Source organism: Balearica regulorum, chromosome 1 (genome assembly GCF_011004875.1).
Source record: "Balearica regulorum gibbericeps isolate bBalReg1 chromosome 1, bBalReg1.pri, whole genome shotgun sequence".
Taxonomy (NCBI): Eukaryota; Metazoa; Chordata; class Aves; order Gruiformes; family Gruidae; genus Balearica; species Balearica regulorum.
The window spans coordinates 86,291,091-86,520,236 of NC_046184.1; the positions used below are offsets into that span (position 1 = coordinate 86,291,091).

The following is a 229,146-nucleotide window of genomic DNA, read 5'->3' on the forward strand; positions in this document are numbered from 1 at the left end:
CAAAATCTGCAATATTTCTTTGGAAAGAGAGAAGGGCAAACCTGAAACCTGGAGTTTTCCATATGATGGTTTGTCTGTTAGCAGTGTTACCAGTATAAATCAATCCATTTAGAAACAGTCTCATTACACCTCTAAAACCAGCTAATGTGGACATGTTCAAGCCTCACCCAAATGGAACATTTTGAAGGGGTATAATTAAATTCGGTGAGTTCTTAAAGTAAAGGATGAGGCACCTGTTCACTTAGTGCAATCAAACTGAGAGCCTGCAGGCTGGCATGGCTCGCTGCCCGGGATGCTAATGCCCCTCCTTGTGCCTGCTTGCAGCACGAAGGTGCTGAGCGGCAGCTATCGCCCCTGCAGAAATACAGCTCCCGCTCCCTGGGGCAGCAGCCCGGCTGTAGCAGTTTCCCTCTTTCTCTGTGAAAGGTGCAAGAGGGGGAAGGCTGCATGGCCCCCCTGCGGTGGGGGCTGAGGAGGATGGGGGGAGAGAAAGGAGGGTGTGCAGAGGACAGGAGGAAACGGCTGCTGGTAGGGCACGCAAGCCCTGAAAAGTGGGATGCCCCGGTGGAGTCCAAGCATGGCCACTTCCTTAGCTCAGACCTCCTCCTGCAGCTTTTGTGCCCCTGAAGTGCTGGACTTTGCGCTGTAGCAGGTACCGAGCATGCACACCTTGTGCTCTGTCACCAGAGCCAAGAGAGGAGCAACTTCTACTGCAGTAGGTCAGTAGGGGACAGCCAGGGAACAGGAGCACCCAAACTGTGAGGGATTTCCACTGAGTGTGTGCCCAAACCACCCATCTATCCAATTAAAGCCATGCTTGGAGTAGTTTAAGTTCCTCCTCTGCATTATGCATTCTCGATGTTTTACTAAACAGATATAATGTTGATCTAAACACGTCACATGCGGATGGAATAGAATGGACCATACATTGCAAACTAAAGCTCTGTGTTAGCTCAGCCTGACGTGACCTCGCCTGGCCCTTCAGCTACTCTGCGTAAAAGAAGCGAAAGGCAGCTATCTTCCCAAGGACACAGACTGGAGATCTACTTAGTGGGTGCCCAAGTGCATGGAAACGTGAAAAACAGCAAGCGGGAAGGATTGTCAAAAGGACTCAGCGCTTCCAAGCTGCGACTCCAGAGCTCCTTCTCCAAGACCGTGGAGTGCTGCGTGCATTTGCTTGCTTGCTTATTTCTGACTGATGTCAAAAGATCATCCACGAACAAAATGTATGACAGGCAGAAGAAAACGCGCAGCACTTCGCAGGCAGCATCCTCCACCGCTTTGCACTCCCCTGCAGACGCTTTCCTTGTTAACAGATCTGCCACAGGGGGACTCCCTGTAAAACACGGAGTTTGCAAAGGGGGCTCCTGCATCCACCGCCAGAAAGTCACCAGACAAAGGGACCACACCTCACCAGCACTGCCAGCAACGGTGACTGGTGCCGTGGCTGCCGGTGGATGCATGGCCGTAGGCGAGCTCCCGGCAGAACCCTTCTCCGGTTTCACCGGGATGAGGCGGGTGCAGAGCATTCCCACTGAAGCAGCAGCAGCAGGTTTCTCACTGGGAAAACAGAATCCTTCCCGCCTTTCTTCGCAGCGGTGTCCAAACTTGCTGCTGCTGCTCTAAAACCTCATCCCCATGTGTGTTCTGTGGGGATCTGACTGAACGGACACGGGCGCCTTCGCTGCGTCCCACCCTACTTGGCACCAAGGAAACACCTTGCTACCTTGCCACCATGGATTACTGTTTCCCAGCCCGCCCAGATACTTTAATCCCATTTTGGAGCCTCCATTCAGGGCATGGGAAATAACTTTTTCTTTTGGTTCTTTTCTGATTGGAAACATTTTAGATGTTATTTCAGCTTTTGGGGTTTACACTTTCTGCTCCTCCTTTTGATATTGGGACCTTTTTGCTGGCTTTAACAAGAAGTAAAGGTTGCAGGTGCTGAGCCGTTCTTTTAAGGACGGGTAGTGAATATGCCCAGTAAAACCATCAAGAAGCTCAGAAACGCTACCACGAGTCCATAATAAACATTAAATACAATAGAGGCAAAAAAAGCAGTGATGGAGCTGAAAGCAAAACCCAAAGACAACAGTGAAAACCGTGCTCAGAAGTAAAATATGCTCATGTGAGCGGAGGGCAAGATGAGGAGTTATCTTCCACAGCAGACGCACGATAAAGCGGATGCGAGCAGATAGCAAAGCTTTCTGTGAGCTGACCAAAACACAGCACACGGTGGCTGCGGGCAAGGAGCGGGATGCCTTCTGGATGGCACGCCAGGACTCAGCGGTCATGAAGGCCATGCCAGCGCAGCCCCAGGCCCCAGGGCAGTGGGGGCCCCGGGGCAACAGGGGCTCTGTCCAAACCAGGCACAGGCACACCTTGCCATTGAGCAGCACAATACGGTGCTCGCTCCAGCTTTGTGTGTTTCTGCTGACTCGAGGGTGGCTGGGGGACGGCGGGCAGCACCTAGGCCGAAGCGGCAGAGGACAAGGGCTGGGTGGGGAAGGCACTAGGCCGAGGGGCCCAGCGCAGGTTGGGGGCGCCCCGGATGAGGCTCTGCGAGGGCGTGCGCCTAGGCAGGCAGCGCCGGAGAGCTGGGGCAGCAGTGGGCCCGGGGGAATAGGCAGGGCCGCCTGCCTGCTCGCCCCCAGGAGAGGGTGAAGCCAGCCCAGAGCCGGGTGGCGAGGGGAGAGGAGGGAGGAGGCAAAGGGGGTCCGGGAGCTGGCGGGGAGCCCGGCCGGGCGGCTGCGAGCCGAGCGGTGCCGCCGGTGTTCGGCCCACGGGGTCAGCCCTCAGCCGCGGCTATTATGGGATGGCGAGGCCGGGGGGGGGTGGGGGGGAAGAGGGGGAGGGCAAGCGGCGGGTATTATGGGATGGCGAAGCCTTCTGCGGCGGGGGAGGGAGGGCGAGCCGCGATTATTATGGGATGGCGAGGCCTCCCGCGACCGGAGGGGGGCAGGTGGGTGGCAGGGAGTACTCTGGGATGGCAGGCTCTCCTGCCGCGGGGGGGGTGGGGGGGGTGTTACGGGATGAGGATGCCCCATGCGGCGGGGAGGGAGGGGGAGAGCAGGCGGCTATTATGGGATGGCAGGGCCCGCCGCCGCCGGCGTGAGGGGAGAGTATTATGGGATGGCACCATTCCCAGCGCGTGTGACTGGGCGACTATTATGGGATGCCTCTGTACCTACGGCGGGCTGCCTCCCTGGGAAATATTATGGGATGCAGCGGACAGAGGGAGGAGGGAGAGAGGGAGTTATTATGGGATGTCGGTGCAGCCCGGGGCGGGGGAAGGCTGCAGCCCCAGTCAGGCTTCATGGCCGTGCCCACTGGGACACACACACCCCCCTCACCGCCCTGCACTGCACTACACTGCACTGCAGTCCAGCTGCCCCCCGTCCCGCTGGTGTCCCCCGCCTCGGGCCCCCTTGCCCCGGCTCCCCCTCCCCAGCCTCTCAGCAGTCATAACCAATAAAGCCGGCAGGGTATTATGGGATGGCTGCTCTACGGCGGGGGGGGGGGTGGTTGCTACGGAGCATTTCCCGTGGGTGGCTATTATGGGATGGACTCGCCTTTGTGAACTTATTATGGGATGTGGCCGGCTTGGCAGGGTGGGGCTGCTCAAGAGGGCTGCTGGGGGCTTTGGCTTCGTTGTCCCTCAGGGTAGGGAGGGCAGGAGGATGTAAATGCGGGGGCATGTGAGGCGCAGGCAGGGACAATAAAGGTGGTGGGGGCTGTGGTTGCCAACTTCGCGTGGGTTTGACAGAAATCCTCGGCTGGGTCGCCAGCATGTTGAGGCTGTTGGGTGCTCCCACCTCCGAGAGTTTGAGGGCTTCTGCTTGCTCTCGAAGCAAATTCTGTTGCCTTCATAGTTGAGGAAAGGGAAAAAGCACGCATCCCTTCAAACTGGGGCTCCAGAGCATCTCAATGACTTGCAATGAGAAAGGTGCTTAAGCATGGGTCCCAAATGTATCTTTTTTTTTTTTAAGAAAAAACTTGTAAGTCCAAGGAGCTGGCAACTTGAAGAAACGTGCGGTGCTTGGCACAAAGCAAGAGCTGTCCCTGAGTAGTTCATCTTGGAGCAGGACCTGATATATGATGGTTGGTGTCTGCATGGAGGGCACAGCTCCAGAGTTACCTGGCTGGCTGTTGCCTGTTACAGGACAAGAGAAAACCTCCTCCGGACACTCGTGGCTTGAGTAGCTCTACAAACCTCTGGCTGGTTTTGAGCTGAAGGTGGCTCGGTAGGTATCGTCATTGAGATTTGAGTCTCGTATGTTCTTCTCTGAAGCAAACCTGAGCCCATCAGCTCTGCTGAGCGGCAGTGGGGTTCATACCCAACTGAATGGGGTATACAACCCCTAGGCTTATTTGTCCTGCTCCCTGTAGCACAGTTGCTGGGTGCAGTGCTGGAAACGCCTCTCCCAGATCCAGCTGGAGGTAGGAGATGAAGGAGAATTCTGTCCCGGCCTGGTTTTTCAGTATTTTTGCTCACTGAGCTCAAGAGGAAATGTGTTTCAGTGTTAGTGATTTTTGCCAGCACGCACCGGCTTTAATACAGGATGCAAAAACAGATATCACAGAATTGTAATCCAGGCAGCTCAAAGCAATAGGCCATTATTGCAGTCCCTTTTGAGACCACACGTGCTTCTTTGACTGAATGCAACTGTTTGTTTCATGAAGAGGGGAGGAGGGCATCTATCTAAGACATTCTAGGGAAATGGGAATCTAAAAATTATAACTAATAAGCATCCTTAACTTTTGGGTATCACTTCCAGCTTTCATTATTCATTATATACAAAATTCTGTGCTAAAAGGCTGGTAATGTTGCAAAGTCAAATTTTTACAATTGCAAGATGACATTTGTTTCTTACATCTTACTAAGTGTCTCCATCTTCAGAAAAAAAAGTGAAGATAAACATAGAAAACTTTAACCTGAATGTCTGATGTCTGGCAAAGTTCTGAGTAACTGAAAACAGGCTTGTGATGGAAAATATCAAGTAACCTTAGCTATAGGTGTCAGTACCAAGTATGTCTGTGATGGTTTTTAAAGTGAGCACTGGCAAAGCGTAGAGAGATAGAGATCAATGCTTCAGACTTACAGGGGACTGAGCAATCCCCAATCTTCTCTCTCCCCCTGCCTCAGTTCTCTGCCGCTAGCCCTGCCTCATGCACAAATGGCTGACATGGTGTTGCTCTGGCTGCACGGCTGCACCATTCACCCTGCCCCCCCCCCCCCCCCCCCCCCCGCCTTGGGAAAACAGGAGACGAGGCTCATGATGAGTGCAGAACGAAGTCTGAAGTGCCGTTCTTCTAATGGGAAGTGAATGCAGAGTCATGCTGGCATGTGGGCAGTCCTCACCTAGGTGCCTGTTAGAGAGACTGGATCCTCTGTTGACACTAGCATGTTGTTCTTAAAAAAAGAAGCACACATCGTCTGTTCAGCAGTTCTTGATCTTATTCTGGTTGTATGCTCCCAAATTCTCCATGTGAAAGTCTCTCTCTCTCTCTTTTATTCCAGTGGCATTTGTTTGCTGCAGGAGCAGCTTCTTGAATGTGACAGGAGGGGCTCCTCTCCTCCACAAGAGGAGGTGAGCATTTCTTGTGTCATTTGCTTCCATGTCTGACACCAATGCAGAGATACTTCCATTGTGCTAAACAAATAAGTTCATGCTTCTCTGTGAAAAAACAAACAAAAAATAGATGGGAGTGGGGGGCACAATGAAGAAAGCAACAATGAAAATGGATCATTTACATTTCCTTAGCTTGCCATGAAGACTTTGCAGAAATCTGCAAGTGGAGAAGAGTATCTCAGGCAGAGGAAAGAGCTTTGTAGTGTTGGGGAAGGCTTCCAGGACTCAGGACCATTGCTTTGGCTAGTGTTGGGGACACAGGATTCTCACAAGATAGTTTAAAATGGGGGTGGGTTTGAAGAGACACAGACTCTGGGATGATAACTGAACATTGAGTGAAAGTTTGGACCAGTTTCTTATTAATTTCAAAGTACAAGTTATTTACCTGGGAGTTTGATACCCTTCCCCTCTCAAAATGATCTAGGGTGAAATTCTCTGCCTTACCAAAGAAAAATAAAAGGCAAGACTTCTCAGAAATCCTGAGATCTTCAAGGTTACCTCGCAGAAGCTGTAGGACCTCAACTCAGAGTCATGGCAAGCGTCGGTATGATCAGGAGAGACTACAGGACTGCTGAAGAGAAAACAGAAGAGGTAAGTCCATTCACATTCTCTGCAGATGGTCACAGCTAGGTTAAAGGAAGAGGTGAAATGTACTTGCAGCTCTTGAGGAACAGCATCACATTTCTGGATGCATCAGATGATACCAGTTTTATGCAGATACTGAAGGATATTTTTTGTGTTACTAGTTTTGTGTAACCTGACAAAACAGATATTATTACAGTCAGGCTAGAGCAACCCTCAGTCAGAGGAACAGCAAAAATGAAGAAGAGTAAAACAGAAGTATGTCTGTATCCCAGAACCCAAATGAAGCAATATGGAGGCAGCATCACAACATCCAGCATCTAAACCCATTAACACTTCTGCTTTGTTATTGGACAGGAAAGGAGCTAACAAAAAAATAACATGAGAGACCATAAACTGACCTCTAAGATCACATTGTCTGCAGCACCGGCAAGTCATGCTTATAGTCTGTTATCTGTGTCCTACATAGGAACGGTTCATGCTAGCCTGGAAAGTCTCCCTTCTTTCCAAAGTGTTCTGGAGTCCCTTCGCCCCTGCACCCCCCTTTGCCTCCCATGCTGGGCAGCACCAACATGCCCTGGATGGAGGTTTCTGGCTCCATCCCTGCCCCAGTGAAAACACCCAAGGAGTACTAGGGTGAAACAATGTCACACTTTGCTCTTGGTGTTACCTTGAAGAAACATGTCTCTGTCAAAAGTGAAACTGAGAAAGGGCTGTGGGCCTGATAAAAGCCGGGGCAGGGGAGGCTGCCCATGAGGTGGGGCAGGTCTCTCTCCTGGGTCCCCAGCCTGGGACCTGAACCCTGAGTGACTCGGACCATGCACAAAACCAGAGAAATAATTTAGAGGCCGTGCCAGCCTGGTGCTGTGGGGGTACAGAGCCCACTTCACGCAGTTGTCCTCGGAAGCAGAGCTGGGCAGAGTTGTGTGTGGAGGGTCCTTGGGGTAGTTTGGATTTCCCTAACACAGGCACAGCACAGAAGCGAGGGGATGTTGTGGGTATTTTCCCCAATGGAAGCATGCTCTGGGGTTGTTCGGGACACTGACGCCCATCAGCAGGTAGGGAAGATTATATAACACAGATCTTGCCGTAATTGTTTCCAAGTCAAGTGCGATAAACTCAGAAGATTCAGTTAAACCAGGTAAGCAATCAAACCGCAGTAAGGTAGGGCAACTTCCAGGTTTAAAGCAGCCAAACAGCTGGAAATTTATCTCGTGGTGTTATCATCAAAGGAAAACATTTAGAAGTCTCATTTTTCTAAATCTATTTAACCTACTTGGCCCTCACAAACACTAAAAACACCTTAGTCATAATCATTTATATCCTGCATGGATTTTTTTTTTTTTAGAGTGAAAATTAAGCCTTCTGCTGACCAAGAAACTTCCAGTCAGAAAGAAAAAGGAGTTGGAGGTGAGTTGAGGGCATGCATGATGAAAATGCATTCAGGTGTCATGCAGAGAAAGATTTCAGGGAAATGGCGGCTTGTTGGGAAGCTTGGGGCTTTAGTGACTGAGGTTCTGTTGTAGATGTTGCCTAACCGGTAGCAGACAGCCCTCTGCACATCATAACCCTGCCGGCAAAAGCATCAGGGAGCACCTGTAGAGACAGCCCCAGTAACTAACTCCCTTTGCAGCGTCTTCGCCCACGTCGTACCTCTCACCATGCAGATAAACCACTGGAAGAAAGAGGTACACACAGAGTCCGGCGGTCACTGGTTGGGGTCGGGCTGCTCAGCACGGGAATTTGACGTGGCTGCCCGCCTGGCTCCTGTTAGAGAGGATTACGGCTGTCAGCACACAAAAGAGGGAATGAAAAGTCCTGTGGGGGTCCGTGTGAGTTTGGTGGTGGTGTTACCCACCGTCTGTTTCTGTAGTGCTGGATATTGTGTTATGCATGATCCATGCAGAGGATGAATAGCATCTGTGGAATAGTAACGTGGCTCTTCCCTACCACTTTTCCTCTGTGGAACAGAGGTAAATGATAGCGTCATCATCATTCAGGCGAAGGTATGCAGCCAGGGATAGCGCATGTGTGAGTACCGTGGATGGCTGGAGGGTTAGTGAGATTTCTATACATGCAAGAAGGTGAATAATGCAACAGCGTTTTGGGATGTATGGTCTAGTCTTTGCTGGGAAGGACGTGTGCGGGGGAGTAGCTCGTGCTGTGGAGCAGCTTCACGCATATTTCACGTTGCGGGATGGTGCTGGAGCACACAGCGGTGATGGGCATGCAGATGAGGTGGCAGAGCTTGACAGTATCTCAACAGAGATGTGCTGGCACGAGGTGTGCAGGTGGGGGCTGTATATGCAGGTAGGGGAGAGTTTGCCGATAGTCCGAGATGCTCTGGCATACGGCAGAGGTGATGGGATGGTGTTATGCATGCCCGGTGTATGCATGGACATATTTTTGGTGTGGTTTGGCAGACAAAGCATGGATGGTGTTACAGGATCAGTAATGACCTGTTGCAGTCTGTAACAGTAAATCCTCCACTTGTGTTCCAGGATGCTTCACCGTGGTGGGATGAAATGCGCACGTGCACCAGCAGGCGCGGGACAGTGGAGATGTTTGTCTGAGGAGGAACAGGCGTGGTCGTTGACACCAGCACGTTTACCAGCAGAGATGAGCAGAACCGTGCCTCTTTGTTGAGATCAGTAGTGTTACGAAGATGCTAAATGGGGGATGTGATTTTGTTTAATGGGAAATTAATGATACAGTTGGACATGCAAAATTGGGGTATATTTATACCTGTGGACTGTTTGTGTTCATACGAAGGGATGATGAGTTTCCTGGCAGAGGGCTGCAGCAGGGAACCACGTGCGGTCCTAGGTACGGGGCAAGAGGTAGGAACAGAGCACACGGAGATGCCGTATGTCCCTGGGGTACAGATAGTTCTGTAGGTACCAACATTTGGGAGAGGAGGAGGCCTTGCATTGCAGGCCCACACATGCAGTGGGGAGGCAACAGAAGTCACTGCGGGCTCCTCACACGGTGACTGCACTGCAGGCGCCGTCATGGGCTGGGGTTGGATAGCTTTGGAGGGGCCCTGCAGGCGTGTGCGCAGAGCGTGCGGGATGGGGCATCGTGGGACCCAGGCTGGTGCATGTGTGAAGGTGAAAACATGACACAGAGGCCATACGGCCCTCTCGGGGCGTCAGACAGGGAAGAAGGGGAGTGAGCGGGGTGCTCGGCCCCAAGATCGGGGACCTTCGGTGGGAGCCCGGCGCCTCTGGCTGGGGGAAGGTGGTGCCCATTGCGTGCCGCCTGGGGCCTGTGTCAGCGGGCAGGCGGGAGGCGCGCAGGGGCCGGGCGATGCCAGAGCGCTCCGGGCTGCCTGGCTGGCCCCATGCCCCGAGACCTTGACGGCGGCATGGGGGCCGGGCGAGCCCCGGGGCGGCGGGCAGGTGGGACGGGGCGGGCGCCAGGGTGGGCTGGGGGGCGGCGACGACGCGGCAGAGCCCCGCGGGCTGCGGGCGGGCGGCCGCGAGTATTATGGGATGCCTGGCTGGACGGTGGCTCCCGGCGACTATTATGGGATGCCTGGCTGGGCGGGGGGAGGAGGGGGGTGACTATTATGGGATGTGCGCCCGGGGTGTGACTATTATGGGATGTTCTGGGGGTTACAACAGTGTGCCCCCCCCCCCCAGCTCCCCGCAGGAGGGACGTGCCTATTATGGGATGGCAGGCCGGGCGGCGCGAGTGGGGGCGCCCTGCCCCGGCGCGGGGTCCCGGACGGGAGGGGGGGGCGAGTATTATGGGATGTCGGAGCGAAGGGGTGCGAGCGTGGGGAGTATTATGGGATGTTTCTCGGGGGGGGACGACACACACACGTATTATGGGATGTTCCCGGCGGGAGGGGTTATTATTATGGGATGCCGGTCCGGGCAGTGAGTGGGAAGTTCTGAGGGGAGGGCAAGTATTATGGGATGTCTCGGGGGGGGGGGTTGCCGGGGAGATGGAGGCGGGGCCTGTTGCCAGGGTCCCAGGGCATATTATGGGATGGAGGCGGGAGCGGGGGCGGGGCCTGGCCGGGTTTTTTCCCCTTTAAGAGGCGGTGCCGGGGCTGGAGCCATTTTCCCTTCAGCAGCAGCAGCAGCAGCGGCGGCGGTGAGAGAGGAGCCGGGGTCTGGAGCCGGGTGAGGAGTCGGGAGGGGACGAGGGCGGGCAGGCAGGGCCTTCCGCCGCCTTTTGGGGTGTCTATGCTGGCGGGCACCCCTCTCCGCCGGACCCCCCGTCGGCCTCTGGCCGCAGCTTGCCCCCGGGGCCGCGCCGTCCTCCTGCCCGGGCGGCCGCAGGACGTTTCCCCCCCCTCCCCCACCCGACACCGCGCCGGAGAGCGGCCGCCCCTCCAGTCCCCGCAAGCCCCGGCCGGCGCCTGCCGATCGGCCCCCGCCCCGGCGCCTGTCCCTGGGGAGAGGCGGCCCCTCGCCGCATGCGAGCCGGACTTCCCCGGCCCCGCCCCGCGCCCCCGCCCGGGAGACCGTGCCCCGCTGCCGAAACGCTGCCTTCCCCCCCCCCCCCCGCCCCCTCCCGCCGCCCCCGCCCTGCGCCGCGCAGCCCCGCTCCGGGCGGGGGCGCGGGTGCGGCGGGCAGCGGAGCGGGGCTGTCGGCGCTGCCGAGCCTGCCCTGCCTTTTGTGTGGGGCCGACGGCGGAGGAGGAGGGCGATACTGACCTGCCTCTCCGGCCGCGGCGGTGTCAGCCCGGGGCCGACGCGCCAAGTTTGGGCGGGCAAGTTGGGGACTGCCGGCAGCGCCAGTTCCGCCGCTGTCCGCCGTACCGGGCCCGGCGCGGACCGCCTGCTCCTTGCCGCGGCTCGCTGACAGCGTCCCGGCTGCCCCAAGGTCTCCTGGAAGCCCAGCTGCCTTCCCTGCCTCGCTGCCTTCTCCCAATGCAGGGCAGAAATAACCGAGGGCGCCCGGCTGCAGAGGATGGGAGAATTTTCCTGTAGGACAGCTGTTTTGGCTTCCTTGCCAGAGATGAGTTGCTGACTCAGTTTAATATCTAGTGTCTTCAAAGCCTGCTTCATCACAACTCTAAGCTGATGCTTGCTGCCAGTGTTTCTATTATCCATAGGCTCCAAATCCAGTAAAGTTGCTGTCTAAGCTTTCTCACAGATCCACTTGGTAGCACTATTGCTTGGGAAAACAGAGTTCGGGTCTGCTGTAACTTTCTCTTTTTCTTTTCAATGAAGCACTGGCTTGACTGGCGAGAAGTCGACACCCTATATAAGCCCAGGCCTCCCCCCGTTTGGAGGACATGGCATCGGGCATTGGATCTCCGTCACCATGCTCAGGGGGCAGCGATGATGATGAGATGGAGATCCTGCTGAACAACGCTATCCCCCAGCATCCAGGTATGGAGAGCCTGCAGGGCATGCATATGAAATGGGTGTGATGGTGGTCTCAAGCTGAATATGTGAAATCCATGATGTGTGGGGGAATGTCATGGTTTTTTACTACGAGTCACACATATGGCTTTGATTTTGATATTCGAGTCCTAGGGTTACTTCAAAGTGTGAGGCTCGCGGCTTTGTGTCAGGTGGAGCTGACTTTGTTCCAAGCCATTGCAGGTTGTGAGGGCCCATGCTTTGAGGAGGTGTAAGGGGTGGAGGCAGAGCATCCAGTTCTGATGGGGTACCAAAATGCCTGTGAGTTTCATATTTTGTGAATGGGGTGGTGTGTGAAAGGCCAGGGTGCCTGGCTTTCTTTCATCTGGGAACTCAAACCGGCTGACGTCCAGAGCAAACTGCCCTGGGCTGTTGCATGACCCACTTTCCTTCATCACCACACCCAATTATTGAGGTTTCTTGTGGTTCTCACTCGGTGCTGCTTGCTCACCTTTGCTTTTCTTGTAGTCTTTGTACCTTGCCTTTTCCCTTGTGTTTGCATCCTCATGATCAACACGAGACTTGAGTTATAGCCCTGGGTACTCTTCTGTTTTGGATTTTTTGTTGTTGTTGCTGACTTGCTCTGTGGATGTACATTGGGATTCTCTGCTTCCTTGTGGAAACGAATAACTTATATCCCAATGTGCTGGATTGTGAGACAAGTTTGAGTTTTCCTAGTAACTCATGCTGTACTGTGGTAGTGTCATATAAGAGAAATGTTGCAACTGGAAAGGGAAAATGGTGTTGTGGGCTTTTTGGTTGTTTGGCATTTTTTCTTAAGCTTTGACTCTAGGGTTTTCTGGCATCTCTGAAATCTTAGGTAAAAGGGGACTGTCAGTAAGCCTTGTCAGGAAAATCTTGAAGAAAAACTGTTAAAATTCCTCCAAACTGGAGAGCTTTAGCTAATATGTTGGAAAGGATAGGACGCTAGAGGTTCTAAATCAGAACTTGGGGGGGAAGAAGTTGCATCCCTGAAGGACCTGGTGTTGCAGGACTATGGGAGTGAAGAGACATCCATGGGTTGGGAATATGGCAGAGGCCAGGTGCGGGATCCCAGGTTCTGAGAGCTTGACCTCTGCCATCTTGCCCCTGACTGCGACAGCTCCTCTGACCTGTGGCTTTCTCCATCCTGCCCAGCTCCTGTGGTCAGGAGGCCATTTTCCCTTGGAGGGAGAAGGAGTGACTCTGGCTGTGGGCGGTGGGCGGGGCGGCGGGGGAGGGCGGGTGGCTCCTGCAGCAGCCTGCCACAAAGGGAAGGGCTGGCTGGCTGCCCCTGCCCCTCGGGCGGGGGGGGCAGGGAGGGCGCACACAGATGGGAGCGTGGGGTGCTGGGGAGCTGGCATGTCTTCCTCTGGCTGGGCAGCGAGCTTGCTAGCTGTTGACACGGAGGGGAAAGGGGTTGGGGGAAGGTTGTGTCAAATCTGGATAGAATAGAGTTGCTGAGTAACAACTTTCCTGTGGAGGAGGACAAGCAGTGGCTTACTGGCCTGTATTTTGCATGCAACTGTAGGATGCTTTGCACTTCTGAAGCGGCTAGATAGTTGTGGGTTTCTTTTCTGGAGACCCGTGGACTTGAAACGGTATCCTAGTCAGGTTCTCAAATGTAGTCACTATTTTGTCTCCTTTAGATGTGGCCATCTATTCGTTCTCTTTCCTACTCTTGTTGGGTTATGGCAAACTTCTGGGTCCCAAGATCTGAGTGCAAGTCTGCTTGGAGAAGGAATATTATGGAAATAGGTGGTGTTGGGGGGAGGGGGGAAACCATGTGTAGTGGTAACTGATGATATGATTACCTAGTATCTGTTGTGAACAGTAACAGAGTAAGCAGTTGTAAATACTTCTATGTTTGTAAGTATGTAGCAAGAAGCAGACAGTTAAGTGATCTCTGTGAGAAGTGGGCTATGCTGTATTGCACTGATAGGGTTTGAATGAGGCATGTCGCCTTTTCCCCTCCAGAGCCTGAAGAAGATCCAGAAGAAGAGCTTCTGTCAGAGGCTGAGACACCCAAAATCAAGAAGAAGAAGAAGCCCAAGAAACTAAAGGAACCCAAAGTGCCCAAGCTCAGCAAACGTCAGAAGAAGGAGGTATGGAAAATGATGCCTAAGGTCACACTCTGAAATATGGATGTATGGGGGTGAGAGTGCTTACTGGGCCAGTGGCAGCAGTCCTTTGTATGAGCCCTTTAGAGTTTGGGGAGAGTATGGTGTTTAGTGCTTATCCAGGGTATTTTCTCACAGCTGCCTGATCTTCTCTCTCCCTCCTTCCCCAGCTGGGGGACAGCTCTGGTGAGGGAAATGAATTTGTGGAGGAAGAAGAGGAGGTTCTGCGCTCTGACAGTGAGGGCAGCGACTACACTCCTGGGAAGAAGAAAAAGAAGAAATTAGGGCCCAAGAAGGAAAAGAAAAACAAAGCCAAGCGCAAGGAGGAGGAGGAAGAGGAGGAAGAAGATGATGACTCAAAGGTGAGAAGCTACCCTGCTGACTGACTGCTTGCTCCTCATTCCTATGTATTTGATTTTGGCTCTCTGTTTGTGATGGCGCATGGAGTTGGGGCTGTCCAGTCTCTTCTTCTTTCATTAGACCTGCTTGACTTGACCATTTTCCCACTTTGCATTCCTTCCCCTCTTCTGCCTTAAACACACCTAGAATGCATATTGAATCCAAAGACTTGTCCCACCTCCACTGATGGTTCATTGAGACTCTGTCTTATGGCAGTGATAAGGGGGGGGGGGGGGCGGGGGGGAGATAAAAGTCCCCTGATCCTGACCCATTGTGTCATCTGTAGATGTGTGGAAGCTCTGCTCTTTCCTAGAGCAGAACTAGAACTTTTTCTCAGAGTTGCTGCAATTCTCTTTGCACAGGAGCCAAAGTCATCTGCTCAGCTCCTGGAAGATTGGGGCATGGAGGATATTGATCATATCTTCACAGAGGAAGATTACCGCACTCTCACCAACTACAAAGCCTTCAGCCAGTTTGTCAGGTGAACTGCAAGTCCGTACTTGGAAGGACTCTGGAGCAAAAAAAGAGATGGGACAAGAACTAGGGTCCTTATTTTTTGGAACCCCAAGGCACATTAGAGATGCTAGAGGCTTACCTAGGGCGAAAACCCTGAAGTGACAGTGAAATAATTGATCCACATTTCCCTTGTTTTCAGTGATTGAGATGATGCAAGTCCTCACTCCCAGTCCCCTTTCTTCCCTAGTATGCTAAATTCCAATTTACTTTCCAAGCCCTTGAGCGTTTGCATCCTCCACACAGAGTGAAGGATGGGAATGGAGAGATTCATTGGCTGTTGAGATCAGAGATTAGAAAGGAATGTAGTTTGAGATAGAGGTGCTGATGAGGGTGGCGTAGGGAGGAATAATGATCTAGATTTCAGGGTGGTTCGGTAACCCTTCCTTCCTTAACTCTACGCAGGCCACTTATTGCAGCCAAGAACCCTAAAATAGCAGTGTCGAAGATGATGATGGTACTGGGAGCCAAATGGAGGGAGTTTAGCACAAACAACCCCTTCAAGGGAAGTTCAGGTGCTTCTGTGGCAGCCGCGGCAGCTGCAGCTGTTGCCGTAGTGGAGAGTATGGTGACAAATGTGGATGCTGTCCTGCCGCAGCCCCCTGTAGATGTGCCACTCAGGAAAGCCAAGACAAAGGAGGGCAAAGGTGAGATGAAGAATCTGGTGGGATGGTAGCAGCTGAGTGGTGTCAAGGCAGTAGTTCTTCTGACTTGCGGGCTTCTCTGTTCCCAGGACCCAATGCCCGGCGGAAGCCAAAGGCTAGTCCTCGTATTCCTGATATCAAGAAACCTAAAACAAAGAAGGTGGCACCTTTGAAAATCAAACTAGGAGGATTTGGTTCCAAGCGTAAAAGATCATCAGTAAGTGACACTCCTTCCTTGACCTGAGGAGGAGGAGGTGGATGATGTGCTAGAAGTGCTGGGATGCATGTCTAATTGCTGCCCCCAGCATGCCTGCCTGAGTAGCATAGCTTTTTGTCTTACCTACCTCAGAGTGAAGATGATGATCTGGATGTGGAATCAGACTTCGATGATGCCAGCATCAACAGCTATTCTGTTTCAGATGGATCTACAAGCCGTAGTAGCCGCAGTCGCAAAAAACTCAAAGCTGGGAAAAAGAAAAAGAAAGGTATTGATGCTTGCTGTCAGTTGGAGACAGAAGTGCAGCTAAGTGTGTAGAAAGATTAGAGGAATGTCTGTGCAGTATTTGGATATTTAATAGCATACTTGAAGAAGGAGAATTGTTAATGAAGGAAGAACCTGATATTTTTAATAAGGAAAAGGTTTTCAGGAGTTCTTTCTCACTTGGGTAGGGGAACAGCAACAGTGCTGAGTTTTCCTGGCCTCAACTACACCTTTTAATTTCATGGGTGGAAGGAGGCACAAAGGGGCTTGTTTTACTCCTGTTCAGCTTTTGCTCCCTGCCCTGTTTACTTACGTAGATAGAACAAGAGTTTTGGATTCTGGATCTCTATATTACTACATAGGCTGTCGGGAGAGTACCTTCCCTTGCTGTAGGAAGCCTGTACCTGTATCTTGTACTGCTGTAACTCCTCACGACCCTCTGCAGGTGAGGAGGACTCCACGGTGGCTGTGGATGGCTATGAGACCGATCACCAGGACTACTGTGAGGTGTGCCAGCAGGGAGGAGAAATTATACTGTGTGATACCTGCCCTCGTGCATACCACATGGTTTGCTTGGACCCAGACATGGAGAAAGCCCCAGAAGGCAAATGGAGCTGCCCACACTGTGTGAGTACTGGATTCCCCCACACTGTGCAAGAGGTCATGGAAGGAAACGTCAAGTGAGTTGGGGCCACTCTTCTGCAGTAATAAAATAATCTCAAATGTGTGACTTTGGTTTTCTGATTTCCCTCTCCTATAGGAAAAAGAGGGCATTCAGTGGGAAGCAAAGGAGGATAACTCTGAAGGTGAGGAAATCCTGGAGGATGTTGTGGGGGATGCTGAGGAAGAGGATGACCACCATATGGAGTTCTGCAGAGTCTGCAAGGATGGAGGAGAGCTGCTGTGCTGTGATGCCTGTCCTTCATCCTATCACATCCACTGTTTGAATCCCCCGTTGCCAGAGATTCCCAATGGAGAGTGGCTGTGTCCTCGCTGCACTGTGAGTTTCTGCTAGTACCATTCTCCTATTGCCACAAGAGATGATCGATCTGATCCCTTTGGATCATCATATTTTCCTGGAAGTGCTTAGTCCTCTGAAGGCTCTATCCCCTCTCACACTTTTATGAGCCAAACTGATGCTGAGCCAAACAGGTTTTTTTGCACTGCAAGCTCTGTAATGCCAAGCCCTTTCTTAGTAGATGATTGGGAGAAATGTCACACTTTTCCAGGAAGTTCTTGAAATGAAGTATTATAAGTGGTGTTAGGTGTTTTCATCAAGTGATGAGGACTTTTAAGATGATGAACAAAAAAGCTGCTTCATATCCCTGTGCTGGGCCGATCGTTCTACAACAAATACTTTCTGTACAAACTTTCATCAGAGTTGTGGTTGGATAGACTACTGTGCTTGTCACTCCTAGCAATTTCTGTATTAGGTGTAGAGTTTCTGAACTGGTGTGGCCCTGGGGAGACAACTAAATTGAGATACTAAATTCAGTTTGGGGTTCGTCAGTCCTAGAAAAAAAGATGATCTGGAGAAAGCTCAGAGAAATGCTGGAGAGAAGAGGATGAAAGCTTCCAAGTCCAAAAAGCAAGTTCCATCTGTGTAGTAATGCTATAGCTAAGGAAGAAAACTGTGACTCTGGATGTTTCTACTCCTCAGCATTTGTGTGTTAAAGTATGTATGCTCTGATGTGATAAGCTTTCTTTAACTTTTCAGTGCCCATCTTTGAAAGGAAAGGTGCAGAAGATCTTGATTTGGAAATGGGGTCAGCCACCAGTGGGTCCCCCCCCACCACGTCCACCTGATGCAGACCCTAATGCTCCTCCTCCTAAGCCTCTGGAGGGTCGGCCTGAAAGGCAGTTCTTCGTCAAATGGCAGGGCATGTCCTACTGGCACTGCTCTTGGGTGTCAGAGTTGCAGGTGAGTGGAGGACTCTAACTATATCATAAGGGTGGATAGTTGGGGGGTGGGGGGGGAAACACCTACTAACTGCTTCTGTCCTGACTCCAGCTGGAGCTGCACTGCCAGGTCATGTTTCGTAACTACCAACGCAAAAATGATATGGATGAGCCACCCTCAGGGGACTTCGGAGGGGAAGAAGAGAAAAGCCGAAAGAGAAAAAACAAGGACCCCAAATACGCTGAGATGGAGGAGCGCTTCTATCGATACGGGATCAAGCCTGAGTGGATGATGATCCACAGAATCCTTAATCATAGGTAGGGGAGGTAGCAAAGAGGATTTTCAACAAAGACCTTAAGCAGGCCTGAGGGAGAGTGGATAAGCTAAATTGCAATATGACTGGGGGGAAGCAGTGGAAGTTCTTTTGTTGGTATGACAAACGTTGTTCTTCTGTTTTTGTTGCTTCATTAAGGGATCCTGTCCTTCTCTCCCATTTCAGTGGATTGACAGAATACTGTCATTTCACTGTGCTTAAGACTTACTGGTTTCTTCTGCAGTGTGGATAAGAAGGGGAATGTCCACTATTTGATTAAATGGAGAGACCTACCCTATGACCAGGCATCGTGGGAAAGTGAAGATGTGGACATCCAAGATTATGACCTCTACAAGCAAGCTTACTGGAATCACAGGTAGGAGAAGTATCTAGAGGTTGTGTTCCTTTCCCTTCCCTCAAGAGTAAATACTGGAGTCTGTCAGCCCCTAGCACTGGCTGGATTAATATATGGAGAGATCCAAAAAGCATCATCTTGTTGCTGGTTCCTTATTCCTTTGGGCAGGGACCTTGTGCCTCTCCCAGTTCATGAAGGCTCCAGCCCTGTTCTCTCGAGCCTATTTGAGTTGGGTCATCCACCCTCCTATCCTTTGCAATAGTTTTCCCCTTGATTTGTTACAAAAGCCATTAAACACTTGTGTTTTCTTGGGACTGTCTCTCATAGGGAGCTGATGAGAGGTGAAGAGGGCAGGCCTGGTAAAAAGTTAAAGAAAGTGAAGATGCGGAAACTCGAGAGGCCCCCTGAGACTCCTACAGTAGATGTAAGTTACTGTTAATTGCTTAGGAGCCATCTGATATAGCTGTTTATTTTGGGGAGGAGGCAGGTAAATAGGAAATTGAAGAGTGAAAGCATGTGGTTTAGAGTTCCTTCTTGGCGCAAAGAACAAATGGGTTATAGAGCCTTCAGACAAAGGCTCATCTTGTCCATTGAGTGAGACGCTGGCTTGGTGAAAGGGTTTTACCACCCCCACCCCCCAAAAAAGGCAAACCCACCCCCCCCGACACAAAACAAAAACCCACGACTTTTTGTTGGGTACCTTTAGCCATTTGGGAATTTTGTCTGGTGCTAGTCTGGTCATCATCTGTGAAGTCGCATCTGCATTAGGGAGTAACGGGTGACTGGGAAAGGAGTCTTGGTAGCTGTCTAGCTAAGGACCTCAACTCTTCCTTCTTTCCACTGTAGCCAACAGTGAAATATGACCGGCAACCTGAGTACCTCGATGTAACAGGGGGGACCTTGCATCCCTACCAACTGGAAGGACTGAACTGGCTGCGCTTCTCTTGGGCCCAGGGCACAGATACAATCTTGGCTGATGAAATGGGTCTGGGAAAGACTGTGCAGACAGCTGTGTTCCTATATTCCTTATACAAAGAGGTGAGAGCTGGGAGATCACTACCCAGGGAGATTCTGCCTGTGTTAGTCATTGCATTCATCTAATGCTCTTCCTGACTCTATTCATAGGGCCACTCAAAGGGTCCCTTCTTGGTGAGTGCCCCACTGTCCACAATCATCAACTGGGAACGAGAATTTGAGATGTGGGCCCCAGATATGTATGTGGTGACCTATGTTGGGGACAAAGACAGCCGGGCCATCATCCGTGAGAATGAGTTCACTTTTGAGGATAATGCCATACGTGGGGGTAAAAAAGCATCCAGAATGAAGGTACAGAACTCTGCTGTAACACAAGCCTGAACTGAAAGAAAAGAAGAGATGCACTAGACTGGCTTTCAGCAGCTGAGATTCAGATATTCTTATGTCCCTGGGAACTGACTATACTTGTAGTTTCCAAGGGGAAGTAACTGCAAATTGATGACTAGTGGGCGTTTAGTCTCCTGCTCTAGACTGTTTAAATACTCCTACTAGTCTGAACTAATCCTGTACTGGAAAAAGAGAGTTGACTAAGGTAGTACTTGACCGTAGGCAAGTCCCTCTACCTCTTCCACTTAATCTGTGAAGTTGTGCATCATTTCTACAGCTCTAAGTCAATGTCAGAATTGCCACTGTATGAAAAAGACAACCATACCTTTTTTTTTTGGTATGAACTCTTTAATCTCCCTGAGGAGCTGGCTGACAGTAAGGCTATACCTAGACATCTGAGAAACTGCATTCTGTGCCCAGACAGGAAGAAAGAGCCTGATCTAGGTGGCTAGTTTTTGTAGAACTTTAGTCTTCCTAGTAAAAGCAAGATGGCAGCTGAAGCTTTTCCAGGGGCAGAAATAGATAGAACTCCTTTGCTTCTGTTAAAATTGAACTGCATTAGGTACTAATAGTAGTTTAAAGTTCCAGGATAAACTATTTGTCAAAAAACTAAGACTTAGACAAGCCACTCTTCTCCAAATCTCATTTCCCTAACATGACTCTGTTGCTTATTTGTTAAACTTCTCTGTTAACAATATTTGGCAACTGTCCAGAAGTAGCAGGTACTGAGGCGGGGGGTTAAGGAGACTTACATGTGTTTTGAGAGTAATGGGGGATTAAAGGGCTAGAATTGTTTGGGTAGCATTTTGAATCTTGTGACAGGAAACTGTGGATGTGAAAAGTGTTTGGTGTGCTGTTTGACCAGGGCTCGTCAGATTAACTTGGTGGAGAAATGCTGCATCTACTCTGTCCTGGGGCATTCCTCTATCCCATTACCATGCTCATCCTTTTCCTTTGCAGAAGGAGGCTGCTGTGAAGTTCCACGTGCTTCTCACCTCCTATGAACTGATCACAATCGATATGGCCATACTTGGCTCTATTGACTGGGCCTGTCTCATTGTGGATGAAGCTCACAGGCTGAAGAACAATCAGTCTAAGGTACAGAGAAGTATCAACAGTTTATAGGCATGGCATATGTTGCAGGGGGGGGGAAGTGGGCAGAAAGTGTTCAGAAGATTAGATAGCTGCTCCTAAGCATGTAAGTTTGTCTGCTAATTCTTAGTCGTTTGTTCAATAGTGAGCTCGATGTGTTATTAAAAAAAGTCAACAGCCTTCATTTGGCAATTGATTATCATTGGCAACAGCTTCACTTTTATACATATCACTGGTTAAAACAGCTTTCTGAGTGAATAGGCAATTGGTGTACACTGGAAAACAGAAAGACTTGGATGTTGTCGCTCTCAAATACAAACTGGCTTCTCTGAAAGCAGATCATATGTCTGCACCACCTCCATTCTGGGAAGGTGTACCATACTGAGCATAAAACAAGCTGCACAAGTACAAATATCCTGCTTCCAGAATAGTCTTGCTCTCTGCATACATCTAGTTTTGTAGCAGAACTAATTAGATATTATAGAAAAGGGAGAGGTGGGCAGAGGTGCTCAAAAATGCTGAGGCAGATGCTGAAAACCTTATAGCTGATTTTATGAGACTGCACCTTAACCAAGCTTGTTTGAATTCGGTGGACTTGACTGTACTTTCTTAATCCAGCCCCTCCTTAAGCCCTTGTGCCTTAATTCTGATACTGATTTGTCTGTCTTCAGCTGAGTCTGTGTTCAGTACGGCAAAACCAATTGTTATTGGAAATCTGGTTTTATAGGTTCTTGGAGACTGTGTAAGACAAAATTGCCTCTTGATTTCTCCTTGGGTTGTTTGGGGTTTTTTGGTTTTTTTCTTTGTTTAAATGGCTTTAGCTTTTTGGATCTTGGCATGAAGCATCTTTCTGAGAAACACAGCTGTGCTTGCAGTCCGGTTTCCAGATCTTTTATTGTTGTAGGCACTAAGACTGAATGCTGTTCTATGCTTAGCATTGAAATTATTGGAAGGAGTAATGAATGCTTACTATTAATATTCATTAATTGAAAGAGGATGTAAAGGCTCAAGGTTACACAATGACTAATAGTTACAATTGGTTATCCACCAAGATCGTTAAATCTACCTCCTTCTAGAGCGGTTTCCTGTCCCATAAAGACAGCTTCAGGTGTTTGGCTGTGAGATAGGTCAGACACTTCTTGACAGATTGGTTATCTACCAAACTTTTGTATATATAATTCATAACTGCCATATTTGATTCCACAATGAGAATGTTTTTTGACTACAACTATGTAGAAAGATAAATCCCCATGAAGGCCACTAGAAGGATCTTTCTAGTGTGATAACCAAAACATAAGAGGTGTTTGGTTTCTCTTTCAGTGTAGGTTTTTTTGTTTGCCATCTAGTACATGCTACTTTCATTAAGTTTGACCTTATATCATGATAAGTGTAAACTAAGCGAAGAAATGACAAAGCTCATAAATAAATTACTGCTTTATTATCAATTTGTGCTGGTGAACGTGGTACACTCGTGCTTTTCAGTTCAGTACTTTAACTGCTCGCTACCTCTGTCTGGAATTACTTCACTGTTGTGAAAACCAGCACAAATTATCTTAAAGACACATTGGCAAACCCTTAGCTCTTTTTCTCCTCTGCTTGTTCAGAGCTCTGGAGCATCGCCAGGACTGATATGAATAGGAAGAGTGACTTAGCTATTTCTAGAATTGTCAAGGCAGAGTAGTTGTAAGAATGTGGAACACTAATTTAACAAGGAAAAAGTACATAGTACAGCAGTCTGGAAATGATTGGTGGTCTGAAAGAACTTGTAACTTAGAAGAGCAAAGGAAGCCTACCAGCACCTGATGGCTGTTAGGATTTGCTACAGTCATGTTTTAGCTATGCAGAACAATGATCCAAATGGGATCAGTCTAGTGACCCTGACTGGAATGTGAATTACTTGGAGCTCTTGTCCAAACAGCTGATATGATCTAAATGGAACCCTAGCTTGGTGTCAACTTTTTTCTAGGAGAATTTTTTTTTTTCTTTAGACCTATGACTTAATAAGCTTTTGACATGTTTGTGTATGTTTGGGGTTTTTTTCCTCACCATTTCTTCCATGCTCTCTATTTCCCAGTTCTTCCGTGTGCTAAACGGTTACTCCCTCCAGCACAAGCTGCTGCTTACAGGAACACCCTTGCAGAACAACCTGGAAGAACTGTTCCACCTGCTGAACTTCCTGACGCCAGAGAGATTCCAGTATGTCTTGCAGTGCAAGTCAGGCTGCCTGTCTTGTCACTCCTATCCCCTTCCTCTTTTTGTTTTGGTTTTTTTTTTTCCCCCTCTTTTTCCTTTGTGGCTTTTGCTGAGTGTCTGTTTCTCTGCAGTAACTTGGAGGGCTTCCTAGAAGAGTTTGCAGATATTGCCAAGGAAGATCAGATCAAGAAGCTGCATGATATGCTGGGCCCACACATGCTGAGGCGTCTCAAAGCTGATGTTTTCAAGAATATGCCATCTAAGACAGAACTCATTGTCAGAGTGGAGTTGAGCCCCATGCAGAAGTGAGTGTGAGGATGAAGAGTGCACCTGCTGTTGAGCTACTGTTGCTCTGTTTCAAAGAGGATGCTGAAATAGTCTTATCCTCACTATAGGGCTTTCTACACAGTGGATAGGAGGAAGATTTCCTGCTGCCACTATAGCAGAGGGAGGACTAATCCTGTGCTGTCATGCAAGGGATAAAGAGATAGTGAATGCCACTGGCAGAGCCTAGGTAGCTGGCAGGTAATGCCAGCAGCTGTGCAGAGTCTAGCAAGAGAGTATGTTAGTCATTCTTATGAGGGGAGTCTGAAGTTTTTTCTTTTTTTCTTTTCAGGAAATACTATAAATACATTTTGACGAGGAACTTTGAGGCACTGAATGCACGGGGTGGTGGTAACCAAGTCTCCTTGCTCAACGTTGTTATGGATCTGAAGAAGTGCTGTAACCACCCCTACTTGTTTCCTGTGGCTGCTATGGTACGTCCAGTCACTTATTCTGTATCAGCAAATTCCCTGCTGGCTATTATCAAGGAGCCAGTTAGCTCCCTAGTTAAGCATGGAGGGGTTCCCCTTCCTCTCTCTCTGCTTCAATGTTTTTTCATCCTGACTTTATGAAGACCCAACATGCTGGAAGGTCTTTCCTTTTCCAGTATCTTTGTATGACAGGTAGGAGCTATCTTGTGACTCATGCAAGATGGTGAAGACAGTAAGAGTAGGGACTAAGTCAATAAAAAAAAAGGGCATCTCATAGTCAAATTGCAAAAGCAGCACAGGGTAGCACTGATCTTTCATATAAATAGTGCTGTACATTGTGGTTGTGCCAGGCTAAATGACCAGAAGTGAGTCAGCATCTGATGAACACAGCTAGGGACTATATGACCAAGCTGCATCCCTTCAAAACTGTTTTCTTCCCCCACTCCTTACTTCTTTTCTTTTCTCTTTCTTCTCAGGAAGCTCCAAAAATGCCAAATGGCATGTATGATGGTAGTGCTCTTATTCGAGCCTCTGGAAAGCTGTTGTTGCTCCAGAAGATGTTAAAGAACCTTAAAGAAGGAGGTCATAGGGTGCTCATATTCTCTCAGGTATATGGGGAAAAACCTTAAGGCTGGGACTTCTTTTTGTGAGAAAGGAGCCTGTTGATCTGGTATCCCCTTGTCCCTCACTCTCTTGTGGTGGTGTTTTTCTGATATGCAGATGACTAAAATGTTGGACCTTCTAGAAGACTTTCTGGAACATGAAGGGTACAAATATGAGCGGATTGATGGAGGAATCACCGGGAACATGCGTCAGGAGGCTATAGATCGCTTCAATGGTATGGAGTCTCTTAACGTTCTTTGCAAAATAAAACCCGTTGTCTTAATATGTGCTTAGTAGGGAACATGGGATTGTTGTGGCCCAAGTCTTCCATTGCTCTCCTGGAATCTTAAATTAGTAGTGATTCCCCCTCATGTGATGTAGGTCAGATACAAATCCTTGTTTGAGTAATGCACTCTCCCTTGATTACTTTTGTTCTCTCTTTTTATCTAAGCTCCTGGTGCTCAGCAGTTCTGCTTTCTGCTTTCAACTCGAGCTGGGGGTCTTGGTATTAACTTGGCTACAGCAGATACTGTGATTATCTATGATTCAGACTGGAACCCCCACAATGATATCCAGGTGAGTCTGAATGAGACCACTCACTATGGAGTAATCCTGAGGAAGAAGGGAAATGAAATCATCAGGAGGAGTGAAGGAATGTGAGACTTCCCCTCTAGAAACATGTAAAATTAGAGCAGTGAGGATGGGTAGAGATGGGAAGTGAAATAGAAGAGGGTTCTTTCAGGGCGCAGCCTTCGCTAATGTTAAAAGCTAACGTGAAGGCAACTGGGAAACTTGTGAAGGTAGGCGGGGTGTATCAGACTACGACTTGTGTAGCTCTAGACTGTTCTGAGCACATCTCTTTTCTAGGCCTTCAGTCGTGCACACAGAATTGGACAGAACAAGAAAGTGATGATATACCGCTTTGTGACAAGGGCCTCAGTGGAGGAGCGTATCACTCAGGTGGCCAAGAAGAAAATGATGCTAACTCATCTGGTAGTGAGACCAGGGTTGGGCTCCAAGACAGGCTCCATGTCCAAACAGGAACTTGATGACATTCTCAAATTTGGCACTGAAGAGCTCTTCAAGGATGAGGCTACTGAGGGGGGTGAGTGCCCGGGAGTAGAACTGAAAGAGGTGGGGAGGTCTGACTCCTTATTAGGGAGTGGCTGTAGGCACAGTGCTGATTATAGCTCTACAGAGAGGTCTAGGGCAGCATTCCCTTTCCTAGTCCTTTGAGATCCACACAGCAACTGTGCCTGTGCTCTTCCATCAGGGGATAACAAGGAAGGTGAGGACAGCAGTGTCATCCACTATGATGACAAAGCAATTGAGCGTCTGTTGGATCGGAACCAGGATGAAACAGAAGATACGGAACTTCAGGGCATGAATGAGTATCTCAGCTCCTTCAAGGTGGCCCAATATGTTGTTCGTGAAGAGGAGATGGGGGTGAGTATGAGATGGATGTCAGCTGGTATCTTCTGCTGAATGATGCAGGATCAATTAAGCAAATTGAGCTCTGAATGAGGCAGGCTCAATTAAGCAAATTGAGCTCTGATGCTTTTAAGGGCAATCAGGCATATATCTGCTCAGACAGGTTGGGATTTGGAGCATAAGGCTCTAAATTTGTTACTTCTCTGGCAGGAGGAAGAGGAGGTTGAACGGGAGATCATTAAGCAGGAGGAGTCAGTAGATCCTGATTACTGGGAGAAACTGCTGCGTCACCATTATGAACAGCAACAGGAGGATCTGGCCAGGAATCTGGGCAAGGGCAAACGTATTCGCAAGCAAGTTAACTACAATGATGGCTCGCAGGAGGATAGAGGTACAAATCCACAGGAACCTGAGGGAAAAATGGGTGTAAGTATATGTTGCTAGGAAGTAACGGAGTAGCGTCTCAGGCTCACGTGCTGTTTTTCTTTCAGACTGGCAGGATGACCAGTCAGATAATCAATCAGACTATTCAGTTGCTTCTGAAGAAGGGGACGAGGACTTTGATGAGAGGTCTGAAGGTAAGCTCTGGTGAAGCCAGAGTTCCTGGGTCACTTCCTCTATGGGAACAATTGGGACTTGATTTGGGTGACTTACACACTTTGTGGTGCTGTTCTGCAAGGGAAGTATTCACGCAACAATATGCTGTGCATTGTCTCTCCTCCTTAGCTGCATTTCTCTCTTCAGCAGCTCGTCGGCCTAGCCGCAAAGGCCTGAGAAATGATAAGGATAAGCCTCTGCCTCCCTTACTTGCCCGCGTGGGAGGGAACATTGAGGTAAGTATTACCAGGGTAGGTGTTTGCATCCTAGCTGCTTCTGTATGGCTCTTGCTGTATCTTGTCTGTCTTCTCCATTCTAGGTCTTGGGTTTCAATGCCCGCCAGCGCAAAGCCTTCCTCAATGCTATCATGCGCTATGGAATGCCGCCTCAGGATGCCTTCACCACTCAGTGGCTTGTTCGGGACCTCCGTGGCAAGTCAGAGAAAGAGTTCAAGTGAGTTTGCATTAGGCAGGGATGGAAGACTGGCAACGTCTAGTCCCTTTGGGGAAGAATGAGAATTGGTCCTTTTCTGGCCTTTCCTTAGTCTACGTTTCCATAATGTATTAGTTGATTCTTTGTGGGGGAATGAAGTATAAGCTGGGAGAGATTAGGGGGTTGTTCCTACTTCTCTTCCTTGGACTTGACTCATCAGTTAGCAAAAGCAAATGCTTTTAGAGGAGTACCATGGTCATGCAAGCATTTAATGAGTACTCGCTCTGAGCCCTTTTTGGGGTTTTGGTTGTGTCTGGCTCAAGACTGAGTCAGCTGTGTGTCCTTTATGTATGTAGTAATTCTTTCAGGATGCTCTCCCTTGAAGGAGCCTGGAACCCCAGAATTTGTGTTACTATGTGTTAGGAGTCTCAGGGTGATTGTCCTTATGATAATGCACGTCTCCAGCTAATCCAGTTTATAGTCTAATTGCTTGTCTCTTAACTGCTCCAGGGCCTATGTCTCACTCTTCATGCGCCATTTATGTGAACCTGGAGCTGATGGTGCGGAAACCTTTGCAGATGGGGTCCCACGGGAAGGTCTTTCTCGACAGCACGTCCTTACTCGAATTGGGGTCATGTCACTTATACGCAAAAAGGTAGGTGCCTAGCACAGCAACGTAGCCTTCGCTCTCCATGCAACTTGTAGTCGCTAGGGTCCTGAGTTAGTGAGTTACCTCTTCTTTCACACCTACTTTTGTTGTGTACTGAGTAGTGTGACTCTTCTGGTTTGAGGACAAGCTTTGTATGACTCCTCCAATGCTACGTCTTTCTCTTCTTCTCGTGCAGGTGCAGGAATTTGAGCATGTGAATGGCCGCTGGAGTATGCCAGAACTGGCAGAGATAGAGGAGAACAAGAAACTTTCACAGCCAAGCTCACCCTCTCCCAAAACTCCAACTCCTTCGACACCAGGGGACACGCAGCCAAATACGCCTGCCCCTGTCCCTCCGCCTGGTGAGAAGCTCCCCTCTCGTACAGTCCTGCGTCCTGACCTCATCCTGGCTGTTCCCCTCACCGGACCTGTGGTGGTGGGGTCTGGGGGTGGACGCAGATCAACTTACCTCTCATGTTAGGAGGGCTGCCAAAGACATGTGTAAGCCCTTAAAGGCAAGAGAGGACACTAGCTTTCCTTGGATGAGCTGTCATCAGCAAGATGAGAAGCCCAGCACTTGCAGTGGGCAGGAAAGACGGGGGGTGGTCATCTTGAGTGATGATGGGCCTAATCTCTGGGAGCAAAGGAGATGTGTGCTTGGTAACAGTGAGGGGAAGACCTTACTGATGGCTTTGCCTCTTTTTTTCTTTGCTGTGGTGGGGAATACACAGAAGAAGGAGTAAAAGTAGAAGAAGGAGCCAGTGCTAAGGAGCAAGGAGAGTCATCTGAAACAGAGAAAGAGCTTGGTGCCTCTGCTATTGAAACAGAGGTCCCTATGGAGGTGAGTGCTGTGTTGCTTGTTTGCCTCATACGATTGCAAATGTCTCTACTTCTGTACCTCTTCTATGTTATTTGGCTGCTGAGACAGACTTGAGTTCTTGGAATGATATTTAAAGATAATTCTGACGTCCTCAGAATTGGGCTTACGGTTTTGTGGATCTTTGCTTTCCAAACTGCTGTGATTGTTTTCCATTTCCATGCACTGTTTTACCTCACTTCTCATTGACTTCTGTCCTCAGCAGTGTGCCCAGCCTGTGGAGACGCTGCCACAGGAAGCGAAATCCCCAGTGAACCCTATAGAAGCAGAAGAAAAAAAAGTAGAGGAACCAGAGTTGAAGGAAAGACCAGATGAGCCAATGGAAGTAGAAAGCAAAGGTATCTCTAGGGTTGTTTTTCAATACCTTGAACAGCAATAACCACCCCCCCGATACTATTTTCCTAAAGCTGCTCTTTGCATCAGCACTTCATCCTAAAGAAACAGGCTTAAATGTGGACAATCAGTGGGGCTGCTACAGGACTTTGGACAGGGAGCTAGGGAACAGTATTAGGTTTCACAGGCTGAAGAACAAAACCTTGGACTTGCCATGTTCCCCTTCTCTCCTGTAGCTGATGTGGAAAAAGTGGAAGACAGAGCACCTGTTGAGAATCCCCCTGAACCTCCTATAATCACTCTGGATGAGAAAGGTGAGTCATGATAATTCCATTCTCTTCCTTAACCCTGGTCCTGCAAGGATTCCTTGTGGGTCCAACTTGCCCTGGTATCTGCTATGTTCTCTCATCTCCTGTGTGTACAGATGAGAAAAAGGATGATGATAAGAGAGATGTGGTGATGCTGCAGAACGGAGAGATGCTGAAAGAGTCAGTAGATGAAAGGCACAAGAAGGCAGTAAAGCAGCGCTTCATGTTCAACATAGCAGATGGTGGCTTCACTGGTATGAGAAATCTTTGCGTGCTTGAACTTGTTTATATGCCCCTGCTTGTGTTTGTGAAATAACTTTCAACTATTCTGGTGTCTCCTGCCTTTCCAGAACTACACTCCCTGTGGCAGAATGAAGAGCGGGCAGCAACTGTCACCAAGAAGACCTATGAGATTTGGCATCGGCGTCATGACTACTGGCTCCTTGCTGGGATTATCAAGTATCCTTACCTTGATGGACCAGTTCTCTCCCCTTGTACATTAAACTGTCACAATGAAGGTGACCGTCCTGGGTCTGACTGGAGTCATTAAGTGAGAGAGTGCTTGATCCCCTTTCACAAGAGTGAAAGTGATGGTGGGAGGAGGAGTTTCCTGCCAGCATAGTTTAGACTTCGCAGGACATAGTTCTCATTCCTTTTCCTTGGCTCCTGTTCCTCCCCTCTCTGTACCCCCTTTCCCCACCCCCTCTTGAGAACCGTATCTGCCTGGGCTGTGTATTCCCTTGTTCTCACTGCCTTTGTTTGCCTGAGCTCATCCCATCTCAGTCATGGCTATGCCCGTTGGCAGGATATTCAGAATGATCCACGTTACGCCATCCTCAATGAACCCTTCAAGGGTGAGATGAACAGGGGTAACTTCCTGGAAATAAAGAATAAGTTCTTAGCAAGGAGATTTAAGGTAAGGATTTCTCTTCAGTGTGATAAGTGCCTTTTAGCCAGCTGGACCTCTGAGAACAAGAGCTTGCTGTTCTGAGTTTCTGCTAAGAAACTGAAGACTTTCATTTTAAGGGGGAAAAAAAAAGTAGTATCTGTCAGGATCATGCAGTAGCTCCATGATAGGAGCTCCCTTTACTCTAGAAATGGTATTGGGGAGCTTGGCTCAGTGCTCTCCCCCCAAATGTTTATTGAAAAACTGGTATGCAGGAGGCTTAAGGTTGAAGTGGCTGTTTCCATCACAGTTTCTGCTTGGTGTGCTACAACCCACTCAGTGTGCCTAAGCACAACTTTAAAATACTGTACAGATTGCTGAAAGGGTTGCCTTCAGTCTCTGCCACCACCCTTTTTTGGGAGTGACCATAGCTTAGTTCTGGAAATTATTTAAGACGAACCCAAATAAAGACCATGTAGTTCATAGAATCATAGACTGGGTTGGGTTGGAAGGGACCTCAAACATCATCTAGTTCTACCTCCCCTGCTATGGGCAGGGACACCCTCCACTAGACCAGGTTGCCCAAAGCTTCATCCAGTCTGGCCTTGAACACTTCCAGGGATGGGGCCTCTACAACTTCTCTGGGCAACCTGTTCCAGTTCTCGGTCTTGGGGCAAAACATTGAATTAATGTAGTCTGGCTGATCAGTTCTGCACTAACAGGAATCAAACTGATTTCTCCAAATGCCCCTGACATGCTTAACAGTTTTTAGACTCTTCCTGGATACTTCTCACTTGGGTTGAAAGAGAAAGCTCCATCCCTTTTGCTCCATAAAGAAAGAGTAAAATAGCAAACAAGTTGGTCTTTGGAAAGAATCTGAGGAGGAATAAGAATCCTACAGGACTTAAGGCAGTCTTCTATAAAATTAGATGTAGCCTTGTTTTCTTGTGTACCTGGCCTAGTGTAACGGAGACCTTAATTGTATGGGGCTCTTTAGACTTTGTTCAGTCTAAACAGAAGCTGGTGAAAGGAGGCTCAGCTGCAGAATTGCACCTCATGAGATAGTGGAGAACTGGATCAGGAGACACTGGGGGTGCAAACAGGCTGCTTTTCAGGCAACTGCTGAAACACTTTCTCGTTGCTGGCCCACCTTGTAGCTCCTGGAGCAAGCTCTGGTGATTGAGGAGCAGTTGCGGCGAGCTGCATATCTGAACATGTCAGAAGACCCATCTCATCCATCTATGGCTCTGAACACACGTTTCGCAGAGGTGGAATGCCTAGCTGAGAGCCACCAGCACCTATCCAAGGAGTCAATGGCTGGGAACAAACCAGCCAATGCTGTGCTGCACAAAGGTAATGCAGTGTGTTAAACAGGTGGGACAGGTGTTTAGCATCACTGTCCCCTCTGCTCTCTTCCCTGTGGGGTGTCCCTTTCCTCTCTGAACAGATGTCCCTTTCTCTCCCAGTTCTGAAGCAGCTGGAGGAGCTTTTGAGTGACATGAAGGCAGATGTGACTCGTCTGCCTGCCACCATTGCCCGTATCCCACCTGTGGCAGTGCGCCTCCAGATGTCAGAGCGCAACATCCTCAGCCGGCTGGCCAACCGCAGCAGTGAGCCCCCTCCACCGCCACCTCCCCAACAAGTATGTACCCTCTCTGGTCAGTAAGCGGAGTTACCTAGGGGGGAGTGGGGGGCTCCATGGGGAAACTGCCCTGCTTACCAGGGTCTGTTGACCCAGCATTGAGTCTCAGATCATCTTCTCTTGCCCCACAGGTGGCCCAGCAGCAGTGAGTCCCTGGCCCAGTGCTGTTGACCTTTCGGCCAAACTGAAGTGACCCCACACACACCCCTTCACACTCTACCCCTCTGCCTGACATTCCTGACTGGGTGCTGTTTCCCTCCATGGAAGCTGCTGCGCAGGTCTCTGGGAGGAGAAGAAACTCCTTCCTCTGCAGCCAGCCCGTTGGAGCAAGGAGTGTGCTTAGGAGAGAGGGGGATGTATGATGGACTTTGTATATAGTGACTGGAGGCCACAGCGCCATGTCTGTTACACGGAGAACCTGGCTGCATTGCTCGCTGCCTCTGCCTGGAATTCCAGTTTTTGTTTTTAATTTTATTTTGAGTTTGTTTACTGAGATGAGCGTGCAGGCAAGACCAAGCAAAAGCCAGGAAAGAGACAAAGCTACCTCCATCAAGATCCTTTTTAATACAAAAACTGACCAGACTTGTCCACTAATAAGCAGCTTGAAGAAAAAAAACAACCCACAACAAAAAAAAAAATCAAAAAAACAGAGAAAAACCTTGGTAAAACTGAAAAATAAAGTTTCCTTGTATTTTATTTTGTTGCCTCTATTTAGAGCCCTACTCCTGCTATAAGTACTCTGCCTTTTCCAAGTGTAGCAGTGATCAATAATTTCCCTGTACTATTCATAATGTCCTTTCTGTGTATCGGAGCAGGCTTTTGGGGTATTCGACCTCTCACTTCCTCCTCACGTCTCCACTCACCCCTTTCTCTGCTGCCTGCTTTTGTTATGGCAACTGCGAGCCAAGCCCCTCAGGGGGAGGATGGAGTTGCGTGGTGCCTGTGCCTGTACCTGCCCGCCGACGGACGCTTCGCGGGGTGCTGGGGGGGAGCCAGGAGCCCGGCCGCTTCCCCCTCCGCCGCCGCTTGGGGCAGGGACCCCTCGACTTGCCTTCCCCGTTCTGCCGGCCCCTGACGAGGTGCTGCCCGTAGTCCCCGGAGCCGGGGCCCTCAGCAACCTGCTGCCGCCGGGCGGCCGGAAGCGCCTCATCGCCGAGGCCCCGCGCGTCCCCGTGACGCAGCAGGCCGGACGTATGACGTTACCGGCCGAGCCACTCAGCGAGCAGGAGCAGCGGTATTAACCAATGGGTGAGGGAAGGGGCGGAGCCGAGGCCTGGCGCATGCGCCGGCGCGGAGCGGCGGGGAGGTGTGCACGTGTGGCGGCGGGCCCGGTGCCGCCGGAGGCTGCCGCGGCGCCATGGGGCGGAAGCTGGACCCCACCAGGAAGGAGAAGCGCGGCCCCGGGCGCAAGGCCCGCAAACAGCGGGGGGCCGAGGTGGAGCTGGCCCGCTTCCTGCCGCCAGGTAAGTCCGGCCCGGTGCCGCCTCGCGGTGCCCGGTGCCGCCGGTGCGGGCTGCCTGACGGCCGCGTGTCTTTCTGCAGAGCCAGAGACCGGCAAGAAGAAGCTCTCCAGTCACGGGCGGAAGAGGTGAGGGCGGCGGCCCGGGTCGCGGGGAGGGGGGGACGCAGGGGTGGCCGGGCTTGGGCTGACCGCCGCTTCCCCTCCCGGTCCAGGGCTGCGAAGAGGCGACTGGGAGCGGGCAGCGCCCCGGCGGGCAGGAGGCCGCTCGGAGGAGGAGGAGGAGGGCGGGAGCCGGCAGGTGAGTGCCGGGCGGGGGTCGGGGCTGGGGGCTGGCTGTCACCCTGCCCTGCTGCCTCCTGAGGCGCCTCTCTGCCACTGTCCGGCTTCTTTTTTGTGGCACGGAACAAGTGGAATTTCGTTATTTTAAACGAACTTTTCCTGATTTCTGGTCCCTGCCGTGCTAGGCAGTAGCGCTGTCTGAAGAATAAACCAGTAAAAAGTCTTTTCCACGCGTTAAAGCTCTTTCTGACTTACTCTCTGCTCACAGCGAGGTTCTCGCAGGCAGGTTGGGTAGCTGAGGCTTTTGAGCTCACTGTGTTACCGCCTGCAGCGCCTAGGAAGCTGTCACGGTAGGAAGAAGGAAGGATAAACAGAGATTTGGGATGGAGGGTACCATAATGTGTCAGAGCAAACACCATAAGAACTTTGTAGCTGTGTTTTTCTTTGGTAATTCTAGTTAGATCTCTTTAAAGTTTCATTGGAGGACAGGTGAGAATATGCCCTTGTTTATGATTGAGAAAACAGATGTGGAGAGCAAGCAGTCCCTTCTCTTGGACAGGCAGCTCGGGACTAGGATGGAGGCCTCTTGTGTGTAATAACTGAAAAAAACAGGGCAGCTGCTTTTGAGAATAACACCTAACTTTTAACCGCTTCTTCTGCCTGTAGCTGAAGAGCAGGTACCCCTGCAGAAGGAGAAACGTGCCGTTAAGGCAGCAGGACAACTCCCTCGTGGCCAGTCTGGCTTCAGTGATGGCAATTCAAAATGGCTGACTCCAGCCAAAGCCAAGAAAATCCACTCTAAAGGAAACAACGTGGAGTTATCCAGCGATGGTGAGGTGGAAGAAGGCAGCTGGGAGATGGAGGAGGATGGGAGCAGTGAGGAGATGGTAGATGATTATGGTGCCTCATCATCGGAGGAAGAAGAGGTAGGAGCTTTTTGCCCTTAAATATGTAAGAAATACTTGACTTTGTGGGCTGAAAGGACCCATCAGGCCTGGGGAAAAAGGGTGACATTACTGGAAGGTGGATGGTGAGGTGATGGAGAGCTTTCCCCTTCTACCCTTCACGAGAACAATTTCAAGTTTAGCAACTGATCCAAGCATAATATTCAATGCTTTTGTTTGTTGTCCTTTTTAAACAGAGCAGATACGTTTCACAAGTGGTGGGGAGCAAGGGGCTACTTGGGGATATTGTTTAATTAATCTTTTCTCTGTGTTTAGTTGCTGCCTATTGAAAAAGCTGCCCTGAAGCAGAAGCCTGACAGGTGAGGATCTGAGAACATTGCCAGTCTGCAGAGTCTTTCCTGGTTAGATGAGGAGCCTGTGTTGCTCATTCTCTTGTTCTCTCTGCCATCTAAGAAGTGGTTGTGTAAAATGTCCGTCCTGTTCTTTGTGCTTAGGGGAGACCTCAGTGAAGAAGACAGTGAAGAGGAAGAGGGGGAGGAGGAGGAGGCAAACAGACAGAAAATGGGACAGAAAGAAAAAGAGAACACAGATCTGCAGCTCAACCTGGATATAGATGAAGAATTTAAACTGCCAACTAATGAACAGATTGAGAGAGAAGATATCCTTTTTTATCTGTGACATCCATAAGCCTTATGTGTGCAGCAGCACGGGGCCTGGATACAACCAAAGAGCTTCATTTGGGCTTTATCATGAGTATTGCTTACCAAGAGTGTTTTGTGCATGACAAGGTATTTTTAGATTAGCTGCCCTAGTAGATAGCGACACTGCGCTGCTGTACAGTGCAGTTAGGAAATCTGTTACGCCCTGTATGGAGCTCAGAGCCTGCCCCGATTTCCTTTCTAGTTGTAAATGCATGTGGACGTTTTATCGTGTGGTTCATTCCTCCATACCCTGATTTACTTGGCAGGTGTTTGTCTAACCCATTCCTAGAGCCTCTGATGACAACAATTCCAGCATCCAAAATGCTTGTTCTTGGGCTTTAGTGATTTTAATTTCCTGCCTCCCAGTACAATTTAATCCTGTCCTCTTCTCGTTCTTCTCTGTACCCTTTAATTGCCTGTGGGAAACTTCTAGTCTCCTTTCTGATACAGGTAATGTTTGCAGCATTGAAAGACAATTTTTGTTGTCCTCTTTTCCCCATTGTTTTTCTGTTTATGTAAAGTAACTAACCAAACTCTTTTAAATACCTTGTAGTTCCTGCCTTGTGAACTTTTTCATCTGGTTCATCCTTTGAATCCCCCCTGTGCTGAGCTCTGATGGAAGCATACTCCAACGACGCCTTCCTGGGGGGGGGAGGAGGGAGGTGCTGTTGTGACGCAGGGGTCCTGTGTGACCAGTTGTGCTTGTAAAGAGCCCGTGTGCCGTTTTCTTGGCCGTTTGATTCCTTAATGGTCTTTCTACCTGCTGAGCCACCTGACCTGCACATCATTCACCAGCGCATCAAGGGCAACATGGAGGTGCTGCAGGACTTTGTGGTGAAGCGGGAGGAAGGACGCACGCGACAGGAGTACCTCGCATTGTTGCGCCGGGATATGGCTGCCTACTATTCCTACAGTGACTTCTTGCTCATGAAGCTCATGGACATCTTCCCACTCCCTGAGGTAGGATCCTGCCCGTATCTTTGCTGACTGATGAGGATTTGGCTGCCTCCCCAGGTCTTCGTTTTTATCTCTATTCTCTGTCCTTTCTTTCATCAAGCTGATAAACTTCCTGGAAGCCAATGAGGTTCCCCGCCCCGTGACCATTCGCACCAACACGCTCAAGACACGGCGACGGGACCTGGCGCAGGTGAGCAGGACCCTGTGGTTGTCTCCTGTGCTGTCTGTCACATGGGGTGGTGTCTCAGTCCTGTCTCCTTGTCTTGCAGGCTCTAATCAACCGTGGTGTGAATCTTGACCCCTTGGGGAAGTGGTCAAAAACGGGACTTGTTATTTATGACTCCTCTGTACCTATTGGTGAGATCACCCTTCCTGTCATAGGGCTGAGCTGACCTTCTCTTGGCTCCTGTTTCTTTCATGTGCCATCTCCTGCCTTCCCTGCCCAGGTGCCACCCCTGAGTATCTGGCTGGACACTACATGCTGCAAGGAGCCTCCAGTCTCCTTCCAGTCATGGCTCTGGCTCCACAGGAGAACGAACGTATCCTGGATATGTGCTGTGCCCCGGGAGGCAAGACCAGCTACATAGGTACCACCCTGGAGCCTTGGGTGGGAGGCTTGGGAGGGATGTTCTGTGAAGCGATAAGGTTCCACTGCTCTATACAGAAAGGGGCAACAGAGTGGGACTGAACTCGGAGAGAGGAGGGGCGCGACTGTCCCTATGGGCAAAAGCACGGGAGGTTTTCAGCCCTTTGCTGATGCGTTTTGCCCTCCGGCAGCTCAGCTTATGAAGAACACGGGTATGATCTTGGCCAATGACAGCAATGCCGAGCGGCTACATAGCGTGGTGGGGAACTTGCATCGGCTGGGAGTCACCAACGCTGTAGTGAGTAACTGCGATGGACGCCAGTTCCCCAAGGTATGTTTCTGCCTGCTTTGAGGCGTCCTTACCGTGCTTACCTAGAGCTGCTGCGCTGTCCCTGCAGTAAAGCTGTGTTCTCTGAAGCTGTTTGTCACAGGAGGATGAGCAGAGCTGCAGGGGAGTGTTTGTTATTTGGTATGGAGATGGGAAGGTCAACAGGGAGGAGTAAGAGATTTCTGCCTTCCCAGTCTTCTGGTCTCAGTCTTGTTCTGAGTCCCTACCTGTGAGTGTAACTCCAGATATACATCTACCTGTAGGTGCTTGGAGGGTTTGACCGTGTCTTGCTTGACGCTCCTTGTAGCGGAACAGGAGTCATTTCCAAGGATCCTGCTGTCAAAACCAACAAGGTGAGTGACCAGTGGAAACACAAGATGGGGACTCGGGTAGGAATTGTGAGAGGAGGGGCTTTGGGGCAGCTTCATTCTTGAGAGATGTCTGCAATATGGACATTGATTTTATTTTTTTTTTCCTTCTCTTTCCTATTCTGCTTGTTGTACCAGAGCTAGGTTTTTTGAGGTTAGTTCTACAGAAGACTCTAGAATCCTGTATATCTCACGTGCTTTGCTCTCCTGTCACCCCTCTATCCACAATAGCAGCCTGGGGTGCTTCCCTGTGCTTCTTGCATCCTAACCTGTTTTTTTTCTTTCAGGATGAGAAAGACATTCTGCGTTGTGCTCACCTGCAGAAGGAGCTGATTCTCAGCGCTATAGATTCAGTCAATGCTGCCTCAGAGACAGGGGGCTACATTGTCTACTGCACTTGCTCCATCATGGTAGGTCCCCTTCACGCTCTGCTGTGGTCATCACCTACGCAGGAGGCTGGTGAGACTTGGATCCTAATGCTTAGTCTCTGGCAGGTGGAGGAGAATGAGTGGGTTGTGGATTATGCCCTGAAGAAACGCAATGTTCGTTTGGTGGCCACAGGCCTGGACTTTGGCAAGGAAGGCTTCACCAGGTGTGTGCCAGGTCACAAGCTGCACAGGTGACTGTTCCTTGGTGATGAGGTTTGAGCAGAGGCATTCTATCACTTCTTACCCTACTTCTTCCTCCAGGTTCAAGGACCGTCGCTTCCACCCCTCCCTCAAGTCTACACGGCGTTTCTATCCCCACACACACAACATGGATGGGTTCTTCATTGCCAAGTTCAAGAAATTCTCGAATGCTATTCCCCAGGCACAGAAGGGTAACCTAGTACTGGAGCTCTGCTGAGCTGCCTGGGCCCACTCTCACGGGCTCCTTCCCCTGCAGGAGCCATGTGTGGGTTCTTCTTACAGCCCCTTTCTCTCGTTTCAGATGAAGAACCTGCTGTGGAAGCAGCAAGTCCGTCCGCTGTGCCCGATACTGTCATGGAGCCTCAGCCGAAAAAGAAGAAACTTGAAGGATCAAAAGTTGACAGCAGAAGCAGCCACAGCCTGCTTTGAAGAAGAGACATTCATTGCAGGTGCAGAGACGACCCTTGAAGGCTAGCCGGCATTCTACCAAAATGATGCGTCCTCAAGGCCCTACCAGGAAGAAGCATAGAGTGAAATTAAATGGACAGTGAGAGGAACTGCTTCCCAGGTGTTGGTCCCCTCCGTGGAGAGGAGAGGCCGTGGACTGCTGCAGCAATGCATGTACCACCTTGTCTTTCCTGCTCTCTGCAGTGCTGAGCACCTGGGACAGCTATAGCCCCGTTTCTCCTTTCCCTCCTGTGCATCGAGGACTGATGCACTGACCCATTAAAGGTTTTATACTCTTGTTCAAGTCTTGTCCTTTTCCCTTGAACACAGAATACAGAATTCTGCCATATCTCCTTACTCCTCTGCAACATAAACCCCTTCCGCTCCCATCTGATTGATGCTCTGGCATTCCTGGTATCTGTTCTTACACTCTGCAGCATGGATATTTGTGAAGAAGCAGTGGGAGCTGAAATCCTAGCTGCCTGGACGAAGGTTGTATTGCAGAGTGCTTTGTTAGGGCAGGGCTCCTGTCCTGGTCTGGTTGACAGTTGTGATTGTTCCCAGTTCACCCTTGTGCTGGTCTCCAGCAGTCTTGCTGGAGTTCTTGGCCTCCCAGACTGCAGCAGGGATTGCATATTTGTTCTTTTTGCTTTTTTGTTCACCTAGAGGTGGTTGCTTCTCCTTGAGACATAACAAGCAGTGGTCTGAGCTGTTTCTATATAAATGTCAGCCCAGGTCTCTTTCCCTTGTCACTGTGAGTTCATACTCTCTTCTTTTGTTCTGCTCTCCAGGGGATAAATATTTTTTTAGAGAAAATTTATTCATAAGCTTTCTACCAAGCATGCTCTGGCTTTTGTTCCTCCACAGCGTGCATAGAGTTGGGTGTGTAACAGACCTGAGGCATAACTCCTGTTTCTATAATTGTCTTGCTAGTTCAGCTCACACGAGGCTTTGCCTTGATTTGTTTTCATAGAATCACAGAATGGTTTGGGTTGGAAGGGACCTCAAAGATCATCTAGTTCCAACCCCCCCACCATGGGCAGGGACACCCTCCACTAGAGCAGGTTGCCCAAAGCCATATCTAGCCTGGGCTTGAACGCTTCCAGGGAGGGGGCATCCACAACCTCTCTGGACAACCTGTACCTCACCACCCTCACAGTAAAGAATTTCTTCCTAACATCTAATCTAAATCGACCCTCTTTTAGCTTAAACCCATTACCCCTTGTCCTGTCACTACACTCGCTGATAAACAGTCCCTCTCCATCTTTCCCATAGGCCCCTTTTAGGTACTGGTAAGCCACAATTAGATCTCCCCAGAGCCACCTTTTCTCCAGGCTGAACAACCCCAACTCTCTCAGCCTGCCCTCACAGGAGAGGTGCTCCAGCCCTCTGATCAGCTTCGTGGCCCTCCTCTGGACTCGCTCCAACAGCTCCATGTTGGATGTAGTACTCCAGGTGGGGTCTCACCAGAGCAGAGTAGAGGGGCAGGATCACCTCCCTCAACCTGCTGGTCACACTGCTTTTGCTGCAGCCCAGGACACGGTTGGCTTTCTGGGCTGCAAGCGCACGCTGCCGGCTCATGTTGAGCTTCTCATCAGTCAATACCCCCAAGTCCTTCTCCTCAGAGCTGCTCCCAGTCCATTCTCTGCCCAGCCTGTAGTGCTTGGGATTGTGCCAACCCACATACAGGACCTTGCACTTGGCCTTGCTGAACTTCATGCGGTTTGCACGGGCCCCCCTCTCAAGCCTGTCAAAGTCCCTCTGGATGGCATCCCTTCCCTCCAGCGTGTTGACCACACCACACAGCTTGGTGTCGTTGGCAAGCTCACACTCAATCTCACTGTCCATGTCACCAACAAAGATGTTAAACAGTGCTGGTCCTGATACCAACCCCTGAGGAACGGCGCTCATTACTGATCTCCACTTGGACATTGAGCCATTGACCACAACTCTCTGAGTGTGACCATCCAGCCAATTCCTTATCCACCGAGTGGTCCATCCATTGAATCCATATCTCTCCAATTTAGAGACAAGGATGTCATGTGGGACAGTATCAAATGCTTTGCACAAATCTAGGTAGATGACATCTGTCGCTCTTTTCCTCACCAAGCTTTGGGTTCATGGGAGAACTTGATGTGCTATTCCAGTGTTTGGTGTGAAGCAGTGAAGTTTGGTGAATGCAGTGGACTAGGATGTAGGGAATCCTTTCTGTCCTGGTCTGCTACCTGTGAGGCTGCTGCTTTCCCATGTTACTGGGCTCAGCAAGTGGCAAGGCTGAGTGTTAGCTCCAGAATCTTGTACAGACACACACACGTGCTATAGATGCAACTGGCTGTAGATGGATTAGCAGAAACCAGAGAAAAGTGCTGTGGCAGGTTCACCAGGAAAACACAAACAGCACTCACTAAATGTGAATGGCAAAACTGGCCTAATTATTCACTGGCCCATCAAACCCAGAGTGTGCTGGTGGATTGTGGACACGTACTTTGATGGATTGCTGGTAGCTGGTCCTCAGACTTGTGGTCTGTCCGGTATCTGGCTCTCAGACCTCTTACCCTACTTGCAGTTTGCTAGCAGATCACAAACGCGCGTGCGTGGAGAGGAAAGGGCTAGGATTAGTTTAATACGAGGCCAGGACAGATGGTGGTTAATCAAGTGCAGGACTCAGCCAGACAAGAGCACTGACTGGCAGCCAGTCTCCATGTGGCTGGCCCCTTTTATTTATTCCTCCTCTCTGTTTCCCCATGCTCACTTCTCCCAGATCTAGCTTGATGCCTCCCTTTCCTCACCTTCGATCCTACCTCTAAATGTCCCATAGTAAGTTTTGCTCCCACAATCTTCCTTAAAGCATTGCATGATAAATTTTACACAGTTCCACAATTCCCCTCAGACATCCCATAATAAATTTACTCTTTCCCTTAGAGCCCATGATCATTTTGCTTTCTTATCAGTTGTGGAGTGTATGGCTGAAGCTCTTTAAGGTTACACTTGAGTGGTTCCTGCAATGGTTCAATCTGTCAGTGTCTCAGGAGTCCTGGTCTTTGTTACAGCCTCCGTTATCTTCTGTGTTTTAGGCATTACGAATCTGTGTGTTTAATTTATTATAACTCTGGGTTTGGGGGTTTTTGACTTTACCTTTTTGTGTTGAATTAACCAGATACCCCTATACTTGAAAATTACTTTTTCCCTATGCTTCCCAGTCAATTAGGGTAGGGAGGAGTCTCTGAATGCATCTGTCACTCCAGGTTTGTGCAGCAACATCTCTGGATTGCCTGACATATAGGAGCCAAGAGAAGTTTTCTAGGGTCTTTCAGAAAAACAAATAAATGCTAGGTGCTATTAGGAAAGGAATTATTAGATAGCAAAATGGAGAATATTATTACCTCTCTATATAAAATGACAGTGCATGCAGTTCTTCAATGCTGCATTTCTCGTGTCCTCCATCTGAATAAGGACCGAAAAACTGGGAAATGTTCAGAGGAGGAGAAGTGCATCTGAAGTTACGGAATGCTTTCTGTGAGAAGAACAGCTAGAGTCAAGGTCTCTTTAAGCTTGGAAAAGAGACCAGGGGAAAGAAGTGATATGCTGATGCGTAAAATTGTGAGTGACATGGGATGGACAGGGAACACCTGCTCGCTGGTTTCCAATAAACACACACAAAAAAACCCCTCCTAGGACCCACCAAAGGTGTAGGCAGCTGTGAAACTCCTTTCCGTAGGGTACAGTGGATGCTAGAAGCTTATGCAGGTTGAAACCCCAGCTGTATGCACAAGGGAAAAATTTTTTTTTTTTTTTTGTAAGGGCTGGTAAACACAGCTGGCTCAGAAGATCCACGAGCCTGAACTGGTAGAGGCTGTGAGGAGGGATCGCTGCTCGCTTGCTTTGGTCATGGACTCCTCTCTCCTCATCCTGCACTGGAAACTGATTCCTGGGCTTAGACAGCTGGGTTCTCACTGTACAAGGCTTGTGGCAACACCAGCTTCCAGGTGGGCTGAGCCCTGCCTCTGCTCCTCCAGCCTTATCTCTTTTCCTCAGGAGTGATGAAATACAGGATTTTAGCATAAATCTCAAAATCGGAGCCATACGGCAATCTTCCAGCTATGGAGTGACTTCTATCTAGAAGGGCTTTTATCTGTGGAAAGCCGTGAGCCTGTCCTTTCGGGAGTGATGCCAACCTGTCCCACTTTGCTGCCGCCGCCGCCTATTGAGGTTCCTACGCTAGCGTATAGTCTCAGCTTGATAACCAGTTTATCTTGATAACCCTAGCGGCAGGGACAGAAAGTTGTTTTGGTAACCGTCTGGTTTCTAGTGGATCTCCAAATTATGTCATTCCCCTCTGAAAGCTGGGAATAGATGCTGCTTTAACCATGTCGGTAAAACTTGCTCCTACCAAGCATTGTTGCACTCACTTTGCTTGCCTGCAAACCCTTCATTATAGATGGGGACAGACAGAAGTAACTTTCAGCTCTCTTCAGTGGTTCTCTCCCCGTGTGCTTTATTTCAGCTATTGCAGTTATCTCTGCTCAGACAGATAATGTTGAGCGTGACATCAAAATACTGCTGTCGAGCTTTTGTACTGGGGATGAAGGTTGATGGCTTGCCTCTGCATTCTGGAACAAGGCTGCTGGTCACACCAGACTTGTGTTTGCAGCTGCCTTCTTACCCTGGGAATCTTTTGTTACATGAAAACAGATTTTTGGGAAAACGTGACTACCGGAGCATCTTTCAGTACCTTCCTTTAATGCCTTTGAATATCTGAAAGCTGCTGATAATGTCACTTGCAAGAGCTGAAGCAGAGCAAAGCAAGAGCTGAGGCAAAGCAAGGGTTGAAAGCAGATCTGAGGAGTAAAAATGCCATCATAAATTAAAAGCTGGTTGAGAGATATTGGTGTAATGTGTCGTGATACCGGTTCCACTGTGCTGTGCACAAATGTTACTGGGGTGGCATTTAATGACTTGGAGGAAAAAAAAAAGGGTAAGCAATTCTCTAATAGAGTTGTTACATGGTGTAAAGTTATTTTAGGCTAAAGAAGGCCAGAAGGCAAAACAAACCTGGTGCATGGAAGAGGTGAGGTTCTGTGAGAAATATCACTCACCTTGTAAGATCTTGAATTTGGTGGGGATTCTTCAAACACTTCTCCTCAAACGGAGAGGACTGAGTCTATCTGAGATGCCTTATCCGGGTGCAATTAAGATGGCCAGCTGGCAGCTCCTACCTGCCATGCTCTGGAGTGCTGCCAGCTCACCTCTGCAAACCAGGAGGGAGAGGTAGGGCGTTGCACTGCTGCACCCTTGGTGTGGTGGAGGAAGGAAACCGAAGGCTTCTGGGGACAGTAAAGCATAATGAAAAGAAAAGAGATTCCAATAGCAATACGGGTCGGTCACTAATTCCAGTGATGTCATATGCTGTAATGTCTGTTCCGTGCCAGGTAGGCAGCCTGTGGTTGCATTGTCTCATGTCGGGCTGTATCCAGAGGAAGGGACTGAAATCCCGCACTGCACGTTTCAGGGACTTGGGTATAAAATTTAGATCCTCGAGCGTGCACTTTGTTGCACATAACCCCATAGATATAGACACTTTTGTAGGGGCTGAATCCAGAAATGACCAAGCTCGCATAGGTTTTGCTCCCCCAAGCTGTGTATCCCCACTAGGGAGGATGTGAAGAGCCCCCCTGAAGAGAGTGTCTGCAAGTCCTTCCTGCCTGATGCAGTCAATGGGGAATTGCTGAGAAGAGTAAGGTCAGTTAGGGTTAGGTCCCTGGTTCTTGGCTGTGCTACCTTTGCATGCAAAACTCCCTCCTGGACTGGTGTTTGGGGTTTTTTCAAAGAAAATCCATTCCCTCATTTGCTGTGAGATAGGGACATTTCTGTTTGTTGATTAGTGTGGTGATCACCCAGCTTCTGTTGACAGCTGCTCCTCTGAACCAATTTCTCCACATTTGCACCCAAATCTAGGCAGCTAACTCTGGGCTGCCAGCTTTGCGAGGCAGCGAGGTGTCCAAAAGTTGTGTCTTCATTGCAGCACCTGCCTCTGGTTGTGGATAGAAGCAATTTTAGGGATCAGTTATAGTGAATCATCCTGGAAGTTGGAAGACTTGGAGAGTTTACACTGAAATGCTCAAGCAGTGTGGTGCAAGGGAGAAGGTAGTGCTGGGGTACTCAGAGGGAAGGAAAGCAGGGAGATGGGGTGTACACACGCTAATGTCTCCTATGCCTTAAGAAAAGAGCCTCAAGGAAAGTTGTGGAACTAATTTGAACACATTTTTGCCTATGAAGCACCTTTGCAAGGAAGATGCGTTAGCTAGGAAAAGGTTCTGTGATCTGAGAGAAGGGGAGCATCTCAAACTGGCAACGGATGTTAAAGGTAGGCAAATTCAGATCAGAGGCAAGGGAAGATGCATGATTTTTAACAGATAGTTAGCCATGTAGGGAATCTACCTTGATTTGCCTATGAAAGGTAATGGTGGAGGCTCAATCTCTTTTTATCACGCTCTCAGCAACCAGAGACATGGTCCCACATGAGTATCTGACGAGCTACAGAAATTTGCACTGTGTGTTTTGCATGGGGTCAGAAAATGTGGTGCTTCTTTCTTGGCCTTAAAATCTGTGGAAGAAAGATAACATCAGCATGTTTGTGAATAAGTGTCTATTTTTACATTGGCTACAGGTACAATCACAAGTAGTGAGCAGCTCTGCATGTCAGCAGGTGGGGTCCAGCAGTACCACTGCTGAGCCTGAGCTAATGAACTCAGGGCAGGAGCCATCGGAGTGTCTGGAGAAGTGCCAGGCATTTTGGTCACCCAAGAAGGGAAGATGAGGAGGAGGAGCTGTTGTGCTGGGGTGAGGTTGAGGCCCAGTGGAGGAGCATTGTGGTCCCGATTAGCAGGATTGTCTATAGGCTCTGGGCTTCCTCAGGAGTAACTAGAAGGGGTTGGCCCTTTGAACCACTCCCCAGCCATCTTCTGTGTTGGGAGAAATCCTTTATCCTAGCAAGTATCCCGAGCAAGAGGAGCTAAGGCGAAAAAAAGGAGGCTCCACACTGCCCTGTCCTCTCCAGGACACAGCAGGGGTGTTGGTGGGAAGAGGTGCTGGAGGGCTGTAGCCCAGCACCCTGCTGTAAGCAGGACTGTCCCGGCACTAGGTCACATCACTGTGGCTGTGCATAGCTGAGCCCTGAGAACCACCAAGGATGGAGATCCCACCACCTGCTCTAGTGCTACATTGGCCTCCCACTGAAAAGCTCTTCCTGATGGATGGCAATGCCTTCCTCCACTGGCATGTCATTAATCAGCTCTGCTTGCCAGGTTTCCCCAGCCGGACAGAAGGAGGCCAAGCAGAGTTTAGGAAAGTGCTTGCTCCATGGTTTATGGTGTTGCTCTTGCCTGTGCTCCCCACTGGCTGCACGCAGCAGCAGATCACCCTGCTGCCTGACCCTGCTTGCCTGGATGCAACAGGAGGGGAGTGCGAACAGGCTGGCAGATAGTTTTCGCTATGGGGGGGTAAAATCAGGGGTATATGAGGAGGAAGGATGTTGGCAGAAAACATGGGTTGCTGTGCATGCAGGCAGGCTGCAGCAGCGTGGAGGGGCAGGAGAAGGGATGTGGCAGCAGCCAGGAGGGAGTCAGCAATGGTTTCCAGGCCATGTGGTGGGAGGTCTCAGAGCTGGAACTGTAGCTTCAAAACAAGCTCCTTGCCTGGGTTCCCTCTTGTCCATCTGTCCTTCCCTTTACCCTGATACTGCTGCTGGGCACGTGGCTCCCTACCGGCTGCTGTTGCAGCAAGGGTTTTTGGAAGACAGGGATCTCCTGCACTCGTCTGTGAGGAAAGCCTTCCTGCCTTCCTCTCCCTTGACAAAAGCACTGCTTTGCCATGGCTCAGCCTCTCTGGTCAGAGCAAGGGAACAGCTGTTTGAGATGAGAGCAAACATTAAAAAGGAAGTGACAGAAGAAAAGCTCACTTTGTTTCCCACTCCAAGCCCATATGGGAGGGACTGAAACCCAGTTATGACTTCTAGCAGTCATGGATGTGCCAGGGAGGATGCAGCCACGTTACTGATGGGAGAGGAGGTGTTATAAATACAAATGGGGGCTGCTGTGGGGAGCCCAGAGTCACGGGCAGGACAGGGGAGACAGGCAGGTCACAGGACAAAACTGATGCTGGACACAGCAAGGCAGCAGAGGGGAACAAATTTGATTTGGTCTGCTCCCAGGTGAGGAAGGCAGAAGAATAATGGAGGGATGGAGGAGCCCTGTAGACCTGGAGGAGAAGCAGCAGGGAAAATGCAATAGGCAGATTCCCAGTCAAGACTAGCGAAGTTGGTCATCCTCAGCGGGTCCAGGAAGTTTCTGGAAGTGTGGACTGAGCCTCAGATCCCAAGGGAAGGGCTGCAGCACACTACCTCACTGGAGCCTGCTCGACTCCTGCCACAGAGTTCAATGTAGTGCAGTGCTGGGCATCTCCTTTAATTCAACCCAGTTGCTCACTCATCCCTTGCTGACGGATCTCGGAGGCTGGTTTGTGCCAGTGCCACGCTCAGCTGCACAGTGGAAGTCCTGGGTGGGGGAATGGGCCACAAGCACACAGACAGCAAGGTAACGCAGGTGTCCGCATCCATAAATGTTTATGTATTGATCGATTTGTGCACAGCCTCCTCCCACCAGATAACGGGGATAAGGGACCATTGCCAGTGCTTTTGGCAGCATTGCCCTGGGGTTCAGGTCGGGGCTGGGGGGGGGGGGGGGGCAGGGGACGACTGTAGGAAAAGACCTAAAGAAGGCTAAAATAGGGGGCAGGCAACAAGACCCGAGGCCACTTTGGGAACAATGAAGGAGAAAGCCAGTCGCAAGACAAGCATGATTTTTGAGACGCTGGCTGCCTCCACACAACCTCCTCTGCCCGCTGGCTCGCTATTGTCTGGTGGCAGCTCTCCGTAGGCGGGCTGCTGATGGAGCAGGGGAAGGGCTGCCTTTGGAGGGGGGCCTCAAGTGAGGATAACGGGGGGAGAGGGCTTCGGGGGTGCAGAGGGGAAGTTATGCCGTTTTTAAGGGGGGCAGCACTAGGGAAAACAGTAAAGGCTATGCAAAAAATTATAATAATTAAAAAAAAAACCACCAAAACCAAAAGCAGAGGGACACTGGGTTGGTGCCGGGCTGATGACGGTAATGAGCGTCCGGCGGGACTTGAGCTGGCGGTGCTGGAGAGGGGCCCCTCCCCGCCGCTGCCGGGGCTGCCAACGCGGCTGCTGGGCCGTGCCCGCCGGGGGCTGCGGCCGGAGTCCCGCTGGACCTGGCCGCGCTGACCACCCGTGCCCCATCCCTTTGCTCTGGGTGGCCCCCAAACCCGCCGGAGCGGAGCTCGGGGAAGCCGAGCCGCCCCCTCCCCGGGGCGAGGGGCGGGGGCCCGGGCCGGGCCGGGCGAGGAAAGGGAGGTGTCCGCCTTGTCCCCTCCTCTGCTCGCTCCGCCCGGGGCCGGCCGGCGGGGCGCGGGCCCGGGCGGGGGGAGCGGCTCTCCGGTCCCGCTGCCGCCGCCGCCGCATCCCCGCCGCAGCGGAAGCCGCACCCCCCCGCCGCCGGGGCCGGCCGGGCGCAGCCCCCCGGCGCATCCCGCCCCCGCCGGGACCCTGATTGGCGCCGGCGGCCTCGGCTCCCCCCCGCGCCCAGCTCCTCGTCCCGCCGCCGCCATGAACCCGCTCTTCGGCCCCAACCTCTTCCTCCTGCCGCAGGAGCAGCAGGGGCTTCCGGGCCCCGATCCGCCGCCGCCGCCCGCCCCGCGCCCCGCCGAGCCCCTGGGGGGGGATCTGGCCGCCCCGCCGCCCGCCGGCCCCTTCCCCGCGCCGCCCGCCGCCATGGCCCTCCGCAACGACCTGGGCTCCAACATCAGCGTCCTGAAGACGCTGAACCTGCGGTTCCGCTGCTTCCTGGCCAAGGTCCACGAGTTGGAGCGGCGCAACCGGCAGCTGGAGAAGCAGCTGCAGCAGGCGCTGGAGGAGGGGGCCGGCGGCGGGGGGAGCCGGGGCCGCGGACCACCGCGCCGCGACCAGGCGGTGCAGACCGGCTTCGTCGGCCCCATCCGTACCCTGGGGCTGGGGCTGGGGCTGGGGCCGGCCCGGGCACTGGGCTCCCCCGGCTGCCGCCCCGGCGCCCCCGCCCAGCCGCCTCCTACTTTCCCGGCCGCCTCCCGCTTCATGCCCGGCACCATCTGGTCCTTCTCGCAAGCCCGGCGGCTGGGCCCGGGGCCGGAGACAACCCTGGTGCAGGGACCGGGGGTCTCCTGGGTCCACCCGGACGGGGTGGGCGTCCAGATCGACACCATCACCCCGGAGATCCGGGCCCTCTACAACGTGCTGGCCAAGGTGAAGAGGGAGCGCGACGAGTACAAGCGCAGGTGAGAAGGCGGCGGGAGCGAGGGTCCCCGGAGGGACTGCAGCCGTCACCGGGGGAGGCCACAGGGCTTTACCCGGTGCGTGCCGGCGCAAAAGCGGGCGGGGGGGGGAGGCAGCTCTGGCCTGAGTTCCTGGGAGCGTGACTTCAGGCAACGTGAGGTGAGGTTGTAAGGCAAAAACGTGGATCCCTGAAAGCATTCGTTTATGCCTGGGTCTCTTTGCTTGTGTCCTGGTGTTTGTACCCTCTTGGGATGCTCACTGCGCCTTTTTCCATCTTCTCAACCTGGCGTGAGGGACTAGAAGTGTCTTTCCAAGCGGGGAAGAAATAACGTGACTCCAGGAGCTGGTGTTTTAAGAGGGAGGTGATCTGGAAACAGTCGGGAAGGAGGAGCAGCTGGAAAGTAGGTGAGGAAGGTGAACGTGCAGCAGCGAGTGGGTTTGGGTTGAGAAAGGCTGCTGGCAGGAGGAGGGCTCTCTGGACACGTAGGAAGGTGCCGAGAAGCCCCTTGGCAGTGTGGCTGGGTGCCCCGGGCCCTTTCCTTCCCCAGCGCTCTCCCAGCCGGTGCCTCAGCAGCAGCGAGCTGTGCGGGAGCACCCCACTGCTCCAAGGCTTTCCTCCTGACCCAAAATAGCTGTGGCTTGGCATGTGCCTCAGAGAGGGGTGAAGCAGAATGCAGAGCTAATCTCTTGGCAGGTTCTTCTTTCCCGTGCAGGGCAGCCGCCACTCTCGTATCGCACTGGCGGCACTTTTGTTTCAAGCTAGTTTCCGAGGCTGCTCCCAGATCCGCACGTAGGATGAGATCAGGCAGCAGGCTGGTGTTGCTGGGTCAGGGCACGGGGCCGGGCGAGACTGTCACTGGCGACTGACACCCTGAGTGACTGGTTATTTTTTTTCAGAAGTCACTTTATGATGCTTTTGAAGCACTTAGAAAGTAAACGGTTGAATACCCGAAGGAGTGAAACGGTGTGCACTACCCACGGGAGCTGTGCTGCTGACCTGTGCTTCGCAGCTGTGGGCTCTGGTGCCAAGATCAAGGCTGGGGATCCAAGATGACAGCTTATGTTTTTGGGTTTATAAGGCTTTGGCTGAGCAGACTTGTCTGTTGGATGCTCCGAAGGCACCATGGGAGGCACATGGAAAGGAAGAGTTGGCATCTCTTCTTTCCACTGATTCCTGCGTGTACCTAAGGCCTTTTATTATGAAGCCAGGGGTTGGGCTACTTCTCCAGCGATGGGCAGCTCTCCTTCCTCGCATTTTCAGATCAGATAGCAGGGAGCTGGAGCCACCTTTGGGCCTCATCCACTCAAAGAGGGTCAGCATGGACCGAGTTGGGTTTGTTGGTGCTGCTGAAACTTTGGGAGAAAGGAGAACTCTTCATGGTTCTCCCGCTCTGGCAAGCGGGTTTTGGGGAAGGCTGCAGGGGGTGGACAGGGGGGCACCACAAGCTGCCACAGGCCAATGTTGTTGGCGAGATCTATTTTTGGACTGTGTTACCAGGAGCTGGGGAAAGCAGACCCCACCCCCAGACCCTTTCCAGCACCGGGAACTTTCTGATGGGTGCAGCCAGGTCCCGAACAGGGGAATGGGACAGGAGCATCCCATTTCCACACCCTTCCCTGTGCTGAGGGCTGATGCCGACATCCCTTGGGAGCAGAGACCTCCCTGCCACAGCAGGCTCTGATCTGTCGTGGGGACAACATGGCCAGTGTCATCCCCAGACAGCCCCTTGCTGCCCTCCTGGGAATAGAGATTGTGCTAACGCAGGGCTTCCCAGTTCTCTGACCCATGGCTTGGACGCTTGAGCTTGCGCTTTCTTCAGGGCAGCGTTGCAGCAGGAGGAGCTTCTCTGTGGATAGGCAGGGCCTGAAGTTCAGGTCTGGGATCTAGGAGGGGTGGGGGGGCTATAGGGAGAGACAAGAAGAGGTGCAGCAGCTGGGGAGAGGCTCACAGGAGCCACACTTGGGAAGGGCAGACTAAGGCGAGGTGGCCTGGAGAGGGGCAAAGGGTGCCTGTGAGTATCATACGGACCCGCCAAGCACTGTATGGGGATCTGAGAATCTCATCAGCTTTGTGCTGTCCACTGCATCTGTATTCCCAAGTAGTTTTTATCACAGATGCTGCAAGCAGACGCCGGAGGCGTGGAGTGAGTAGTGTTAGGATAGTGTGATAGGATGACAGAATGGTTTGGGCTGGAAGGGACCTTTAAGGATCATCTAGTCCAACCCCCCCTGCCATGGGGTTTCACTAGATCAGGTTGCTCAAAGCCCTGACGGTGAACACTTCCAAGGTTGGGGCATCCACAACTTTTGGGCATCCACAGCTTCTCTGGGCAACATGCTCCAGTGTCTCACCACCCTCATCTTAACAAATGTCTTCCTTATCTCCAATCTAAATCTACCCTCTTTCAGTTTAAAACTGTTGCCCCTTGTCCTCTCACTACAGGCCCTGATAAAAAGTCTCTATCTTTCTTATAAGTCTCCTTTATATATTGAAAGGCCACAAGAAGGTCTTTTGTTGTTGTAATTGCTCTCCAGGGAGGTGTGCCAGGCTGCAGGGCATTCACCCGTAAGGTGAAGCTCAAACATGGCAAGAGAGGGAAATGTGCAGCTTCGAAGCACCCAAAGGGTGCCCCGCAGCACCAGCGTGCGCTAACTGTGCAGCATAGGGTAAAGCACCCCAGCGCCTTTTGCAGCGAACAGAATGTTTAAAAGATGTAGGATGTTGTTTATTTAGCCATGCAAACTTCTTGAGGGCACACACTTGGCGGGGGGTCTGTAGGGACACCACTGCATCTTGTCACCTCCCCGGCTTTGGGAGGGGTGCCCTGTAACTGGCAAGGAGATGGCTGGGTCTGTCTGCTGCTGGGACCCTCCTGCCCTCGCTCTCTGCCTTCTCCCTGTATTTCAGCCTTTGGGCAGGTTGCTGCCTTGCGGTGGGGCAGGAAGGACGCGTGTCTTCCCTTGGCGTGCGCCAGTGGCTGTGGGGTTGTGTGGGGCAGCCTTGCTTCCAGCCGGCAGAGACCTGGCAGCGGCCACTGGCCGTGCCGGGCTGCGGGTGCAGTGCTGCAGACAGGTTATTATTAGGAGTGGTGCATTGCAGAAGGGAGCAGGGAAGAAGGAGCCAGACAGGAGGCAAGCGGGAGAGAGGTTCGTAACGCACGGGCATGCAGATTTGTTGCTTGCGGGGCCAATCCCTGTTGCCTCCTGCCTTTAAATCGGTGTTTATCTGATCTGTCATCTTCCATAGCACTGTCGTGAAATGAATTCTTCCAAGGATTTGCAGCTATGCTTTACTTCCCCAGTAAGTCCGGACTATGCAGAGACCCAGAGGGAGGCGGAGACCAAACTAGAGAGGAAGCGCCATGCCGAGAAAGATGCTGAAAATTTTTTTCTTATGGTGGAAGGCATTTTTCTCCCCGGGGAGAGAGGCCTTGTTTGAACAGTTCCCATATAAGGGCAATTCTACCTTTTCACTTACTCCTTCCCTCTCTCTTCATCTCCCTCTTCCCCCAAAAGGGATGGGAACCCCCTTTGACTCCCCTTCTGTAGCTGTGGGATGAAGCCAACACCAACACGAAGACTTCATGCTTTCCCCTTGTGTGAGTAAGGAGAAGCATTGCCAGCCTTAAGATCTTAGAAATTCGTAGGCCAGGACTCTCCCACATCGTCATACTGTCCTGATACCCCAAAATAACAAGTGTGAGGGCTTTTCGTGAGCTTTCTGGTCTCCTAGACTTTAGGATTTATTTTTCAAACTTGGTGTGAGTAAGTGAGAGGAGAGATTTTTCACATTCTCGTGCAGGGTCACAGTGCCTCTGTCGGTGTTTGCAAGCATTAAATGGAAACCAGAAAACACAGCACCAGGCAGGGCCCAGCTCTGGTTGCTTTCCCAGAGAAATCCCACTTTCATGGAGAAACCCAGAAGAGCCAGGAGCTGGGTAGGAATGCAGCAGCCCTGCCCCGTGCCGCACCGCAGCTCATGCCAACCCGTCTGTTCTATGGAATAGTAATTTAGCAAAGAGAAGTACAGCTTGGTGGCCTCCCAACAGACCGTGGACTGGGCCAACACCGCAGCGTGACCCAAGACGATGATCTCATGTAGCGAAATATAATATAATAATTGCTAGGTGATGTGTCTTTGTATAGCAAGGCCAGGCATCTTGCAGCTCAGCCTTTTGCAAAGCTGCAGAGCCTAACACAGCACCCACCAGCCAACCTGGCATAAAAATGGGACAATCCATGCCACTTCCTTGCAGGACAAGACAATGTTCTTTTTAATCCAACCTGGTATGCAGCAGTACAGCTAAGGAGACTGCTACCCTTGCCCAGGTAGCGTGGCCCAGGGCAGCCCTCTGTGTCGGCACAGCCAGAAGAGCAGCCCTTCGTGTTGACGCGCATCATGGTCACTTGTGCCGTAACGTGGTCAGGACGTAGTGTGGTTATGATGCGAATGGGGGCAACTCTGCTATGTCTGCAAGCCTGTTACTGAGTGTGTGAGCTGAACCTAATGTGACCCAAGGCCAAGGGGCTCAGGGGCAGACGGAGAGGTCGGTGGGCTGTGTCGGGCTGTGGACCAGCCACAGCATGGCAGGGCATGCAGCGCAGCTGCCACGCAGAGACTGCGGTTGGTGTCCCCAGCTCCCCCCATCGTGGAGCAGGCAGCCGTCAGCCAGCCCATGGTGAGAGCAGCCAGGACCATGGTGGGGCAGGATTCATGGGCGAGGGGGCGCTGACGGGCGTTTGACAGCTGCTGTCTTCTGGAAACAAATGGCAATGCATTCCTGGGAACGTTCTCCTTCCCACCCCGGTGCTGTCATCACCCCCTCTTGGATAGCTTTGGGGTGAGCAGCTGTCGCTCTCTCCTCTCCGGCAGCTGGCGAGGCAAGGCCAGTGAGATCTGACCAGCGCCTTTGTCTCCCTAGATGGGAAGAGGAGTACACGGTGCGTGTCCAGCTTCAGGACCGAGTGACTGAGCTGCAGGAGGTGAGCATCACTGTCCTCCCCCTTCCCCTGCACCCCAGCTGCCCTGCGCTGATGCTGATTTGCACATCTTCCTCCGCCCGGGGCAGGAAGCCCAGGAGGCTGAAGCCTGCCAGGAGGAGCTGGCCATGAAGGTGGAGCAGCTCAAGGCAGAGCTTGTTGTCTTCAAGGGACTGATGAGCAATGTGAGTCCTTAACCCCTCTCTGACCCAGCAGCAGTGTCCTACCCGGATGGTGGGGCTGTGTAGAAAAGCAGTTCCTTAGTGGGGCATGTCCAGCACAGAGGTGGTCCGGCAGGGTTGGTCCAGGGCACAGTGAGCAAAGCGGGGATGTATCCTGCAGCACAAGGGGTTATATTGCTGGGGGAGAATGTGAGGACTCTGATGTTTGCCTTGCCTAATCCTCCTCCTCTGTCCCCCTCCTGTGCCGCTGTGGGTTCAGAACATCACGGAGCTGGACACCAAGATCCAGGAGAAGGCCATGAAGGTGGACATGGACATCTGCCGACGCATCGACATCACTGCCAAGCTGTGCGATGTGGCACAGCAGCGGAACTGCGAGGACATGATCAAGATGTTTCAGGTGAGAAGAGCCTGCTGCTGCCTCAGGCTCAGCCGCCAGCTCTGGGGAGGAGAGTTCCCGAAGGAGGTAGAAGAGACAACACTAGCCCCCTGCTAGGGGAGACGCTTGGTCACCCTCACCCTTGCTCCTTGGGGTCCCTTGCTCTCTGTCTCTCTTGGGAGGACCAAGCAAAAGGGCACAGAGAGGAGGTGGAAAGCTCCAGATGTTGCTTTGGGCATCGAGAGTCCCCTCAACCTCTTGCTGATCTGTTGTGTTGGGCTCAGGGACCCCGCAGTGGTAGGGGAGCAGCTGCAGGAGGGAGACGAGTTGCTTGAGTGTCTGTCTCTAACTCCATCTCTCTCCTTCCCCTTCCCTTCTCCGTCATCTTCTCTCTGTCTCTTTTCTCTGTCTCTGTCTCTCTTTCTCTTTCTGGATGTCGCTGCCTTTCTGTCTCGCTCTCTTTGTCCCCACAGAAGCAACTGGTTAGTTCCATTCAGTTGAGAAAGTGTACAAATTTTAAACTTTCTATAAATAAGGTCGGACTGTAAATATTGACATATTTCACCTTTCTCAGACTCTGTCTCTTTTTTCCTGTTTCTGTCGCTGTGTTTCCCTGTCTCTGGACTGGGGTGGTGGGCGATTTGAGTTTTTCTGCAGTAAAATCACATTGTTTTTTCTCATCAGATTCATAGATTCCATCTTTAGTTGCTTAGTTTTAATTTTAGAAAATGCTAAAACCATGTTTTATCCATTGCATCATCTTTAACCTGATCATAATGAGCCCGTCTCTCTCTTTCTCTCTCGCTTTTCTTCCTTTCTTCCTTTCTCTCTTTCTCTCTTTCCCCGCCTTTCTGTCCCTCCACCATTCCTTCCCTGTCCATCTCCTCCCAACTACCTGCTCCTGACCTCGGACCCGGCCTCGTTTCTGTAGTCTCTGCACTTGTCTCCCGTTAAGGTCCCAGCCTCGGTGGGGCGGAAGCGGGAGCGCAAGCAGGTCAGTGACGAAGACACCTCGCTGTCAGAGAGCGATGCCTCCCGAAAACCTGATGAGGAAGAGGAGGACGAGACCACAGCCATGAGTATCAATGAGGAAATGCAGAGGATGCTGAACCAGCTGTGAGTGCGGCCCAGCCTGGCGCTGGCTCACCCGTGGCTGCTCCGCATCTCTGCCACCGGTGTCGAGCAAGGCTCTGGCACCAGGCTCCCTGCCGGTGCCTGGGATGGGGGGGCAGGGGTGGGATGTGGCTCCCCTTCCTGGGGGGAGGGCAAGATGGGAGGTGCTGCCACAGGGTGCTTATGCCCCACGCTCTGCGGTGCAGTGGGACTGCCCCCCTAGGAGGGAGACCTGAGCCCACCCGTGCCATGGGTGGGAGCTGGTCCAGCTCCTGTACTCTCACCCCCCCTTCCTGCTTTTTGGGAGCTACTGTCTGAATTTGCCGGGGCTCCTGACTGTAAAGCCAGCCCCTACCCCACCAGCTGTTGGGTTTGGGCACATTTGAGCTCACCCTGGCCAGACCTGCAAGAGCTGCAGCCCTGCTGCAAGCGGGGGCAAGGTTTTCGGCACTGGCACAGCCCCCGCCTACCCTGCCTGCCAGGTTTTCCTGCTGAGTGTTGATGTGCTGTTCCCTTGCTCCCAGGCGGGAATATGACTTTGAAGATGACTGTGACAGCCTCACATGGGAGGAAACAGAAGAAACGCTGCTCCTCTGGGAGGACTTCTCCGGATATGCCATTGCAGCTGCAGAGGTGCAGGGGGAGGTAACGGTGGTGTCAGGTCCTTTCGGGAATCCAGCCCTGGTTTGGGCTCCTCAGTCCTGCCTGAGCCTGGGAAGATGCTCCCTCAAAGACCAGACTTCAGCCCCTCCATCCCTTGCAGGCCTGTACAGATGCTTCCCTCCAAAGACTGCTATGCAAACATGCTACTGCATCCTTGCAAAGGTCTCCTTGTTTAGACAGACCAAGGTCCTCTAGCCTGAAACGTATGATGAGGGCAGAGCCTGCACGCGTGGGAAGAGGTGCCTTTTCCAGCTGCAGCCCTCCCAGAAGAGAAGACCTCCTTTAGCTGGGCTGGGCTCTGGTGGTCCCTTGCTCAGACTCTCCAGCCCACCTGCCTGCTGTGCAGCAACACTGCCCAGAGGCCTCAATGTCTGGCTCAAGGCCCTGCTGCCCCGTGTCTTCAGCCCTCAGCAGTGCCCTGGGGATGTGTCATGCTTGGGGACAGTCTGCACTCTCCAAAGCTTCTGTGTGGCGAGTCCTGGGTCTCTACCCTATGTTGGAAGGACTGACTAGTACCTCATTTAGTGCTCAGACTACACCCCTTATGTTTCTTCCTCTTCCCAGTGCTGCCAGTTCTTTGATTTCTCTCTCTTGCCCTCGGTTCCCCATGTCGGACACCTCCCTGCCTCTAAACATGCTGTCTGCTCTCCCCAACAGCAGGACGACAGCCTGGAGAAGGTGATCAAGGACACAGAGTCACTGTTCAAGAGCCGTGAGAAGGAGTACCAAGAAACCATCGACCAAATAGAGGTAGGAGGAAGAAGAAGTGGGGAGGCCATGGCACAGAAGGAGGTGAAATAGGGGGGTCAGTCCCCGGGGGAGGGAGAAACCTTGCTGGAGCAGGTAGTTGGTAATGGGGGGTGACAGCCTTGGGTCTTGCCGTGCCCCCTGCCTTGCACTGCACCGTGTCCTGGGCTCATCTCTGCACTGTTTCCCTTGTGCAGCTGGAGCTGGCCACGGCCAAGAATGATATGAACCGGCACCTGCACGAGTACATGGAAATGTGCAGCATGAAGCGAGGCTTGGACGTGCAGATGGAGACTTGCCGGCGGCTCATCACCCAGTCTGGGGACAGGTGAGCTTGGGCAGGAGGGCTGCATAACCATGCTCTAGGCAAGGACTGCAGCCAGGGTGATGGTGAGTGGAAGCTGAAGCACAGGGTAGTACGCCTGCCCTGCCCTGGTGTGGCATGGAGAGAGGGCAGTTCCTAGAGGCTGTTTAACTCCTGCTGACCAGCCTCCATACAGGTCGTGGTGCCACCTCTGCAGAAGGTGGGCTGTGCACAGGAGTCAGTTTTGACAGGTAAAGCCAGACACCACTGATGGAGAGAGGAGCTGCTGTTCTGCAGGGACATCCTATAGGTCCTATAGGAGTGTGGAGCCAGGGTGGTGCCAGGCTGGGGACCTCTGTGGTGGGCTTTTGCTCACCCCTAGCCTCCCATGCCTTGGCAGGGTCCTGCTCTGGGCAGGCTCCTCTGGCATCTCCCCCAGCACTGCTTCATGCTCTGGACCTCTCAGCTGGTCTCCTCTGGGACACCCTCCCCAGCACCCAAGGGTTTCTGCGGACCCATGCATGCCCCAGAGGAGCAAGAGAGGCACTTCAGCTTCTCTCCTTCTTGCTCTGGTGCCCCCTGCCCACACCAAACTGGCTCCTTTCCCTCCTCCTCGATGGTGCTGTGACCACTGCCCTTTACTCTTCTCCGCAGAAAGTCTCCTGCCTTCACCCCGGCCTCCAACAGCGAGTCGGCCCCAAACGAGGAGAGTGAGGAGTCCGACCGTGACCACCCCAGCGATGCTTCCATCAGATAATGAGGGGAGCCCCCACTCCCTCGGACCCCCTTCCTGGCACGGGGGTGCCTGAGCCACGCCTGGGAGAGACTGTCAGGGACGTGGAGCTGCTGGTAAACGTCTGTCACCAAGGCTCACTCCCGTTTTGGGGTGCTTGGCAGATCCTGCACCCCCCCGCACCAGATATCTTGCAAAGGGGAATAGCTAAATAGACCTGCGGGCCCTCACCCGGGCCACTCAGCCTCCAGCCCCTTCTCTATTCCCTTCCCCTGCTTTGGTTAAACTGCAGTCTGGGCGGGGAGGCTCCAAACCTGCCACGGTGGCATTCTCCAGGACCTGTCCCCAGCCCCCCCAACCCCACCTCCTCCGTCCTGGTATGCTTGACCTGCCCCCTGCCCTCCCTGCGCCACACGGAAGCCGAATGAGAGCCGTATCTCCGTGCAAACTGGACCTGACACTGGTGCCAACTGGACCGAGCCCGGGGCTCTCTCCGTCCTTGCTGCTGGGCGGGCGCCCGGCTGGTCCCTGCACTGCACCGGGCACCCCGAGCCCCCCCCCCACCTCCTCCAGGGTGGGGGCCGAGTCCTGCTCACCGTGCACTTTGCTTTGCCGCGTGTTGGCGGTGTGCTCGCGTCTGTGTTACAGGAGCGAGGGGTCATTAAATGGGACAGTTTCCTTTTCTACAGCTTCGCTGGGTGTGGGCTCTCCCTGTGCTGCCGCGGGCACCATGCGGCTTGAGGTGAGGGGTGTCCTTTGTGGGACCTCCAAGCCCACATCAGTGGGGGCCTCCCGTGGGACACTCCTGTTCCTTGGATGTGCCAGTGGGACTGGCATAGGGGACAGTGGCGAGATCCCTGTTCTGGGAGCCACTGGCCCTTGACGGGCCGCGTGTAGCACCAGTGCTGCGTGGGCTGCCTTGTTCTTAACCTTGGAGCATCATTGACGCCAAGTCAAAGGGATTGGCGAGGTCTCAGCTCCTGTGGGGTAAATGGAGCCAAACGTGGCTCATGCCTTGTGCACCTTCCTCTCTCAGAGCCTGGCCTCCTTTGCCGTGTCAGCTTTTTACCAGGGCATGCCAGAGCATCTTCTTTCCTGCCCTCAGTCCTGCGTCCAACCTCAGTGTAACTGCAGTCGGGGGGGTTCCTCTGTCCCAGCGTCTCTTGTAGCATTTGCCTGGCTGGCCATTGCACATGCCTCTCTGGTGATGGGAGGCTGGGTGGCGGAGGGGGGGTGAGCAGCCTGCTGAGAGGCAGTGTTTTGCAGGGCTGTCTGCTGAGCAGTGGACCTGGGCTGCACTGCCAAGGCAGGTGAAGCTCCAGAGCAAGCTGCTTCTCACAGGGAGTCCTGAAGGGAGGAAGAAAGTAGGTAGCAGCAGAGTTTTTGGATTATCTCTAAGCATATGTAGTGTAGATAAAATGAAGGCTGGGGGATGCAAAAGTTTCTCTCCGAAGGTTTGGCTTGGGTAGCTAACGCTGCCGTACGTGTGAGCTATGAGCACTGCTCGGTGTTTGGGCAGGGTGAGGTCCTCTACGTGTGCCTGCAAGACGTGTTAGGGCATGTGTTGGCGTTTCAGCGTGGGCTAAGCTGGCTGGCTAGAGCCGGCTGGTGGCTGCAGGGAGGCGAGGCCCCGCAAATGGCAGGAGAAGTTAGCAGTCGAGGAAACACCCCAGCCAGGGCACAGCTGGGGCACCGCTGCTGGCGCGGGGAAATGGCAGTTCGTCAGCCGGTGGTCTGCTGTGGCTGGGCTCTGACTCTCAAGCGCTGTCTTTGCCTCTCGTGGGGAAGCCGGGAAAGTGTTTCACAGGAGCGGCAGGGTGCTGAGTAGCAGCAGAGGTGTGCTCCATCCCCTCGGCAGTGTGGGGCTGTGGAGGCAGATGGGAGGTGTGCATCTTGGTGCCTGCCCTGAGACAGGGCCTTCGCCACAGGCCTCACCTCCATGCTGCCTTGCCTGTTTCCATTTCTTTCCCCCTTTCCTATTTATTTTTCTTCCTAAAAGAGCAAAAGCCAGAGGAAGTGTTTTAATCTGGGCTTTTTCTTTTGAGTGATGATGCCTCACACACAGTAGCTCAGGGATCACTATTTATCCTGCCTGAAGGCTCTTCTAGTTAATGCAAATCCCCTTTCCCGTACATGTCTTTGCAGCATTTTATGCCCTTTCACTTCTGTGGAGATCTCCGTGAGTGGCTGGCTAAGTCTGGCTTTCCCCGTGCATAGTCCACGACGTGTATCTTGGCCCACAGGACTGTAGAGCATGTACCCTGAGATTTCTGGCATGAAGCACAGGACCGACATCTCAAGCAGTCATTGCCCAGAGGAGCAGCTGGTGCTGCCAGACGCCCGTGTACCAAGATACATGGGGACCCCAGTCCCACTCAGCTTGTCAGAACTTCCTTTGCAGTGAAACAGATCTCTCCTACCCGTGTGTGCAAGAGGCTGTTCTCTGGTGAATCGGCTCTCTTCTCCCACCAGTGTGACAGCCCCTGAGATCTCACTGGCAGGATATGCAATGCTAATCCTTTACCTCAGCAGTTTCTTGGCATGGGAAGCACAGCCCAAGACCTCCAGTGTTAGCTGGACTGTTGCCCCTGCATCTGCATGTCCATCAGTGGTGACCCCGTATCTTTGATGTGGAGATGTGGAGCTTCCATTTATTTAACTCTTCTCTGTGGGCTCCCCTCCATTCTTTGGAGAGTGTCTAGCCTGCTTTTCTCCACCATGAACCCTGCTGGGAACTGTGGTGTCTAGGAACTGTTCAGTACTATGTTGCTTCTCACTTCCCTAACCTCATCCCTTTTCCAGGATACCTCTCAGCCGCGCCTGCTCAGGAAGCAATATCAGAAGAAATTGTCTAGTGAAAAATTGTCATGGCTGCTTGATCTTTCTGAGCACCTGTTGGTCTGTATTCATCTTACAGGGAATAATTAGGCACCTCATTTACCCTTAGACCACAACCCATTCAAAGATCTTTGCTTGGCTTAAACTTTCTCAAAGTCTTGATTGCTGGGGCAGCTTGGCTGTGGATGGAAGGGGCCTTTTCCTATTCTTGACCCAGATGATGAGTTGATGAAATGAACTTTGGAGGAGGGAGTCAGTTGATTTTTTTCAGCTGACTGTGTTCACCCATAAGCATGTTGCAGCTGAGCCTAGTTTGGTCCTTTTAGTGCACTAGAGCAGCCCTTGGCATGCCCTGTCTCACTCAGTGTCCATGCATTAAGGGGAATGTTTATTGCCCAAGTACAGTCCAAGCATGACTGTGTCTTACTGAATAGGGTCCCATGGCAGGATGCATCTGTCAGCATCCATCTCAGGATTTTTCAAATGTGGTTGCTGTCTGGTCATCTCCATGAACCATGGATGGTCCAAGACCATCCTTTGAGGATCATGTCTCTGGGTTGGCAGTGAAGTCCTCCCATTGAATATTTAGGCAGCCTGATTCAGCTTCCCCACCCTTCAGAAGTCCATGTTGATGGAGACATACTTGGGCACCCTGGGAACGTGCTAGTGATTGCAGAGTGTGTGGCACAGAGTGTCCCAGAACTTTGCAGATGATGATCAAGTATGTCAAATATTCTAAGAAACCTCCTCTTGAGGTCAGAATTAACACAGAACACAGTGGAGTGCTGTCTCCTTGGAGATGCATCTGGATGACGTATGGACAAGCTTGTGAAGACATCTGGCCAGCCCTTATGCATAGTGATTAATGCTGGGAGCAATAGTAAGACACCATGGAGAACTGGATGGGCTACAGACAGCTTTTGGGAAGCCCAGTCACCATTGAAAATTTTCCAGTGGGTGTATGAGACTGTGAGAAGTGCTTTAGATGTGAATTTTCTAAATGCTTGGGACACTTTCTTTTGGGACAGGAACAAGGAAAGGATGCTGTAGGTCCTCTAGCAAAGGAGGTACAGATTTCATAGCTTGGAGAGCAGCTCTAAGAGCTGAGAAGGTACTAAGGTAACGCTATGGAAAAGGAGCTCAAGCAGCCGCTAAAATACGTCATGCTCAAGCTGAGCCAGTATCACAACAAATGGGAAGAGGCAGCATTTTCGACTGCATCTGGGCAAGGTGCAACAGAAAGTACAAATTCTCAGGGTAGGAAGAAATGTGGTTAATGAACATTTTTTTATGCTCACAGCCACATTGTAGAACCGCTAGCTCACCACCTCGGTAAAGGTGGCATAGGCAAGAGCAATTGTGAGTTCGGGTTGCACGCTGTGCTAAAAAAAAAATCCTTCACTCTAGAGACAGCAAAACAACATGATCTGACACCAAATTTTGTGTTCAGGGTCTCTTGTATACTCCTGAATCACCAAGCAAAACACGTTGATTTATTTCTGAAGTACCTCTCTGCTTCGTGTGAAAAGGAAAATTATGTTGTCATGGGAGACTTTGGCTGGGGATACCGAATAATATGCTATGCTGTGGAGAGTTTCTCATCAATTTACAGATGATGGCGTGCCCAAGTAAGGCAATGATTTTAGATGTCCTTACGACAGATGAAGACGGGGTTAGAATTGATGGTTGCCTAAAGACAGGGGATCAACTGAGAAACAAATGAAGACATCACCCAGGACAAAAATGCCGTAACAGAGAACTGCATGTAGCCTTTTCTCACAGTGAAATTGTTTAGGAGAAGTATTAAAAAAAATATGATTAAGTGGGAGATCTGTGGAAAGAAGAGAGTATTTCCAGTTATCCAAAAAGCTATGATTTAGTACGCGTGAGAAGATAGGTTTCAGTAAACTACTTCCTTGAGTAAGTGGCCATATGACAATAGTACTTAGAAATAAGGATAATTAATAAAAATAATAATAAAGCCTGACCTTAATTAAAATAAACCTTGTAACCACTACAGTGACCGTGGGTGGGGAAAGAGAAATAGAGGGACAACAAAATAATTGAGATGTATAAAAAAAGGTTATAGGAGTAGCTGAAGATACCCAGCTATCATAATTTTTTTTCTTGAGGTCTAAGTTCACCAATAAATCATTCTAGTTACATTTAAAGAAAAATCAATTCTAGCAGTAATATAAACCTTTTTTCTTGACTGAAATTGGAAAAAAAAATACCAAAATGAGGCAAAAAAGGAGAAGTACTCACCAGATATGTCTGTTCTGTATTTGGAAAGAGCAGAGTGTGGTCAGAGGGGAATGATGAAGCACTTTCCAGGTCATGAGCAATTAAGGAGTATCCTCGACAGGATCTTGTCACAATAAACACTTCCATGTTTCCAGGCACAGATGACCTCGAGCACGGTAATGCAGAGTGGTGCACAGGGTGCTGTAGCGGTGACGAAGCTGCCGTACAAAGCCTGAGGCTGCTTGGGGAAATGGAGTAAGTGAAGCTAGGGGAAAAAAAAAAAAAAAGCACAGCATTATAGCTGTGTTCCTGCAAATGGTGTTTTGCAAAGCACTCTAACCTCAGTGGTGGTGACAAAGCGTTGGCTGCTGAAATCCATAGTTTGCTGATGATTTCCCCCAGTTTTTAAATGCATCGGGGAAGACATTTAAAAAAAAAAAAAGACTGAGTGGATGGGTGAACAAATGACGTCAGTGATTAGCCTGACAGGCCACGTACAAAAACTAATGAGAAACCAGTGGCAGCAGGAAAGAATGGGGAAAAAAAAAAACAACCAAAACCAAAACAGATTTATGGCGGGACAAGGAATTGACAGACATAACTGATACCATTTTTGATACATAGAAATGATACACCAAGAGTCTCAAAAGGAGTGCTTCAGACAAAACACCAAGAGGCATTAAAATATATTTTTAAATAGAGACAAAATGTAGGTTCTACTGCCATACAGCTATAGCCAATATTTAAGCTATACATAGACACATCTAAGAGCAAGAAATACTAGTGAGTAACCATCCCCAAGACAACGGGGGGGGGCTGGAAAGATTTAGGGAGCAGGGCTCACAACCAACCTCATGCAAGTTCTCAGCCAGATGCTGAAGCTGGTGGTATCATTAAACATCTTTTATTCCCATGTGATACTGGTGTGCTTTGTCCTGATTTAGCATCACAAATTGGAGTAGATGGAGCAAAGACTCCTAACCATGAGTCCAGGCTGGAGAAAAATGTTTTGAGAGTGGAAAGTTTAGTTATTTTTGCTCCTTTAAAAAAAAAAAAAAAAAAAAAAAGGCAAGTGACAATTTTTGCCCAGATTTCACCTGCCATTTTAATAACTCAGTCACAAAATTCTGCTGCACCTTTCCACAGACTGATTCAGTGTTGAGTGTCCTGCATCATTTTGCATAAGCAACAAACCTTGGCACCTCATGCTCCAAATTGTTCTGAAGGTGTTGAATGGAAACAACCCTGGGGCAGATATCTTCAGATGCTGACCTTCTCTCTCAGTCACTAGCTTTGCCATAGTTTTCAGCCTAGAGAGGGTGGTCTTCCCTGTCCTGTGGCAGTTTAGGTTCTTTGAAAGGTTTTTGCCTGTCTGTTTTTTCCTAAATCCAGTTGCTTTTCAGCACGTGGGGAGCTGATGTGAGTGGTGAATTACTTAACAGCATAGTTACATGTTCCTCTATTTCATGCTGGAGTCCATCTGAGACTGCCACCTGGTACTACAGTTTGCTGCCCTTCACGTCACAGACACGTTCTCAAGTCCTGACACTTTGGTTTGCAACAGTGGCTTCATCTCATTGCTGCTGGGGGGGGGGGGGGGGGGGGAATCTATTTGGGACTATACCAAAGCTCCTCTGATGGCAAAACATCGGTTTTACTGTTCTGCTGTGCCCTTAGCTTCCCTAATCAGTCCCACACCATCTTAGGGCTTTTTGGCAGCTTTCTTGTTTCCGAGATGCATTTGAAAAAGGTTTTTATGCTACCTTTTCTCTTTGTCACAGCTTTTCCTTAAAAAAAAGACAGTTTTTAAGACTCTTTAATTTGCTAGTATTTATGTGTTTTTTCTTCTATTTTCATTTGACTACAGCTTCAGCTTTTTGAAGGCTGTCTTTTCAAATCTTAGGCAGTAAACCAAGTTCCTTCTAGGAATATTTAATTGAGAATAATTCCCTCAAGAAGACAACGCTTCTACAGTAAGATAATATATGGAAGTTAGCTGTCCTGTAGTAAGAAATTATATTAAGCTGAGAAGAGTAAGCAACAAATTCTTTGTTTTGCAGTGCATATACAGCACAAGTGCCCCAAGACAGGCAGCTTGGTTTGGATGCAATGCCTGCTTTCTGTGAGTACTGCCTGTGCCCACAGTGGTCTTTGCATACCCTGACTTTAAGTCATGAACCTGTGTTTCCTGAGTGGCATCTGTTACATAGAAGAGTTTGGAACATTATCGCCTTATACGACTGTTCCAACCTATGCCATGCCTCATAGTCTTTCCTATCGGGGATCTGTATCTCCTCTTGCACAGACCTTATTTGCTCAAAGACGCACTCACTTTAGAATTGGACAGTGTATTTTAAAGGTCCAAGACTTTTTTTTACTGTGCTTATGAAGTCACCATTTTGTTTTGGTGTGAATTTTTTTTTTTTTCAAGCAGGCTTAATTAGTTTCCACATCTGCTCAAAGTGATTTTTCACTACATGACATCTTTTTTAAGGCTGAAGTTTCATGCTAATATATTGAGAAGGTGGTCTGAGGACGACTAGCCATTTCTTGGGGGAGTAATGCATGCACAGTAGTGTGTGCAAATGCCAATGAAGTATAAAATGATTTCTCTAAACATTCAAAGTTGCCATAAAAGGGAATTTTCCTGTAACACCACTACTAATTACCATACTGCAGCATCATTTGAATTTCTTCTGTCTTAAAAAAACAAAAGGTGCAGCAACCAGAAATGGTTGGCTGCCCATCAGAGAAGGTGTCACTCAGGTCAGCTGGAGAGGTTTGTGTCAGCACGACCCTGCAAAGGAGTGAACCAGTATCATGGGTGCATCCCTCTCCCACGAGGGCTCAGCACAGTGAGCCCCAGCACCCAGCCAGTCAGGGGAGGCACTCAAGCCTTTGGCCAGGATCGGTGTCTTTCTATACCTCCCCCTTGCAAGGCATTCATAAATCATGATGAATTCTGGGTTATTGCAGCTGCTCTTAGAGCCAGTTTATCCCAGCAGAGTGGCACGATCACTTTTAGCTCCTTTGCTGAACAAGAGCCTCTTTATGTCTGAGCTCCTGCCTTCCCTGACCAAGCATTTCTATCAGTTTTCCTTAGAAATGCTTTCGGAGCAAACCTACAGCTCCTCTACTTAGGAGAAAACTCTTCTCCAGAGAGAGAAGCAGCTGCCACGGCAGATCTTCCATCTTTATCCCAATGCCATCCACAGTCATATATATCAATTTTTCAAATTAAAAAAAAAAAAAAGATTTTTAGGACAGGGTTGCAGCTCTTGGACAGGCTGGCACTGAGCTAGCTTGTCCATCTGTCCAGAGAGGCCTTGCTGTGGTGCCATCTGCAGGCACAGTGCCTGGATACAAAACAAGGATTTAGGAGAAGAGCTATGCTTTTTCAGGAGCCTACATGAGACAGGAAACCCAGCCCTCTAGGCAATCCAAAAGCTGCACAACTGGTTTGCTACCCTTCTTGCTCTCCCTGTTTCCATACAAGAGCAACTGTGATTTAAATTCTGCGATTCCTGGCTTGCCTCACCTAGATACCATATCATTTTTTCCAAGAATTTCAAGCAAGATTGTAAACCAGTTGAAATATTATTTTAAAACACAGATGAACCTTTATCTGAGACATTCACAGCAATCATTGGTCTGAAAGCACATCATCTTCCTCCACCCCACCCTCCGGGGTTGTATGAATTTGCTCATTCCAACAGCAATTTGATCTCAGGTTGGATAGGGCTTGCTCTTGCTAAATAATGAGAGTTCTTTGCTCTAGGTGGATTTTCAGGCAGCTTGGGAAACATAAGGCTTCTTAGAGGAAAAAGGTGACTTGTTGACACGTTCCTACTCTAAACCCAGTTCAAAATATCTTTGTTTTGCATGGGAAAACAGGTAGCCCCCCCTCCCCAGTGTTTCAGTAGCCTCTCTGCACTTCCAGATTATCAAGCAAGGTGCGCTGGCACAGCACGCAAATATGCAGGCAGCAGCACATAGGACAGCCATTCAAAGCACCCAAGCGCAGCAATCAAGGACAGGATGGGACCAACCCAAGACTCATTTGTAAAGCCTGACAGGCCTGCAGGCTACACCTCTCCCCAGCAGAAACTCAGCTCCGCAGGAGGGCTGCCTCCAGTTAGCTCCAGCATCAGGAAGCTCCCATTTAACTCCAGAGTTACCTAAAGCTCCCATGGGGCCATTTGTAGGTCAAGCCAGGTATTGCTGCTGTCCCAGAGCTAACAAGCTGCTCAGAGCCCCAGCTCCTATCCAGAGACAGGTTATTTAACCTTTTTTTGCAAAGCAACTTTGAGTTATTGTCCTCTAGTCCAGTAAACATTAAATTTTTACACAGCCCAACCACTGGAGATAAGCAGTTCCAGGAAATGACATCTAACATAGCTTGATCCTGGCAGCTTAAGTCCTCCAGTTTAAGCCCTTGGTCCAGATCAGGGTCTAAAGTAGTTGAGGTCCAGACAATAGCTCCAACCCTGCCTGCCAGGGAGAGGAATGACACATCACCTCCAAGACAGTAAACTGACCTGCTAAAAATGGAGGCCCACTCAATTTTGTGTAGCACATCACTTATCTGCCCCAGCACTCACAGGTCACAGAAGGCTCAGCCCCTGCCTGGCAGCATTCACGCTTCCAGGAGGAGGTAACGCAGTCCCTGACAGAGGGCTGACACTCACCTTGCAGAGATTTGCTGCTCAGGAGCTTAACTGCAACTGCCCCTCCTTCCACATAGAATTAAGCCAGAATTAAGACTAGCTACCACCATGGTAACACCGGCCTCTGGCACGTCCCCAGGCAGCCATTTCCTCTATGGCAACTCAATTCAATGAGGTAAAAGCAAATGAAAAATCCTCCTTGTAACATTTCTACCAAAGCAGGAGGAAGGAGAATAAAGAATTCCAGTTTCTTGTGCCACTTTGCCAAACCAAATGCAAAGTCAGTCATGTGCTCAGCACTTTATTCTGCTTACACCCACCAGACAAGCAAATCCAGAGCACTGCGAGGTGGATAGAGCAGCAGAGCTGCCTCCCATTCTACCATGCCAGCAGTCCTGTGAGCACAGCCCTGCACCACACCTTATTTTGGCCCACAGGCAGGAGTCTTACCTCTGGCGAAGGTAGCTCACCAGTCTGCGTACCGCAGCTCCCCTGACTGCAACCTGGTACTCAGCACAGAGGGGCATTTGCTGTTCTTTGCAAGTCAGGTAGCCCAGGACTGTGTCATGCCCATGCATGACCAAGCTGTCCAAACACCTCTTGTGGCATCTCCCACATCTCTGCCGCCCAGGTTCACAGCCTCAATGCAGTGGCCATGCAGCACTGCTTAGAAGAGCTGTCCCTGCAGTTGCAGCCAGGCTGGCTGGGCCCATCTTAAAGCAGGCACCTCTAACTTGCTCATTACCCTCCTACACTTTCTCCCATTTCCCACTGACAGACAGACAAGGCATTTCAGATGGTGATCACTTTTATTGATGTAAGTGGTACACAAACAGATCAGTTTCTATCAGCCTCTCCACCTCCCCCAGGCTCGGGGAGAAGTTGGAGGAGTGGGGGAGACAAGGGAACAGAACTGGCCTCTCACTGCAGGATGCAGAGCTAAGCGGTGGTGAAGAAGGGCAGGGGCTCCAACGAAGGAGAGTCCTGCTTCCCTAGGCAGCAGGGGGGCTGTGCGCTCGGCTCACTCCTTGGATGCCATGTGGACCATCAAGTCCACAACACGGTTGCTGTATCCATACTCATTATCGTACCTGGGGACAGAAACAGAAGCGGTCAGGACTGACCCATTTCTTGCATCCCCCTCCCTCTATTGTTCCTGGTCCTCTGCCCCATCCCACACAACTGAACCAGGCATCTTGCCATCCACTTCCAGTAAAGGAAGTAGGAAGCATCCCATGCACTCCCCAAAAGGGAAGGAGAAGGCTATAGTAATTTCAGGTAAGAAGCAACCTCAGTCCAGAAGCTTTTAACATGTTGGAGCCACCCTACTCAGCAGGGGTCCACATATCCCCCAGCACTGCCAACCTGGCAGCAGTAACAGCCTGTAACTTGTCTGTGCTGGCCCCACAGTCATGCCCACCACCCCAGGCTGTGCCTACCAGGAAACCAGCTTGACGAAGTGGTCATTCAGTGCAATGCCAGCACCCGCATCAAAGGTGGAGGAATGGCTGTCACCATTGAAGTCACAGGAGACAACCTGGAACATAGAGGGAATTGTAACACATGCAGTACCCATAGCCTGAACCAGAAGTGCCCAAAATCAGAGTCCCAGCAAGGCTCCTCCCATCGGAAAAATGAGGCAAGCACCAATAACCACAGGCCAAGAGACTAGGAGTTACATACCTGGTCCTCTGTGTACGCCAGGATGCCCTTCAGGGGCCCATCAGCAGCAGCCTTCACTACCCTCTTAATGTCATCATATTTGGCCTGAGGAGAGACACATTCAAGATGGTCAGATGCCAGCTCACACAAAATGTCTGCCGGGGGGAAGGGAGGAATGGAGAGGAGAGACACATGGGAGCACGATGGCAGCAGTCATGCATGGCAGATGCTATTTTCACCAAGATCAAATCTTCTTAGGACAAAGATGAATGCAGAGAGGGCGATTCCAGGTAACAGAAGGAGTTTAGAGGAAGCGGGGGCAGGTCTGGAGGTTGTCAGGGCCTTCTCCACAACACTTACTGGTTTTTCCAGACGGCAGGTCAGGTCCACAACAGAGACATTGGGGGTTGGCACACGGAAAGCCATTCCAGTAAGTTTCCTGTGAGAGACACAAGTCAGCAGGGAACAGCACTTAGCACCCTTCTGCCAGCCCTCCATTCTGCTAGGGACAGGTCAGAGCCAGCCAGGCACCAGCTGCCACCTCCTGACACCCAAGGAGGGACAACACTCACCCATTGAGCTCAGGGATGACTTTTCCCACAGCCTTAGCAGCCCCAGTAGATGCTGGGATGATGTTCTGGGCAGCACCTCTGCCATCCCTCCACAGCTTCCCAGAGGGCCCATCCACTGTCTTCTGTGTGGCTGTGATGGCATGGACAGTGGTCTGGGAAAAAGAGAACACAACGGTTAAGAACACAGCTGATACCCTCCAGAAAAAGCATCCCAGACACCTCCTCCCCATCCCAGGGGACACAGGGAGTACTGATGCTTTTTCCTCTGGACCTGGGGATAGGGCACCCTCCTGAGCAGCACTCCAGACGTACCATGAGACCTTCCACGATGCCAAAGTTGTCATGGATGACCTTGGCCAAGGGCGCCAGGCAGTTAGTAGTGCAAGAGGCATTGCTGGGGAAGAGAGAGGGAGGACAGCTCATCAGCCAGAGACAACACATCTAGAGGCAAGATGAGACCCCATGAGCTGCTGAGAGCTCCAGGCCAGAGAGCATCTTCCTCTGCCCTTACCTGACAATTTTCAGAGACTTGTCATACTTGTCATGGTTGACACCCATCACAAACATGGGAGCATCAGCTGAGGGGGCAGAGATGATAACACGCTTAGCGCCACCCTTCAGGTGAGCCTGGAAAAAGAGAAGGGGATTAGATAATCCAGAATCCCTCCAACAGCTCACTTCCTCAGACAAGCTCTCCTCCCTCCCAGCCCCATCTCAAGCAACTCTGTGCACTGTAATGTGCCATGCCCTACAGGCAGGAGCAGCAGAATGCCTTCTCCCATGTGCCACCATGGCATACTCACCCCAGCCTTCTCCATGGTGGTGAAGACACCGGTGGACTCCACAACATATTCAGCACCAGCATCTCCCCACTTGATGTTGCTGGGGTCACGCCTGAGGAGGGACAAAACTGTAAGAGCTGCTCCACAAGACACCTGCTTTCATCCTCCAGAGGGGCAAGAGGGAGAGAAATACTTACTCCTGGAAGATGGTGATAGCATTCCCATTAATCACGAGTTTCCCATTCTCAGCCTTGACAGTGCCCCGGAAGTGACCATGAGTAGAGTCATATTTGAACATGTAAACCTAGCAAGGAGAGAAAGAGGAGGAAAGGTCAGGCACCCTGACTGCCATCTCCACAACCCTTGCTCTGCCTACGCCACAGTCTCAACTCCCCACCTCCTTGCTGACCTCGTCCAGTTGCCACACTGTACTTGGCTCTGCCAAACCTCCCAGCCTTGTGCCTCTACCCCACATCTGGTTTTCCTGGGAAGCTACTAGAACAGAGCCCAAGGAGAGCTCTACTCAGAAAGGCCCAGAGGGGGCACTGCAAGACAACTCACCATGTAGTTCAGATCAATGAAGGGATCGTTGATGGCCACCACTTGGACTTTGCCAGAGAGGACGGCAGCCCGGGTGACCAGGCGGCCAATGCGGCCGAATCTATGAAGAAAGAGACATGGGGTGAGAAGGAGCAACAGGGAACGTGCCAGGCTATGCACGTCCCGCTGCCTTCCCTCAGGAGCATCGGCCGCTCCCTGCCCGGCGGGGCGGGAGGGAGCCCAGCAGCCACGTCCAAAGGCCGAGGCACCTCGGTTAAAGATTAAGAGCGACCCCCACACCAGAAAGGTCAAGCGCTAAATTTACTGAGGGGCCCCAGGGATCCGGTTACTCCTCAGCCCAGCAGCAGAAGGTCATGTCCCCCGGGCCGCCGTCGACACACGATCCAACAGGCAACCTTTTGGTGGGGGGCTGCAGCCCGCTGGAGGGGCGCGGGGACCCCCGAGGGGGCCATGCTGGGGCAGGCAGGCAGTGTCGGCACTTCCGTGGTGACTCACCCCGAATCTGGAGGGGGAAGTGACTCAGCAGCCCGCCCAGCCCCTCAGCCCGGCACGAGGGGCAACGGTGGAACGGGACCGGTAGGACACACAGCTTCCTCCCCCCACCCAAATCCCCCCCCCGCGTCCTTGAGGCGACCTTGCCCCCTCTTCCCTCATCCCACTCGTCCCGCCGGGCACCTCCCGGTGCCGCAGCCCGGTCCCGGCACTCACCCGTTGACTCCTACTTTCACCATCTTCGCCTCTTCGGGATGTTCCTGCGGGGAGAAACCGCCGGTGAGGCGCCCGGAGCGGAGATGGACGCGGCGGGGGGGGGGAGAACCGGCCACCGCCCCCGGCAGCCGCGCCTCGCCTACCCGCGCGCCCGCTCGGGGCACCGTTAACGTCTCGCCCACCGCCAGGAGGGGGGGCGCACGCGCTCCGAACCCACCCCTCCCCCCCGCCGCGACACCTACCCGCCCCCCCCTCAGGCGGGCGGGCTGCCCCCCTCCCCCACCGCCTCTCCACCTCCCCCACCGCCTCCATCTTGCGGCGCATCGCTCCGCCTTTGTGTCCGCAGGCCTCGCCACCACGCGGTCCCGCTCTGCCCGGGGGCGGCTGCTGCCGCCGCCACCCCCCTCCCCTCCCCCGAGGCGCCGGACCCCGATGGGGTGGGGTCCTTCCCCTCCCTCCCTCTTCCCCTGCGCATCTCCTTCTCCTCTTCCTGCTTTTCCCTCCCCCCGCCCGCCCCCCATCGCCCCGGCCCGTTACCTGCTGCCTCTAAGCCGCCCGGCGCGCAGTGAGAAGGTGGCGCAGCGCTCCTCCGCCGCCCTTTATAGCCGCGCAGGGAGGAGGGCTAGGGCCCGCCCCGCCGAGCCGGCGCCGAATGGGAGCGCGGGGGCCGGACCGGGCTACGTGCGCCCGCGCTGCGGGTGCGGCTGTCTCGGTGTGTCCTCCCAACCCCCCCCCCCCCCCGCACCTACCGACACCACCACTACCACCACCCCCTCCCCCGGTAACAAAGGCCCCGCGCCGGGAGCGGGAGGGTCCGCAACGGTCCCCGCGGGACCGGGGCGGGGGGTGCGCGCTGCACCTTTCCTCCGAGCCACCCCTGGGCGGGGGGGTGGGGGTGATGGTGGTGAGAGATGCCCCGGTCCCGGAGGAAGCAGCGTCCTCGCCCTGCGGCGGGGAGGTGTACTCAGGGCGGGGAAGGACGGCTGGGCCCCTGTCTGGGGAGGCGGGAAGTGCCCCCGGTGATGGCCGGAGAGGGGCTCCTTTCTCGAGGCTCTCTGCCGCCGGCGCCCCCGGGGAATGCGGTGCACAGCCTTCACCTGGTAACAAAGGAGAGAGCCTTGCCGGCTGCAGCCTGCGCCCCTCTCCCGGCCCGCCCTGCTCCCCCAGCATGGCAGCGTGGGCAACGGGGCTGCAGAGATGCTGGGGACACCCCGAGGGAGCAGCGGGTCCCAAGCGTCTCCCATTCCCCCCCAGCGCTGGGAGACAGCGGGTGCTGGCTGGAAGCTCTCTCTCACCCCCACGCTGGGGACCCCCTGCCTGTCTTTGGCTCCCCGGGTGGGTTTAGCCAGGCGTGCTCTGGATGCACCCAGCAGGCCACGCGCCACAGCGTGAGCACCATCTTAATGAGGCACTGCGGCACTGCTGCTACCCGCGGGACGTGACGGCGGAAATCCTGCCCGTCCGCTGCCTCGGCCCGCCTTCGCTGGCCGCCTGCAAGGAGGAAGCACTCCCTGCATGGCTGCCGCTGCTGCCTGGCCTGCTGCCCCCCATGCCGAGCTCCCTCTCTGAGCTGTGTGCCAGGCTGCATCCCCTGGCTTGGCGCAGGGCTTTGCACAGTCCAGGGGCTGCAGGACAAATCCATGCTAGGCGTGAGGCCCAGAGCGTGCCGGAAAGCCCCCATCCCTTGGGGAGGGGGTCCCAGAGGAAGGTGTGGGAACAGTGGGGATGCAGAGCTGGGCTGGCAGGGGGTGTTGGGAGCAGGCCTGCCTCTCTGGCTGCTCGGCTGAGCCGGGCTCCAGCTGGGCTCTGAGGCTGAGGAGGGAGGAGCGGGCTGGGGAAGCCACGCAGGTACTGGGGTGGGGGGCAGAGAGGGATCACGCAGCTTGAACGTAACCCAACTCTCCTTATACTGCTGCTATTCCCAGTGCTGGTGGCTAAGTTTAGCCCCGGCTGAGGTTATGACCTTTTCTTAAAGGCCAGGGGATGGTACAGCAGTGGGGCTGGAGGGGTGCAAGCCCATGCTGGGGTTTGTGGTGCCCTGGCCACAGCCCGCCGAGGGGCCAAGGGGGTGCTCTCGAGGGCAGCTTCTGCACAAACATGAGGCCCCTGTGTTTGCTTGGCAAACACCACAGCACCGGGTGCCCTGCGCCGGGGGGCAGAGTGCAGCTGGGATGAGCCAACGCGGCGCTTCTGCCCGTGCGCCCAGCCCGCAGTCGATATCTCACTCACCCCCCCCCCCTTCTGCCGCCACGGCCCTGGCAGTGCCGCACTGCAACCGCGCGTGCTGCCCAGCCCACTCAGAATGGCGGCGTGCACCCAACGTGGCCCCGCGCGTGGGGGCCAGGGGGCGGTGGGCTCTGCCGCTATCTCCCAGCCTGCCCCCACTGCCAGCCCCTCGCCCCCACACGGCCCCCTGGCCTGAGGGCAGCCACGGCCTCTCACCAAGGGGCTGCCGCCGAACTTGGATGCGGTGATTAGTACAGCTCTGTTTAATTAGCAAGCAAGTCCTCAAGCATGGAGAGGAGGGAGGGGGCTGCCAGCAGAGTGGGAGTCCTACAGCTGAGGGGCAGCCATGGAGCCGGGCAGCTCCTCTTCATACTGCCGTGCTGCTTCCCCGCCGCCGCCACTCTCCTTCAGGGCAGGAGCTTCACGGTGTCAGCTGCCAGCACGCCGTACTGCCGTACTGGTTCCCAAGCCGGTGCTGCAGGCGCCTGGGTCTCCTCTGGCCGTGGAGGAGTAGGGCTGGTGAGCCGCCCAGTGGCGTGCTGCCTGCTTGCCCTTGTGCCCCGGCTGGGGCCCCTGCACAACCCCGGTAGCATGGGTGGTCCCCGCATCCCAGCCTTTCCCTTGGCTGCAGGCAGGTAGTCCTGCCCTGCTGTGTCCTTCCCCTCGCTCTGGTCCTCCCGCCATCCGTGTTCTCAAGTCCCCTTACTTCTTCCCTGCCCGCTTGTTTGAGCCCTCGCTGCTGGCCCTCTCACCTTGGAGCCTCCTCCAAGGCTAACACCCCAAACCACTGAAGGTCCCAATCCGGTCCAGTTTCAGCCCAAAGCAGCCCCTGGGCATGGCCTTCCAGGCCCAATCCCCAGGCAGTGCCCACTTGCGATTTGTGAGGGTCTTGCGCCAGAGAGAGGGACGGGCAGCTCTAGCCCCCGATGGGAGGAAGGGGATGGTGGAGGAGAGCAACTGAGGGCCGAAGCTGGACCCCTCCTTTGTGTCCTCTTCGGCCAGCGTGGACTCAGGCTCCAGGGGCAACAACTGGGAAAGGAGCATCTGGGATAAACAGAGAGGAGAGGGAGGTGAGAGCGGAGTTGCCTGTGCTCCTGGCAATAAGCTTTGTACCCCCCTTGCACTCCTCTGCCCCACACCTTCTCTAGGGCTCGGGCAGGACATAAAATGGTGCCTGCACACAGGCACTGTGCCTGTGACATTGCATCCAATTGTAGGGAACAGCCAGACCAGCAGCTCCTGCAGCCTGAAAAGATTTTGCTGTCCAGAGTAGCAGGGAGGCAGCTGCTGTGAGCCTCTGCCTTCATGCAGATTGCCCTGCTCTTGTCAAACTGTGTGTCCCCCCAGTACTTGGAAGATAAATGAAAGGCTTCAGTCTTTGCTCCTTTTGCTGATGCTGAGCACCTCTGCGTGCTCAGGCTGCTGTGTGGCATTTCTTTTCTTCCATAGGGCTGGTGGGGAGGACAGACCTGCCCCAAAATACCTGCTGCTAAAGATGAGGGGGAGGCAGGAGCAGCAGTGCTGGGGGAGCAGGTGTGAGGAAGGGGGGCTCCTCATCTGCTGGGAATCCCTTAGGTTGTCTGTGCAGGCGGGCATGTCCTGATCATCACCCCACCCCCCCCACCCCGGCACTGCCAGCAGCCTCAGGCTATAGGGAGATAAGGGCCAGGAGGTGCATTGGGCACAGCAGAGGCATGGCATGGCTGCCCAGGGAAGCAGCCCATGGTAGCTGTTCCATATCTGTTCCTCATGTGGGTGCTGAGCTAAGGCTGAAGATGCCTTTGTGCAGCTCTTTTTGGTAGCGAGTTAATTGAAGCAGACACGGGCATCTTCAGCAAGGAGTGAAAGCGGTGAGTCATACCAAGATGAGTCTTGTGATGTGAGTTCACGTCCTAACTGCTTTCCTGTAGCTTTCCCAGGATGATGTGAAGGCAAGGTATTGGGGCTCAGGTTAGGGTTTGAGTAAGAGGGAGCTGGGTAGATTTGAAAGCCAAAAATATTATTGCTGTAATTGCCAAGGGTAAAAGATTTACCCGCGAAGAAGCCCTTAGCTGGCATCCTGACGAGGGCTCTTGGCCTTAAAGAGGGTCTGCTGGGGGGTAGTACTGAGCTTAGGAGTGAAAATCCTGACCTAACAGGATAAGCCTTCCCTCTGAAACATCAGAACCAGGACACTGAACATGCTGAGGGACACGACTGTAATTTCTGGTGGCTGCTGACACAGGGCAGAGTTAGGCAGGACTCATCTCTTTACTGTTAAAAGCCTCTGCAGGCAATGTGGAGAGTCCCATGGGCAGCCTGCCCCAGACCAAAGAGCATGAAAAAGCTTCTGTCTGTCTGCTGCTTTTTAATACTGGTGCCCCTTAGGACCTGGGTTATAAAGTCACTCTAGAGCTGGTGAACTGAAGGCGAGGGAGCAGCAAGCATAACAGACAGCAGTCTCTGGTAGCTGGAATTTGGGACCCCTACTCATTCCAGGTTCAAGCACAACCCGCCCAAATTGCCCCTCCACTCTTGCAACCTCCCTCAGCTCTCTCCCTGTCCCTCCTACCTGTAGCCTCTGTCCCGGTAAGGACACAGTCTGAACGCTGGCAGAGAGCAGAACTAAGAGGAGGAAAAGCGAGCAAGGCCATGACTGGAGCCCCAGCATCATCTTCTTATCCCAGGACCTGCAGCATCTGTGCCAGATGCAGTCCCTGGCCCCTCTTTGCCTTTATAGCTTTGGTTCTGGCAGGCGCCTGGCCCCCAGCTCTCTGCTGAACTACCCCCCTGGAGCTCCTTAACCTTTCAGCCCTTTTGTCCAGGGTGATATATTTCAGGGTGAGCTCAGCAAGACCCCTTCCTCTAAAGAAAAAGGACACAAAGGTGTTTACTGAGTGTCTGGGAAGACAAATGTAAGTTGAGCTGCTGCTGGCCAGGACCTGGAGGTATCTGTCAGGGTCAGGAACGGGGTGACACTTTGAGACACGTCCCAAAGAAGGATATTGAAGGCTGCATTGTATAGTGATATTGAACATACTCCTCGTAGGCAGAGTGCTGTTAATGCTATTTCTCTAATCATTGTGAGCACGAACTAGCGGTAGTCACACTGCTGGCTGCACAGAGCTGACACAAATTCTGCTCTGTGACAATACAGGCTCTCTTGTTTTTTATATTTCTATCTTAGTGAGCCGGATGGCCTGGGAATGAAGAGATCTTGCTACAGAAGGTGTGCGAATTCCAGCACTAACTCTACAGGATTTGTGGCGGTGACAGGAGCGTGGGTCTAGTACTAGCGGTCATATAACTTGCAGGCTGGTTGTCCTGAGTCACTAACGTACACCATCTGGAGGGCTGGGCTGAGTTTCCAGAGGAACCAGCACAGAAAAGAGCTCGTCGAGGCTCAGCTTGCACTTTCTCAAGCTCAGGCACACAATGGAAGCGGGACAGCAAGGAGCAGATTCCTGCCTCTTAAATCTTCTGGCCATTAGTTTCCCCTGCTTTGTTTACCTCCCCCATTTTACTGTAGTTTCTCACCGCTTGAACAAGGCAATGAGGTCACTGTTTGGAGACCAGGGTGCAGAAGTCAGCTTGGGTGTGAAGACAGAAACTAATCAGGAAAGTTTGTCAGGGAAGAGAAAGTGGGGGGATTGTACCCCTCATACAGGATTAGTAGTGGGTGTGCTGGGTGAGGTTAGTAACACCTTAAACTTCCCTTTCTTCAGTATTATATTGCACAATTAGGACAAAACTTGATAGGCAGTGTTCTGCTTGCTGTCTGCTTTTTCTTATTTTTTTTAAGGAAAGAAGAAAAATAGAAGAAAAAAAAGCGCCTTTTGCAGAGATAACTAAAGTCGTAGTTCAGAGATTTGTCCTGTCTTTCTTTCCCTCCTTCCCTGCCTTCCTTCCAAGCATTTTCCACTTGTAGATGCAGATCTGTGGGTCCCTTTCTGCTCTACCCAAGGAGCCAGAAAATTTTATGAACGATTTTGGATCAAGTCCATGAAAAGTGAGTGTGGGGCTTCAAGTCTGGACCACCAAAGCTGGAAGAAGGAGAGACTTTGCACAGGTGAGAGCATCCAAGTATGTTAGCTCCACCTGACACCTGCAACCCATGGATGGTGCTGGTTCCAGAGCAATGCTCTGGTGATCCCATCTGTCACCCTCTCACCTGGGCCAGCTGTCTGAGGCATGCCAGCAAACAGAGGGCCTCCAAGACATTGCGTGGGGAGCAAGATTACTTTCATACCAGCCTTTTAAACCACAAAGCAGAGGTGACTGCTGGAGAGACATTCACGTGGACACTCAGACAAGGTGCCTGTGTGCAAATGGAGCATGGGATGTGTGCACACAGCCAGCTCTTCCGTGTGCTGGATGTGGTAGGGTATGGGACTTTGCGGTGTGAAAGTTTCAAAGGGGTGGGAAAGAGAGGAAGGAGGATGGGAACTGAGCACATGTTCATCCCACATGCAAGACATCCCAGAGGATGTTCTGTACTGCCTAGTCACATTTGACCATCCAGAAACAGCTGAGTCAGTCTACTAGAGTATTCATGCTCCTGGCAAGACAGCTGCAGGCAGATGCATCTCATGCTGAACACACAGGTTCCAGGAGTCAACTCTTTCCTGAGTGCAAGGTGAGTATAAAAGCAACAACGCTTTAGTTTTGATACAAAATGTAGCAGTGGTTTGATCTGGCATCCTCTGAATGTGGTGGCCTCCATACTACAAGAAGAATGCCAGAAATGTGTTTTGCAACTTCTCCAAATTCCAGCCTACTTGCATGCAGATTGAGCCCTACAGGGATGGACAGGCTCTGAGCTCTCAACTGATGGGCCCCCTCCTTGGGTCCAGCAAAAGCTGCGGCTAGCAAGAGGGAAGCAGTCATCACTGTCCCATACCAAGCAAGAAACTTCAGAGACTGTAGAAAACTTGCAATTTCTTGCAAATTTGCAAATCCAGCAAAGCCTGGATAAATTGCAGGTGCTCAGTGACTCAGGTGCCATGAAGTTACAGCTGCTCTGCGTCCCAGATCCTTGCTGGGACTGCAGTAGAACTGAATATTTGCTCTGACATGTCCTGGCAATGCCTGTGAAGTGGAAAGGCTTTGGCAGGCAACGAGTCCCCGATTGCCCGTTTTCCTCACAAATAGGTTATTGTCCTCCTTTCCTCTCTGGTGCTAACAAGTTTCCTCTGTAAAAACCATTCCCCCCAATACTGGGGTACTGATTCCAGAGCTTGCAAGACCACCAGAAAAGTGGTCTCCTCATGAATCACGATTAGTCTTTTAGAAGCAGAGTTGCTTATAAAGGAAAGGAGCAAGGCAACTGGAGAGTGAAGGGAGTAGGAACCGGGTGAAGTACCCCAGGGAAACAGCCCTTGGCCCATGGTGATGCAAAGGGCTGATGGTTTCTACAGGCTCTAGAAGCAAGGATGATATTCACATCATTCCACTGGTACCATGTGCAGGAGTCTGGAGCCTACTGTGGTCAGGAGTCCCTCAGAGAACCCAAACACCACTGATCTTGGCACTGAGTAATCCCATTGCCTCGCTTCTGAGGCAGTGGGATTACTCCTTCAGTAGCAACTCCTGGTCATCACGGCAGCCACCCAAACAGCTGCTTGCAAGGAACGGAAGAGCAGCAACTGGCTGCTTAAGGCAGCAGCCAGTGTGCAGCTGTTCAAACCCCTCTTGGTTTTTGCTTCATCTTTCTGCAGGACTTCCTTTGTCCATGACACAGGATTGCTAATTGCTCCAGTGCCAGGGTGGTCAGCGAGGAGAGGGGGATGCTCCACCTGAATGGTCTGCAGAAAAGGACCAACAGGAGCTCCCACTCACTGACCTTCCACTCTCACTTGACCGGGCAGTGCTGTGCCCAGGGAAGAGCAAAAGATGGACTGTAAAGCAGTGAAGGAACCACTGTGTCAATTCAGTCATTGACTGTCAAACCCTCCTTCATCCCAAGGCAGCTGGGCAGCTCTCCTGAAGGATAAAATTTAACCACTTGTAGTGGAAAAGCATGGCCTGAAGGTAAGCCAATGCTTAAGACAGTTTTATGGCCACCATGTTTCTTCTATCCACCCATTCGTATCCCAGTCACTGCAGTATTGTCAACATATTATCTCATATATATATAAAAAAAAGATTTACTGCATAGACTTGTAAAGCCTTGAGCTTGGATAGAAATCCATATTTACTGTCCTTTTTTTAATTCCTGAGTGACATACCCTGTGGGCAGTGACAGGGAAATCACATACAGCATGCATGACTGTGCATTGCATTTACTGTTAATGCCGTAGCTGCTGCCTCTGTCTCCTGTAGCCTTCACTGAGTATTTTAGCAGGGAAGATGGGCAAGAGGGACAATACTGCTGCAGCTTTCTGATCTTTGTATTTCATGTGACTGTCCTGTTCTTATCAGGGTGCTCTGGAGTTGGAGGGGGATGTAGTATATTGGTATCTGGCTATTACACTAGTGGCTGCAGTGGGGCACATCTTTCCACAGAGTCATGAGACTTGAGGGTGGTTTTTGATCCACATGTCCCAGGCCAGTAAATAATGCCTCTCATCCCCTCATCTACTTGGTTCTGCAAGCATCTATCATGTTTACATCCATTCAAGTTATTAGCATGTAAAAAAAAAAAAGTATTGCCAGGCCACTGCAAAGCTATGGAATTTCTAATGCTTTATTTTTGTTGTTAGAAAAACATATATATATATAAAAAAAAAAAGCTGTGGTAGTATTATCACTACTTATGCAGCCAGGCCAGAGGAGAAACAAACAGAGGGCTCTACTTACTGGTGAACCAAAGGTGACCATGACGACTGCAGGAACTTGGTAGATCCTCAGAGACAGAGAATGCAGAAGATCTGCAGGAAACTGCTGATAGGAGGACCCTTCCGATTCCTGCCCAGCTAGTCACTAGTCTGCTTTCTAGGCAACTGACAGGTAGGAGGAAATAATTCTGTACTAATGGCTCTGGGACAAATGCCAATTTGCCTGTGAGATAGGAGGTTAAAGGTTGGTTGTGTGATTAACACAAATTCAAATTTAGGGCACTTCATGTTCACATGGCCATCCAAGGAGTGCCAGGACTGATATGAACACTGATGTGGCATTCCTGGAAGGAAAGAGCTTAAGTGCCAGTCTTACTTGAAACAAAATTTGTTCTTGTTATTTTTGTTTGTTTCCTTTTTTAAAAAAAAAACCAAACTTTTAGAAGTTGCATTTTTTTCTTACTTACTTTGCATATTCTCTGTTGAAGCACTCTAGCTAATAGTCTAAGCCTTTCTCCCCTTTTCCGTCTAAATCCACTCAACTCTTCTTTGAGATCATCTGTACAAGAAAAAGATGCAGGTAACTTCCCCTCAAAGCCCTGCTGGGCTTTGCAGGCAAGAGCTTCAAAAAGGATCAAACATAAAATGGCCTAAACCTAGCAAGATCATATCGGTCCTTTGTTAAGAGAAGCTGACTGGTGTACTCATAACCACGTACGAAAGGGGAAGGGAATGAGCATTTTGTACTCAGTGGTTAGTTTGGCTCTTTCTAAGAAGACTTTCAAAGATTTTTTTTTTTTTTTAAATGAGAACAGATTGCTTTCATCTGCAAAGCCAGGGCAAAAAACAGTCAACGTGGCAGCTATGTTCACCACTGCCCTTCTTTGTGGAGATATCAAAAGACAGGCTTGGAATTGCTTTAGCATGGTGTGTAACTTCCATTTTGTCCTCATTTAAAGCACTCTCATGTTATGGGGTAGTTCAGACAAGAGAAGACGACTGCTACATAAAATGAGTTTTATTTTTAGTTAAAGATAGTGGCAGATGGTTCCCTCAGCGCAGCCGGCGGGCTGAAGATCTGGTGATGGGAGTTGTTTTGGTAGGGGTTTCATCCTCTTTTAATTCTGCCGACAACTCTAAAAGAGTAAAATGTGTCAATAACCAGCACTCCACCACCTCAAACAGAAAAATCTACAGGCAAGCTAAGCAGTGCTTTGAAGCCCTACACACCTTCTGCCTATTACCAAAGAAACATCCCTGATGGGCCCAATCTATAGTCTTTCTCCACTTTCACCTTTTGAGCATACATGTACAATGCCTTACCATCCTCAGAGCTGTTCTCCTCATCGCTGGAGAAGGTGATTATAGCTTTTTTGGATGGACGGCCCTTTTGGACATGCTTATGGTTTCGGAGGGTGCGAGGCTGGGGTGTTACAAAATCTTCATCCCTGTTGGCCGTGCTCAGGGGCTGGCGGCGTGAACCTGCCAAGAAAAAAAACCAAACACATTTAAAACCAACAATAAAAAAAGGCAAAGGTAGCAGCCATTCTGTCTGTGAGGGTGAGGAAGAGTCCCTAGGTGTCTCTGTTGGACTGCAGGATTGGGGAAAGGCTGCAGTCTCACAAGAGGAACATACTTGCTTTTTGTTTCTGCTTGGCTGGCTCTGGCATTGGAGTTTCACTACCTTCCTGGCATGTCTCTGCCGAATCCAGCCCTTGGTTATGGGAGGCAGACAGCTTCTGCTCCAGCTCTTCAGCCAGCGCCTGATGGAGACGGAACAGAGTGGGGAAAAACAAAACAAAACAAAACTTAAAAAAAAAAAAAAAAAGAGAAGGTGGAGGGGAGAGAAATATTACATCCATAACAGAACTGCCATCAGGTTCTCTGATAAACTGTTGGAGTAACCTGCTTAATACAGAGAACTGCAGGGCTTTCCAATCACTCTGTGTGTGTGTAAAAAGTAATCTTTTTCCTGGCCTGGATACTTGCCCCCCATCCTTACTTTAGTCTCAGGTTTGCCGCCTGCTCTGCGGAATCGAGCCAGCACAGTTTGGAAACAACTGTAGACAGCTGGATCTTGGAGCTTGTCTGCAAAGCAGTCAAAGTTGTCCTGCAGCTTATGAAGGCCCCGTTCCGAGATGGGAAGCAGAGTAAGGCAGTAGGACAGATCCCGATATTGACGTTCAGTTCTGGGAAAGACAAAAAGATTGCCCTTAGCTCTTACAAAAAGGAGTATGTAAGGAGGAGCACATCCTACCTAGAAGTATAGCACATGAGGACAGAGAGTTTCCTGCAGGTGCTTCTGCCCTGCAGAACGTGAGATTCAGGTTGTTCTGTTACAGGTCAGTTACAGAGTGCCGTGCCATACCAACCGCTTCACCACCACCACTGTATTCCATCAAAGACACTGAGTTAGTGTCTGTCAGACAAACGTGAAGGCTTCACTGTTAAAGAACAGTCGCTTGTTTAAAAAAGCATCAGAAGTTTTTTCCTCCTAGCTGGCAATATTACACTCAGTGAGGTGACGACTCTTCTTGAAGGGCCTTATTTCAACCAAATAATAAAAACCCCATGGCTGCTCATTTTTGCACGTTTGAGAAGCTTTATCTGATGTTCTCTCTCTTTCCTGGCCAGTTACATAAGGAAAGCCATTTTCATTAAGATAAAAAATGAATAAAACCAACTGCTGTTTCAAAGAAGCACTACATTCAAATTCTAGCAAAAGTTCAAAAGCTGGGGGGGGGAGAAGCACCCCCTCCAGCACACTAACATCCTTAATGTAGCTCTCTGTGATGGAATGGGAGGAAAAAAAGTTAGGCCTAAAGCCCAGACAGATAGAAAACAAAGCTGCAGCATCCAGGTGTTTCCACGTCTAAAGTCTGAATGATACTTGGCATGTTGCTGTGTTTAGAGCTCCAGAAATGCTGAGGAGGGTGATGGTGGCTGCAAAATCTTTTCTGATAAGCTCCTCTTTTAGCCTGGAGTGAGAGTCTAATGCACACTAGCAGTAATGCTAGAGCAAAACTGATCACCTTTGCTGTACAGAAATATTAGGGCATTTTAGTAAAGGCTACACATGGCTTACACACAGATGGTTCTTTACAAATGTGGTGTGAAAAGCTCACCAGTGTTCCTGGGAGGCAAATTTTGGAGAGAGAAGCCACTCTCTGCTCCAGCTCAGGAAACAAAATCCAAATATTTCTGGGGAATATGCAACTCCCCAAGGCAGCTGAGCAGGTCACATGCCCAGGCACTGTGTACAAATGGCCAAGATAAGCAGACACAGCTTAAACCTCAAGGGCAAAGCCACAACAATGGAGAAGGAAAACCACAGGAATGGAGGAAGGCAGGGTGCACCAAATTCAGTGGAAGGTAACAATGAAGATACCACTGAAAGTACATGAATGAGGCAGGTAAATTTCTATTATCTTCTTGGATATTAAAAAAAAAAAGTACATCTGTGTCAGTGGAGTTACAGCTTGGGAAAAGGAGCAACAACAAAAAACCCCAAAAGCCAGGAAGCAAAATGATATCCCAGATTCATGGGATGGGCCCGGCAATATATACTCCATAATCAGCACCATGAGCAAGGCAGGTACACCTTGCAGACAGAGCAAAGACATAAATGTACAGTGGCACAAGCCCTCAAATAAGAAAACGGAGTCCCAGGCATAGAGTTAGTACTGCGCAGCCCATGCACACAGAACGAGGCAACTAGGTAGGTGAGATCACCCCAGGCAGGACTGCTGGGGAGATCCCAACTTCTCAATTGAGCACACTGATTTCTTAGCCAAGATGCAAGGGAATAAATAGCCTGTGAAGAAGGACCACAAATGTGCGTAAAAATCATGTGAGGCATCTCCTTGCTCAGCTGTAATGCAGATCTAAATTGTCACAAACCTTTTCCCTAAGAAAGGAGGAAAGGGAGAGGGGCCATTGCAATGTAACAAGACCAGAAGCCTTAATTTATATCTATTCATGTATTTTTAGGAGGAAGATAGAAAAAGAAAGAAAGAGGGACATAATCCAAGTTATGTCAGCATTTGTCACTTTGCCATGTGAAGAACATGATGTGAACCTGTTAAAACCAAGCTAGCTTCTTGTAACAATTCCTCAGAAGCAGACCTGCTTGTCAGGAAAATTAGGATTACAACCCACCTGGCAGTCCGGAACCGCTGACAAAGTTTCTCCACCAAGCTCTCTGTCTGTTTGTCTTTTGTAATATATGAGAAGAGATGTCTGCAAAGGAAAAAAACCAAAAGGGCAAAGTTGAGAGCCCAGAGAGGAAACCCCATTTCTGCCTACACCATGGGATGCTTGCAGCTATCCTATCCAGCGATCAGCTCGGTGGTCCTTCAAAAGGAGACAAGAGAGCTCTGCATGCCTCAGACTTGGTTCAGGAGGATCTATAAGCATATATGTAATTTCAAACAGTAATCACAGTCCCTGTTGGGGGACAGCTGCTATGACATAACATATAATTCAAACTGCATGTTTGCATAATAGCACCTGCCTAGGGTGAAACTAAGAAATCCAGCTAAAGCAAAGATCCTTGCAGGTCTGGAGTGAGAAGTGCTAATATCTGTGCAGGGTCTGAGGTAAGAGGGAAGCTGAGAAAGCTGCAGTGTCAACTTCTGATCAGCTCCTTCCATCCAGTTTTAAGAGCATACAACACCTCCAGACTATCTCCTCACTTCACAAGTTACTCTGGCAGACTACTATGTCTGACAAGCAGACCTTGAGGGGAGAAGGGAGGCATGCAGTATTTTTTATTCCCCTCAAAACAGTTCCTGTGATTTTTTTTCATTATCAGTTTGCTGAAGGTGTGTTGCTGTATTTTGGATCAATGCGAAAGTGAGCGTTACTTTGCACTGAAGGGGGAATAAAGCCCAACAGAACTTAAATGCTAACCTGATCCCACATTTTTCTTCGCTTCTTGAGGAAGAGAGAGGCATGGACATTAGCACAGTTAAGTACATCTGCATTTTGCATGATGTCCTCATAGATATCACTGAATAACTTGTATTTATTAAGGTGGTCCTGCTAGCCTCCCTTCCTCCCTTTTTCTTGAACCAACGTTTCTGCTAACTTAAGCTCAGTCAGGTTGCCACTGACCTTGATATAACTGCTCTAAGCACATCCTTGTTTGGTCTTTTGTTATGTCTACAACCACCACACCAAGCTTCTTTTCTAAGATAAAAGACTGTATCCTCAACAGTCCTCCCTTTGCATCTGTTCCAGCATCAGTTCATCTTTTTTTAACTTCAAGTGACCAGAACCGTGGTGGCATTCCAGCCAAGGTCTCACCAGCACTACCAATGCTTCCCTACACATAAACAGAAATAACCTGACTGCTAAAATAGCAAGTGGAATGCATCTTTAACTTAGCCATAGCTTTACAGCAGAGGTTAAACAATTTCTAAACATTCAACCTTACACTGTTCTGCTAGTTTTCACCTCAGTTATTACTGTAAACCCTTTCATTGTGCACAGGTTAGTCCCTTAACAGTGATGCTCCCCCCCACTATCCTTATCTTTTTTACATTTTTCTATTCTCCAGTCTGGCAGGTATCCCTGGAGCATAAGACACAGTGCTTCCTTCCTAGCCTGTGCTTTTGTCCACCATGCTTTCTGAGTTAAACCAGATCCTCTCCACGATGTAAGCATGTCATATGAGAAAATGGTTCAGTTTCAACAATTATTCCCTTTTTTCCCCATTTAAGGGATATGATGTGGTGTGCTAACTGATGATCAAGTCTTCTTTAAAATTAATTAGCTTTAGACTAATTTGATATCCGTCTACTTTGTTAAAATCAATACTGCATTTTCTCTTATTTGCCAGGCACCTCCAGTTCTCTTCCTGTATGTTGCTGTAAGTTAGAAAAGTCCATCTATAGCTGTCTTAACCACACTAACCACGCTTTAATGCAGGTGCTATGCTTATTCTCTAGGTATGTGGCAACACCTCCAGTTTGACAGTTATTAAAAATTGTAGTAAAAACTCCAGAATTATGTCCCATTCTTTTTATACATGCCTTGTTTCTCTGTGATGGCTTGCTTCCACTTTAGACACAAACTTCCCTTTCTACATATACTATCAGTAGCCAGATGCTGTATTTCCTATTATTTCATATTACTCTCCTTACTGAAAGCTGAAGCAAAACATCCATATATTTTTGCAGCCATAAATTATTTTCAGTCTCAATTTCAGCCTCACTAATAGACCTTTTCTGTGCCTTGCAATTCCTACCTGTCCAAAATTCCATCCCTCTTCCTAAATGCACTGGAGTCTTGTGGACAGAAAGACTAGTTGGAAAAAAAAAAATCACTGGAGATTTTATTGTTGTTCTCTTCAGCAACAGCAATACTTTTGTTTTTGTCCAACACTCCCCTCTGTAATTCACATCAATTCAGGCAGCTCAGAAAAACCCTCATGTGGTTAAGTTTCAGATACAAGAGGAAAATTTCTGTAATTTACCACTAAAGACATTCTTTGTGCTGTCTATGAGCAACCAATACCCTCAGACTGAAATATTCCAATATGTCTCTCTGCTATGGAGTAAAGCATTCTTGGGGACCAAAAAAAACCCCAAACCCCAAATCTGTTACCTTAACTACAGCTTAACTAAAATCGCTTACAAAAGTCCAGTAGGCCACCAAAATGACAAAGGCAGCAAAGTCTTTAAAATCTGTTGTGTTCTCCTAATATTGCACACCCACATTCCCATGCATAAACCCAACTGTTTTCCTTTTCTAGAGGGAAAGTAATTTTGGATGAGCTAGCAGAAACTCTTTGTGGAGTCTCTGCTCACCCCCAGCTATGTGGCTTTAGAACTGATTCCCCTCAGCATGACTCCATTTCAGATACAGACTGAAAGAGTCCGATCAAGGAGAACTGAAAAAGCATTTTGTATATGTCACTGTCATTTCTCTTCCCTGGATCTGGCACCTCCTTTGCATGAACGTAGTCCTGGTCAAAAAAAATTTCTTGAACACCAGAATACCTCATGATAATGTGGAAGGATTCCTCCTCTACGCCACAGTTAGGATCTGAGAGACGACTGATTATGTCTGGAAGCAGGTTATAGATGGCATTACCCTGTGCAGAATACAAGGTTCTACATGAGATACACAATTATGAAGAACAGCTCAAGTCAAGCCAAATAAGCTGCCCACTTAGAATTACCTTCTTTCTCCCCACCTCAAATCTACTGACTGAAAACATCAGCTTTTTGAAACGAGCTGTACACAGCCAGCCAAACCTATCCAGGACTACTTGGCTGAAGCTAAGAGGGGAAAACCCAACCAACCAACAAGATAACAACAACTGCAACCCTTGGTTTGCAACAGATCTGCTCTTTAGCAGACTTGGATGCAGTTTCTTTGCTTTCCAACCTTGTCACAACCCCACACAAAAGCTTCCTGATAAAGGAAACTGACACAGCAGTTCAGCTCAAGGAACTGCATCCCATCTTGCCTGAAGAGGCCCAATCCAGGTTCCTCTTCCCACTGCTTTTTCATGGTTTTATCATAGACGCTGCAGATAGTGCAGTCAGGTGGCCAGCTCTGCTTTTAACAGAGCAAGCCAAGATAGTAAAGCCCCAGTATCACTGCACTGGTTTGGAGCCTGCTTTCCAATGTGAATGGATGAGGTCAAATTCAGCAGCATCAGGGTTGAAATAAACCCCATGTCGCAAAATTTCTTTTATCTACCCTCATTTAGGCAACAAAGAGGGAGAGACAGTTGCTCCACATCTTCTCTAGGACTCAACTCTTGTGTCGTTGACCCGGCCTCCACCAGCCCTTCCCTACTCTTGTGAGCTAAGGTCCCTGAGCATCCACTTGCCTTGTTGGAGAGTTCACTGAAAAAGTTCTGAGCCACTCCCATGATTGCCTCCTCTGGGTCTACAAGCAGAGTTGCCATTTCGCTCACTTGGCCCTTCACTTTTACCATGTCTTTGAGGATGAGGTGAGTCATCACCAGTCCAGCCGTCTGCCTCACGCTTGGGCAGGGGTCCCGCAACCTGACAGAAGTATATAGTTACCACAGACAGCAGCTGAGTATGTCTAAGTTACTGATACCCATGACAGCCTACTCCACAGCCCAGGTCTGTTATCTGCCTACACTGACACCTTCAAATTTGTTTTCCCGGGTCATTCTCACCTTCCGGAGGTCCAGTGTCACCCTTCCACAGAGTTCTCATCACTTGTGGTCTCCCAGCAACGAGCGTAGCATTACCTGGCATACAGATGTGATGTCCAAGGCTCCACCAGGTTGGGGAAACGGATGGCCAGATCTCCTGCTGCAATAATGAGGTTGGATCTCACACCGGGCAGAGTGGACTTCTCCATCATAGTGAAGAGCAGACGCAAGTGGGAGTCACAGAACTCAGAGCTGATGAGATAGGGTACAGAAAAGAAGACATAGATACCAAAATTCCATATCTCAGAGCAGTGAGACACAAAATAACCAAACAAAAACCATCCACAAAAAACAACAACCCAAAATCTATGAATGCTTTTTTGCGTTTGCTCTCTCCATGGGAAAGGAGTTGCAATGTTTGCTTGTGCGTTAGTACTAGGAAGGCTGGGAAGAGAACACCAGCACAGCTAGGTATTACCTGATCATGCAGACTTTGCCAAGAGTCAGGGCTGCAGCAGCCGAGAGTGCCGAATCACTGTAGAGCCCAGGGTTGTTGCAGATCTTGAGCACCAGTGGAACAAAGGCAGAGAACAGGTGCTTCCCTAGAGAGTGGGGATAAAGACTGCAAGCATGAGAGCACTATTTGTGCATCCCCCTTTAAGAAGAGTTACTCAATTTATCCCAGAACTCCTGCAGACTACAGAAACTGGTTGACTCACTCTCACTGTTGAAAAACCACCTCCAGAGAGGCAGAGCAAAGCCTACATAGAAACTGACATTGGACAAAAATGAGTGTTTCCTTCTGAAGGAAACAGCTTTCCTCCTTCTGCATCTGTTACCCACCGTACCTGTTCTTTTACACAGGCAGATGGAGCCGAGCGCTCCTTGATGGCAGCCACGCTTACCATCTAGAAGTTCTGTCTCACAAATACTGCGGATGAGCTCAGCCTCGGTGTCATCAGCTGAGGCTCCCACGAGGCCCAGCTCTTCCTCCATAGTGGTCTCATTTCCTGTGCTCTGTGCAGAGAGGAAGACTGTGAAAAAGACGAACGGCAACAATAACCCTTCACAAAGTGCTCTTCTCTCGGGCAAGAGGTACACATATGTTACCAGCAGCATGACTAGAGTTGAGAACAACAGACTGACAGTTTTATAACCCACTTTTCCCTGAGAACTGGATGAAGCTGTGAAGGGTAGTCCAGGATTTGCCAGTCCACGTGCCACAGAACACCAATGAAAAGAAAGCCTAAGCTACTAAGCTGAGACACAGGACACATCTGCCATCAATGCCCAAGTCCAACACAACTTAAGAGACAAGTGAATCCTAAAAGCAAGAAGTTCAAAGCAGCCTCTGAATTGCTGGTCTTGTGAGTGAGATTATGGGAAACCTTATAGCAAGGCAAAAGCAACACAAGGGAAGAAGAGAGACGTGGGCATTGCACGGAGACCAAATCTGCATCCAACTGCTGCTTCTTGGAAAATCTCATAGTAACCTCCTCCTGTGTGGGAAATGGTAGTGACACTGATAAGCAGGGTGGATGAGGAAATGAACTACAGATGTCTCTGGACATAGCAGCACAGGCATCTAATAGAGACTGGATACCTAGGGGCACACAACTTTTTTCTCAATTCTTTCCCAAGAAAGTCAGCCTCACCACACTCTGGAAAACGTTCTGAGGTAGATCTAACCAAACAGGGTATTTCTATCATATAGATCCCATTAAGAAGGTTACTATTAAACTTTCATCATTATTATCTGAGAGAGGACAGGACCCTCAAGCCCTATGGACCAAAAGTTCCAGAAGCCATTTTGCAAAACTCAGGACACAAATGGGTGTTCTTCACCACTAGCAGCAATTGCTAAAGATTGCACTGGTAAAAAAGGAGGCGATGAGTGGAAAGGAAATGTTTGCCTGAAGCAGGAAGATAAGCATGGCCAGGACATCACCCTTCGTTCCCTCCCCTCTGCCTGTCCAAAACTCAAGAAGAGTGAGAATTTTATTGAACAGGGTCATTCAAGGACCTCAGCTCTCCCTGTCAATGCTGACCAACACACGTCTATTTCTATTCCCAAAGTGCGCATTACCCTGGACCTCATGCATCCTCAGGAGTGCATTTTCCAGAAGTTTGCTGTGGCAGTAAGTGGGACACTTGAAGAGCTTTCCACAGGAAAAAAATGCTCAGTTCTCACCTGGGGTCTCTGCTTCTTCGCACTGCTGTCAGAATGCTTCTTGGTTTTCTCCTCCTCTCTGAGGATGCGGCGTCTGCGTAGCTCAGCACTCACTGACACTTCCAAATATGCTACCTGCTGCAGTGCCACCTGTCCCACAAGGGACACCAGGTGCATCAGCAGGAATGTGGGGAGACTGGTAGCACCATCAGAGACTCTGCTGGGAGAAACCCCTGCATCTAGTGGAGAAAAATTACTATGGTTCAGTGTTGATCTAGACCTCTTCCCCCATTAGTTACTGCCCAGTCTCACTGTATAACCCATCTCCACACTTCACAGACTCCTTCACAGCACTTGCACCCTTCCACGCCAACACTTCCACTAGCCCCTCAACTCTGTTCTCCTCCTGCAGTTGCTCTAGGCCACCCAATCGCAGCACTAGAAATCACAGGTACAGATTTCCTTTGCCAGCTTTCTTCCTCACCAGCTTTCTGCCCATCAGCCTCCTGCAGCTTGTCCAGCACCTGCTGACTGCACATCTGCAGGATGTGAGCACATATCTCCTCTGGTCCTTCTGCTAGCTGGTAGATGAGCATTACCGCTGCCTCCATGAAGGGGATCCAGTGACCACTTGGCTGGACAAAGCCTGATGAGAAGAGGGAGCCATGTACCACACACACCAGCATCACCACAGGCTGTCTCACAGCCCAACTCCATCTCCTCCAAACCTACTGCTGACTTGAGCTCACCTTTACTCACAGTCTCACTCAGGCACCCAAAGAGCATGTGGTCCTGTGGCAGTCGAAAAGGCGTGTTGTTCTTTTCCAGTGCTGGCTGCAGAGAGAACAGATGAGTTACTCTTCGCACATAAGCAATCCCCGCATGCCCTTCCTGGTACTTAACTTTGCTATGTGCACAATGCTGGTCAAACCCATGCTATGTCCCAAAGCAGGGACATCCAGTACTGCTCTGCAACTAAACACACAGCAAGGACATTACTGTCACTTCTGAAGGCATGGTGACAGCACTGGGTGGATTTAAAACTTGGCCAAATGAGGATCCCAGGCCAACCCAGACAGTTCCACTATTTCACCTTAAATCAAATTAACTTTTGAAATCTCAAAATGACTCTTTTTAAATCTGGTATTATTAACTCATTCCACAATGAATGAAGAGGGAGGCCTTTAGAGCATTTCCAGAGTTATCAATAGTAGTCAACTAGATGCCCTTGCCTATGGGTACTCCAGAACCGTGAGGTTTTGTTTAAAGGCAAAATATCATCAGTAGAAATGACAGAGGATAGCTCTGGATCCAACACCACCTCACACTTAAGCTGTTGCATATGCTCTGTATCAGTCCCACCACATTTTAGGTTGGGAATAAGGTAACCCAGATAACTACTAAAAAAAAATATGATGATGCCTGAGATATCCCAGCACATCTGTGGCTGCCTGATCAGGATATACTTGACCAAAACAAGCTACTGCTTGAGCATTTACCAGCTTTCCGTAGCTGGAAACAAAATTTCTCAATTCACTACAATCCTACTCTATGTGCTCAATTTCTGGTTGTGGGGAGGAGGGGAAGGAAGAGCTACCACAGTCATTCAAGTATCTGCAGTTCAGTGTCCCTTCTCACATACAAACTCAACTGCAGAGTTCAGTCAAACTAAAATTGAATTACAACCATCTTCAGAACATTTAATTACACATTAATTCACGAAGACCCTGCAGTAACATCCCCAGCAGAAGGGGCCAATGCAGAATGACGGTGCTGTGTGAAGGAGGGCTGCTTTTATGCTGGAACTCCTGAACCAAAATGCACTAAATGCCTAAGTCAAAAAAACAAAGAGGTGGGGGTTTTTTTCTGAGTGCATGGAAAAAAAAAAAGTATAAATTGTTCCCCAGACAAAGCAGCCATCAACCATCATGAAAAGTACAACATGGGCAAGTTTGAAAACGTTTCATGTTTTGTATTCAGCTGTACAGCTGACAACTCCCAAATATCAATTAATAGGGAGGGCAAAAGAATCATACCACCAGAAAACATCAGTAGAGGAAAGGCTTCATGGCTGAAGAAACACAAATCAGCTTAGAACTGGGAGTCTGAGGAAGAGAATTGAAAGAAAAACAGATTTTCTTGTGCACTGAACTCTTTACTAATTGAATTCAGCCTGTTGCCTAATGAAAATTCTTTTATTACGTGTTCACTGATGTGTGCTAATCTTTCCAGACAGTGCTGCTGAATGGTCTCAACCTACTTAGTTTCAAAATCAGTAAAAACTTAATCATTTCTCTCCCTTCTCAATACAAACTATTTCCCGATAACTCAGCTGGTTTCTGGATAACCTCAAGAACAAGCTAAGAGTCTTACCTTAGGGTTACTGGCAAGTTTGGAGATCGCATTGCATACTTCTTGAGCCAGGCGATAGTCTTCACATACCTTCTCAGACAGCCCTACTGTCACCAAAATGTCCAGGTTGCTACCTATGATCTCTGGCTTCCCTCTGTGGAATGGAAGGGATGGGAGATGATATTTCAGTTGCTGCTGAAAGTTTACTGAAGTATGGATAACCAATAGAAATACTCCTTGTGCCTTGTGGAAGGCAGTGGTTTGAGTAAGAGGGGAAAACAAATAAAAATTCATCCAATGACTCAAGATATAGCTACAGGAGCGGCAAGCAATATTCCACAGAAGCCAGTATAATCCACGCTCCACTAAGAGATGAGGTTCTCCAAAGTGAACAACCCCAGGCACACTGTCTCTTTGTAAAGAAAGAGGATTCTTGACTCTTCTTTCTTATCAGAAAGCAGCAAAACTTAAAAGGGTAAGGCAAAGAAAAATGTTGCAAACAGTCCAGCAGCTCAGAACTGGTGGTGTGTGACACTTCCTCCCCTACTGTAGGAAACAAACCAACACCACCTCACTCCCTTTTTACCTCTGAAAGGCAGAATTATGCAGGCCTGGTCTGAGGAATATACAATTAACTGAGTGAAGACGGCAAGAACAGAACGTAATTTATTTTAAAAGAGCATCTAAAAAGCTTATAACGGGCATTTATAAGACAAAAATAAAATCATGTCCCTTAGCAGATTTGTGACGAAGGCAATGCTGTTCTTATTTCTAACCCATGGTCTCAACACAGGATCTCATGGGATACCCCGGAAACCTACAGTTTTCTTTAAATCCAATTATTTTAGGGAAGGATATTAATTTTGAAACGACGCCTACAATTCTGCCGCAAGCAAGGGGGATGAGGTGGTAGAAATACCTTGGAAGGAATATCTAATACTCAAATTGCAGAACTGGCTGCAAGCTCCAGAAACAGCTCCAACTCTAGAGCCAAGAATTTTAAGATCATTATTATATGCAGGCCTATTTTTGACTGATGAGGGCCTGAAGTAGAAAGAGCAAGAAGAAATCACCAGATAAGATAAATGCCAAAGGGTTACTGGGCTGGGAACTTAGGAAATTAAATTACACTCTTTGCCCCCAGAAAGGGAAGCAGATTAATTTCCCTCCATGCTAAAGGCTCCAGACATCTCTAGTCAGCAGCTTCTTGCTGTTCTTATCCAAACACAGATGAAGCTGCAGAGCTGTGACACGGTAAAGTCTGAGAAGGGATGGATATTCAGAACACAAAGAAAGCAACGTTGTCATACTCATTCAGAGACCGTGCTGGTGGGACCCAGCACCAACTATATTTAATTTCAGGCTTTGTTACTCCATGACATGGTTACTATTTTTGAAGCTGCAGAATAAAAGGTCAGCTGATGCAGCACGCACAGTTCTTCGACAGAAATCAACTCCCCATACATCCTCCCACTCACAGGATTAGACCAGGCCCTTGGGCTCACCGTGCCATCATCCCCAGCAGCATCACAGCAGCACGTTGTTCTAGCGATGAGCACTGAGATTTTTCTGTGAATCGCTCCCAAAGCAGCTGGATCACAGCAGGCTTTATTTCACCTTTCTGCACAAACTCTGAGATCTGGAAAAGAAATGCAATAAAACAAGTCGGAAGAGGCAGAGGAGGATAGACTTCAAACCAACAAAGACATTAACTGCAATGACTACCATTTTAATATAACTGATGTCTAAGATGACAAATACAATCCAAACCAAGGCAAGGCAATACTCACTATTTCTTCTAAGCACTGTATCGTTCCTAGCGATGCATCCACCATGATGAGAGAGAGAGAATGTACCAGGCTTTGGGCCCTGGCCCTTTGAAGGAAGAAAAATAAAGTAATTTAAAAAAATTTAAAAGGTAAAGAAAAAGCAACTATCACAATTACTCTCCTATTCAGAGAGCTGAGGACACCTATTAGATAACAGAGCTGATCCCTAGGGACAGGAAAACTTCCCCCTCTGCACGCTGGAGTTCTCCAAGTCACCCCACTCAAGTGCCAATGAGCCATGACATGGGCTCAAAAGTCTACTGCCTTGTGCACTGCTGCTCCTCCTGGTACTCAAAGACCCAACAAGAGGCACTCGCCAGCCACTTCCCAATTTGCTCTCAACCACAAGTCAAAGTCCTTTTCCATACAGCACAAGGAACTGGAAACCTTTCTATGAACAAATAAGGCCAGAGCTCAAACTGCAGGAGACTCATCTCCCAGCAATACTATCAAGAAGAAATAAGAAGCAGTGGGTGCTTTTTATTGCCCTGACAATGAGGGTGAGGTATGGTGCATCTCACCAGGGATTACACTTATCTTAGTAAATAGGATTTACATGTCGGCAAGCGGTAAGAAAAACGAGCAAGTGCCACAGTAGAGAGAAGACACAGCTCCTCTCTAGTGTGGAAGACACAAGCATCTAAGTGGTACCCAGCTCCCACCTCCAAATCCTCAATAAGGATCAACAACAAAGACTCTGTTAACATCCTCTCATCTGCCACATGTGGAAGTTTGTTACAAAAAGATTTAAGATTGGTCTAAATGAAATACAAATAGAAACACCCAAATAATAATAATAATAATAACTAACCTTGTATAGGGTGAGGGAAAAAGAAACAGTGTATATTGAAAAAATCAAGGCCACAGCTGACAGCAAGAAAACCAGTAAACACTGACAAATGTGTTGTTTACATCAGAAGCATAATGCCTACACTCAGATAAGGTCACAGCATGCATGACATGTCAGCAAAAAAACCTGAGCTCTGGTAATAGAAAGATACCTCCTACTTCAGACCACACCGTATACCATTCCTCTTACTATCCCAACAGGATGAGCAACTACAGCCATAAGAAACCCATAGGGAATAGACACTGGGCAACAATTTTTCCCACAGAGGGTAAAGTATGCAAGGTTCTTAGACATGGGATGACCCCATAACAACAGTTGACTCCCAAAGGAGTTGAAACAGCCGTCCAAAAAAATCAGTTCATTGTTGCCAATCAAAAACCCCGCTGACATGACGCACATTCATAACTGACATCCCTTGTTCCCTATCACAGAGGGACCCTACCCAGATCGTTTGGGCACAACGTATCTTGGTGCAGTGCTTTGTATGACAGTGAAATTTATAAGAAAGTTAAGTGTGAGTGCCTGATACCAGTTTTATTTGAAATAATTCTCAGCTTTTCCTTCCATAAGATCCCACATGGAGTTTTGCTGCATAAATTTCCTACATCTGAACACAATGACAAACTAAGAGCAGACGCTCAGCAGTAGGTCCCATAGGATGACCAGGATACTCACTTATATGTGAAAACATCTTGGAACTGCACAAGTGTTGGTAACAGCTCAAAGAGAAAGCATCTTTACTAATAGACACAAACCTTACGTTTCAGCTCAGCGTGAAGCGTGGCAATTTTGATTTCTCTTCCTGTCTATAACCCATTCCCAACAGATCCCCAAAAGAAGAAACAGAGGAGGGAAAAAAACCCCTTCTGATTAGGAAGGCCCATACCTCTCTGAATCCCCGCTGGGGCTCAGATAGAGCTGCCTGTAGGCGTTCAGCACGGCCTCCTTAATACCAGGCTCTTTTGACCATATGAGGGGGAGCATCCTGCGGACTCCAAGCAGTGCCTGGGGCACACCAAACTGCGAGACTGTCACAAAGAACTCAATGGCTTCCTGCACCACTGCAGAGAGAACAGGTGTGTTAGTGCAGTTCTTTGCTTGTCCTCAATTAGTGAGGCCATTAAAACAAATTCATAGGTGTACTGCTCTCACTGCAAGCCTTATAATCATCTAAGATCACTGCTACTGTCTACAGAGAGCTCAAGTCAGAATGAGGTCACTAGTACAAAGATGTAGATGTTCTGGAGGAAATAGACACAGGTTAACATTACTACAGCTAAATCTAACATAATACATTTAGGAGACATGGCCTCTGTGCTCTTCTGAGAAAGAACAAAATTCTCTTCCGGGAAACAATAGCTTTGGAAAAAAAAGATCTCGTGGTTACAGCGGACAAGAGCAGCTGCACGTAAGTCCCAGTGTGATGCTGTAACCAGAGGAACTAAGCTATCTGATGTATAAATGAGGTAAGGAATAATGTCTTTGATTCCAGCTTGATTAGTTCTGAAATATACTGCCCAGTCTTCTGCTCATAAGACAAGAAAAAACATTAAGTTGGAGAACATTCACAAGAGACCCACAGTAATGATTAGAGAGACTGTACAATGAACAGTTCATAGAGTCTGACCTCTGGTCAAGCGGGAGTTTAACCAGTATAAGCCCCAACTTATAAATCTGAATAAAGATCCCCCATCAGACAAGCTGGTATGCTTACACTGCCTCCAGTCACACTAAAAGATACATATTTGCAATAGGAAAAAAAAATAAAATTAAATATTTAAATCTTAAATCTTTAATTAGAAGAACCTAAATCTGAGCATACACATCCCTTAAGACCACCCCCTCACTCAGCAGCAGACTGTCTCCAAATGGAGAAAATGTCTCAAAATGTCTTAGCTGTCCAGACACCCAACTTGCCTTCCTTATGCTACAGCATAGGGCAACAGGGAGGTGGAAAGTTACTAAAATCTGTGCAGCTATATATATATAAAAAAAACCCCAAAACAAAACACGAAACCCCAGGTGTTTAAGTATCAGGTGAGGGGCACCCTCTCGGCCTTGAACTTCAAGTGTCTTGTAAAGACACTGAGCTCAGGAGTTCATTTTTGTGAACAAAACATTAGCAAACAGCTAATGACATCCAAACCTTGCTGGGGAAGCCCACATGCTTATTACAGGTAACATATGAGTTCTCAATACAGATGAAGCTTCAGAAGTGTTTGCATGAAGCTGGGACACTGCGGTGTACCCCAGAACTATGGGAGGAGTAGTTGGCAAGTGGATGTACCAGGGAGGATGGGAGAGGAGGGAGCTGTGCTCGGGGGTGCTGATTCATGATAAGCACTTAAAAAAAAAGAGTCTAACTGGTTACAGTAGTTCTAATATTGAATATTAATAGCTGAATTAACTCAAAGGCCTTACTCATTACCACCTTTACAGTACTGAAAAGGACCAGGCCATAGAACCTGTTGATCAAGATCGCTATTAGCTAGGGAATAAAGCTTAAGGAAAGGTGAGGCAGACAAGACAAGCTGCTCAGTTCCCCTCTTCCGGCCAGCATAACATTTGAAGCTGTATCAGGGCACTGAGCAGGTAATGGAACCCAGCTTCATTGGCCATGCTTACTTTGGGAGAACCTCAGCTCAGATGATGAACACACATCCCCTCCCACAGGATGGGGGGAGCCTCCATAAATTAAGTCATTTTGGTCACCTGGCTTTTAAAAACATTGTCAACCTTGATATTTAAAAGATGTATTCCTAAAAAGCTCATTCACGCCCTAACACAACCTCTTCATGACTGACACCCATTTAGATGGTGCTTGCTGTTCCAATATCCTGGAAGTGCCTGTGACATCTGCTCAGTGAAGAGCAGCCTCTCCAACCTTTTCCCCTTCCCCTGGAGCTCCAGCACTCCCACGTCTCCTCTTCAGCAAAAGGAAATACTAGGAAACGCTGACTGGGGAAGAAAGGGCCCCCTGGCTATTTCACATACCTGAGGTACAGTTTTCATACATCATCTTGCTGATCAGGCTCAGGGCTTCTGTGATTTTCACCGAGAAGTTGTAAGCATCTTGCAGGTACTGCACCAACATCTCCTGTTTGACCAGCTCTGTTTGAGGCTGCTCTTCTGCTACAACTTCTTGAGTCTTAAGACTACTGTCGCCACGTGGAGGATCCTCACTGTTTTCACCTGGGCATGAACCTGCACAGCACAAACACTTGATTGTAAGCAGTATTGAAGGTACAAGAGAAACAGGCATGGTTCAGGATAACCCTTCTCTTTCTCTCTCCAGCCCACAGTGACACCTTCCAAGAGCCAGACTTCCACAGAAATCCAAATTCTGCCATCAGACTTAGCTACAAAGACAAAATCTCAACATGCTGTAGAACAAGTTCCAGTACTACAATGTGATGCACCACAGAAATGCCAACTTAATACAGGGGTGGAGAAAGGCATGGTCCGGTTGGAACCATTTAAACTCCATTAAAATGCTGAAGGGGTTAATCTGAACTTGACAGCTCCCCAAAGATGGATGAGGCCCTTAAAGGGAATCAGGGCAGAGTAAGAAGGAAGCAAATACTACTGCTCTCTAGCAAAGTTTGTGCAAGTGTGGAGAGTTGACAAAGTTAAGAAGATTAAATTATTTAGACGGTAGCCTTTTGATAGAAATGAGCTCAAGCGGATTGGCTAGAAAATCTTACTCTGAAACAAACACCAAAGATAAAGCACGTGAAGTCTTAAAAATATGCCCAGAGGCTTGAGCCCCAGATAAGCAGACTTTGCTTGAAGCAGACCCTTGGTCAAGGCCTCTAGGGTGGCATTATGTGCCACCACCTGTTCAGGAAGCAGAACTCCAGACAAATTCAGACAGGACAGAAGGGTATGAGTGAGTAACACTGGCTTTGCTCCTCTCAGCAGATATTATGTGAGTTAAAGCATCAGAAATTCACTTCTAGTGGGAACATGGAGCTATTCCAACCAGAAATTAAATAACAGGACTGCTGTGATCCAGCCAAAACGTCAGGCCACTAGATGAGTGAATGATCCAGAGATGATGCAGCTCTATGAGACTGAGCCCCACAGGTCAGAAGGAAGGACAGGGCATTCCAGAGGGTTTTGGTCTAGCTCTAGCATCAACTTGGACTTAGAGAAGAGACAGAGTGATCTGAAATAGTTACCCGTGTAAAGTCTCTTCAGAACACCTAGGATTGTTGCCTCCTCATTTTCCTCTGTAGGGCCACTGAAGGGTTCTTTCCCCTGGAAGCGACACAGGGCCTTCTGCGTAAGGCGGGCTGCACTCCTGTACAATGATATAGCCCAAGAGAAGAACATCAGCAACCCCTTAGGGCAGAACACAAGGGAAACCATCCAACTTTGCCCTGAACACCTGGAAAAGCAGCTCCTGCCAGCATCTTGGGCCCCTTTTACCCTTCTGATTCTCTCCCTCATCCCACTGGGAGGGAGAGAATGAGCCACTGTGTGGTGCTTAGTTGCCAGCCGGGGTTAAACCAAGACACCATGTCAATCTCTTCCTACAGAGTAATGTTACTGGAAATCATCCCTCTACCCTGGAGCTCAAACGTTTCTCAAACAGAGAACTGGAGACTGACATACTCCTTGGGAAAAACACTCTCTCAAACTACAGAGCCCTCTTACTTGTAATTCAGCTTCCTCAGCAGCCTAGTGATTTGCTCCGATGCATTCTCCACTGTTTCCTCAACTTCCAGCACCTCCTCTTCCCCTTCCTGCAGTGGTTGAAAGAGCTGCTGTGTGGCAGCCCTAACTTCAGGCAGCATTGCTTCCCATTCTTCCTCTGTGGTGATTGCTGGAGCTATTAAAAAAAACCCAACAAACCAAACAACAGAGAGAATGAAGAATACAGATTCAAATGACACTCTAAGTGGGGAGAGAAACTCATCTGGAACTTAGGAATTCTAGTTCCCCTCCCTGGGCTATTCCAATTGCTGATCCCACCCAGACTGCAGTTAAGAATAGACAAAAACTCTTTGGCATAAAAAGAACCCACTGAGGGTAAAAATAAAAAAAATATATTGATAGGTAAGAGAGAACCATCAGTTGCTATTTAATGTTTTGTAGGGCAACATCAAGTCCAAGGCTAATCAAGTTTAAATTAGTATCTAACCAAAATTATGGCTCAAGCAGTCCCTGAATGGTTGAAAACGGAAACCTGGGAGGGTGTTCATAGGTATTTTCAGTTGTTACCCTGAAAATAGGATGTTTAGCTAAATGGACTGTTGATCTAGATATGGACATTCATATGGTCCTTTTATAACACCACAGTATGAAAAACTGTTATGAGTTTAACCCCAGTCATCTGGCCTCACCATCTCACACGAGTAAGATCTGAGACAAAAGCCACCATAACCTGGGAGCAAATTTCAGAATAAATAAGCCCTGGTACGGGGAAAGAGGAAGGGAAGTTACCTGCTGTAGATCTGTCACGGTCCCTCATTTCTTGCAGCTTTTGCACCTCCTTCTTCAGCGGCTCGGCCAAGTCAGTACAGCTTAACTGAAGATGCCAGGAAGAGAAGAAGAAATATGTTACTTATCTTCCTTTCTCTTCCACTCCCTGCTTTAAGTTGTCAATCCCCTCACAGAACCCTGCTTTTGGAAACTGGAACAGTAGACTCTGGTCATCATCCTAGAATGGGAACTGCTGTAAATTGCCAGTCTGAGGCTCAGAAGCTCAGGAGAAGGTGCAGCTAAACACAAAGAGCTGCAGCTCTGTGCAGAATGTTCCAAAGGACTAATTCTGATCTTAAGGAAATAAACCCCACAGCGTATTCCTATCAAACTGCTGCAGGTTTTTCCACAATCAAACACATCGCCCCTGGCCTTCAGCATACCTACCTATTGCACCAAGCAGGGAAAGAGACAGAGAAAGCAAGATCTGAACTTGGGAAAACCACCTGCAGAGTCAAAGGCTACGTTGTCCCTCCCACAAAACACAGAAAGGCTGCTGCCCTGGCTGTAGCACACTGCAGATATTCACCCTGCAAACAGACGTCTAGCATATCCACCACGCTAGTCAGAATTACCTTGCAGGAGAAGGGATTGTTGGACAAAAACGCAGCCAGGAGCTGGATCGCATTTTTAACTACTACCACAGATTTGTCTTTGAGACGCCCAACAGCCAGCGATACCACAGAGTGAAACTGAGTCAAAGGCAGGGCCTAGCACACAATGAGAGTATAGACAAAGTTATCAAGAAGGCCTAGAGAGTCATGAAAAGTTATTTTACTGCAGACATATTAATGGACTAAAAGGCACAGATTATAGATTTATACAAAAGTCTAGGTCCGAAGGGACCTCTGGATATCTTCTGATCCAATCTCTGTTGAAAGCAAGAACTTAGATTAGGATATCCAGAGTCCTGTCGAGTCAAGTCTTAGTATACCTAGTGAGGGTGATGTTTTCCCATACCCATGTCCAAAAAGAGCTTGCGTGCTCTGCTCTTCCTTCTAGTCTGTCCCAGTAATAAAGTGTAGCATTTAATTTCTGTTCCCCAGCTCCCTCACCCCCAGGATCTTTGGTCTCTTGGGAAAAAGAAATTGCAGACACCACAGTATACAGGGACAATACCTTACTCTGTTAAACTTCAGTCTCTGCAAACAAAGAGCAAGGTGGCAGAAACTCCCTTAGAAAATGCAACAGAGGGAGGGATGACTGAGGCAACGCCACTCCCCAGCACAGATGTACCTTGCACCGAACGATTCGAGTGAAAAGCTGCAGCACGCGGCTGCGCACAAAGCCATTGACATCACAGATGTGGGCCTGCAGCATATTCAGGAACTGGTCCCGAGTACCACGGGCAGCTTCCTCCAGCTGGTCACCATTCAGCACCTGCACCAGCACTTCTGCCATAGCCGCCAGAATGGCATTTCGCAACATATAACTCTGCAAAAAAGAAGAGTTTTTGAACCAGGAACAGATAAAACCACATGACTTGCTATGCCAAGGGGAAGGATGGCCCAGAGTTTGGGCCTTCCAAGACCTTGGGTGAGCATGGCTGTGCATGCAAGGCAGAGTAATCCAATCCTGCTATCCAGCTAGGTCCACAGAAGCCAAAAAATGCTATGAGAAACGTGTATGGCTTTTAAGGGCAGTTTAAGAAAAGGTAACACAATGACAAATTCATTAAATACTGAAGAACAAGGGACAACAGCTGGGATATCAGACCAGTGAGCAGTCTCCCATTCTCTGATATTTGGGAGTGACAGTCAGACAGTAGATGTCATGGTTTCTGTTTCCTTTGCATCTATTAGGTAAAGGCAGAACCTATTCCAAAGGACAAGTTTTGGCAACTTGATCTCTGTGAAAGAGGTTCTGTTTTCAGACAGAAAAACAGGATAGCAGCACCTCCACCACTTCACTTCTCCAGACATGTAATACTGTGGAAACGTACCTCCCCATCCAAGTGATGCAGGAGAACACTCATGTTGGATAGCACCAGAGCTGGAATCTGTTCAGCCAGTTCAGTTATAAAGGTGGCATAACCCTTGATTCCAGAAGCATCACGAACCAGATCCTGTGGACATTTCTGTCCGATTTCCCTGCACAGAAAGGTGAAACAAGGAATAGGGTGCCTCGAGTTGCTAGGGATGGAAGGATAAGCCTTGGGGTATTTTTCTCACCTTAGCAATTCACCCACCAGGCTTTTCAGACCATACTCTGAGACCCAGAGGCTCACAGCCTGCGCAAACACTGGGGCTACATGTTCAAAGTGCTGCAGCATCTGCGTGATCTTCAGCGTGGCACCTTTCGCATGTGAGAAGGAAGAAAGAGGTCAGGGAAAGTAACTGGGAATGGCTTCAGGAAGAGGGCAGAAGAGCAGGAACTCACTGAACATGTGATCATAGTGAGTCAGAGCTGCAGCAAGCAGATGTGTCACAGCCTCTCTTGTGGCCCGGTACTTCTGGAGACCGATACTTGGATTCTCTAGGATACGGTAGCAGCTTCCTGTCATTAAGCTAAAGGCACAGAGGAGAGACAGTCAACCTCAGTATCACAACTTGCACCAACATCATTCTAGCACACTGTGCTAGACAGACATTTCTCTCAAATCAGAGAGATTCTCCAGTATCCTTAAAAAAGTGATCAAACAACATCTGAATTTGAGAGGCCTACATGAGGAAAGGAAGTGGTTCCTAAACATGTTGCTTCTGCCTCAAGATGGTTTCCTCAGTTTCCCAGAGATCTGCACCCTGCAGAGGGCTCTAATATCACCTCACTGGCAGATTTAACATTTAACCCTCCCTTCCAGAAAACCACCGTCACCCATCCCACCTCTACGTTGGTTGGATGGTCACATACAGAGGGTCGTGGTCAATGGCTCAATGTCCAGATGGAGATCAGGGACGAGTGGCGTCCTCAGGGGTCTGTACTGGGACCAGTACTGTTTAATATCTTCATCAATGACATAGTGGGATTGAGTGCACCCTCAGCAAGTTTGCAGATGACACCAAGCTGAGTGGTGTGGTAGACAAGCCTGAGGGACAGGATACCATCCAGAGGGACCTGGACAAGCTTGAGAAGTGGGCTCATGTGAACCTCATGAGGTTTGACAAACCTAAGTACAAGGTCCTGCGCACGGGTTGGGTATCAATACAGGCTGGGGGATGAAGGGATTGAGAGCAGCCCTGGGGAGAAGGACTTGGGGGTGCTGGTGGATGAAAAGCTCAACGTGAGCTGGCAATGTGTGTTCGCAGCCCAGAAAGCCAACCGTATCCTGGGCTGCATCAAAAGCAGTGTGACCAGCAGGTCGAGGGGAGTGATCCTCCCCTTCTACTCTGATCTTGTGAGACCCTCCTGGAGTACTGCATCCAGCTCTGGGGTCCTCAGTACAAGAAAGACATGGACCTGTTGGAGCGAGTCCAGAGGAGGGCCACAAAGATGATCAGAGCACCCCTCCTATGAAGACAGGCTGAGAGAGTTGGGATTGCTCAGCCTTGAAAAGAGAAGGCTCCAGGGAGACCTTATAGCAGCCTTCCAATACCTAAAGATGACTTAAAAGAAAGATGGGGGCAGGATCTGTTGTGATAGGACAAGGGGTAATGGTTTTAAACTAAAAGAGGGTAGATTCAGACTACATAGAAGGAAGAAATTTTTTATGAGGGTGGTGAAACAGTGTAACAGGTTGCCCAGAGAGGTGGTAGATGCCCCATCCCTGGAAACATTCAAGGTCAGGCTGGATGGGGCTCTGAGCAACCTGATCTAGTTGAAGATGTTCCTGCTCACTGCAGGGGGGTTGGACTAAATGACCTTTAAAGGTTCCTTCTGACCCAAACTATTCTATGATTCTACATCCAGTCTATCCCATACCTGACAAACTCTTCTTCCACCACCAAACCACTCCAAAGTTGACGGAGATCCAGTTGCAGCAGCTGTGTGAGCAGCCGTAAGAGTGGTTCCCTCTCCTCTTCCCACAAGGATCCAGAGATCTTGGTACGGTTCTTCTTGTTCTAGAAAGGAGATTACACAATATGATACATTAGCAGCTAGACAACAGAAAAAACCCATCGCGATCCTGCTTCCCTCAAAAAAGAAAATGACTGTTAAATTCTACAGCATTAAGAGACATACAGTGAGATGTATGAGAAACTTAATATGCCTACATCAACTGACCATTGGTGTCATCTTTGACCACAGAAGAAAACTTGTGAAATTATTGGCACACAAAATATGAGCCAAACACTGAAGAGTGAAACAGAGAGGCCTAGGCATCTAAGCCCCTGCTAATGTTTGGACACATATTGCTAATGTTTGGACACATTTTCCATGTACAGTTTCGCAGAAATCCCAGTACTCCACATTATGCACTGCTCTAGCCAGCATCATCTTTAAATAAACCCAGCTATAACATCTGATAGATACCACAGAGTTCAGCAAGCTAACATGTTTTCTACTTTTATCATCTTGTTTCCCCCTCCAGTCCCCTCACCTACCTTCCCAGCAGGATCCACCACCACCAAACCATTCTTGCAGGTTTCCGTTTCATAGGCGTCCACCAAGCCAGTCAGCAAATAGCAGTTCATCTTGAGAGTGTTGAGGTGAGCAGTGCGGTCTGCATGGCCCAGCCCAGAATCACCCAAGATGGCAGAAAGTTCATTGGAATGATGGGACACCACTGAAGAGAGGCAGAAAGTCATGAGCACTCCTTGCCAGGCCCCTCTGCTGTCCTCTCTTTTGGAGACTTAGAGCAGTCATCAGATTACCAAAGACGTGTGCTCACATCTCACCAGCTGTAACATGGGCTGCCCCCTGCAACCCAAACCTCGGATCACTGTCCTGTCCTGTCCCCACAGCCCCCCATCAGCTCACAGAAACACTCACTCAGAGCTGATGCATCCCAAAGATGTATTTTCCAGGGACACGGGGAAGGGGATTTTCTGTCGGCCTGCCCTTACAGCGAACACGCACAGCTCTGCATTGTCCACCAAGATTACAGACCCGTATGACTGGAAGGGGCTGAAGGTGCAACCCAGCTGGTCGAGTCACATTAGCCTTTATATCATCATTGAGCTGCCAAAGGAAAGCAACCTCTCTATTACTCCCGCTTCAGCTGGAAACAACAGATACCCACCCTGCATCATCAGCTCCAGGGCATCCTCCTTGACAGCAGTCCCCACAGTTCGGAAGTGGCTGCAGGGCAAGCACAGCGCATGAGAGCGGCCAGTAAACACAACCAGAGAGAGGCGGGAGCGCCCGAGCGCACCAGCCCCTCTGCCACCCTCCTCCAACCACTCCGCTCCCGGTGTTCCCGGCTCCGCACTCGTTGCTCTGTACTCACTGGAGCAAGCTGTAGAGAGGGTCGAAGTGCTGCAGCACTGCCAGGGCGCCCCGCGCCCGGAAGGCGGTCCGGAAAGCTGCGGAGAAACAGGGAAACGGTCACGACCGTGAGCCGGCAGTGGGAGCGGGCCAGGCCGGGAAGGGTATGAAGGGGCCTTACCTGTGAGGGCGTGCGGCAGCTCGCAGGCGGGCAGTACCTCCTGCACCACATAGCGCCCAGGGCCGCCGTCCCGCAGCAGGTCGGCGGGGGCGAAGGGCAGGTGGAACTCCCACGGCGCCGCCATAGCCCCCGACACAACCCCGCAGGCCGCTGCCTCCCTAGGCCCGCGCACTCAAAACAGCGCGCGCGGGCCGCGCTCGCCCCGCCTCCTTCTCCGGCCTATCAGAGCCCAGCAGGGCAGCAGAGCGCCAGCACCTCACCCAATCACCAGCTCCCCTTCCCTCTTCGACCGTTAGCGCGACGTCACCCCTCGTCCTTCCGCTTCCCGACGGCCACAGCGGCCGGAAGGGGCGGGGCCGAGACCACAGGAGGGCCGGCCCGGCGGAACCGCTTCTCCCTCCCCGGCGGTGCGGGGACCGCCCGCGGGGTCACCCCAATGGCGGCGCTGGTGCGGGCAGCGGGCCGAGCCCTGCTGGGCCGGGCCGCGCCCCTGCTCCGGGCCGAGCGGAGCATTAGCGGCGGCAGCGGCGGCGCGCGCTGGGGGCCCGTGCGGCCCGGCCTCCCCGTGCCCCTGTCCTCGCCCCTGGCAGGGCTCACCCGGCCCCTCCGCATCAAGGAGCCCCCGAAGCCCAAGCAGGTGGATCGGTGGACGGAAAAACGGGCCTTGTTCGGGGTCTACGACAACGTGGGGATCCTGGGTAAGACACAACCCCCCCCCCCGCTGTCGCCCCGGGCAGGAGGGGAGGGATGCTGGACCCACCTGCGGGCGAGCAGCTCCTCCAGCAGCGAGAGGGCAGGGAGGGGGAATTGGGGCCGACTGCCCTGGGAACTGCCTCTTCCAAGGCCTGGCTTCATCCGCTGCTCTGCCCTTCTGTTGTCAGGTGACTTCCAGATCCACCCAAAGAACCTCATCGTGGGGCCCAAGTGGCTGCGAGGCTGGCGGGGGAACGAGCTGCAGAGGTGCATCCGCAAGAAGCAGGTGGTGGGAGATCGGATGTTTATAGAGGACTACCACAAACTCAACAAGAGGATCCGGTACTTGTACAGGCGCTTCAATCGTACTGGGAAGCACCGCTAGGAGCAACCATGGGTTCAGCACATGGAGCATGGTTTTGTGGCATCACAGTCAGAATAAAGCCAGCTTTCACACAGTTGGGTTCCCAGTGCTTTCTGCAACCTTTGCTGTGTACTTCTGGCCCATTCCCAGGGTCCTGCTGCTGCTCCAGGCCTGAGGTCCTCTGTGCAAGTTCTGTCCACTCAGTCATTTCTGACATCTCACAGACATCTGTTCTGGCCTGCATCCCCGAACCTGACCTGAGAGTCCTCTATTTTTTTTTTGGCAACACTTTGAGCATCCTTTCCGTCTCTGTAAGCCCCAGGTTCTCACATCCTACTTAGCAATTTCAGTACACTCCAGCTTAGATTTTTTTTTCTTCATAGCCAAGTTCTCAAGTTAGTGCTGAGTGCCTGCCAATATGTCTTCCTGCTCACTGCTTGCCCCCTTGCCCTCCATTTATCTGCGATTAACATTAAGCATGAATGATCCAAATGTTAGTTGAAATGTATCAAAACCTGTCTTAAGAACAGAATTTGTCTCTGTTTCACCCTGATGATGACTTAACCCCATACTAATGACAAGTGGCCTTTTGTTTATAATTTAGACATGATTTGCAAAAGTAATTCAGGCACTTTTTAAAAACTCTAGCTTCTAGTTTTCCATAATTATTATTGGTTCCTTTAGAGGAGAAGTTACAGTAAGTCAAAGCTGGCATCCCTCTAGTCCAGCATCACAAAGACCATTATATGTTTCAGAAAAACTTGTAAGACAAGCAGGCAAATGCTTCTCTCCTTTAGCTGTTAATTCCGCTGCTGGGTAACTGGGGAGTTACCTGCTGACTTGAGGTATCTTGTTTACAGAGCAATGCTACTCTGTCTTCAAAAGCACTTGGTTGGAAACGGCAGGGAATGAAAAGAACTTCCTTTAGGTCTAAGCCTCAGGAAGGTGAAGCCAAAGTCTCTGTTCAAGCAGCTGAACTGCATGTTCTCATGAGTAGGCGGCAGACCTGTGGGACTCTTGCCAAAAGGTGGTGTGGATTCAGGAAATGTGCACAGATTCCAGTAGAGATTGAGCAAGCACCTGGAAGAGAGCAGTTGGGGGTTATTACATATGTAAACCACAGGGCAGTAAATCCTTGGCTGAAAGTATGTCAGAAACTGGAAAAGTGTCAGAGAAAAGCATCTTGAACCCTTTGCCAGCTCTAACCACCAACTTGGCAAGGGCTCTGTGGGCCAGTACTTCCGCAAGCTCCATCTTCTGTTATTTGCAATGGTTAGTGAAAGGGTCCTCAAACTGTGGTGGGAAGGTTGCCAAGCTACAGAAGCTTTATCTGCAACTTGTCCGTTCACAGCTTGTCTGAAGGCACAGCTTAAAAACCTTAGGTTCCACTGAGGCTAGTGCTAGGCTGCGCCTTAACTCTCAATAGTCCTATTTGCAAATCATCTGTCTCTAGTCACGACCCTGTATTAAGTCTTCGCCTTCCTTGTAGCCACAGTCTTTTGGCTCCTAGGCTGTGATTTAGAACGTTTCTGTCTTGTGTATCTACTAATCTATCACATTTGCCACTAAAAACTTTTATTAATGGCCTGTATCACCTTATGAAAGGAAGCTGAAGTTCAATGTAGGTGTGAACCAGCCGCTTGCCACCCTACTTACCACACCAAGTGCTGTACGGAGGGACTTCTTGTTCCAGTATGTTCCTGCTTCCCTTTCTGTCCCGAATTGAAGAAATCCTCCCTTCTGATCCAGCAGGCTTCTCAAAACCTTTATAGAGGGGAAAACCCCAACCACGCAGCTGTCCTTGGGGCTGCTGCTGGAGCCTAATTTCCCGCAGCAGAGGCTCGAACGCAGCCGCTACAGGGACTCATCCAGGTTCTGTTTTATGCCCAGCTGTATGGTGGAAGCGGGCCAGAAACACCGTATCTTAATTGTAGGGACAGCGGCTTAACCGGAGCCAACAAACACGCTACCGAGGTGGGAGTTGCAGAGGCCGTTCCGCAGCCCCCGCCTGTAATGGCACCAGCACGGGCAGGGCTCGGACGGGGCAGGTAACCGCGTTCAGGCCCTGCGTGACCCAAACGGAGCGCGGCGGCAGGGCCTCCCTCACTCAGGGACGGCGGGGGCCAGGCCCGGGCCCTTTGGGACCGCGGGAGGGGCCGCAGCGCGAAGCCGCCGCGGCCGCAGGGACGCCCCGGGTTCCCCCGCCCGCTACTCACCGGCCCCTCCGCAGGGGCGGGGCGGGGCGACGCGCGGCTCGCGCATGCTGGGGGGGGCGGGGGGGCGGGCTCTGCTCCCATTGGGCCGTCCCAGGGGCGAGCCACAGCGGGGCGGGGTTTGTCCCCTCGGAAGTCCGGAGAGAGGAAGGGGGCGGGGCTAGGCTACACTGCCGTCTTCACGGAGCGCCTCGCTCCGGCAGGGCTGAGGAGCGCTGATTGGCTGCGGAGGAACCCAAAGGCGGTGCTGATTTGCTATTCCTGGAGAGTCCTTCCTACGTCCACTTCTGATTTGCTGCCGGCCCTAGGGGCGGGGTCTCATCTCCTATAAGTTCGGGGCCTCGCCGGTTGCCGTGCCGGTGCGTAGCTGGGGGTTGCCGGCGCTGAGCTGTCTGCAGCGGCGTGCCCGGGGGTCCTGGTCCGGCTTGGCGATGTGAGTGGACGCCCGATCCTGGGCGGGTGGGCTGCGGCGGGCGCGGCGTGGGGGTGGGTGGAGCGGGAGGGAACGGGCCAGCGTGGAGCCCGCGCCCTGGCCGGCGGTGGGGCCGAGTGGCGCATTGCAGCAGCCGCAGGCAGGGCTGCCCGCACCGCCCCCCCCCCGCGCCCTGAGCCGTCCCGCCGCCCCGCCCGGCGCCCACCGAGGGCCCGCCCCGTGGAGAGGGGGTGTGGGTGGGTGTGCATGCGTGGGCCATGCCCCACCGGTGATGCGCGGGGCTCCGGGCAGCCGCGCCCCCTCCCAGCCGGCGCCAGCCTGGCCGGCGGCCACCGGGGGCTGCCGTCTCCTCCCCGGGGCGCCCCCGCGATGCCTCCCTGTCGGCGTGGCCGCGTCCCCTTCCCTCCTCCTGGCCCTTGCGGCACGCTGCGGGCCGCCTCCCGGTCACCTCCGCGCGGCCACGCGGCTGTCACCCCCCTCCCCGGTCCCCGGGAGGCCGCAGCGCCGGGCACCGAACGCACCCACAAGCTCCCTCCCCCCGCCCGGGGCTGGCTCTCCCCGCTGCCCTTCTGGGCCAACCCTTGCTCCAAGCTCGCCTGCTCCTGGTCCGGAGGGACCCGGGGAGGGCGCAGGCCCTCAGGGCTGCTGCCAGCACTGCCCCAGCCTGGGGACACTGGGGTTCAGGTGGATTTGGGGGGGGGGGGTCCTCTCTTGAGCGGCTGACTGGGTTTTCTCTTTGCCCATATGTGCATTTCCTTAGGTCTGACCCAGCTCAGCAACCTGCTCCTGGGGCCCCCGAAGGGGGAGCCCCTGGTGGGGGCCCCCCTGGGCCACCCCCCAATCTGAGCAGTAACCGCCGGCTGCAGCAGACGCAGGCACAAGTGGAGGAGGTTAGTAGCTCTGCCAGCCACGCTGGCTTCCCGTAGGCTGCCTGGACTCTTCTCCCACTGCTCTGCAGCAGCGATGCTCTTGACAGGCGTCTGTTGTTGAGGGGGTGGATGCTCTTTTCATGCCAATGCTAGAAAATACTCAATAATCAAAGTACAATGGCAGACATATAAAGAGGCTGGAGCAGAGATGAAATTGCTTTATGTTTAAAAGATGCTTAATTTCAGCTATGACTTCTAAGGAGCAGGCCTGTTAGATTTTTGGTACCTTGCACTGTGTATTATCCATCTGTTATGGAAATAAAGCTATACAGCGGCATCCAGAACAGCTCTTAATCCCTGCCTGCTGCTTCAGGGGAACAGTCTGTGTGCAGGATCAATGTGTGATGTGCCGGGAACCTTGCTTGACTTTCCAGGGTCAGCGTCTGTAGCGTGGCTGCTGTCATGCAGTAACGACTTTATGCCTCACTGGGGCAGCAACATGTAGCTCTAAGTTATCTTGCAATTATCGAGGAGCGAGCATATGATTATGCTCATAACGGGGGTGGCTTAGGCTTGCTGGATTTGAGAGCTTTTAAAAACAGGTGATAATGTGGGGCTGAGGACCTGGTTTAAGTGTACTTGAACTGATGCTTTAGCAGGGTGCCTAGGATTCTTTCCCCACTTCAAAGTAGGCAACGACTTGAAAGCTGTTTCATATCCTGACCTTTTTGCCTTGTTTGGGGCTTTTGCTTGTTAGTAGCTCAGGGTTACTTATTGGCCAAGTTGCTGCTCTTACTTTTTCAACTCTTGTTACCAATGTAACTGCTGCTACTATTCTTCCTTCTGCAGGTGGTTGATATAATGCGTGTAAATGTAGACAAGGTGCTGGAACGAGACCAGAAACTGTCAGAGCTAGATGACCGGGCAGATGCACTTCAGGCCGGTGCCTCACAATTTGAAAGTAGTGCAGCAAAACTCAAAAGGAAGTACTGGTGGAAGAACTGCAAGGTGAGTTTCCTAGTGCCGTGAGCTCCTTCATCAGAAGGAAATTAGGCTAGTCCTCTCCTGCAGGGCTTTGAGAGGATAGTTGGGGCTTACTAACTATTTTAAATGCTTAGAATTCTTTCACTGTGGAAGGACTTTGAGGCCTTGGCTATCATACCTTCATGGTCTGGCTTATGTTCCCTGACTGTCAGGGAAGATGTGAACTTATCAATGTGTTCTGAGTGTTACTCTGTGACAATCTTTCTCTCTCCAGATGATGATCATGATGGGAGTGATTTGTGCCATTGTGGTGGTGGTGATTGTAAGTAAGTACCAAAAAGCCCAGGATCAAAGGTGAAGAAGTAACAATCCTAGAGTACTTGAAACTCTTCCTTTTTAGTTTGAGATCTGGAGGGTCTTGATTGCATAAATGTTAACTTCAGTCCTTGGGGAAGGGAGGTGGTGGTGCTGAACTCCCACGCTTACTGTGGAAATGGTATACTTTACACAGTAACAGAAGGAATTGGGGGTGGCCATCATTGTAGAAATGGGAAATTCTGTCTGCCGGGTCAGGTAAACCTGTAAGTATGAGGGTTGTTTACCCTGGAGTGGGTGGGTTGGTGAGCCCTTTCCCTGGTGGGGGATTTGGAAGTCTCTGGGGGACCTTTGGTGTAACTTGCCCTTTTGTTCTTTCCTTTTTTTTCCTATTGCTTTGTCTCCAGTCTACTTTTTTACTTGAATGTAGCTCCTTCAGTCTGCAGCCTACTGTCCCCTGTCACCTTGCCTGTCTCTTCTTGCCCCTGAATCTTCCCTTCCTTTCCCCTCCACTTAGCTTCTTCATTGATTTCTTTATTGGTTTTAATTTGTCTTCTGTATAGGACTCTGAAGCGCTCTATTGAACATGGTTAGACTCTTCAACAGCTGCTGCAGCTTTAGGGAGGGTCATCTGAGTGTAGAGGAAAGGGAAGTATAGGAGGAGTGGGTAGCTAATGCTCCTGCTCTTCTGCAGGGAATTTTTGTGGTTTATTTTTGGGTGTGAGCTTGTCAAATAGTGCCTGTGTGGACACTAGCAAAATAAGAATGCCTTAACGCAGTGCCTTTGGGGATGAAGGACTTCAGCATGTGAGATTCTTTAGTATTCTGCCTAAAAAGAGTGGCAGCATGACTTAAGCTTTTCATTGAGCTTCTGAAATAAAGGCTAGTTTGTGTTGGTCAGTGACTGTGAGCCATCTGACTGAGTGAGATATAGTCATCTAGATTTCTCTAGCCATGGAGAGATGAGCACTTAAAGAAATGATTTATTCTGCCTGTCCTTATTTTCAGATGACTTGCTGTCTGAACATGGCCATTTCAGTTATTATAAAGGAGAGCCTACATGATTACCTCAGTCAAGTGCAACAGACTAAACACAGTTAAGTGAAAGGAGTTTTGCTACTATCTAGAAGACACATGTGGGAGTAAAATCTCCTGCCAGAAGGAACAAAAGAAAAACAGTAAGGAGTCTGGTGGGGGGGTGTCAAATGTTCCTTTCATCTATGCAGACACAAGCCAGGACCCTGGGGCTTTCTACTGTCTTGTAGCTTTCTGGAAGACTTTGGGGTAGTGGCAGAGTAGGAGTGGGAATGGATGTTTGGCTTTTGTGTTGCTGGGTTGAATGTCAAAGGAAGTCCACTACATAGCAGATGGAGGTGAAGGAGACTGGAGGTATTCCAGATGAGTGAGCCACACAGCTTTCTGATTAGGAATACCTGTTCTGTTTCTGCTACCACAAAGTCCTAATTTCCAGCAGGAGTTAGAAAAATACTTGGAATGGTTAGCTAGGGATTCAAAGGGAAATGTTGCTCTGGGCATGGGTATTGCAAAGTGACATCAAATGTCCCAGTTTGGCAGCTTAGATCTCTAGAGATCTTCCCTATCAAACTGAAATCCTCCTACTTGCTATGGGTTCTCTTGAATTTACATCCAAGATGGTCTCTGCTGGAAGTAAACTTGCAGCATGGAATGCTGTGGCTTTCTGTAAGCAATCCCCTTGTCCTCCTTCAGAAATAACAGGAGCTGCCAGTTGCTTGAATGTGTTGTCAAACCTGGGGTTAAATGAGCTGCCCTGTTCCTCAGATTCTGCAGTCTTCTGAGGAATGTGCATCTTGTCTTTTTTTACAAGCTGAGCTGTAGCCTGTAATCTAGACTGGAAAGAGGGTACTCCTTTAATTTAGGAAGCTCTACCTCGGTTCTAGAATACCCTGGGATCTGTCTAGGCTTAAGATGATGTGGGGAGGCAGGGGAGAACATCATGAGTTCCCAGATGGGAGTGAAATACAAAAGATGGGAGGAGCAGATGCTTTTTGTTTTATTGGGTGTGCCGGGGAGGCCCCATTCCTCCTCACAGGGCATCTGGGAAGGGACTAGGTTTTGCATGCTCACTTCCATGCCCCAGCATTTCATTTGCGCTGAGTTCATCTCCCTGCAATTCCATCCCTCTCCACCTTGGGTGAGGGCAGAGATGAAGATCTGGAGTGAAGCAGCCCTCGTCCCCTGAGCACTTCCCTAATTCCCTGTGGAACTGAGATGTGATGGATGGTCAGAAGTGCATCTACTGAAGAGGAGCCAGGGCCTGCTTGTACTACTTACTGCTATCATTTTAGGGGGTGGGCATACAAGCTTGAGGCCCCCAGACCAGCAATTCTCTTGAACTCTTCTAAATAAGCCTTTGGTGCCCCATTCCTCCTGTTCCTCTGGGGGCTGAGGTCCCCCTAGGCTGTCTCTTCCATTTCTTTCTCTTAGATGTTGTATGTTGCCTCTTCTGCTCCCTTTCCCCTCCTTTGTGTCTCTATGCATGGGCAAAAAAAAAAATCACCAAGGCCCTCTAAGTAAAAGCAAGTGACTCTGCTGTCCACAGCATTACAGCCACTCATGCACGTGCAGTTTATTTCCTTCCTCTATAAACACAACTGTAATCTCTGGCATGTTATAGTAATCAGCTCATGTACTTTAAATGGTCTCTAAGAAACACAATTCACCACCTTACTGAGTCTGTCTGGTCTGTCAGTGGGTGGGGAGGGGCTGGGATACCAAACTTTCCTTGCAGTGTCATTTATTTTTGTCACTTCCATATTCTACGCACACCTGAAGTTCTGGCCCTTGAAGCAGTGGGTAGTCTTCCATTGCAATGACGGTAGTTCCAGTTGTACTGGAACCACGTGCTAGACTGACTCTGTGGTAAGTCTGGAACAAGATATATGGATCAGCAGCTCCTGGGAAGAGGCTGCTTGATCCAAGTCTACTTCTGTCCAGCCACTGCCTAATGCATGAGGAGGTAGTTCCCTGAATGGGAAAGTGTGTTGCTCATAGCTCTAGTTCCTCAGGCTATGCCACTTTTGCATTTCAACAACCTATCCTCAGATCCTTAAACCCAGAAAACAATTCTCCATTGCTGTTGGGACATGTGTTCATGATCCAAAATGAAGACCTTGAAGGGTAGGATGCTGTTCACAGCATGTCTTGGAGCATGTCTGGAGTAAAGGTAAGTGGCCCCTTTTGCTTCACTGTACACTTGAAACTCATTAAAAAGAAATGACAGAGCTTTGACCAGTGCGGACTTATTTTAAAATAATGAGGTACTTGTGCCCTTCTCTGCCCCTGCTGTTACAAACTTCAGGTTGTTAAAAACTCCCTGTGACTTGCGGTTCCCTTATGACCAATCTTTGTCCAATCTTAAACATCACCAAAATCATACCAGAACAATGTATGGTCAATGGTGAGTGTGGAGTGGTGCAGCGAGGCTAATTCTTTCAAAGATGAAAGCCTTCCTGGGAAAGGAGGGTGTCTGGGCTGGCTGGTGAGTTAAAGCAGCAGGTACAGCCTAAACTTCAGCACAGACCAGGCCTGCACAACCTGAATGAACTCGTCGTGCTACAATTCCTGCCAAGTTGTGTTGTCTCTCTGTTAGTTCTCAGTCTTGTTTATGTAGGGGGAGAGGAAACCCTTTTTTTTCCTTAAAACAGATGTTTCTAGTCCATTAACTACACAGTCCTTAAGTCCCTAGCCTAACCCAGGGACTTGAGTGCTTGCTTTCCAAAGCTGGCCAGCTGCTCTGGAGCACAGAGCTGGGGCTGAACAAGCTACTGAAAGTTTCCCCAGGGTTGTGCCCAACACATGAGTCATGTGCAAGTCTGCAAAAAAGAATTGCGTGTCTAACCATAAATCCTCCTGTAGGTGTTTAAAGTACCATGCTCTGCTGGGAACTGGTCTTCTGAGGTACCATCCTTTAAAACACCAGTGCTGCTGCAGAATGTTATCCTGGACAAAACATGGTGTTAAATGTGCACTAAAAGTAAGAGCAAGGCTTTGGCAAACAGTAGTTCTTTAAAAGTGTAATTAGAAATTCAAGCTCTGCCTTTAAACATGGAACTCCTGTATTAACTGCTTCATCCTGACACCTCTAGATTTGGTGGGGCCTCAACTCTACTGCTAGTTAAATGGATACACCTTAAACCTTCATGTTTACAGGTGCCCTAGGCCTTGTTCTGGTCCTTCCTGAGGCTTCTGCGTACTGATTGAAGAAGGTTGCTGCATGCTCTCATCAGTTGGAGGGTGTGTTGGTTTCTTCTCTTAGCTGGAGAGTAATCAAATGATAGTGGGGAAGACACAAAGCATTTTTCCTCAGGACTGCAGCATCAACGCTTGTTTAACAGACCTAGTTTCCCTGTGACAGAGGTCCCAGCCCTGGAGTATCCATTGGGGTTGGAAGCCTTAACCTGGTGCAGAGAGGCAATAAGGGGGAAGTACAGAGGTTTTATCTTTGTTCTGACCTCTAAGTAAATAATTACTCCAGGAGATGTAACAGATAAGGATATAAGGTTTTACAAAACAGGCAACTCAGCTGTGTTGGATACATGAGTTTAGCCCAGTGTTTCTTCCTGGCTTCCCACAATGCTTCCTCTTGGAAGATGCAAGTTGGTGCCCTCACAAAACTTCCCATTTACAGGCCAAAATAAAGTTGCACTTGAGCCGCTGTACTTCTGATATTTGATGCATTTTTTTTTGCCAGAGATAGTTAATCAGAACACCCTTAATTGCTCCCCAGGTTTCCAACATGAACAGCCCTATAACATCCTTTCCTTCACTGCGTAGACCCACCAAATGATTCTTGCAGAGGCCAAAATGACTCTCTTCCTGTTCTCTCCTGCCAGGCTTCTTTTCTGAAAGCACTTGTACAATTTTTTTAGTAAACTTGCCATAAACTCTGAAGTTGAAGGCACTTTCCTCTCTTGTGCTCACAACATCCTTTTAAATATTGCCCATTGGTAAGTATAAAGAACTGCAAGACTGAACACAGCCATCCCTTTGGTATCTTCTTGGTCTGTGGTTACAGCAGTACTGCCTTTTTTCATTTTTTGATGTAGCACATCACCCCTCAGACTTTATTGAACCTGTCCCAAGAACCTGGTAACCCTTTCCTCAAATTCCTTCTAGGTTTGACCTCAATCTGTGCAGATAAACCTTGCACCTATCTTTTCAGCTTCTCTAAGTACTCCAGCAAGCAGAGTTTAGTTCTTCTAAATGTATCGTTTATTTTGCAAAGCGGTTTTCTTTTCACTTTCTAGCTTCTCTAACACACTTATGTTGTACTTCCATGCATTTCCTGTATTACCTTAATTCTTAAGAAAAAAACCCTAGTTTTGGTATCTGTCAAATTGTGACTGCTATGCTGTTAAGGAACATTTTCAGCAGACAGCAGGACTCCGCCTGCCTGTGGCCCTCTGTTCTTGTGTTCTGTCCCTTTTTTAACCATCCTGTGCTTAGTTTTCTTCCTTTTTGAAGGGACTGGCCCATTTTTTCCCTTTCTCCCAGTACTACTTTCCATTCCCCCTGTCCCACTACACTCCAAGTTTGCTTAGAGGTTCTCAGCTCCTCCAAACTCATCTGATCTCACAGTCAGAGCCCTCATAAACTTCAGTGTCGCTACATTTCCTGGACTGCCTGTATCCCTTTTTTTTCTGCTAGCACATGACTTCCAAATGCTCTTGGCCCTCCATCAACTTGCAAATGTCTGCCACTGCCACGGTCCCACAGACTTCCAGGCCCTTTACATCCTGTCTCTGTGGGATGTTCCACATTCCAAAAGAGCTCGCATCTCTTTCCTTGTATTTCAGCAGCACCAAATGCTTCCACAGATCCTCTGCTATTGTTTTTAAGCTCCTAAACGCTCGTCCCTCTTCTCCCTAATTTCCCTATCATATAAACCTTCCTTTATCTCATCATTGTTCTTAAGCATGTAGAGCTACCCGCTTCTGTGCAGCTTAGTCCTGCAAACCAAGCCACTTTAATACTCCAACTTACAAAATTATTTTTCTCCTCTTGCACCTCCCTTCCCCCTTCTAGCACTTGTATTCCTACTTCTCTAACTTCCCCCCCGTATGACACATGCTCCTAGTCAAAAAACACACAACTTGTTTTTCTTCAGTATCCTATGACCTAAGGTTGCTCCTTGCACATATTCTACGTCATCCAAATAACGGCTATGCTTCTAACGTGACTACTGAGCATTTACCTCCCCTCAACTTTCTCCTCTTGTACAAATTCCCCTCAGCTCAGGCCTTTAATTTGTCTTTTGCTGACTGACGGATCCCTCTAAATGCATGCTTTCTCCCCTTTTCTCTAGTATTTCACCTTCACAGTAAAATGCTCCATTTTCCACATTCTCACTCCAGCACTGTTGGAGTTGCCTCTTGTTTTCAGCCAGACCGAGCTCAATATACATCTATTGAGCTGATAATTTGTGGTCTTGTCAGCCTGTAAGAAGTATAGGGATGTTCCTGGGAGGATCCCCTGATTTCTCCCAAGATGGCAATTTTTGCGCTGATCCTCAGGATAGGGAGGGCTAATCTATTTACCAATTTGTGTAACAACTTCATGTTTGCACAGGCTTTTAACCCTGGATTTACAGCTAGCCAGAATGGGGCTGTTATTTTAAGTTCATCAGTGAAAGCCCATTTTTTGCATCTTAACACTTGCATGGTGCAAGCTTCCCTGAGGGAATACATCACCACCTTCTACAGCTATATTTCTTTATGATGATGTAGAGAATTTAATGGTTCAAGCAGTTATGCCTCTGATTAATCTTCTTTAATTATCCACTTAACTACACATGATGCAGTGGGTCACATCAATTTTATGGTTATCACAAGGTACCGCGTGATGCGAAGAATCGTGTCTTACTCTTCAGATATTCTGGAAAGATCATGCTCAATTATGAATCACTGCATGGTTATGATATACATAGACTGGTTTAGATGTTGCACCTGCTCTTTCTCCTTTCTTGATTTGGAGGTGGTTTTGTGAAGCAAACAGCTTTGTGTCCAGCGTCACGTTTTTGCTCGTTTGTGTGCTAGAAACTACCTAAGGCGGCCGTCTGTAGTACTGAATTCATGACTGAGAACTGGGCTACAGGTGCAGCGTCCTCCTCTGTTTGCCTTTCTTTCTTGTTTTAATTGTAAACAAAGTTACTTTTTTGTTTTAGCCACTAAACATAGCTTTTAACTCTGCCTCTTGGGCAGGTTTTTTACGGAATGTGAAAGTCCCTTCATTAAGGCAGCTTTGAGATTTCATTCTTTCATACTCTTTTTTACTTAATTTAAAATCCACCACCACAGAAAGTCAATTTCCCCCCCCCCCCATATTTGCATGATTTTGCAGGACAAAAAGTCCTGATTTTTTTTCCAGTGGGGTCCTCCCGTGGGGAATACATGTTCCCACACCTCTAAGTGCCTGTGGTTGCAGGGCTCTCCCTCCTGTCGGGCTGCCCTCCTTGTTGAAGGACACCCCCATAATCACTCACTTCTATTCCCAGCAGATGTCATCTTCACTTTCAAACAAGGGTCATTGGCTGAGCACTGGGATAAAGTTTGAAAACCCATGAATATTTGTGTAATAAAGAACATGGTGTTCATGTCTGTGAGGAGGAAGAAAATTGCTCTCTGCTGGGAAGTGAAAAGTGCATTTAGGCAATCAAGGCAAGAGCAGTACAACAAGCACGTTTAACATCTCAAAGGGAAGAATTAGGCAGCAGTTTATATACTGCAGTAAAATCCTCCATCTTCCCAAGGGCAGTGCATCTACCCTAATTTTTAAAATATCTGAAGTTTTTCTTTTGTTATGATTAACTAGTTTTTAAACTCAAAAGAGGCTGTTTGCAATGTGATTGGGTACATGGTACCACAGGTCTTTGCCTGAACGATATGCTTAAATTCTGGTATCTGTGTTTGTGTCCGGTCAAGTGGATAATCCTGTTTGTTAAGGACATCACCCTTGCTCTCTTGATACCACATAAAATGCTGTGTAAACACCACTGCAGCAGAAGTGTATTTGTAAAAAAATAGTATGGCAAGCTTACTGCAAGAAGTAAGATTTGTGCTTTATGTGAAGATCCCCAAATCAGTTCCTGAGAAGAGGGCACTATTTGTCCTGGCCTTGATTGCCTGTGCGGTCCATTTGAATAGGCTAAAGCTTTCTCTGAAAGGATCTTAGATTAAAGCCTGCCGCACTTCTGCTTCACAATGCTCAGCAGAGTCTCTGTGGGTGAAGCAAAGAAGGGACAAGTGGAGCAGAGCAGGAACTGCATGACCTGCACTATTCTGATCCTCTTTTGCAGGATCTCATGGCAGCAGAGATACTGTTTGGAATGTTTTTCAAGGTGTGCGTAGCCTCTTTGTTTCCACAGCTCCTATGCAGAGATCAATTTATTCCGAACACTGGCATAAGGTGAAATGGCTGAACGTACACGTGTATGGTATATCAAAAGGAAGGAGACTGCTATACAGCTAAGATCTACCAGTGCCACACAGGCAGCTTAAAAAGGGAGACCTTATTCTGCCAGGGGTGTTTTGTCCCGACCAGAGAGCGGCAGCATCAACCACCTCCCCAGAGTAGTGTACGTAATATACATGGAAATTATGTCAGTGGCTGTCATCTCTCAGGGCTATACAAGTAGCCTCCCCTCGGAGGGATGAGGGGGTGGGTGGCTTGGTCTTCAGATCAAAGCTGGACATTAAGAACTAGGAGAGTGCAACCAGTTTCTGACCTGAGGGAAAGCTTGAGAAAGCCCAGCCTGTTCAGAGACTTGTACCCCAGCTGAGATGCCATTCCTGTCCCTTGTCATACTACAGAAGAGGCCAGTCATACCCGCCAAACCTCTTTAATTAACAACAGACCAGAACTGTGGGAGCATCCTTGTTGCAGGGAAAAGAAAGCATGCATGCACGTGGAGGTGGGCACGTGCAAGGAGCGTAAGGAAACCAAGTGGACATCTCCCCCATACGTACACTAGATGAACTCTTATCCCTGGTGATCCCCAGAGCAGTAGTATTTTATGAGACCGAAGAATTCACCTACAGTAGTGAAAGCAATGAACCCAGGCCAACCACAGTGCAGTCTTCTGCTATAGTCCAGGTAGAGCACCCCAGAAATAAGGAAATGTAGGTCCCACAAAGCGTGCAGCCTCTGCTTCAATTGTCACCCATCCGAACTGTGGAATAAGCCACTGGCTCACTCGTGTCCCACCTCACCACCCCTGCTTGGCCCACGTGGTTCCAGGCTGTTGTAGGATGGCAGCGTGGTCACTACGGCCTCAACAGTGAAGCGGTGTGGAGCACCAAGGGCTGGTGCCTCGTCTTGGAAAGCAGCGTTATCGTGACTGTTTGGAGGGGGTGCTGGTGGGGAGAGCTGCTGCCGGGAACGGAACCAGCGTAAGGCCAAGATAAAGGTGATGGCGATGAAATCCAGGATCAGCTCTGCAAGCTCCATCACAGACAGGACAGAGGATCCAAACCAGAGACTCCACTGGTTTCCAAGCTGGGACAGCAGAGTCACTACCTGCAAGAGATGACGAAAGGGCAGTGAAGACAGTCCTTGTTCCAGCCTTTTGCCTCCCTGCCTGCTCCCACTAGCAGTGCCCCCGTGGTGCTGGGGGTTCCTCCCACCCTGCCACAAGAAAAGAGACTCAATAGCCAGCAACGCTGCTGGAATGAATGCCTGCTAGGATGGTGGGACATAGTGGGGGAACGGGTAGCTAGAGAGGATGTGGCAGTAAAGTGCGTACCGTGAAGGCTGGAGATTCCCCATTGGTCTTGTAGTTCCACTCCTCAAAAAAGATATTCACTTTGGCAACTCCGTTCCTGTAAATGAAAGATGAGGCTCAGTAACCCCAAATTCGCAATCTCTGCATTTCTTCACCAAGCTTGTCTTCTCTGTTCCCTTCTGCCCCCCTTCCTTCTCCCACATATACCACCCAGAGGCTTTTCCCCACATCTTCAGTTCCCTCATTGTGCACAAAAGACAATCTTTGGTACTTACAGTGCACTTAGAATCATAGAATGGTTTGGGTCAGAAGGGACCTTTAAAGGTCATCTAGTCCAACCCTCCTGCAATAAGCAGAAACAGCTTCAACTAGACCAGGTTGCTCAAAGCCTCATCCAACCTGGCCGTGAATGTTTCCAGGGATAGGGTATCCATAACTTCTCTGGGCAACCTGTTCCAGTGCCTCACCACCCTCAAGGTAAAGAATTTACTCCTTCTGAGAACTTCTGAGACTGCACTGTGAAAGCCAATGTTTGTGGCATCCTGTGTCAGCTATGTATAAGCTCCTGCATGGCTGTCCTTCCCACTCTTCCACAAGCATTTACCATGACTCCAGACCACATGGCAGCCTCCTGGGGCTTACTATTTTCATACTAGCAGCTGACCCTTTTGTCGTGGTTTTACCCCAGCCGGCAGCTGAGCACCACGCAGCCGCTTGTTCACTTCCCCCCCCCCCCCCCGCAGTGGGATGGGGAGGAGAATGGGAAGGAAAAAGACAAGACCTGGTGGGTTGGTATAAGGACAGTTTACTAGGATTGCAAAGGGAGAGGGGAAGACAAGACAAAACAAAACAAAACAGTACTTAACAGGGTATACGAAACTGGTGATACAGAATGCAGTTTCTCACCCGAGGACCGTACAACTCAGACCGCACGCTCAGACCTGTCCCGAAACCGGACTGTCCCCGAGCCACGCGTCCTGGAGCTGCTGCTGCCCCTCCCCGGCTAGCCCCCTTTTATGCTGAGCATGATGTCACGTGGTATGGAATACCCCCTTTGGCTAGTTTGGGTCACCTGTACTGTCTATGTCCCCTCCCAACTCCTTGTGCACCCCCAGCCGTCCCGCTGGCAGGGCGGTGCGAGGAGCAGAAAAGGCCTTGGCCCTGTGTAAACACTGCTCAACAACAGGTCCATAGAACAAAAACATCTCTACATTATCAATGCTGTCTCCAGTACAAATCCAAAACATATCCTCACACTAGCTACTATGAAGAAAAATCAATCCTCTCAGCTGAAACCAGGACACCTTTTCAGACTGTTCACCTGGATTCCCCGTCCTTGTTGAAGTCTCAGTTTATCTCCACTCTGACTCAAATCGACTGGTCTAGTCCACGGGTCCCATGCCTAATCTCTTACCATCAGTGATTTAATCTTGATTCTGACTCCCCAACACACACACACACACACACACACACACACACACACTCCACTGGGATGGTTTCTGGTTTAGGCACTCTCTCACCTCTTGGATGTGATATTGTATTTGTTCTGTTGTGAAAGCATGTAAAAAACCCAGTCCTGAAATGAAAGTGCAATAAATAGCATTACATGATGACAGTCACCTCCTGTAGGTTTAGTACCAATTGAGGAAGGAATTGGGAGTTCGGAGCAGTGCTGGGGAGCCAGGACACCATCCCCTTACCTCTGAGACAGCAGAAGGCCAGCGGGAGTATCCAGCTGACAACTGGTATTCTGTCATTCTGGAAGACAAGAGGCCACGTTAGCTGTTGAAGCCGTAGGAGCCACAAGGCCAGGTCTCTCAATCCCCAGGCATACCAGGAAACTCCCTCCCATGCTGAAGTTCTGCCCACTTCCAACCGAGCTTCTGCACAGGAGCTCACCCCCAAGCCGACACTGATGCTCCCCAGCCATTTTGGCTTCCTGATGGGAGAAATACCATTTAAGGTTGCAGCTCAGCTACTGACTCGAGCTTTTGCCCTGGTCAATGAATGCTTTTCAACACCTCTAGGAATAAAGAGTTCCCAGTCTGTCTGACCAACGATCAAACCTACTTGCAAGGTTTCCGACATTTGTGGAAACAGCCCAGCACGTCAGCTTTGAATTCAGCCAGAAGTTTGTAATAGCAGTAGCCTGAGCAACAGAGAAAGTAAATCCAGGTAAGCTCATGGTATCTGTATACAAAAGGTGATGTGCAAAAGCAAGGGGAATCCAGAGTAAGTTTCCTTCCATGAGCTCAGAGGGACTAACCATCCAAGACAAGAGTGTCTTTTGGATGTCCCACACCAGGAACCTCACTGAAGACAATGAGATGTCCTGGGACATGGAGCGGACCAAACAGGGTATGAGCTTTACTATTCCTCCTGTCCACTTACCCCAGGCCACGTGCTTCGTGTAGTCACAGTACTCTGCTCCAGCAGGTAAGGGATAGAAGTAATACGCACAGCCACAGCGCTCTACCATGTTGAGCTGAAAGCAGGAGCGAATGCAGACCTGGAGGCATATGAGGTGGAAAAGGTTGAACAAGGGAACCAAACCCACCGTAGCCTGTATCACATCATACTATTAACAGTACCCATGGATAAGCATGGCTGTTAGGGTACTGAAGCATTTCAGAAAATAGGGGAATGAGGTGGCACAGGACCAGTGATAATGCGTTACCTGTTCCGTGTAGCGGGATGAGTACAGATTTTGCACTGGCACGTCACTGCCATCCTCTGTGCAATCACTGTAACTGCCCCCAAGACGCACAGTCATCTCCTAGAACATCAAACAGTCACTACACAGAACGACTGGCACTTTACTGTCCTCTTTCTACACTTCCATGCCACCTACTGCTTGTCCAACAGTATCTGCTCTTTATGCTTACCTCTGGATGCCAGGTCCCCCTGCTTTCCTCCATTTCATTGTTCACTGATAAACTGAAGCCAAATGCTTCTCCTCCAGTCCAGTAAGCTCCTCTTCTTCCCCTCCCTTCACTCCATGTGATTAATCCTCTCAAATGCACGCTGAGTCCATGACAACCCATCTGTATCTATCCACCAAGTTAAACCTCCCCCATAACCTCACGTCCACACCTCTTACCCCTGTTGATTCCTCACCTTTCTCATGCTGATGGAAGTCTCAATACCCGGCCGCACATTGAAACCCCCATCGTCCATGAAGGCTGGCTCATTCTGATCATGGACCATGACCCTGGCTCCTGTCACCGTGGACAACAGAGGGATGAAATCATTCTGTTCGGTGCGCACCACCAGAGAGAGACCTGAGGAAATGTCAGAGAACAAGAGAGATCATGGCTGGTCTTCGTGCAGGAGAGGAGAAAAAGCAGAATAGTCAGAAGTGGGTCACTAAGAGATAAAGGAAGAGAAACATCAACCAGGGCTGCACCAAAGCTGGGCAGCAATGGAGGGCGGCTGGGGGAGGCCAGAGACAAAGCTGGAGGCTCCGGGAGAAGATAGAGAAAACTGGGTTTCTTCCTTGTGGCTTAGAAGAAGCCGAACTGGGAATAGAGAGAGATTTCATGGAGAGACTCGGAGTTGGATGGTAGAAAAGCCTGAAGATTGGGCCTAAAGAGGTTTCAGGAGGTTTAGAAACACAAACAAGTTGGTTGCTGGAAACAGAAAAGTGGGGAAGGAGGAGGTCAAGACCAGGCTCTCATGAGCACAGCACTGGAGAACTTCAGGACAGCACAGCACAGCTGAGAACTTCAGGAAGGGCCAGCACAGGTCCAGAGGGAGCAACAAACAAGGATGGTGCACTGATGGGAAAGAAAGAGAAACAGTGGGCAGCAGCAAGGGCCAGCCATGTCCATGAGACAGCCATCTCCACATGGGTGAAACCAGTTTGGGCAAGACAGAGCATGGCTGCAATCTGCCACAACCAGCGTTAAGCACAGCAGGACGCCCATAACTCCTGGGAAAACAGTGCTGAGCTGTTCTCTTTACTCACCAAAATGTGCCTCTCACCCACCGTTATTGATCCCAGGCAGGGAGGATGTCCACAGGCTGCTGCTGTTGTCGTTAAAGGTATAGCAGTTCCCATACAAGGGGTGGTGGAAGTGGGTATAATTCCTGAGACGGGAACAGAAACATTCACACGAGGTGAGAAGGGCTGTGAGACCAAGGGGAAGGGCCTTCTGAAAGGAACAACCCTGTTTTCCACCTGCAGGGAGAGGGGCTTACAGCAGATGGGCAGTATTTGTTATGTAAACTCGCTTGAACCGGAAAAGCAATTAAAATGTGCTGTAAAAAATGTCCTGGAGCTGGACAGGATTTCACACAAGGTATTTCATATTGCTAACTCTTGAGAGCCCAAAAGGGCTTTAGCAGTACTAGCGATTACTGTATTATCTTCCTAGTGTTGACAAAACTCTTAGCTCTTCCTACCCCTTTTCCTCCCTTGCCAGTGGGTTTCATTTCACTACCTCTTTGGGGGGTTTTGACTGTAATGGCAGGAGAAAAGCGGGATATTGTTTTTACTGTCTTTTTGTAACAACCCTCTTTTCTTCCCCCTGTATGTGGGCTGGTATGTACCACTTCACTGCAGAGAGCAGAATAAAGAGACTTCTATGCTGCACATCTGTACCCACTCTGGGGTTTGTACCAGTGTAACTATTTCAGTTGTGTGTAACCCAGGAAAAGGAGAAACCATCCTCTGAGGTCCATAGTTTCAGGTCAGTCACAGATACTGTGACCCTGGTGAGCACAACCCATAGGAAAAACTTATGAGACATCATCTGGGACAACGGGAACCGAACAAAGAACGATCACACCTTGGGAAAGAGGTCCTCTAATGCAGGTTTCTTGAATTCCCCTTGGACCCAGGCACAAAATATGGGTGTTGCCAGGAAGACTCAGAGGGATGTTTCCACCACTTACGCCTTGTCACATGTTGCTTCATTGAAGCGGCAAGCATAGATGAAATTCTCAAAATCAGACTCATCCAGGGCTTTTGCATCAGGCATCTGCGCCAGGATATTGATATAGTGAAAGCTGTACCATTCCCGCACGGCATCCACCCCTGAGGAGTACGCCTGATGGAAACAGTCCTTGTTGTTTTCACTGCACTGTTAAGAAGAGGAGAAAACCAGCCGTGTCAGAAAAATCCTGTCCAGGAAGCGAGGCTGTGCCTGTGGATTAGCTGTGCTTCCTCAGCGCAGGCAGGAGATGAACCTGAGGGTGTGGAAGAGCTCCGCAGGGCTCCTGCGCTCCACCAAAAGGTGGTCAGCAGCTTGCAGAAAAGCAAACCCTCAGTGGAAAGGAAACACCAGGTGAATGGGCAAGGCTGAGTAAAACCCAGGAGACAACAAGTCGCAGGGTGATCTGCTGCACATAAATTCTACATGGTACAAAACCAGAAGCTTTAAATTCTTGCGTGGGGAGCCCTTCCTTCAGGGTGTGTCCAGAAAAACTTTTATGATCCTGTGGGAACTCCAGTTAACTGGCAAGCGATTAGCTTCAGTCCTTCAATGCCTTTTTAAATGCAAACACAGATACCCTCAGGCAAAGAAGCTGCTACCTAGGAGCAAATGCGACCATGACCACATTTCAGGTGGCCCACAGCCATCCAATACTTTCCCCTTTGCTATTATTGGGCAACACTGCGGTTGACAACTGCGGGCAACACTGCGGTTGAGCCATTAATAAATGGCTCTCCAAAGGCAACTGCAAGGCTGATGTAGCCTTCAGGAAGGATAAGGTTTCCCTGCTCTACCTAGGAAAAGAGGGACACTGATGCGGACAAGTCTCCTGGGGCCTGCATGGACAGCGACAGGACTTGGGAAGCAGGATTGCACTGGGCAAAGGATTCAGCTCGACCTTTATCTCTCATTAGCAAAAGCCAGTGCAGATTAATCAGACTTCTATGTAGGGAAAGGCACGGCCAAGGGTCTAACAAGACAGAAGTAGCTAGGCAGAGACCGGAGTGGCTAGGACACAGGTTATCTAGGGATCTTACCAGAACAAAGCCAATTTTCCAGTCGTTCTTGTCAACTGAGGGACTGTTCTCTGGCAAGTTGACTAAGTTATCCCGCTTCTGCCTTCGCAGTGGATGGCGCTGGACATGATGGAGCAGGCTCCTTGAGCTACGCTTTCGCATGGACAGCGTGGACCAGTCGCTTCGTGCCAGAGACATGTTGTAGTCATAAAGGTCTAGCAGTGTCTGATGGGTGATTTGGTCCAGCTCATCCAGCTTCTTCCGGATGGCGCTGTATCTATATGAGGGGGAAAGAGGAGCCTGCAGGTTTAGGGCTGGATGCACATAAACAGCTCTGAATAAGACATGCAGCAAAGTTTGCTGGGGTGATTCAGGACATTCCTGCCACCAGCTGCAAATCCAAGCCCTTGCTGGAGGCTGCCATCCTTGTAGGAGAGAAGTAAACGCGTATGCTTTTGCCCTGTGGCAGTTTACAGTGCAGCCTGCATACATACATCACCAAGAGCTGCCTAAACTAACATGCCTTACTGTGAATGCCCTGCAGCTGCAAAGACCTGTAAAAAGTGTCCTTTCCACCAGCACTGCTACTGAAGGGGATGGTCAAGGACCATGAGGAGAACAAGAGTACATGCTTTTATCCTACTCTTGCAAAAGTCAAGGCAGTCAACAGCTCTGGAAGTCTATTTCTTACCGGTATGGATTGAGGGTGCACAGCGTGACAGCTGGGAAAGTCAGCCTGTCGGAGTTAAGGTTGAGGTTGAGGTTGACAGGGTAGCTGAAGTACTCCCTGTAGAGGATCCCAAACTGCCAGTACATTAAGCCAAAGGTGAGAAAGAAGAGAACGGACCAGAAGGCTGTCTTCATCTTATTCTTTTTGGAGCACACCAGGCGGATAGCCCCGTGGATGGTTGTGTTGCTGCAGAAGAACTGGAATAGCTCCTGGTAGGAACCGTAGAATTCGATGAGACCCTCCCGCTCCTCTTCTTTCTGCTGCTGCTCCTCTTCTTGCTTACATTGCCTCGTTTTCTCCCGTTCTGGCATCTTCCCTGCCTTCACAGACCCACCCTACAGCACAAACTCAGAATTAGGGGGGAGCCCCGTAAGACTGTGGCTCTGGGAAGCCGTGCCCATTGCAAAAACTGGCTCTGCAACGCTGTCTCCCCAAAACCTTGGTGCTTTCACCCTCTCCTCCCCGACCCCCATCCCAGGCTGCAGGTCCCCAGCCGTCCATGCACACGCACCCCGCCTCTCCCCCCATTCCTCCCCTCCCACAGGTGACAGGGGGACAGACCCTCCCGCCCCGAGCAGCCCCCGTGTTCCTCCCGCCGCCCTCCCGCCGCCGCGCCCCCGACCCGACCCGACCCCCCCGCCCGGGGCGGCGGGACTGACGCCAGGCTCCGTGCCCATGGCGGGCGGCGGCTGCTCGGGCCGGGGCCGATGCCGGTGTGCTCTCCCCGAGCGCTGCCGCCCGGCGCTGCCGGCTCTCCCGCAGCCTCCCCGGCTGGGCTGGGACCGGTTCCTTTCCAGTTCGAGCCAGCACCCCGCCCGGCTCCTGCCCTGCCAGCCTCTCCCCGCCCGCCCCTCCTTCCTTCTCCTTCTCCTTCTCTTCTTTTCTCCTTCTCCTGCCCCTTCCCCCGGGGGGAAGAAAAGCCTCTTTAAACTCTCAAGTGTCCGCGGCCGGGCAGAGGCCGCCGAGGGACCGGGGACGCGCCGGGGCGCTGACCTTGGCGGCGCCGGCGGGGGTCAAGGCGCGACGGCCGCGATCCCAGCGGGCAGCAGGGCCCCCCCACCCCGGTCCTCCCCGAACGGAGCCCTGCCCCGGCCAGGTACGGCTGCGGAACAGCCTGTCCCTCCTCCTCCCACCCTCCCTTTCCACCACCCCCCCCCCGGTGGGGACGCGGCGTCCCAGCGAGCAGAGGTGATGCAGAAAGTTGGCAGCGCTTGTCCCGGGGGCAGCGGGGGCAGCTGGAGGCAGGGCCGGCAGCCGGGACCCTCCCCACACCCCTCAGGTCCCGGGGGGGCAGAACGGATGGGGCGCACACGTCCTGGCGGTGCGGGCTCGTAAGCCAAATTTTGCTTTTCAAGGGTAAAGCCGAGGCAGACAGAAAGTTTTGGGTGAGTTTTGCAAGAGGGATGGGGCTGGGGCAGAGAAGGCTGGTGGTGACGGGGTGATACGCATGAGGTAGTATCGCCTTTGCCGCTTCATTAACTTAAAGAAATCTTTCGTATCTGGAACGACCTGGCCCAACCATGAGTGGCAACATGTTTCACTGATAGGTGCCTGGGAAATCAAGGCCTCCCTGCATTACCCAAAGCCTCGCAGCCTTTCCTCAGACCGCGGACATGAACACTCGTAGCCAAAAGTGACCAGGAGTCCCTAACAGCCCCTGCCATTGTAACAGTGGAACCTCTTTCCCAATCCTTTCTCCAAATGATCTTCTCTCAAACTAGCTCTCTCAGGTTTTCACTTCTTTCTTTCCTTTATGAGTACCTCCTTCAGGTCAGTCCTTGTTGAGTCATCTGTCACTGAATTTCAATCCTTATTGGAGTTAGCAGTGGTTTGGTTAGTGACTCAAAATACACAGCTGCTTTTACCTCTTCATGTTGCAAAATACCATGCTTGAAAATGGCAAGGAGTACGTACGCTTTTGAGGCCGGCAGTTAAGTGACAGCGTGCCAGGAACAGCCTTGTGACAGCTGCTTGGTACAAACCTACAGCCACAACTTCAAGCTTTCCTCTAGCTCCATCCCCTGCCAAAAAACAATGCAAAGCAAAAGCACCATTTCTACTGCAGTTCTAAACTTAATTATGTCTTAAGCAATTTATTTTGAACTTCCATCAAAAATGAGTTGCAAGAAGTGGGAGGAATGAGGGCATGAAAAATACTGTATCAAATGCCAATCACAAAGCAGCTTCCTCAGAGCATTAGAAATGCCCATCTGGGTCGCACCGACAGTCCACGCAGCTCCGTATCCCGTCTGGGGCAGTGCCATAGGAGATGCCATTTAGCGGAGGGACGTGAGCTCTCCTGACTTGTGCCATTTTATGTGCTCAGACACGTGGAGAATCCCTGACAATACATATGAGTGTTTTGAACCGCCCATGTAGTCTCTATGGCTTAAACTCTGTGGACGTATACAGAGATACTAACAACCACAGAGCATCAGCGGTTACAATTCCTGGTGTAACCTATGGAGCTATAATCCAGTTGCTTCATAGAGAGCACGTTCATGACTTGCTTGACTTACATTATTGTAGTTTCCCGAAATTACTCGGTTATGCTAATGGACCATCCTCCAAAACCGCCTCTCACTGGAATGACAAAAATTATTTTGCCCCTGAAAATGCCTGGTTTATACTCATTTAAGTTAATGGCACTCACAAAGCAACTAGAGGCAAATGTGGTAGAGCTGATAGTTAGGCATTCTCTGATTTCCATAGTATTTAAAAGCTTTTTAAACTGTCTTCAAGTGATCTTTGCAAAACAGTCTTTTTTGCTAGGTGTGAGACAAAGGTGACTTACATTTTTTGGTGTCTTTTGACTTGAGGAATAGTTAAAAACTCAAACATCTGGACTGATTTGCTGTATCCAAATGACAGTCTAAAGCAATTTTCTCAGCATTTTATCATGGCTGACAATTTCCATCACCATGTTGTTTGGGAGAGCTTTTGGTCTTTGCCACTTTGGGCTAGAATAGCGGATAATTAGGGTGTGGGTGCATTGTATGTTTTATTTTTACACGTGTGTAAATGATGTACATCATATACGTATGCATCTCTATATGCACATTTAGGTTCATATGTGTTTTATTTTTCAGAAGACTTTTTCCATATGTTGTGTTTGTTTTTCATAAAGAATTAAAAAAACCCACTTGCTGGCTCTTCCACCGTTTCCAGCTGCTGTGTCAGCTGTGATCTAAGCAATTCCCTTTTCCCTCTTTCTCACGCTGGTGAGCTGCTCAGACTGCCGTATGTTATCTGCCCTTGTGGCACACCTCAGAGCACGTATCAGCCCCGAGCTGACTTCTAGTCATTTCAGTCATGTGAACATCGCGTTCTGGCTGTGCCTTTGTAAAAGTTCTTACCTTCCCATGGTCCCATAGATGTGCCGCAGATTGATTGCCAACTCACAAAGGAACAAAAAAGTTATTTTTAACATTTCTACAACCAAAATTACCTCTTGATTCCCCAAATACTTTTGAAAGAATCCAAACAGCAAATCTCCTGTTGCCATCTCAGCTGCCAGTCTCAATCTCCATTTGCAGAACATAAGAATTTGCTAACTCTTCGGGGGGGTTTTTTACTATTATTTACATCTTCCCAGATTTTGCTCTATTTTTTTTTCCCAATGTGTAGATGAACGAGATGACCATCGAGTGACCATCTTCTGGCCAAGATTGTCAGTCATAAATGGTACTATTTTACTCAGACACGTTTCAGTGTGACAGCAGATAGTGACCTGGAATTATTAGTATAGTTTGTGGGAGCGACTCCTGTTGATATTTTAGGTGATTAGATATGCTCCTGTCTTGAACTTCCCTCACTGCAAGAGCATTCTTCCCATCCACAAGTTTCTGGATATTTATTTAATGTATCGATCTATCAAGGTGAGTCATCACACCTGATGGAACTGGTTTTGACACTGATGGTTATTTCCCCCACCCCCATTCAGGCTCAGCAATTATGGCATAAATGGTCTTCTGAAATCCCAAGTCTTGCATTAGAATGAAAGATCTTCCATCAGGCATTACAAATCCTTTTCAGAATTTTTGATTCACAGTATTTACTGCACCTCTAACAATATTTTGAATCCAAGGAGCTTTATGCTGAAAAGATCCTTTTCCTTCAGACATTTGTCACTAGGTTCTTCTCTTTTGAAATGGGAAGTGCCCTGTTGTCCTGGGCAGTGCTTCTGTATGTTGTATCTTCACAAGCTGAATGCATGATTGCTTTTTATTGCTACTGAGCAACCTTTGAGTAAACGTGAATCATTTTTTATGGCATCAAATTTGAAATGCTTCCTTACCAGCTATGTCTATTATCTGCCCAGGTAGGAATGTGATAATGATCTGTAATGCACACAACATTTTAAAATAGCACACTGCTGCTGTGGTGGGAAAAAAAGCAAGGTCTCACTCCAATACTTCATCTTTATCCCCTTCTGGTCTAGATTCCATGTGTAACAAATTATACATGGTTTTGAACTACTTGAAAGACCTTTGATCAGTTTAGTTCTTCCATATATGCAATTGTGTTTTCCTTCTGCTGCAAGGTAGAAACCAGTGATTATTTCTGGATTAGCTACAGCTGATTATATTTTTCTGCATTAAAGCTAGCAACCCAAACAGTCAAGGAATAGCAGCACGGATGTTGCTTTAAGTTTAACTGAAGTGTTCGGCCAAAGAAACACCAGTCTAGTAGCCGATAAAGATGGGTAGACGTGCGTCTCCACTTTCTGCTGCTGTTGCTTTTCATTGGGGAATTATTTACCCGGGATTCATGGACTCCCTTGAGGCAGAGGTGGTGATCTCAAAGAGGATCATTATTAAAAAGCCATCAGGGATTTGCAAACCAATCTGTAGAATGCCTTCTCCCTTGCTACTGATGTAACCTGCCAGGCAGCAGTGATGTCTGTCCCAAATAACCAGTGATCCTACAGCAGCAAGAGCATGTCCATGTATGCACTCCCACACACAAAGGTGGAGGCTCCTTTTCAATGTATTTATTCATTTTTACCTTGTAGGAGAGCTGTTCTGGTGATGCAAAAGGAAGCCCTGGGGGGAAAACCGAAGCAGTGTGTGTTATCCCCTTCTTTCAGCATGGAAGGCAGGAGAGGATAGGGTAGAGCTGATGAAAATAGTATTGTGGGACTGAGCAAATCCTGCTGGAAACTGTGTGGAGGGAGCCCAGTCTGTCTTCCTAGGAGAATGAAGTTAGTATAAATGAACTCCAGAAGACCCATATGGATCCTCTTTCATTGCTGTTTGCACGCCGCAATGCGGTACAAAGCCTGGAGGAGAGCCTGTATGGCTGCTCGTGCTCTGCCTGAGCTGGCAAATCTGAATTAGCTCCTGAAAAACGTAGATCTCTCCCATCTGTTGTCTGTATTGCAGGACAAGGGATATTGCCTCCTGATTCAGTCTGGGTGCTGAAGCAGCCCAGTGACCCCATGGTACGTTAGCCATACTACTTGGTGTCCACATCAGCTGCCATCTTCGCTACTACTGACTTGTCCTCCATGAGAAAAATCACTGAGCGCTGAAAACAAGCCTTCAAGCTCTACCTCTGCTGCACATTCCCTAAATCCAGGGTCTCACATAGGATCACTCGGTCAGATCAACAGCTCCTCAGATCCCAATCCCAATCCACTCCTTTTGCAATAGGACCGACTGTGGAAATGGCCAGATGAAAATTCCTGCTCACTGGCATAGCTAAGGTAAGACTAATGCCCATCTGTAAGCTGGGTGTGCAGTCCAAGCTGAAACAGCAGCAGGCAAAGCTCTAGGACTGGATGTCAAACCCAGTAACTTCTCTTGCTGCTTTGCCCCGAGGGGCAATTAATAAATGGGGAGATCGAGATGGAGCCTCCTTGACTTACACCCCCCCTCCCCTTCCCATTCTTCCCAGCTGAAATCTTTAATTTCCTCATTCCAGTCCTAACAATATAACTATTATCACAACCACCTGACTCCCCAGGCCTGTGTCCCCACCCCTTTTGTGATCTCTCCTGCCTGTTTCTGGAAATTGGAGGCAGATGCAGCCACCTCAGACCAGTTTTTCTTCCGACACCTGCTGCTCCCTGGCCAAGAGAGATCACAGGGTTGGACTCGGTCGCCCTCTGAGCCCAACGCAGCACCTGGCACAGCACAGCAAGCGTTTGCTTGCTGGACACAGATGCTAGCTGCTGCCCACCTGGAGCTTTCTAGAGCTGACATTAAGACAACCTAATTGATGTTTACCTCCATTTTTGACACTGCCCCATGTAATTCTCCAGGTGCCACCCTCGGTCACTCCAACCTCAGTGGTTTCATGATGCTTCTGCTTCTTGGCTCTGCTCTGGTGATGGTGATCCTCTCCTCCTCTGGAATATAAGCTAGAAGTTATGCCCTCAAAAAGGGAATTCACAGGGAATTAAACCCTTAAGAAGAGAAGCTAATCTATAAATCCTGTTTCTTTTATGGGTAAGGCCAGATTTCATAGCCAAATGGCTTGAGGGAACGCTTCCCACCACACCCTTCTCAAAAGCCGGAGCAGAAGGCATCACCCCCCCTTTCCCATCTCCTTTATAATTGTTCAGACGTGTTCAATTCATTCCTCTGCTTGAGATGTTTTGTGTCTTCCCAGACACTATGAACCCTCAGAAGATCTCAGGCTAGCAGTGACGTGAAGCTCTGGAATGGTTCATGAAGCAAAGAACCTAAATTTTTTTCAAGACGTAGCTTGATAAATTCAAGTTAAGGATTAGAGTGATAAAATATACTATAGGAATATCTTAATTTTTATAAACTACTCCAAGGTTTATCCTCTGTAGTGGAATAAGAATGTCTGGATTCATATCTAAATTTCTTTTTTTTTTTTCCCTTTTTGCTTTTCATCCTTTCTTTTAAGCAGAAGAGTTTGGCCAACAAAACATAGATCTTAGTTGAGCTATGTGACCGTTTCTAATGGTACTGAGAAGAGTGAGATTTCTTCATTATAGTCACTGTCCCATTCTGTCACCTCTTCTTTTAACTCCATATCAAGACTGCAGCTGTTTCAGATACATCTCACATATCAAAAAGTTTATACTCCTAGGCAAATTTTGGGGTCAGAAAGGGATTTTTCTCAAGGAAGACATGTAGGGTTGCTGGGTGTTTTTTTTAGAGAAAGAATCTTCCCCCGTAGCTTGAAAAATGGTCCACTTCACAGAGTTTAGGGCCTTTTGCCTTCCAAATCCCCCTGCCAGTAAAGGATCTCAAAATATTTGCAGCAAACCTTCTAATATGAGGCTGTACATATTTATTAGCTGAAGCAATTGATCTTTCATGCGAAGGACTAAATAAGTTGTTAATGGTATTTCATGGGAGGGCAGGTCTGTGAGAATGTTCTAGATATATACAAAAGTATAAAAGAAGAGAAAAACAGCAATTCATAAAGAAATCAATACTAAGCAAACCCGCTACTTCAGAAGTGTTTGAAAAAGTGGAATAGAAAATGTTAAAAAATACTGTTGAAAACAGGGGAAGGAGAGAGAGCTGAATGGAAAGAACAGTAGTGAATGAACTCAGAAAAAGAAGAAAACCATGCCCTCCTTCCCCACAGACTGTGCCTGGTTGTGGTGGAAGGCCTGCATTGCCTAGTGACGCTGAAATACGTGTTGGCAAGTTACATATCTCCCAGGGGATGACTCATGCCAGACAGTTTGCGGCACAGGAGACTGAGGTTAGTCCACAAACTCTTACAACAATGACGTATTGCCTTTCTTGCCTTTGCAGTCTTTTTCCCTTCCTTGGCTGCATCTTATCATCATTGGCCCAAGCTATCTGGACCTCTCCTCGGCTGTCCATCAGCATTGTCCAGTGCTGCCCTGCTTCACTGACAGTCATTGCTTTGACCCTCCACATGTCAATGTTATTGTCCCATACGATCTTCAGTGCTGTTAGCATCCTGCCCTCTACCTCTCATTGTTTTCCAGCCGCTTCACTTCTTCCCACTCTGCTTTGGCAGCCTTTGTTGGTTTGACCTGTTGCCCAGCATTGATGGCCTGCTTTCTTCTGTCTGTCCAACAGTGCCACACCTTTTGTATTTTCATCTTCATCATCTGAATTCACTCTCTGTCACCCTTTGCCATCCTTACTAACTGCGCGCTCAAGAAAAATGTGATGAACACCTTTCATGTGGGATACAGAAACCATTGTTCAGTGGGGTGAGAGAAGTCACTAAAAGCATCTATCAAAAAACCCCTGAAGTTGTCTACAAATGGGAAAAGTAAGGAAAGATGTGGTCACATAAAATTTGGCAAGTTGCATGTAGAAAGATAGTAAGTCAGGTCAAACAAGGCTTCAAGGAACAACTAGCCAAAGGAATCAAAACTAGCATTAGATCTTTCTTGAAACGTATCAGGAACCTTGCAGATATGTAGGGCAAATTGGTGACCAGGCTATGAGAGGAATGCCCAGGGGAGATAAGGCCATTGCAGAAATCTCTGCATCTGTGTTGAGTGTTGAGTGACGAGATCATCGTGGCAGAACTCATTCTTGTGTAGGGCGAGGTTTGCCAATGAACGTGTCTGAAATGGAAGCGGCTGTTCAACACACTGACAAAACGAACAGTAACAACTCGCTGGGAGCAATGGCATTTGTCCAAGAGTCTTAAAGGAACTCAAGAATAAAGTAGCTGAACTGCTCTGAGCAGTGTGCAACCCATGCCTACTGCCGCTCTGGTACCTGAGGAGGGGAAAGTGGTGAACATGATGCCAATTTTTAAAGACTTAACATGGTCTCAAGGGGAGAATGGACAGCTTCATGGAAAAGAAATCTACAGAGGGTGGCTAAACCACAGAAACCACATCCAGACAGGAAGCCCCTGACCTGAAAATGTTTGAAGGCTGGAAGAGTATTAATGAGAAGTATGATATGTTTGCCCTGTTCATCTTGAGCTCTCCTTAAGAAGGAGAGAGGAGGAGGCTAGAGGAAGAGAAATCAGGGAGAAATCAAATTATTATGGTGAGGAATGAGTAGAGAGAGGGACAGGATAACGTGAAAACATAAACCAGAAATTTCAGAGGGGTCACAGAGCACAGCATCTGCAACAGTACTCACTGCTTCCTGAAGGCACCTGAGGGTGCCATGTGGTGGATGATGCTCTGTGATCCTCTGCATAGGACATTGAGCTGCTGGAGCTTGTCCAGAGAAGGGCAACAAAGCTGGTGAAGGGTCTGGAGAACAAGTCTTACGAGGAGTGGCTGAGGGAACTGGGATTGTTTAATCTGGAGGAGAGGAGGCTGAGGGGAGACCTTATCACTCTCTACAACTACCTGAAAGGAGGTTGTAGTGAGGTGGGTGTTGGTCTCTTCTCCTGAGTAACTAGCGACAGGATGAGAGGAAATGGCCTCAAGTTACATCAGGGGAGGTTTAGATTGGATCTTCTTCACCAAAAGAGTGGTCAGGCATTGGAACAGGCTGCCCAGAGAGGTCGTGGAGTCACCATCCCTGGAGGTGTTCAAAAAACGTGTAGACGTGGCACTTGGTTTAGTAGGCATGATAGTGTTGGGTTGACGGTTGGACTTGATGATCTTAGAGGTCTTTTCCAACCTTAATGAGTCTATCATAGAATTGTAAAAGCATGAGGGAATAGAAATCAGCCCTCTCCACTCCAGATGTGCTCTTTTGAGCTTCTCAGCTAATTTTCATCCTGAAGGTGCATCTGCCATTTTTAATCATCTGCTCATCAGTCATTGAAGGGAGATGCATGAAAACCCACCATTCTGTGTGCTGGGAGAAGCTGATTTAGCATGACACATATGCTGTGGAAGGAAGCATGTGTCCCATGCTTTTGTCTGGGATACCAGTTAGGGTGTGGTTGTAACAGAGCTGGAGGCTTTGAGAAAAGCCCAGTCCTTTTCCGTTTTCCCTTTTTTTTCTTTCCCCTTTTTGTCTTTTGCCTTTGAGAGGGGGAGAGTGTGGAATTTTACGGGAGATTCATTACCTGTTGTAGCTTATCATTGCTCCCGTCAGTGAAGCCCAGATGAAGGATAGGCCAGAGAAAGTGATCAATGCAGAAGACTGCTGTTACTAAGAAAAGCAAACACACAGTGCTAGTGAAGACTCTGATCATTATTTCATACTCTTCACAGAGAGAAGCCCAGGCACGGTGTTCTTGCAGGCAGTGCTAAGGAGGAGCAGCTGTTGTATAGGTGTGAGATGACCTTCTCTATGAAAAGAGGTATCCAGCTATTGAGAAAAACTACCTGATGTCCATGGGCTTTTAAGAAGCTTTGAAGTGCATTAGGCACTTCACTGTCTCTTCTAGTTAATGTATGCTCTCTTTGAGGCACGTACCAGCTGAGCTTCAGCTATGTTCATGAAGTGTATCTAAACCAATGTAGTTAGACTGCTGGATCTATTTTGCTAGCTTAAATTGCATGAGCAGAGGCATAATCAAGCAAGGGGAACCTATGTGGGAAAGATAATCCTGAGCTTGGCTTTGTTGTTTGCAATGACTACTCTTTCAATACCACATTAGAAGTTTGGGCTTGTCCATATTCACAATACAATGCAGCCACAGCCCCTAAGTAATCTTATGTTGACTCAAGTGCAAATAACTTAATCTAATGTTTTGCAGGTTGGCAAAATCTGTATCAAATTTCATGTCTTCTATCAAATAATTATCCTAAAGAACTTGTTTAAAACACCTACATTTAATATTTATTTGTAGAGACACAGTATACCTGATAACAGCTTGGTTTGACTAGCAGCTAATCAGATCATAACGAGATTCCTGCTTCTCAATTCATGTGGCCAGGCATTGATGCCATGTGGCTCTTGGCCATGGCACATTTGACCTTGGAAGGCAGCGTGGTTCTCTCCCAGAGACGCAGAACATATAATATTATTTATACATGTCTTTATAATGCAATCAAGTTTATCTTTGATGAACTTTCAATCTTTTCATGGTATTTTCCAATACCATGTGTGTAATAAGTGTTTTATATTTAAAATGTAAGGATCATTGTTGTTAAACACTTTGTTTATCAGTAAGTACTACCTTTTCTGCTTTAGGTTATATACTTTACTTGTTTTTGTGGTTTAAATTCAGCATGAGACCTTCAGGGACACAGTAATTATGGATTCCCCATAGCAACTCTAGTGGGGAGCATCAAAGAGCAGGTCATTGAATAAAATCAAGTGCATTGGAACATTTGTCCCTACAAGGAATACAGCCACTCCTAACACATTTCTTGCATTTCTCCCTTATATTTTTCTTTCCTTTATGTCAGTTTATGGTCCAAAAAGGCAGACAAACCCCCAGCTCTCACTTAATGTGTGGCACAGGCCTTGGAATTTTACCCAGTGTCTCTTTTAACTGATGTTATTAACTTTTTAAAAAAAAAAATCATTAAAGGACAGCTTGAACAAGGTAATGTGGCCTTTATTTGAAGACCTTGAGAGATAGTCTACCTTTTTTATTGGCAGATGGCTAGGAGAATCATCCTCATAATTGGGTATATTATGTCTTATTCTACTCTGAACATGCCTAAATATAACTTGCAGCTGTTGATTCTCACTGTGCCTTTCTCTGCAAGTTAGGGTGCCACCAGTACTCTATTTTCTGTGGTGTAATTGAAGGATACTGGTTTAGGAAGACCAGAGTAATGTCTCAAAGTGCCCCCTATAAGGCATTTTCTGACCTTCCTAATCGGTCCTGTCATTTTTCTCTGGACCACCTCCAAGCTTTCAACATATTAAAAACCCACGTGGGTGCCTGCACTGCCGATGAGTGTTTCAGCTTCAGGCTTTGCTGGGCTTCCGACTCGGCGTTGTCAATCACAGGTGACAGTGACTTCTCCAGTGGTGGCCAACGAGGTTCCCACTCTCGGCAGCTTGTCCTTCTTCCCTGGCTGCACAGAGGCCAGCTGTTGCACCCCCACCGATTATCTGGGGGTGTCTTTGGATACAGCAGGAGGTACAAAAAGCTTCCGTGAGTCCTGCTCCAGAGTAGCAGCCTCTGGGAGTAAGGGGACTGGTATTGATACCAAGGGTCCCTTAGAGCTCCCCTTCCCGAGTCCCAGGTGGTTTCCTACTCAGTGTGGGGCTGCTTGACTCCACAGAGCGATGTGCGAGGTGCACAGACAGAAGACAACCATTGGAACTAAAAATACTTATTTATTGGTAACGCATCAAAAACGAAGAGGAAATGATACAACTGCTTCCACCAGCAGTTACATTCTGCCCATGGTCACTCTTAGGTGTTCCCATGGGTCAGGCAACTGATAAGGATTCATGGATCAACAGCATTGAGACAGCGTGGTGGTCCAGCACCTGAGGAGACTCCACTGGTATTACTGAGCATTGTGCCTTGTTTCAGTATGTTCAGCTGGTCAGGGGACTTGGGTTGATCTGAAGGACTCCCTCTGCTTTAGCTACTGATCTTGCCATTTGCAAATTTTATCAGCAATATTTTTTACAATTGTTATCTCCTGATGCAAATATTAAACAGCACGGTTCTTGCAGGAAGGCACACACTTTCAGCAGTGATTGCTGCTTCTTTTTGGACAATGAATTTGTGCCATTTGTCTGTTAGCTAGTAATTAATCCACATAATGCAAATTATGATGTATACATACACTATTATTTCTTCTTCAGAATTTACGAATTTCTTGATTTGTTAAATCTGCCCCAGTGCTTTTATCAACTACATTTATTATTTTGTCAACGAATGAAGTCAGGTTTGTTTCTCACTACTTTTTTTTTTTTTTAAACATACTAAATTATTAATGTTATTTTCATTGTTGAAGCCTTTGTTAGCTAACTTCTAACAACTTCACACTCTCTTACCTATGATTATTACTACGGAACCATGTAACAGTTGTCGGCATCACTTTGCTTTGTGAACACTGGCATAACACGCTCTTCCAAGATCTTGGGATTTCTCTAGTACGCCAGGATTTTTAAATACCTAACTCCATTGGGCCAGCTGCCTCCTCAGCCAAATCTTTTATGATTCTGAGATGCAAATTTTCTTGGCTACTGATCTGAAAATACTTATGCTTAATAGATGCTGTTAAAACCTTCCTTAGTTGGCAAATAGATTAGGAAGTTGTTTACCATCCTCATATAGTATGAATACACAATTCTATTTCCTTCTGTATACAAACAACTATCTTCTCTGTAACAAAAAGCCTCCATCAAAAATCTTTTCTATCAACAGTTTTACCTATATCCACCCAGTAAGAGTCTAGGCCATTGCTAGAATTTGTTGGTTTTCAATGTGTTTTGAAAAAATTCATTCCAAGTGCCATTAGCACTTACAGCAATCCTGTTTTTCAAGATTATTTTGAACACTCCTTATCACCTTGTATGCTTCATAAATTCTCAATTTTATTGTGTGCCATATACCTCTTTTCCATCCACACCTTCCTTCTGCTTTTTTTCCCCTTTTGGTTATATACAAGATTTCTAAGTATTACCTTCAAATTCCCTGTTGGGCAGGAAAAGCGTTTAATCATGTCTGTCTTTTTCACAACTACAGAACCACACATCTTCTCCATCTTGTAAACTTCTAGCAGTGAAATTTCTATTAAAAAATTTATTGTAACTTTCTCCTGGAGAGCCATATTTTTCCAATTGCTTGATTTGCAATCAGTTTAACCCATAACTTCCTCTGAGGATTCACCGTTTTCAAGTACAAATTTTGCCTACATATTTGCCCAACTTCACAGTTAAAACACATGCATACATAAATATCTTACTTAAACACCTGCCTCATAGGCAACAGCCAAAGGTACCTGTATACATCTACAGATACAGACCTACATACATGTGTAAATGCTGTATATACACATACATATATACAGTCATGCACTCACCTATATACAATTTAATTTTCCCTGAAAATGGAGAAGAGGCATTTCTAAAAATGTATGCATGTTGCCTATAATGCAGCAACCCAGCAAAGAGCTGAAGCTATTGATGTTGCCCTCCTAAGATGAAGACATGTTTTTCTGTGAGTCCACCTCAGCTCCTCCACCAAGGACAGCCCTACCCCTCCCATACCCACCAATAGCTCTGTTAATATTTGGACAGGGCTGGCTCTCCTGAGTAGCATGTGTCAAGGGATGGGAGACAAAGGACTGCAGGTGGGTGATTTCCTCTATTCTGAAGCCCTTAGAAGTTGCTCAGGCTTTGGTTTACCTGAAGAGGAGGGGAAAAAAAAAAGTAAGATGCAGAGAGACCAAGTGGTGCAAAACATCACCTCATGCTGCCTTCCACTAGAAATGAGTCTCCAGCTCATCCACTCCCCACCTTTCCCTCCAGGATCCTGGGATATCCTGACGTCCGTCTCTCCTGAGCCGGGGTACAGGGGAGAGGAAGATGCTCCTTGCTGCATCTTGCCCATGAGGGAAGTTGCTCAGCATTTTAAACTCCTACCTGCTCTTCTCCTGAGCGCAATGAAGAGGACAGCGATGAAAAGGATGGTAGCAATGAAACTCCCCACCAGTCCTTCTGATCCCGTTTGCTCTGCAGAGGAGGAGGAGGATCAGTGATGTCAGGCTGGCTGGAGCGGCTGAACAGCCAGCGAGTTGTCGCAGTTAAACGAGCTCCCCCAGCAACTGGCCATGTGCATGCTCTTGTCAGGTACACAGATGTGACAGGACACACGTGAGCTAAAGCCACACGGACCCAGGGCCAGTTATACTGGCTGGACTGATGTGTCATAACTTGTTGAAGTGCAGTATTGCTTGCTATTCCCTGGTGGGTCAGGAGGAGACATAGGAGCAATCTCCCATCAGCAAGGAGGGTCAGAACCCCAACAGCTCCAACGAGTGGAAGGATTTTTTGCTATAGTTCCTGAGCAGAATTGGTCTCCAGCTGAACATCAAGTCAAGCTGGGCATCTAACTCCTCAGGGCATGGCTGTTTTCTTGTGCCTGTCCAGCGGGGTCCAGCCCATGCGCTACAACCTTTTGCTCTGTTACTCCACTTTTGGTCATAAAATCTCTTTTCCCCTGAAGGAAATTAGATACTTGCTCCCCAAAAGCTGCAGGGAGTGAAATAAAGGCTGAGGAAGTGAAAGTGAAAGGGGAAAGCAGAACAGAGAGGATGAGTATGAGAGGACACAGGAAGGAAAGCAGGGAGAAACAGGCAGATGTGGTGTGACTCAGAGGTTTTGATCCCTGTGGTGGGCAGATGAGGTGGGAGGAGGTCTGGGTCGGATGAAGAACTCGCCCCTTTCCCCTTGACACCTACCTGGTACCTTAAGATGGGCACTCACAGAGATGGGCTCTGCCAGGGTCATGTGTGAAACATGGCAGCTGTAGGTGGCTGGTGCCCGCGCTGTGTCAGAGCTAATGCTGAGGTAGGAGGTGATGCTGTAGGTGCCATCTTGGCTTTGCCGGTGGCTGGAGAGATGCGTGTTTGAGAGAGGGATTTCCATGTCATCTTCAGGAGTCTTCTGTGTCCAGCTCACCGAGACGTCCAGGGGGTAATAGCCAGCAATGATGCACATCAGAGTAGTCTTCACATCTCTCTCAAATGACACCACTGCTGGAATAACATGAACTCTTGGAGGCTCTGAAGGAGATAATCAGGGAATTGACCTATTGTTAGCAGAGTACAAAAGTCCCCATCCACAAGGGAGAGAAGACGAGCTGCCTGTGATGATGAGTGTTAGCAGCAATGGGATAAGGGTGCAGGGCAAAGTTTCAGTGCCTGGGGACATGGGCCTCTTGTTGCACCCAGACATTTGCCTTCCTCACCGGCCACATGGAGCTGGATGATGTGCTGGGCCTGGTGCAGTGGGGTGGACACCAAACAGATGTACATCCCTTCGTCTTCCACGCTCACTCCTTGCAGGCTAAGCGATGCGTCTCCACTCCCCAGCAGCTCTGCCACATCCACGTGGACTTTTGGCTGCACTGTTGGGCCTGTGCTCCCCACCTGGTACCGGAAAAGGCTACGGCCGCTGCCTTGGTGCTGCCTCCTCCACTCCAGGGAGGACAGTGAGGAGCTGGGAGCCAAGGCAAAGTGGCAGTCGAGGGTGACTGAGCCACCAAGATGTGTGTGCAGGGAGGTGTTGTGTGATGAAGATTGAAATTCAACTAGAAACAGAAACACAGGCAAGCAGAGAGTTAAGCAGATGTGGTTCAAGAAGGAGCACCCTTGGGTTGGAAGGGCTGTCAGTGAACTACCCACCCGGAGGAGGAGGCACAGGCACCCTATTCGATGCCCCAGGGGCCATGTGGACTGAGGAGCTGGAAGAAGCCAGCCTGGTGGGATTAGCGGGGCAGGGAGACAGGTGGACACCAAGTGCATGTCATGGTCCTGATGCTTGTCATCCTCAGGGACTGGGATGTGGGAAACCCTGAGAGGGGGCAAGGTGGGGGTGGGCAATCTGCACGACCCCTTTTTTCCTAGGTACCAACTCCCAGCAGCCCTCAGGTCCTGGTGCCAGGTGGGGCATGGGACTCTTGGGGAAGCAGGTTCCCCTCCCCTCATGTCCCTCGGTGCTGTGGGGGCACCCCGGGCCACCTGGTCACCTGTGGTCAGCACTGTCCCCTCCTTCCTCATAGGAATCCTCAGCTTTGGGTGCAGTGTTGCATCGTGCTCCTTCTCCTGGCTGCCGCAGTGGGGGGCTCTGAGCACCAGGGTGATACTGATCCCGCTGGAGAGCTGCAGGGTGGCCATGAACCAGGAGGTACGGCAGGGACCCTTGCTGGCCTGCTGGGAGCTGTATGGGGAGATCTCGCAGTTCACCTCCTCCCCATCGCAGTCCGCGTGCAGCAGGGACTCTGCATGTGGGATGGATACCAACTGGGCTGTGGGGATAGAGGAAGAGGTTTAACCATCTGAATCCAAAAGGGAAAAGAAAGTACAAGATGATAAGACACATTATTCTGGAGAAGCATCATGCGCTGCAAGGGTCAGTCAGAGCCCAGAAATGCTAGGTTTAATAGATGAAGGCCTGCAAAGAATGAGAGGTTTGTCATGACTGTCTAACATCCCTCAGCCTGTTGGCAGTATTTTATCTTGCCAGATTGCACAGAGTTCATTCTGAGCAAAAGAAGCTGTTCTGAAAAGGCGAATAAACAGAACAGATTCCCTTTAGCTGTGTTTGTGCTGTGTATGTATGCCTCGTGTATGTGTATGCCCAGCAAGCTGTGTATGTGAAATGCCCAGTAAAGATGTGCAATGTTTATTCGTTTTAGGCCTGAATCCAGAAGGAAGAGGGATATCGAAGCATCCCAGGTAAGGAAAGAAAGGGTGGCAAGAAGGCAGGAGTGGCTGGATGTAATGGATTCACACTGTATCTGTGCCTTTGATCACAGCATGGGCTTAAGTGTAGGCGTAAGCATCCTAGTGACCTACAGGCTTTCCATGGACATCACTGGAAATTAACTCAGCATCTTCAATGCCTCACAGTAGCCTGGCTGCAGTGTGCTTGAACTCACCCATGCCCAGTCCATCCATGCCACTTGAAAGAGAACTTGGACCCAAGCTAATGGATCCTGCTGGGCCCTCAGTTTCCTCTCTGAAAATGTCTCAGAGCCTTGAATAAGCTTGTACTGAAGTACATGCTCACAGATAAGCACTGTAGGCAGCGAACAAGACCACAGTGAAGTACAGGCTCAGACCTTTGCTTGACTGTGTTTGCAAAGTTACATGCAAAGCAAGGGGAACAGAAGTCGGATGCAGGTTGGCATCCATGGGTGAAGTAAGGAGAGCCAAGTCACACACAGCTGGCCTTCTCAGCAGGACAGCTCAGCTTCATGCCCACTTACCATGACGCTTCCTGCTAGCAAAAACCACCTGCATGGCTGCAGATGTGTACAGTCTTTATGGGTGTGATGATACTGTATAGTGGAATAATTTCTGAGTTGTTTTTGACAAAGTATTTCCCAAGAAATAGGCAACCTAGGATAGCCCCAGTAGGAGAGAGGTGCCTCAACACAGTTTGCTAACATCATCCACAAAGGTCCTTTCTTAAAGTTCCAATTGATGAATTCAGGAAAACGTGTGAAACTTGTGGCCACTGAAAAACCGTCTAAACTCAGTTAAAGAAAAATCTCGTAGAAGCCTGGTGCACGTAAGTGGCCAAAAACCCGGCGGCAGCTCTCCCACCCCAGCTCTCCTGCTCACCTGAGGCTTCAAAGACAATGGGAGAAGAGGAGTCAGGATTTTCCTGTGGGCCTTTGTACTCAGTTAGGTCATCCAAGTTCCCATCATCTCTGACGCTGATACCCCTCAGCACGAGGGTAGCAGGATGCTCGGAGGACGAGCTGCCAAAGGCACGCAGCAAGCCTCTTACATCTTCCCCCACGTAGGAGCAACTCAGGGCAATATCCACCCTGCGAAACCGGGGCACTGGTGCGGGAGCTTTCGCTGGCCCTTTAGGGAGGGAAAAGAACTGGTTGAATGCGTGAACCCCACTGCAAACAAAGAAGAGTGTACGAATTTCTCTGGGAGTTCCCCCCTCCCCTCCCCGCCGCTTACCCGCCGCCAGGGCCAGCAGGGCCCCGCAGAGCACCAGCCCCCCGCCAGCCATCCTGCCCGGCCGCTCCGGACCCTGGAATCCCCCCGGGAAGCAAACCCGGCCCCGCCCGCCCGCAGCAGCATGGTCCGTCCTTTCACTTTCGCTCTGGCAAAGCAGAAGAGAGGGGGAAAAAAAAAACAAACCCCACAACGCTAAACACGTTAATTCTTGCTTTACCGAACACAGGAAACCGGAGGCAGCAGGGAAGCGGGGCGCGATCAGCTGGGATCGAGAAGCATCCCCAAACCTGCGGCTGGGTCCCTCTTTAAGTTAGTATTACATCAGCCTTTCCCACCATGCTTCTGTGTGCAAGCTCATCGCCGCTGGACCCGCTGAGCAGCCTCTGAAAGCAGTCACATCTCTGCTTGCTTTTCAGAAAGCTCGGTCTTCGTGAGAGACTTGCAGGGTGAAGATGGTTTCTTTTTTCTTTCGCCCCGACCCTTCTTTAACTGCATAGAAGCCAGTTTGCTCTGCGGCCCCGAGGCCAGCAGCGTGTGGTGCCACCACCAGCTGCCAAGTCAGCTCCAGTTTTTTTGGGAAAGAACATCACAGGAAGAAATCAAGTTGCAAGACAGGAAATGGATGAGCTCTGATGGTATTTTAACTGGTGCCTTTTCCCCTGTCTTTCAGATATACGGAGAGAAAATGGCTGCTTCTCTGCTGGTCTGTTCCTCTCTTCACAGTCTTGCCAGCCCTGCAGTGACACCATTCACCGTTGCTGTGGCCTGCTATAGTCATGTATACACACCTGCAGGAAACCATGATAAGCCCCAGCCCTTCCAGTACAACGTCCTGATACCCAGCCCAAGAATCACCTTGCACTGGCCAGATGCAGGTTCTTGACACAGACTTATCCCTTGCATCCCAATCCCACCCTCACTCACCACTTCAGTCCTTCTTGGGAAAGCCTCACAAGGAATAGTAATTCTTCCTGCTGAAGTTACGCTTAGGATCCCTGAGCTGTCAGACACAGCCAGCCCTTCTGACAAGCTCTCCCACTGCCTCACCAGGGTAATATCACACACCTACCAGCACACCCTGTGTGTCCCTGCATCCCCCTTCAATTTGAGATGCACTCATCTCTGCTCTCCTAGCCCTATGTATTGTTATTCAGCATTATCTGTGCTCTCAGAGGGCACCCACATATTCCCATTGGCCAGTGAAGCAGAGCACAAGGAGCTGTACAACTCCTTCACCCCAGGCAAACACAACACAACACTCTACTCAGGCAAGGTACCTTTCTCTGATTTGTTTTTATACCTGCTCCAGTGGGGCCACAACTGCATTTCAGCAGATTTGCCCATTTATGCAGAGCAGCTGGGGGAGGTCTGCAGCCTGTGCTGTGGCTGTGAAACGAGTTGTGGGTTGCTGCCTGCGGAGAGGCTCCAGCATATCAGTTGTGATAGACTTTGTTTTGCAGAGCAGTAAGCCGCTATTGACTATTTCTTGTAATCAAATCTCTCCAGGTGTCTGCTAAAGCTGGGACTCTCTTCCATTCTCCAGAGCTGCAATCCATTCCATGCTGGATCAGCATGGCTAAAGGGAACAGCTCTGGTAAAAAGTTGTGCTACTTACTAAGCTGGCTAGTAAATATAACTTTACTGTGTAGGTATCATGTTCAAGAGAGCCATTCAGTGGTGCTGCAGCTGCCGAGAGACAGCTGTGTATCTGTTTTCCTACGCGGGGAGATGAAAACCAGTGAAATAAGTATGTGATGACAGATAAGGAGGTATCGATGGGCAGACGCCTAGACAACAAGGGGAAAGAATATACTAATTGTGATGACAGAAGCAGCAGCAAACAATACCGGTAGCCACAGGACTATATAGTTCAGCTAAGGGAAGCGGGTGAGGCCAGGGAGGCAGATGCCCGTGTACTTCAGGGAATCAGAGCAGTGGTGGTGGGAGGAGACCTCCGGAGGTCTGTGATCCAACCTCTGGCTCAACCAGGTCACTGTGATTTTGTCCAACAAAGCCTGGAAACCGTCCAAGAGTGGAGATACTGCCACCTTTCTGGGTAGCTGTTCCAGTGCTGTGTTACCTTTCTGGTAAAAAAATCATTCCTGAAATTCAGCCCGACCCTCCCAAGCTTCGGTTTGTTGCTGTTGCCCCTTGTTATACTGCTGCTACTATTGAGAAGACTTTGGCTCCATTATCTTTCTAACTGCCTTCCAGATATTGATAGGAAAGAAATATGAGCAACTAATATGGGGTGTAAACTAGCTATCATGCAAGTAACAGAAGTACGGTAGAATAACAGTCATCCCTGGCATTAAAATATTCTGCTGTTCAGGATTGATAGAAAAGAAGATAAAAATAGGGCATTAGCATCACAGAAATGATGTTATAGGTCATTTAGGTGAAACTCGGAAAGTTAAAAGAGGCTTTTCTCCAGTGCAGCTTGAAGTCAACTGTGAACCACTCAAGTTCATAACTGCATATGTAGGGAGAGAGCTAATATTAAAAGAGATAAATCCCAGTGAGAACTACACTGCCGTGGGGAAACTAACATCAGAGTTATGGACCAGAGAATAATCTCTGATAATCATAATGGGCCTGTAATTTCAATATGACAGATGACAAATTCCTTCACAAATCATCACTGAACCTACAAAAGATTCGTTAGCTGTAAATAGCAATTAAGTCATAGAGCAGGTGGTCATCAAAAATAAATTTGGAGCGTGTGATCATAATTTCCTTACATATAAATTAAGTGGGAAGATAAATATGGACTAGGGAAGCTAAATAGGTATAGGCCTGTACTGTACATGAAGGTTTTGTTTCAAAAGAAAAAAAAAACCAAGAAGTTAAGAAAACTCTTTAACATGGACCGTATCGGTAAGGAAACTGGATGTGAAAAAAGCCCAGAATTTCTGTGGGTGATGCACAGCGACTGCGGAACTTGCACCCCAAGTAAAGAAGCAAAAAATCCCTCTGTAGCTACCTGGCTGAACATCTACAAGGCTATTAAAAACAGGTGAAGAGTAGGGAGAGAGATCGGCAAAGAAAACTCTTCTTCAAATGTTTGTATATGTAATGCAATGTCAACATGGAAAATGGATTTTTAAAAGACGAGAAAGTTTTTCATATAAGTAAATAACTGACTCAGGAAGGAGAAAGTGGCTATGCAAAGAAGATGGGGTCAAAAATACAAAAATAATTGTTGCTGATACATAGCCTTCATCTTCAACCAGGAAAATGATACTGAAGAGTGGAGCAGAGGAAAGGAGCGTAGTGAATATGAAGGTACAGGAATTACCACATCTGCTTTGAAAATAAAGCAAATGTTAATGTGATGAAACAAAGAAAACAAGCTAAGACATGGATTTTGTTGGATTTTTTTAAACCATAATAATTTTTATTCTTAAGAAAGCAACAAGGAGTTACAGAGTGTTGCAAAATAACAAACAATGTTCAGATAGACTTCACCTAATCCATGCTCACTCAGTTTTGGGAGTTGGAGGCCTGGCAAGTAATTTGTCCCTCCAACCTGGAGTTACAGTACCTGTCAGTAGATGACCTACCCTTCCACCCCTTAAGAATTAGTGGTACTCTATAACACTGATTGGGAATTTCCAGCCCCTTCCTCAAGAAGAAGCATTTATCCAGAAATTCTGTTGTTGGCAGCAAATGATGAGCGTACAGGAACATCAAAATCTGTGACTCTTTGTGGTTTTACTGTGGCCTCTCAGCTCACATGTCAACAACCCGCTGGCTGAATACTCTAACCCAGAACAGGGGTTGTGCCACAGAGGGAGGTCCACTGGATAAATTGCAATTCACAACAGAGTCTGCGTTTCACTGAGTTCACCAGTTCATCCAAATATCTTACTTTGCCAATCGAAACTAAGTAAAATAAAATAAATTCTCCATTCCTTTTATATCTCTGCTCTCCTAAACGTCACTCCTATCCTCTTAGTGTCTGTTGAATTGAACCGTTTCCTCCTAAACCGTTTGCAGCCGCGTCACCTCTTCTGCATCCCACTTCCCTTCATTCGTGTGCCCTTTTACCTTCCTCCACTTGCCTCTCCCCAGTGACACCTACAATCAGACAGGTCTCCTCTGTCCAAACCCGTTACCTTTCCTGTTTCCTGTCTATGTCCTCTGGTCTGGAGCCTTTTTGCCCTGCTCAGACGTCTCTGATTTCCAAGATGCCATCATTTCAGTTCCCATTCTTCCAACGAGAGGAAATGCTGCAAAACACGTCAGCCTGGAGCGTGCAGAGTATTGCTCTTGCCATTCACAAGACTTGTGGTCAGCACAAATGGGGTCAAATTTAGGAAGAGTTTTAACTTTTCATCGGTCAAGTTACAAGCTTAAACTAGGAGCCTAAGGACTTGCCCAACCCAAACCAAAGCCACTTGGCTTTTAAATATGCCAGTGTTGTGCTCACCAAGATAATCAGGACAGACAAATTCGGTTCCTTGCAGCTCCCCAAAGCTTCCACCGACTCTGCTAATGAGCAGAACCATCAACATTCAGCTAGCTTGGCATGCATCCTCTGATTAATTAAACTGCATCCGACACCAGCCCACAGCTCTCCACTAGTGTTAAATGCGAGGTTAAGTAGTGGCTACCAGCTGACATTTGCCAGGTGTGTAAGCACCGGCATAAGGCTGATCTCCACTTCCCTGTACAGCTTTCTCTCTTCCAGGGTTGGGTTAACCAGACTAACCTGAAGATGACTCTGGATTTTCTGCTTCCACTGTGTATGCTGAAGGTTACTTAACCATATTTACAGTTTACAGAAGTATACCTGTATATTCACAGGGGTGAATTCGTCTCCCTCTCTCTCTCTCTCTCTCTGTGAATTAACAGCCTGTGTCTCTCCAGCAGTAACAGAAGGAAAATGATTCTCCGTTCTCCTAGATGATGTATATACACCCCGTCTGATCCCAAGAGGTAGAGGTTGCGACGTTCCTATCTCCGACCTGCACCCTGAACCACCACGTTTGCAAAGGTTGCATCCTCCCTGTAGTCTGACTCCAGCACCTCCTGCACAGGGAAGAAGCAGGATCAGTGGTAATAAGGCTGGAACTGAAGTCATGCGATCTCCAGGAGCAGGGAGATACAAGAACAAAATCCTCTGGCATCGACAGAAGGAAGCCAGAAGTGGAATAGCAGCAGTGATGGTGACACTGGCACTAAAGGTAAAATGAGCCCAATTCATACCTAACATAAGCCACAATTTCAGGGCAGCTACACCAGTTTACAGTGGCCAAGGGGCTGATCAGGTGAGAGATGGTTCACAGGTTCAACTTTTTCATGGTCTCTTACACCAGCCTTGAGCACTGACTACTCTGAGACCCTATTATTTAAGCATCTTTTTTTTCCTCCCTCCCCAAATTATCCATAATTTTGAGTGAGTCCATTTTTAAGCCCCCAGCATAGATACTAGCACCTAATTTTTGGACATGCGTTTGCAGATACCATGGTCTGCAGCTACAGTTGGGTGCTCAGCATCTTTCCAAATGAAGTACATGATATGCAAAGGATGAGGCGCTGATGTAGAGACCAGTCTAAGAAGTCTGGCTGTATGTTCTCACCTCTGTCAACTTCCCTGTGTAAAACAGAGGTGATAATATTGGGCAACTTATATGGGATGTTTTAAGGACCGGTGAACTTTTGTACATAACTTTGAGGGATGGCCAGCTCGTTTTTGCCCGGTGGATTAAGCCACAGGATGAAGGATCAGAACACCCAGCTTTAACTGCTCCTGACCCAGTTTAGGTTCCTGCGTTCATTTGCTTCGGTTTCCTCTGCGTAATACTGGGATGCTACTTGTTGTGTTTTCCACAGGATATCTGTGTGGACAAGTTTGTTCTCACGTGTAAAGCATTTTGAGACTTCCCAGAAAGGAGCTCTAGGGACAGAAAACAGAATAGCATTAAAAAAAAAAAAAAGTAACTGCTGCTACTCCTGCTCCGGGGACCAATCCACTGTCCCCCACAACTCAGATGACATGCTCCTGAGGGCATGTGTCTGGAGAAGAAAAACATCTTCATATGGTTAAAAATCTCACAGGGACCACTTAAGCTGCACTCAGCATGGTTTCGGTCACCACGCAATTCATGCCTTCGATTACCAAGTCATCTCCGGTTCATCAGCAACCTTTATCAGTAAGAGAGGGCTCCTTCTTGCATAGCCGCCTCATCCCAGATCTGCACCAAGACCAGGGGTGGCAAGTGTGGCCTGTGTCCGTCCATCTGGGCCAGTTTTCACCTGGCCAACCCAGGCGAGGAGAACAGTGGTCCGGGCCAGCAGATGTCCGAGCTCCCGGTGAGGTTCTCCTGCCTGAGATGGTGAGATGAAAGCCAGACCTCATGTCCTGAGCTCGCACTTCTAGCTAGGAGCTTGAAAAAGAAAGGGTCGTGAGTCGGCGCCACTGTGGCTGTGCAGCGGCTGTAAGCTGCCAAATTGGTTTACAGCCATTTCAGAAGAATCCCACCCACCACCACAACTATGGCATTTCTGACTAGCGCCTCTGAAATGGGTTTAAATAGTGTAATAAGACAGACGTTGTTGGTAGCATGCCTGCTTTCTCTCATCTGCTGCCTTAACAAGCCCATTCAGTTTTTAAATTAGTGTATTTATTAAAAAATAAACCAAATCCTAACCACTCTCCTGCTCTGTAAAAAAAGAAAAAATTCTTATACTCCAGCCCATTTAACTGAAGCAAACATCATCTGTACTGTTACTGAATGGGTTGCTGAATGTCTTTTCTTCTACAGAAAAGAATAATATTTCTTTGACATATTGTTTACAGTTGCTTACAATTACAATTTGCAATTTACAACTGCAAAACTGAGTAGATAAGGCATTCTATAAATTACTTCAAATATTCTTTGTTGACTTTAATGGATTTTTTAAATAAAACAGAGAAAGTTGTTAACTGAAAAATATTAAAAGTCAGTTGAGCCCCTAAAACTGTTTGCTACTTGGTTATTTCTAACAAAGGGCAAGTTTACTTGCTTTGGTTTGGTTCGAATGCTCCCATGAGCTCAGCTGTAGGCTTGTGCCTAACTAGGCACGCTTGCCTGACTCGAGGTCCTAAATGATGGTCTGTGGCTGCACAGTGAATTCCCCAGTCCTCACTGGAGTTCTAATTAATTCACTTAATTCTGGGGGGTCCTTTTCTTTTGCCCACGTCTCAGAACAGACTAGCAGTCCCTAGGTCTGCCAGGCAGGAGGGCATCTACCTGTGCTCCTAGAACTTGGCTTTCCAGCCAAAACTAAGGTGTTTCAGACCTAGTCAAGCTAGGTGCTCTCGCTTCTCTCAGCGACATGGTACAGGAGCGGCAGCCTGACTTCAAGGCTGCGAAGATGCTGTTTTCAAACAAGATCCTTATTGCTTTCTTTGGGATGCTGTATTAAGCAGGGAACAGAAACATAAACAGAAAGCAAATGATATCAGTGAGCAGTGGATGAAGTTTTAACAGTTAAATTAAGGCGGGGGGGGGAAAAAATGATGCAGGACGTTTCAAACGCAGCTGGGGAGAAACCGGTTTTGTGCGCCCAAAGGAGAGTTGGAAGCAACAATCTTTACACCCAAATTCCCAAATCTTCTTTTCAAGGGCCCTGAAAAGAGCGTGGCAGAGGGGAAGCAGGTTGTTCAGACTCTGCGCTTGAAAGTAGAAACTAAAGTCTTTTGAGTCTGCTCTCGAGATTCGCACATGCCTGTCAGCAGCACGGGGTCCGTCTTGCGCTCCACTTGGTAGAAGGGACAATTCTTCAGGTGCTCTGACATGCACGCGACGTCGTTGCGCTGCCATTTGTTAACTTTGGAGAACAGGCTGCTGAACTGCCAGATCTAATACGGGAAAGGGGAGAAAAATTTGGGAGAGAAAATGGGAATGTTGGTAAAAATAGAAGAGGATTTAAAAAATTTATATATGCTTATAGTGGGTGTGCATTACTTGTACCGGACAGGCTAGTGAACATCTGATTGTGTAGGGCTGGCATAACAAGCAAAAATAGGGTCTGTATTGTTATGTACCTTGTATTTGCTGGGTTTGCTGCTTTAGTTATCACCTGCCATTTTTAATGGGAAAGTACTCTTCTACAGTTTTTGGTGCCAATCCAGCGCGGGGTATGAGGAAATCCAGGACACCCAACCACCGCACCTCTGTAGAAAACTCCATCACATGTATAGTGTGATCCAAGATGTTTATAAAGCAAAGTGACTACAGCACGTTTCTGTGATATGTATCTCAAAGAAACCTGACTTCATAAAGACCTTCCAAAGCATCTTATCAGCAACTTCAAACTAATTAACATTACAACACTGTTGTTACTCACCCCACCCCAGAACAAGCCTGGGAAATCTAAGATTAAAGTTATTTCTAGAGGACATGCAAGCTTGAAAAAAAAAAAAAAAGTGTAGTTAAAATTTTCTGACTCTGTTTGCAGTGGTATGATGTACCGTTTAGTGATATACTACCATGTAGGAATAAGACTGTGATTAAGTCACTTTAGTATTTGCTGTATACCATTAAATCAAATGAATTTTTAAAGTCATAGTAGATTACTTCTCCCTAAAAATGTTTCTTCCTGTGAAAGAAAGCATGTGGGTGTGCTACACTTAAGATTACCTGACCCTCTCCTAGTCTAAGTAATGATAGCTATTATACACAGTAGTCAAGAAATTCAGACTAATTACAAACAGAATGTTTTCAAGCAGAGCCTGTGCATTGGAAACAAGATTCCTGTGTGGTCAGTACAGAGAGCTAACATGAAAAGAGTTACACAGTCCTTAAATTCAATGCTGCTGGTTTGAAATTGCCCTGCAATAACTGAAGTTAATTGCTATATGATTGCTCAGCTGGAATGTCTTCCTTTTACTGAAGGAAGCCACATCCTCCAGTAAATTATTTCAGTGGCTAATTCCTGTTTTGGATTGGGCTAATTCAACTTGCAGCCACCAAACTTTGTTACACAGATTTTGAATTCACCACGCTTCATGTTTTCTTTTAATAGAGAGTACTTTCTCTTAATAATGAGTCATAAACTGCCAAGCTTCCATTTGATAAGAATCAATGGGTGGAGATCTTCAGGGGTCTGTTTGAAAGCCAAGTCCTTAGATAATTTCTGGGAGTCTTCCCTGGATCTCTAAATTATTTATTCCTAATTCTCTGTCTTGTCTGCTTGGTCATGCTGGGGTGTCTCACGTTACTCTTTCAAACAGTTTTATGTTAGAGCAGCTGCAAGGCTATCAGCTAGAAAAAAACACCTGTAATAACTATTGTTCAACTAGAACTTAGACTGAGCTGTGTTTACGTATTTCTTTCAGACTCCCTAAACTCAGTACTGGGTCCGGTCTTACTCAACATGTTCATCAATGACCTGGACGAGGGGACAGAGTGTACCCTCAGCAAGTTTGCTGACGATAGAAAACTGGGAGGAGTGACTCACATGCCAGAAAGCTGCGCTGCCATTCAGTGAGACCTGGACAGGCTAGAGAGTTGGGCAGAGAGGAACCAAATGAAGTTCAAGAAGGGCAAGTGTAGGGTCCCGCACCTAGGGAGGAACAGCCCCAAGCACCCAGCTGGGGGTTGGGTGGTTGACCTGCTGGGAAGGAACTCTGCGGAGAAGGACCTGGGAGTCCTGGTGAACAACAAGTTCTCCATGAGCCAGCAGTGTGCCCTCGTGGCCAAGAAGGCCAATGGTACCCTAGGGTGCATTAAGAATAACGTGGCCAGCAGGTTGAGGGAGGTTATCCTTCCCCTCTACTCTGCCCTCATGAGGCCACATCTGGAGTGCTGGGCCCAATTCTGGGCTCCCCACTTGAAGAAAGACAGGGAACTACTGGAGACAGTCCAGCAGAGAGCTATGAGGATGATTAGGGGACTGGAGCATCTCTTGTCTGAGGAAAGGCTGAGAGAGCCTGGAGAAGAGGAGACTGAGAGGGGATCTCATCAACACTTACAAATATCTAAAGGGTGGATGTCAAGATGATGGGGCCAGACTCTTTTCAGTGGTGCCCAGTGACAGAACAAGGGGCAATAGGCACAAACTGGAACACAGGAAGTTCCATCTGAATATGAGGAACAACTCCTTTACTCTGAGGGTGACCGAGCACTGGGACAGGCTGCCCAGAGAGGTTGTGGAGTCTCCTTCTCTGGGGATATTAAAAACCCGCCTGGATGCCATCCTGTGCAACCTGCTGTAGGTGATCCCGCTCTAGCAGGGGGGTTGGACGAGATGATCTCTAGAGAGCCCTTCCAACCCCTACCATTCTGTGATTCTGTGAAACAGCCAATAAGGCTGGTAATTTTCCAGCACAAACAGTGGAAGACCAGCTTTGCAGAAAAAGGCTTCCTGTGCCCATGCTGCTCCCTCAGGTGCTCACAACACAATGAGTCAGACACTCATGGCAATCCTGTGAACTACTAATGATGAAAGCCCTTGGGGATTGATGCAAATGCCTGAGCTTCTTTCACAGCCACGTCTCCTTGTTCTTTACCTTTTTGGTGTTCTAAAGCACATTTTAGTTTTGACATACCCTAGATCAGCTTGTAAAGAACAAAAAACAGTGTGAACTTCAAGTTCTTAAAAAATTAATGTTTAACCTTTAAATATAGGGAATTCTCAGTTCCCAGTGCCTAAAAATGGTGCACATGCAAACACGTACCCAAGACAAGCTTGGAAGGAGACTTTCAGCTAATCAGAAGATGTCCATTTACACCTTCCTACCTTTGCATTCTACAGCCCTGACCCCTGACAACTGTGGTGCAGATTCACAACCTCAGGAACCTTCCCCATATCTGCATGCTTATATGCAGCATCCCTTGCTATGTTTGTGTTTTATCTGTAGAGAACCCATGGCTGACTTTTTTCCCAATGTAACGGTCACTTGCCTTTTTGCGAGCTTTCCATGAAGTACTGCCATGGGAATATCTTTTTTTCTCCCAGACCAGCAGGACCATTCCCCTCTCTTGAAGAAGGGTGGCACAGATGTCCCTCATCAGCACTGACACTTGCGATAGTTGAGATAAACTGAAGCTGTCCAGGAACCCTGCAATATACTTGAGCACTTCCACTGGGAGGCTGCTAAGTGAGTCTTTATTTCTCCCTTGACTAGCCTCTGTGGAATTGGACTTCCCTGATTCAGCAAGGAGGGTGTCCACCTCTGGTTTAATAGCAAATGTCTTGAGAGGCTGGCTGTATATAACCTTGGCCTTAAGTCCATCGGGGCGGAAGTGATTTTGAACAAAAGTACATCCCAGGTAGGCCAGTGGGCAGCGATGCTGGAACCACCCGTCCAGACATGACTGGATATCAGCGTGCACATTCTTGAAGTGGGATGGGAATTCGTCCCTCCTGAAGAAATGACTGCAAGTGAATGTGAAAGCTGAACTGCTTTTGTTGTGTCTTCTGGTTACACTTTCAGTGTAGAGCTCCACGTGGAGTTCTGGTGGGCTTTCTTCATCCAGAATATCTGCTAGAACTGCATTGGAGGAGAAGGGCTCCAGAGGAAAGCTGTATGTCTGTGTTGCAAAATCCACAAAGAGTCCGTCGATACCCCTTGCTTCAGAGATCTCATGGCCTTTCAACTCTTTTTCCAGTGCACACAGCAGCGTGGCTTTAACTATATTTGCCTTAGGTAGTTCTTCTAGGTTTATTCCCAATTCTGAGGTATCCACCGACTTGTCTGAAGTTGGTATCTTGTGGCCCAGTGCATCTCCTAGTCGTGCTCTTTTGCCACAGTAACTAACTGGCACTTTGAAGGTGTAGACAGTCTTCACCTCCTGAGCTTCCAAGTTCCCATAGACAAAGTCTTTTTCTTTGGGAGTGCAAGCAGCTAGCTGGCCAAAGCGGATGAGCATTCCCCCATGATGTACCAGATACATGTTGTAATCGCCTACACCAACTTCCTTCTTCAGCCTCTCCAGGACCCCTTCTTGCCAGGGAGCCAGTCCTGTCATTTCTCTATTCTGTGTTACTTGTTCAGTCTTTTGGTCCTTTGCCTCTTCTGCACCATCAGGTACTTCCTTTGCCTCCTCTGTGGAGCTGGCAGCACGAGGGGCTGACGCTGTTTTCTTGGAAGCCTCCTCCGTCTTTTGTTCTGCACTGGCTGCTGAGCCCGTTACCTTGCAAGCCAGGAGCTCTTTGCTGAAAATATTCTCCCAGGTTTTGTAACTCCCCAGATCCATTCCCTCTTTGTCCTTTGCCAGATCTTCACGTTCACGTTGGCTGAGCTCGGACAACTGGTCGTCACCCTCTTGGGGACCACAGGCTACTTCTCCCACAGCACCTTCCTCCCCACCCATGGCTTCATCCATTAGCTCTTGCACTTCATCCTTTTTCCTCCACTCCGGAAACAAGTCGGCTATTTTCAAAGTCCTGAAAAGTATCTTCTGGTCTCTGAGAGCCAAGGCTGTGTCCAGATACTCTTCACTGAAGGTCTCCTTCATAATGTTCTTGTGGAGGGTTGTGTCTGAATCCACGTTTGGCCAGCGATTCCACTCCATTGAGCAGCAGACAACGCTGGCTGGACAGACCTGGAGGTGTTTCGCCAGCTTAAAGCGGGCCATGGAAAAAGGGCAGCCATAGGCTGAGTTGAGGCAGGAGACCTGCTCTAAGGGACAGAGCAATTGGTGCTCCTCCTCCTTGCACACGTGGAAGGTGGCCCCGCAGTGAAAGCGGCAGCTGATCACCATGCAGGAGACAGAGGGCTCAACTGGTGCACGGCAGTGCCGGTTGAAACATCTCTCACAGTGACTGTGCTGCCCAGGGGGAGCTTTCTGAGCCCGGTGCTGTGTGTGGCAAAAAAGAAAAGAAGACAAGAGTTATTGCCTGAAGGAGTAAGAATGGCCACAGACCCTCCGTGCCTGTGCTTGGTTTCTATGTGTTAGGTGCTCACATGCATTCCTGGCGGGAATAAGGCTGCAGGCAAATGACTGCCAGCTCCATACGGTTACCTATCAGTGCTGATCCCCGCAGTACAGTGTGGCCTGACAGCAGCACGGATATAGATAAGGTCCTTACTTGTTAGCCCAGCAGAGGCAGCCAGGTTTGGGAGTGAGCTCTTTTCTGTCCCAATATTTACACCGGGTCTATCTATACCAAGCTGCTGAAATCAAGACTGCCAGAGGCACAGTGAAGGAGCTTCCCACTTCCTCAATGCTGTTTGAGTAGGAAAGATGATGTTTCTTTTTGCTCTTTAGAGAAATTAGCTGGTCATTTGGCCTACATGTTTTGTAATCCCCCCAGAAAGACATGTATGTTGCACAAAAAGACCCTCCCTTTGCTCTACAGCAGCAAGGCTGAGAGCGAGGATTATCTTCATGATCCCAGTTCCCAGTGTGGAAAACAGCTTGGGTAAAGGTTAATTTGCCTGGCCTTCTTTACTTTGCTTTCCTGATCTACCCTTACACTCCTAGCTGATGCCTGCATGTTGTGGAAGAGGGACTGCAGGGGACTTTCCTTCAGGCAGGTTTATTTGCTATATCTACTTTCAGGTGTCAATACCTGGAATTAGGTGATGCTTTGGTCTGCATTTTGGAGAGAAGCTCCAGAGTGCAGTGGAGGCTTGTTACAAGGTTATACTCAGCCAGTTAAATCCATTTTCTTTCACTTTTTTTTACAAACTGCCTTTCACCTTTCTTCCCCTTGCTGTCACCAGTGAATGCCAAGTAGATAGGAAGGAGGGGAAGAGGGCAGGTGTGGTTTATCACTTCCTCAGCTCAGCACCACAGTGTGCAGTTAGAGCAGAAGGGGAGTGACAAAGGTCTGACCTCAACAGAGCTTTTCCCTTCCTGCGATGGAGCAGGGGAGAGGTCAGCTGTGAGCATGCCTTTTACAGGGTGCCTCTTTGAGAAAGAATCCATTTTTATTCCTTTGGGATCTATTTTAGAGCATGATCCTACAAAAACCGGTCACCACTGCTCTACTTTTTCAGTTCATCCTACATGCTTCTGACAAATCAGTGTCAAACACTGCCTGGAACTGAATAGGGGATCCTGAGTTGATCATGGTTTGGTTTATGAAGGTGTTAGTGACACCACAAGGGGCCAGAAAATAGGGGAAAAAGTCCCAGGCAGCAAGTAATAAACAATACTCCATCTCCATTCCATAAATTCAGCTGCCAACAGGCAGCTCCATGAATTTAACATTTTGCAACCAACAGACTGGATTAAAAGAATGAGTTGAGGATGCCAAAACAAATGTTTCAGAAATTTCAACCAGCTTTATTATATAAACAAGCTAAATGTTTTTTAAGGAAGACTGCATTTCAGTTCTCACATTTCCATATTAACGTGGTTTCAAAATATATATATAAATTTTTCCTCCCCTCCCTTTAAAAACTTTTGATATAAAGAAGACATACGATTTTCCTGAGGTCAAACAACAAAAAACAGAAGTACAAGAACATGATGTATGAAAATCTGTATATAAAAAAATCACTACCAGATTATTAGCTTTGTGTCAGAACAAACCACTGATCTGCTTTGCTTTCACTATTGTGTTTTTTGCTCTTTCCCAATTAAATCAGTTCAATTAGTAAAGTTAATGCACTTAAGAGGCCTGCTACCAAAGTTCTCAGGTGTCCTTGTTCATAATATCTCTACCCTTGCAATAATTCCACGCAATAGGTGTTAACCCTTCCTAAAAATGGGAAAACGGAAGCACAGAGTCCAACAGCAAGTAAATGGAGATGGTGATTATCATGAACATGCCTTCTGTTGTAAAAAATATCAGAACATAAGAAATGACATTCTGGGTCAGACCAGTGGTCCACCCACCCCGGCAGTCTTCTTCAACAATGTCCATAAGAGATGCTGTTTAGGGGGAACATGTAGGACCTCCTGTTGTGCTTTTCCCTCACACACAGTTGTTGGATTAGAGAACTAGAGGCTGCTCAGTCACTACTTGGAGCTGCTTCTCTGGAGACATTCAACTGGTGTCAGTAACTTGGCCCAAAGAAGAGCTGCTTCAAGTAGAAAACTCCCAACCTCGGACTTTCTGCTCCTTGCTGTAGAGGCTGCGTTCCAGCTTGGCTCAGCCTACTGCAAATCTTTATGGAAGGGAAATAGCTAATGATAAGAAGGAACTGTAGTTCTGCTTCCAAACAAGTTTCCCACCACACTTTGTACGCAGTAGGAACTACCCAGCAGAATCTCATTTGGCTTTTGCAAAAAATATACGTGACCAGTAAAATAATTTAGACTTTTTTTTTTTTTTAAATAAGGTTAAAGAAAATACAGTAATATAATTTACCTAGATGTGACTGCTTTTGAAACCCCAGCCTTAAGTGACCAAGCCTCTGTGCTGCACGGGAAGCAAGCTCAGGCTCAAAGGGAAGAGATGTTGCATGAAGCTGCTTCCTCTCTCTTTCTTGAAGGCACTGTCTTAACTTCTCCTCTTTCACACCTTCACACCCTGGCAACGGAAGTCATGAACAATGCCAGAGAAGAAAAGATGTCTGGGAAGGCAACGCCCGTGGGTTCTGCACAGCGGTGACACCGAGGTGCTGGTCAGGGTGGTCCCAGCCAGATCCAGCCCTTAAATACATGTGGTTTAGGATGGCATCTGTCCTGCTTTAGGCTGTTTAGTTACATATACTTTTATGCGGCTCAGAGAAGCAGGAGATACAGATGGATTTATTTCACATTGGCAGCATCCTTGCTGCTCTCATTCTTGTAGCATTTTGCTGCAAATATAATCTCTAAAAATAGTCCCAGCTATGACTTGCATAAGGTCAGAGGAAGGCTGGGTACATTACACTGCAATAAAAACACGAATGTATGAACAATACTTTCCACTGCAAAACCAACTCTCGGAGAGAAATAATTGATAAATAAAAATAAATCTGAGGCACAGGCCTTATGGTTCTCCAAAACCACAGAAATGGCTGATTGCAAAGTTTCTGGAGAGGAGCCTGCTTTCACACTGCTGTATGCTGAAATGAACCCCATCCGAATCATGTGTAGAGAAAGAAAAGACAAGCCTTGTTTATGAAAAATGACTGTATCAGAGCATACAGATCCAGAACCAGTCTTCATCATTATTCAGGTATTTTTTTAGTTGAGTTTACCTCATCTCTAACTTGCATATGCTGTTCTTTTCAGACAAATGATTTCTATGCCTCTCTTCTCATTGTCAAATCTGTGAAGCTAGAGGACAGGAAGAAGGGAGAGAAATTTTTTCTGATATTTATAAGGGTTTGAATGCTGCTTCCATTCTGACATGCCAGTAATCAGGAGCTCTGTATTTTCACTGATAATCTAGTTAGCTCGGTGGTTTAGTTGATGGTATTGTTGTCAGTACACAAACTACAACTTTCAAAACCCTGAGCAGAAAGTTTACAAATTCTTGCCTGAGTGAGTTTGATACATGACATCCAGAGGCAGGTGACGCACAGATATGTCAGGTGATGAAACATTTCTCTAAACATGTACACTTCTTGTTTCCCTGCAACTTGGAAAATTTCCTAAGAGCTGGGTTAGAAAAAAAAAAATCAAACTAGAAATGCTTACTTGAATCATGTTCAAGCTACTGTGGAAAGAAAGGATGGAAATTACAGTCCACAGTCTATCCACTTTGGTAAATCTTTATTTTTAGACTGTCATGACAGCAAATCAAGTAAGGTTTAAAAATATACAGCTGCTATTTTAAATGCAGGTATGTCCGATTCTGGAGCAGATCTGTTCACTGACAATAATTTACAGTTTATAAACCAATTACAATTTATTTTCAGTAAATATGTATTTAATTCAGTTGCAGTCAATGATCCAAAACAATACAACTGTTTTCTTATTTGGTATTTGCTATAGGTGACTGATCATATGACATACTAATGATATATCGGAGCTCTTCTCACAGAACCAAGGGATGCCTCCCATTCTAAAGAACCATCAAAAAGGGCCACCAGAAACGCCAGATAATTACCTTAAAAGTGCCTCTGAGATGAGATTGCAAAAGAACATAAATCAATCTTTCTAAGATTTACAACGTGATAAGGAGCTCTTAAAAAAATCTCAGGAAATTTTGCATCCACATGCTGGAGCTAAGAATGTTAAAGTTATATATAATGTTACAACAGAAAAATATTTTCGAGGAATGTGAATACTTTTGGTGAAGTGTATAGGGCAGGTAGGAGATATTCTCTATGTCTTTTAATCCTTGTTACTCACTATATTGTGTTTATATTATTTTTAGCATGCTATTTAAATCCTGAGGTGAATACAGAGTTATTAATTTCCTTACAAGGTTTTTCAATATATTTACTATCTTAGTATCTGAGGGGGTTCACAACCAATAATGAATTTATCTTCGCAGTACTAGAGATGCACTTGAAGTTAAAAGATACTATTACTTCTGTTTGGCAGATATAAAATTAAAGTATAGAAAGATGAAAATAAATAGAATTAAAGATAATACTTTATATAAACAAAACAACATATACACACTAAGCATGGAGATACTCAGGTTCTGATGTTTCACTTGCAGTTGCATGCCTCCTGCACAAAAGCCTTGGCAGAGCCAGCTGTAGAATCATATTTTCTAGGGGAGCATCTAAGTCTCTTTAGAGATTTTCTTCTCTTTTCATGCCGTGCTCTTCCTCCGTCACTACATACATAACAACCTCAGCAAGAAATCAGGCTTGGGTCTCCTTTTGCTGCACGGATATATTTATTTCTTGGAGCTGAGGAAGAAAACACTATGCCATTGGAAACCGTACTGTACCACATTTGTACATGATTCTCGGGAGCATAAATTTTCTAAAGTCCGATCCATCAATAGAAAATAAAAAGCAAATCCAAGAATGCCACCATGGTGACCCCTAAGTGAGTCCAGCTCCACATCTGAACACCCACTGCAGGGCCAGCCACAGCTTGAGCGACCGCCTTGGTGTTCGGCGTAGCAGCTCACTGGCCATCACGGCACACCTGCTCTGCAGTTGCCATTCAGATCTTGCATGTGTGTTGGCAGCCGCGCTTTAAATGAGTCAGGCAGTGAATATGGTACAGCCCAGGGTAGGTGGATAGGGTATAGATGAAATCTGCATCAATAACACTAATAAATTTCTAGCAAGCATGTACAAGACAGTTTCTTTGAAGCTCAGACCTTGAACAAGTCCATTTGGGCTTTATAGGGGCACTTCAATTCCAGGACGATCTTTCTGGTGAACCTCAAATCCCCAGTATAAAACATGCAGAGTGGAAAGTTTTTCTGTGAGACAACTGACCTGTTAGATAAGCCCAAAGATGGAAGGATGATGCTGTGACAATTAGGGAGCTACTCCCTGTATTTTCTAGCTGGGGATCAGCTTGCTGAGGCTGTGGTATTTCATGGCAATAACCACTCACTGGTTCAGAGTTACTGAACTGGTTGGCATTGCTTTATATGGAAAAAAATATGCTTTAAAATGACAGGGATAGAGTAGGTCCACAGTATAATGCATCAGTCAGGCATGTTCCTTGCTTTTCTTCCAGAGCACGTGTGCTGCTCAGGTTCCCACAGCAGCCCACCAGCTTCTCTTCAGCTCCCTAAACCTGGCATGCAGGACTGTGGAGCTCAAGAAGCTGTTGTACCATCAGGCCTCCCCATCGCCTGGTAAATCTGTGCTGCATGCACGCAGCAAAGAGGCACCGAAACTTGCCTGTCCAGTGAAATGCACTAGGGCTGTTACGGGAGGCATAGGGGAGAATTCAGAGCAGTGAGGCACAGGTAACACAGGGCACTGCTGGTAGAAACCCCACACGGAACTCCCCACTATGAGACCTGAATCAGCAATATTTCTCGCTCCTCCCTACCTGGTGTAACGTAGCCGTAGCTCACCTGAGACAAACCCATCCAAAAAGTCCAGGTGCTGAAGTGGTCCCCTGGGCTGGTGGTATGGTGCGGGGCAGCTCAGCAGCAGGATCTTGTGATGGGCGTGTTGGGGAGTTGTGTGGGAGACAGGCGGGACAGGGAGAAGGGGGAGGCTGTGGCATGGAGCTGCTCCGCTGCTCCTCGTGCATGGGAGGGGTCCCATGGCTGTCCTTGGTAGAGACACAGCCAGGCAAACTCTCACTTGGCATCGATGAGTGGCAAATGGGTTTGGTTTTGGTTTGAGTTCAGCAAGTGCTTTAAAATAACAGGATCCAGTTCAGTTGCAGTTTGAGAAAAAAGTGAACAGTCCAAGAAGGTTTTGTTTTGTTTTGTTTTCTTTGGGTTTCTTTGGTTGGTTGGTTGTTTTTTTTTAATTTGGGCTCAGGTTCTATTTTGTTCCCTGGTAATAATCTCATTAACAAACTTTTCTGAAAACTTCTTGAGATAATCTGGTGAATGATTTAAGCAAAATAAAAAAGAAAGCCAGCCCAAGGCAGATGACCAGCATAGAGAATTTCAGGGCTGTTGGTCAAGGTCTCAGTCATAAAGCAAAGGAGAAAAGATTCCTGAATAAAAACTGCTAAGCAGCCACAACTCTAAATGGTACAGTAGTACCTCTAACACTTGTGATTCTTATTTCATCATCTTATTATTCACTCTGGCCTACAAACATACAGTTTGCAGTCTGAATGTACAAAACTCACTGGATTTTAAGTCTTAGCATTTTTGCCAGAAGATTGCTCTTGCCTCTCCTCTGACCCTTACTGTATCTCCTTGTCTTACTTCTCTCAGAGTTTCTTGGAAATTACAGAAATTGACTTTTTAAAATTTCTCATCTGTCCTGCTACTGAAGCTCCCATCTTAGAGTCAGCTTTTTAGTTTTTTAAAACCCCAGATACAGTGCTGCAAACCATTGCTAATCCATTGAATATATTATGGAGGGCTTTTTTTTTTTTAGAGTAGCATGTCACGGAAGCATTCACGGATACCAGCTGCTTCTGTTTTAGAGTGTCATTTAAGACATCTTGTGTCTGATTATTCTACTTGATCTTAATTACTAAGGCTGTTTTGAAGACGTCTTTATTTTCGTAGCTCGATACAGTAACCATTACATTGCATAAGGTCTGACCAATAAAGACTCCAAGTCTATTTACAAAGCCTTACCTTAATCATAGAGTCCCTGTGTGTGTACCAAACACTTGCTCTCCTGGTTGTGCTCAGCTGGGTTGAAGTGAGGTGGGTATGGGAAAACTGCAAGCAAAAAAAGAGAAGAGAATGGGAGGACACGGAGCAAGCCCAGGCAGAAACATCAAGTAGTTTTGGGATGTTAAAAATAAAACCCGTGCATGTGACCATGTAGCTCAGCTTACAGAGACGTCTCTTCCACTGTCTTTGTTAACACTGTCACTTCTGGAGTGATACTTCACAGAGATGATGTGAGAGGCAGAACTGATAATAACCCGTGCCCACTGCACGAGAGGAAAAGATCAAAACCCCTTCCAGAGCCCTGTATCAGCGCCCTGCCGCTCTCTGACGGAGGTTTGCCCTTTATGACTTGACTGCCCTTGGTGCCCACACCCGTTTGTGGTTTCTGCTGTTGTAATTGTCGCTGTGCCCCTGGCTCCCGTCGTCACCGACTCTAGCAGCTGGTGCAGACAGTGATGATGGGTTTCTGGTCTGTCTGGGCAGGGGGGGGCAGAAGGACAGTGGGAATGGCTCGAGCAGCCGGGCAGCTCTGCCTGGCCGCCTCTCAGGGACCCCCAGGAGAGTCCCCAGCTTCAGCCCCCCACCACTGCACAGTTAAAGGGTCCCACCAGCCACTGGGAGGAAGCCTTAAGGGTGCAGCTCCCGGCGTCACCCTTCTTCAGCCAAACCTGAGGGTAGCACCAAAGCAGAGCAGTCACGTTTTACTGTCAGTGTGGACCTCTTAAAGCATTTCGTGGTGAGTTTCATGGCGAGTTTCATGGTGAGCATTTCATATTCACGGTGAGTACAGACATACAGGTACTGTCAGTGAGGTTCAGGGGTGCAGATGGAGCAGGCGCGGCTTCTCCCTGATGGGTGCTCGCCCCATCTGGCTGCAGAGACATCTCTCGTGACTCTGCTGCAGTATGCAACCACTTTTTTGCTACCTCAGAAACACAGAAAACACCTTTTAGCTGTGGCAGTGGCAGCTCTGAGATCCTAAGTCATGATGAACTTGTTGCTTTGCCTTATCTTTCTCTGTCCCTATCTGCGAGTCCCCAGTGACTCTCACAGTTTGAAACAGTGCAGACAACTGTGTTTTCATTTTTAGGGCTGAACAAAATGTCAGTAGGTGACAACCAAGGCTTGCTGGTGCCAATTGTAATTTAGTAGTGCTAAATATGGTTAGCAGTCTGGCTCTGTGGCCTTTTTTAGAAAGGGCTGTATTATCGTGATACCTTTTCTGTCATCCCATTGCACTGGGGAAAACAAGAGGCCAGTGGTAATATGTTTACCCTGTCCACTTCCACCTTGCAACCCCAGTTCAGGGTCATTCTTCAGCCTTCAACGTTGTCATTATCCTTTTAAACTGTGTTTAAAAACACGCTGCTGTGTATCTCACTTTTATATAAAGTAAAAAATTATTCTCAAAATTCTGTATTACTGGTTTAGGAGTAAAGTCCCTCCAGCTGAATTAACCCAGATTACTAAAATACTTAGGGCTTCAGAAGTAGCTGTTGTCAGAAATGAAGCTACCTTCTGTCTTAATTTTACTGGTACCTGATGTCAGCCTGGTTTTAGATCTCTGTGTTTCCAGACAGTCTGAACTCTAGTGCCGCTTTTTGCTGCTTCCGTGTGTTGCTCAGTGATCACGCAGACCCAAACAGCCTGGGCAGCCTCACGTAACACAAGCCCCCTGAGTTTTGCAAATCCTTGCCTGCAGGTGACAGCTGTACTGCAAAAAGGTATCACCTGTGCTGGCCTTTTAGGGCAGGGTATCACAAGACATGCAGAAAGAATGTAGCTCACTGTGCCTGAAAACGTGTACGTGGTGGAAAGAAGGGAGCACAAAAGCAAAGGTGACAGGAAACAGGAATTCATCCTCGTACCTGCAGCACACCATTGTATTAGCTCAGTTGCACCTGAAACCAGACTCTCAGAGAGAGTCTGCAGAACTTGCAGATCTCTGCTGCCGCCCTTACCTGTGCTAATTTGATTCAAGGTATCTCAGGAATGCCAACCAATACTGTAACCAGACCTCCTGCTGCAGTACAGATGTGCTTACTGGTAGGGTGTGAGAAACATGAAATCTCTGAAAGAAAAGTGTAACTGTTATTTATTTTTTGATGCAAATGCTTTGGGAGAAAGCTGTTGCCTGTCTGCTTTAATCTCTTACCTCAATTCTGTGGGTAGAAATACTGTGCTACATAGAAGCCCTACGAAATAGACCTATTTATATGTATACTATATGTATGTCATATTTGTATATGTATACATAAATATGTATACAAATATATGCATCTGTTGATAGGGGAAAATCGGGCCAGATCTGGTAGCCTGAGAGGGGCGAGGCTGCTGTAGTTCCATGTCCCCAGGTCCAAGCAGTTGCCAGGCTGAGCTTGTATTGCCAGTAGACATCCACGTATACATCACATGTATACATGGCTGGCCACACAGATATCATGGCCAGCCACACAGAACACTCACATGAACACAGGCAGCGCCAGCAGCCTCATCCCACCCCCCACCCCCCCTAGCTTAGCAGGATGGAGGTCCACTAGTGAGCATATATATATATATTTATACACACACACGCGCGCGCATATGTGACTCCCTCCAGCCGCTGGGCTCAGACAGTCCACCAAGTACGTGCCCCTTGGTCCCAGTCTCCCCAGTAGCCAGCCCCCAGACATAGCAGCCCCCAAGGTGACAGCCCCACTGCAGTTGCTGGTACAAATTGTCTACCCCCCTGCCCCAGGCACAGATAATCAGAGATGGCCATGACTCCTGTGGTCCCCCAGTACCCAGCTCCCCCGTGGTGCTCTGGCCCCCCAGACCTGCCCGGGGACCCCCAGGCCTCCCAGCCTCTTCAGCAGCTGCCGTGACTCCCTCAGCCCCTGGCAGCTGCCTCCTCCCTTGCAGCCCCCTCCCAGACCCCAGGCCCCCTTGCCGGCTGGTCCGGCTGCACCCTCGCAGCCGCTCACACACTCGTGTGCACACACATGCCCGTGGGCACACGGGCCCCAAGACCCAGCCCAGCCGATGGCATCCAGACTGCCACACACCCCTTGCACGTGGTAATGAGAGTCCCTCACCCAGGGCAAAGTGAGAAAGGAATTCAATGAGAAGACAGGACAGCGCAGGGCATGGCCACAGAAACCATCTCAAATCATTTACATGCAACCAGCCCATTTCATTCCTGTATCCTTCTGTTTTCTCACACTCGTTCCTCCACAAATCACCTAGAGCCCTCCTTTTCCCCCCTTTGGGTCCTCCCCTAAGCATCCCCTAATGAGTCCTGTGCAATCCCCAAACGCTGTTCTCCTGCATCCTATCGTGTATATGCAGCGACCCCCCAGCCCTAAAGGTGCCCTGAGGCTGAGGCTCCCCTGGGACAGCCCCAGGAGGGGCCCGGACAAGGTGTCCCTTTCTCTGAGTCCATAATTTGGGTTCCCATCTGCCATTGTGCCCCTGTGCTCCTTGAGATGGGCCTTTGGTGGTCTGATGGCTCCTGGATGGGCCTGGGAGCAGCCCAGCAGGGTGCTGTTTGGGCTGCCCCTCCTGCTGTCATCTCCTTGTGCTCTTTTTTCATAGAATCATAGAATCATAGAATCATAGAATGGTTTGGGTTGGAAGGGACCTCAAAGATCGTCTAGTTCCAACCCCCCTGCTACAGGCAGGGACACCCTCCACTACACCACGTTGCCCAAAGCCTCATCCTTTTGGGTGTGCAGACGAGCTTTTGTCACATAACCTAACATATGTATCTATTTCAACAATACCATGTTGACTAGCAGCTGTTGTGGCTTTTCATGCTAACTATGAGACCAGCGACCACCACTGCTATCTATTAGTGCCACTCTGCTGCGTTCAGTCTTACTACCATACCATCACCCGTGAAACTGTGAAATGGCTTCGCTTTTCACCCGTACCCCTCAGCGCATGCAGAAGACAGCAGCACTCCGCTTGCGGTGTTGTGATTTCTGGTGACGCCGAGGCCACAGCTAGGTAACCTGCATGGCGGGAAGCATTAATTAAGGTGGAAATATCAGCTCGTTAGTTTATCCCGGGCTGTAAAAAGCCCCTGGAGGGGTCCCTGTCCCTTTTACCGCTGTCACGAAGCTCCCTTCCGGCAGCGCTGACAGGCGGCAGCTTACGGCCCGCGGCCGCCGGCGGCCTGACACCGCCCTGTCACTCGCGGCTGCCGCGCCATTGCCGCCACGGTCCGCAGAGCAGCGCCCGGCCGCGGCCGCCACCACCTCTGCCTCCCCGCCCGCCGCCCCTCAGCCGGGGGGGGGCGGCGCCTTCTCTCCGCTTCCCAGCACCCCCACGGCTGCGGCGGCGCCTCCCGCCGCACTACAGCTCCCGGCATGCCCCGCGGCGCACTGCGGCGGAACCGGCGGGAGCGGCTCGCCCTGTCTGCGGCTGCGCGGGACGCGCGCTGCATGCCGGGAGACGTAGTCTTCTCCGGGGCCGCGGCCCGCAGGCGTCACTGTCCTGAGGAGGGCGCCGCTGCTGCGCGAGGGGTGGCTGCTGCCGCCGCCGCCGGTCGGGGTCGCCTCGCCTGGTCCGGCCCGCGGGGCCGCCGGAAGGGCTCTCCCTCCCAGAGGGCGCTGCGGTAAGGCCGGAAGCTACGCAGCTCGCTGAGCGCGTGCGCACTGCTGTCGCCAGCCAGCGCTGGGCAGGCAGGTAGGGAGGGAGCGGCGCTCGCGCGCCTCGGGCCCGAGAGGAGACAGCGCGGGGCCGGGCCGGGCCGGGCCGCGCCGGCAGCAGGTACGGGGGGTGGAGGGGGAGAGCGCCGCCGTCCGCGCCGCCGGGAGGGGGGGGCCCTGTTGTCGGGCCCGCGCCGCGCCGAGCCGAGCCGGCGGAGGGGGGTGGATAACGGCAGCCGGGCGGTGAGCAGGGCCGGGCGCGGGAGGAGGGACGGGTCCCCGCGGGGGGCGTCGGCGATGGTGCGGGGCGCCTCGGCCCGGGCTGCGGGTGCCGCCGGCTGCGGGAGTCCCTGCCCTGCGCGCGTGCAACAGGCAGGGGCCGCGCGGGCGGGGCGGGGCCGGCCGGCGCGGCGGGAGCCGCGCGCGTGGGCTGGGGCCGGTCGCCTCCCGCCAGCTCCGCGCCGCCCGCCCGCCCGGGAAGCGGTAGAAGAGGGCGCTCCCGGGAAGCGGGAGGGCGCCGGTCCGGTCCTGCCCTGGCAGTCCCCGCGCGGCTGGTGGTGCGGCGGGGCTTGTGCCGGTGGCGGGCTGCCCTCCGCGGAAGCACCGCGCTCTGGCCTTAGAAGTCGGCGGGGCGGCTGTGGGGAGCCGGGTACGTCCGTGCCACAAGGACGGGCTTCCCCGGTGCTGCCGCGTGCCGGCAGGACCGGCCGCGTCGTTCTCTGGCGGGACGGGGTGTGAGGAGAGGCAGCGCCTCAGCTCGAGGGGGAGGGGAAGGAAAACTTTCTCCTGCGTCTTCCAAGCTTGTCCGTTTCCTTCCCCCCAGACCCCCCCCGGGATCTTAGTTCTTCTTACAAAAGCTGTACGTCCTCCCTGCAATCATCACCTCATAGCCTCGCGTTATCCCAGCCACAATATTATCTCTTTGACTGCCTTTATGTGATGAAGCGTTTGTGCTGTCTCTAATAGCCACGGTGGCCGTTTCTAATTGTCACGTCTCCGGAGACCTTATAACCGGCAGAAACTCGTCCCATTCATAATCTTTAAATTTGTATTGCTGGTACAAGAATACACGTAACGATGATTTCAAGCTTTGCCTCTTGAGGGCGTTTCATGAAAACTGAAACTCCAGGCTGAAAAGATATGTCATGAGCTGTGAAAATACTGGACTGCTGCTTCTGCAAAATTCCCAAATGGTGTTGAATGGTGGTGTTTAATAGACCCTTTATCCTTTGTTCAAGCTGCAGTTTCTCTGGATTTCTTATTCGCTGGTGTATTTTTTACTCTGCTTAATCTTAATGAAAGACTTAACAAAGTTGGGATATGTCTATGGGCTATCCAGAAATGGGATTGCAATTTTATTCTTAGAAACTAGTTATTGTAAAGCTATTTTCTACGTACCTGTGGCAGTTCATAGAATAGAATAGTTAATAGAACATTCTGTAAATTAATAGTTTGACCTTTGGTGTATCTGTCCTTGTTTTTATTGTAACTTCATTATGTTGTTCTCTTTGCACCGTTACCACATGCGTTGACATGTGAACTAGCTCGTTCAAAACAAGTTTGTTTCTACTTGAACTCTGATTGCACCTTTTAATTACCCTTTAGACATACCCATAGGCGCAGGGAAAATGAAGAGTAGTTTGGAGCATGGTAACATAAGATGATGTGAGAGGTAGAGGTTTTTCTCAGAATGAGTTCCCTTGTCATAATCTTTCAAACAGATGCAATGATGCTTCACTTCCAAGAAACATGGCTGGTTTGGGGGGTTGGGATTTCTACACCCCCCTCTAAAACTTCTAAACGGAATCTTTGTCACATCCCATCTCTCATTCCAACACTGTACCAAGATGTTTACCTTTTACTGTCAGTGTGCCATCCATTGATTTTTTTTAAATTTTTTTTTTTTCTCTCGATGTTATGTTCTCTGTGTTGGTGTCTTCAGACCTGGCTTGCTTATGTGGTCCTGTATATTCAGCTGAGTGCTGGTTCCTGGAGAAGTCACAATTTAGTCCGTTCAGAAAGCAAAAGGCAGCAACAGCGTGTCAGCAGCACTGACCAAAGACACTGTGAGAACTAAAAGTACTACAGTTGGACATTGTAGCAGTTTTTGAAAGGTTCTTTATAGAGACTTTTAAGTGTAAATGTTTATTTAACCAGATTGTTTGATAGTCTTATTTCAGCTTCAGTGTTTCAATACAGTGCTCTTTTTTTTTTTTTTTTCCCTTCTGTTGAATAAGCTAAAGTGAACAGAATGGTACGTTTTGTTTTAGACTGCCCTGTATCTGGCAGGCTTGCTTTGATATCTTTCTGTCTGTCTCTTTCTCCATGATACTGGAATTTTTCTTCTGAAGTGTTTTACAAGTCCTGGAGGGGACAAAGTGGGGGGGCTTACCTCGTATCCTTAAGAACACAAAAGACAACGGTAAAGAGGTTGCTAGGTTGGAAAACATAACTGTGGCAAGAGGTGAGAGGTTAATGGATGTAAAACAGTGCCGTCCAGAAAAGTCAAAATCAAGTCAATGTGAAAAAGCATAAAATATAGCAGATTTTTTTTAAAAAAAGATGTGAATTAGGGGTAGGGATTTTAATGTAAATTGGAAACATAAGGGGAAATAGAAGAGCAGCAGCAAATAGCTGCATTTAATGGATTTGTTTAAATACTTCTGAAGGCCAAAGGGAACTGGGGTGTGAGGCAGCCTAGCAGGCTAAGAGCAAGACAAGAAAAACTGATGTTAAAGGAATTAATCACTTGATGAAATGTTGTGAATGGCTGAAATATCTAAACAGGAGATTCTGGAGTGATGTCACTCACAAACAACAAATTAGAAAGACCAGACCACCTCTTTTTGTCAGACAAGAGTGGAAGTTGAACTGATATGAAAATTATCCAGCTTCATACTAAGGGACTAAAGCCTAATGGAAGTCCTTGTTTAAACAATATAATGACACTGATGAAAAAATGCTGATGTGAATTCCAGAGATAAGGGGCAGCAATATGATAGAAAGTCAGTTTTTTTCTGCTCTGAAGAAAAAAAATCCATCCTTAGTCTGCTACAGTTTTTGAAGTCTGTTAAGCAAGTAATGGATTAAACTGCTCTATATTATTTCCAAGAATTAACGTGGGGTTTTCAAAAATACAGAATGCCAGCAGTAGGATGCAGGGCCTGTAGAAATAACAGTACTTTCAAATTATTTTGAAGAAGGTAGAGGAACTCTGGAAAAACAGCAAAAGTGAGTTGAAACAAAACACGGAGTGAAAACCTCTGCTAAATATAAAATCTCTGGAACAGTAGAGTTGGAAATTGTATTATGTTACTTCATGAATGTCTCAACCTGCATTAAATGTTGTGCAGGTTTAATAATTCATTTTGGGGATAAAAAGTAGAGGTAGTCTAAGGCAGGTGACAGTAAATATCCTTTCACCAGAATTGGTTTAAAAAAGATGTTACCAGCAGGAGGGTATGAAAAAATGGTAGGAAGTAATAGTAGATTGGACATCGCGTTATCACTTCTGTTGATCCATTCATGTAAGGCAGGAGTAAATGGAGTTCAGTGACATAGAAGAAATTTTAAATTGGGATAAAGTGAATACTTTCTTGAAACATAATTAATGCTTAGTGTCATGAGGAGGCAGAAGCCAAAAGCATTAGAATTGAAAGAAATACGACCATATTCATGGATGTATGTAGAGACTAGTAGAGTCTGAGTTTTCAGAGTTGTGCCATAAGATGTGAGATTTAGCTAGTCACCAGCTGCTGAAAGTTTCCTTATGATCTAGAGTAATTATTTTCTCTTTTTCTATTTTTATTTGGTAGTTCAGACTGCTTTCCAGGCAGTTTGACACACACAGTTGTTTGCTTTTTTTTTCCAGTTTGGGCATAAAGTTGAAGTTATACATAAGTGATATGCTGATTTTAGAAATAAATATCCTGTGGCTAAACATCCTGAATGTATTTATCTCCAGACAAGGCATTGTAAGCCTACCCAATCTAGTGCCAAGGTGATACTTGAAAGAAAATTCACTTGTTGATACATGAAAATGTCATTTTGGCAAACAAACCACCTTTTGGTGGCACACAAACCACAACTTACCTTTAAGTCACGTCAGATAATAATGCTGTGATTAGTATTAGATTGTTGTGATGTGTTTTTTGTCTGAAGCAGGATGAGATTGCCTCTTAAGACACAGGACTCCTTTGTATAGTTTCCACATGATAAGCACTTTAACTGCCTATGTCTTCTTGTTTTACCTTTTTTTTTTTTTTAGTATTGCAAAATGATCAGAAAGGAGAAAAAAGGTAGTTTTGTGAGTGTGCTGTGTGTTGGGTTTGAGAGCTTTTGGTAGGAGGAGTACTAGGTGTAAATGGGATGAGGGAGGCAGAGTGAGCGTCATCAGGCTTTAAAGTTCTTGTTTTTTGCTTGATGTGGCTGATACATCAGTATTATGTGACTGTCTTGGTTGCTGATGTCCAAAGCTAGTATGAAATCAGTAGAATTTTGACTTACTGTTATTTTGTGCTTTTGCACCCAAATCTTCTATAATGCTGAGTCATAGCAACCAATAAATTTGTTGAAGACAAATTTGTCATCAGGGGAGGTATGAGGTAGGTTTGGTTTCAGTGCCTTCTGGCACTTGCAACCCCAAACAAAAGTTGCTTGAAACCATAAAGTCAACTTAATTAATAGCTAAGTTTATTTTTAACCTAATTTGTTTTAAAGTATCTAGGATTTATTTTCATGATATGAAATGCTGAAAGTTGTGCTCTCATTCTCTTGTAAAGAATGTTTAGGGCATGTTAGGATGTTAGAAATTTTAGGATGATTTTTTTTTTTTCCCGACAGATGATGACTGTCAAATGACAGAGATGTCTTGTTTTTCAAATGGTCTGATTTTTAGATAGGGCTTTACAAAAAATACATTGTGGGTCAGCTTGTTCTGTAAATGCAGGGAAGATGTGCTGTAATCTTAGTAAAAATACAAATGGATCTCTGCTTTAAAAGAAAAAGAGATTACATTTTAGTTTGGCACACAGGAATAATCACTTTTGGTTTTTTGTGTAGATGGGCATGTTGAAGTGAAGTTGTTTGTTTGTTTTTTTTTAAAATGTTAGTATAATCCTGTGTGGCTGAAAAGTTTAATTCCCCATCACTAGATGCTTTGTTTTACAACTTGTGGGAACTTTTTGGTTTCAGGTTGATTGTGGACTGTGGAGTTACAGAAATCAGGGTAGTTTTGTTTTGGTTTGGTTTTTTTTGTTTAAACAGATTTATTGCACTGCAGTGATTTTGAATGCAGTAAAGAATTTTGTGTTTGTAACTCAAATCAGAAAGGCTCAGTTAATGAATTTGAACTGGCTTTGAGAGTTGGTTTTTTGCACTCTTGCTCAAGTTAAAAGCTTTCTAGAACTTTGAAAGGTATACGTCAAATCAAAATGGATCTTTAAAAAAATGGAACTTAAAACATCTTGGAAGTACCTTGGTGATAGTAAATATATAGTGAGTGCTAGATAGACAGTGCATAATCTTGTATTGACTTTTATTTCCCTCTCTCAAACTGTTTTCCAATAAACCTTGTAAATGCATTACTATTTGATTTTTTTCAGTGGTGTTTTTTCAAAAGAAACCCCAAAACATAACCTGTAAACTTTTAAAGATTGATTTAAGTGACCAGTTTCAGTGCACCTAACTAGGACTATGGGCTGATGTGCCAGATCAGTTTTTGAGACAGCATCAAGAGTTGAGTAATTTTATTTGTTAGTGGGGTTTTTGTGGTTTTGGGTTTTTTTTTTTTTTCCCCCTTCAACCAGAAGTATGCTTCCTAGGTTTTTTTGGGTGTTTTTTTTGTTTTGTTTCTGTGTTTTTGTTTTGTTTTAAAAAAAAAGTAAGATCAGGGCCTGGCTGGTTGGTTTTGGCCTGACTTTAGGCATTTCTCTTAAAAAAAAAAAAACAAACAAAAAACCAAAAAAAACCCCAAACAAAACAACAAGCCAACCTAATTTTTTTGAGCACAGAAGATCTTTCTGAATGTTACCTGGGAGTGTAATCAATTGGCCCTTCAAGATAAGTAATTTTGAGGGAGAGGAACCCAAACCCCAAGAAACTTTTGTTTATTTTTATTTTAAATGCATTTTCTGCCCCTTTTTTTGTGGAAGATGAGATCATATTGTTGAAATGTGACATCCCTACAAACCTGATATCAGGTGTCCTCAGCATTGTTCAGATAACGCAGTCTGTTTTCTTCCTTTGTTTGCTTTTAAGCATGTCTTCTGTATTAGAAAAACAATCAATATCAAACTTAATTAGTCTATGCTTTCATGTTCCATACTGTGTAAAATTTTATGTCTTTTCAGGTCTTGTATTAATTGTTGTAAATTTTAAGATTGGCCTTGTTTGAGGCAAGTAGAACTCCATCTTGCCAAATGACCAAAGAACTAGAACATGCTGAATTTGCCATAGATTAAGTGGATTAATACTTGCTTTGCTATTTCACGTGCTTATAAAGGTGATAAACAGAAACAATTGTCAGTCAAGGCTGACTACTGGGCATAGAAAAAAACCTGAGAGACTAGGAAGCCTGCAAAAAAAAAGCAGATTTGAAAGATATAGAGATGGGCAGCAATTCCATGAAGAAAGTCCCCTTGCTACTTCCAGTTTTTGCCAGAAGGTACCTAAAACTCTGAACCCTTTTTCAAGGCTATATATGCTATCCGTTTTTAGCTACAACTCTTACGTTACGTTTGAAGCTCCTTTAATATTCTGGCCTTTTGGATAGCAGAACATGGTGGTTCTGTTTCTCCTCCTCCATTCTTGTGTGATGATTGCCCTAGGAATATGAGTCCCTGCTATTCTACATAAGCCGAAGTCTCTCGTTTCTGTTAGTGAATAGCACTCCTGCCTGCTGCTGCAACTTTCCCCAGCCACGGAAAATGAAATTCACATGATCATTTCATTTCCTTGTTAGTGCTAGGTTTTGATATATCATTAGCAAAACTTGCTTTGTAGGTCTTTACAAATTATGTAACTCTTAATTTTATAGTGCCTGTGAGACATGTTTCCCATTCCAATTTTACAACTAGAGAAAATTAAGCAAAGGTTTTAGAGATAGGCTGTGTTGTGCTTGAACAATAGCTTTTTGTAGTTGAGACGATTAAAGTCCTTTCCTCTAGGTGTCCCAAGCTTTACAAGAGTCTGAAGACATTGGAAATTAGAAAGTAACACCACTGTCCCTCAGGTGATATGGATGTTTCTACTGATGGGCGTTTCCATAGACCCCTATAATCCAGCATGCTTTGTCAAATAATTTTGCAAAAGAAGCAGATACAGCCTCACCAAAATGTTTATCTGATTGAACCAGTTTTTCAAACAACAGGAGCTGGCAGTGGAGAGAGGAGTCAGTTTGCTGATTTTGTGTATTTTCTTTTTTCCTCAGCTAACACTGTCAACAGTGTAGAGACTTGGTGGATGTGTTTTCATCTCTCTAGGATGATGGCAGATGTAGAATGTTGCTCTAGAAATTTTTCCTAGGGAAATAGCATTAATGCCAGGTGATATTTTTATCATTCTACACAATATATTATTCATGGTTTTATTATGAAGACCTTTCATTGTCTGTCACCTCCAAGAAAGCTGACAGTTTTTATTTCCACAAGATTAAAATACTTCTGTTAGCATCCTGAACCTGTTGCCTTATACCTTTGAAAAAGCAAATTAGAAGGACTTTCAAAAATCTACACTTCATGGGGAAAAAAACCAAACACGTTTGTGGCAAAAATGTTGGATTTGTAGGGACTGTGTTGATGAGAGAGATGAATGACCAAGTGCTGCTTTCAGGGTAGTATTTTTTTTAAATTGGATGAGTTTTCTAATCTCTCACTAAAAGTGTCAGAAGATGATGCATCCTGTAATCAGAGGCCAGTGAATTGCTTGAACATCTGTCCAGGTTATGCTGTAGGTATTTGGTGTGATGTCAAGAAGCATGATTGTGAGGAAGCTTTAATTCTCTAGGAGGTCGAGTCCTGCGGCAGAGCCAACAAACAAACAGAAATCTCCGTAAAGGTTTTGTAGTATAGCTGAACCATTTCTTACCTTGATTAATTCCAGCTTCTCTCACTGCTTGGAGTTCTGTCTTGACAGTGCCATTTCCAACACGGATTGTCCTTTCAGGGACGACAGTGCCTCTCGTATCTTTTCACTATCTATCTGGCTGCAATCTAAAGGAGAGATGGCACTTTGACAGTACAGTTGAGCTCACAAGTGTGCCTCCAGTGAGCCCTTTCCTTCTGACAAACTGCCTCTGTTAGGAAATGTAGTATGTCAGATCATGGATTTTCAGTATAACTTTTTTTATCACTTACACTGTTTCTTTTCAGTCTCCTTGTCTGCCTTCATTTTCAAGTCCTCCTCTTCTGATACATTTCCTTTGGAAGGTAGAATTCTTGTGTAGATCTACACTTCTGAATTACATTTTTTTTTCCGTATTCCCGCCTCTAATTCCAAAGAAGGAAAGTTTGTCTCTAACAGTCTTTAGTATCAGCAGTGTATATGGTAATTGTAGTTTCAGTCATCTTGCTTATATATACTGTTATGCAGGTCTTGATTTGTAAGGCCTTTATTTTTACATTTGGAGACCTCTAATGTGTGGAATATCCAAGAGTATTAGTCACATGGCATTCCTTCTAGCAAAGCTCTTAAGTCTAGTGACAGTGATAGCTGATTTAAGAAGGCAAGGAGTTAATTTTTGTTCCTATCTAGATAATTGCTTGGGACAAGGTAGGTCATTGCAGTAAGTGACTCTGTGTTTCCTAGTGCCTCTGAATTTCTTTGACTTGATGAGCAAGGAGAAATGCAGTACTTTTCCTTTCTTGTAGTAATGTGTGCTTAGAACACATCCATGTTTGATAGGGTACTTGTCTTGATCTGCAAAAAATGTGGGGATCATAATTTCCTTAGTGAAATGCAGACATTGAGGAATAAATGGAGTTTTAAATTTTACTAAAAATAATTTTTTTTTTATGGCGGCCAAACTGAGGGGGAGAAAGTGTCATATGGGGTTTGAGTAGTGCTGCACAAAGACCCAAAGAATACACCATGAAAACTCCTCACTGGGTTGCCAGAGGTTTTTATCTATGGACAGGAGTGTCAAAAATTGGAAAATGCTATGCTATCATTAGGAAAGAAAAGATGGGTAGAACATTTCCATGACAACCACCACTGATTTTCACCAGAAGTAGTATTAATTGTGATAGCGCAGAGAAGATCCAGGGTTTACTATTTGCTGCGAAGAAATTGCCATGGGTGAATTTAAAGTGACCATTGCAAGATTTTCAGTTAAGCCACAGCAAAGCTGCTGGAGACAAGTGAGAGGCAAATGGAAGTTGTTTTGCCTCTGTTGTTTAGTCTGGGGGAAAGGCTACATCCTGAAAAATGGAAAAGGACATCTATAGAAAACATCCTTGGATGACTGTAACAGCTAATGTAGTATTATTTTATTTTCAATCTTAAAAATTATTTGTGTGCTCACACTGAATAGGTCTAAAGGCACTAGCAGTAGGTGTGGACTAGATGAAATCCTTGATGTGGTCATTGAATTTTTCACCAGTAGTCAGGGAGCCAGTAAAACAATGCTGAAGAAAGGATCGATTTTAGGATATATTGAGGATATTACAACAGCTGCTTTTGGAAAATAACTTCTGATTTAAAAGCTACACAGGTTAGATAACCACATAGACACTTTATTTACCTGCCTGTGTGTTGGGATTGTGTTTATTTACTACCAGTGAGGGACTACTATGAAATAAATTATTGAACTCATTACTAGTTGAATTTGGTAACTTCTCAATGGTGAAGGGAGCTTAGTTTTTTTCCACCTTTGATAGAAGAAACTTTTGTCATCTTAGTCATTTGGTGGTAGGAGGTTGTGGGAAGGCTTTACTCCTAGTGTACACAATGTTTTGAAAAGATTTTAAGTGTACAGATTATTCAGAAAATAGAAGAGGGTGTTTGTCAGCAAAGTGAGCTGTCTTGAAAGTCAGAAATGAGTGTAGCCAAAAATCACAGTTAAAGCTTGTAAAGGGTGTCGTAAATGGAAGATAATTCCTAAGTTATAAAAATGAAGAGAGTGAGAGAAATGTGAGGCCTTGAGGTAGTAAGAGAATTCAAATAAAACTGATAAATGTTGTGCCTGTATTTTCAATACACGAAATGATGATATAAAAGATAATGGGAGGGGTCAATTAGAGCTCTGAGAGGAAAATTAAAATACTTTCAATTTTGCTTCTGACTTTAAGGAAATAAATTAATATGCAAGTTGGGAGATAAGGGGAAAGTATGCAAATAAGTACAATAAGGAAGAATATGCTAAGGAAACTTGCTGATGATGAATTTGGATGGTGTCATTGATGTTTAGAAACATTGGAACATCATATAGAGAGGCTAAATAATAGAAATAAGTAAGAAAATGTTTAATAAATAAGAAATCACTGGAAAGGATTTCTTTAAGAACTTTCAGGGATTGAAAGTGAAGGTGTGAAATGATCACAGGCGTTACTGAAGTCCTGAAATCCCAAATACAAACAAATGTAATTTCGTAAGTTTGAGAAGACGAGTTTCAGATAAAAATGGAAGCTTATTAATAATGTCACAGAAGGACTGAGATCTTATCTGGGCTGTAGTGTATGCTCCTGTTTGTTCATGCTCAAGGGTGGATTGACTAGAGTGGCAAGGCAAAGTCTTTTTTTTTGTTGGGCATGTCCTTTTTGCTCATGGTTGTCCATCTGGTGTTTGAGTTAATTTTCTTAATTCTAAAATATATCAAATATTTATTTCAAAATGTTTTAGAAACAAAAGAGATTTTGTACTCTCAGTATTTGTTAGCCTGAACTTCTTTTTACAGTTAAAATCCAGGGCTTCCCCAAATATTTTGTATGTTTACTATACAGATAGTAGTCACTTAAACTAAAAATGGGAAGAAAATGTTACTGCCAAGCATATTGCAAGAAACATGAACACTTTAAGCTCAGACACCTAAAAACAGGAAGAAAAGGGTCTCTAAGCTTTTAAGAATGATGTAGGGAACTTCCAGTGTTCTGAAACTTATCTTTTTGTAGGACCTTTATTTTAAAAAAAAAAAGCCATTTCAGGAAGAGCCTTTTCATCAAAATTAGGCTGCTGAATTACTTACCTATATGCTCAGATTTTTATGTTGCTTTCAGTGCAATCTGTGACTGATTTTTAATACAGTAGTTTTATGTCCCTTAACAGTTTTTTAAATCTCAGTTGGCAGAATACATTAATGCTTGAAGTGATGCCCGAAATGTCTTCTGTGAAAGTCAGTGCTGATCATCAGAACTCTGATAAATGGTTGTCAGGTACAAGTAGCAGCACCTTAAGAAGAGGGTCTAATAAGAAGCACATTTGGGTATTTTTTTTTTAAATCTTTTAAAACTCTCTGTGCTAACTGAAAGGAGGTTAGAGTAGACTCAATTATATGTTTGATGCATTTTAAATAGGAAACCTAAGCTGCTGAGAGTCCGTATACACTTGTGTTGCTCTATTTTAAAGTAAAAAGTGCACAGGAGATCATTTATCACCTGCTGATTCTGTGCTTATGGAGTCTGAGGTAGGTAGCATATTTAATACATCGTGTTAGGACATTTGAGAGAGACCTTTAGAAGCCTTGTAGAGTAACTTCTTATATAGCATAGTTTCCTAAATCTTGTATCAGAGTTGCAGATATTTACAACATATTGGAGATTCTGCATCTGTATGAAGATGCATGGAAATAACTGAGATGTTTAGAATTTTGTTTCCAACCTTTTTTGATTTAAAGGGGGGGGATGTAAGGAGAGAAGTAGCAGCAGAATGGAACATTGAGAGTAGAGACCTGATCCACAGCCTATTGATTAGAGGGGGAGATTTTTCCATGCAGTTTTATAGCTAAGTAACTCCAAAATGCAGCATTATACATGTGAAAATCATCATGGGTAGATATAAATGCTTATCCAGAGTTACTAAGACAGTCCTTGGAAATCACAGACCGAAAAAAGGCCCTTCTGCATAAACAGTGGCAGGATTAGAGGCTGGGGGTGGGCAGGAAGAGAATAGCAGCACTGTTTTCTTTGCAGGAGTGAGCATTTCCAGTGGTTAAACCATCCTCACCTAAAATTTCTCTCTCCATTGCATTTTTCTTGTAGGTTTTGTCTGGATAGAAGGAATACAAAGCTGAGTTGAATTAATTTAAAATGTGGATTTGGAGTGTAAAAAAGCCCCTGTACTGACTTGCAAAGTGAATTAAGCTAAAAAGCTGCTAAGACCCCTTCACTTCTGAGTGAAGACAGGGGAATATAATTAATTTGACTAATTCCCTGTGTGGAGAAATGTTAAGATTTATTAGTGCAATTTTCTTTTTAGCCTAGGCTGTATACTCTGCCTTATAGGTCTTTAGTTCTTTCTTAATAAAATGTTTTACTTACTTATGCCTTGCAGCCTCAGAGAATAAAATAAAAGTTTGTCGGTCTGATGTGAAGAACTGGCACACTGAAGTGACAATTCTGTGAAGTTTTGCTTTACACCTTCTAAGTTATTGGAAGTTATGTGATGGGATACAGTGAGACAGTGGCTGAAAGTGCATGGCTGCAGAGATTAGGAGATGGAGGCAGAATTTAAAATGATGTGTTGTTGAAGAGTAACTTTTTTCTGACTTCTCTTTTTAATTGTATTGTAAAGGAATCATGACGACCTCAGGAAAAGAGAATTTCCGACTGAAGAGCTACAAGAACAAATCTCTAAACCCTGATGAGATGCGTCGCAGGCGGGAAGAAGAGGGTCTTCAGCTACGGAAGCAAAAGAGAGAGGAACAGGTACTGTACTACAGCTGTAACCAGTCCTTAAACAGCCTTGTCTTACACTGTCTCTAGCTCTTGGCTTCTCCCAAGCCCCTTCTTAGTTGTTCCTGCCCTGCCAGATTCATGCATAGTCTGAAATCAGAGTCACTTGCAGACTTTATTGGCTTTTCTGCAGGTATCAAGAAGTGAATTGGCCAGAGCAGCTTAAAGATGATTTGAACAAAGCTAGCTGAGCTTGCACTGAAAGTGATTGAGGAATTCCTGTTTGGTTTTTGTTTAAGGATGTGTTTTTTGTGGGGGTTTTTATTTTCCTTTTTTTTTTTCTTTTTTTTCTGCTACCTGAGCTGTGGTGGCTTTAATCTCTGTTCAAAAAGTGGCAAGCTGGGGTGAAATGGAAGGAAACATGGCAGCTGAAATAGGAGGAAGAGAAGGTCTGACCAAGTCCTTATTAGTTGCAGTAATGATTTTCTTGAGGGAAGAAATAATTTTTTAACCTGATTCTTCTCAGTTTTCTGTCTCTAAGTTTCATTTAATTTATTAATTTACAAAAGTTCATGCTATGTTTATGCCCATAAGGCTGTTTTCTTGAGTAGTGGATTTAGTATATGTTTTAAGCAAAATAATTGAGAAAAATGCTGGGAAATGATGTTTCCCTACCTGCTTATGTCTTGCTATTTTTTATTACTTCATTCACATTGCAAAGTGGCAGGTGCTCTGCAGGTTTAATCAGGAAACAGCAGCAATGACAAGACATAAAAACAGGTAACACTGAGCAGTTTTTCCTTTTGTCTTTAGCTGTGTTCAGTGAAAGCTTTAAGGGATTGGTTCAGTTTCAAAGTAAGTTATAATGAAGCCTTTTTCATCAATGCTGAGGTTTCTGGAGTTAGAATGAAGATAGTAATATACTTGTGTTTGGAATGGTAAGTCAAGTCTGTTCCATTTAATACCCATTTAATATTATTTTCACGGTGTCAATACCAGATGTTTTCAAGGAAGGTCAGGGGAGAGTTCTGAGAGGAAATTGTGATGCTTCTTGTTGATTTTGCTCAGTAACTGCAGGTAGCGTTTCCAGACTACTGGTAGCACAGAACATAGTCTTATTTGTAAAGGCGTTACTAAATTAGGAAAATGATGAGTCTTTTCTGTCTTATGCATGCATCTGACATCCCTTGGACCTAATTACTACAGGTTGGCTAAATATAGTGTGTGACATTATTACGTTCTGTTAAGGAAAATTGTTAGTCCTAACTGGACTTACAGTGGAATAGTAGTGGAGCTGCAAGAGAGTCTGTAGCTCTGCAATTTCAGACCATGTGCAGGTTCTTCTAAGTATTTAGCCCATAGGTCATTGAAGCTTGTTTAAATTCCTGGGTTTATTTGCGGGGGTTTTTTGTTTGGGTTTTTTTGTGGGTTTTTGTTGTGTGTTTTTTTTTTAAGCTGAACAACCCCGCAAAAACAACCTTCTGAATTTACACATAACTTGCCAACATATAAATTTTGGTTTAAGATTGTATTTGAGCGTGTCTGTTGACCTTGAGTGGGCACATCATACAGTAGCTTAGAAGGAATAGCATTCCACAAGGATGCCTATCACTGACCTTGGGTTGGTACAGACTTAGCAGTTTTGCATATTGTTCCCTCCCCATCTTCTCTGGAGAGAAGAGTAACAGCAGGTCTGTTTGTCTTGCCTGTCAGCAGTGGTGCAAATCTGACGTGGCTCAATGCTGGAGTCTTGTTTCCTGAACTCAACAGGCCAAGCAGCACTCCCATACCCATCTTGTTATTGCTAGTGTTTCTTCCAAGGAGACAGCTGAATTAAGGGGAGAAACTGTAGCCTCTCCTCATGACATATCAAACTGGGTGCCTTCTCTAAGTGGTAGCAACCAAATTCTGTTCATCTCTATAATTTCTTTAGACCATTCCCATGTGATCATCCTCCAAAGCTCTCTCTTTGCCACAGTAACTCAATTACCCCAGCCTGTGCAGGTGTTCTACAAAGGTCTGTTATACACAGCAATTTTTTCAGGTCTTTGAGCCCCACCATTCTCTGCCACTTGGTTGCAAGAAAGCAGCTGTCTGGAAGCTAGAGATAGCTTGTTGGTGGAGTGGAATGGTGAAGAAGAGAAGGGAATATCGGTGAGGATTTTCCAGAAATAATGGGAACCAGTATTCTAGCACATTGCTGTTTTCATTTACTCCATGACTAAACTTTCTCTGTTTACTGTCAGCAGTCCTGTAGCCAGTATACTAGCCTCTTTCAGGTGATAGCATATGTCATTTTTATTGCAGCCTTGTGTGTGATGTGCTGTGTAGATATTGGGTATATAATATATATTAAATACTTTCTCTCTTTAGTTGTTTAAACGCCGAAATGTTGCAACAGCTGAGGAGGAAGCGGAGGAGGAAGTGATGTCAGATGGTGGCTTCCATGAGGCTCAGATGAACAACATGGAGATGACTTCTGTAAGTGATGAGAAAGAATACAGTGCTTGTTGAAACTGAGCAGACCTGTTATGCACTGACTTGAGGGGAGTGGAAAAATGTGAAAAACAGCATTCAGAGAGCTTATGGACAGCTCTTAAACACTTGTCTCAGTGAACAGAGAACAGAATACATGAGAAAGAAAGGGTATGGATTGAGTGAGTGGTTGCTCAGTGGATATGCTTTCAAGAAAATTAAATAAAATGTCATTGTTCCAGGCAGGCTGATTACTTCCTGGTTTTGATGTTGACCATTATGGGTGATTTTATCAACCGTTGCCCAGAGTTGTTGGGGTTTTTAAATCTGAAATTCATAATGCCTGAAACATGAAAATTCAACCCAGGCAATGTGTTACTGCAATTTACAAAGATAAAAAAGGAGCTAGGTGGAAATTTCTGTTAGCAAACTTTCAAGTGACACAATTTTTAGCCAGGGTGTTGGAAACACAGCTGGACCTAGCTATCTGCACATGTCCTTGAACTCCGTTCCAAGTTGGAATTTCATCCAACAGAAAAACCTTTTAGTGGAAATTAGGCTTTTCTTTCTCCCTGTTTTTTTACCTCAGTTCTGTCCCTGAAAAGAAAAATGGTAAGGGATTCAAGTTGTAACAGAGAGGATTTCTTATATGAAATGAAGATGGTTAAAAAGCAAGGCAAGGAGCCTATCTAATTGAGATAGGTACTAGCATTATACAGTTCACTATTTTAGATATCAGTAATTTCTGGGTCTTAAAAGTTGGAGCTCTTAGCTATTACAGACAAAGCTTAAGTATTTTCAGCACTGTCATCTGTCTCCCTATGTACCTAAGGGTTTGGATCAGATCTGAGGATTTAAATCAGAAGAAGTAGAAGAAAAAAAAAATCTGACTTTCGTTATGCTTCTTTACATGGATTTACATGTGTGATGAACAGAATGTCAGATTTTACCTGGCATAAGAAAGGTTGCTGATTTATTTTAGCTGTATTAGTGGAAATTATCAGTATTATTGAAAATTTGATACTCTATTTGATTATGATGACAAGCATTAGGTTTGTCAACTCTTCTAAAAATGACAAGTCCTGTACGTTTTGGTGTAAGAGAATGACTCAAAACGTACACATTGCAGAAATCTAAACAATAGCATAATTAAGTGGTATGCTTGCATAACTGTAATTGCTGTTCCATTTTAAACTACCTTTTGTTGAAGCTGACAATTTTACATTTATTTTAGAGGAGGAGAGGTGTTAAAAAAGGGGAGAGAATACCGGTGAGAGGTTCTGAAGAGTGATCTTCTTGCCATAGTTTAAGTAACATTTGAATTTTGGTTTTCACAGAAGACTACACTTAAAGAATGATGGTGCTTATGTAGATGTACATATATGATGACTCATTTGTTGTCCATAATGGTCTTACCTAGGTTTTTACTCAATAAGAGAGAAACTTAATACCAGCTTAGCAAATGTTGTATTCTTTTTTTACCACTGATCTCAGATTTTCTTTTCCCTCTTGTTCTCTATCACTCTTTCTGGAATCCTAGAGTGCAGTCATCACTTCTGATATGATTGAGATGATTTTCTCCAATAGCCCAGAACAGCAGCTTTCAGCCACCCAGAAATTCCGAAAGCTTCTTTCTAAAGGTAAGGAGCTGAAATTACTTGGAGAAAAATGTAGAAGGGTTCCTGGCACATGTTTTTACTTTGACAGCAATAAAGATTGAGTTTTGTACAGAAATTTCTGTATGAAGCTCTGTTTTGCAAAATGTCAGCTAGGTGTATAGTCATTTCTGTTCTTGAAATCTGTAAAACTAAGTGATGCAGATGTGATGTCAGCTCTTAATGTAAGTTTAAATATTGTAGGCAGTGTCTCTATGGCTCCAGTATGCTAATTTACTGAAGTTGAGCTCTGCATGTGTGCATGCCAGAACGACTTCACAGAACTGCTGCTGTGAAATTGGTCTGCCTGAGTGCATTAGTGTTTTGAATCATGACACTTCATTACCTCAAAATTCAAGCCAGAGTCATCTTATGGTGACAGATAAGAATCCATTGCCTTTTAGTAAAGGTAAAGCAGTATTGTAGAAAAAGAACACGTTCTCAGAAAAGACAAGTTGGTACATCACTGAATCTAAGAATTTCTTTACTACGAGGGTGGTGAGGCACTGGAACAGGTTGCCCAGAGAAGCTGTGGATGCCCCATCCCTGGAAGTGTTTAAGACCAGGTTGGATGGGGCTTTGGGCAACCTGGTCTAGTGGAGGGTGTCCCTGCCCATGGTAGGGGAGTTGGAACTAGCTGGTCTTTAAGGTCCCTTCCAACCCAAACCACTCTATGATTCTATGATGATTTTGATGCAATAATTTGAGAGTTTCCCAACAAAGAAATGAATGCATCTAACTTTACTTTTTATTTTAAATAGAACCAAATCCCCCAATAGATGAAGTCATAAGCACACCAGGAGTGGTGGCCAGGTTTGTGGAGTTCCTCAAACGAAAAGAAAACTGTACATTACAGGTATACAAATATAAATACATCTATCTTCCTATATTATGAAAGCATTTGGTGATGCAAATTAGAAAAAAAAATCAATGGTTTGCTTATTTAGCTGTACTTCCTCTTTTTTTCTTTACTAGGATAAAAAAAGCTATTTTACCTTCAGGATTTCTAGCAAGACCTCTGAATTGTATTGTGTGATGGCTAGGATGGGGTCTTTATGCTAACTTTCTCATGTAACAAAAACAAAATTTGAAATGTGGACCTTGACAAATGAAAAGCTATTAAACTCTAGGGTTTTTTGTACTAATTGGAAACAGTTTTAAGTCTTTATAATTATGACTTAGATTTTTGATTAAATTAAAAAAACCTTGGAATTAGAATTACAATTCACAATGATAAACATAGAAACCTTAGAACTCACTTGCTTTGGTTTGAAAAACTAAATTGTGTCTGCTACAATGGGGCTAAATTTATGTGGACTTGCTTCTTGGAGCTTTATCTTGTTTCCAGCTGTCCTTTTTTCTGGTCAGAGTTCATTCTTCTGGCCTGGTAGAAAGTGAAAGAAAATTAACCATCTAGTAAATGAAAAAAAATGCTCACAGGTAAGCATTAAATACAATATATAGGTTAGAATCAATGTTCTTTCAAAATGCATAAGGCAACAAGTTTATTAATGCTATGTGAAATCCAGATTTTGGTGAGTGGTGATATGTAAAAAATTGATACTTTTTTTCTTGCACATTAGGGAATTACTTTTCAAATTGATAGCTGCAGAATTCCAAAAGTCTGTTAGCTACTTTTGAGGAGTCTGTGGACAGTAACTAAGAGCATCAGATGTAAGCCAGTTCATTGGTTTGCAACTCCAGTGGAAAGTTTGTAAGCGATCTGATATAAAAAAAAAAAATTTGAATGCCTTTTATTACTTATAGGGCCTCTAGCATGGAAGCCTAAAACAAGCAGATAAAGGGAAACAAGCTTCTAGTATTTGAAGGAGATACTTGAATAGGAAGGGAAAATAAGGGTAGAGGATAATTCATCAAATGCTGATACATCTCTAATTTAAAAACACTTCAAAAGCTATTGTATGTTGAATCAAATTCTCATGACCTTACTGGTATAATACATTGTATTGATTTTTACATGGAAATAGCAAAAATCAGTCAAAGTTGAAACCTCCAAGCTTATCCTAAAGAGTTTGTAACAAAGTATTGAAAATAATATAAACCCAAGTACTTGATACTCCATTCCAACTGGTTATTTTTCCTTCATCTTGCCAGATCTGTCTGCCTGCTTGGCAGCTCAGGGTCTGCAGATTTTTTTTTTTTTCTGTGATCAGTTAGGAAGTTCTTCTTGACCTCACTTTAATATTTGTTTTTACTCTGTCAGTGTTTCCAAAAGTGTTCCTTGGCACAAGCATAGATTTTTGGGCTTCCTATTCTAGGCATTCCTGACTCTAGCCTAGCTGTAGAAGGAAATGATTTTCAATTCATTCTGGAAACACTGAATTTTTTTTTTTTCTCAGTAGCTACTTGTATGCTGGATTGAATGTGGAAACTCTTTCATGCTACTGAACGTGGAACTTTATGTGACTTTGTGTTCCATTTTTCTTGAAAAACTGAACTTGTAGTATCAGTGGTAGGAAGGTGTAATTTGTCTGGAATTCCTCTCTCCATTTTTTGCTCAAGCGATTTCAAGACTTAAAAAAGCTTCCCTCTTCTCCATGATCACTTAAAGCATATGTGAACAATTAAATTTGTCTCATTTGCAAAATCTTTCTGAGATGGAGAGACAGATAATAAAAAAAGAACAGAACCAAACAGATATAAAGATCATCCCTTGGATGAGGTTTTCTTCCTGTCAATTAACTTTAATTATCATAAAGTATTTTGTTTTTCTGTCCTTCGCCGTTTGCACGTGGCTGTTCCTTAGTTTATACATCCTGGAGCATCAGATCTCCACAGTGGAGAGGAGGAGAAGCTGTTACTCAGCTAACCTTTCTGTAACTCATACCACCTGAAATGTTAAGTGGTGCTCATGCAAGGGCATCATCTAATTCGCCCTTAACTCTAGGTACATGTTGGGAAGAGCTCAGTTTAACAAACTTCGTTCCACAGAAGATGGGGAGATCTTATGACTAGCTCATAATCAAAACTTATTTTATAAATAGTTGAAGTGCAGGATTGAGCAAGGAGGAGTACCTGCTATTTGGTCTTAAATTTGGTTAATCTGTTTATACATAGTGTTTCTTCTCCGTTATGGGTATGTGACTGGAGAGAATGTGAATCTGAGTTGTGAATAGTCTAACCTGGTGGCATCCATTAGGAAGCCAAAGGACAAGTTCTAAAATATGAGTAAGAAACCTCTAGTTGAAAGATGACTAATAATCTTGTTACACGGTGTGACAAAACACTGGATACTTCAGGGAAAGTAAAATTACAGGAAAGCAAGTACATTTTATGTTGGCTTTAAGCTCTGGCCTGAATGTTTTGCTTCTAGTTCATTAATGATGTGTCTTACAGTTTTGACATGTGTTTCTGCTTTATTGCAGCCTGTACTCTTTGTGTATTACAATGATGTATTTTTGGAATTGTTTATCCTGATTGCATCTTACCATCTTTCTCCTTTAGTTGGTCAAAAGGGCAGGATTAATTGTATTTTTAAAATGGAATTATTGACACTTAAAAGCCTTACAAGACTAGGCTTAATTGTTGAGTTCTTATTTCAGGCCCATTTCAGGATTCTGTGTGTCTCCTTAGCAGGAGTTGCTTTTGTGATTAAATCCTAAATACAATTCCTTGCTACTCTTCAGAGATAGCTAGTCTTGGAAAGTATATTGGGATTTTCACTGGAATACTGCTGGATCAACATCAGTTTAATAAATTTCATTAGTAATGTCAAAATCGGTCATTTATAGCATACGACTTACCATTTTTATTGTTCATTGATTTTTGCCTTTTCATTCAACTTTTAGCAGTCTTTTTGTTGTCTGGATTCTGGATGTATCTGATAGGATTTAAATTTGCTAGTGTAGTGTAATCATTTTTGGACTGAAAAGCATGTGGAAATCTACCAAAGTTTAGATTTCTAGAAGCTATATTTTCTGAGGTCTGTATCAGGTAGTGTTAAAATTTGCATTTCAGCTTAAAAAGTTAATGCTTTCGCACATTGAGATTAAAAGAAAAATAAATTATAAAAACAGTTAAATCAAAAGATGTGAAGTGTTAATTCAGGATCTCAGTTTTACTTCAAGTCTTGAATAAAAACATCATACACTAATAACTCTTGGCAGCAGTACTGATCACCAGAGTTGGAGAGAAGTACTTTGCTGGAGTTGCAGGATTGTGATCACAAAGGGTTTTTTTGGAAATCCCCTTTCCTTTCCTTTTTTTTTTTTTTTTTAATGGCTTTTGTTTGTTTTATATCCATCAAATTTTGTTAAAAAATGTCTCTTCATGTATCTTCAGGAATATCATTGCTGATTCAGTGAATGCAGGTATCAGATATCTTCTGAGAAGACTAATTTTTTCTGTATAGGTTCTTAGCCAGTAAGCAAAAGCAGTAGAACAGACCAAAGGTAATATGATTGCATAACACAAAATAATATTTGAAAAGCCACAGAAATCCTGATCTTGTTCTCATAAGGAATGTCTGCAAATTCTGATTTTGAGTCTTCCTTTACAAATTGTCTGTGTTAATTAGTAATACCTCATGCTTTCCCTACACTAATTCTTTCTGTCTTTAAAAGACATTTAGTGTTAATTTTTGGTGTGGTGCAGAAGGCTCCTAGTAAACTTTCATTTGTATTTGGTTTTCCAGTTTGAAGCTGCATGGGTACTGACAAATATTGCCTCGGGAAATTCCCTTCAGACTCGAATAGTGATCCAAGCAGGAGCCGTCCCCATCTTCATAGAGCTGCTTAGTTCGGAGTTTGAAGACGTACAAGAACAGGTAAAGATTATGAGTGGTGTTAAGGTTTTTGTGTCTTTATGTGGTGGTTTGGGAGGTTGGTGATGTTTTTCTTTTGTTTTTCTTTTGTTTTTCTTTTTTTTTTCTTTTTTCTCTCTCTTTTCTCTCTCTCTCTCTTTTCTCTCTCTCTTTTCTCTCTCTCTCTCTCTTTTCTCTCTCTCTCTCTCTTTTCTCTCTCTCTCTCTCTTTTCTCTCTCTCTCTCTCTTTTCTCTCTCTCTCTCTCTTTTCTCTCTCTCTCTTCTTTCTCTCTCTCTCTCTTCTTTCTCTCTCTCTTCTCCAAAAAGGAACAAACCTATCCTGTAAGAAAGCCTTCAGAGGAAATGTAGCGTTTGGCAGTTTTGCACAAGAGTGCCTTTTTACCTAGTATGTCTTAAGATGTCTAAGCAAGCATTGTATTTTTCTTTTCCTGGAAGTGATGTATTTAACCACAGCCAATGGGGTAATGCATTTTGATCTCTAATGGGTTAATATTTTTCTGTGTATTGTGGAATTCAAGAAGCCTTGTTTAAAAAAATTGCTTTAGAGATGGAAAGTTCATGCTTGTTTCTCCTGAAGATAAAGCATGAGTGGAAATTATAGTTTGTTCTCTGCAGAGAAAATGATAGTTTGTTCTCTACGTTCCTTACAGAGTAGATTTATGTTAAGGCCCAAAGGGATCAGCGTAAAGCACAGACCAAACATTTGACTTGGTAATTTCTGCATGAGGTCCATAACTTGTGTTTGAACAAGGATGTATTTCAGACATATAATCTTGCTTTGAAGACTTAGGATGATTAAATATTAATCATGTTAACAAATAGATTTTCAGTTAATCTTAATCCTAAATTAAAAGTATGTACCTTTACCATACAAATTTGTCTAGCTTTGGGTCCAGGTATTTGCTTTTGTTTCATTGTCTACTCAATTAGTAAGCTCTCTGTTTTTTTCCTCTATAACTTAGGCTTTTCTTGAGCAAATGAAATTAAGCTCTGAATTCTCATTATGAGGGTATTTCTGTGGTGGTTGGTTTTGTGTTTGGGTTGTTTTGTTTTTTCTTTTCTGGTGACCCTTTTCTGAATGTTTCTTTATTTCAATATATTTTTGTGGTGGTGAAATTACAAGCACTGGATATTTCGGTAGTGCTGTTCCAGCAATGCTGTTTGCAGAAATAGTACCTCATTTTCACTTCTCTTTGATACTTTGATGTGTAAATATCCAAGATGTCTTTGTGGACGCTTTACCACAGAAGCTGGCAGTGAGCTCAGGTTAAGCTGATTATCCAATACGATCCATTGTTCTTTTCAGAGTCACTGACATCCAGGGTTCAGTTCTCCATCCTGTAAGTGTGACCTCTATTCTCTGTTCCTAGATGTCTGACCTTGCATTTGGCTGTATTGAGATGCATGATTGGAGGAGTCCCGACTCATAAGCATTAGATTGCTTTGTGTAACTTGCCTTTCTTTCTTATAGCTGGCTCAGAATGTACCACCTGTACTTAAGGTTGCCTAACATTTTCCACAAGACACATTTTTTTTTTCCAGTTGCTTATAGCTTTCCAGTTCTTCCACTCTGCAACTTTCCAATTTCAATGGCTTATTTCAGGCTGAATTGTTTTTGGAAAATATTTTAAAAGAAACTTAATTCAGGTGCTTGAGAAAATTATATTAGAGGAAATAAGGGGGTTTTTTTGTCCATTTTTTTAGCTTTCTTTGAGGAAATGAGTTTGTCTTTGTTGTTGCAGAAACTAGAAATGTGCTAGGGAGCATGCCAAAATGGCAGATAGATGCCATGTTCTGCCCATGTGAAAATCCATCTGGACTTAGCTATGTGATGCTTTTTCGAGTTTGGGTTTTTTGCGGTTGAAACTGGTGGCATTACTTTCCAAATTCGACCATCAGTTATACAGTGCTGTTCCTGCAGTATGATTGGTGCATTGAGTGTGGTAAGGGCTACTCCATTTTTTTGCTCCTCGTGATCTTCTGTGCAAGAGCTAACTTGGTTTTTTTGTTAGGTTGTTGTTACCATCCCTGCAGATGTTCAGAGAGCAGGTGGGAAGAGCGAACCTGTTTAGAATGAGTTGTGCAGCCTTCAGCCTTAAGATGTGTGAATTAACAGAAGAGCTTAGGGGCCACAGTTAAGTAGTTTATCTGTCGTCTTCCCCCTCTGCCTCCTAATAAACCGCTGACATGTTAAAGTTCAGATTGCAGGCAGAGTGGGTTATAATCACTGGAAAATATTTTTCTATGAAATTCAGGTGCTGAATGCATGATGTCTTTGTTACCAGTAAGTCTTAAATACCAGTTACGAAGTGCTCTGTAGTAAGGTGTAGTAAAGGAAAATGTACCACTGCAAAGTGTTACCTACACCTTTTCATGGTGCTGCAGGTCTAGAGTTGCAGCCCTGCTCACAGCTGACTTTGGGTTTAAAGCAGGACAACATAAAAAAAAAATCTGTTTCTTCCAACAGCTTTAAAAAAAACCAACCACCAAACACTTCACCATAATATCTATTAAAACAAAAATTAAAAGCATTAAGCACTTAAATGTTAGCTCTTGTACTTCTGCAATACTGACTAATCATTATCCACTCTTTTTGTCTTACACTAAGTCTGAAACATTAGTACACAATTGCATAGTATTTTTCCAGATGACTCTCATCTCATTTAGTGTATGTACAGATTGTTGCCCTGGTAACAAATCAGCAGGTAGTAAAGGAGGCTTTTATTTGTCACACTGTGGCCCTGTTTGTTAAACTTGGAGCACACTGTAGTGAATGAAGGACAGACAAAAAGGAAGAGATGCTTACGATTAAGGCAGTTGCAGGTTTCTGAGATAAATCTATCTACTGCTTAGTGTCTGATGCTGGACAGTTTGCTTATATCAGTTTTCAGTACAGTGATACTAGTTTTGTGTTTTCTGAATCCTCAGTGTGAAATGCTTGCATTTAGTTTTGTAGTTGAGGACAACTCAGCATTTTTGTAAGTGACTTTTGTCTGCGTTTTGAGCAGATCTGAGCTTCTCAAGCTGGATTTCTGAAACTGGAAGATATTTGGCCATAATTTTCTCCCCTCTAAAATGATGATTCTTCCCTCACAGTAGTACTGTGAGGATTATTATTTGTGAGCAACTCTTGCTACATTTGTAACAAATTACAAAAATACAGGAAAATACAGAAAATATAACTACATGTTCAGGGCAGATGGGCAAGAAGCTAGTCCTACAACCATATAGTAAAGGATGAAGAGAAAAAGAAATACTGAAGGCTGTGTTTAGTAAGCCATTCTTTGTGCTAAGTGGGTGTGGTGGATGGACCCAGGCTGGAGACCAGGTGCCCACCAAAGCTGCTCTGTCACTCTCCTCAGCTGCACAGGGGAGAGAAAATATAACAAAAGGCTCCTGGGTCGAGATAAGGGCAGGGAGAGATCACTCACCAATGACTGTCATGGGCAAAACAGACTCAACTCAGGAAAATTAATTTATTACCAATCAAATCAGAGTAGGATAATGAGAAATAAACCTGAATCTTAAAACACCTTCCCCCCCTGCCCCTCCCTTCTTCCCAGGCTCAACTTCACTCCCAGTTTCTCTGCCTGCTCCCCCTGAGTGGAGCAGGGGACCGGGAATGGGGGTGGTTGTCAGTTCATCACAAGTTGTCTCTGCCGCTCCTTCCTCCTCAGGCGGAGGACTCCTCACACTCTGCCCCTGCTCCAGCATGGGGTCCCTCCCATAGGAGACAGTCCTCCACCAGCTTCTCCAATGTGAGTCCTTCCCATGGGCTACAGTTCTTCACAAACTGCTCCAGTGTGGGTCCCTTCCATGGGGTGCAGACCTTCAGGAATAGACCCCTCCAGCGTGGGTCCCCCGCAGGGTCACAACTCCTGCCAGCGAACCTGCTCCTGTGTGGGCTCCTCTCTCCACAGGGCCACAGGTCCTGCCAGGAGCCTGCTCCAGCGCGGGCTTCCCATGGGGTCACAGCCTCCTTTAGGTGCATCCATCTGCTCTGGCGTGGGGTCCTCCATGGGCTGCAGGGGGACAGCCTGCCTCACCATGGTCTTCTCCAGGGGCTGCAGGGGGATCTCTGCTCTGGTGCCTGGAGCACCTCCTCCCCCTCCTTCTGCACTGACCTCGGTGTCTGCAGAGCTGTTTCTCTCACATCTTCTCACTCCTTTCTCTGCCTGCAATTGCTTGTGGTGGGGTTTTCCCCCCCCCTTCCTAACTCTGTTATCCCAGAGGCACTACCACCTTTGCTGATGGGCTCGGCCTTGGCCAGCAGTGGTTCTGTCTTGGAGCCGGCTGGCATTGGCTCTGTCAGATATGGGGGAATCTTCTAGCAGCTTCTCACAGAAAGCCACCCCTGTAGCCCCCCCGCTACCAAAACGTTGCCACGCAAACCCAATACAACTTTTTATAGACTTTTAATTTCTTTCAGTTATAGCTCTCATACTAATGGAAAGTGATATCAAAAACACCACTTGACCCAAACATATAAATGAAAACCAATTAAATCTTTCTTTCTCATCATATTACAGAAGATGGATTTCATGCTGCTTTGATTATCTTCTGGTGTTTTAGGTCTTTTATTCTCAAAATGAAGGGTTATAGTAGTACTCGTGTCCAAGGGAGAAAATACCTGTCCTTGCATTTTGTCATGCATATGTCTAAGACGCAACACTGGTTCTGTCTTGTATAATTTTCTCTTAAAAGATATATGCCAATGCCCATCTGAAATACTTGATTCTGAATATTGGTTTATCTTGTATTTAGAGTCTTATTTTCATCTTATTTGATGTCAGCATTCTTAATATGACTATGTAAACAAAGCATGCTTTTATGGCTTCTTAGGAAATACTAATATGGGCTGTTCTACACAAACATTTTTGGGTAGATACAAACTTGCTTGACCTGTGCTATGAACCGTCTGGACTTGAACCAACCCTGAACCTGGAGGAGAGTAGAATTAGTACGTTACTAAGCCTGAGAAGATAAGCTCATCTCCTATACTGTGGACAGGGCAAGGTTATGTCTGCCTGCAAAGTCTTTGGAGACATACATGTTGGCTGTTTTGGTATTCCTCTTAGATCTCTGTAAATATTCCTGAATTGTATAATAAGCTTGGGTATATATAATATATATAAAAAAAGTACTGAAACCAGAATGCATTCATTTTTTTTGTATATTGTCCAGGATCTAACAGTGAGAACAGAGTATCTCCCACTCTAATACATACACTGAAGTGGCTGAATTGTGAGAATGGAAGCAATTACTGTTCTGTTTTTCATTGCAGGCAGTATGGGCTCTTGGCAACATTGCTGGAGACAGCACTATGTGCAGAGACTATGTATTGGACTGTAATATCCTGCCCCCTTTATTGCAGTAAGTCTGTTTTAATACGTTTTCCAGAATTTTGCTTGAGTGATAAGACTGAAGTTTGGTGTTTTGCCTTGAAGAATAATAAATATTTTTTATTGTGGACTAATCAGACTTTTTAATGGGGGCTCCTAAACTACATTTTGTAATGGAGCTAAAATAGAAACGTGTTTAGGAGCAGCTAAGCTGGAACTATTTTATTCTACAGAGTGGGTGGATGTCTAGGCTTATAATAGAGTCATAGAATAATTTAAGTTGAAAGGCACCTCTGGAGGTCATCTAGTCTAACCCTCTCTTCATAGCAGGTGTGATCAGATTAGATGGCTCGATTACTTAACCAGTCAAATTTGGAACATCAAAGGTAGATTCCATAACCACCTGGACCAACCTGTTACAGTATTTGACCATGGCATGGTGAAAACCAATGCTCTGATATCTAATAAGAATTTTTTATGCTTTACCTTGTGACAGTTGCCTTTTGTCCTGTCACTACGCATCTTTGAGTAGGATTTGGCTTCCTCTTTTCTATATCCACCTGTTAAACTGTTGTAGGCAGCGTTTAGATCTCCCCTTACACAGTCTCTTTCTAACGCTGAACATATCCAGGTCTCTAACCCTCTCATTGTGTGTCATTTCTCTAGTCTGCTAATTATCTTGATGGTCCTCTGCTGAAGGACCATATTACTGCTGCAACAGTGACACCACCTTGTGTTAGAATCATAGAATCATACACTGGTTTGGGTTGGAAGGGACCTTAAAGCCTATCTAGTTCCAACCCCCCTGCCATGGGCAGGGACACCCTCCACTAGACCAGGTTGCCTAAAGCACCATCCAGTCTGGCCTTGAACACTTCCAGGGAGGAGCATCCACAGCTTCTCTGGGCAACCTGTTCCAGTGCCTCACCATTCTAACAGTGAAGAATTTCTTCCTAACATCTAATCTAAATCTACTCTCTTTTTGTTTAAAGCCATTACCCCTTGTCCTATCACTACACTCCCTGATAAATAGTCCCTCTCCATCTTCCCTGTAGGCCCCCTTCAGGTACTGTTGTCATGTCCAAATTGGGATTACTTAGTCTCTGTCCTCTGCAAACTCTGTTCACAGCAGTGAAATTTTTCAGTGCTGTCATAAAGACACTGGTACAATGCGGGATGGCTATGAGAAAAAGAAACTGAGTTGTTACAGTTGTGAAAAAAATAGGTCTTGCCTTACTGCATTCCTTCTAGGCCAAAGACCACTAAGGCTAGTAATTTCTAAGCTGTCAGGAAAATGCCTTGTTTAGAGGCTTTACTCTGTGTTTGACCTAATTAACCAACTCCAGACACATCTTTGTCAGTGCTAGGGTTGATCTCAGATAAGGGGACACACAATGTACCAGTGGCTGATGTGGCTTTGGTGTGTGAGAGAGCAGTTTTGGTATGCAGATCTCATGAAGGTGTCAGTATTACAGTTCATCGCATCATTGGGCTTCCTGTGTCTTAGGGAGCAGAAGCTGAACCCTGCATCTGGTGTGTGGATGCCACCCCTTAACAACTTCAGGAAGAGATTAGTTTGGGGTGGTCTGTAGAATCGTGTTCTAACAAAAACGCAGCAGGCAGGGCTCTCACATCCTGGGACTGGAGCCAGCGTGCACAGAAAGTCTGTGAACTGTGCTTGCTGTGAGATACGTGACTGTCTGGAATGTTCGAGAAACCCTAAACTTTATCATAAGCATTTTCTGAGGGAAAATTTTGTTCTACTTTACTAGTGAGCTTCACACACAAAAGTGTAAAAGTAGGGCTGATAATCTGAGACTGACATAAAAATGCAGTTCAGTGAGGAGAGTATTCTCCAAAACTACCTGCCCATCCTTCCACTTAGAGTAATTTTGTCACAGTTCCTGCACCTTTTGAATGTTAATCTGCCACATTAGTATCTAAGGAATTAAATGAAGATACTTTCAGGATAAGGGGTTTTGTTCTTGTTGCGATACTAGGATTCACGTGTCTAGCATGTATGTCAGTATCCAGCCATCGAGCATGATTTTTCTTAGGATGTATTTTTTACAGAAAACAAATTTAGCATATTTTGACCTGGTGTAAGTAAAAATGTAGACCTGAGTGTATTTTAATGATTCATGTAGCTGACCCTACAGAGTTGCCTGGCTTTGATTTATTTATTTATTTTTAAAAGCAAAGGTTGGATTTTTGTTTGTTTGTTTGTTTTAGATTGCTTTCAAAACAGAATCGTCTCACTATGACCCGAAATGCTGTATGGGCTCTATCCAACCTCTGCAGAGGGAAAAATCCTCCACCAGATTTTGCCAAGGTAAGAAATGTTTGAAAGGAAATGTGTTTTGAGGTGGTAGTATCCAAATAAGAAATAAGGGTGCTGAAGCTTAAACTAAATAGCAGAAATATTTCAGAATTTCATTGAAACAATGCATGAGCTTCTTACAAATTATGTTTTTGAATGTATTTAGTCCTTTAGGCAGGTGTTCACAACTACTATTTTGATATTGTTGTCTCCTAGCTTTTTGTTATTGTTCCTGTACTAGAGATGACCATCCCACAACAGAACAAAATTCTGTACATCTTGGCTGCTGTAGTGCAAAGTATGGCACATCTTAGCGGACAAGTATGAGTTTAAGTTGCCAAACATTGTACTGTAGAGGCTGAAGAATTCTCATAGTGCTTTTCTGCTGACATGCTCCTCTGTACTTGTGTAGCTACAGCCCTGCACAGAAATGCTACCTATGTCAGGAGCACCTCTCCTATGAGGACAGGCTGAGAGAGTTGGGATTGTTCAGCCTGGAGAAAAGGGTCCGGGGAGATCTAATTGCAGCTTACCAGTACCTGAAGGGGCCTACAGGAAAGATGGTCAGGGACTGTTTATCAGGGAGTGTAGTGACAGGGCAAGGGGTAATGGGTTTAAGCTGAAGGAGGGTTGATTTAGATTAGATGTTAGGAAGAAATTCTTTACTGTGAGGGTGGTGAGGCACTGGAACAGGTTGCCCAGAGAGGTTGTGGATGCCCCCTCCCTGGAAGTGTTCAAGGCCAGGTTGGATGAGGCTTTGGGCAACCTGATCTAGCGGAGGGTGTCTCTGCCCATTGCAGGGGGGTTGGAACTAGATGATCTTTGAGGTCCCTTCCAACCCAAACCATTCTATGATTCTAAATATTCTGAGTATTGAACCTTGAGATGCCAGTGCCTAGTCCTATAGTCACATACAAAATTAACTGACATGTTACTAGCTCTTCTGCCCCTTTTAATTGCACAATGTGTGTATCTCTTATTAATGTCTTACAGGTTTCGCCTTGTCTTAGTGTGCTTTCCTGGCTGCTCTTTGTCAATGATACAGATGTATTAGCTGATGCCTGCTGGGCTTTGTCCTATTTGTCTGATGGCCCCAATGATAAAATCCAGGCTGTGATCGATGCAGGAGTATGCAGAAGACTTGTGGAATTGCTGATGTAAGAAATTTGTTCTGAGCAAATGTACTATCCGCTCTTTTCTCTAAAATCAAGGTTCTGGCAATAGGGAGTTTAATTAGATATGTCTTGAAATGTAGTAATTTCCAAAAAGCAAGATTTGAGTTTTAATTTTACCTGTGTTCAATATTCTATATTTGTCATGAGTAACAGAAACAATGGAACTTCTCTTGTACTCATTTTGCTATTTCTTAAAAGTTTTTTTTCCTGCACCTAACAGCTACATTTTGTAAAATCGATAATATATATATGAATTTTCTCTGTGCCATTGAGGTCCGTGTTATAATTACCTGCCAATGAAATTGCTGAATGATATCAAAGATAGAAATGTAAAAAATAGTAAAACTTACTAGAATTGACAGTACAAGGGACTTGAAATGTAAATAATTTTCTAAATCCTTACTGTAGAAGAGTATACGTAACTTTGGTCAGTAAAGTGTAGCTGTAGGAGTTGGGGTCAGGGAGACTGGCCTTGTTCCAAGCTATTTCTTCAGGCCTAAGGGAAGGACATGGAGCATTTAGTTACCTAAGAACAAGAAATAATGGTTTTCAATGATGTAAATAAAAAAGACTATTAAGGCTTTTAAGATTAAAGCAAATTTGATGCTGGATTAACGAATAGAATCTATTGCCTAAGGTACCTTTTTATAAAGAAGTGTTTTAATTTGAGAAAAAAATCCTTACTTCACCCTTCCTATTGTAATCCTGATTTAACAATGATTGGGGAATGCATATGATGACAGAAGATGTTCAAACAGCTGTGTGGGGACATGCCTGCATTAAACACACAGCTTCTGTCAGTGTTCCTCTGTCTCATTCTCTGCCTTTGTGTGTGCTACATTAAGTGTGTTTTATAGTTAAAACTGATTACTTTTTTCTCCCAAGGATGCCTATACTCTGAAGTGCTTATATTCTTTTGATCTCATATTTTAGTTTGCTGCTGCTGAATGATATCTAGAGACCTAAATATTTAGAAACCCTATAAAGAGTTACCATTAGTTTAAAATCAAAGAGTGTTTCGATTTGGATAGTGAGAATTAAATCAGGTTTAGCAGGGAAGATTTCCCCCGGCTGGTGGATGTTCCTTCCTTGAGGATGTAAAGATGGAGACACTTCAGGATGGTTAACACTCAGAACTTTCCTTGGTAATTTTAGGCACAATGACTACAAAGTTGTATCTCCTGCCTTACGAGCTGTTGGGAACATTGTCACAGGAGATGATATCCAGACCCAGGTATGTATTCACTTTCTTTTGTGTTGTACTGCAGTTCATCTTTCTGTTAGTTCTGGTAACCTATTCACAAGCACCTCCTTGTTCCTTTTGAAGTTTGAAAGCGAAGGATTGATGACACTAGTTGCCTCAAGACATGTGGTTTTCATAGTTTTTCTGTTTGGTGCTGAACTGCTGGGGATTCTTGTATAGCTGTGTCTGGGATTTGTATATAGCTGTGCAATACCTTTTGAGGTTTTTGGGTGGTTGGTTTTGGTTTTTTTCTGGCTTGTTTAAAGCAAATCTGCCTTTTGGGCTGAATCTGAATGATGTATTGTGATAGGGCCATTGAAGGCCTGTCACATTTGACGCTGTTGGCAGTCTATGATGAATATACCAAAAAAGAGTGTCTGGTCAGATTTTGGATGATATGTAACTGTGTCTGGGCACATGCTTGGAGAAGTACTTGTAGGAGGCAGTGACTTCCACCACTGTGTTGGAATTAAACAGGGAGCCAGGAGACTTGATGCTTCAGAGATGCTAGGTTGTCATCCTGCTGCTTGGTAGGTTTTGCAGGAGACAGCAGCTTGCATCAGTTTCTAAAATCTGTGGAAGCAGAGAGTCTGTGCTTGCATACATATGTTACCTGTGATCTACTGGCTGGTGACAATCTCATTCAAAGCATTAAATTACTTCTTCCATGTAAATTATGCTGAAGTTAAAATCCAGGTTCCTAACCTTGAGGCTTCTTTCTTTCAATATGTGGGGTTTGGGGTTTTTTTGGGTTTTGTTTTTTTTGGGTTTTTTTTTTTTGGGGGGGGTGGTATTTTGTTTTCTTTTTGTATAAATGTATCCTTTGGAATTCTGTAGTTCTGTGACAAAGAGATTAGAGAAAGATGAGTTAGGAGCAGCCTGACACTGAATATCTTGTCACTAGTGCTGGAGGAGGTTAACATGATTTTTTGATTGTTACAAATTTTTTTCTGTAGCTGAATTGCATAGGCTTTCTTGTATTTTCTCAGTGGCTTTTGTTTTGCGGATCAATCAGAAGAATGAGGTGCATTTTGTAGTTTCATAGTTTTGTTAAAAATAAAACAACAAGGGATCACTAAATCACTTGTAATGCAGGTCATTAAATACTGCCTAAATCTCAGATTTCAGTTCAAGAAAATGTTAAAACATTTCTGTTGCACATAATTTCAGTCAAAAGGAGTATACCATAAGCACTCCTAAAATTCTAGAGAACTGCTTAAATAGGATAGTTTGATAGTTCTGCCTGCAGATTGTGCTGTATGCTATATGCCAGAACGCATATAAAAATCCTTCATGTGAGGGAGAAGGAATAGCTCAGCTTTGACAGTTGATATGTTTCTGAACATGTCAGCAATGTACAGGACAGTTGCCTGAAAACTACAGCCTCAGAGCACAAACCTGCTTTTGCTTTAGATCTGATTTCCAACAGTTAACAATTGCCAGTGCTTGGAGATGGCCGGAACCATAGACAGTGTGTGTGCCAGTAGATATATGACAAAATCCTGAACCGTAACCTTTGCTTTTTTTAATCTTAATTTGGAATGGAAAGGTTTTAGCAGTATGTATGGAGTCAGAGAGAGAGAGAGAGATGAGCAAGGGAATTCAGATTCCAAGATCAGAAGTCATAACCATGATTCAGTTTGACACTGTCATCTTTTTGACCTCCACAAACAGACTAAAAATTTTTCATAAAATTCTGTACCACACCGTCTTTCTAGCCTGCCTTCTTTACCATACAAGGCAAAACTACCATGGTTCTTGGTAGTCTCTTCCAATTTTATATTTACTTGTAAGAAGTTGCGATTATTTTTTTTTTAATTTCTTTAATATTTCAGTCATTGAATCTTCTTGTGCCCTTTCCAGAGGGTCAAAAAGCCCTTCGCGATCAAACATTACATAATCAGGTATTCTGTCTTGTAACATACCTGTTCTGGGGCATTTTCTCTTTAACTTTAGGCACCTAAAATTTTGGAAATGCAGATTTTCTTGCAACTTTCTGCTCTGTACAGTTGCAATTTTTAACAATTTTTTGAATAACAAGTGCCCATTCATAATATCATTGGACACAACCCTGGCAACAGTCTTCCCCACTGTGCCAGCTGATGCAGAAAGCAGGAGTAGTTGGAGCTTCCAGGTATACAAAAATACAGAAAACAAGAATACAGGACAATACGGTCATCAGTATTTGTAACATCATTTTTGTTTGGTTATAATGGCCTTAATATTTTCTTGTGTTCAGGTCATTCTGAAATCATAATGAGGGCATGATCTCTTATCTGAATTACTCAGTTATTTTGCTCGTTAGCTTTCCTGCATATAAAATACAAACATTTATTTCTTCTTACTCTATTTTTTTGTTTTGTTTTGGGGTTTTTGTTGGTGGGAGTTCCCCCCCCCCCTTAACTTTTTGGAATCATCTGATGGGATATGCTTTATAGATTTTGAAGACATTATATTCCTTATTCCTGAGATTCTTTATCCTAAATTTCCTCGAAGGTGTGGTTTGTTTATTTCTATTTCTTTTGTATTCAGGTAATTCTGAATTGTTCAGCCCTGCAGAGTTTACTGCACTTGCTAAGCAGCCCAAAAGAATCTATCAAAAAGGAAGCATGCTGGACAATATCTAATATAACAGCTGGAAACAGAGCCCAGATCCAGGTAACCTTTTCAGCTACGATCAGTAATCTTTGTCTTGCAGGCTAGAAGAAACATACATTAGATGATATACTGTTTTTTGTATATAAAGTGCATATTTGTGTGTATACACAGTCATAGATGTATAATTGCATATAAGCAGAAGTATATTATAGGCTCTGAGGATAATTAGAATATTTCTGTGGCCCAGTCATCTCTCAAATTAAAATGAAGATTATTTAATTTTATAATCATCTACAGATTATAAAAGGGGAGAGATGGTCATGCTAGTAGAGAATGACAAAATGAGGCTAAGATTAAGAAAACCTTGTTTTAAGTAATTTGCTTCATGCCTTTGACAGTCACTAAGATACAGAAATTCTCAAGTAAGAAAGAAGTAAGCTACAAACTTTGCGAATCAGATAACTTTACAAGTTTCTTAATTTCACCACCAGATACGGACACCTACATTGTAAAATACTTTTTTTTATTCCTGTTTATATTTTCTTATAATTCCTGATACAGGCAGTTGTGCTTAACCAAATCTAAAATTGCTTTTTATTAAACTGAGCAATAATGGAGGATGTCTAACATATTGCGTTGGGATGCGTCGGTCCTGATTACACCATATTTTTAAATCCTTTCGTGTTAAGCGGTAACACACAGAAGCAAATGAAAGTCTCACTCCCTTGTGTCAGTCTTTTACAATTAGGCCTCCAAAAGACCACATCTTTGTTCTGAGTATGGGCTTAGTGTCAGCCATCAGGAAGGAGTCCCAGGACTTGTCTCCAGATGGTATAAATGAGAGATTGACCATCTCCTCTGCAGAGAAATCTTTTTGTTTGACCAGATAGAGGAGAAACTGCTAAATTTTTTTTTTCCCTGGTATGGAGTTTTTTCAGAACAGCTATACTAGGGGATTATTTTGCTTGGGTTTCAAGGACAATTCCTCATTCCTTCTCTTTTTCAGAAGTGATGGTAAAACAGATTATAGTGAAACCAGGCTTCATCTGATAAATATGCAAGGTTCCCTTCAAAGCAGTTGAATGAAAGTCTCATCATGTAAATCAAATTTAATTCTTCTGAAGTTACATTTCTCAATGCTCTTCTCCCTCACTGGATACAGAATTTTCAGAGATTGCAGAGGATGCGTGGAAGTCCAGTTGGAGATATCTATTCTTTGAGGAATAGAAATAAAGAGCAGAAATATTAGACATTAGAAACATTCATCTTGGTAACCAGGCAGAAACAATGCATGTTCGCACAGAAAGTAAATCAAATCCCATAATACGTTGGCAAAAGTGGCCAAGGAGTACTTCTTTCCTCCATATCCTTTTCCTTGGAAGGCAGCCTGACATTTGCTAGTCTTACATCTGATAGCTCTGAATTATTCATTCTATACGGTGAGAATGAACATGAAGTGGTTAACCCTCTTCACCCAAGGGATAGAATTACTTCTCTTTTGCAGAAAACTTTTTGCAAGAGATTGTAAAAAGACTGTGTGTTTTTCCTGAGGAAAAAGTATATTATATCCTTTGCAGGTAGTGCTTGCAATCTTTAGGTTATACATTCTCCCTTACAGAGAACATTCAGCTGCTGAAATGGCAGCAAAAAGGCTTAATACCTTGAATGATCTTCATCTTGGAAAGCACAGGAAATAAAGTTAATACTTTTCTGGAAGATAACTCGGTTTCTGCTAAGCTTCCTGGAATTAAGAGCCAAGTGCTCATCTAACTTCAGAGATGCTTATGTTAGGAAATGAGTAGGCAAGAAAACAAAACTTACAAAGGCAGAAAGCGGCGTAGGTCCTTCTTGTGTGATGTAAGAATATTACAAAGATGGTAGTGGAACTGTGAGCAAAGAAACCTCCTATAGTTCTATTTGCTCTGGCTTTCTCAGTCAAGATTTTATTTTTACCACTGAAGATCATGTTTTTTCTCAGATATAGAGAAAGATAAGGTTACTTAATCTAATCTTGGTAGACCTCCAAGAATTCTGATTCTGCCTTTATTGTGGCTTGTGTGTTAATCTGTGGATTAGCTGAATTTCTAACACAAAGTGCTGCGTAAAATCAGCAACTGTACCACTTTTTTTCCGGCCTCAGCAATTGTAATTGCTGTGCAATTAGCAGTGCGAAGAAGGTAATTACTGCTACTTGTACTAAGGTAAAAATGGTTTTGCCTTTGCTTTTCTTGCAGTGAAGAATCTTTTGGCTGCTTTATCCATGCTGCTACCACCTTAGAAACAGGGAGGAGCAGTATTTTCTCTCTAGAAGGCCATTTCTCTGCGGAACAATCCAGCCCAATACATTTTCTTAACTTTGTGGTTTTCCCCAAGTCTATCAGAGAGTTGCTTCAGGATGCACAATCATATAGGAATGCTGCAGACTTAGGAAAAAGAACTTGAAAAAATCAGATATCTGAACAAGTCATTTCATAAAGAAATAAGTATCAGAAGTGGCAATAGAAAGTAAAGTTTGTTATTAGAGCATTTTTTCAAAACTTCAGGATCTCTATTTTCATATTATTGATCAACTGAAGATACAGTTGTGAAGAGTCCTAGAGGTAACTTAAATTCTAGTGCACTAGAAGCTATTTCAATAGCGTATTCACTTTTGTGACTTCTACATAAGTATTCACTGTACCACATGGTCCTGTTCAAGTGAAGGAGTAAGTGCTTGTTCTTGTTTGCACCGTATTCTTACACCTGGTATCCACTGCAGAGACATGTAAAAGTAAGGCTTTAGGCAGAGAGTCTTAACTATACTCTTGGTAGTCCTCTGTCTTCTAAACTGTTGTCACATCTTTATTTGAAAACAAGCAAGGATAAAATAATCTCTCCTTTGTTAAAACAAAATTTGCCTAATCTACCTAAACAAAATTGTTAGGTACATCTATGCATATGTGTGTTTAGCAGTTTTTAGAAGTTTTGGTTCTTACCACCAGTTTAGATCAGCCCCCTTTCTACTGAGAACAGATTAGAATTGCTTTGTGACTTGGAGAGGTGAGGTGGGAATGCAGGGAGAGGGAAATTAATGCTATGAGGCATTAATATTGCACCTTCATTTCCAGCAGGTGATTCTTTAAAGTACAAAAAAAACCCCTTAACTCAGCATAGAAAAATAGTTGTTGTGGTTGTGTGGGTAGAAGCTTTCTTTCTCTTGCATTGAGAAGAAAACACAGTGTCAATCAAATGACCAAAATACATGTAGATTTAAAAGAATCCAACTTAAAGCAGCTGCCTTAGGATATTTCACAGACAAGGTTGGAAACATGTTAATGCATTACTCAAGTCCACAGAAAAAAATGAGAAGCAGCTTCTCAAAAGTGAAAGCTATAGGTCATTTAAAAGTCTCTCAGGCCCTATTTAGAGCAATTGAGCTGCCTTTGAACTCTGAGCACACACACGCTGTATAGTGAAACGCTGACTGCCCTAAGTGCATACCCGATTTAATCTATGCTGGTAGTTATAAAAATGAGATTACAAAAAATAGGGTTTCTGATTCTGAGCAGGAGATAATGATCCTGGTAATTACAACATATTGCAAATCATGTCCATCATGAGCCTTAGATTTTTGGAACTGCAGAAGGAGGCCCATTACAGGAAAGTTGTGAAGTAAAGGACATTGGAGAACGTTTGCCAACATGGTTGATAGGAGATCTCGAGGCCACTGTTTCTTGGAAGTAAAATTGGCAATTGCAAGTGTAATTGCAATGATTATCTCATGTTGAAAGGAAAGGCTCATCACAGATGTGTAACAAATTCCAGAAAGGCTCTAATTCTTTAATTTCTAGTCTCAGCCTGGAGAATGTCATGTGAGATACAAGGTGTGATGAAACCTCCTTTCAGCTCCAGAGCTGATACGTCTGCTTTTCTGAGAAAACTCCTTCTCTTAGCTATTACTTCAGACAACTCCTACTCAATGTCAAAATCATTGTAAACATTTGAGCTGAAAAACACTACAAAATAATTTCTGAAATTGGAAAATGCTGTTTGGTAAAGTGTTTCTTGAAGGTGGTCATATGCTAAAATGGAGAATAAAAGCTTAGGCTGTTTTCAGTAGCTGTGAGGACAAAGGTTAATTCCCATCAAGGAAGAATATCTGATTTAACTAAGTTCATGGATGAACCTATTTCATCTGTGAGTTGAGGTATTTTTTTTCTTTCTCTTAATTAATTTCACATTGTGATGAATTAAAACATTACTTCTTGAGAACTGGTCTTTCTGACAGAAGGAATTCTAAAATACTAGATGCAGCTGTAAACTAAATAATTTTTTTTCCTTTCTCCCCACTCCCTCCAGATTGCTTGATAGTTCCTACTAGAGGTCACAGACTGTAGCCAGATCTAGTCCAGTCTCTATGATACTAACTGGATTTTGAACATGCACAATCTTTAGCCAGAAACCAGACAATAATTTCAGCACATGGTAATTTTTCTCCTGAAAGTTAAATGTCTACTGGGCATAGTAAACCACATTATTGCAAGTTTCTAGCTGATCTAATTAGTGGGTTGTTGCTCCAGAGCAGTTGGGATGTTAGAATACTATAGAAACTTTGGGTAGTGCTCAAGCCATAATCTAGCCATCCCTTCTACACACCAAGAAGAAAATTAAATATTGTGGTAAATCTAATAGGTATTTTACCTAACTGATATTAACAGACAGAGCTATATTTAGTGTTGTTTAAGATTGCATTGGGTTACACTTCTTCCATCCACCCACTCTAAAGTATAGAAATATAAATTTAGAGGGAAGGACTTCTATATTCATTTCCACTTTCATACTGCCTACGATGCTGTTCGGTAGCACACTCCAAAGGCTTTCACTGCCATTTCTAAAAGACAAGACAGCAGCCTATCACCATTAGATTTGCACTCAAACATAGTCAAGTAAACTCTTTCTAGTGTTAAGGCAATATAAGTTAGCATGCATGAAGTATGTGAAAGTAAACGCTGAACTTTCTTTTGTAACTAATATTAAAGCACAGGAGGTTTGGTTTTCCCCCCTCCCCACACTAAAGGTGGAAGTGAAAGCCTTTCAGAGTGTGTTATCAACAGTGCTTAGGCAACATGAAAGCATGGTGGAATACAGCAGTCTTTCCCCTCTTTATTTCTGTGCTTTTAAGGTTTGGGTTGGATGTGTATATCCTGATGCAGTCATGATTGTCACTAAGTATAGTTTTTGTTTGTTAATTTCCTAGTTTGTATACAGCTTTGCTGTACTTCAGTGGATAGCTTCCCCAGTCAGGGAGAAGGGGAACTACATCTTCCTGGGAATCAGAAGGAGAACTGCACAGCTGAAGCTAATTCCTGACTGTCGACCCTTCTGAAGGGTATGAAAGGCTATCACATACCTCAGAAAATGCTCTGTCTAACTTCGCAACCTGTTGAAAAGCTATGAAAGGCAGTACATCAGACACAATCATCCATATCTGACAGTGAAGACATCATAGGAGTTCTCTCGTGTTGACAGGTTAAGAAACTTACAACTTTTTTTCTACTGTACCTTAAATTCTCACAAGAACATCTGGAAAACTGAGTATGGCTAGGCACAATAGCTACAGGATCTGTGCCATATTTTTCCTTCTTTAGGGTTTCCTGTCCTTGCTGAAATGTGACGTGGACAAGTGTAGCAAATGATACATTGCCTGTTGGTTTTTAAAATTCTAGAATGGAATACATTTTTACAAATTGGGGTAAAGATATAAGCTGAGAATTGTCAGAGGCTCTTCTCTGACAAGACCATGGTAGGTCTGGGGACAGGGAAAAGGAATAACATGATTCACACGAAGAGCTGTGATTTACACAGGCAATCTGTGTATCAAATTACTTATATTTCAGTGTGTTTGCTTTATGGCATAGTTTACACCAGTGGTCTAAAATCTTCGTGTGCTGTTTGTGGTGGCAGGACCTGAAAAAGTTTCTCAATTAGGAGCAAAATACGGCCTTGCAGACAAGGTCATATTTGATTGAGGATCAGCTAAAGTCAAAGATGAATGATTTCCAGGTTTAAGTTTGTGTTTAAGTACAAAAATCTGTTTTCAGGCTTCTGTATATGGTGAATCTCATACATCATACCGCATTGAGGGCAGCAGAGCTAGAATACCTTTAATTCCTTTATTCTGCCTGAAAACCTCAGCTGTCAGTGATATATATTGTGATATTTTTTTGTAGGACAGACCCTGTAAGCTGGATACACCTCAACAAGGTGGTCTTTATTATAGTGCAGGTTCTTCCTGACAGCAGTAGCAACCTTGTGTAAACTGGCGAGAAGTTTGCTTCACACACAGGCTTAGATGTCTGTGTCAACAACATAAAAGTGCATTAGAATTGAGATCTAAAGTGCTTCCTTCCTGGCTCTCAGATGGCAATGGTTTTGTACTTGTGCCACGTTAAGTAGCTTTGGCTTACAAATATTTGCTATGTTATTTAAAAAGCAGTTGTAAATTGAATGAGTAAACAAGGTGACTGGAACACAAGTAACTGAGAAGCCTCTATGAACTGAAATTTCCAGCCAGGAGGAGATCATAGCAGTAGGGCTGTATTCACAGCTGCCAGCTAGGGTGGTGACTGTAATCTTGATTTGTTACAGGTAATGAGAGAGCTTGCAGGAGCAGAAGAGTCATGTAAGATTTGGTTGCTTTCACATTTGTGTGATGAATCATATGTTGACACATGATGCCAACACTTGCATACTAAATGTATATGTGTATTTTTGCATACCGTAAGTGATTTATTTGTGGGAACCCAAAGGGGGAAAAGCAAATTCACTTGGTATTGACCAGCTCAAAATACTAATTTCCTATACTACTGCTGAAGACCTGCTGCCTGACAGTGGCTACAATCTATTTAGATTCAACATCCATGGAGATTTAATAAAACTCTGAAAATTCATTTCTCTATCTAGCTTCACTCTTTAAAAAATCAAATACTATAAAGTGAAGAAGCTCGATTAAAATAAAAAAAAAAAAGACTATTTCCAAGAGACAGGCAACTATCTTGGAGGGCCACAGCACAGGGATATTTAAAAAAAAAAAAGAAAAAACAAGCACAAAAAAGTTGACACTTCAAAAGTGAGCGCCAGATTTGCTGAAGGACTGAGCATTACAATTCAGTTCCATCTCAAATTAAATTTGAAAATTCAGATTTCAATTAAAATTCAATTTCAGTTTCCTGAAAGACTCGTAGTTACAAGTCAAGATGGAGTTCAGTTCTAACAAATCCGAATGGATGCAGTTGGGCAAAAATTTCAGTGTTAGTTTAATGTATTAAAAGGTGGGCTCTGGATTGCTTATTATGCAGAAAAGAGATTTCTGATGTATTTTGAAGATACCACCTCAGTGCCTAGTAGTAGCAGCCTAAAACCAATGAGAATGTTAGGAATCATCAGAAAAGGGATAAAAAAAGCAAAAGGGGAATCCTTATTCTTGTTCTAGTATAAATCTTCATTGTTGCCCTGAATGTAGATCTATCTTCAGAGGATATGGTGGGAGTGGGTGGTAAGGAAGGACCATAAAATGTCAACTGGGTTCCATATGAGGAACAGCTTTGTAGGCTATGAGACAGGTGAAGGGAGATGTGGCAGAATGCTGTAGAAACACAAGTGACATCTGAGAAGGTGAACGAGGAGTGATTGTCTTTTGATTTTTGAGCAAGATCCTTGAAGAACGAGGCGTCAGAGAGATCACTTGGTGCTGTGTTTAGGACAAACAAGCACATATCTTCTCATAGAGGTGTAGTCTAACTGGAACTCATTGCTGCAACTGTGAATACTTAAAAAGGAGAAAAAGAAAAATAAACATGACTAGAGTGTACACTTCTCTGTGCATCTGCTGTTGACTGCTGTTGGAAGCAGGATGTTAATGTTTTGTTCTTGCATGCAAGCAGAAGAGTGATTTGGATAGGAAAAATCCATATAAAACTGCTAAAAATGATACAGGTTTTGCAGTGTTTCTTTAAGCTTTGGTTGCCCTGTTGGCCTGCTCTTATACTCCTTGAAAAATTCAGGTCACATTTAGAGGGCATAAACATGAGTGTTGCAACGCATCAACTGCTCAAAAAGAATGTTTAAACACCCTTTACTTTATGGCACCTATGAGGCAGTTGCCCACTATTTTCATGAATGGCCAAGGCACTTTTCATTTTTCAAGGAATAGTGGAACATTTGAACAGGTGATGGAGAGTGAGATCTGCAGTTGTTTGTACATTAGTCCTTAGTTTACAACTTGAATTTTTTAATTTCCTTTTTATTTCTTTCACATGTTTTTAAAGTTCTTGTTGAACTGAAATCCCTTAACTGTGTTCATTTTGTTTGAAAGCTATGCTTATCTTGAGCATTTTGTATGTTCTACATTACTTTAGTCTTCAACACACTTCCACGTCAGGAACACACAGTATAGTAATGCTAAAAAAGGAAAGTAATTTGAATTAATACTTTATAACTCCTCAGAAGTTTTAAGTACATCATCCTGCCACAGTCCTTTAGGGTTTTGCTCTGAGGTTTGCTTTTCTTCAAGAAAAAAACAAAACCAAATTCTGTTTCAGTAGTTTACTGTTTTATCACTTAGAAGGAATTTAACTGAAAGGGAAACACGGCCTGTTTCCACAATAACTGTTGTTCCCACATAAAATCTCATAGAGCTAGGGATCCTTAGGCACTCTAAGTTTGCTTTCAAGAGTAACTGCTGTGGGCAAGGCTGCAAGACATGGGGTGTAAATAATAGATGCTGCTAGCACTTTCCCTGTATTAATGCTTTATTGTTTCCACCCTTGTTGAGCTTAACTGGACTTTTGAAATCTAATGAAGATATCAAGGTTAAAGAAACTATTTTCTGACGTAGTTAATGTATATTTTTAAAAAAAATCTTAAGCTCTGAGAGTTTCAACTGTCAACAGACTGCTAGTTGAAAAACTTTGCTGTACTACAGAGGCACAGTGAAGTACTTTTAACTGGCACTCATGCTAGGGTGAGGTGGTGACAACACCTACATTGCATGTGGAGCAGTAGGAAACATAAAAATATAGTGACTGATAATGCGCTTCTCTCTTGAGCCCAGTCTCTTTCAGTGAAGTGCCTTATAAGAGGCTGCAATTCATCGTGGTGCTTTAACCTGTTCTGCTTGGGTAAAGATAGCCAACTTCACTGTAGAGCAGAAAGTAAACAAGGTGCTTGTAGCCTTTTGTACAATAGAATAAGAAATAGAAATAAATAGAAATAAGGAGAATTAGAAATAAGAGCACTCACCCAAGAGATACGAGATCTGGATTCCATTCCTTCTGAAAAGGTTCAGGGGCACATTTCTCCACTCTGAGAAGAGTAATTTTACCCTCCATTGCATTAAGGCAAAGAGTTCTAAATTGATTGAGCCAGAAGGAAAACAATAACAATCTTTTGGGATTCTCCCACTTGCTGCCCTCCCATTGCTAGTTCCCTTTGTTCTGGAATTCTCCTACTATTTCACAAGTTTAAATTGAAACATTTTAAGGTAACTTTTTTGTTTTGGCATTAAGAAGACTTGAAGTATGTTACTGCCTGTCAGCAAAGATGTGGTGACTTAGTTCCATGCTATCATGTAATGTACTCTGATCTTAGTATTTATTTAAGAAGTTGGTTTTAAGAAGGCACTTTCTAAGGAAATAAATCTCATGTAAAAGTTTTCTTTTGGGGAGAGGATTTAAGAAACAATAATGAGATTTTTTTACTTATTCTTTGCCAGAATAGTAAAATACTAATGCCCTCAGGTATCCTATCCTAGATCTATATCAAGGTCTTTTGGTAGAGAATACTTAACATCCCTTAACACGCTGTTCTTCTAAGGGCTTCCACCTCAACGCCACCCTTGTTATAGCACTACCTGGACTGACATAAAATGTGAGCGTAGACTGCCAAGTCCCCTTTATCCTCTCTGGGTCACCAAGACTGAAGTTCACTAGTGAAAACACACATGCCCTCACTCTCTAGGTCCACAAGCACACACCTACATTCACAGATCTTTCGAATGTCAGTGTGGGCTCTCTGCCCATCTGCTGTCCATGGCTGGCTCCTGAGCTCTCTTAATTTGCTGTACTTGGCTCCTAGTCACCGGCTAGTTCAGCTTGATTCTCACTAGCAAGCAGATACACACATTGGTCTCAAGCATCCCCACACTTGCAGACCCCTTGAATATGAGTACAAGCCCTCTGCCCATGCCTGGATCCTGGGCCTCCTTCTTGCCACCTAGTCCAGTTTCCCAGCAAATTATGTACATCGTGATCCTCCACTCCAGCCACCACATTTGAGGATGATGTAAATGCCCCCATCGCATGGAGCTGGTGCCCAGGCATGTAGGTCCTGTGACCTGCAGTCCTACTCCAGCTGAGGTGCTGAGAGCCTCCCTCAGCCTCACCCCAGTGCCCCTAGCAGCTGGCATCCAGACACACAGGCCCTATGGACTGTGATCCTGCCCCAGTGGCTGATGCTGGGACCCTCACCTCCTCCAGCTGCAGAAGCCCCTTCTCCCAAGGTCTGACACCAGTTGCTGGCCCTGAATTCACCCTTTATGGGCACCCAAGAAACATGCTCCATAGTCTACAGCCCCTCCAGCTACTGGTGCCCAGACCCCCACCCGCTCCAGTTGCTGGCCTTCCAGACACAGGGGTGTCTCCTGATGTCTGATCCAGTTCCTGGCCCAAATTCACTCATGCTGGTCTCGGTTGCAAGCACCTAATCCTTACAGCACTCATGCAGGTTAGAGAGGGAGGTTACAATGTAAGATAGATAAGAAAAGATTCGTTACTAAGTTTTGCACAGTCTTGCTTGTCCCTGTCTTATCAGTTACAAAGTCCAGGCTGGCTCTCTGCAAAGCCATGCCTGTAGTTTCTTAATGGCCCATTAATTAGTGACTGAGCCTTTCCTTCTTTGTGATTGTCTCTCTTATCCCTTGCCTATCAGGTTTGTGTCACCATGTGTTTTATTTATTACTTTCCTGTTATTTATATCTCCCTTTGAGCTGAAAAGGTCCTTGATCTGATAACCTTAATGAAGCAGATGCTCTCATGTTCCATGTACCCTTACAGGTTGTTGCTTTTGTATATGTTTAAAAATTGTTTTTCCCAGTAACATATGGGGGGGGTGGGGAGGAATGCATTCTATTTTTTGAAGATATTTTATTTTGTCCGTTTTTTAAAATAGATGGCTCCTGTTTATGGCATACCACTTCCAGCATTCATGTTCAAAAATTTCAGTTAAGGACTTTTTTCAAATATTCTTTGCAAAGTAGAAATCTAATATAACATGGCATGTTGGAAGTGTAAGTGGTTTTCCTTGAGGGCCCCAGCTTGCTGTGTTAGAAGTGCAGATTATGTGGTAAAGGAGACAGTGTTCATGGGACGATTGATACAACTGGTACGCGGTATGGATTTACAAAATAGATGCAGTGCAGATGCCCAGACAAACAGGAAGGGTAAAAGAATATCACACAGTTTGGTTGGTTTTTTTTTTTTTTTTTTACTAGGGAACCATCTGCACCGTGAACTGACTATAGCTTTTTGCTGTATGTAATCTGTTAGTTTTATTCTGCAGAGCTTCTTGAAAAGGATCTCTTTGGTTTTCTTTGAATTTGCATTTACCAGTTATGTGATGACTTGGATTTGTAAAAGAGTCGTTTAAAAAATGTAATCCTAAGCTCTTGCTTCTTTGAATGAGCCTTCTGAAAGTGGTTCAGATCCTTGTCATACGTGTGTAACTAAACCAATTTCATTTGTGTCTTATTGCAAAAGGTTCTTCCCAGAGGACCTTAGTAGAAACTTGGAGCTGCTGACTAAATACTCATTTGACTTATATCAGTGTGGTGGGCTAAGCCGTTAACCATATTACTGAACCATCCGTTGCTTTGTCTTTTCACCAGGAAAGAATGTATTGGTGCTTGCTTGTTTTGAGGAGTTCTCACAATACATTCTCTCTTTGCTCTATTGTCTCACACAACGCAAGTGTAGCATGACACGCAGGTTTATGAAGTTTTTTCTCTGTTTAGGGGATCTTAACAACTTAGTGGTTTACTGACTTAATAACTGAGTGATTCACTACCTGGAAGAAATAAGGGAAGTATGGCATTCTTTTGCTGTCGCGGTATGATTAAGTAACACATTAGATATGGCAGTCACTTCAGTCTGAATATGTTTTGAATTCTTTTGGGATAAGCAAAGACCCTGGCAATAACTAGGGTTTTGAATGTAAAGCTGAAACCTGATTTTTTTGCCCCTTGATAAGTTAACATTTTATTGTTTATTGTGTTGTGCTGAGCACAGGCATTAACTAGCTCAAGACAAGGAAGTTATTTCTAATTTTTATTATAACCCTGACATGTAATTTCCTTTTGCAGACAGTCATAGATGCCCATATCTTTCCAGCTCTTATAAATATTTTGCAAACGGCTGAGTTTCGGACAAGGAAGGAAGCTGCTTGGGCAATCACAAATGCAACATCTGGAGGTTCTGCTGAACAGATTAAGTATGAAATAGTTCACATCTTTCAATGCAATTGAGTGAATTAGTGTTTGTGCAAGAAATCAAACTAATAATCTAGAAACTGGAAAATCTTTCTGCATGCTTTCAGTGTTTGTCTCCAGAGAGACCACATCTTTGTACTGAGTCATGAATGACCCGTTCATTCCTTTAGGGATAAATCACATAAGAAATTCAGCTGTAATAATTAATTGAACCATTTCTCTTATGTGAAAAAACCTAAATGCAACTTTTAAACTCATTTCTTAGTGATCGTTGTAGAGTATAACAAAGTCTGAAGAGGAACAGCTCAGCCCTTCAGACAAGGGCATCATTTGCATTGTTTTTCCTGTTTAACTTATACCAGTACATTATGCTTATATGCAATACTGTATAAAATAAAATTATAAATATATAAAATTATAAATATATAAAATTACAAATATATAAAATTATAAAGTAATATAGTTGGTGTTAATATAAAATGTATTTATAAATTATATTTGTAAAAACATAAATAATTTACAAACTTAAATTATTATTTCATATCTAGAGAGAAAGTATTTTAAAGTTATTTTCGGTGTTTCAGCAGAATTGGATAGATACAAATAGAGGTCTATAACTTCTCCAGTTTCTCTAATCAAGTTGATACCTTATCTGATTGTTTGGCTACACTGGTTATCATTTTGCAAACAATTTACTGGGTTCCATGTGTTGTTTTTCAGGTATTTAGTAGAACTGGGTTGCATCAAACCACTCTGTGACCTTCTTACAGTAATGGACTCAAAGATTGTGCAAGTAGCACTGAATGGGCTGGAGAACATCCTGAGACTTGGAGAGCAGGAATCCAAACGCAGTGGCACTGGCATTAATCCTTACTGTGCTCTTATTGAAGAAGCGTATGGTATGAGCAAAACATCTGTGGAAGTCAGGGGTTAAAACAATGATCATGAACCCATTAGAGTTTCAGTAGACCAAATTCTATTAATTTCCTCGTCACTGTTACCTAAAAATTAACTGTTGAACTGACAAGTCTCCATTTACCAACGTACTCCATGTTTTACATTAGCTTTGTCTGCAGGTAGATTGGAGACAGTGTGTCTTTTCTTAATTTCTTTCCACACTGAGGGAGCCTTCTGGCTCAGTATCTTCCCTCCACAGCAGATAAAAGTTCAGGTGCACTGCTTTGTAGCTCAGATTTCAAAACTTTGCCTTCCCTGTCTGCTGCCCTGTAGAATGATGGCAGCAGCAGCAACTTTCTTGTTTGCCTTTACTGTGCTGAGGTTTTGGCATCATTTCATCCCAGTTCTGAGGTACTGCTGCTCTTGAGGTGGGTTTCCTTGTCAATTGGCAAGTACTTATTAAGAAAAATAGAATTGGGTTATCAAGAGCAACATAGAAGAGGGACAGTAGCAGTGAACATGGTTTCTTGAACCATGGTTCCCTTCATGGTTGCCTTGACTTCCAGGGAAGAGTTATATCAGAATAGCATTTGTTCTTGCTTGGTTCTAGGTTTGAACTTCCCTTTTCATGTCAGTGGTGCAGAAATGTCTATAAAGCATCAGAGAATTGCTTCCTTTAGTCTTCATACATATTAAAAGGAGCAGACAAGAAAGCCACTACAATTCCCAATATTAGAGACTTACTAGAGTGTCTAAGACTTGGATTTCATTCTAGCATCATTCTTAGGTATCAAAGATAGTTTAGCTTGCTGTATCGCTTCCTTTGTTTCTGACTACAAGGCCGGAGTTTGCCCATCTGCTTAATATCTGCCCAAAAGCTGGTTGTATGAGTTTTAACTGCATTGTGTATACATGATACACATTAGGTAATGGAGTGTCTCTGTCTTTGGAAGCTTTGAAGACTTGGCTAGAAACAGCTGACATAATCTGGTGTTGGTAACAGTGCTGAGCTGGGCTGCAGCTTGAACTAGATAATTACCAAAAGTCTCTTCGAACTTGCAGTGATGTGATTTTGTAGTCATGGTCCTTGTAAAAAAAGCACTCTTTGAGGAAACATGGTCCTAAAGGTCTCTTCAGAAGAAGTCTTTGAGGCCTTGTTCTTTACACATTCAAGCTTGTTGATTTTATTTTTTGAGCGAGAGGGTAGAGGCAGACAGAAGGTATGAAACACATCACACAGTTACAGGGAACTCTGTAGTTCAGCCTGTTTTTCCTTTGGTGGGGAGACTACAAGTTGGGTAACAGACTTGTTCTTTCTGAAGGTGGGAGAGAATTGTTACGGAACTTGATGTTCACAGCGGACTGAAAATGATCATGGTCATATGCTTTCACCGAGCTGTAACTTTTACGTACTTCTTTTCTCTGCAGGCCTGGACAAGATTGAATTCCTGCAGAGCCATGAGAATCAAGAGATTTATCAGAAGGCCTTTGATCTGATCGAGCACTACTTTGGAACAGAGGATGAAGACAGCAGCATTGCCCCACAGGTGGATCTCAACCAGCAACAGTACATCTTCCAGCAGTGTGAGGCTCCCATGGAAGGCTTCCAGCTCTGAGGTGCCCCTGTGCTGTGTGCTCCTCTACCTAGCCAATCCTGTTGTCGAGCCACAAGCCACCCATGGAGTGATTCTCTTAATGTTTTCCATAACCCTGTTTGCGCTCATTCGCTTGCCTTGTGCACATGCTCTTACATACATCTGGAAAACTTTTGGCTCTCCGTGGCAGGATGCCCCCTCCTTGGCAAGGGGTCACCAGAATCACCCTTCTCCTCTAGATTCTGAACCTCTCCACTGCCGTCTTCGTGGAGTTGAGGCACCTTTCTATACTTTGAGATATTCCCTGCTCCTATTACAGGAAAATGATCCCTCCTCCACTAGCCCCCACACTCCCGGCATCCAAGATAAGGCTGCCTTTCTGATGTATTTGGTGCAGTGCGTGCCTGCAGTCCAGGGAGACATTCAGACTTTCTGAGAACATAGCTGAATTCATTCCCCATATTCTTCCCTGGATGCCTCTTTGGATGGCTGTGTGAGATGTGTTAAATCTTCACATACAATGTATCTCTTTTGCTGTATGTGCCAGCTGGGGTTATTGGCATATAGAACATGTTACAAATAATGGAATAAGTTCTCTATCCCCTGCAACAACAGGCTGCAATGGACATGTTTTTTGGTTCTTAAGAATACTGAACACATCTGGCCCCATCCCTTCTCAACACTGAGTTCCCAAGCTGGATTGCAGACCACTGTGGAGATTTGTATTCCTTCCCAGTCTTTCCTCTCCATCCACAAAAAAAGGGCCTGTGAACAGGTCACTCTTACCACCTCCTCAGAAATGACTTTCCAAACCAGCTTCTAGAATGGAGAAACTACCCCCACTTCTGCTTGCCAGCACAGTATGATCCAGCCGGGCCTTCCTTAAAAATCAAGCCTTTCCTGACTTCATGTTCCAGAGTCTGGTCCTTGGTATTATGGTTATGGCTGAAAAATTCCTGTCTGCCTCTTTACATTTTTACACAGCGTGACTTGAACAGATTTCTCATCTGAAAAATTACCTTCTGAGTACAGAAATCTTAATTTGTAAAACTTAGCACAAGGAGCATTAGATCTCCTTTTCATTTTCACAAGACAAGAGCTTCTTCTCCAGCTCACCTGATAAAATAGAGACCTCCTGGTCAAGCCCCTTATTTAACAACTACAATGACACTACATTCAAAGGATAGTAATCTTACACTCGGATCCTCCTGGCCCTTTCATTTCATTTTTTTTCCTTTTACTGTTTACGGGACTTCAGGTGAATTAGCATGGAACGCATGGTTCCTACAGGTGACATCTATAAGGCATCGCTGACTGCATGACAGCTGTCATCTGCAGCTGTAGACTGCCCTTCTGCTAGCAGCATGTTCTTGGCTCCGCAACCTGCTTGGATCACAGACGTGATGCGAAGGCCAGCCACTCCTCACTGAGTTCAGCTGACATTGACACCAAACTCTTCACACAACTGGGGAGATGCCACGTGATTGAAAGTGGCAGTTCCATTTCTGTAAATGCAATGGATTCTCCAGGCCGTCCGCTCCCCACCTGCATCGTATGTTCTTTCAAACCATTTTGGACGCTTGGAACACACATTTGTCCAGTGTAAACATTTCAAAATTGCCACTGACCACTGCAGTGTCATGTACCTGTGGTAAATGTTAGTGGCAGAACTGTCTGCAAGATCCTCCTTATGACTCCTCTCAGTGACAAGCCACTGCAAAAGCAAAACCAGCCCATTGGATACAGCATAATAAAAATATATAAATCACTTGTCAAACTGCTGAAAGAAGCTAGGCAAAGGCCTGAACATCAGCTCTGTGTGACCGTTATTTAAATATAGTCTTCAGTTCTGTCTGTGCTTCAGGATGGAGACTCTGACCTGTGTGGCCACTGCAGAAGCCACCTGCTGCCTCCCTAGCTAAGCCAGTTGGCCTCCACCTTCCCTCTCCCAGTTATTTTCTCTAGTGCTGCTTTGTGCTGAAGGAACATTTAGTTTACTGCACTTGATCTGTAAATGGACTTCGATTCTTTGTAATTTTAGGGGGTTAAATTTGGTGGTTAATTTAAAAAAAGCAAAAAACCCCTCAATGTTGCCTTTACATCACATATAAATAACTGTGTTTCTCTTTTCTTGAAGGGTGATAGAAGCACTGATTAGTAGCAAAATCTTGTTTTAGCTTTTGGATTTTTTTGTGCTGGATTTTTTTACGTGTAAATTTCCAATAACATGTCATTTCTATAAGATTTGTTTAAAATCATGTACCTCTTATTGGATGGTATAAAAATGCTACATATTTTGTAAACAAATCTGAGCAAAGTGTGTGTGCATATATTCTGTATATTCATATATGTATATTCTGTGTATATATACACTAGTGTGTATATATACATATATACACACACACGTATATATACACACACATAGATATGTGTGTGTATATATACATATCTATATATCTATATATCTATATATATATAAGTGTTTTCTCTTCCAGGCTAGTGAAAACAATGTGGTGCATTGGCGTTTCCCTCCCCTGCCCCCCAAGAAAATAATGACAATTGCCTCTAAATGAGTGAATTAAAAAAGAGTCCATTTAAGCTGAATGGTGTGCCTTCCTGTGTAAGGAGCCTGGCCAGTGTTTGTTACTTTTGCCGTGGATATGTGAATTCAGAGCAGATAAGTATAAATCTTTAAATTTGGTATGTTTGTTTGAAGTGACAGGCCTGGTTGACACAGGTAGTATTGTTGTCATATATACTTGGACTGTGTAAGGCATTTGACTGATACTGCGTAATATTTTGACTGAAAACTAAAACAATACAAAAATCAACATGGCACACATTAAATGGATTAAAATGTGGCTAACTCATAGGTCTCAATTTAATTTTAAATGGTGCTTAATTGAGTGTATTTCCATCAGGATCTTCCTTCCAGCAACCAGTTCTTGTCTTTGCTTTACTTAGCCTTATTAATAGGTTGAAAAGAAACAAAATCTACTTCTAACAAAGGCTGCAAATTATACGAGTACGGAAGGGAAATCAGACTTGTGAATTACGAAAGGAATGGCTCACTGATACAGACTGATCAGAATTACTTGGTAAGCCAAGGGCAAGTGAACTATTTGCATTTTAATAGAGCAAGATGTCTAGTGCAACGTTACCCATCTAATAAATAACATTCAGGCCACAGGCAAAGGACTCTGTTTTGGAGGAAAAGGGCCGCTGAAAGAGTATGAGGATCATTATATGTTATCGCTTGAACGCTACTTCCTAACATGATTCTGTGTGGCTCATGTAATGCTCACAGGTACAAAAAGAAACTGGCATTGATGAAACTCTTTTTTTACAGGAACACTCTCAATGTTGCTATCAGCAGTTAAAAAGGGACGCTAAAAAATTTGGAACAGCAACAACTGTAAAAAGATTGCAAGTTCCATTGAGACGAGAAACGAAGCACTTTTTTTTTTTCTTTTTTTTTTTTTTTTTTTTATTAGACTGACATGGGAGTAACAAGACTTATGTCCCTTGCTGGAAACACTGAAACCAGTATTCTCTGCTTTCCTGCAGGATGTGCTGCTGCTCAAACAGGAACTATCTCAGAGAACACCTCTAGCTTCCACTTTTGTGAAGGTCACACTGTGTTCTTGTTCTGCGTGTGAGTAGGAGGCAGCGTGGTCTCATGTGCAGAGCATAGGCCAGGGAGCTGTTGGGGTTCTTGGGTTCTTCTCTTAGCTGTGCCATGCAGTGTGTAGTGCCAGAAAAGTGATCTCACATATTTTTTAATTCCCTTATCCTGAAAATTTAAATTACTGCATTTGTTTCTGTCTGCTTGTGGGGATCCAGTCTAAACACCTTCCAAAAGCCCCAAAAGCTGGTGAAGTGAAAAGATTAATGAGAACCAGGAATCTCTTGAGTTCTACTTGCAGCATCAGTAATGAGGTGAAACTACTGCAGTAAGGTTTTAACAATGTCTAATTTTAAACTGGGCATTAGAGAAAGGAAGATGCCGGACTACCAGGAATTGTTATCCGACTGTCCTGTCCACAGACCTGTAATGCCTTTTAAGCGTTGCGTATTTGTTGAGGCAGCAAACGGGAGCTATCATTCTTCTGTTGGTAAAGTTCCCAGTGGAACATGGCAGGCAGGGTCACTCTCTGTCGGATTCAGGAGGATGCAACAGATGATGGGGCAGAAAGTTACTGGAAGCTCAGTAAGCCAGGACCAGTGCTTTGCGCTCCTGGGAAGATAGCACACACGCAAACAATCATTTGAGGCAACTGCTGCCTAGAGACTTCAGCCAGTTCTTAAATTCCTGTGTTGGTTCCTTGATGCCAACCAACTACTGATGGTCAAAGTCCCTTCACTTAGTCTTAAGGGAAGGGAGGAAGGCACTAACCCCCGAAAACCTACATGTTCTTGAACCTGCATTTCTGTAACTCTCGGCACTGAGACTATTAAGAACCAAATCCCACCACCCAGTCCTAAATGTGACAACGCTCCTGGTGATGCACCTCTGTGCTTCCCCGAGGATTTTCCACAACAGCTATCTTACCTCTGTGCGAGCTTTAAGTAATGCCCCGTGTCTTTCTGTATGATTTCTTTGCTTCTGGGATTGGCACAACACATCATTAGTACTTTCCCATGCCAGTTTTAGCCAGTAGACATGAAGATCTTTCTTCAGGCGCCTGAGTCTTAGAGGAAAATAAACAGGACCTCTTTATGTACTGCTACAGCCACATCCATGGGGCTCCTGCATGCTCTTTTGAGGCAGTGTTAAAGTTGTCAGATTGATTGTTGTATTGGGAAGCATCTGTTGCTTCTGGAACAGGTACAGCAATACGGCATATGGTATAGGATTGATAATTTGACTTTTTTTCAATAAACATGAATGGTGTTGCAGACCAAGCCAAAGGGGAGAAAGAAAAATGAAAACTGTTCTAAGGGCTTAGTATGTTCTTCTCCATCAGGTGCTGCTGAAAGTGTGCAGGCTAAAGCTATGAACTAATCAGGTGATACAAGGTGTATTAAATTCTCCAGTCAGCTAGACTGGCTGCTTAGGCCAGAGACGTGCTGGTTTTTAACCATTGTCTGTGTTTAGAAGTGCTTTCTTGGAAGCCATCATGCTAGGAAAGAGGTGGTTTCTTTCACTGCCTCCCTGAGAAATATTGGTATCATTTTTCTAGTATGCAACTACTTGCAAATGTTTGGGAGCGAGCTGGAGACAGCACAAAGCCCAAGGGCTCAGGCTCTTATTTGAGGCTCTGGAACCAAAATAGAAGTTGAAAGAAAACACAAAATGTGCACAGTGATGCATGGGTTTTATGGTAGATCCTGAAATGGTGGAGGTACCAAGGTGATAGAAGGAAGGACTTCTGCATGGAGCTCCTGTCAAACCACTGGACCAGAGTTCAATTTTTGAGTAAACTCAAAAAAATTATATAAATTTAAGTAAAATGAAAAACTGGTGACCACAGCTTCACTGGCATGTTGCTTTCTAAGTGTTAATTTACAGATTTTTATTTGAAATGCTTTACCAGCTGAATGAGTCCGAGTAGTTTTATTTCCAAAACTAGATGAGGTACCTGCCAGTTCTATTCAGAGAGTGTACTTGGAGGTGCTTATTGAAAGGGGAGTATCTTTGAGAAATGCACATTTTTAAGCTCTGCCATCACAAAGTATAAATCAAATCATGAGTTTCTCTTCATAGTAACCTGAAATACTGTCTGAAGTGCACATCATTGTCCTTTTTTTTGTCTCATTTAATACATAAATGAGCACAGGCACACAATCTGGGAATGTTTTTTGGTTCCCACCTGTATGCTTACTAGTGTGGCAGAGAACCACAGCGGTCATGTTCACATACCTGCAGTAGTGGAATTAAGTGTGACTTACGTTCACTGCTGAATGAGCAGACAAATCTGTGGCAGCCTGCTCTGTTTGACAGCATACATGTGATAATTGCCTTACAGAAAATCTGATAACAGGTCATGGTGTCATATGAAGTTTATAGCTTCAGTGGTGAAATGACTGCACGGTTTGTTTGATGGGTTGCATCTCATCAATACAAGTGGTACTCAGAAACGCAATTCATAAAAAGGTGGACTGCACGAGTTATTTTCTGGCTCTAGAGGAAAGAACAAAGTACTAGAGAACACTGCACTAGATACCTTATTGCTTCTCTTTTCTAGGTATAAAGAGAAGATTTACCCTGCATTTTTTAGTAGGGCTTTTAATTTTTTTCAGCAATCACGCTGCTTTTTAGTAGTATAAGAAAAATAATCAGGAAAAGGTTAAAAAAAAATAATTAAAAATTCTGCCTCCTACTATGAGGAAGTTCACAATCTGTCAAACACAGCACCTCTTCTGTTTGTGGTGTCCCCAGTGGCCAGTTAGCAGAGAGTCCTGGGAAGTAGCAGAGTTTGAAACAGTCCTGACAGTCCCACTCTACATTTCCTTCCAAACGAACTGAGAGGAGGAGGAAAAATACTGGTCTCCAGTTGCTACAGGCTGTTCAGCATGAGCGGTATGTGACCCTTCCGGGATGAATGCCAGAAATAGGACTGTTGGGAGTTGCTCTTTGCAAGTATGACTGGGTCTGCTGCTTCTAAAACTTGAAGCAGACAATCTTTAAGTGAGCTAGTATCAGGAAAGCAGAGATGACAGTTTAAAGGGGCAAAAATGAAAATCCAAATGTGGTTTGGAAAAAGTTCTGCAGCAGAGAGCAGGAATGCCTGATTGACTGCCATACTCATGTGCTTCTAAATAGTAAATCTGATAGCACAGGTTGAAGTTTTTGCTCAGTGTTCCTCAAAATACTCGTCTCTGTTCCCTTGGTTTGGACATTCTCACATCTCACCACCGGCTCTGGTGTAAAAACCATTAGGCTACTGTCTGCAACACACTGGTTCTCTGGAGTGCCGTTTCACTATTGCTCCCCCTTCTGTTTTTATCAAAGGCAGGCAGTTTTTCACAAAAAGTAATCCTTCACAAATGCAGCCAGAATATATTAGACCTCAAACAGGTAAGCAGACTTTCTAATAACTTATGATCATTTTGATGATATTAATGCAGGTCATATGATTATTCCTGACACAAGGACTGCCCTAATAATTATTGTCTCTTACAGAAAGAGGAACACATGGAATATTTTAGGCAGCCTGTAACAATACAGAATACATATAGCACTGTTCTTCCTGAAAGGACCTGGAATAGTCAGTGATAGCAGACTGCTGCCCAGCACAGGTATTTTGTTTGTACAGGTATGGATGTACAAGTGGAAACCCAATGGGCTGTCCTTTTGTGTCCCAGTTATCTT

The 229,146-nt window shown here is 46.6% G+C and overlaps 12 protein-coding genes, 2 long non-coding RNA genes and 2 other non-coding genes across 43 annotated transcripts; 9 read left to right on the plus strand and 7 right to left on the minus strand.

Annotated features, from left to right (window-relative positions):
• The first annotated feature begins 3,773 nt into the window (after positions 1-3,773).
• On the plus strand, positions 3,774-6,467 carry LOC142600089 (uncharacterized). The gene is made up of 3 exons (XR_012833546.1): positions 3,774-4,244; positions 5,522-5,591; positions 6,058-6,467. It is a non-coding gene; the product is annotated as an uncharacterized LOC142600089 (long non-coding RNA).
• A 3,772-nt stretch (positions 6,468-10,239) lies between these two features.
• Positions 10,240-32,159, plus strand: CHD4 (chromodomain helicase DNA binding protein 4). 14 transcript variants are annotated; one of them, XM_075763903.1, is made up of 40 exons: positions 10,240-10,348; positions 11,405-11,566; positions 13,556-13,683; positions 13,869-14,060; positions 14,460-14,578; positions 15,016-15,257; positions 15,344-15,471; positions 15,604-15,739; positions 16,181-16,362; positions 16,496-16,735; positions 17,453-17,656; positions 17,747-17,952; positions 18,193-18,324; positions 18,631-18,727; positions 19,150-19,341; positions 19,429-19,629; positions 20,626-20,763; positions 22,832-22,953; positions 23,082-23,255; positions 23,567-23,708; positions 24,182-24,313; positions 24,426-24,543; positions 24,760-24,884; positions 25,176-25,413; positions 25,582-25,754; positions 25,950-26,130; positions 26,207-26,317; positions 26,466-26,572; positions 26,656-26,789; positions 27,279-27,423; positions 27,614-27,779; positions 28,149-28,258; positions 28,497-28,632; positions 28,864-28,941; positions 29,052-29,189; positions 29,286-29,394; positions 29,719-29,851; positions 30,979-31,174; positions 31,288-31,463; positions 31,595-32,159. In XM_075763903.1, the coding sequence occupies exons 2-40, from the start codon at positions 11,470-11,472 to the stop codon at positions 31,610-31,612; spliced, it is 5,796 nt and encodes a 1,931-aa protein (XP_075620018.1). In that variant the 5' UTR covers positions 10,240-10,348; positions 11,405-11,469; the 3' UTR covers positions 31,613-32,159. The 14 variants fall into 14 exon arrangements, with proteins under 14 accessions (XP_075620018.1, XP_075620027.1, XP_075620037.1 ...); XM_075763912.1 differs by having other exon boundaries at positions 26,231-26,317; positions 26,484-26,572; XM_075763922.1 differs by having other exon boundaries at positions 26,231-26,317; positions 26,484-26,572; positions 28,500-28,632.
• LOC142600226 (small Cajal body-specific RNA 11) lies at positions 27,808-27,947 on the plus strand. Its single transcript, XR_012833666.1, has one exon.
• Positions 32,160-32,730: 571 nt separating the features above from the next.
• On the plus strand, positions 32,731-38,423 carry NOP2 (NOP2 nucleolar protein). The gene is given in 17 exon segments (XM_075763935.1): positions 32,731-32,926; positions 33,006-33,051; positions 33,138-33,223; positions 33,871-34,130; positions 34,425-34,468; positions 34,604-34,767; positions 35,571-35,770; positions 35,868-35,957; positions 36,037-36,124; positions 36,214-36,354; positions 36,545-36,684; positions 36,945-37,034; positions 37,337-37,459; positions 37,544-37,641; positions 37,739-37,869; positions 37,980-38,078; positions 38,081-38,423. Coding segments are annotated over 17 exon segments (2,055 nt in total). The 5' UTR covers positions 32,731-32,820; the 3' UTR covers positions 38,230-38,423.
• Positions 38,424-47,580: 9,157 nt separating this feature from the next.
• On the plus strand, positions 47,581-58,295 carry IFFO1 (intermediate filament family orphan 1). 6 transcript variants are annotated; one of them, XM_075763961.1, is made up of 9 exons: positions 47,581-48,508; positions 53,429-53,489; positions 53,576-53,671; positions 53,928-54,068; positions 54,979-55,163; positions 55,685-55,793; positions 56,481-56,573; positions 56,768-56,898; positions 57,529-58,295. In XM_075763961.1, the coding sequence occupies exons 1-9, from the start codon at positions 47,805-47,807 to the stop codon at positions 57,629-57,631; spliced, it is 1,623 nt and encodes a 540-aa protein (XP_075620076.1). In that variant the 5' UTR covers positions 47,581-47,804; the 3' UTR covers positions 57,632-58,295. The 6 variants fall into 6 exon arrangements, with proteins under 6 accessions (XP_075620076.1, XP_075620084.1, XP_075620102.1 ...); XM_075763969.1 differs by having other exon boundaries at positions 56,484-56,573; XM_075763987.1 differs by having other exon boundaries at positions 55,003-55,163; positions 55,685-55,805; positions 56,484-56,573.
• A 9,851-nt stretch (positions 58,296-68,146) lies between these two features.
• On the minus strand, positions 68,147-72,268 carry GAPDH (glyceraldehyde-3-phosphate dehydrogenase). The gene is made up of 12 exons (XM_075764021.1): positions 72,179-72,268; positions 71,642-71,685; positions 70,934-71,033; positions 70,570-70,676; positions 70,394-70,484; positions 70,102-70,217; positions 69,903-69,984; positions 69,591-69,742; positions 69,379-69,457; positions 69,040-69,123; positions 68,796-68,893; positions 68,147-68,447 (listed from the first exon to the last, which is right to left on the minus strand). The coding sequence occupies exons 2-12, from the start codon at positions 71,662-71,664 to the stop codon at positions 68,378-68,380; spliced, it is 1,002 nt and encodes a 333-aa protein (XP_075620136.1). The 5' UTR covers positions 71,665-71,685; positions 72,179-72,268; the 3' UTR covers positions 68,147-68,377.
• Positions 72,269-74,517: 2,249 nt separating this feature from the next.
• On the minus strand, positions 74,518-80,791 carry LOC104633151 (C-type natriuretic peptide 1-like). Of its 2 annotated transcripts, none has more exons than XM_075764048.1 (2): positions 80,645-80,791; positions 74,518-74,911 (listed from the first exon to the last, which is right to left on the minus strand). In XM_075764048.1, the coding sequence occupies exons 1-2, from the start codon at positions 80,663-80,665 to the stop codon at positions 74,639-74,641; spliced, it is 294 nt and encodes a 97-aa protein (XP_075620163.1). In that variant the 5' UTR covers positions 80,666-80,791; the 3' UTR covers positions 74,518-74,638. The 2 variants fall into 2 exon arrangements, with proteins under 2 accessions (XP_075620163.1, XP_010297578.2); XM_010299276.2 differs by lacking the exon at positions 80,645-80,791 and adding an exon at positions 76,419-76,599.
• An 834-nt stretch (positions 80,792-81,625) lies between these two features.
• On the minus strand, positions 81,626-107,151 carry NCAPD2 (non-SMC condensin I complex subunit D2). Of its 2 annotated transcripts, XM_075763999.1 has the most exons (31): positions 106,939-107,151; positions 106,780-106,855; positions 106,573-106,631; positions 105,935-106,116; positions 105,312-105,451; positions 103,833-103,960; positions 103,625-103,748; positions 103,396-103,543; positions 102,690-102,887; positions 102,029-102,163; positions 101,415-101,499; positions 100,626-100,800; positions 100,148-100,269; positions 98,961-99,170; positions 96,853-97,027; positions 95,078-95,162; positions 94,793-94,926; positions 93,309-93,441; positions 91,685-91,769; positions 91,420-91,581; positions 90,957-91,174; positions 89,671-89,782; positions 89,244-89,367; positions 88,862-89,017; positions 88,469-88,646; positions 87,627-87,721; positions 84,781-84,861; positions 82,625-82,811; positions 82,259-82,385; positions 81,946-82,104; positions 81,626-81,758 (listed from the first exon to the last, which is right to left on the minus strand). In XM_075763999.1, the coding sequence occupies exons 1-31, from the start codon at positions 107,060-107,062 to the stop codon at positions 81,676-81,678; spliced, it is 4,200 nt and encodes a 1,399-aa protein (XP_075620114.1). In that variant the 5' UTR covers positions 107,063-107,151; the 3' UTR covers positions 81,626-81,675. The 2 variants fall into 2 exon arrangements, with proteins under 2 accessions (XP_075620114.1, XP_075620123.1); XM_075764008.1 differs by lacking the exons at positions 103,625-103,748; positions 103,833-103,960.
• LOC142600230 (small nucleolar RNA U85) lies at positions 106,191-106,512 on the minus strand. The gene has a single exon (XR_012833670.1). It is a non-coding gene; the product is annotated as a small nucleolar RNA U85 (small nucleolar RNA).
• Positions 107,152-107,270: 119 nt separating the features above from the next.
• Positions 107,271-108,089, plus strand: MRPL51 (mitochondrial ribosomal protein L51). The gene is made up of 2 exons (XM_075764033.1): positions 107,271-107,636; positions 107,820-108,089. The coding sequence occupies exons 1-2, from the start codon at positions 107,375-107,377 to the stop codon at positions 108,014-108,016; spliced, it is 459 nt and encodes a 152-aa protein (XP_075620148.1). The 5' UTR covers positions 107,271-107,374; the 3' UTR covers positions 108,017-108,089.
• A 2,420-nt stretch (positions 108,090-110,509) lies between these two features.
• VAMP1 (vesicle associated membrane protein 1) lies at positions 110,510-115,518 on the plus strand. Of its 2 annotated transcripts, XM_075764074.1 has the most exons (5): positions 110,510-110,641; positions 111,402-111,531; positions 112,360-112,518; positions 112,769-112,820; positions 113,217-115,518. In XM_075764074.1, coding segments are annotated over exons 1-5 (360 nt in total). In that variant the 5' UTR covers positions 110,510-110,639; the 3' UTR covers positions 113,234-115,518. The 2 variants fall into 2 exon arrangements, with proteins under 2 accessions (XP_075620189.1, XP_075620184.1); XM_075764069.1 differs by lacking the exon at positions 113,217-115,518 and having other exon boundaries at positions 112,769-112,990.
• Positions 115,519-121,671: 6,153 nt separating this feature from the next.
• SCNN1A (sodium channel epithelial 1 subunit alpha) lies at positions 121,672-130,294 on the minus strand. Of its 3 annotated transcripts, none has more exons than XM_075764219.1 (13): positions 130,246-130,294; positions 129,214-129,587; positions 128,544-128,799; positions 127,466-127,653; positions 126,558-126,658; positions 125,687-125,850; positions 125,247-125,345; positions 124,961-125,078; positions 124,640-124,718; positions 124,270-124,327; positions 124,090-124,145; positions 122,591-122,666; positions 121,672-122,364 (listed from the first exon to the last, which is right to left on the minus strand). In XM_075764219.1, the coding sequence occupies exons 2-13, from the start codon at positions 129,561-129,563 to the stop codon at positions 122,038-122,040; spliced, it is 1,872 nt and encodes a 623-aa protein (XP_075620334.1). In that variant the 5' UTR covers positions 129,564-129,587; positions 130,246-130,294; the 3' UTR covers positions 121,672-122,037. The 3 variants fall into 3 exon arrangements, with proteins under 3 accessions (XP_075620334.1, XP_075620323.1, XP_075620339.1); XM_075764208.1 differs by having other exon boundaries at positions 129,912-130,261; XM_075764224.1 differs by lacking the exon at positions 130,246-130,294 and adding an exon at positions 129,912-130,111 and having other exon boundaries at positions 129,214-129,599.
• A 101-nt stretch (positions 130,295-130,395) lies between these two features.
• On the plus strand, positions 130,396-149,251 carry LOC142603464 (uncharacterized). Its single transcript, XR_012837396.1, has 3 exons — positions 130,396-130,573; positions 146,428-146,467; positions 148,383-149,251. It is a non-coding gene; the product is annotated as an uncharacterized LOC142603464 (long non-coding RNA).
• Positions 141,367-148,355, minus strand: TAPBPL (TAP binding protein like). 2 transcript variants are annotated; one of them, XM_075764247.1, is made up of 8 exons: positions 148,000-148,355; positions 147,713-147,857; positions 147,359-147,607; positions 145,759-146,037; positions 144,979-145,320; positions 144,470-144,793; positions 143,652-143,741; positions 141,367-143,414 (listed from the first exon to the last, which is right to left on the minus strand). In XM_075764247.1, the coding sequence occupies exons 2-8, from the start codon at positions 147,762-147,764 to the stop codon at positions 143,374-143,376; spliced, it is 1,377 nt and encodes a 458-aa protein (XP_075620362.1). In that variant the 5' UTR covers positions 147,765-147,857; positions 148,000-148,355; the 3' UTR covers positions 141,367-143,373. The 2 variants fall into 2 exon arrangements, with proteins under 2 accessions (XP_075620362.1, XP_075620355.1); XM_075764240.1 differs by lacking the exon at positions 148,000-148,355 and having other exon boundaries at positions 145,645-146,037; positions 147,713-147,821.
• A 1,826-nt stretch (positions 149,252-151,077) lies between the features above and the next one.
• On the minus strand, positions 151,078-172,359 carry FBXO40 (F-box protein 40). 2 transcript variants are annotated; one of them, XR_012837406.1, is made up of 6 exons: positions 171,685-172,359; positions 169,735-169,844; positions 167,732-167,818; positions 158,608-160,506; positions 153,452-155,561; positions 151,078-152,746 (listed from the first exon to the last, which is right to left on the minus strand). XR_012837406.1 is itself a non-coding variant. In XM_075764281.1 (5 exons), the coding sequence occupies exons 3-5, from the start codon at positions 167,738-167,740 to the stop codon at positions 155,364-155,366; spliced, it is 2,106 nt and encodes a 701-aa protein (XP_075620396.1). In that variant the 5' UTR covers positions 167,741-167,818; positions 169,735-169,844; positions 171,685-172,359; the 3' UTR covers positions 151,078-155,363. The 2 variants fall into 2 exon arrangements, 1 of the variants encoding a protein (XP_075620396.1); XM_075764281.1 differs by having other exon boundaries at positions 151,078-155,561.
• A 15-nt stretch (positions 172,360-172,374) lies between these two features.
• KPNA1 (karyopherin subunit alpha 1) lies at positions 172,375-224,785 on the plus strand. Of its 3 annotated transcripts, XM_075764294.1 has the most exons (16): positions 172,410-172,525; positions 178,907-179,068; positions 179,834-179,948; positions 185,128-185,261; positions 187,602-187,709; positions 189,244-189,343; positions 190,120-190,214; positions 194,013-194,144; positions 199,426-199,514; positions 201,716-201,815; positions 202,797-202,960; positions 204,134-204,212; positions 206,754-206,879; positions 219,214-219,341; positions 220,060-220,238; positions 221,665-224,785. In XM_075764294.1, exons 3-16 carry the CDS (start codon positions 179,942-179,944, stop codon positions 221,850-221,852), a joined length of 1,629 nt encoding a protein of 542 aa, XP_075620409.1. In that variant the 5' UTR covers positions 172,410-172,525; positions 178,907-179,068; positions 179,834-179,941; the 3' UTR covers positions 221,853-224,785. The 3 variants fall into 3 exon arrangements, with proteins under 3 accessions (XP_075620420.1, XP_075620409.1, XP_075620431.1); XM_075764316.1 differs by lacking the exon at positions 179,834-179,948; XM_075764305.1 differs by lacking the exons at positions 178,907-179,068; positions 179,834-179,948 and having other exon boundaries at positions 172,375-172,525.
• The last annotated feature ends 4,361 nt before the right edge of the window (positions 224,786-229,146 follow it).

Bases quoted from the DNA above. Each gene is read 5' to 3' on its own strand.
- CHD4 (XM_075763819.1), top strand. From the start codon at position 11,470: ATGGCATCGGGCATTGGATCTCCGTCACCATGCTCAGGGGGCAGCGAT. The intron at 26,318-26,465 runs GTAAGCTCTGGT...TCTCCTCCTTAG, and splicing joins CTTTGATGAGAGGTCTGAAG to CTGCATTTCTCTCTTCAGCA. The intron at 28,633-28,863 runs GTATCTCTAGGG...TCTCTCCTGTAG, and splicing joins AATGGAAGTAGAAAGCAAAG to CTGATGTGGAAAAAGTGGAA.
- IFFO1 (XM_075763946.1), top strand. From the start codon at position 47,805: ATGAACCCGCTCTTCGGCCCCAACCTCTTCCTCCTGCCGCAGGAGCAG. The intron at 53,490-53,575 runs GTGAGCATCACT...CGCCCGGGGCAG, and splicing joins GAGTGACTGAGCTGCAGGAG to GAAGCCCAGGAGGCTGAAGC. The intron at 55,806-56,480 runs GTAACGGTGGTG...TCTCCCCAACAG, and splicing joins CTGCAGAGGTGCAGGGGGAG to CAGGACGACAGCCTGGAGAA.
- GAPDH (XM_075764021.1), bottom strand. From the start codon at position 71,664: ATGGTGAAAGTAGGAGTCAACGG. The intron at 69,124-69,378 runs GTAAGTGTTGTG...GTCTCTCCTCAG, and splicing joins CCTGCCGTCTGGAAAAACCA to GCCAAATATGATGACATTAA. The intron at 68,448-68,795 runs GTAGGCACAGCC...TTCTGTCCCCAG, and splicing joins TTCGTCAAGCTGGTTTCCTG to GTACGATAATGAGTATGGAT.
- LOC104633151 (XM_010299276.2), bottom strand. From the start codon at position 76,520: ATGATGCTGGGGCTCCAGTCATGGCCTTGCTCGCTTTTCCTCCTCTTA. The intron at 74,912-76,418 runs GTAGGAGGGACA...TGTTTATCCCAG, and splicing joins TACCGGGACAGAGGCTACAG to ATGCTCCTTTCCCAGTTGTT.
- NCAPD2 (XM_075763999.1), bottom strand. From the start codon at position 107,062: ATGGCGGCGCCGTGGGAGTTCCACCTGCCCTTCGCCCCCGCCGACCTG. The intron at 102,164-102,689 runs GTACATCTGTGC...ATTGTGTGCTAG, and splicing joins CTCGAATCGTTCGGTGCAAG to GCCCTGCCTTTGACTCAGTT. The intron at 94,927-95,077 runs GTGAGTATTGCC...TTTCTTTTCCAG, and splicing joins TACAGTGCTTAGAAGAAATA to ATCTCAGAGTTTGTGCAGAA.
- MRPL51 (XM_075764033.1), top strand. From the start codon at position 107,375: ATGGCGGCGCTGGTGCGGGCAGCGGGCCGAGCCCTGCTGGGCCGGGCC. The intron at 107,637-107,819 runs GTAAGACACAAC...TTCTGTTGTCAG, and splicing joins CGACAACGTGGGGATCCTGG to GTGACTTCCAGATCCACCCA.
- VAMP1 (XM_075764069.1), top strand. The intron at 111,532-112,359 runs GTTAGTAGCTCT...TTCCTTCTGCAG, and splicing joins CGCAGGCACAAGTGGAGGAG to GTGGTTGATATAATGCGTGT. The intron at 112,519-112,768 runs GTGAGTTTCCTA...TTCTCTCTCCAG, and splicing joins ACTGGTGGAAGAACTGCAAG to ATGATGATCATGATGGGAGT.
- SCNN1A (XM_075764208.1), bottom strand. The intron at 124,146-124,269 runs GTAAGGGGATGG...CTTTCATTTCAG, and splicing joins GGCCTTCTGCTGTCTCAGAG to GACTGGGTTTTTTACATGCT. The intron at 122,365-122,590 runs GTACGCACTTTA...CATCTCTTGCAG, and splicing joins GGGAATCTCCAGCCTTCACG to GTAGTGACTCTGCTGTCCCA.
- TAPBPL (XM_075764240.1), bottom strand. From the start codon at position 147,764: ATGGCTGGCGGGGGGCTGGTGCTCTGCGGGGCCCTGCTGGCCCTGGCG. The intron at 147,608-147,712 runs GTAAGCGGCGGG...CCCTCCCTAAAG, and splicing joins CCTGCTGGCCCTGGCGGCGG to GGCCAGCGAAAGCTCCCGCA. The intron at 145,321-145,644 runs GTTGGTACCTAG...TTCTGTTTCTAG, and splicing joins GGACCTGAGGGCTGCTGGGA to TTGAATTTCAATCTTCATCA.
- FBXO40 (XM_075764281.1), bottom strand. The intron at 155,562-158,607 runs GCAAGTGACCGT...TTCCCGTATTAG, and splicing joins CATGGAAAGCTCGCAAAAAG to ATCTGGCAGTTCAGCAGCCT.
- KPNA1 (XM_075764294.1), top strand. The intron at 194,145-199,425 runs GTAAAGATTATG...TTTTCATTGCAG, and splicing joins TTGAAGACGTACAAGAACAG to GCAGTATGGGCTCTTGGCAA. The intron at 201,816-202,796 runs GTAAGAAATGTT...AATGTCTTACAG, and splicing joins CTCCACCAGATTTTGCCAAG to GTTTCGCCTTGTCTTAGTGT.